Source organism: Suncus etruscus, chromosome X (assembly GCF_024139225.1).
Source record: "Suncus etruscus isolate mSunEtr1 chromosome X, mSunEtr1.pri.cur, whole genome shotgun sequence".
Classification (NCBI taxonomy): Eukaryota; Metazoa; Chordata; class Mammalia; order Eulipotyphla; family Soricidae; genus Suncus; species Suncus etruscus.
The window spans coordinates 7,216,140-7,504,497 of NC_064868.1; the positions used below are offsets into that span (position 1 = coordinate 7,216,140).

The following is a 288,358-nucleotide window of genomic DNA, read 5'->3' on the forward strand; positions in this document are numbered from 1 at the left end:
AAAATCTGGATTTTGAGTTCAAGTTCTAAGGGCCCTCTTGGCCAGGTGCTCTCATGCACTGTGCAACCTGAACAGCTGTCCAGAGTGACAGTCTAAGGGCATACAGTAGGTAGTCAAGAAATGCTAGTCAAATGAGTTCTCTTTATAGGAGCCTTTTCACAATTTATATCCTTATGAACAGTTGCATCTGGCATATAACTAACCAATGTAGGCCAGGATAGGTAATATCAGTATCAGTAGTGGGGCTCTATCAGTAATGGGGATTCCATTATAAGGATCATTCTTATTTGTTCTTAACTGTTAGTACCCATTGAAAAGCCAAGAACTAGCCTCTCCCCAACTTTCTGTACATGCCCACAATCTAACATCACCAACATATCCAACTGTGCCACTTCCTTTTACTAAGAATATGGAAAAGCTTTTTGCTGTTGTTTTCTGCCATTGTTCCTGATTCACCAAGCTCTTCTATGTCCTGTGATCCTCTCTCACAAGGTGTTAGGACCATGAGTAGGAACTAGCCATGCTATGGCCTCAGTCTGGGTCCCCCTCATTAATCATTAGGTTCTATGTGGAGTTCTGAGCCTGCTGCATATTCAGAGGGTTTTCAGTTTGCTGGGTTTGGGAAGCATGAGTTTGGTTTAGATCAATCTTTAGTCAGCAGGACATTCCCCCAGAGAGCTTGTGAAACAACTACTTAGAACTATTGTGACTTGAGTTTTGCCCCTTGTTCCCATGAGCAGTGCATAGCCCAGGCATGTGGGTTCTGGAGAGAAGTCTCCTTGAGAACCACTTTTACTCTGAAGTTCAATGCTCAAGTTATAGATATCCTTTCTTCCTTCTCACCCCAACAATATTGTTGGCTTACTCTTTTTGTTTTTCTTTTCTGGTCACGCTGGCATTACTCTGGATGTTAGCCAGATTGATAGAGGAAGTTAGATGCATGTCTAGGCTTCCTGGTGTCATGGAATGGAGCAGTTTGTAATTGTGGGAGGTTTCAGTTAATCCAAGCAGATGGTGAGTATGCTGTTCTTCTCTAAGAAGGTTCTCTGTTCCGTGCCATGTCTTACATAAGTTGATATGGTTTCTTTTGTGACTTGCCCTTTGCTTCCAATGATGTCAGAAGCCCAAACATTGGCAATGACTATGTTTTGTTACTACAGCACTGGTGCTGGTGGGATCTGGATTCCCTGTTCATTTTCTCTAGGAAATAAATGATGGTGTATGTATGCATGTACATATGTATGTGTGGTGACAGCCTCTATAGGAATTCATAAGGCTTTAGGACAAACTCGCTAATGTTAATCAAGCTTCCATCTCTGTGTCCATGAGGCATTCACACATCTTCCCACAAATTGCTCAAATGATTGTTTGCTCCCCTGCTGGGAAGCTAGCTTCTTGGCTCTCAGACCAGAAAGATTTGTACTCTGAACAGGGCCTTTCTAATTGGGTTAGAACAGGGCTGGAAGATGGGCAAGAGCAATGGCACTGTGTCCTAGGTCGCGTCCATCAGAACTTGACAATGGAGTACTGTTGGGAGGACTGCGACAGCTCAGCCTACCCTCTGCTCTGCTTTTCTTACCTAGGAGAAATACACCTACTGGGTTCCTGGGAGTCTTGCATGAACTCGTGTCTGTGCTCTGTGGAGGAGAATGTGTCTCCGTCTGTCATCACCTCCTAATCACACGCCTACCTGTTCAAGGCTTGGTGAACTTCTTTCCAGGCTCTTTTACATGCATTCACATTTGTCACTATTTAATAATCATTCGTGCATACACACACACATAGCTCTGCAGCATTGCTACTGCTATTGAGCTGCTTTTTTTCTTTAAATTTAGAAGCTTTTATTTACAGCACTATCATACTAATGTGTTGAGGTCTCTAAGTATTCTTTCTTACCCCTAGAACCCCTCTGAATGAACTCAGTGTGCAGACTGACTCTGGGTCTGTTATCGTTGGTCAGTGTTTATTCCCTCACTGGTTTCTTTATGCTTCACATATGAGAAAGATCATTGGTATTTTTGATGCACTCATTTTGTTTAGCACAATACCTTCCAGTTCCATCCAAGTTGTGTAAACCACAAGGCTTCACCTTTTCTTACAACTGCATAATGTTCCACAGCTTCTTTATCCATTTATCAATTGTTAGGCTGTTAAGTTATTTCTAGATTTGGCTAATGTGAATAGGATTGTGATGAACTTAAGAGAGTAAATATCTTTTAAATTAATGTCTTGGAGCTTTTGGGGTAGAGGCCAAGAAGTAGAATTGCTGGCCCATATGGAATATTTATTTATTGTTAAAATTTTAAGACTATTCCATGCTGTTTTTTATTTTTTTTTAGAGTTTGAGCCAGACAATAGTCCTACTAACAGTGAATGAGGTTTGATTTTTCACTACATTGCTACCAACTCTTGGCTGTTTCCAGTCTCTTTAAAGCATGTCATTCTCACTGGTATGAGATGATATCTCTTTGTTGTTTTGATTTGAATTTCCCTGATGATAAATAATAAAGAGCACTTTCTAATTTATCTACTGACCACTTCTATATCTACTTTGAGATAGTGTTTGTTCTGTTCCTATTCCTATTTTTGATGTTTGTTGTTGTTGTTAGGTTTTGTAAATGATTTATGTATCTTAATATTAGCCCTTTTGTCAGATGTATGGTGAGAAAATATTCTCCCATTCAATAGAGTTTCTTTCACACTCCAAATCCTCTTGGGGATGGAATGATAGTATAGCAGGTAGGGTGATTGCTTTGCAAGTGGCTGATCGGGGTTCAAACTCTGACACCCTGTAGGGTCCCCTGAGTACCACCAGGGCTAATCCCAGAGACGAGAGCCAGAGTTAAACCCTAAGCACTGCCTAGTGTGACCCTCAAAACAAAACAAAATCCTCTTTAGTTTGATGCATTCCCATTTGTTTATTTTTACTTCTGTTTCCTTAGTCAATGGCACCAAATCATTGAAGATGCTACTGAATGCAATATCATGGAGAGTTGTGTCAATGTTTTCCTTGATGTATTTTAAGATTTGGATACAGTAATGATATCTTTAATTTCTTTTGATTTAACTTTTGTGTATGGTCTAAGATAGGGGTCCCCATTCATAATTCTGCAATGTGATTAACTAGTGTTCCTGGCACCATTTGTTGAAGAGGATTCCCTTGTTTTATGTCTTGTACCCAGTTTCTTTGCCAAAGATTAACTGTCTGTACATTTGAGTGTTTACTCTAGAATTTTACTCTAGTGTTTATTCTATTGTTTTGAAAGTTTGCCTTTATTCTAGTACCACACAATTTTGATTACTAAAACATTCTAGTATGCTTTAAAGTTAGAGAAAAAGAAGTGATCACACTACTGGTGTGATCCTGGAGATTACTGACCCCCACCAGCATGGCCTGGATAATTCCAAGCACTATAGGGAACAGTTTTACTTGTTTCTTAACGCATTCTAGTATATACTATTAAGAAACTTGTTTTTCAACAGGCACGTACTACATATAGTACGTATGTAAAAACTTCATTTTTATTCATTTCTCCACATACTCTCTTGCTTTGGATATATTTTTAAAAATGTTTCATCTAGTGGGAAAACCTAATTTCATTATTTTTCCTGTTTTTCTACCTGGAAGTGTTTCAAAGAAGCGAAGAAAGCCTCATGTTGGGATAAACCGGATTACCAGGAATCATAAATATACTTTATTGTGAATAACGATTTTGGAAGAGCCAATATTCTTAAATTGTGAAATTTCATCAAAAAGCCCTATGTAGAAAACCTTAATTTGCATAAATGTCAAATGAAATAGATTCCATTTTCAAGTCACAATCAATTTGTTTATTTGATTATTTTAATGGTTTTCAGTTACTAATCCTACATTTGTTCCACACTGAGCATTGGGACATGTGTTTGCAATTCCTTCTCCCTAGGACAGGAAGACATGGTTGGCCTTCACTTTTGTCTTCTCTAAACATTTCTTAATGAAGTTTTTCTGACATCTTAGGTTTTCATTTAGTAACAACAATTCTTTTTCCCCTTTAAAAGAGCATATTGTCATCAGCAGAAACTCACTTTGATTCTTCATATCTTTGAATTTATATTGGAGACTCCTCTTTTGAGTATTGACCCATTTGTTCACTGAAGCCCAAAGTAGGCCACTAGATTCAAATATCACCTTGTATTGATTGCTTCCCTTTGTAAATCTTGATTTGAAAAATATTTTGTCTAAAGTCGGATTATCAATGGTGTTCTCTATTTTGTGTATCCTTTCCCCTCAGACCTTGGCCCTAATTCTTGTCATTAACAATGTCTATCCAACCCCACCCTTTCCACTCTAGATCTAACTTTATAGTCAATAGCAAGTTTTCTTCTACTTCCGGTTTTGGGGGCAAAATGGATATAATGACCCAATATTTGATACCAAGGAGTTTAGTGTATGGGAGTGAAATCATAGAAACATGATGTTAGAGCTAGCAAAGTCTGGTCTTTAGAGGGGACCATCACTTTCCAGATTAACCACTTCATTTTCCTAGATGCTAGAAATAAAGTTTGAGACTAAGTAGTAATATAGTTCAACTAAAAGATTAACATAGCTGCCAGCCTCCTCTGTCCAGCCTCCACCTCTACCTCATACACACAATGGCATTAGCTTCTCTTCCAATTTCTAATAAGTCCCTTATGAGCAATCTTTACTTCCTTCATTTTTTGTATCCTGCGGGGGGTGGGGTCAGACTGAAGTTTAATTGTGTCAAGAAGACCCACTTCCCATTCATTTCCTTCTAGTCTCTTTCTTATGATTGTTTTCAGACATGTGCAGACTTTTTTCATCTTTTCTCTGAACATCCTGGCAGGTAAGTAGGAAATTATTTCTCAAATAATGTATATGTCTGGAGGTTCCTTTTTCCTTCAGGTGACACCCTTTCCTTCTACTTCCCACTCCAGAATGGCCTTATTCTAGTATTTTTGGCCTGCTGGTTAACTCCTCTTTCCCCCTTGGAGCCTTCTTGTCTTCAGACATGCTCTTGGGCAGTGGTCCTCAAACTATGGCCCGCGGGCCACATATTGTATTTGTATCTGTTTTGTTTCTTCATTACAAAATAAGATATATGCAGTGTGCATAAGAATTCATTCATAAGTTTTGTTTTTACTATAGTCAGACCCCCCAATGGTCTGAGGGACAGTGAACTGGCCCCCTGTTTAAAAAGTTTGAGGACCCCTGCTTGAAGATTCTATTGTTGATCCACTTCTTCTTGGGAATCCAGTGGTTTTAAAAAGAATGATCCATTCACTAATTTTTTTGAAAAATTGTAGTTCAGCTATGGAATCCAAAATGGTTTAGGGTAGGATTTGAAATGCCAGGATACAGTTAAATCTGGGGATGGAGGATGAGCATTTGCACAGAACTCTTTGGGGCTTTGTTGTCCATACCCTGAAGCAGTCTGCACTTCTTCAAAAGCTCTTCTTATACTTTGTTTTATTTTGGGAGCCACATCTGGCGTGCTCTGGGTTTATTTCTGACTTTGTGTTCAGGGATCATTCCTAACTCTGTGGTGCCATGGATGGAACCCCATTCAGCCTCTGGGAAGGCAATTGCCCGATCTACTGTACTATCTCTTCAACCTCACTTTTCATATTTTGATGCAAACACTAATGTATATGTGTTTGATGTATGTTCTTTGTAACCTTCTAAAGTCTCCTCCAAACCAAATTTCTGTTCCCACCTGTGTTGTGCCTGAGTTCTGAAGAAATCCTGAAGCCTCTACTGATTTTTCAGACTTACTATTTTCTTTAAGACTCATTCATAGTCGTTACTTCTAGCATTCATTGGTATAAATAATATAACTCTCATAAATGTTACAATATCATATCTCAGTGAAATTATCTCTTTAAAATCCAGATTAAAAAATAGAGGGAGGGGCTGGGTATATAGTTCAGCAGTAGAGCACTTACTTGCCTCACATGTGTGAGGGCCCCGGATTAGATCCCCAGCCCCACAAAAGATAAAAAGAAAAAGAAATATTATGAAGAGTTCAACAGGGGCAAACAAAGAGAGAACACCTGAACAGGATTACAGCCAGTAAGTGGTTAGACTGAGACTTGAGCAGGAGTTGGCATGGTGTGATTATAAGGAAGAAGGGGCCAGGAACGGAGTAGGGTCGCTTGGCTTAGCACTGAACTTGATATCAAACAAATGTTTCTGCCCTCTTCCACATAGCCTACCAACATCCTGAGGTTGCTTTTATGGAGAATCGCCTCTTCCCCTTTTCTGCACATTGATAGAATTATTACAGAGTAAGGAATTCTGGACCAAATCAACGGCAAAGATCTCTGTTGAGAGCTTGTTGGGTGGAGTCACTTGCTGGGTTTGGGGTGAAGTGGAGACCAAATCTTCATAGAAAAGGATATTGTGTTCTGGTGCCTTGTTTTTGTTTGTCTGCCAAGTTGAATCTCAGACCATGGAGAGAAAGTGTCTTTTAAGTTGTGTGTGTTTTTGAGAAATCATTCCTTATTAAGCCACACCAATGAGTAATGAATCTAAGTAGCAACTGTAAACTTTCCAGGGCAGGATGATTGCAGTCGTGTTTATTAAGTACCGGACCCCAGTAAATATTCCTAAACTAAATGAGTGGGTAGAAGAAATCATTCTGAAATGTACTTACATTTAGTATTGAGTATGCTTCACACCTGACTTCTAATTGTGCCTGTGACGAGAAGAGAACCAAGCTTTTTGACTATACCGATCTTAATTTCTTTCATGTGAATGCTGTCAAAGGGTCCTATCACTCTTCATTTTTTTAATATCCAGAATTTGAGAAAGTGAATAAAAGGACCCATGCCCCTTTGTCAGTGGCAGAGCCTGGACTCAAGGGCAGTCAGATGGTGTTTCCATGTGCAACCTTGAATCCTTTGCTATTCTCATGTGTGTGTCTAAGCATTGACAGGGACCCTCACCTCTTGAGGGAGGGAAGACTTGAAGAAGGTTTGCAATGTGCTTTAAGTGATTTGCATATGGGCAGCCCAGACGAAGGCTTGCAGTGGAGAAATTTGGACATGAGTCATAGAGTTGAAATATACAACACTTGGGCAGGAGAGATGGTAACACATGGTATAAGACTCTTGCCTTACATCCGATTGCCCTGGGTTTTTATCACCAACACACCATGATCTTCTGAACAAAGCTGGGGGCCTGGGAGAGCTGTCAAGCACTTATTGCTGGGCTGTGGCCCCAAACCCTCTTTGCCCTCTCCCCTATCTACAAAATATAACACCCCCCACAAGGTTTGTGAGCATAACTTTACTTAACGCAGCTCCTTTTTTTTGTTAATCTTATGTGTGGGATATTGATTGCCTTGTTTCATTGAATAAAGTGACTTTATTTAGAAGACACTTAATGCTTTTTTGTTTGTTTGTTAGTTTTTGGGGCTATAGCCTGTATTGTGTGGGGTTTACTTACTCCTGGCTCTGTATCAGGACTCACTCCTTGTTAGTTTAGGGGATCATATGGGGTGCCCAGTTCTGGGTCAATTACAGGCAAGGCAAAATGTCCTACCCTTGTACTATTGCTCTGGCCCCAGAAGGCACGTAATGCTTATTAGAAAAATTCTGCACACCAAAACCAAACAAATCATTTTCCTTCTCTTTGCTTCTGAAGACATGAAAGCTGCGTAATAATACATAGTTCACTGATGACTTCATTTTGTACTGTGACAAATGATACATCAATAGGAGCACTTTTGTGTTCCTATTCAGCATTGACAAGATACTCCAGTTTCTGCCATCTTTAGGATCTGGCTTTAATTAATTAATTAATTAATTAATATTTTGCATAGGGGATACTATTTCTCTTACTACAGTCTTACTGGCTTTAGTCCTGGTGACTTTATCTTTAAAAAATATTGTTGCTGAAGTGTGGAACGATTTCTCCTGTCTTATATTGATCCAAATTTCCTCAATTTACAAGATTGGAAATTGCTGCTAGGCATTTTTTGCCAGCATTTCAGAGAATTCTGACAATAGTCTCACTTAATTTATAAACAGCCAAATGTGTGGCCTCATGTTGTCAGGTTTGGGCACCAGGGTGACATTGGCCTCTTTTCTCTATTTTTTGAGTTCTTATGGGATTGGAATTCTTTTTCTTTCAACATTAAATAGAAATACCAATGAAAACATCTAGGCCTGGCATTTTCTTTGTGGGAAAAACTTTGAGACTTTGTAATGGTTATACAGCTATTCAGGTTAATTTATTTATAAAGAGATTTTTATTGGGAAGATAGTTTTTCTCCTAGGGGTTTGCCCATTTCTATCTAAATTATTGAATAAAATTACCCATAAGGATCTTAGATTTCCTTTTTGTTAAGAGCATCTTCAAGTATGCTGCTTAATAAATTCTGTTCATTATTTGCTTTCATTCGCTTGCTTTTCTTTCTCCTGCTTCCTTTCCTCCTCTCCTCTCTCCTCAATTTTTCTAGAATCATCTTTCTAAATAATAACCTGGGCTAATAAATACACTCAATGAATAGCCTTTATTTCATTTTTATTTATTTATTTTTGTTCTTTGAGCCATACATGGCAGTGCTCAGAGCTTGATTTAAAATATATGGTCTTTAAGTTAAGATTTTCTTAAATTTTATCAATTACTAAGAGAGCTGTATGACTATTTCTAAATATGATTGTGAATTTGTTCTACGATTTCACATATGACTCCTGTACAAAAGTATTATTTTGTGTATTTTGTTTGTTTATTTTTGGGTCACACCTGGTGGTGCTCAGGGGTTACTTCTGGCTCTACGCTCAGAAATCGCTCCTGGCAGGCTCTGGGGACCATATGGGATTGCCGGGATTTGAACCACCATCCATCCTGGATCAGCTGCATGTAAGGCAAACGCCTTCCACTGTGTTATCTCTTCAGCCCCTGTTTTGTGTATTTTGAGGCTATAAGTTGCCTTTATTATAAATGTGTTCATTCTTTTTTGTTTGCTTGTTTGGGGGGACAAACCCGGCAATGCTCAGGGGTTACCCCTGGCTCTGAGTCCCAAATTCATGTCTGGCAGGCTTGAGGAGACCATATGAGATGCCAGGAATCAAATCCGGGTCAGCCGCATGGAAGGAAAACCCCCCTACCTGCTCCAGCTCCAAATGTATTCATCCTCATTATTGAATTGAACCTTTATGAACAAACCATTTTATTTATGGATAATGAGTTTTTATATTAGTTCCCTTTAATTAATTGATATTAGTTTCCTTTAGATTAATATTAACTAATATTTAGTCAATATTTAACTAAATTTACTTTGTTTCCTTTAATTAATTGGTATTAATTTCCTTTATATAAATATTGAATTGTCTAACTTTTTGTTATCAGACTTTATTCTTCATTTGAATGCAATCAGGGCTTATTTTTGGCTTTGCACTCAGGTGTTATTACTAGCAAATTTGGGGAACTATATGGTGTGCCAAAGATTAAACCTGGATTTGCTGCATCCAAGGCGAGTGTCCTACATACAGTACTATTGCTCTGGCCCTAAATATTTTTTTGGTTTTACCTGACTGTGCTCAGGGATTACTCCTGACTCTTTGCACAGAGATCATTCCTGGAAGTGCTCAGGGTACCGTTTGTGGCACTAGGAATCAAATCAGGGATGACCAAATACAATAAACACAATACAAGCACCTTAACCCTTGCACACTCTCACCCTTGTTTTCTCTCTCTCTCTCTCTCTCTCTCTCTCTCTCTCTCTCTCTCTCTCTCTCTCTCTCTCTCTCTCTCTCACTCCCCTCCACATCCCAGATTCTGGACCTGTTTTCAAGCTTTCTATGTCACTTGTATTCTAATAATATAAAATATATAAAAATATCTGCTGGGTTTTATATGTTCTCAGGCTGATCATCTTTGCCTTTTAGTCAAATCCATCCTCCATATATTTCCAAACCATTCTTTATTCTTTTCTATCTCCTTTCTTATTTTCTTTTATATGGATGGAATATTCTAAAAAGGACTCTCCCACCACTGCAATTAATTTGGAAATTATATGCACCATGTCTGCTAGACAGGCAAAACATAAACATTTGTGGAAATCATAAAATTTACTTAGCTTTTCAATTCTAAAAATAATTAGCACCATTGGACTCTTCTGGGATAATATAAAGAACTCTGAATACTTTAATTTTTGTATCTAATTTTTCTTTCTGTTTTTGTTTGTATGTTTGTTTGGGGGTCACATCTGGTGATGCTCAGGGGAGACTTCTGGCTCTGCACTTATGAATTACTCTGGCAGTATTTGGTGTATACTATATGGTATGCTATGGATCAGATCAGCCCATGCAAGGCAAGCTCCCTAAATACTATACTATCACTCTGGACCCTCTCCTAATGACATTTTTTTCTCAAGTTAATAGAAACAAATCTTTATTAAGTAAATTTTAATACCAGAAAAATAAAACTCTTATTGATCTCTTTACAGCAAATATATAATATCAGTGCTTTGGCCATCCTAAATTAAGGCCCTTTATCATAAAATATATGGTTTTAAATTTTACTCAAATTGAATTTATAATCCGTATGACGTTGCTACATATACATAACAAAAGAATAGCAAAATTAGAAAATATTATTAATAGGGGCCGGCGAGGTGGCGCTAGAGGTAAGGTGTCTGCCTTGCAAGCGCTAGCCAAGGATCAGGACCGCGGTTCGATCCCCCGGCGTCCCATATGGTCCCCCCAAGCCAGGGACAATTTCTGAGCTCTTAGCCAGGAGTAACCCCTGAGCATCAAATGGGTGTGGCCCGAAAAACCCAAAAAAAAAAAAAGAAAATATTATTAATAATTTCCATTCTTAGTTTATGATTTCTTTTTAGAAACAGTACACACACCTAATATGTCAATTCCTTGGCTTATTAGTTGAGTATATAATGGAACAAAATACACTCCAAGTGAACAAAGTGAACATTCATACATAACTACAAGACAGCAGCTAAAGATTAGGTTTCAATACTGAGATTTAACTATTCTATAAGCAAGTAGTATTACATCATAATATGCCATAAAGGCAACATTTTTATACTAAAAATCCCATTATTTGTAAACTTTTATATGAAAAGTAACTCTTTTTTTGTGTGTGTGGTTTTTGGATCACACCCGGCAGTGCTCCGGGGTTATTCCTGGCTCCACGCTCAGAAATTGCTGCTGGCAGGACGGGGGACCATATGAGACGCCGGGATTCGAACCGATGACTTCCTGCATGAAAGGCAAACACCTTACCTCTATGCTCTCTCTCCGGCCCCATAAAGTAATTCTTGAAGCAGAAATAAATTAGTCTATTAAGCATTCAAGATAAATAGGATTTTAATTTTTGTTATACTGAGAAAGTTCTTGTATTGGGAAAATAATGTTTAAAAATAGTAGAAAAACCCACCAGTATTATGTTTTGTCCTTTCAATACCAGCACAGATTTGGAAACTTGCTGAGGATGAAAATATAGAATATCCTAATATACTTTTATTGTCATGCATACTTCACTTTTGTATGCAAGATTATTGTATTACTGTTGTCTATTTTTATTGTTTTCCCTTTTATTTAAATACCATGGATACAAAGTTGCTTATGATTGAGTTTTAATCTCACACCACCCTTCAATACACCACCCTTCACCCATGAACATTTCCCACAATCAATGTCCCCAGTTTCCCTCATATCCTCCCCCTGCCTGTCTCTGGCAAAGGTATTTTACTCCTCTCTCTTATTCTATGTCTATCCCTTCCCTCTGATTCATTTCACTCAGCATAATATTCTCCACATTCATCCATGGAACTGTTTCCTATTACTGTTGTAAAAATTCATTTGGCTCTACTAGTCCACAGTGCAATCATTAGCTTTGTCAATGTGGGAGTCCAACCTGTGTTTCATGCTCTAAGGCTTCCTGTATAGTCTTTCCCTTTGTAATGTGGAAAATTTGGTGATACCAAGTAGATATATTCAGCTAGAATCAACCTCCAACTTCCCCTCTTGCTCTAAATCATGTTGTGGCAACCCAGGAACCTGGCATTCCTTATTGAAACTTTCTGTGCCCATTTCCCAGAGAATAGGTCTCTTCCTCCAGGTTAAGCAGGCTGCTGATATATAGAACTCTAGACCTAATGGATGGCCAAGAAGTAGATGCTTGAAATAAGAGGGAGTTTGGATAAATGGTTTACATACATGTACACAGCACACAATGCCTTTTATAGTGTGGATGGGAGCCTTCATGGAAAAATAGGGTAAACTGGACCTCTTTGAAAAATCTTGATCCAAGTCTTGCAAATAAAGATTGGGTGTGGCCATTGAATTTGTTCCGTAGTTTTTCCATCCGTGTCACATCTCAGATCTTAAATATTTTGCTGTAGTATATCTTTAGGATTGATTTCAGAGATTTTGCAGGTAGTGAACAATGTCAGTTTTGTTTGTTTGAAAATGTTTTTATGGGCCCGGAGAGTTAGCACAGCGGCGTTTGCCTTGCAAGCAGCCGATCCAGGACCAAAGGTGGTTGGTTCAAATCCCGGTGTCCCATATGGTCCCCCGTGCCTGCCAGGAGCTATTTCTGAGCAGACAGCCAGGAGTAAACCCTGAGCAACGCCGGGTGTGACCCAAAAACCAAAAAAAAAAAAAAAAAAAAAAAAAATGTTTTTATTTGACCCATATTCAGGAATGATATATTCTCTAGTAACATTTTGTTTTGTTTTGTTTTGTTTTGTTTTGTTTTGTTTTGTTTTGGGGGCACACCTGGTGGTGCTCAGAGGTTATTCCTTGCTCTGCACTTAGGAATCACTCCTGGTGGGTTCAGGTGACTATATGGGATGTCAGAGATTGAACATGGGTCATCTGCATGCAAGGCAAATGCCCTATCTACTGTACTACCGTCCAAGCACTGCTAGTAAAATTTTGATCAGCACTTATTTTCTCTCAGCACCACAAACACATGTCACTGTCTTCTGGCTTTTATTATTGTTTCTGGGAAGATTGCTGTTAAACTAAATGTTCCTCTGATACTTAGCTTCTTGCTTTCTCTGACTATATCTAAGATTTTCTCTTTGACATTCAAATTTTGAATTGACTTTGAATTTCACTATTTTGGTGTCTAGGTGTTGCTCTATTTTTTATTGTAAAAATTCTTTGGGCACTTCCTAAGATCTTTTTTAGGTGTCATACATGCAAAACTTACACTTAATCATTAAACTACATCCCCATCTCCTTTGGGATTCTTGAACCTGTGATTAGGAGTTTTTTTTTTTCACCAGCTTGGGATCATTCAGTAATTTTCATTTCAAACATTGATTCCCCTCTCTTTTCCTTTTTTAATTTTGCTTAAGTGTAATTTTAAGTGTTAGATCTTGTATCTGTTTCTTCTTTCTCTAAACTTTTTCTTTATCAATTCCATTTTATATTTTAGTACATTACCATGATATATTAAGTTGCTGACAGTTGAGCTTCAGACATACAATGTTCTAGCACAAATCCCACCATCAGTCAATTATTGTTTCTACAATTGTTGTTTTTTTTTGTGGTTTTTGGGTCACACCCGGCAGTGCTCAGGGGTTATTCCTGGTTCCATGCTCAGAAATTGCTCCTGGCAGGCACAGGGGACCATATGGGATGCCGGGATTCGAACCGATGACCTCCTGCATGAAAGGCAAACGCCTTACCTCCATGCTATCTCTCCGGCCCCTCTACAATTGTTTTGACTTCTCTACCAGCCTCCCCAGGTCCATTCCCCATCTTGCTGCCCACCGCCTGCTTCCTTGACTGGCACATTGTTAAGTTTGGTAGTTGTAGCTTGGATCTTCTGCTTTTAGTGTTGTTGAAAGACACCACTTGACTCCTACCCCAAATTTCTTTCCATTCTGTGCTTTTTGTTTTTTAATTGTGAAAATGTGCACCTACTGGGTATGGCCCAAAAGAGCAAAAATAAATAAAATAATCAGAAAGAAATTCAACACACAAAGAACCCTCTGCAATGCCTGGCTAAAATCAGAAGTGGTCACATCTTATAAATAATCTGCTCCTGTTTTTGTCTCATGCTGTAAAAGGATAGGTGCATGCAGTTTCTTTTTACAGTATCCTATTTTTCTCCCTCATAATTTTTTTAGTAGTCAGGAGGAAAGATTGAATGTTTTTTTATTTTTTAGAAAATAGAAAAGCTTATTGGAAAGTAGAAGAGAAAGAAATTCCCCAGTAGGGGAGAAACTTAATATAGGACTAAATTCCAATTGAACATATTTTTAAAAACAAACTTTCTATTGTAACTAAAGTTTATAATGCCGTTGATTATTTATTCATTTGTTTATTCAGCAAATCATTTTTGAGGGTCAATATATGCCAGATCTGGAAGGAGAGTAGTTCAAAGGAAATGCACATGGTACAACTTGGATAGGAGCTAGTGGACCAACAGAACCCCAGTGGACAGCAGCAGAGGCAGCCATGGGATACTGAGGATGGAATTTTCCAGACAGAAAATCACCCCCATACCTCCACTCAGGCATAGGGACAAGAAAGGGCACCAGGATTGCTCTCTGTGAGATAGATCCCTCTTCATGGCCCTAGTGAAGCCATGAAGAACCAAGATGTGTTCTGAACTCACAGAGCTCCTGGCCACAAGGTACCACTGAACACAGCCACCATTGCCAGATGGGAGCCATGTTGTGCTGTGAACTGAAGATGACAGAACCATAGAGCCTGGTACCATGGCCAACATTTATGGGTGCAACTGATAAGTTCTTTTCCAGAGCTAGGATTCTCCATTGAGCACAGTGTGGTCACAGTACCAACTGAATGGGGTTGGGGTGGTAATTAAGGCACCTGGTGGTTGGTGCTGTGAATAGATAGACACAGTAGCTGTCTCTTCACTCATAAGTCAGCAGCTATCTTTTCAGCATGGCTCATGTGCAGGGTCAAGGCATGAAGGGATTGAACATAAAAAGGTGAGGATCAATAGCAAGTTTCCCATCTCAAGGACAATCTTGCCATTTAACAGCGATTGCCAGAATCAGGGTGGTAGGGCAAGAGTCCTTCCTTGCATTCAGGGTACCAATGTCTTAGACCAGGAGATGAGTTTCAGTTATTCCCAAGATGACTTCCAGGTTATAAATCAATAAGTTTCACCATGAATGAAGAATACAATATGCTAAATTGTAAAATACCCCTGTTTTGTCCCTCCTCTTTAGGACTTTTATTCTCTTGCTATTCATAATGGCATATTATTGACCCTCCCAAATGAGTCACTCAAATGAGAATGTTAATATAATTGTGCAAAGATGTAGCAATGTCTCTCTGGAGAAAAATGCAAGTGTCTGCTACAGTGCAATAATAGGAATAAATCTCAGGAATGTAAAGTTAGACATAAGAAAATGAGGGTTGGACATGATTCCGCTCATAAGAGTAACACAGGCAAAAGAAAAAATCAATAGAGTAAGTCAGGAGAGTGGCTAGCCTGGGAAGAGAGAAAGGGCATAATAATATGTGTGCTTAAGGGACTTCTGAGGCATGGGGTCAAGATTTTGTATGCATGCTCCATCCCTGAACTTCACATTTACATGGAGGTTATAAGGTGTGTTGATTATAAGTTCAAAAAGTAATCTATTTTCATTTCCGAACTTAGTTCCCCCTCTAAGACCATTACTTTTTATGAAAGATTTTTCTTTCCATTTCCTGAGAATTCATCTCCTGGAAGTAAACTACTTATTTGGTTTGGTTTGGGATTTTTTGGGTTCTTTTTTTTGGTTTTGTTTTGTTTGGAGGTCACACCCAGTGGTGCTCTGGGATGTTCCTGGCTCATTACTCAGGGGACCGTATAGTACTGGGGAATGCTCCTGGGTCTCCAGTATGCAAGACATATATGTGCTCAGCCCTGTGTGCTGTCTCTCGAGCTTGTCAGGTAAAAAAAATAGTCCAAATACTATTATACAATTTCAACATTTCTGCAAACTCATTCTTAAACGTTGCCAACTCCTAGGGCAGGACCTAAGTGGTGTACAAGATATGGTTAAAGTTAGATTAGTCATGGCCCACAGTGGTTATTATGTGCCTTGGGCTGCTGATCAAAATAAGCCTTTTTATTCAGCTCCAGAGGGAGGGTGTGAAGTGCCAGAACGTAGGGGGGGGCTAGCATCAATCATCTTGAAAATATCTGACTCAAGAAGAATTTACTCTATCAAGATCAAGAACTTGCTACACATGCGGTGCCTCTAAAAAGGCTTCTAGTTCTCAGACCCTGATTATCCTTCTCCAAGCTGAATCAGTGTTTCCTAGCAGAAGTTTTATGGTATTTGAAAGCATGCAGTTCCAAGTGTCTTTTGCATAATTTAGAGAACATCGTGCTAGGTCATAAGTCCTCCAGGATCACTGATCAAAGAGGACAAACTGGAAGTTCAAACTCTTACTCATTCCACACAGAAGTCATTCCGCTCTTTCTCAGCGGAAACTTTCCCTCATTTTCTGGTGCCAACTGGATTAGCTCAATGCTATATAGGTCATCGCCAAAGAGAATCTGAATAGCCACTGGTGTTTAGCAAATTTTGAAGGTGTTTAGGACAGTTGGTAAGATAACATCAATTGCAGAGAAAACTGTCTGCTGGCATTTATAGAATAAACACTAGAGCTTCATATTGGACAAGCATTCCTTGTTGATTAGCCCCAACAAACCATGGCTCGCTTTCATGGTTGTGGATTCTGGTGTTAATAGTGATCCTGTAAGGGGTTCCAGGGCACAAACTATAAAGGCATGGTTCTTCTTGTGCCCCTGTAGAGACTTGTTCTAAAACACTTTAATTTCACTATCTATGATCAGTACCATAATCATTATTCATTTATGTATTAGTTTTTGGACCACATCTGGCAGAGATTAGAAGTTATTTCTGGCTCTGCACTCAGGATTTAGGGAACTATCTGGGTTGTCAGGAACTGACCCTGAGTTGCCCATTTGCAAGGCAAATGCCCTACCCACTGTAATATCTTCCTGGCCCAATACTTTAAACACTGCATGATCATCATATAACCTTTAATTGCAATAAAAAGAAATGCACCTTTCTTTCTGGGCATAGAATGTGATTAAAAGGATTTAAGTGAGGAGAAATAGCCTGGTACTACTGGAATGCAGGGCCAAGGGAAGGTTGTTCATTACTACCTTAGGTTATGAGGCATAAGATAACTGCTGTGGCTGCTGTGCTGGATATAAGATCAAAAATTCTTTTTATTTTGGGACCACACCCAGCGATGCTCAGGGCTTATGCCTAGCTTCACTTATGGATCACTTCTGGCAGGGATGCATGTGACGAGTTCGTGTGAGGTGCCTGGGCATCAAACCCTGGTCAGCAGTGTGCAAGGCAAGCAGCGTTTTACCCCACTATCTCTTCAGCCCATCCTCTCATGTTGTAGATGTATTGATGCGTTCATAAATCTATGCAGATTACCTAACATCATGTTAAATATATCAGTTCAGCATATTAGGTCCTCTTTTCCCCCATGACGTGGTCATTCCCAGGTTGTTCATGCTTTTATATACAGTGTCCACTTGGTGTTGCTTGTTCTCTGGAAGTGGAGGAAGTTCAATGAAGCAGGATTGCAGAGGGTCTTGATTGCAGACTTGACCTTCTGTGTAGTGCTGAGATATGATCATTGCAAGCTATGATCTGTCATCTCCTTGTTTGATTCCAGGATGTTTTTCTCTGGAAGCCAGACTGGCCATGCTAGCCGACCTGAAGAACTTTTACTGACTTTCAAGATATTCCTTGTCATTGTTTGTCTTCATGTCGTTCTGGTTACATCCCTGAAAGGTAAGATACTTGTTTTTCTTCATCTTATTTCTTCTCCTTTCTTTCTTACCCTCCTCCCTATTTATTTATGATATTTTTAGTATGGCAAAGAAATATAACATAAAATTTATCATTTGAACCATTTCAGTTGTGTTCATTGCCATTAAACATACACTATCCATTTCTAGAACATAGAAACTACATTCATTAAACACTAATCCCCATTCATACCTCCCCAGTGTTCCCATTCTATATATCTTATGTAAGTAGAATCATGCGATATTATCGTTGGTGTTTGGCTTAGTTCTCAAACTAATACATTATTCATCCATATTGTGCTTGCTTCAGCAGCACATATACTAAAGTTGGAACAATACAGAGAAGATTAGCATGGCCCCTGTGCAAGGGTGACATGCAAGTTTGTGAAGCGTTCCATAAAAAAACTCATCCATATTGTCATATGTGTTGGATTTAGCAGCATTAAATAACGATACCATGAACATTGTACACAACTATCTGAATCCCTGCTTCCAGGTCTTTGGATTATAAATATAAGAGTGGAATTCCTGGGTTACATGGTAATTCTATATTTGATTTTTGAGCATCTGCCAAATTATTCCCTACAGTTACTTGTTGTATATGAAAATATTTCCATAAGATTATTCTTTGCCTGTTGTTCCACCTCGACCTTCCAGGTGGGGGCACTGTTGAGAGCCAAATAAATAGTTTGGGAGCGAGGTGTTCAGGGTCTTTTGCCAGAGTTGGCTGGCTGGCTCAAGGTATGTTTTGGAGCTAGCAGCAGGCTGACAAAGGACTCTCTTCACCCAACCTTTTAACCCTTAACCTTCCTGGCCGTGTGGATTATTTGCGCGGATAAATATTACCAAGATCTCCCCCCAAAAGGGGACAAGAGGATGGGAATCAATATCTCATTCTGGGAGCTCTTTGTGGATACTCAAACAATCAACAAAGGGGAAAACGGGACCCAACAAATGGGGCAACAGTTACTGTTTATTTACATTCCTACCAGCTAAGGTAGGTTTAGGACAGTGGAAATAGCTTCAATGGTAGGGCACAATCAGGTGTGAAGTCCTTCCTTCTACCTCCTGCATCCCATGGCCCCTCTGGGTGGGGCCATGGTGGTCTTCCCTCCTCTCATCAGCATAATACATTGTTGAGGGGACCTCTGAGAAAGAAGAAGTTTCTTTTGGAAAAGACAAATTTCCATTTTCTATATCCTCACCAATACTTGTTACATTCTGTTGTCTTGATAATGGGTCCAAAGTGGCACCCATGACAGTTTGATTTGCATATCCTTAGTGATAAATGATGATAATCATCTTACTAGGAATTTGTGTGTCTGTTTTGAAGCAATGTCTATTCAAAGTTTTGCTTCATTTTGTAAATTGCATTGTTTTGTGTGCTTTGTTGTTGAATTTCAGGAGTTCTTTATATTTTCTAGATAATCCTTTCTGTGATACAAACATTTTAGCCCATTCTGGGAGATGTCTTTTACTCACTAAGTGTGAGTAATTGTGACTAATTGTGAGTAATATTGTGTCCTCTGATGCACTAAGGTTTATAATTGAGGACGGGATGGGAGGGGATTCACACTAAGCAGTGCTCAGGGCCATGTGGTGTTGGGGACTGGATAGGGGTTTTCTGAATGCACTCTGAACAATCTCCTCAGCTCAGTTTTTAACTCTGATAAAGTCCAATTGATCTAGCTTTGCTTTGTTACTTATACATTTGCTTCAGCCTGAATCTCATAAATCACAACTAGTCTCAAGGCCATGAAACCCCCTCTTTATTTTCTTTTAAGAATTGCATAGTTTTAGTTCTGTGTTTTAGCCTTTTGGTCCATTTTGAGCTCATTGTTGTAAGACATACAAATGCAAGGACTCACTTAATTTTTATATAGATGGATATTTTCTTTTCCTAGTCTAATTGTTGAAAACATTGTCCTTTTGCTATCGAATGATCTTGGCTCCTTTGTAAAAAAAAAAAAAACCAACTGACCATATGTACATGTGAGGTTCTGTTTCTGGTGTTTGTTTTTTAGAAACTACCTTCTTGAAGACACACCTACATGAAAATGTAAGGGGTCTAGAGAACAAAACAAATGAAGCAGTATGGTTTTCAGAGAAAAAGCAATTTTATATAGGTATACAAATTTTAAATAGATATGAAAGTATGAAATTTGTCTAATGGGAAGACAGTGCTGTCTTCTGAAAAAGTCAAAAGAAGGAATTAAGAAACAAAGGAGGGAAAGAAGGAAGAGAGACAAAATGGAGCAAGGAAGAAAGGGAGAAGAAGGAAGGAGAGAAGGGAAGTAGTAAAGACTGATAATCCTGGGTATGCACTTTATGTACAAAAGAAAACATCAAAACTCTTCCTCCGGCATCTTCTTTATGACAGCATTAAAAGCATAAAGAAAAATGTCTTTCTTCTTCAGTAAAAGGTGCCAGGACCTTAGAATCAGCTTTGGAAAGCCTATCTACCAGCAATAAACAGTATGAAAAAACCAAAACACATAAAAACCTTTCCCATCACCCCTCAACCACCTCACATTAAATGGAAAACTTTCTAGCAGGCTAAAACACCATTGAAAGGCCTTCGGAGAAGTAGGTCACACTGGAGAATATTGTCAAGAAGCCATATACTTTTCTTTTTGGTTTTTGGGCCACACTTGGGGGGCACTCAGGGATTACTCCTGGCTCTGCACTCAGAAATCATTCCTGGTAGGCTCGGGAGACCATATGAGATGCCGGTGATTAAACCCGGGTCAGCCAGGTACAAGGCAAATGTCCTACCCCACTGTGCTATCACTTAATCTCAAGAAGCCTTCTACTTTGCAGAAGGACTTAAGAAATAAACAAGTGTCAAAGTTTACAAGATACCTACTCTCAAGCTTCTCCACCACGTCCATAAAAGAGAGACCCTACTTTAGTTTTATTTTCCAAATCAAGCAGCTAAAGCACAGAGACCAATTTTCTGAGGTTCTTAGCCCCTTGGAAGTGACCAGACTGAGATTGGTACTCAGCTCTGACTTGTGTGCTGGTAACCTCAAAACCATAGTTCTCAAACTGGGGCGTTTATCAGAATCCTGAGGAGGATTTGTTGAACTCCAGATTGCTGGTGCTTCTCCAGCATGAAAGATTTAGATCTGGGTATTGACATTTCTTCTAAGTGCACTGGTGCAGTTGGTTCAGAGTTGACATTTTGAGAACCACTAGCTGAAGGCATAAGGAGGAGAAAAAACCTATATATGTCTATATATGTATGTATGTATGTATGTATGTATGTATGTATATATATATCATGGGATACAAATTCTGTGGTGGTGGCCTTGTAAAGTGTAAACTATTCTACATGTATCATCTCCTTGGGGTATAAAATCGTCATTGTGGGACCATTAGGGCACAAATCCAATGTGTTCCCCCCCACTTTACCAATGAGTAAATGTTCCCAGGGATGTTAGTGGTTAGGAAATGGTGGGGCCCAGACTAGATACTGAGGATTTAGTCTCACGTTTCACCACTTTTCCACCACAGTGGTAGATGAAGCAGGCAAGTGGAATGAAAGAGGTTAAAAAAGGCATCCAAAACGCAAAACAAGTTGGTTGGTAGAAATACATCTTTTCAAATGACATCTGTTTTGAAATGCTGAAAACACATAGACAGAGTCTATGTGTCACTGGTGCAACTCTTAAGGGGCACCCCAGAGACAAAGTGCTCAGCATTACCTGAGAACTGGAGCTTTCCTGTTGGCTACCTGAAAGACCTCAGGTGCAAACCCTTTCAGGGCTGCCATCTGATTTGCATGATCTTGACTGTAAGAAGATACTTGGCTATCAACCCCAAACAAAGGTGCTCCCCCAACTTTCTGCTTCCTAAAACCTCTTCATTTGATATGAAAAAACCCACCTAGATCACTCTGCTCTGCCCCACCCTGGTGGATTTGATTCTGGATAATCAAGAGAAGCATTTCTGGCTTGGAGGTAGAGGCAGAGAGAGCAGGACGCAAATACCATGACTACCATGATTATCCTTTCCTGACTGGCTTGTTATTATTTCTTCGCTGCTACCCTGGCTCTTCAGACCCATCTACCTCAGGGATTATAGTGTACCCAAAACCCACCCATTTCTGGGAGGGGTCTTGGGAACCGGATAGTAGGTGTAACCCTACCTGCAAGACCCGGCCCATTCCTGGGAGGTTCCTGGGAGGGGTCTTGGAAAGAATAGATAAACCTCTGAGCCAGGGGATTCAGCCCTTTTGGCCGTTCCTCTCTTTGCCCGGCTGGGCTCCCTGGCTTTTGGACCTTGGCCCTTTGGCTCTTTGGGCCGCATGGAGCCCAAAGGAAAGATGGCTGAAAAGAGGATAAGATGCAGGGCAAGCCTAGAATGGCTGAATGCTTGAAAGGTTATGAGTAGGCCATACACATGTGGTGGATAGGGCCTGAATAAAGTTGTTGCTTCCTGACGCCTGCCTGCTTGTGAGTGATTTCGCGTTTCACCTGGGCCTGGAACTCGCCGGCTGGGCTGGATGGCGGATGAAGCCACGTGGTTGGGGCCTATGCACAAAGGCCTCCATCCATCGCCATCCAGCCCCATCGTTATTTATTTAAGCACAAAGGCCTCCATCCATCGCCATCCAGCCCCATCGTTATTTATTTAATGCAACAAGGGATAACCTGTGGATTTTTATTTTACACTTGATTTGCCAACTAGATGAATATAAACCTCTGTCTTTTCATCTTCAAAAGCAGCTAACTGAAATAAGAGGGCTCCCATTTGGTATGATCCAGTAGGTTAGCAAGTTGGGGGTATGGGGATTCTATTACCATAAATTTGTGAAATAAGTTTTGGGTGGCTGGGGTCACACACAACAGTACTTGGGGTGGGGGATATTCCTAGAATTGTGCTGGGTGAGTAAGTCGTTCCTACCCATGCTCAGGTGACCATAAGGTACCAAGGATTGAACCTGGCATTTTCATGGCCAGAGCCTTTATCCCTGTACTATCTCTCTGGCCTGGAAATAAATTTTGACTGTGCTCAGACTCAGGAATAACCTATGAAATAATACCAAATTGAACATTCTATTTTAAGATAGTGAAAGAATCCTGTAGTAAGCAAACCTGATGGGTTTTGTAAGACTCGGTATATAATGAAAATTTTAAAAATGCTCATAAAGACATTTCTTTTTTTGTTCGTTTCTGCTTTCTTTATTGACTTACAATTGACATATAACATGGCACATGCCCAACATTTTCTTCCGGAATGAAGAATTTAACAATCTGGAAAGACCTAAATAGAGCTTCTTCATTGTCTTTTCAAATGTCCAACATGCATGTTTGTTATTTAATGTTCAGGTGGATAACACTTACCACAAGCCAACCACATTCTGAGCCCTTGTAAAAGGTGAATACATTAAAAGCTCACTCTCAGGGCTGAGCACAGTAGTTAGGGCATTTGCCTTGCACATAGCTGGCTGGGATTCAATCCCTGGCATCCCATATGGTCCCTGAGCTTGCCAAGAGTGATTTCTGAGGGCAGAGCCAGGAATAACCCCTGAGCATTGCTGGCCTAAAAAAACAAAACAAAACAAATAAAACAAAAACTCACTCACTAACCTTTTGAGATAGTCACTATTATTGGCTCCATTTTACAACTGATGAAACTGAGGCACCAAGGTGAACAACCTGCTCTTGGTTAAAATACACAGTTGCAAGCTCAGGCACATGGTTCCAAAGATTGTGTGTTTCCCCACTGTATTTTCTTGTGTCGAGACATTGTTAGGCTGCTCATCTGGAGACTAAAGAACGGTGGAATCTATAATTGTGAGACTCACTGAACATTAAACCAGATCACTTGGAGCTCGCAGACACTATCTTCCCAAACAGCTTTGGACTGAAGCAGGATGTCAGTCTCTTCTGTTCAGCTTCTGCTTGAGGCCAAGAGGATCGACCTGCTACCAGTCCACCATGTGATCAGGTGTGCTGCTGAGTGAGACTCCATCAGTTCTGGTTTCAGCAAGTTCACCCACCAGCAGGAGGGCTGTAGTTCTGACACGAGGATCATCCTCACTTCCTAGGCCCTAAAATGTGAGTCAGTGCTTAGGGATCTAAAAGATGCCATTGCCAAACCTGCAGGCCAGCCTAGTTAGCAGGGAGGGCTAGGAGCCAGGGCTGTTGGCAGCCTCCCATATTGCCTTCTCCTAGCCCAGACACTTCTCTGCAAAGCTGATGGGCCTCAGCTCCCTCTGAGAATGAGCTGCACTCTTGGGAGTTTACTTAGACTATACTTGTGCTACCACCTTCCCCAATAGTGAGGCTTGGCAGCTTTCTTATCACTTTGTGGTGCAATGTCTGTGCTCTGTGTACTTACTCGATGTCAGTGCCACTCCTCAGGTCTGCTCCTGGTGGATAGTCAGAGCTGGTTTTCTCCCTCTGCTGCCTGGGATTGTCCACACAGAGAAACAGACTTACCTTCTATAGTTGAGTCAAGTATTGCTATCTCGGTCGAGCCTGCCCTCACCTCTTCCGAGGAAATCTCTCTCCCAGCGCAACTTCCCTTCAACCACATCTTTGCAGACTTGTGATTTTTATAACAAGTTATTATGCATTTCCTTTGCCTTGGGAGTCATTCATTGTAGTGTCTGAGTTGGGAGAGAAGGGAGAAGGTTTGGTGAGATATGTGAGAAGCTAAAGGAAAGCAAAGTATGGAGTCCCCAGGGTTTGCTCTGGGACAGGCCTGCTTGGTGCTTTGTGCTGATGATCTCATTGTGATTTCTCCTCTAAAGTTCTTCCTGGTAGATAGTCTAATTGTACAGATGAAAAAAGTGAGTACCAAAGGGTTGAAGTCATTTCTCCGTCTCGGGTTAGAGGATTCCCCACTGGGGTCTATATAGTCTGTACTCTTTGTACCCCACTTTACTGTACTGTACCCTTCTAACCTATTAGGCAGAAGCTGAGTGGAAGGGGTTTGATTGGGGGGAATATAGGGGAAGTCTTTGAGAGCAACCATTCCCCTGGTTCCAGGGATGCTGGACTGAATACCCAGTAGCTTCATCTTGGAATTCTGAGAGACTTAGTAGCTCTTGATAGCAACAGGTAGACCTGATCTTAGAACACAGGCCAACAAAGAGAATCACTATTGGACATTAAAGCCTTCAATTGTGTCTTTGGTGAGTTTAGGGGAGCCATTCTTTGTCTCTTGGGAGCCTAAATGAGCTTTAGCAGGTAACTGCTCTGGCTTCTGACTCCCCACACCAAACCCATCCAAACCCTGGCCAATGCTTTTTTCTTTGTTTTGCTTTGCCTTGCCTTCTCTTTCCTTTTCTTGTTTCCTTCTTTTGTTTTCTTCTTTCTTTCTTTTTTCTTGGGTCTTTGAAGGAGGTCTTCTTTTAGGTACAACTATGCTATTTTCCAGCGGTAAGATGACATAATAGTGGAAGGCAGTCATAATTTTATTCTTGCAGTGTTGGAAACAATTACACATTTGAGCCAGTTTGGTGATCTCATGAGCTATAATCCCCAGCTTTCTCTCTAGCCTGGGCCTAGCTCTTTCTCTGCTACAGTCACTTCCTGCAATTGATTCCTCTATAATTCCCCTTATCCAAGATCTCACTGTCTTCGTTCCTCTTATGCTTATCCATCCCAATCTTTGTTTTCCCTAGTATAGTGTGTAAGACTATATGTTTCTAAAACCTGTCTTGTTTGACTTTGTCCTCCAGTACCAAACCCAGTGCTAGTCACCCCCTCTCCACTACCTGACTATAAAAACTTATCAACATGGTGCTGAGCTGATTATGCTCAGCCAATACACCAGTCTTCTCCCCATTCATAACTCCTACCAACCTAATTTACTTCTGTTAAACACTGGTTCTTTCTCTGGCCTGTAGAAATAGTGAACAAGAGTGACATAATTGAGATAGATAAGGGACAAGGAGTCTAAAAGAAGAGACCCTACTTTCCCCTTAGAATTCCTTCTGAGATATCTTCACAGGAGCCTGTAGTCAACAGGGGATGATGGTGGCAAAGTGAAGTGTAGGTACATTGGGTTTAGGCAAAGAGAAACTTGGATATGTGTCCTCCCCAAGTCTTTTTGGCTCTTGGGTGGCTGGGTAAATAGTCAAGATTGCCCTCGTGGTCCAAGTGGCTAGATGTGTTGAGAGGCAGGGGTAGAAACAGGGCCACCAGACTATGGTGTGAATAATTTTAATAGGGGCCAGCTGAGGCAATTTCAAAATTCCTTAAAGTTAAAACCATGCCAAAGAAATCTTGATTTCAAAATTGACAAAAATTCAAGAAATGACTTTTGATGACTAGTGAAAACACCCAGTTACCTGTGTTCTCCATGCCTCATTCTTCATGGAAAAGTACCAATGTGTCTTGGCAGGAACCAGTACCATCAGCTCATAGTCTTCAAAGTTAATAGCTGCAGCAACCCACTATTTCCGGAGGTCTTCATGTTTTTTAACCATGTTCTCAAATATCTCACTATTTCTCCCTAAGGTAAGTAGAGAAATTTGTATTATTCCCTTTTTGCTTATAAGAAGATGAAACTCAAAACAATGGAGTAACTTTCTAGGTTACCCAGCAAGTAATAGGACCAAGATCTCCAGAAGGCCTGCCTCACCAGCCTACAGAAAGTACTTATATGGGTCATACAAGTACAGTTTGGGCCAAGATCTAACTACAATGGTGACTTTAACCATGGGAATGTCCTGCTAAGCCAATAGTTGGCAGACTTTTTCTAGATAGAGCCAGATAATAAATAGTTTAGGATTTGTGGACCATATGGTTTTTGTGGCAACTACCCAGCTCAGTTGTTGTAGCTTGCAAGCAGCTAGGGACTATATGTAAATAAATGAACAGATATGTGCACCAATAATACACCCTGAAGACACAGTAAACCCATAAGCTGTAGGTCATATACAGTGATCTAGATGGAGCAGAAGTGATGCCACACATATGCCAACCATATGTTATGTTCATCAGATCATAGAGCTTTCCTCTTACTGGCTGAGCCTAGCTTTTTCAGGTACTCATTCCTTTCCACATGACTCAGGAGGCAGTTCTGCTTATTCTAGGCCAATCATAGAAACAATATCCCTTGCCACTCACTCTTTGATTTAGGAATGGGCCACTTTCAACCAATGAGACACCAGGAGAATCAACTGGAGACTGACTTCTAGGATAAGTTTCCCTGTGCAGTGGATGATACACTCTACATCAAAGCTTCAGTGGACTCACACTGACTTGTCTGGTAGCCATCAGTCATATGTTCTATTTAAGTTCAACTATAAAAAGATGAAAAAGCCTTGAGTTCTTCTGTCATACTTGCTGCACTTCACTGAGTGACTGCCATATTGGCCAGAGCAGATATTCCATCGCAGAACATGTTATTGAATAGTGCATTACGTGAACATTTTTGTATCTAGATTTGTTGCCTAAAACACTGTTTGTCATTATCTTAAAAATATTGAGAGGAGCAGTGAGTATAAGTAGAAAATGAAGATAACCGGAGTTTTTTTTTTATGATGTTTCTGAGTTTCAAACCTCCTGAAGATGAAGGACAGAAGGTTGGAAATAACTTGGGCCTTCCCATGACTGTTGGCTTTGGGATTTTGTTAAGTGAACTGAGTGGATATCCTTAATGATCACAGCACATTTTTTGTGAATTTTTGGTTTAGGGCCACACCTAGCTGTGTTCAGGACTTATTCCTGACTCTGCTTTCAGGGATCACTCTTGGTGGACTTGAAAGACCATAAGGGGGACAGGGATTGAATCTGCATTCAGCTTTTTGCAAGGCGAGCATCCTGACTGCTATACAAGCAAAATGGTCACTGATTACAGTATTTATAATTGGAAAAACTGTGACTTGCCCCTGAAAGCATTCTAATATATAGAAGAGTTGGCCTTACAAAAAATTTGTGTCATGTGGTTATAAACACTTCATGTATTACTTTAGTGACTCTTGACAACAGCTACAGTCAGGTATTAATTTTCTTTTGCTAAATAAGGTAACTGAGGCTGATATAGTTTGAATTACTGCCAAGTTCACACAGCTACAAAGTGGGGAATTCTAGAAATCGTATCTTTAACCACTTCCTTAGTACTAAGTCTATGGAGCAGTCGAAGATAGTTTGTATACAACTAATGGAAGCTATCATTTTTATTCATTCTTGGATGTATTTGTAGCCCTAGAGGACTGGATCAAGATGAAGAAATCTGAGGAATAAAAACAACAGCTCCCCAGATCACATGTAGTTGGGGGAAAGCTGATATTCCCAGAAAATGCACTGTTGGACCTTGATGTGGAATAAATTCTCACTTCAAGAAAATAATAGGAAGCAAGAGTTATGTTCATTAGATCATAGTGCTGTAAAAATAAAACCCAGTAAGATAAACCAAGGATGGTTTTGCATTGATACCTGGCAATTGTGTTAATTCTTAACCAGTGTCCTGTTGAACCTCTATCCTTCTCTCTGCTTTCTATTTAAGACTATACAGATATTAAAGTGAATGTTAGCATTTTGTTGCAACAATATTTAGATTAGTATAGAACTTGGATTAGTTGAAAGAAAAGAGAAATAGAAAATGACCAGTATTCTTGTTTTGCTGAATAAATTCCAGCTGCATATAATTGTCTAATTAATTGAAGGAGAGAACTGAACACATAGTTATGCAAGGTTTCCACTTCTAGACACACTTGTCTTGTTCCCGATATAAAATAGGATTTGAATGCACAGTAAATGTCTTATTTTTTAATATGTTTATGTATTCCCCTTTTCTCCCTCTTATTGAGTGATGACTCGGGGATTCACACACACACTTGGTTATGATGCTCACACCTCTGGTTATGGTGCTCTCACACTGGGCTATGCTGTCTGCCAAAGTTCACTGTAGTGCTCACACACATTATGGCTTGGGAGGGGATCGCACTCCTCGCATTTATGCTCAAGCTTAGTCATGGCACTTGTCAATATCCTCTGTTATGTCACCAGGGATCCTACATAGCAGAGCTACAGCGACCAGGCTTAGTGCATGTGTGTAGCCCCTGGAATTCAATTCAGGGCCTCACACTTAGCATATGGAAACATCTAGCACTTAACTATTCCCCATACCTCCAAGTCTCACAAATTCTGGAATTTGATGTACAGGTAGGAAGTGATTAGTTTGAATCAATGAAGGATTTTCAACTAGAAGAGATTTCATACAACTTGAAAATGTTCATGTGAGTATCATACTAACTCTAATCTAGAACATAGATTATTATTGTTTTCTGCGCTATCATCCAAGAGTCTTCCAGAACTGGAATGCAGGAATAACTTTGAGTAAATCCTTTGATATTTCAGGGCTTCTTTCTTCACTTGTAGGCCAAGGGAGTGGAATTAATGTGGTTGATAATCCTTTCACTACCTAGGACCTATTTTATAATTTCACCTTTCTAATTATTTCCTTAATAATTTTTCCATGTTTGTGTTAATTAAAGACATATAGGACAGCACCTGGTGTTTGAATTATCAGTAAAATACCAGTATGATATATGGATATAAGTCTAAACAATACAAATTACCATGCTTCGATTGTCTAGGTTATTGTGGATAAATAAACAAGACCTAAAATAGAGTATCTTTTACATCTGAAATGGATGTCTGTCAACATTAATTTCCTGATGTCCAACATAGAGAGATGGTCTTTTAATTTATGGCACTAGTGGTTGAACTCAGGCCTCCTGCCTGTGAATCATGTCCTCAGCTACTGAGCCACATCCCTAGCCCAGAGGTAGTTTTTTTCAGGAAATATCTCCCTGTGATCCCAGGCTATAGAAACTAGAATTAGTTTTTAGTTTAAAAACTAATTAGACCAACAGTGTTGTAGTAGATGTCTTCACTAGCCAAGCATTAGTGACAAGATAAGAATGTTTCATAGTTCAAATGGAAACTGCACACACATAGTGAAATGAATGCTTCTCTATAAATTATTAATTTGATGTTGTTTCATTAAGGAAAGAACTTCTGTTTATTGCATACACATAAATGTTTCCTAAGGATACAGAGTTACATAGCAGTAATTAATTACAACATACTGTTTGAGCTATGATAAGATGCTTTGTACAAACAATTATAATGTTATTCAAAGTGATCATTCCCAAGCTGGCCCAGAGAGATAGTGCAGCTAATAAGGCATTGTAACATAGCCTGTGTGGCCCAAAAATTAAAATCCCAAACAAAGCTCAACAAAGCAATCACTTCAATAAATCCAGAGAGATAGTCCAGTGGGTAGGGCACTTGCCTTACATATGGTCAACCTAGGTTCAATCCCTGGCATCCCACATAGGTTGCTGAGCACTCCTAGAAGAGATTCCTCAGTGCAGAGCCAAGAGTAACTAACTATTCACCTTTGGTAAGTGTGATGCTCCCACAAAAAGCCAAACAAAATAGTAATCACTCCCATCTTACAGGTGTACAAAGAAAGATCAGAGATCTGGATTTGAACACATGTCAGTTTTCTCAATCTGCCCATCATAGTTAATGCTCGGTGAAGGAGATATGTTAGGTTGTCCATTGGAATTTATGAACAAAGGCATTTTATTCATGTGGAAAAGATGACCAAATTATGTTACTGAATTATTAAGTGTAAAGAATCCCAGATCAAACTCCCAAAGTTCAAGATAAGTCAGAATAATATAAGGAGAAAGTCGTATAACAGGAGACACCACCTTCCAAAGACCAAAGAACCTGCTCAAGATCTTCTGCCCAAAAGTCCTATAACAAATGTTCAGGTTTGCATGGCTTCAACATCAAGGAAGCTCAGAAATATGACTTTTCCAACAAAATAGGCTGTACCAGGAATATTCACAAGCAAGCTGCCTCAATAGAAGACGAGTAATGAGGATGTTTGCTGAGAACAAAATTCTGCAGAAGTAGGAATTCAGGTTCCACCACAAAGTGGCAAGAATTCCTTCTCTTCCTTCTCTTCTCTTTTTTTTTTTTTTTTTTTTGGTTTTTGGGCCACACCCGGCGTTGCTCACGGGTTACTCCTGGCTGTCTGCTCAGAAATAGCTCCTGGCAGGCACGGGGGACCATATGGGACACCAGGATTTGAACCAACCACCTTTGGTCCTGGACCGGCTGCTTGCAAGGCAAACACGGCTGTGCTATCTCTCCGGGCCCTCCTTCTCTTCTCTTACATAATTCTTCTTACCAGGATTCTTGGTACATCTCACTTTGCAACTGGACAGTAAGGTGAAAAGACACCCTTTCTTGAGATAAATAAAACAGGTTCTTACATTGACAAACAAACAAACAAACAAACAAACAAAAAACGAGGGATGTCATTCTAATCCCTTCTGAGCAATTGGGAGAAAGTCATTGAAGTGCAAGAGCTCAGGCTCCACCAGAGCTATCAATTCCTTTACAGGGGAGGGCAGGCTGCTGAGACCTTTAACCTCTCTTGACTTCCGGGAGGTGAACCTGACTTTTGCTATTACTCTGACCTTTACAAGGTTAACTCTCATTGTGCTTCTCTTGCTTTTCTTGTACCTCTCAGAGATTGGCATGCACATGAACTGAGCTAAAATCATGTAAATGAGATGTCTACAATGTGTATGCTTCATGGTAAGAAAGAGTTCAGTACAGACTGGCATTACCAGTGGGCATAGTAAGATTCAATGGAAATGTTTGTCATGAAGGAGGTACTCTATGTCTTTGCTGTCTAGTGGAGTAGCCACCAACCAGATGTGTCTTAAAATTTGACTGAGGTACAGGAACCTCTCCTGATGGGCCAGGGTGGGCCTCAGTAGCTAGTAGCTCAGTGGCTCCTGGCCCTTTTGTTCCATGGTTAGAGATAAGAAGAGGCCCAGTTAGTGGGCTGGGGTGCTTTGGCTTATATCTGTGTTTTGCCCCTTGACTAATAATCTTGGGCAAGATACTTGACTCCCTGTGCCTCAATTTCTCCCTCAGTGAAAATGAAGCTCACTTGCCTAGTATGACTGTGATGAGGATTGAATGAGTTTATATTTTTGAAGTGCCTGGCCATAGCAACACTGTTCATGCTTCTTAATTAATTAATTTTAATTAATAGCTTTGGGGATTATATGCAACTGTGCTTAGGAATCACTCCTGGCAGGCTCAGTGGAACCATATGAAATGCTGGGGATCAAACCTGGGTCAGTTGCATGCAAGGCGAACACTCTACTTTCTATTCTATCTTTCAGGCATGAATGTTTTTTAATTTAAAAGTGAGTCACCCAAAAGGAAACAATACAATCCTTGAGACTGGGGTGCAATCCCCCAAACACCCAAAATATAAATAAATATCAGAGAGTTATCCTTGGGATTTTAGACTGCTAATGAAAAACAACTACATCTGAATATGGCCACAGATTTGTCTTCTATTTCACAAACTATATGGTTCATAAATTCCGGAGAAAGCAAAAGGGGTGAGTGAGTAGTACCATAGGAAGGAAGCAAAAGGGGGAAGGGTTGTGGGTAGGGAAGGTTCTAGAATGTATTTCAGCTTCTCTTTCTGTCTAGGGCTTACCTGGAACTGCTGAATAGTTGCACTTTAGAACAGTTCCATCAGCTAGCTGGGAGCTGGAGTTGTCTTGAATGCTACCATTACTAATAATTTAATAGAAGCATTATGTCAGCATACTTATTAAGCAGTATGATGTGAGGTGGCCACAGCACAAGTAAACACATTTCAGCTGTGCCAAGAGTAGAAATGTTTTCATTCATTTTGTTGGTAATGTAGTAAAATATGAAACTACAGTTCTTGGAAGAGTGTCCCGAGTTCAGAAGAAGCAGTGTAATAACAAAACAGTATTATTTTGTTTGGGGTTCCCATATAAGAGTACCTAGGCGTGGCGCCTCATTTCAGATCATCTCTCTATGGAATAGGAATTCAATCCAGAGGAAAGCTGCCACCAGATTCCAGTTTCAGTTGGATCTAAAATATTTATGTAAGGGAGGGGGTTTAGTCATAACCATTTTAGACCTAGAAGATTTGACTTTTATCTGTTGTGTCCCACTTGGAGATGAGTGTGTTCAGAGTAAGTACGCAATTATATTCCCACAGCCCCAGGTTTAAGGCAACCCACCATCCCACATGCCCCACTGTGTCAGCTAGTAGGAAGGAAAAATGAAAACTCACCAATACCCAGACATGACCTTGGATGACTCAGGTCCAGGTAGTTTGTTTGGGAGGTGATCCCAGGAATCTGGTATGGAGGAGCAGGCTGAGGACATTAGGAAAAGTTATTGAAGGGCAGATTATTGAGGCCACTGCTGAATTTTTACCACACTGGTAAAGGTATTTGAATGGCCATTTTAGTATATATGTGTTAAGTAATCTATTGACTATATGCCCATTTATATGATGGGCAGTCATTGCTAGTCCTCCAAACTCTAGGCCCTATATGAAAGCTACCCAAGGTGTATTCTCACCTTTCCTTCACAGTTTTTATTGATCCAGCCCATTTTTTCCACTGTTCCACTTTTGGTCACAGAGTTTTGATTTCTTGCAATATTTGTGCTAAGTTCCTTGTCTTGAACTGCTTGATGTGGGTGTGAGACAAATCCCAGACTAATAGCAACTCCATCATGATGATCTCAGTCAGTCTCAAATATCTTTGATCATCTACCTGGTACAGGCACTGGATTAGATTCCAAAAGGATAATAAATTAAACCATAAACTGCTGAACATCTGTTTAGGAAAACAAAACATATATGGGTCTGGTGTGATATTACAGTGATTACATCATAGCCCTTGCATGTGGTTGACCCAAATTTGATCTCCAGAACCCTATATGGTCTCCCAATCACAGCAAGGAATGAACCTTGAACAAAGATCCAGATTAAAACCTGGGTACCACAGGTGTGGTATCAAAACAAAATGATATACAGTAGAATAGCTGAATGCCAAGTGAATGGTATAGTCAAGAATACTTTCAGATACAAAGAGGAGGGAACCATCTCCATTGGCTTGTATCACCGGGGCTTCATTATGAGGAGGCCTGAAGAATGCAGACATGCCCTGATTTCTCAATTTAGTCATTCGGACCTTCAAATCTATCATTTTTAGGAACAATACAAGATATAATTTGACTGGAAACTGAATTGGAATTGGGAGCAAACGTGTACATCAGGAGTAGTTCACTGCAATTGGGGTAAAAATTACATGCAGCAAAGGTCAAGAGCCCTTTCAATGAGAGGTTTTTAGGTGCAAATATTTTGCTATTGTATGAGGAGATTAAATCAGGTTTAGAAAGGGTTGATGATCATGGAATAAAGAAGTGATAAGTGGGAGATCAGTCACAATTTTCGACATTTGTGTTCTAACTATGGTCTACACTCTACAGTTTGTCATTAGAAGCGATAGAAACTAAGAGATTCAGAAGGTAGGCATCAAAGTCAGTGTCTCCATGTTCAAAGTCCAGCTCTATAATGAATTGCCAGTGAGGTCTTGAGTAAGTCACTACATTTTGCCCAACATTGGTTTCTCACACACTGAAAAGGGTTGAAGCCAATGAGTTAACATATCACATAAAGCTGGTGACTGGTTAAAAAATATAGGGCTGGAGAGATGGTACAGTAGGTAGGGTACTTGTGTTGCATATGACCTACTTGATTTCTATCCTCGACACCCCATATCAGCTCTGAGCACCCCCAGGAATGATCCCTAAGCACAGAGCCAGTGTAAGCCCTGAACACAGCTGGATGTGGCTCAAAACCCATATATATGAGGCACTATGAGGCACTGTATATTCAGCCTGGCTCACATAAAACATATCAATGCTCACTATTACAAGTATAACATGTAATCTCTCTTGTCCTTGCAAAAGACCCATTCTATAGTGCAAAGATGAACTGGCTTTTGAAGTGGGAGTTATGGGTGGGCGGTTAGAGGACTTGTGAGTAATGGCCAAAGAGTGAGTTTTGAGCTTGTAGATTCAGGCCTAGTACTGGTTCCCAGCTCTTCAATTAGCTTCTGTAGGATTTTTCTTCATAAAGAATGGTTCCTTGCTATTTATATTCCCCATATATTTAAAAAAAAACCTGAATATCTGGGGCCAGAAAGATAATGTAGCGGTAGGGCATTTGCCTTGCATGCTGCCAACCGGAAAGAGACCTGGTTCGATTCTTGGCATCCCATATGGTTCCCCAGCTTGTCAGGGTCTATTTGTTTTGTTTTGTTTTGTTTTTGGGTTTTGGGTCACACCCGGCAGTGCTTAGGGGTTACTCCTGGCTCTGTGCTTAGAAATCGCTACTGGCAGGCATGGGGGACCATATGGGATGCCTGGATTTAAACCACTGTCTGTCCTGGATCTGCTGCATACAAGGCAAATGCCCTATCTCTATGCTATTTCTCTGGCCCCAGCCAGTGGCGATTTCTTAGTGCAGAGCCATGAGTGACCACTGAGCACCATTGGGTGTGGCCCAAAACCCAATCAATCAATAAATAAATAAAGTTTAAAAAATTAAAAAATCTGAATTTCAGAGATTAGTGGGAAAATGATAACCCAAAGATATCTACGTCCTGGTGCCTGCAAGCTGAGTATGCATTTCCTTCCATGTGCTAAGGATTATGCAGGAGTGATGGGGAGGTTAGATGCTTCTAATCTGATCACATGTATTCTTAAAAAGTTCTTTCCGGCTCAAGTTATGAAGCTCACCACAAAGAGTGGTGAGTTCAGTTAGAGAAATAATTATGCTGAGAACTATCATAACAACGTCAGTGAGTGAGGGATATAGAAAGCCTGTCTCAAATACAGGCAGGGAGTAGGGGAGGGAAGAAATGGGGGCACTGGTGATGGGAAGATTGCACCATGAAGGGGGCTGTTCATGTTATGACTGAACCCCAATTACAATTTTGTTTTAAATCGCGGTGTTTTGGGACCGGAGAGATAGCATGGAGGTAAGGCATTTGCCTTGCATGCAGAAGGTCGGTGGTTCGAATCCTGGCATCCCATATGGTCCCCCGAGCCTGCCAGGACCGATTTCTGAGCATAGAGCCAGGAATAGCCCATGAGCGCTACCTGGTGTGACCCAAAAACCCAAAAACTAAATTGTTGTATATGAAAATATTTCCATAAGATTATTCGTTGCCTGTTGTCCCACCTTGACCTTCCAGGTGGGGCCGCTGTTGAGAGCCGAATAAATAGTTTAGGAGCGAGGTGTTCAGGGTCTTTTGTCAGAGTTGGCTGGCTGGCTCAAGGTGTGTTTTGGAGCTAGCAGCAGGCTGACAAAGGACTCTCTTCTCCCAACCTTTTAACCCTTAACCCTCCTGGCTGTGTGGATTATTTGTGCAGATAAATATTACCAAGATCTCCCCCCAATAGGGGACAAGAGGATGGGAATCAATTCTCATTCTGGGAGCTCTTTGTGGATACTCAAACAATCAACAAAGGTGTAAACGGGACCCAACAAATGGGGCAACACTAAATCACGGTGTTTAAGTAAAGAAATTATTTTTTAAAAAGTTCTTTCTGAATCAAAGTGGAAAAGGAAGAAGAGTGAGTCAGAGGGGTGTTGTATGGGGATTCCCCACCCCATCCCACCCAACTGTTGCTGGCTTTGAAGGTGGAGGAATAAGGCATGAACCAAAATATGTGGGTGGCTTCTAGTATCTGGAAACAGCTCTCAGTTTACAGCCAACAACCATGTGAGAACCTCTGTCCTACAACTGAAGGAAACTAATTTCTGCCAATAACCTGAGTAAGCGCAACAGATTCTCCTGGAGATCTTTGAAGAAGGAATCTAGTCTGTCAACACCTTGACTTTTAACCCAGAGACACCTGTATTGAACTTTCAACCTATAGAACTTTAAGAGGACATAAGTGTGTTGACTTAAACCAGTAGGTTGATGGCAATTTGTCATAGCAGCAATAGAAAATACACTGATGTATCCACCCTAAATTTGGCTGTTGTGAGCAGCATTATTGTTGAATTCCAGAACTGGTCTAGTATGAAAATGATGGGGATGCGTGTGAAGAGTGATGAGTTCTTGAGTGTTGAAGAATAAATGACAGGGCATTCGTATGGCAGTGGTCAGACCATATATGACTTTGTGGAATTGGCATTTGAGAGGTGGTGGCAATAACTTGAAAAGTCCCAGGGAAGTGACATCGCAAATGAGTGGGTCATTGAGTGGGTCAGTTTTTTGAGTTTCTAATTCCTCTATTTGGTTTCCAAGCTAAGGCTTTGCATGCCAAAGTCCTGTTCATCATAATTGGAATCTATGGATTTTCAACAATAAAAAAACACTTGGGAGTCATACTGAGTAAATTTTATAGATAGATCACAATACTTCAATTTATTGACTTAAATCAAGACTTCAACAAATGAATAATGCTTCAAAATGTGCTCTTTGTAGGTTTCCAAAGGAAAAATTGAAAATTCTAAATGTTTTTCCTCACTTTGTTTATGAACCTTTTTAACAATGGAAATGTTTTGTCTCCTAAGAGTGGCATGGAGCTCAAACAGATGACTCACTGGAAATGACGACCACCTCTTTGATTGTAATCAATGGGAAGGCGTTAGGAGTGAACCCAAGAGAAACAGAGGTTGATACTAAAGGAAAATATAAGGCCTATGGGGACACTCTATGTAGAGCTGAGAGGAATGAAGCATTGTAATAAGAGGCAGAATGTTAGTCACTGTGCAATCAGACCTCTAGAAGGGAAAAACCTGCCCAGAGGGAAAAAAGCAAAACAATAACAAAAGAGCTTTTTTGGAGCTTTTCTTTAGAAGAGTTCTTGCTTTGTCCTTGTACATCTCTACTGGGAGGCCTGTAGGCCCCATGATGGGCAAGCCAACTCTGACTGGGCTGTTCTCACCCTGATCTACATCTTGGCCTCACTTGACCTTGATTCTGAGTTCATGCCATGCCTGTCAACACTCTATCCAGAGATGGCTGACCAATTGTGTAGGCCTCCCAGGAAACTTTCTTCTCTTTTCTCCTATTAATCTAGTTATACATTTTCTCTGATCTCTAAAAATGAGGTGAAGCTCAAACAAGCTTCCTTCTTTGTGTCTTTATCACTCTGGTCAAAGGATGTACCAGTGGAGAAGGTTGGCACCATTGTCTACTGTGTTAGTCACTGGGAAAAATTGTGAAGGAAATAGTAATGGACTCTGTCGTCCTTCAACATCGCTTTAAGCCCCTATTTTCCGGTATTTAACTCTTCCTCAATGCCTCTATCCAATTCCCTGCCTTTGCTACATTTCTACCCACACTACTTCATATGCCTTCCATGACAAGTGCTATTATCAGAACCACCCATATTGAATGTTGATTTTTTTTCTAGTGTTTTCCATATGGTCCAGTAATAAAAAAATTCTTTATAACTCGAGCAGAGGAATGCAGTTAGTTACCATTAATTCATATTAAGGTGTGCTGACCAATTGCTTCCTAGAATTTGAAGGGTACATAGAAAAACTAAAATTTAAAAATGGATTCCCCTTCTTTCCTTTGTTGTTTCTGTTTTTGTGATGACAAGGGGTTAGGCACATGGATCTGTAGTGCTCATGCACATACAGGATTCAATATTCCCAAAGGCCACTCAAGTACTTTCATATATACTGGCTAGGACCTATGCTTCTTGGCCACTGGTATGTGCACATCTTTTGGTTGCCATGCATTCCAGGAGTCACACCCATATGTTGTGCCTAGTGCAGCAGAAATCACTTGTGGCAGCATGGAGTACAGAAAACAGAGGTGCTAGGATCATGTTCAGTGTGTTTATTTAATTTTTTTGGGTTTTTTTTTCGGCCACACTCAGTGACGCTCAGGAGTTACTCCTGGCTATGCACTCAAAAATTGCTCCTGGCTTGGGGGACCATATAGGACCCCAGGGGATCCAACCAAGGTCTGTCCTAGGCTAATGCACGCAAGACAAACACTTTATGGCCTGCACCACCACTCTGGTTCCATGTTCAGTGTGTTTAAAGTTCATTGAACTCTCAATTTTACCCTTGTAAGCTTTGTAACTCTTGTATTTCCTACAAGTCCTCAAGATTACTTTAAAAATTAAATTGTTGCTGGGACCAGAGAGATAATATAGAGGGTTGGATACATGCTTTGTATGAAGCTGACTTTGACTTGATTTCAGGCACTCCACGCGACTTCCTGAACACAACTTGAAGTGCCCCTGAGCACATAAATGGCAACAACAGGAAAAATCGAATTCTTGCCAACTCAACCCACCTTTTGATTGGTAGAATATTCAAGTGGCATGAGGGATCTATCAGGGGCCAGAGACTGTGGAGATGGCAATTCTAATAAAATCAGAGCATCAGTTCACTTACCTCCCTACCTGCATTGTCCGTGGGTGACAGAGAAAGGAACATTCATTCTGCCCTGCTTTCAAGCAGAACTGTGTCTGAGTGATTCCAGGAACAAATCAGAGCTGGCTGCCATTGAGGGAAATAAGCTCCTGGATATGACCAGGTGTGAGTCACAATATCATTTTAGCTCACTTATTTTTTTCCTGGTAACTCTAGATATCACCACGGACATAATCGTTTCTTTGTAATAGAAGGCAACAAGTTGGGTAGCTGAGAATTTAATGAAAGAACCTCCAAGGTGTCAAATGGTTCCAGGGCCTGCCTAGGTGGTGTGAGTATGCATGCTTGGTCCTCAGTGCAGTGCTGAGCATAGTCCTGGTTTCTCTGTACTTTGGGGCCCCTGGTGTGCAAGCAACAGAATTGTGCCTCTCCCAATTATTGCAGCCTGGCATGTGTAAGGATAGTCACTAACTGTGAGTGGCAGGTGTGTGGTTGTACCAGTAAACAATGTGCAAGCACTGGTAACTGAAATGTGTATGAGCTTTGGTGAGCCTCACAGCTGAATGCTGAGTGTGTGAAAATGGAAACAGGAGCAAAAGCAAAAAGGAAAGAAGGGGAAATGTGGGCAAGGGGTGATTCCCAAGTAGTTCTTAGAAGGTCTACAGGGCCTATTAGTAAGTTGTGTCCCAGAGGTGCTGGGGATTTTCCCAGGCTACTCCAGTCGTGCTGGGGGTCTTTAGGGGGACATACCCAGAGATGCTCAGGTACTGTGTGCTGTCAGATATAGAACCTGGACACTTGGTAGGCGTGCACCTGAGTTGCTGTAGGGAAATATTTAGTACACAGAAATGAAAATAAATTGGTTCAAGTTTCCCATAGTTCATTGAAAAATCAAAATGTATGAAAGCTCTTAAAGAAATAGCGAGGTATTTTTGGTAAAAAAAAAATTAGATAAAGTGGGAATACGGTGAAAAAGAAATGCTCCTCCACTGCTGGTGGGAATGTTGTCTGGTTCAACCCCTGTGCAAAACAGTATTGAGAGTTCTCAGTAAACATAGAACTGAGCTGCCATATGAGCCAGCAATTTCACTTTTGGGTATCTGCACCCAGAACTTAAAAACATTCATTTAAAAGGACAATTGCACACCCTTATTCATTGCAGCACTCAATACAATAGTTAAAACATGGAATCAACCTAGATGTCCAATGACAGATGAATGGATTATGAAAATACGGTACATACATATACACAATGGAATACCATGCAGCTGCAAGGAATGATAAAACCATGTAATTTTCTACAACCTGGTTAGAACTGGAATATACATTAAGTGAAGTTAATCAGAAGAAGATGAAAGAGATGCACAGGATGACCTCACTTATTTGTGGCATATAGAATAAATAGATAAGGATATATAATGTAGTAAAAGGGGATGCCTAGATCACCCTTGACCCCAGAGCTTAGGAAGGAGAAGGGCAGAGAAGGAAAGAAATTAAGGTAGGAAGGAAGAAGGTGAGAAAGGAAGTAATTTCAGGGCTTTGGTTATACTGGTGATGAGGGAGAGTGGTATAGTGATACATCCAAAGCACAGACTCAACAACACTGAAAACATAGGATGTAAGATGCAACTACCGAAATTAAAGGTGTCAGTCTAGGTGGCAGACAGTGGGTGGGATGTGGTGGAGTGGGGAGAATGATTGAGCATGGAAGCACTAATGTTGACACTAAGTTGACACTGCTGGTGGGGTTGGGGTTGAAATATCATATGCCTAAGACTCAACTATAAGTGACTTTGTAAACCACAGTTATTTTAAACTAAAAATTAAACAAAGCTTAGCCAAAGTGGATTGGTTAGATAGTATAGTAGGTAGAGTACTTGCCTTGCATTCAGCCCACCCTAGTTCAGTCCCTAGCATCCCATATGGTCCCCTGAGTCTTATCATGAGTGATTACTCTTTTTATAAATGTTATTTGTTTGTTTGTTTGTTTTTGGGTCACTCCCGCTCAGGGGTTACTACTGGCTCTACGCTCAGAAATTGCTCCTGGCAGGCTGGGGGGACCATATGGGAAACCAGGAATCAAACCATTGTCTGCCCTGGGTTGGCCATGTGCAAGGCAAATGTCCTACCTCTGTGCTCTCTCTTTAGCCCCATGAGTGATTCCTGAGTGAAGAACAAGGACTAAGTCCTGAGCACATCTGGGTGTGACCCCCAAAAATGAAAACACAAAATTTACTTAAGGACTTTAGTGCAACGCTGTTTGTAACAATGAAAAAGTTCACCACAATTAAGCATCCATCAAAAAATTACTATATGAATGAATAATTTGTCCAATCAATGAAAAAATTGTTTTTTTGGGGGGGACACATACAGCTGCAGTGCACCAGGGCTACTCCTGACTCTGTGCTCAGAAACAGCTCCTGATAGGCTTGAGGGGCCCATATGAGATACCGGGGATCAAACCTGGGCTGGCTGCATGCAAGCAAATAGCCTCCCTGTTGTGCTATCACTCCGGCCCCAAATTAATAAAATATTTTGTATCATACATATAAAATACACATACTTTTAAACATACATGTATTTCTAGTCACATGGAGCTAGACACACACAAACAGAATGGAATCTATGCTACAAGGTTAATGGAATTTTGTTTATGGGTAATGATATTATAGATATTTCTAGTTTTCTTCTTTTTGCTGATGGGTTATTTCTGAAGCTTCTTCAGTAGTATATCTTATTTTTCATAGAGATAAAACAGAATTTCCTTCAAGGAACCTTAAAAGCTACCCCCAGATACATAGTTCAGGGCTCTTTAGTTCACACCTTAAAAGATGACTGAACTAGTTGAAAGCTTATCAGAAGTGATTTCATATGTGTAAAGTCTGCCTGTTGGTAGAAAAAGAAGTCCAGTTAAGAGAAATTTAATTCATGCTTTGTGCACAAGAACATTTACAAATCTGAATGAGCACCTGTCCACAATTAGCGCTCTTTATTATTATTCTTGAGTTTTAAAGTGTGGAACCATGATATCACCAAATATACTGAGCACTGTCCACCATCAGAAATGGACAGAATTGTTTCAAAAGACTTGCTTAGGCTGTTGAAAAAAAATTGCAGTTAACATACTGCCCTCTTTCGGTAACCATTTGCAACTGCTTTACTTTTTCTCGTTAATGATGTTCTAGGATTCATGCATAAACGAAACTAATTTTAGAACACCTTCTTCCTCCACAGAAAACCCTCAGAATTCCACTGTGTTATCATCATCTGGTAAGACTGTTATTTCTGACTTTGGAAAGTATTTGGAAACTATTCTAAAAAGTTCTGCATGTAATATCAGACATGTAGTTAGATGCAATAAAAGCATTTTTCCCTGTGAAGTCTGTTATTAGGTCTGCAGCTGAGACATCAGTAATGATACTGGGGAAGAGGACAGACATAATGGTTCATCCACATTGTGTGGGGGAAATTCAGGAAATAAAGTGTGGGTTTTTAATGTGGTAACTGCTACAGCTCTTCCATGGCCTTTTGGAATTCTGTTTTATAAGTCTGAAGAGTAGCAGGAGCACAAACATGCCAGAGGCCAGAGAGATAGATAGTACAGTGAGTAGGGTGCTTTCTTTGCATGCAAAGATCCCTCAGAACCCCATAAGGTCCCTTAACCCACCAGGAGTGATACCTGAGTGCAGAGCCAAGAGTGATCCCTGAGAACAGCCGGAATAGCCCCAGAACAAAACAAATTAAAAAATTAAACAATAACCAAAAAAAAAACCACCAATCCGAAAATGTACCAAATGATCTTATGTTTGAGGAATGAGACTTTCTCTTAAATATCCTCCCTCAGCACTCAGCACCCCACAGAAGGTTTATTTTCTAATAAACTATTATTGTCATCCATTCAAAGATTGAAAAGGTAAAGAAATGAAATAGAAATTGTGGGGCCGGATAGACAGCATGGAGATAAGGCCTTTCATGCAGAAGGTCATTGGTTCGAATCCTGGCATCCCAGATGGTCTCCCAAGCCTGCCAGAAGCAATTTCTGAGCATAGTGCCAGGAGTAACCCCTGAGGCTGCCAGGTGTAAACCCCCCCAAAAAAAATAAATAGAAATTGTAACTGACACCCAGTTTGGCCTAAAGAGAACCTGCTATATGGAACAGGACCTCAGTGAGACATGCTCTAATCCTGTCCCTTAGGAGGTGAGACAGACCTTTCTGGGGTGACAGAAAAGTCTGCCTGCAGCCCCCATACGTAGCCTGTAACCTCTCTGATCTCTGCCACTCTATACTTTCTGATATAACATAGATTCCAGAAGACTCTGATGGTAACCTGTGAATTACCTCACATTCTATCCTTTTATATGTGAAAATGTACTTCCACCATTATCATTTATGTTAATCCTAAATTCACTTCACATTAATAATAATAACTTTAAATTCTCATTTACATGCTCATCCATTCTCTGGGGCCATATGATTTGGCTTGAACAGAGCTAGTATTCTCCCACCACCTTTGCTATCCGTGTCGCTTTGTGCAAGTTCCTTCATCTTTCTATACCTCCTTGTCTTCATCTGAAAATTAGGGTAACTATGAAGATGATAGGAGATGATCCTTGATTAGTAATAATTATCATTACATACTAAGTCCGAGGGCAAAGATTTAAATCAGGTATGAAATCTCCAGAGTCCAAGCTCTTTTTATGTCACTGTGCACCTTGGTTCTAGAGCAAAGTGACCACTGTAATTTTTTTCTGGTATAATAACCATGATCATACTTACTCATGGTAACATCTTTAGAAAATTTTGTTTTTCTAAAATGGTAAATAGGGCTTCAGGGGCACTCACTCACTGCTAGTCATTTAGCATAGTCTGAGAAGACTTGGGTCTCTGGTTATACATAAACTGGAAGGAGCATTTGGGGACAAATGGGCAACTGTGCATGGTGTTCGTAGGCCATTTCTTTGGATGCCTTTGACATTCATCAGAGTCATAAACTTAAAACCCATTTTAAAATGCAGCTTGGTACCAAGACAGAAGATTCCAGATCCATGCTTTGAACCTTTGCTCAGGAGCTAGCATCTCAAAAAATAAGCTTGGTAATTTAAAAATAAAGGTAGCAAAAGACAAAATGTGGAAGCAGCAATGTAGGACAGACAGGGAGAACACTTCAGTGAATGCATGGATGGTTTAAAGCAGATAGGCCAACCAAGGGTGTGGACATATCCAAATGTACTCACAGGCTGGGTATCAGGTGCCCTTCTGCAAAACTTGTTTCATTGTAAAACATTTGGATTTATATTCCTTGTGATTTTTTGCTAGTCAAGTCATTGGGCCTTTTACATATTCAAACATGTAAAATGTGTGTAGTAGACTGACCTCTCAGCATAACTTGATTGGTTGCCTTAATAGTGGCCATATTAAAAATAATTTAGCCAGAAATTGTGTTGGGCAGTATGATATTGAATAGTAGCAATATTTTGGTGTTTTTTAATTATAAATCTACTATGGGAGAAATTGCCAAGCACCATTATAGAAGAATAGAACCAATGTGCCAAAATATTTCAAAATTGTAGTATGACAAATTTCTCAAAGTATAAAATGTTTTCTAGAATTCTGAAAAGTTCTTGAAGGTAGTATGTCTCCTATATTCGGTATGCTTCATGGGTTTATTTCTAGGAGATTCCCTGGGTAGGAGCAGGTTTTTTGATCATGAGTTTCAGATTCTTTATATATTGAGACAGTTACCATTATTTTGTCTCTCAAATTCTTCTCTAAAGTTCTCTGAGTAAATGTATATTCAGAGTTAGTATGGGACCTACAGAGTAAGCACATGTTAGTTTGGTGGCATGTTTTTATTTTCATAATTACATCTCAAAATAGTGAAAAAATAATTGTTTCAAAGAATTAATGAATTAGAAACATTTCTTGTGTTCTTTATTTGTCTCCTGCAATTGAACTAGTTTTGATTGGGTTTTGTCCCCTATTCCAGAGGTAATCTAAGCAAGATTTTGAAAACATTTTTTAAACATTGATTTAGCCCAAACTATTAAGTTTATTATTTCATTATATTTTATACATCACCCCTGGCTCAATAGTAAGGATTTTTCTGAAGTATATGAAAATTAATAACCCTTAATATGAATAAGCGCATTGAATGGTTGCTGAAATTTTATGTATTTCAGTAACAACAACAGAAAGCAAGCAAAAAGCTGCCCAGCATAGAGAGTGACCTAAACTTCCGGGTTTGGTAACCAAATTCTTACTGTCAGAGCCCACCAACACAGCTTATCTCTGTCTATGAGATAAACATCTTCTTGCTCTTGTTCTTCAACACCACACCAACTCATTCCATATGACACCTTGTCCAGTGATATCAGAATGCCTGAGCATGAGATTTGACTGTCAATGTTCAAAGACAGTGTTTTGAATGAATATTTTACTAATCAAGTTGTAAATCACAAGAAATGAAAAATAAACTGGCTTCATTATTCTAGAGAAAAGAACAAAGAATCCAGCTATGTTGGTGGAGGAAGGCGAACTGGACAGAAGAGCACATTTTGCCTCTTCCAGCAGTGGATGGAAGAGGCATCCCTGCCTTCCTGTGCCAGACACAACCCACCACTTCACAGTCCCTAGATAAAAATAAAATCACCTTGTGGTTACATGTTAGGGAGCTAAATATCATGATGCGATTCCTAGTCATCAAAATTGGTTTCAAGTCACATTTGGGCCAAACATGGGAAAGGGCAAAAACTATTGTTTTTATGTGCAGTTGCTTCTTATAGTGAAAGAGCATTTTCAAAACAGCTTTCTTTGGCTGCATAAAGCATTTTATGTGCTTGGTTTTTTTTAATGTTGTGATAATGTAATACATAAACTTTTTAAAACCCAAAGATTTGCCAACATGATATAAGTTCAAGAATGCATTTCAATGAGGCATTGGTACGCTCACATCTTTTGGTTGCCATGCATTCTGGAGGTCACACCCATTTTTGTGCACAGTGCAGCCAGAAATTACTTGTGGCAACATGGAATACAGAAAGCAGAACTGCTAGGATTGTGCTGCGTGTGTTTAAAGTTGATTGAACTCTCAATTTTACCCTGGTAAGCCTCGTAACCTTTGTATTCCCTACATGTCCTCAAGACTACCTTAAAAATTAAATTCTTTCTGGGTAGGCATTTGCCTTGGGGTGTGATCCCCAAAACAAACAAACCAAAAAACCCAGAATGGATTTCAGTACATAAATACAATAGATTCCATTTTAAATTGGATACTAAATGAACTAGACTAAAAAAACGAGTTTTTCCTAAAAGTCACTTGAACACAATATCAAATAACTCCAATTTTATAATAGGATTACTCTAAGATGCTTTACTATTAGAGTGCCCCTTTACGTAAAAATATATTATGCATCCACAGAACCATGAAAGCTAGCTAAGGCTTTCATTATAATGGGAGTAAAAAGGGACACGATTTTCAGCAACATAAACTTTTTAAAATCTAATAATGATGGAAGTGTTGCTATGTTTTAGGCACATCATTTGTGTGTTTGCTATGTGTCTAAAACTTTCCTTGAGCTTGTGTTCAGAAACTCAGTTTGAATGAATAAATGCTTGCTCAGGCATTGTCTCTGGGGCTTAGAGATAATGAATAGTGGTGAGGGGATGGGCAGTAAACACATTCAACGTTGCCAATTGGCTTTTACGAAGCTCAATAACTTCTCTGGGATTTGGGAAAAAGTGAAATGATTAAGGAACCTAAGACATGTTTGTTAACTATGTGAAGAGTTAGGCTAATTTTTGCTATTTCATTTCAGTTGCTGCTGAAAATGTCTTAGCTACTTTAAACAAAACAGGTAATATCAAGTTATATATAAATATATTAACTTGGCTTCGATTCTTAAATTTTTCACTTGTATGATCTGGAGTTTAGTAAAAGTTATCTCTGTTCCCACTTCCTGCCTGTGCCTTCAATTGTTATTACCTATTTGACTTTGATATTGGACATTGAATTTGTCACCACAGCCTTGAGCTTTCAAAGAACTATGGATATAGCACTCCATTTAACTAATAGCTAATATTTTATAAGTATAATAGCAATACATGTTAATTCAAAGAAAGGGAAAAAACCCAAATTCCCCTCTCCCACCAAAACTAGCAAAAACAAATCAGTGTCTAGAAAAAAAGCAAAACAGATAAGTGATAACTAAACTAACTTTCCTAAGACTATTACTGTTAATAATTTGGCATATTTTAAGTCAGTATAATATACACACATAATAGATATCTTTCCCCAAATAGTCATAGTTTATATTGATTTTATGAACTATATTACAATATAACTATTTCCACGGGCCCATATTTCCAATGGTACTTACAAGTTGTGATTTAATATTTCATTAAATTCCATATGTTGAACATTAAAGTTGCTTCTACTTTCTTATAGAAATTGATGTAATGAACATCCTTACACACATTTTTGTATTTCAACCCTGAATTTTATAGGATGCACTTCAAGCATTTAATGGGTTAGCATTATGAATATTTTAAGGCCCTTTATTCCTAGTGCCCAATTACCTTCTAAAAAGGTTGGATTCAGTAACCTTGCTGCCAGCACTTGATAAAAAAAATCTATGTCATTATATCTTCACTGATAGCTGAGACTATGTCATTTATTCTTTTCTTGTTTTGTTTTTGTTTTGGGGTCACACCCTATGGCTCTCAGGTGTTACTCCTGGCTCTGCACACAGAATCGTTTCTGGCTAGCTCGGGGACCATATGGGATGCTGGGATTCAAACCCCCATCCGTCCTGGGTTGGCTGCGTGCAAGACAAATGCCCTACCACTGTGCTATCTGTCCAGCCCCAATGTCATATATTCTTGAATATCTCTCAGTTCCCTAAATTTTATATACATATAATTGATTGAAGTTCTGTGATTTACATAAATACCATCATAACCATATTTATGTTATATAAGTAAAATCACTGTTAGTGATGACTTCCCATGCACAAAATTTCAACACCACACCCATGAGTAGCTGTACCCTTCACCAAAGAGATTCTATTTTCTATTCTTGATTATTTGCAAGGTTGAGCATTCTTCTCCACAAACACTTTAGTATGAGATTCAGATATTTATTCCACACTCGTGTTTTGTTTTCTCTAAAAAATAGGTATCAGGGGCTGTAGTGGTGGTTCAGCAGTAGGACATTTACCTCACTGACTGTGATTCAATCCCCTGGTGTCCCATATGGTCCCCCAAGCCAAGAGCAATTTCTGAGCATATAGCCAGGAGTAACCTCTGAGTGTCATCAGGTGTGGCCCAAAAATGAAGGAAGGAAGGAAGGAAGGAAGGAAGGAAGGAAGGAAGGAAGGAAGGAAGGAAGGAAGGAAGGAAGGAAGGAAGGAAGGAAGGAAGGAAGGAAGGAAGGAAGGAAGGAAGGAAGGAAGGAAGGAAGGAAGGAAGGAAGGAAGGAAAAGAAAGTCTCTGGCAAACAATGTATTTAAAGGTTTCATATTGATCATTCAAAATGTTATCATCCTCTGTAATTACCAACAATTGTTGTCTGTGGGTCAGTCACACATTGAAACAGAAGCGAACAATAATAAATTATGCAAGTAATTCTTAACTGATCTTAACAGATCCTCCAGGATCTGAGCTTGTTTGTTTGTGTTTATTTTTTCCAGAATTTTCCCATATACTTTATTTTCCAAAATCTGTCCTGAACACACCCTCTTCTAATTGCCCATCCTTGCAACAGTGATTTCCAAATCTGGTTTACATTATCTGAGAAAATGAGCCATGAATGTTGTCTCTAAAGTGTATTAAGGAAGATATTTCTTGGGTTTCCTTTTTCAGAATGTTCTGATACTTACCCGTGGGTCATTGATTTTGCACCACTGTGTCCTGGCTCTGCTTGTGCTATGACTAGCCAGCGAGTCTGAACCTCTAATTGATCATTGTAATGGAGATACTAGTATTTTACCCACAATAGAAATAGTACTTATTGGAGTATAGATTAGTAATATGGCAGATCCTGTGTTTACTGTTGCCTTTTTTGTATTCTGAATCACATGCTCTTTACAATTTACCACCTGCAGGAGGACTTACTTCGAAACAGTTAAAGTGAAAATCCACATTCACTTGTGTAGAAGCAGTCCGTAGAAACAGAAGTAAAATGACACAAGCAGTGGTGTGTGTGGTGCTTGTGACCTATTAGAGTATAAGCAGGAGTCTGATTCCCAGACCTACCCTATTCCAATGTTTTACTATAGACATATGGCAACTCATTCTGCTGCTGAGATCAGCAATAACGTCTTAGGGTGTCAATGGTATAATTTTCTTAGTGCTTCACTAAAACAATACTCATGGCATATTGTTTTGTTTTTTTTAAAGAAAAAAAACAAGCAATAGTTCTGCTCTAATATTTTAATTGCTTCTTTGCAGACAAAACTAAAATCACTATAGTAAAAACCTTCAATTCATCAGGTATGACTTATCAAATATATCAAAACTTTTCTTTCATGTATCTGAAGTACAATTTAACAAATGACTGTGTTTGCGTTTTATTTCTCTCTTTTCCTTATCTCTTCAAAGTAAAAATTTTTCTTAATAATAGATGCTTATAAAATTGTTACCCAAAGTTGTACTTTGTGTTGGGCCTTAATAATAATGCTCAGACACAATCCCCAACTTCAAGGAGCTTTTAGTCCTTGAGGAGGGATAAGGAAAACAAGAAAAACAAATAGATAACAATGATTCATTCATGTAAATGAAGACAATGATCACATACCGACATGTTTATGACTTGGGTAAAAGGCATAGAAATAAAGACTGGTGAAAAATAAATTTAGAAACAGGAGACAATGAAGGAAAGAGTCAGGACGATGAATGTCAAACCCTTTCAATTAAAATAGGGATAGACTTATTTGTACTAGGAAGCATTGAGTGCAAAACTAAAGACATGGTATACTGAACAAAAGCAGGGGTTGGTTGCTTCTAGTTCATTTGAAGCAGGAGTTAGAAAATGGTGACTTCTAGGCTGAATATGGCCCATCATCTGTTTTTGTAAACAACAGTGCCATGCTCATTTAGTTACATATTGTTTATAACTAATTTTCCAATACAACTCTAATTGAGTAGCTGTGCCCAAGACTGTGTGACCCAAAATATTTTTGTTGACCATTTGAAAAGTTTTTTTCACTCATTATTTCAAGGATGACCTGGGGCCACATATGTGGAAAAGTATCCATGGAGAGAACAACTCTAACAACAGGAAAGAAAATTATTAGAATTAACGAGAAGAAAAAGACATATATCATTGGAAATGAAGGTGTTAATACATTGTAAATATTATGTAAGAAAATCTTAGTTGATAAAAAAGTCCAGTGGTTGTAAAGAACATATAAAGCATTATTGTGTACATTTACATACACTATACTTTTTGTAAATATATATTCCTAATAACTTCTATCCAGAAGTAAATATATTTAAAATAAAAACTTTTCCTTTTAAAGTGGGCAACATTGCTATAGAATAGTATAGAAATATACTAATCATAACTTTTGGCATCACAGAATCAAAACTCTTTGCTAGTGGTCATACATCAGACATCAACTATGTCATTCTGGCAGAAAGTATAGCATATGCCCAACACAAATTACAATTTTAATTTGTGTCCAAACCCCTTCTCTTAGTGAAAAATTAAGCATTTCTAAGGTGCAGTGAGCATTCTATCGCAATCAAACATAGCATTCAGAGTTCTCATTGGGCCAAACTTAAAGAGAAGACTTGAAGATTCCTTAATATGACCATCTTTCCCCTTGGGCTGTTTTATTATGAGCATTTCACCCTTTCGTTTACTATAACTTTTTTATGCATCACCAAAGAGATGAAGGAAAAGACGAGACTTTTTCAAATCAAACAAAAAATATACTTTTTTCATCACAGGAACAAATAGGTCTTGTTTTAGTTTTGGAATCACTGTTCAGGGGTTACAATTGACTTTGCACTCAGGAATCAGTCCTGGTGTGCTCTGAGGACCACATGGAGACTGAGATTGAACCTACTGTAGTATCTCTCCAGCCCCAAGAGCAAATGTTTCTCAGGGTAACTTGTATGAAGTCCTTTGCTCTAAGGAGGCTTATTTCATTTTCCATTTGTCTCTGACTTCTGTGTGGTCTGTTGTCTTGGTCACCATTTCATCTTGCTCTCATTTTATCTTTTTTTATTACTGTTAGTTTTTTTTTAAACTACTCCCACTACACTGTAAGCTCTTTGACAGCAGGGTCTGTACCTGGCAACTCCCAAGGTCTGTAGAATATATCAGGTGCTTAGAAAACAATTTTTAAATTTTGTAATTTTGCCCATGTGAACTGATAGCATGCCACTAATGTAATTTCTAATATGTACTCGCTGAAAGAGGCAAGACCAGATTTATAGTGTTCATGGACTACTCCACCCTGGAAAGGAAGGAGAATTTATGAGTCAGGGCAATTTTAGTTAACTTCTCTATGCTTGGTTTGTGTTCATGCTATTTTGTTTATGTTGGACAGAAGAGGGATTGATTGGGAATGGATTGAAGAGACTGTTGGGAGGACATGGGAATCAGACACCGACAGACTAAAGAAGAAGGAATCAAGTTCTATAGTTTGAGAAATGAAGGTTCTCTCTTCCCTCTAGTCTTAGTACAATTTAACCAGCCAGTTTTGCCAGACTTAGAATACTCTGGCTACCTACTAAGTTTGATATTTAAATCTTAGAATTCTCTTGACAATGTAGTGTCAATGGATAGGCATTAGCAAGCTTAACAAGCTGGGTTGTTCTTTTTTTTCTTTTCAGGAGTCAAACCCCAGAGAAAAATCTGCAATTTGTCATCCATTTGCAATGACTCAGGTTAGTCCTTGTGTTCATTATACCTTACTGGATAAATTAGCTCAGGTAATAAAAGAAAATAGTCTCCTTTTTTTTCTCTTTTACATGATGTTTGCTGCTGATTTGTTTCTTTTCATACTACCTAGCTACCAAGCATCTCAAATGAAAACAAAAGCAAATTTTAGGTCCAGTTGAATTATCTCCTAATTTCCCATTGAGGTGATGGATTAACTTCTTTAATATGAAAACATTGAAGCTCTACACCAATTTATTTTTCTCCATAGCTTTAAGTCCATAATTAGTCCTCTTCAAGTTGATCATAATGTGATAATGAACTTAATCATTGAAAGCCACTGCTAATTTACAAACCCCTCAAACCTTTTTTTCAAATTCCTCAAACTTTTTCATAAGATTTAGACATAATATTATAGCCTAGGAACAGGATGTTATCTTATGAAAAATACAACGGATATCTCTACCTGAATGTGAAAATCTCGTTTTACTGCATACTAATTCCAGTATTTGCCAATAAAGGCTGCCCACTATTTTTAAAAATTGAGGTGGAAATCTCTTGCAAGCATACTATTTTTGAAATAGGAATATTTTCCCTTCTCCCGGGGGCCAGAAGGAATGAAACAACGACTTTTCTCACACTGCTTTGGCTCACTGGGCTCCCTTCCTTATTAAAACCAAGAAAAGTACATGTGAAAAACAGAAAAATATCATGTGGCAGGTCAGAATTGTGCAGGGCAGGAAAGGAAAAAAATGAGGAAGGAAACAAAGTATTTGATACTATTCCAATCTTGATTCTATTAATATAAAACTTACTCATTAGAGGGACATTTCCCTCCTGTTCCATTTCTTCTAATAGGTAACTGATTTGTTTGGAAGACATAGGAACAATTTCAAATAAAAAGTAAAGGTTAGATAGTTTAGAAGACTTTCTGTTAAAAGGGTCACACAAACACTTTGTATTCATGTGAATGTCATATTTGCTCATATAATCATTCTGCTGGTATTAAACCTCAGGTTGGACATAAGAGAAGTGTTAGTTGGTTTTGATGGAAAAAAGGGGGAACCTTATTGGAGACATTCCATTTTCAAGTAATATGTGTTTCTTTTCTTTCTTCCTCTCTCTCTCTCTTGCTACTCTTTACTAAGTTCTCCATAGTTTTACTATTTTTGTACTTGATCTATGTTTTAGACTGGTGACTAACGTCTAGTTTAGTGTTGTGTCTACATAATATTTGATAACTGAAAATTGAACATTTAGTCAAAAAAAAAAGCTGGTCATCTTGAATAACAGATGCCAGGAAGCTGGTTGGAGTAATGTTTTCCCCCAATTAAGTGGCTGAATTGACCATTTGTTTTAGTGTCTGGTGAAAACAACCTCATCAGGGGACCTACTCGTTTGGCACCAGAAATTCCATGATTTACTGCCAGAAACTAGAAACCTTTGCTTCTTACAGGTCCCAATCTGAGTTCATAAAAGAAAATGGAGGCCACTGGAGAAGTTGGGAAAGACCAGGCAGAAGCAGGCTCAGGGTCAGAAAGTGATGATTTCCATTGTGTGCCTAGCATGTTTATGCAACTCAGATTCCACTTGGGCTCAAGAGGACTCAAAATGGAGCTTGGAGAATGGAGGGATGAGGGTAATAAACTGGTTTTTGAGGAGGACATAAGCATACAAGCATGCACTAAATAAGTTTTATAAGCTATTTTTTATGAATTAGTAACTGCAGATAGCAAATGTCTTTACATTGAATGCTTCTGTATTTTTTTTTTTGTGAAGCCAAGTTTTAGTTAGTGATAGGAGAAAGGTGAAAGGAAGAAGAGAGAGTCACAAAGAGAAGGAAATTAATTGGGCCTGAGAGAAAACATAGGTGTTAAAGCACTTGCCTTTCATTCAGCCAATGCCTGATTAATCCCCGGGCCACCACCAAAAGTGACCCTTGAACACAGAGTTGGTAGTTATCCCTGAGCACCACCAATTATGCTCCCCTATCCCCCAAATAAAGTAAGAGAAGAAAGAAATGAAATTATGTACCCCAAGTTCAAATGTGAGCAATCCCAAAAATAGAGTGTACTAGAGAGTAAAGGGAAGACTTGTGTACCCAAAGTAGAGGGCTATGGACACATCTCAGGATGCACTTTTACATACAATACAAAAAGGTGCTCATCAATTGGCAAACTCTGACCATGATGCAACTATAGTTGTTGAAAATAAAGTTGGTGGGGCCGGGAAGGTGGCGCTAGAGGTAAGGTGTCTACCTTACAAGCGCTAGCATAGGATGGACCGCGGTTCGATCCCCCGGCGTCCCATATGGTCCCCCCAAGCCAGGGGCGATTTCTGAGCGCATAGCCAGGAGTAACCCCTGAGTGTCAAATGGGTGTGGCCCAAAAACCAAAAAATAAATAAATAAAGTTGGATTGGGACACAGTCATGCCACACATTTACTTAGTGTTTGTGACTTCTTCTGCACTACAATCTGTGTCTAATAATTTTGACAGAGATTATAGGGCCCACAGAACTTCAAAAGTTATTGTCTAACCCTGGGCCCCAAAAGTTGTCTGACCCCTGCTCTAGTTTATATGACATCCTTGCCCATTTGCTCAAGAGGTCAGGTTTTTGTCTATAAATTAAGTGCACACAATGTGCTTCTGTTCAAGGTCTCTGTTTTATTTATTTCCAGGTAGCTCAAAGTCCCTTCAAGTGTGTAACCCACAGGTTACCAGGTGACTGAAATGAGGTCAATATTTAAGGAAGTGAACGTTTTCAGAGAAGTCTTTCCCCCAGCTTTTCTAAAAGGTTGTCCATAGAGGCTTCACAGTAAAGTCTAAACTTGGTTCCTAGGACAGAGATTGCCTCTGATTTTATAGCTGTATTTTAAAAAGAAAAAGGCAACTCCCTAGCAAGAAATAGATGGCTTTCAGAAGACTGCTAACCTGCTGAGAATCACTTTCCTCTTCCTTCCCTCCTATGTAATTGGAGCTATTACCATTTGAAAAGATTTTATAAATGTTATGGGTAAGAGCCCCAGTTCCCCACGTTAGCATTTTAAAGGGATACAAAGTTCAGAGAGAAGCATGCAAGGATAAGGATTCTTGACAAAGCCACACTTTTTTCTTTTCTAAATTCCCAAGTAAAATTCAGATTTTTCTGAAAATTATATGGATAAAGTAAGAATATGCCAAAAAATGTTGAAGAAATACAGCTTATAAAGCACTTCTTAATCGTTTTTCTGTGTTGTGCTCATTTTCAAGCTCCTAAGGCTACAGATTTCAAATTTTGTTTCTGAACATTTATTTTTAGTGCTTTTTAGAGGCGAGATCGTATTTCAGTATGACGAAGAAAGCAATGTTACCCAGGTATGTTTCAAAGATTTTTCCTTATTGAAACTTAAAAACAAAATTACATTAATTTCTTAAAAAGGAAGGTTTTGATCATTTAGGAGATTTGGCATAGTTTATCATCAAGTTTAAATGGATGTGTTGTTGAATTCTGGCTTTGTCGAGAAAGGCCAACTTTATAATGACTATGGTGTTTTACTAATATTAATTATTTAATTACTATTAATTTGTTTTCACTAGGATTGCTGTGGAGTAAGAGAGTTAACAGGAAAGCTGGAGGTAGAGCTCAGTGGTAGAACCCCTGCTTCCATTGTGTGAGGATCGAGTTCCATCCCTGACATTCAGGGGAAATGGAATGTAATTCTATTATTAGCTAAAATTAAAAATCTTATTAGAAACTCCCTGCGAATATAATATATTGGCTCTAAGGATTCTCTTCTAAGTCTGATCCTGTTCACCCCATAAAAAATTTGGATGAAATTGTATGAGCTTCCCCTAAACCTAGATTGTCTCAGATGAATCCAGTGGAACATAATTTGTTTATTCTGTAATGATTTTCTGGGCCCCTCCTGTGTGTCATACATCATGTTAGTTGCTAAAAAAGCCAGGATGGCTGCTCTTAAGCTCCCCTTTGCATGTTGAGAGCTGGTACTTAAATTTGGGCCTTCCATATAGAGAATTTCTATAGTGTTCTTTTCAAAGAACCCTTGAAGTGATGAAAGGGAAAAGAATGCATTTGACTGGCTGACTCAGCATTTTTAAATCATATTTTTTTTTTAGTTTACAATGTTACCTTTGTTGTTGTTGTTGTTTTTGGGCCACATCCAGCAGCACTCAGGTGTTACTGCTGGCTTTGCCTCAGAAATAGTTCCTGGCAGGCTTATGGAACCAGAAGGGATGCAGGGGATCAAATCTTGGTATCCTGGATTGGCAGTGTGCCCTACCACTGTGCTATCATTCCAGCCCCACAATGTTACCATTTTTTGAGGTACAGTCTCACACTGTGATACACGCACATACACACACACACATACACACACACACACAACACATAGGTCTCACCACATCCACTACCATGCTGATCCTGAATACATTTTTGGTTTGTTTTCAGGCTATACTCAGAGCTTATTCATGATTCTGAGCTTAGGGATCAGAGCTGCCAGGCTTAAGGGACTCTAGACATTGCCAAGAATTGAACCAGGGTCAACTGTATGCAAAACAATTCAATCTTCTTATTTGCTATACTATCACTCTGACCAGATTCTGAATACTTTTAAAAAGAAAACATAGGCATACTTTGCAGACTGCCATCCCCAGTTCAATCCCTGGCACCATTTATGGTCCAAGCACCATATAGTTCAATCCCAAGCACCACAAAAACTGCTCCATGATCACAAACCAGCAGTAAGCCCTGGGAACTATCAGGTGTGCCCCAAACCTCCTTTCCCCTAAGAAAGAAAATACTGACTCAGTCAGTATGGATTTGGTCATGTGCTAAAAAATATTCCATGCAGTTAGGATTCTTGGTCTTTGGGGTGTAGTTCTTTGAGTGACTAACAAAATGGAAGAAGAATTTCTTGTTAGAGAACATTAAAAAAAGTAGGACAATACACATTGCATTCTTAATGATTTTGTGCTTTTAACAGAATCAAAATATGGCTAATGACACTTTAACGACTGGAGTCCTGTCTCTAAGACAATTGACGTGAGTAATCTGCTGTTTGATTGTAATTATCATGCTTAAAGTTATTATTAAAAAAAGATTTGTGGCAACAACTTGATCTAAGAGCAGGTTGTCCTATCTCATCATCTAATGGTAAGATGAAATTAGAAGACACATCGTCCTTTGATATGTGCTAAAACCAAGATTGCTAACTATATAAGACTGGCTTTGACAATCAGGACTGAGCAGAACTTATCCTGGGACCAATAAGAAAGATCCTAGTCTAGGCTTCGGCCTAGGTTTTGTACAATAACCAAGATCTCTAATTTCAGAGGTCTGATTTTGACAACTGCTACTGAGCAGAACTTCTGTAACCATAATGAAAGACTCTATCCTAGGCTTCATCCTAGGGTCTGTACAAAAACCAAGACTACTAATTACAGAAGACTGATTACAACAGTGATGGAATAGAACTTCTAGAACCATAAAGACTCTATCCTATACTTCATCCTATGACCTGTGCAAACACCAAGATCCCTAGTTACAGAGGCCTGGGTGTGAAAACAAGCGTGTATGGAGCAGTAGTTGTTCCCGTGACAGTATATTTCAAAGGTGAAGAAACCCTGTATCTCTTAGACCAAGGGAATTTCCTTTCTAATTTCCCCAATACTTACTGTGCCTATGCAAAAAAAGGAAGAAAAAGAAGAAGGAGGCGGATGAGGAGGAGGAGGAGGAAGAGTCACAAAACTTTGCCACATCAGCCCTCCTTTTATTTTTCCATTCTTGTGGTTATTATTTGGTTGTTTTTTGTTGCTGTTGCACTTTTTCTGTAGTTGCTGGTTTTGTTTTTTGTTTTTGTTATGTTTTTCTTCTCTTTTCCCTTTCTTCTTTTAAATTGATATTTATAACTCTAGATGGACTCCCAGTTTTTTCCAACAGACCACATAACTTGAATCACCTCATAAATTGAGGGTGAAAAAAATGGATGGTACCAGGACCAAATAGCCATATGAACATTCAGTGGGAAAAAATGATCAAACTTAAACACCAAACCCAAAGTCAACAACATCAGAATCAACACCCAATCTACAACAAGCTATACACAGAGGAGACCAGTTACAATAGTAGTCTGGGATGCATGCTTAAAACAGGGGTGGAGGGAGGACAACACTGGTGGTGGGAATGGCCCTGATTCATTGTTACTATATACCTTAAATATTACTGTGAAAAATTCGTAATTCACTTTGGTCACAATAAAAATTACTTTAAAAGTTTTTTTAAGTTTTGATAGTTAGGTTTATAGTGCTAGGGATTGAACCCAGAGCCTCACACAGGCAAGGCAAGAGCAAATAAATAAATATAAATAAATAAATAAATAAATAAACTAAAGATGTCCACTAAGAATAGTTACTTGCTGAGTAATCTCTGGTGTTGGAGACAAAGAAAAGGACTAGAGACCTAAAGGTTCTCAAGAACGGATTCTTGAGTTCTCTACAAACTAGCCATAGTCATCTGTCATGGACAGATAATCCCATGAGGCTGTTCTCTTTCATGCTATGAAATTAAGTAATTGCACCAGAATTGGTATTTATATTCTAACATGGTTTGGTAGTAGAGAGTTCAAGGTAGGACTCTAGGTATCCCACATATGTTCATGCATTCATAACTCATCCATGATTTAAAAGCCAGAGAAAGGTCATTATTAAATAGACCTCAGCTTACAAGGACAAGCTCAGACAATGAGACAAGTATCACAAATAATACCACCAGTTAGATAGACCATAAATCAAAATGTTGGCTATAAAATTGTCCCAGACCATGAGACAGCCATACCCTGATTGAAATTGACATGGCTTGTTCCTGATGTTAGGGAAGCCATATTAAAGATGAAATTTATCTACTCTCAATCTTGCTGCTGCTTTTTTTTTTTTGTAAATTTCTGAAGAAAATGCAAAGCCCTGGGAAGTATCTGTGATGATGCAGATGAGGAAAATCTTGCTAGGTCAAAAGGAAATAAAACTCTATTTCAGTCTTATCCCTTTTCAATTAGCCTTCTGCTTAATGGCTTCTGATGTTGGGTGGGTGACAACATTTACCCTGGCGGGAATCCCATGGATTGTATGAGGTTTCTAGCATTAAAGTGGTAGAATGGAGGCAGGCAGGTGCCACAGGGTTAAGTGTAGTTCATGTGCTTCATGCTTAGTTTTGGAAGTTCCAATCAAAGTCTAGTATATGTGGGGAGAAGAAAGCAGAAGATATACACACCCTAAGGGATTTTAACCTTTAGGTAGACAATAATAGTGATAACAAAATACTTTGTAACAAATCTATAAATAGAATATAACTTACCATACTTGTACATGATTCATTGTAATTATTAGACTTGAAATATAGATGAGTTAAAGTTATCCAGCAGTACTGGAAGTTAGTTCAAAGGACTAGGGCACAGTCTTTGCATGCAAAAGTCCTTGGATTCAACTCCCATCATTGCATGGTCATCCAAACACTATCAGGAGCAACTCTCGAATGTCAATGCTTGTGGGACCCCCCCCAAACAAAATGAAAATATGTCCACTTAGCATTTGCTGAAATACTGACTATGTGTGGGATTTTGAAGTATATAAATAAACAAATCAATCAATAAATAAAGAGAACCCTAATTCTGGCCCTTGAGCAGTGGATCTCCGCCATGGCTCCAGGTGAAATCATCTGGAGAGATTTTTTTTTAAATTCTCATACCTAGGTACACTGTTGAGGGACTGAGAGGTAAGCATGGGCATTTATGACTGTTCCCTGGAGGTCCCAATTTTGAGAACTAGGAATCTTATAGGAAAAGAATAGGACACAAATGATAGCAAAATAGTTCAATCCCTCCGGTGAAAATGATATGCAGTGTGCCAAAGAATGGTCCAAATACCTGAGTGAGAGCAAAGCAGTGGCGAGGCCCAATGGAGAGGTCAAGGAAGCCTCCAGAAAAGAAGTCACTTCTGAGCAATTATGGAGGAGTGGTCTCTATCTACAACAGCCACCATCCTTGCCTTCTGCTGATCTGCCCTTTCTGGAACCCTTTACTCAATGTGGGTTTCCTCAGCCTCAGTTCTCTGGACAGCTTCGGCCTAAAACTGTTGGCTCTGGGGTGCTGTCCTGTGCATGTAGGAAAGCAGATAGATCTGCAAGTGTGATGATCAACAATGATTTCAGATTTTGCCAGATGACCCATAAAAATAGGATCATTGATTCATACCCCATGCCTTAGTGATTTTAAAAGTGGTATTGAGGACTTGAGCTAGAATACAAGAACAGTTATCTGACTTCAAATGTATAATTGCACGTTTTCAGTACACACTTTCTCCCTAGAGTGAATTCTTCCACTTGATTCCTTTTATCCCAGTGTGGAAGCTCTGTCAAATTGAAGGAATACCAAAATGGTGGTAGTGGGCATGGATTGGAGGGACAGTCAAGGGACTACTAAAGAGAAGTTGTGCAGATAGGGCCAGCTGAGCAAGAAGTGCTAGAAGACAGACTAGGGAAGTGGAAAAGGGAACAAGTTTCCTAAGAGTCCCACATGCAGTGACTGGTCCTGCTGAGAAATTTTTCTTGGGGTCAGCTCTTCCTCTGGCCCATTATGAAAAGAGGCTGCCTGCGGGTGACATTAGCCCAATTAATAATCAGATTGTTCCACCATGATATGTATCTTACTGTTGGGTAGAACTGATACCATGTCTGCCTGGCTCCTTTCTTTTGTGTAAATAATTCCTCCATCTATCTTTTCTTATTCCCAGTGTTACTTCAAAGGGAACAGTATAAGCAATAAATGCTAATTGCTTGATTTAATCGCTGAACTATTAACTTGTTTGGAATTTGACATCACCGATGGTCTTCATCATGTCACTTTCTCTCATTTTTTATTAACAGGCGGTCAGAGCTCAACAAAACTCTGCAAACCCTGAGTGAGGTAATCATAGTACACCATGTACTTGGTTTATAAGTATTGCTATTATTGGAGTAAGGGAGGCATGAAACTCAATATTACTGAGATGTGTGTATAGATTTTCCTAAATATGTATCGTAAAAGAATGAATGGACTAGTTATATTACCCCAGAAATTAGAACTAAATACAATGGCTGGACAATACAAGGATGTACATTTTCCTTGATGTAAGACCTAGAAGTTTATTAAAATGAGAGTTATGGGAGAATGAGCTCCCATGTATGGCAGTGAGTTCTCTGGTTCTGGACATTTCCATAGAGTCCCCATGGCCTGGTTGCTTAGCTTTGATGATATGCCAGAAGATTGGCAGGAATGTGAACTGCCTGATCCCTAAAATTCTGTGTTATGATGAACATTGAGATGTCTTGTTCTGATTATTTAAACTTTCAAAGTAACCTACACTCTTTTTTGGTTTCAGACTTACTTTATAATGTGTGCTACAGCGGAGGCTCAAAGGTCAGTCATTTTAATATGTTAATAAATATCATTTCTTTCCTCATGATAAATGCAGTAGAAGAGTCTTAGGTTACAAATTCAAAAGCATTCCATTAAAATAAATGCATATGAATGACATTGTGGATACATAGATGTATATATATGTATGTATGTATGTTTTGGGGACATACCTGGAAATGCTCAGAGAGGGGGTGGTGTTCCTGGGACTGTACTCATGAATTACTCCTAGCAGTACTTGAGGAATCACATGGGATGGTGGGGATTGAACCTGAGTTTGGCTACCTGTTGTACTATCACTCCAGTCCCAAATTTGGATATATATATTGGGGGGCCACATCCAACAGTGCTCAAGGGCTACTCCTGGCTCTGAGCTCAGGACTCACACCTGGAAGGCTCAGGAGATCATATGGAATGCTGGGACTTGAACCCAGGTCAGTTGTGTGCAAGACAAATGCCTTCCCCATTATACTATTACTCCAGCCCCCTTGGATATATTTTTTTTTGGTTTTTAGGGCCACATCTGTTTGATGCTCAGGGGTTACTCCTGGCTAAGCACTCAGAAATTGCCCCTGGCTTGGGGGAACCATATGGGACGCCGGGGGATCAAACCACGGTCCTTCCTTGGCTAGCACTTGCAAGGCAGATACCTTACCTCTAGCGCCACCTCGCCAGCCCCATCCCTTGGATATATTTTAATAAACTTTTTCCAGTTTTCCCAATTACCATAAGGAGTGATCCCTGAGCATGGGTATGGCCCAAAAGCAAACATTTTTTTAAATAAATGTTTGTTTTCAGACACTTATCACTCTGTTACATCTATTTGTTTGTTTTGTAAGCAGTAAGCAGTGGAGGGTTGCAAGGCCTTTTCCTCTGGTTCTAAGAGTCTACAGATCATCTGTATCCTTAGCTCCATAAGTCACCAGTGGGGCTCACAGTGGTTGTCATCTTAGAAAATCAAATAGAGGGGCCGGGCGGTGGCGCTGGAGGTAAGGTGCCTGCCTTGCCTGCGCTAGCCTAGGAAGGACCGCGGTTCAATCCCCTGGCGTCCCATATGGTCCCCCAAGCCAGGAGCGACTTCTGAGCTCATAGCCAGGAGTAACCCCTGAGCGTCACAGGGTGTGGCCCAAAAACCAAAAAAAAGAAAATCAAATAGAGCAGCAGGTGCCAAGTATGGACCATGGAAAAAGATGAGAAAGAAAAAATTTGGAAAGAACAAAGAACATATACACATACCCACTGAAGTGTGTGCAGTGTTAATCAGAAATAGACAGCGCTTCTCTATTCTGTTCAGTGACTTTCCTGACTCAATGAGCAGGGCAGTAATTTTACTATAGAGACCCTAAAACTCCATGAAAATATGTCCCAGAAAATGGCAATTTCTTTTTTGTGGGGGAGTCTCTCCACCTGCATCACTCCAGCACTGGGGGCACATGTGGTACAAGGGCTAAAACTTGGGTTTTGGATTATGCTAGGCATAAGCCCCTGACTGCTAAACCATTGGTCTGGCCCTAAAAATGATAGTTTCTAACCTATTCATGGGTACCAGAAAGAAAACAAAACAAAACAAAAAAACAATAACAAAAAGGGAAAGTCTTTCATACAATTGTAGATAGATTCCTTATGTATCTAGTTTATGGTTCCAGTTCATTTCACTTACTTTTTTGTGACATTCATATTTTTCACCTGAACCAAGACTACAAGGGGGAGAGAAAATAGGAAGTTTTGTGTGTGTGTGTGTGTGTGAGAGAGAGAGAGAGAGAGAGAGAGAGAGAGAGAGAGAGAGAGAAGGAATGTGACTGTCTTATATTTCTACTAATCTGATAATGTGGAATGAGTTGCCAGAGAGATTTGGATGAAGGAGAGCTCATTCCCCATGTGGGCTGGTGAAAGGGCTCCCATGATGGAAAGTCAGAGCCTGGAGCTCAGACTCCTGAAGTCAAAGTGCCCTTGCTTACAATCAAGTTCCACTCCCACATCTTCATAATGTGGGCAGGCTAAACCATTTGGAAGCTGTATGTGGTCAGAGGGTCTCTGGTTGGCAATCTCCATGAATGGAAAGTCTCTATCAGCATATCCAGTCTTTCTGGTAAAGTTCAGACTATGGTACATGGGCATCACGAGCTGATTGGAGTAATGTCACAATGGCAGTGACAGTATTCCATTCATTCCACATTGTAAGATTGAAAAAGCAATTCTGGGACTGAGGATGTGGTTTAGAGACTGAGTCCATGCACTGCATGTGAAAGTTCCTAGGTTTGATTCTTTCCACATTTTTTTTTGGTTTTTGGGTCACACCCGGCGGTGCTCAGGGGTTACTTCTGGCTGTCTGCTCAGAAATAGCTCCTGGCAGGCACGCCGCTATGCTATCTCTCCGGGCCCTCTTTCCACATTTTTAAAAGGCAAATATGTAAGTATGTTTCCAATTTAGCACATCCTAGTTAAATTTATTTCTCTTTACAGCACATTAAATTGTACATTCACAATAAAACTGAACAAAACAATGAACATATGTACTGTCGTGGTTGCTCTGAAAGGTGTAATGATCCGACCAATGGGTAAGTCGCCTTTCTCTTTCCTGGGGTGTTAATCTCCACAGAACTTTGAGATGCTCCTTTTGAAATAGAGAATATTGCCAATACCATTACAGACTGTTACATTTCTGTTTTGACTCTGGTACTTGGGCAATATTCAGGATACTTTAACGGCGATTTTTCCTACTCTCCCACTCATGTTTCAGTACACTGTATTCAAAAGCATGACGAAGCAAATCCTTTCCAAGGGGAGCAGTTCAATGTGGAATGTAATGGCTGCTGCCATTTACATCTCAGTCTGTTGATAAAGCCACTGAAAGACATTTGCACGGTGTACATCTAAGTTCCCTCTACCCAAGTCCCCCCCTACTCAGTGTTCCTTGGGTGTCTATGTAATTGTCAAGATAATGCCATCCCATGATTTTCTTGCCCGTTTCAGACAAATACATTTTAAACTTCAGTTAGTGGAAGAACTCTGACACCATAGAACTTTGTGTTATTCCTATTTCTTTTCTTCTCTTGCTCTTCCCTCCAGACCAGTGCTGCTGTGCAGTCCAGATAGCCTGTCCTTCCTCTCCAGAAGACTTAGAAAAGCTGCAGTGGTATGTAACAAACCTGCTGGTCCCCCCTGTCTATTACATCTTGCAATAACAACTTGCAGGACCCCAGATATTTGAAGTTCTGACAGTGAAACTGTTTTAGTTTTGAGATAACTGCAGTGGTCTGTGGTTTAAAAACAAGACATTTCCATTTGAATTCTTACCTGAACAAACTTGCTTGTACATTGAAATCAGCCAGGGATCAGTAGTACTTTTCAGACATGACCAGGGACAGAGCTCATTCATGGCATGATATCCCCAGTGCCTCACCAGCAAACTGGTAGTTTAGAAACAGTGTCTTGATGTTTATTGGTATTTCAATTGTTTACTTGATTTCTAATTTGGGGGCTATCATGATCCAGTCAGCCAGCAAGGTTCAACTTTCATCCTCCAAGTGCATTTGGAACCCAGTAGATTCTTCCCAGAAGACGACCAGGACAGAACAAGTCCCACACTGACGTCCAGAGACACTTTATTTAATTTCAACAATGCTTAAACACACATATATATGGGACAAGAGGAACTGGGAAACACGCAGAGTGGCAGGGCCAGAGTCATAGCAAAAACATAGGCAGGGGGAAGTGAGATGCAAGGGAGAAAATAAGCATAAACATTGGGGCTTACACATATCGTGGGAACAACACAGTGGGCGATAAAGGGGGTTAATAGGTAATTTCTCCTTTAACCAGAGCTCTCTGTGATGGACGAGGGATGACCTAGAGTCAAGCCTGCGAGTAACCACTAACAAAAGGGAAATGGAGAAATGGTGCCAAACTTTGTGCTGTCCATCCCCATCTCTGGAGTGGTGTCTCCGAAGCTTTTGCCTCAAGGAGAATCCTCAGAACAGTTGCTTTACAGGGTTCCATCTGACAGGCAGTTCAGGAACAGTGCCACAGAGGGGATCCAACTGGGGCCATGTCTGAAAGTGCTGGAGACCATTCTGAACTCTGTGCTCAGAGGATCATGTGATTCTGGGGATCAACCTCAGCCTCTAGCATGTGAAGCTGCCCCCCTCATTCCAACCCTTAGAATTATCTCTATACTATTTACTGACTTATATACTTATATACTTGAGGAGCATATTACTGTTATTTAATTTAGAGTTGCTCTTCAATTTTTTCTGCACGCTTCTGAACCCAGTGTTAATACTGAGTTAATGCAACTATTTGTACATTTATTATGAACAGAGATTATATTTAAAAAGATAATGCCTTATATTTAGTATTAAACCCTTTACAGGGGATAGAAGTGTAGCAGGTTAATACACTTGCTGATAGCTAACCCTAGTTTGGTCCTCAGCACCAAATACAGTACCTAGCAATGCCACAAGTAACCTCTAAGCACAGAGATAAGAGAAAGTACTAAGAATTTCTGAATGTGACCACTCCCCTCCAAATAGTGACACAATTCTGTCAATGTGGAACTGATTCACATTTTAGTTAACTTATATTTTTGGCTTTGTGGCCACAACCTGGTGATGCTCAGGAGCTTCTCCAAACTCAGTGCTCAGGGAACCACACAGTGCCAGTGTTGAACCAAGGCTTCCCACACACAAAGTACTCACCCTTCACGCTAACTCCTTAACATTTTTGTGGGGGAGTGGTCTCCCACATGATGTTTGGGGACCCTAGGACCCTAGGAACTCACAGCAGCAATTCTCTGCCAACCCAGTTTGCAGTTCAGTGCATGATCTGAGAATCCAATATTACTTGGGCCTTGCTGTGCTGGGGACCACAAACAGCAATGCACTGTGGACTGTGTGGTGCAAGAGATCAAACTTAACAGTACCTATTGGGTTACTGTCTCTTTGGCCCTTTCTGGTCTCTTTGTAGAACACTTTAAAGTGTAGCACAGTTGGAGCACGCAGAGCTATATCTTTGCAAGTAGACCTCATCCAATTCAAAACAAAATAAAAGAGGAAGTCAGATTCTTAGTCTACAGAAACCACCAGTTGGGTAACAAGGCATTGAAATGTTCCCCTCCCCAGAAGAAGATGCAAGTAGCAACATCTAAAGTCCCAGTGCAGCCTAGAGTAGCTGAAGTCCAGCTGGGATTCATGCCAGAGGGTCTCTCCTGATCACTTCCTCTGCCAGGTGGTACAAGTTGTGCAGGATCAGGGACAGTGGTAGGTGCACAGAGTTTAATGATAGAGACTGGGAATGGCAATGGCAGGTCCCCAAATGGAATCTCACACTATGTCAGATTGTCAGTGTTGGACAGTTGTCTTTCTGTTGCTCAGTCATGTCTCACTGTGTTTCTCTGCTTTTTTCCTTTAGTGACATGCAGGATCCCGTTACCTGTCCTGCTGGGCCTCCACATGGCTCACCATATTCTTCCCGCAATTCCAGACCAGCTGCGCCTCAGCCGACCATTCTTTCCCAGATAGCCAAAGACTTCTCTTCTGTAGATCTTCCAGATATAACCCAGAGCCCTACCTCTCCAGATGAGGACACTTACCCGCTTTCTCCTCAGTCTTCCACATCCATAGCTTTCAACCCTGTCATTAAGTCGCCCCCCCAATCTGGAAGTTTCTCTTCTCCTACACCCCTGGTTGCTCTTCTCCAAACCCAACCATCTGAGAAATCCTCACTTACTTCTCCCACCGCCTCTGTCCTGGTGAAGGGCATTGAGACCAGCCAATCATCTGATAAGAAAGGTAATGAGCTGTTTGCTGGTCATTCTGTTGTAATCCTGACAGCCTGAAGTGCAGCAGCCAGCCTATAAAAAGGGGACTCTGGAACCCAGCCATGTTGGGCTTTCCTTCCTGTAATGGCTGCTTGATTTTCAGAAATCTACATTGGGTTGGGTTTCAACCAGAAAGGTGGAGAAATCTTGGAGGCTAACATAGATCTATTTTTTTCAAGTATAGACTTAGTAAGGTCTAACAGAAACAGAAACAAGGTGACCTGAAGGCTAAAATGTGGGTGGACCAGAGGGTTTCTGGGAGAAGAGAGGTGAAATATGCTCCTGAACATAATGACTCAGCCCCATGAAGCCACTGGAAGAGCCAGAGAGTGCCTTGGTACCATCTGAAAGCCTAGAATGTGAAAATAACCCAGCTACGGTCTGCACATGATGTTTATAGTGGTTTGTTGCAAAAGCAGGATAAAGATTTCAAGGGAATGTGCTGAATAAGAAATGGGATATAGGTGTGGGATTTAGATACTTTCTCATAAGGCAGTTTTATAACATTGCTCCCCAAATTATAAACCCTAAACACCAATTCACAGCTGGCAATCCAGAATCACTTCATAATGATATTCTCTATTCCCCCAAAAGAAAAGCTAGTTATCCACATAAAATCCTGTATTTGAAATGTGATGTAAAATGAAAGACAAGCTTAGTTGAGTTTATATGAATCTAGACTAAATATTTTGATATGCTTGTACATGCTTTTTGGAGTTAGGTTGCCCACACGTGCATGTGTGTGTGTATGTGTGTGTGTGTGTGTGTGTGTGTGTTTCGCTTTGGGGCACACACAGAAATGCTCAGGGGTTATTCCTGGCTCTGCACTCACGAATTACTTCTGGTAGTGCTTAAGTGACCATACGGGATGCTGTGGATTGAACCTATATTGGACACATGCAAGGCAAGTGCCCTTCCTGCTGTACTATCTCTCTAGCCCCAGAGTTAGGTTCCTTGAAGTATAATTACACACAGTATACTTTCTCCTATGCCTATGGATAATGAAATTTTTAGTCACATGAGGCTGGGTAAATTCCCAGTTCTGTAACCACAATCACAATATATAACAGTTCCACCAAACCCACTGCATTCTATATGTAGGCAGCACCTACCCTTTGCATCTGGATCCTGGCCACCACTGATCTGTTTAAATTTATTACAGTTACAATTTTTCCAAAATGTTATATGAAAGTAACCATACAGTATATAGCCCTTTCAGTCTGGTTTCTTTCATGTAATGTACTCTGTTGGTAAATTGGTGATCCATACTGGTAGTTTATTTCTGCATTACTGAATAATAATAGTTTAACATATAGATTGATCGTAGTTTATCCATTCTCCAGTTCATGGGCATTTGCACTGTTTCCAATTTGAGATTTGTGAAAAAGGTTACTCTAAGGTTTGGACATTTTAATAGTGGTTTTACTTTTTCCTCAAACTTTTTAAACAGGGAGCCAGTTCACTGAACCTCAGACCATTGGAGGGCCAGACTCTAGCTTAAAAAATCATGAACAAAAAAAAATCATGAATAAATTCCTATGCACACTGCACATATCTTATTTTGAATTAAAAAAACATGGTGGCAAAAACACCCAGTGGGCTGGATAAATGTCCTCAGTGTGGTGCATGTGGCCCAAGGGCCTTAGTTTGAGGATGCCTGCTCTAAACATTTATGAATAGTCTGCTTAAGACTTTTAATTTCTCTGGGGAAAATATTTAGGGGTGGGCCTATCGGGTTCCAGAGTATATTTATTGTGTTACTTTCATGTGTTTCTAAAATGACTTGGCTCTCTGTTACAGACATTATTCACGCCAGCACCATCAAGGTTTGGTGGAACCTTGAGGACCAAGTATCCAGGATGGAACAGGCTCTGTCCTTGGGCAGTTTGGAACCTAATATTGCAGAAGATATGATAAATCAAGTCAGCAGACTCCTTCGTTCCCCACCTGCCTTGTTGGCCCCTCTGGCCCAAAGGTATGAGTAAACAATAGGATATGGTCATGGAGAGGGTTATTTCTTACATGATTTGTTATAGCTAAGAATTTCTCTTCCACGTGTGAGGTTCATGATGTCTTTTCAAATTCTCCTTGGAATGGAGAAAACAGTATGTGAACCGACACCTGTCTTTACAGATTGCTAAAAATAGTGGATGGCATCGGCTTTCAGATGAATTTTTCAAACAAGAGCATATGTCTAACTTCTTCTTCTTTGGCTGTGGCTGTGATCAAAGTGAATGCTAGTAATTTCTACACAACTACCTTTGCTGCCCAAGATGCTGACAATCTTCAGGTACTTGTCATTTATTAGGGGGCAAAAACATTTTTATGTATATGATTATACTCCATAGATTTTATGAGTGTGGCAATTACTGCTTACAGAAAAGGGCAATATGCTTACTTAACATCTAGAACAATGAGGTTCCGCAAAGTCAAAGGAAGAACTTTGGTCTTGGCAACCTTGTGATCTCAGAAGAATGGTTGTGTTCCGTATTAAACCTTTAGAAACTAGACTGTGGAAGTTTGGGGTCAGGGATGACATTTAGAGGAGAGTGTTTAGTAGAGTTTCCTAGGTAGATGTGAGAGAACAGGAAGGAATATTAATTACTTAGCAATCCATTTTAATACAGTTTTCCCCCACTATAGGAAACATGATGTTCCTATTTGACAGGATTATAGTAGGTTAATTTTAGATCTGGATATGCCATTACCATGCATTCATATGGAGACATCTTTTGAGCCATCTCAAATACAGAAACAGTCTACTTGTGGACAGTGGGAGAAACCTGTTATTTAACATGTTATTACTATAATGGTGTGAACAGTGGCACTGAATTTCTCTCTCATTTCTCATAATTTCTCTCACTCTATTAGAGGGATTGGAAGGCTAGAAACACCTAAATCTTGCCTTTTGATTGTTTTGGTTTTTGTTTGGTTTTACCTTTCCTTTAGTTTAGTGCATGTGTTTCTTTGAAGATTTTGCCCTAACAGGTCACCAGGTTGGGGTATCTGCCATGTATCAGTTCTCCTGAACCTTTTCCCCAACTTTATTGAGATGTTATATACTATAGTATCTGCCTATTATGTATACTTATGTTTTCTTTCCTGCATGGAGGATTCATGTCCCAATTGTTCTCCCTGTTTCTCAATCCCAGAGAAGCAGAAGATCTGATTTTACATAGAAACACAGTCAATCGATCAATCCCTTTCTGGTCCTCTGTGGTTTTGTTTTGTTTAATTCAATTTTTTGTTTTATATTGTTGTTTTATGGGGTGGAGCATATGGGTGTTGTTTTATGGTGCTGACCATGTATGATCAGTGACCAAACCTCAGGATCCTTTATGCCAAATACATGCTCCAACACTTTACGCCCAGGGGTCCTCAAACTTTTTAAACAGGGGGCCAGTTCACTGTCCCTCAGACCATTGGAGGGTCTGACTATAGTAAAAACAAAATGTATGAACAAATTCTTATGCACACTGCATATATCTTATTTTGCAATGAACAAAACAGATACAAATACAATATGTGGCCCGCGGGCCATAGTTTGAGGACCACTGCTACACCATCTACCCAGCCCAGGATCCTCTGGATTAATTAGTAGTTGTCTCCATCTAGTGATAATACCAGCTCCAGATATGTTTTTTTTATCTTTCACTTGATTTTCAGGTATCTCTGGAAACTGAGGCCCCTGATAACAGCATTGGTAGCATTACTCTTCCTTCTTCATTGATGAGTAACTTACCAGTTGATGATATAGAGCTAGCATCAAGGATTCAGTTCAACTTTTTTGAAACACCTGCCCTGTTTCAGGTAAAGTTGCTTCTGCCACCAGCTTTTGGTTTTATTTGGGGTATTGTTTCTTTTTGATCATCTCATATTCTAAAACCTGCTAGAAATGAAATGAATTGCTCAAAAGCTACTGCTGATTTTTAAATAGGCCCTAATGATGTTGGGTCATTAGCACCAACAAAAACTTACACAGTCTTTACCAATCGCAGAGCACTTCCCTAAATACTTTAAAATGTTCACTCAAATACTCTCAATAGCACTGTAAGCGAGGAACTTGGATCTATATGACCATCTTATAGATGAGGACATGGAGGCACAGAGAGATTGTGTAACTTGATCATAGGTTCACAGCTTAAATGCTTTATGTTTATTGCCTTTCAGATGTTCCCATTGTGCCAGTTTGAAAAATTAAACCTGAAAAGTGAAATAAGTTCTGCTTCTGACTATCCTTGGGGAAGTCACTTTACTCTGAACTCTAAATTTCTGACCTAGGTTGTAGAAGAAACGATGGAGATTGAATTATTTTAGGGCTCCTTCGTGCTCTAAAACTTTGATAACTTTTCCTAATCTCTTTGGTACATCAGGATCCTTCTCTGGAAAACCTCTCTCTCATCAGCTATGTCATCTCATCAAGTGTTGCAAACCTGACCATCGACAATTTGACAAGAAATGTGACGGTGACTTTAAAGCACCTTAGCCCGAAACAGGTGGGAGAGCCTGTGTGTCAACACCCTTTGTAAACTACGATTCTAAGATGTGGACTGAGTAATGCTGATCCAGCTGCATCTTAAACTCAGGGCTGTGTGAGGCTAGAATCAGTCTGTGGGGTTTAGCAGAGCTAATTGTGGACCATCTAATTCCTAAAAAGGAGCAGTGCAACGGCAAGCTTTGCTCAGTTGCCTGATTTCAGTGCGGCTCAGTGATTCCCAAAGTGAGTTTTAGCACCCCCTGGAGGAAAGGGGCCCTAGAACAATTTAGGGCTATGATATAACTTTGAGGGCCATTAGGGGCACTTTTTGTTTATTCACTTAGGTCGATTACTAGAGTAAGTGCTGAGTGATTTTCTTCTTTTCTTTTTTTCAAAATAAAAAGGGGAGGGGAGGTCATAGGCCAAATAAGTTTTGGAGCCTCTGATTTGGATCTGTGACTCTGATTCTAATCTTCACCTCCAAAGAAAAATCTCACTTCACACGGAGCATTGTCTATGCCTTATGACCCAAAGTTTGGTGTCTAGATTCCTATTATCAGCATTATATTACCTGGATGTTTGCTGTAAATGTATTCTCTCAGGTCCTTTCCCAGGCTGCTGAATCAGAAATAGTAGTTTTGGGGTGGGAAAGGGAGCAATCCTAGTGGTGTTTGAGAGAACCTGGGGGCTCTGCAGATAACTATGCATTCTAGCTCTGAACTGCCTTTCAGGCCCAGAAATTACATTCTTAGAAACACCCAAGATAGGGTAGCAGAGAGATAGTACAGCTGGCCTAAATATTTTGCATGCTGGCGCACTGGGTTAGAGCCCAGGTACAATCTCCAGCAAAGCATGGTCTCTTTGCATCTCCAGGAGCAACATTCAAGCATAGTGACCTCCCCTAAGCACTTCCAGATGTGGTTCCCCCAAAAAGTACCCCTAAACAGGTGGCTACAGGGATCAGGATGTGGCTCAATGGTAGAGCTCATATCTCTTATGTGAGGCCCTGGTTCTACCACAGGCCATGAAATTAAAAGAAAAAAGATAATTTATGACTCATTCCCCACCCCATAATCCTCAGGAACAGGATCAAATTAGAAGTATCCAAAAACCAAGAATGAGATTTTGAAATAAAATATTTTCCCATAGAGGGGCCGGAGAGATAGCACAGCAGTAGGGCATTTGCCTTAGATGCAGAGGTTGGTGGTTCAAATCCCAGCATCCCATATGGTACCTGAGCCTGCCAGGGGTGATTTCTGAGCATAGAGCCAAGAGTAACCCCTGAGCGCTGCTGGGTGTGACCCAAAACCAAAAAAAAAAAATTTCCCATAGGGCCCAGTGCAGTGATTAAGGCATTTACCTTGAATGTAGCCACCCTGGATTTGATCCACAGCATCCCATATATTCTTCTGAACCCACCATGAGTGAGCCCTGAGCACAAAACCGGAAGTAAACTCTGAACATTGCCGAATATGGCCAAGGCTCCACTTCCACCAAATTCATCATTTTTGTTCCCCAAATTTCTCCTCTGTTTGTTATATTATTGTTTTAGTTCATTCCATTCATTATCATTTCTTTCTCTACTGCAGAATGACTTGACAGTGAGATGTGTATTTTGGAATTTGAGCAGAAATGGTAGGTTTACTGGCCTACTTTTCTTTGTCCTGGAGTGGGAGGGGAGGAGGGACCATCACTCAGGTGGTGGCTTTGCTGAAGCCACTGATTCTTTTCCCAACAGAGGGCAGAGGTGGCTGGTCCCCGGAGGGCTGTTCAGTCAAAGACCAGCAGTTGAATGAGACCACATGTACCTGCAATCACTTGACAAGCTTTGGCATCCTACTGGTAATGACCTCACCCCTGCACCCTAAGACTTGGAGTCAGGAGGGGGTGCTAATCCCCTGGAGAATTTCCATAGAACAGCTTGGTTCTAGAGCAGCCAAAGAGCTTGTAGGAAACTGCTTGTATACAGAAGTATTTCCCCATTTTCTTCAGACATGTGCAGCTTTATTTTTAATTAGGAGGTTGAGGAAATTTAGATTTAAGTGGGCCATAAAAATGTTTTGTTTGTAAAATACTTGAATGTTTTTTAGAAAATCCTTTGACACTATTATCTTATTTATTTTTCTCCAATAATCCTGCAAGATGGGCAAAATGGAGCATGGTTACCATCATCTTAATGATGTCAGAGTTAAAATGTATTTGTTGGCCACAGTCATAGACCTAAGAAATTGAACATTGAAGAGCCAGGAGTCACATTCAAGAGGCAGACTCTTAGCATTGTGCTTTTTCAGTGAAAAAATATTTGAGTGCAATGAAAAAGCATGTGGATATGGGAGTCAACTGGGCCTGAATTTGCATCCTGGGCTCCTCTGACTCTGAGCTGTGTGACCTTTTGCAAATTACTCACCTCTTTGGGCCTCAGATTTATTATATTTGTCTGATGGAAATAGCTGTGATCCCTGTACATTTGTCAAGCAGACAATGGAGTGCCAAGTGGAACATTCAATACCTGTATATCTGACTCCTTTATGTATTTTCAAACATGCAGTCTTAAAAGCAATATGTTTTTTTTCAGGATCTATCGCGAACCTCCTTACCACCTGCTCAGATGATTGCTTTGACCTTTATCACTTATATTGGTTGTGGGTTTTCATCAATTTTTCTGTCAGTTACTCTTGTAACCTACATAGCCTTTGAGTGAGTATCCATAACCAGCCACTTGAATTATAGGTTGCAGTGTACACATCTAGCACCAAGATGTGTGAATGAACCAAAGTTCTCACCTTCCTCACCCTGTATGGTCTGTAATGGGCCCTCCTCTAAATAAAGCTTCATGAGCATGCCAGTTCATCTGCTTGCTTCCTCCCTGTAGTCTGCCATCACTGAAAGAAGACCTCTGAACCTCTCAAAAGATGTCTAGTACCAAGCTAACAATAAGTATGAAATGAAAGATGGACACAGATCTAGAACTCAAGAGCTGGAAATAGAACAGTTGGTCCACAGAGAGCAAATGAGCACTGTTTGATATACTAGGTTTCTAATTTATGCTGAACAAACACGAAAGTAGATAAGGAGTTGAACAAAAAGGGGTGATGAATAAGAAAGGGAATAAAGATAAAGCCTCACTGAAAAAAAGGGACACTTGGTGAGCACATCTTTATAGGTTGTAGCTAGGAAGACACCCATGCAGCAACATCATCTTCTTGGCTCACCAAATGAATGGGCTTCCTGGTCAATTTTTGGGAAGATTTCCAACAAACTCTGTCGGAATAGAAGGAAATAGGCAATTTCATTGCAGTAACACTATGGAGCAAGATTTAGGTTCTGGGATTTCAATTTTGGACACTGATCAAGAAATGCACAAATTTCATTTCGGTGCCAACCTGAGGGTCCAGCTGTGACTACAACTCTTCTCATGGATCTTTGAAAATAGTATTAATGAGACTAAATTACCATAAGGCCAGCCATTACTCAGTATGATTTCACCAGGTCTAATTTCACACACATAACTTGAGCATGTCATCAGTTAGCTGTACTTTCCGATGGCTCCTACATTGAGCTATAGTTTAAATTTCTTTCCATGATCTCATTTTAACTAATCATAAGATAATACAGGGACTCTGGCTATGTATTGAAGATTGAGTATAGCAGCCTATTGTATGAAAACTAGCTGTGGTGCTTCTGGAATTAGGTTGGGAGATATGGTGTAACAGCTCAGTAGGTGTCACTATAGACTATTTATAAGAATAATTCAACCATCAGCATGCAGAAGAGTCCCTAGAAATATAAACATGCATTGTCCATATGTTTGCAGAGCTGCTTTTGTACAGATTGTTCTTTTGCTGTTACTGCTGCTGATTTTAATACTGTCATACACATATACACTCATGTATATGTGTACATATATACATATACATGTACAGAAAGTACATATATACATTTACCAAAGAATAAAAATTTGTGGGGCCGGGCGGTGGCGCTGGAGGTAAGGTGCCTGCCTTACCTGCGCTAGCCTAGGAGACGGACCGCGGTTCGATCCCCCGGCGTCCCATATGGTCCCCCAAGCCAGGAGCGACTTCTGAGCGCATAGCCAGGAGTAACCCCTGAGCGTTACCGGGTGTGGCCCAAAAAACCAAAAAAAAAAAAAAAAAAAAAAAGAATAAAAATTTGTGGCTTAAATTCAGCTCCAGCCTGATAGCTCTGCTCATATAAGGGTTGGAAAGAGACAATACTAATACTTTGCTTTCCCTGTGCTTTTAGAAAGATCCGGCGAGATTATCCTTCCAAAATCCTCATCCAGCTATGTGCAGCTCTGCTCCTACTCAACCTGGCCTTTCTACTGGACTCGTGGGTGGCTTTGTATGACATGCGAGGCCTCTGCATCTCTGTTGCTGTACTTGTGCATTATTTTCTCTTGGTCTCGTTCACTTGGATGGGCTTGGAAGCCTTCCATATGTACCTGGCTCTTGTCAAAGTGTTTAATACTTACATCCGAAAATACATCCTTAAGTTCTGCATTATCGGTTGGGGTATGTATAACTTTGCCGGCACATTGCCTGCCTTTCTCTGAAATTCCCATCATGGTTTGATTTTGAATCAACAGACAGTGAGGAAGTAAGCCACCCTTGACAGCTTCTTTTCTTATCTTTACTATTACACAAACAGTAGCCTTGCAAAAGTTCTTCTCAGAATACGTCTCTCCTCCAGAACACAGAACTCTTTAAGTTTAGGACCATAGATCTTCATTGTAATGAAGCCACTCACACTGGGACCAATACACGTACTGTGTTTCATAGACGGAAAAGGCTCATGTTATGATCCTGAGGCCCAAATCTGAGTGTTAGAGCTCCTAGAATCCTCACTCTGTTCTGTGCCTCCTATATCTTACATACACTTGTAACAATATATTCAAAAGGGCACAGGGAATCTACAGATAAAATGTGATAGAACTGCATCCTTCTATTGCCACAACATTGCATCTCATGTCAGCAATTAGTGATGGGTCACAAACTCTTAGATGGTCCCAAATCTACAAGGTTTCTTTCCATCCAAGCCCCTCTCCTCTTCCAAATATAGGTACTTCTCAACTCGCTTTGTCTTAACTCTGGGTGAAAAGATCATCAAACTTATGTTTAAACACTTCAGTTCTTGGGGAGCTCATTACCTTAAAAACAACCAGTTGTTATCTAGAACACTGTGGTTGGTGCTGGTTTTTCTTTTCATTAAGTCCAATTGGCTCCCTGCTGAGACACAGTAGTGTGGGATTTGCTGTCTCAGGAAAATAAAAAAAACTGTAATAGGTCCATACTTCTGCCACTAACCTGTAAGTAGTCTAAATATGCAGTGCCCTTGTTTTAATGTACTTTCCAGGGGAGGTTGTCAAAACAGTTATTGCTATTGTCAGGTGAAGAAACACCTGAAAAATGGCAGGATGACATTCCCTCCACCCCACCCTACATCACACAGCTTCAGAGCAGTCAGGCCTCCTTTTGGCTGCCTAATGGATATTCAGTTCCCTTCTACCATATTATGGCTGCATCTCTGTCCTTCCCTGAGTCTCTCCTTTTCTCCCAGCTCAACATTCCTTTAGATATTCGCTATCCACCTAACCACGTGGTTCTCACTTTGTGAAGATGAACAGAACAACATATTCCACCTGCCCTCTTTCCAAAAAAAGACAAAGGACTAACTTTGCCATTGAGTGTGGATTCTGAAGACAAAGGCCCAATTCTCTAGCTGGGGAGAAGTGACACCACCCATTGTTTTTTTTTAGGTAGAGTGTTGGACTTAGGACAGCATCAGAACCAGTCAGTGTCTCTGGAAGGCACAGCTGTCAAAGAATTAAATCAAATGCTACATGAAATGGTGTTAGAACACCAACCTGTCGTGAAAAGTTGTTGTTGTGTGGGAGGGTGGAACTTGGGGTCATAGTCAGTGGTATTCTGGACTTATCCTGGCTCTGTGCGCAGAGGCCACTTGTGACAGGGCTCTGAGGACCATATGCAGTGCCAGGAATTCAACTCAAGTAGTCTATTGCTAGTTAGGTGTTTTAACCCCTCTACAGATAAGTTATGTGTCTTAACCCCTCTGGCCTAACAAAATTTATTTTTCTTAACTTACCAGAATCTTTTTTTTTGGTTTTTGGATCACACCTAGCAGCACTCAGGGATTACTCCTGGCTCTATGCTCAGAAATCACTCCTGGCAGGCTCGGGGGACCATATTGGATTCTGGGATTCGAACCACTGTCCTTCTGCATGGAAGGCAAATGCCTTACCTCCATGCTATCTCTCCGGCCCCAGCTTACCAGAATCTTGAGAATGGCGGTCAGTCTGATTTCTGCCCAGAGTGTGATGTCTCTGTGCCCCCTCTTAACAGAAATCCCCAAAGCCAATGATAGGGCCTGCATGGTGAGAATCACCAGTCTTAAACCAACCAACTCTGTTGCTCCAACCCAGCAACAAGTTCTAGATAATCAATTAGGGACCATGGGGTTCTTCATGAAAAACTTGAAGGAGGGGATGGTAACTATGTTGACTATGAATCATTTACGATTTACATTTTAGAGTACTTTAATTGGCTTTACTTAACTCTTAAAATAACACTCTTTGTGACTTTAGGGTAAAACTCATTACTGTAGCCAACAAGTGCCAAAATGTCAGAAGAGCATTTCTCAGTCTTGCATAGTCTAGTTTTCAAGGATAGAAGGGTCTGTGTTTTGCAATGATTCAAAATGAAAACTGCTGGGAACACTTCCTCGGGACAGGCTTTTTTAGAATGCCCTAAACTTGAGATAAAAGCCAATGGAGGTGTACAGACCTAGAGGAGGAGCAGATCCATTCTACCTATGTCTCATTGGCTAAGACCCACTTAGCCACACATCTAGCTGCAAGGGAAGCTGGAACAGGTCCAACCACATGCCAAGGAGAAAAAGAACATTGGTTCTGTGACAAGTTCAGCTGCCTCTGCTTCCCAAAGGCAACAGGAAAGGACATATGTTTTATTCTCACCACCTTTGGTTAGTGGAACTGTAGGTGATCAATGTTTTCCATGTCCCAGGAATACCAGCTGTAGTTGTGATCATCATTCTGGCTATATCCCCAGATAGCTATGGACTTGGATCCTATGGGAAATTCCCCAATGACTCATCTGATGACTTGTGAGTATGAACTCCAGGTGGGGAAATGTTAAATGAATGAGAAAGTGGAAGACCTAACCAGCAGCAAATTAACTTCAGTGCTTAAACTAATAAAATCCTATAACACTAGAGCAGCCCACCACAGATATATGAAATGTCATTTACATTATGTTGTAAAAGGCTTGTGGAATTGTAACTCAGATATAAAGGAGGGGTGTAAAACCCTGACTATCTTAAAGTACCTTAGTCAACACATATCCTAAAATAAACCCTTATATTTCATCTTCCCTTCTTTAGTTGTGGGGACCTAGGTTTCCTTTTTTAAAAACGTTTTAAAAAATTAAATAAATCCTTTAACTGAATTACAAAGTTGCTCATGTTGAGTTTTAGTCAATACAATGGGACCTAGATGTCATCTGCTTTTCTCTCTAAACTTGTAGAAAATGTTTCTGTAAATATAAATTCATTGTAGCACTTGAACCCTATTTCAACATTATACTGTTTTTCCCCCAATTCCAGTTGCTGGATCAACAGCAATGCTGTATTCTATGTTACCGTGGTGGGATATTTCTGTGTGATCTTTTTGGTGAACGTCAGCATGTTCATTGTGGTCCTGGTTCAGCTCTGTCGAATAAAAAGGAAGAAGCAATTGGGAGCCCAGCGAAAAACCAGTATTCAAGATCTTAGGAGTGTTGCCGGCCTTACATTTTTACTGGGAATTACTTGGGGCTTTGCCTTCTTTGCCTGGGGACCAGTTAGCACTACCTTCATGTACCTCTTTGCCATCTTTAATACCTTACAAGGTAAGACGTCCACACCAAATTCCAACCTAAAACTGTTGCCACTCAAGTTATTCTGTTTATATGGGGCCAAAGAGCTAGTACAGGAGATGCACTTGCCTTTCATGTGGTTGTTTTGGCCTATCCTGGTTCAATCCCATGTTCTACCATGGGTTACTTCTGACATGAGCTAGAACTAGCTCCTGAGCACCACTGCTTTGGTCCCCAAACCCATGCCCCCTAGAAAAATAATGTCTACAAGGTATTGTTTAGTGCTTCAAGAGATACTCATCTGGGGGCTGGGGAAATTTTACAGGTGGCACTTTGCTTTGTATCCTGCAAACCTAATTCCAATCACCAATGTGTTACCCCCAAGCACCACCAGGGGTCACTCTTGAACGAAGAGCCAGGAATTGCCCTAAGTACCGATGGGTGTAGCCCAAACATCCCCACAAATAAATAAATAAATAAATACATACATACATAAATAAATACATAAATAAAACAGAGATGCTCACCAAAAATCCCTTTAAGAAAGGTGGCTTTGAGATACTTGGAGGATAGAATTTCACGCAATTCAAAAAATTGTGTTCTTATTTAGAGAGTCACGAACTCTTCCATTTGTTCCCCTCTTCCCCCCCCCCCTTAGCTTTTTATTGGAATTTCATGCTTACAGAGAGTATACCTCCCATAAATGTCCCTGGGAGACTAACTGCTCTCACCTAAATCTGGAAATGAGCTTTCAATTCTCTTGAAGATGGTGATAAATGAGAGTAGACAGGCAGACCTGTGGTTGTGGCCTGCCTGAATGGCTACTCATGCTGAGAAATTGCTGTGTTGTGGCTGGCAGCAGGATAAGACACTGTGTGTCTGCTTAGGAAATTCCTGCTCCTTAGTGGACCCCAGCTGCAAGCATTTCCAAGCCTTAAAGAATTACGAATTCTTTAAGATCAGCATGGTCAAAGTCTTGTCAGCTAGAATTCATTTGCAGTGAAATTGCTTTAGCATTAAAAGCCTGAAAGGTAAAAAAAAAAGCCGATATTATAATAAGACAACAAAGGTTCCTTGATTTTCTTTGATTTTACAGTAACTGTTGAGATGTGGTTTTTGCTATTGTCTGGACCATACCAAGGCAGTGTAGGAGATGAGAAATCAAACCTTCAGATTCTGTATGGCCCAGTCCAGTGAGATATTTACCTGGCCCAGGGATGCTTTTTAAGTTACTTATCATTTGCTTGTTTGCAACTTTCTTCTGTTGCCCAGAGTGTCTCCCTGAAGTTCTTTTGAGCAATAAATCATGTTATTGGGGATTTGGTTGGAGAGTAGGGAAAGGAGGTCCATATCCAGTAGTTCTCATGGCTTACTCCTGGCTCTGCATTCAAGAATCACTCATGACTGTGCTTGGGAGACTATATGTGGTGCTTGGAATCAAAGGTTGGCCACGTGCAAGGCAAGCACGGTCCCCATTTTACTGGTCTTTAAAGAAATGCAATTCCATTTCAACCCGAAATTGGATTTCAATGTCCAGTTTTTTCCCCTATGAAATACCAGTTCCTAACTTGGATATCCAAGTTTCTCACTACACAGTATTAAATAGATAACTAATATTTGCCAACAATGGCATATGAAAGTAAGAGACACTTTGGGAAAAATATGTATGCTTAGATCAGACTAATAACAAACACAAAAGCCCCTTCCACATTTTCCTGCCTTGCTTCACTTTCCCAGGGTCTCCTTTCACTAGAATGTGAATGTATTGCTTCATTTATAAGGAACTATTTAGATGGAATGTCTTGTTTCATTTCCAAATGCCCAATTCATAAAGCTCTGGGGATGATTTGAGGAGAAATATAAAAGTTCAGGCTTAGACCTGGCCACCTCCCATTTGATCTCTTTCATAAACACTGTTTCTCCCTTTATAGTAGTCTCACTGGATAGCAAAGGTACAAAGACATGAAGTCGTTGGGGTGGGCACCAGTGCCCTACTCAAACAATGTTAACCTGGAATGTGAGGCTGAGAAGGAAGCTGGTAGACATGGGAGAAGGCAGGGCAGTGGGCTGGAGAAAAGGGTGGGGGTAGGCTATGACTAAGAGTATCTGACAGAACCTGGAAATGGATATTAATTACAGAGGACTGAGGAGGGTGGGATCAGAGCCGAAATCTGAGCTGGATTAGGGTGGAGGACTTGGGCTCAGAATATAGGGAAGGCCTGATATGGGATGAGAGATAAGAGTTTCATTTGGGGAGTAGGGATTCTTCTTCCACAGCACTTTCTGATGATTTTGAACTTCAATATTTGGTTTTAGTTTGCAAAATTTCACTTTGCCTGTAGTTGCCAATGGTTTTTATCTTTTGTGCAAAGTAAACTCATGGCATCCAGCTCTTAGTTTGCAATTCATTGTGTTTATGGGTTTCTTTCTCCCATAGGATTTTTCATATTCATCTTTTACTGTGTAGCAAAAGAGAATGTCAGAAAACAATGGAGGCGGTATCTTTGTTGTGGAAAGTTACGGCTGGCTGAAAATTCTGGTAAAGATTTACTTTACTTTTCTTCTTCTCTGAAATATTGAGGAAAGTTTGAATAAGTTAAGATTCAACCATCTATGCTGAAGGGTTATGGGATTTGGAAATGACAAATATTCTGGAACCTGCTCAATAAAAAATACTGATTGTGAACAATATGGGGAAATAATCTAGCAAACTAAAAATAATAATTACTCAATCTGGGAACTCAGTAAGTGGTGGCAATAGTGTTTGACTGAAGTAACTGAAATTTTTAGAATTTATGTCTTTTGGAGTTCATGTTTTTCATTTACTCAAAACAGTTTTTAATATGTCTCTTCCTAACTTTTGAAATATCAGCTCAACCTCTTTTCCACAGGTCCTGGTTTTTAGTTATTGAACTTGTTTGTAAGCCAAACTGTCCAGACAATACAGTTAACCTGCACTGGGTTATGGGGTTCCAACATAGATTGGGCTATTCTGAAGGTTCTTTCAAGTGTGCTCTGCTGAACTATAGAGCAAAGAACTCATCCTTTTGAAAATTGGAGAAATGCAATATTGTTAGAGAAATGAAATTCCTTTGGCATAAATTGCACCCAACCATAAACACTAGGTCTCTAGTACTACCAAGATCTGCTTGCACAAGGCCAGAGAGTGGTAGTAAATACAGTTCAATCAATTGTGTGGATTTAAGAATCATTACTCATTACTAGCTAGTCAATTTGTGTTCTTAAGACAGCCCCAGATCTAACATACTTCAGACTTCAGTGAATGTTTATAGACATAATCAAATCAGCTTGACTTGTAGTTCCAAGGGAATTTAAGTTACTTTTAAGCAGACACCCATTTAACAGAGATAGATGATAGATATAGATAGATAGATAGATGGATAGATAGATAGATAGATGATAGATAGATAGATAGATAGATAGATAGATAGATAGATAGATAGATAGATAGATAGATAGATAATGGGAGATAATTCCATTCTGAGAATATCAACTGTGAGACTGTTAGAGCAGGGTACTCTGTAATCTGTCTCTTGCATCGAGCTTCAATATACTGCCCTGTTTTTCTGTAATGCTTATTCTGCTATAGACTGGAATAAAAATGCTACTAATGGCTTAAAGAAGCAGGCTGTAAACCAAGGAGTGTCCAGCTCTTCAAATTCCTTACAGTCAAACAGTAACTCCACCCACTCCACCACGCTTCTAGTGAATAATGATTGCTCAGGACTCACAAGCGGGAATGGTATGTACGTCTTGACATAGTATTTCTCAAGCTGGTGTTTGTTGAAAATAGTTCCGTCACCCTTGAACAGTTCCTCTAGGCAAAGTGAAGAATGACCTATATCACAGGTGAATCAAAATATAGCTCCTTAGAAAAGAAGATTTATCAATATCAATTCAAATGTATTAATTTTAGAGCAAATACTAGAATAATTCTTTTTTTCCCAAGGTAGTTTTTTTTGGGGGGGTCTAGGGGATAGTACAGTGGCTAGACACGTGCCTAGTAAGCACCTGACCCAGGTTTGATTCCCGGCACTACATAGTGCCCTGAGCATTTCTGGATATAGATCTCCAGAACCTCTGGGGGTACTCCTAGTATCTCTGGCAGTGCAGGTTTGAGCAGCATCAAATCCACAGGTCTTTGTACTAAACTGGCAGCCCCATTGGCTAAGAATTGCTCATGGGGTCCCCAGATTTCCTGAGCACAACTTGAGGTCCCTTGCCCCACCTCAAAAAGGTTTAAAGATCTACAAGTTTTAAACAATGCAAATCCTGATTTAAATATTACCCAGATCTCCAGGGCTTGGCTATCCCTTGGCAATCAATTTTTTGGGTTCCACTCTACTGGACACAACTTCTACACTTAAATATATCCCTTGTTTTGGGGTTGAAGAGACAGACAGTACAGTGGGTAGCATGCTTGCCTTGCATGTAGCCACCCCTAATTCAAATCTTGACATCCCATATGGACCCTGGAGCACTGTCAGTAGTAATTCTTGAGTGCAGAGCCAGAAGTAACCCCTGACTATTGCTGGGTGTGAACAAAAACAAACACAAAGTTCCTAGTTTTTACTTGGCATGTTTATTCACACCTTCCACATGATGTGCAGTGTCCAAGGTCCCATGAATTATTAGTTCTGGTGTCCATGTATGTCCATGTATGCACCCTATATGAATAGATGACAATGGCTGCAGCTCTCTGCTCATGACATTCTGATATTTCTAGCGAAAATTTCTATAACATTTTCTTTCAAAAGACTGGGCTGTTCATGCCTCATAAATGCTCAACTATTTCTATCTTTCTTGGCGTCTTAATTTATCCTTTGCATTTTTATTTTAAAAATGCCTTACGATTCTTCTGGTATGCTTTCATCCTCTCTGGAGAATTGTCTTTTAGTCTTTGTTTTAGCGTATTAGTTATTTTTCTGAGAAATGCAAATCCATTTATAAGAAGATTTCCATATCTACCTGAGAGTTTCCCTGATGATCACAGATGGGTGTTTCTGCTGGTTCACCCCGACTTTTACAATATAATGGGATGTCTCTAATGCAAAATTTCTCAGCCACAGAACAAAATGACCTACATTTGGGGTAGATGATCCTTTGTGTGTGGGGACTGACTGTGCATTTAGGGATTTGATCTTCACCCACCACATACCAAGGGCATTCATCCATTTGTCCCTCCCCCAGAGCTATAACAACCCAAAATATCTTCAGACACTGTGAAAGGGCCTTCGGGAGATGATATCCCCTCTCCTTGTCCCTGAGAGTATTTGCTATATATGATGAGAGACAGCTGCAATGTGCCCTTTGCTCTTTTCTATAGCTGCCCCAGAGAGAGCTCTGGGTTCTGTGCCAAATAGCTCTGTCAAGAATGGCTCAGTGTGAGTAAACAGAGACGAGGTAAAGGCAATCAGAACGGTTAATGAGTTAGTATGTGATGCAATTGTGAAACAGGGGCATCAGAGGTGTGAGGTGAATTATGGAGTCACTCGAACTACAATTTAGTGAGCACACTGGAGGAACATGGTTGGGTGCTTGAGGGCAGAGTTCTCCATGTCCTGGGAAGAGCTTAACAATGAAGTCTCTCTTGCCTAGTCTATGCCGCAATGACCATCCTTCTAGAATCAGAGGGGATGGGAACAGCCTATTTTGCAAATAGGCTATTTGACCTGGCTGATTTCCCACTGGGATTATTTTGAGGTCTCACAGTGAAGGTGGAGTGCCTGTTAGGCCTCCAAACTGACCAAGTGTTTCATGCCCCTAACATGCATTTTGCCTGACACATTCCTTACCAAAATCTACACTGAGACTAGGTAGTTTCAGAAAAGGAACTGGAAATTGGTTGGTTTATTATACCAGGTCACATGCTCCTGCACCAAGACCTGCTATTAATGACAGTTGTACACTATTTTGGACAATGTCCAAAGGGATGTGTGTTCACCAGGCCCATCTCCTCATTGGAGAGAAAAGATGCATCTCTGGTCAGAGATGCCTCAGAGGCTTGTGTGCCAGCAGTCACCTTACTGTTGGAATAAAATAAATCACATTGATACCATCATTTCTTTTTTTTTTTTGGGGGGGGGCCACACCCGTTTGACGCTCAGGGGTTACTCCTGGCTATGTGCTCAGAAATCGCCCCTGGCTTGGGGGGACCATATGGGACGCCGGGGGATCGAACCGCGGTCCTTCCTTGGCTAGCGCTTGCAAGGCAGACACCTTACCTCCAGCGCCACCTACCCGGCCCGATACCATCATTTCTAAGACATATAACTCACTATCTGAAACCTTCATTTCTTCTTTGTTTTTCTGATGCCAGGGATCCAACACAGTACTTTGCCCAAGCAAAGCATACAGTATATTCTTGAGATACATCGGGACCTATAAAAAAACTTCATTTCTGAAATGGGGATAAAAGAGTATTTATCACGTAAGGTTGTAGATGAGATCCTGCTTCCAGAGCCCTCAGCTCTATTATCATTGATTATAATTATGACATTAATGAACAAATGCGTTTGATATTCCACTTGCTATGCCATCTCTGTACAATGGTCAGAAGGATGATGCTGATAATGGGTTTCAGTAGCAATGGCTGGCCTCCCTCAATGCACACAGAACCTCAGGACATCAAGAGGGTTGGAGAGGGGCAGGGGCAGGCCACAGCAGTTCTAGAACAGAGTCCACGCACTGGTGCTGGTCTGCAAGTGTAAAATTGCTGAAGAATGCTGCTCTTATGTGCCCAGCTGCTCCCTGGCATGGACTTTGTAGTTTTCTCTTGATGAATTAGGCCTATCCCAGTTTAGTAGGTGAGTCTGCACAAGTCTCTAAGATGTAATTTCTTACTACCACTGTGGGAGCTGAGTTTTCTGGCCTTCTCTGAGAACAAGATTTATCTTACAGGAATTATAGGCAACCAAGAACTTTAAAGGGGGCTCTATAGGTATCTGTTACCTAGAACTTCTTGAGGAGACCAGCATACTCGATTTAGTGAGATTTTTATTATTCGTATACTAGTTACTTGAAGTCATTATATGTTCAATCAAAGTTAGGAAATGAGCAAGTAAAAGATTCAGCAAATTGTTTTACCTTCTTTTTTTTTTTAACTTTTTTTTTTGGTGGTTTTTTTTTTTGGGTCACACCCGGCAGTGCTCAGGGATTATTCCTGGCTCCAGGCTCAGAAATTGTTCCTGGCAGGCACGGGGGACCATATGGGACGCCGGGATTCGAACCGATGATCTCCTGCATGAAAGACAAACACCTTACCTCCATGCTATCTCTCCAGCCCCTGTTTTGCCTTCTAATCTGACCATTTCATTAAAAAAAACTTGGGGCCAGAGCAGTGGCACAAGCGGTAGGGTGTTTTTGCCTTGCATGCGCTGACCTAGGATGGTCCACAGTTCAATCCCCCGGTGTTCCATATGGTCCCCCAGGCCAGGAGTGATTTCTGAGTGCAGAGACAGGAGTAACCCGTGAGTGTCACCAGATGTGGCCCCAAAACCACACACACACACACACACACATACACACACACACACTTGCCATAGACACCTGGTATCTGAGTCAGTCTCTGTTTTGCTTCCTCGTAGTAGTCCTAGGGAAGAAAAAAAATGGAAGTCAAATATGACAGTGTATCGTAAACATTTTTGTGGAAAAGGTCTGTGTGTACCTACTTTAGACCAGGTGGGGTTGAAGTCTTATTTTAAAGGTTTGTGTGGATTCCTCATGGCACCCTGATGTTGTCATTCTATAGGGAATGCATCCACGGAGAAGAATGGCGTTTCTTTCAGTGTTCAGAATGGAGATGTATGCCTGCATGACTTCACTGGCAAACAGTTCGTGTTCCATGAGAAAGAAGAAACATGCAATGGCAAGAGCCGGATCGCCCTCAGAAGGACTTCGAAGCGGGGAAGCTTACACATTATCGAGCAAATGTGATTTATTTTTGCTCCTAATATCAAAGTATCAGAGGCTTGACTGTGTGAACAGGTCTAGTTTTACCTTTGCCACAATGTGAGATGTATGAAAATCAACTAGTTTTCTACACAGCCACCTTAGAAGGGGGCATAAGCTAATTGAGGGTTGTGGGTCCTCGTGGAGGAGGAAATGAAGACTTTTAGATTAGGTTCTAGATATATGTGATTTGGTTTCTGATTCTTCATCTTAAAAGAAGATTTCTCTTTAAGGGCTGGGGATAGAGAGTACAATGGGTAAAGCACTTGCTTAGCATGTGGCTGAGCCTAGCCATCAATCCTGGCACAATATCATGTTTCCTGAACACCACCAGGTGCCACTTCTGATCTCAGAGCTATGAATAGCCCTTGAGATAGGGGTATAGTGCCTCCCAAAATATTGTTTTTAAACAACACACTAAGGGAAAAACATGTTTTAAAAAGAAAAGTACTTCCTCCCCTAGCACATTTAAAAAAGGTTCGGTTATCTTGGGTAACATCCTGTAAAGTAATTGTTGACTTCAGCCTGTTGGTGAGTTTAGCTGTGCATGCCTTCGTGGTAAATAAGCTAAATTCTAGTGACCCACATGTTGAAAATTGTCTGCCTACATTTTTTGTATTTATTTTCTACTGTGTAAATTTATTTCTTTGTAGAATTATGGTTGTGTTGTTGTGTCTAATGTGACAATCCAGAAAATCTAACCCTCTTTGGGAGATCATATGGCATGTGAAATACAGAAACATCACGGAAATCAAGTTATGACAAGACCAGAGTAATAGCATAGTGGCTACGGCACTTGCCTTATATATGGCAGATGCTGGTTTGATCTCTGACACCACATGATCCCCTGAGCCTTGAGTGGCAGCCCTGGAAGCCCCTGAGTACTGCCTGGGTCACCCCTGGCTCCATCAAGCTGCTTCTTTAGGCTTTGCATTGAAGCTCTAGCCAAGTTGGCCAAGAATTTCTGGGATGGAGCCACAAGATGGGATCCCCAATCCTCCTGAGCACCATCAGAGGCCCCTCAAAAAGGAGAAAGGAAAAAAAGACAAAGAAAAAAATGATGCCAGCCAGATTGGAGAAATGTGAACAGACAGATCCACAATGATCTCAGATGGAGTCTTTGAGTGACTTTTAGAGATGCCCACACTGGGTGAATACAGCCCCCTTGGCTCAAGGTTTGGGAAACAGTGTGTATATCATGTTTTAATCCCACTCACCCTTTATGGAAAAACCAGTATGACTAAATAACATCCAATGCCCATCTCCTCTCTTGACATAATCATCCTTAATCATCCCATAATGAACCTGATCACCAGGCAGTTCCACCGACTACCTTGGTTACAGGGAGGAACGGAATTATAATCTGGACCACACAGGTCAGGAAAATTGAAAACACAGAAGAGATAGACACTGCTGCTTCTCCTATCCCCAGAGCCTGTCTAAAAAGGGGAGCGAGCCTCTATGGGAAAAACATGCTATTGCTTGTCTTTACAAAGGTAACTGCTACATGGTACTTGGTTGACTATCAGATTGTAGACTCTGACCTAGCCAGAGCTCTACTAATTTTTGCTAAAGTGACAAGTGTTGAAAGAGTCTATAGTGACAGGACAAAAGGGATCAACTCTTGGGAGCAGTGAACCAGACTGCAAGGCTTTTGTTTGCATTTGTATCAAACCCTGATTTCTCCTCCTTAGAGGCAGTCTCTGGCTTCCCACTTATAGCCGCTGGGGCTGAGCATTCACTATGTCCTTACAAGGAAACACTTCCCTGCCCTGCTGTTAGGCATTCCATGAAGGCTCCCTTGCATAGTTCTTCAGTGACTGTTATGTCCCTGTCATCTACTGCTCAGAGTGCTGATTTAGCTTGGCACTAGTTTTCCTCTGCTTTGTCTTGTATTTATATGTTAGATATAGAATATGCAATCACTACAAATTTTAAATCCTCCAAATAAATTTGAAGTGAGCTCCTCTTCCTATGAGAAATCGTGTGCAGACATATTTGTGTCTCTCCCTCGAGGAACACATGGAAATTGCCCTTCTTGGGAGCCCAAGTACATGGGGGCCAGTGAGAGGAGAGTTCTATCTCCCAAGTTCCATTTCTGGGGCCTCTTCCTCACTTTTTCTCTTATTCTTTCAAGATGGGGTTTGGTATGCAGGTATGCATGAGGTCCTCACATTCAGAGGTCCACCTGGAAGCTACTTCCCTAGCTTTGAATTTGGGGTTTCTAGGGGTTGCCAAATCAGGGAAGCTGGTCTCCTCTGTAAGTATCTCATCCAAGACACAGATGCTAAAGACACAGGTACTAAAGATTCAAGACACAGGTACTAAATTGAGATGCCCTAGAATTGACAGCGAGACCCCAGAGATCAGAGCTCCCACATCTTTATTCTGTACCCAATGTGCATCAAACAATGTTCCATGTCTAGCCAATGTCCTTTAGATGGTCAAGTCCCCTCCCCACTTCTTGTATCTAGACTGTGGTCTTTAAACCCAATTCTTTTGCTTTTTATTTTTTTTTAACTTCAGACAGTTAAGGGGTAGGACAAAGTGTCCTCTTTTGGTATAAAACTAGTCTCAGACTTTGAGACTTTATCGAGGGGCCAATGAAGCCAATATGAGGAGGCAAAGAGTGGTACAACAGCGGACAATACTTGAAGTAGTTCCTCAGAACCTTACAAAGTGTTTCTCCCAAAACACTGTAATCATGAAGATCATAAAGTCATTCCGTTCAAGCATGAAGCAGTGTCATGGCTATTCTCCACAGAAATGGTAAGATGGCTTCATGTGAATACTGAATTGTGTCTAACAAGGCAGATTTGTGACGGCATCTTGATCAAGAGCTAATGTACTAAAATGACAACTTCCCAAATGGACTTATGTGTTTGTCATTTTCTCTCCAAGAGAGCATTTAAAAGGATCTTTTAAATCTGCCACACAATTCACTGCCACAATTGGACTTAGAAAAGGAAAAATGACAGACTGGACGGACATGAGAACGGAACTAGGAAATGGGGAGAATTCTTATCGGTATAATACTTTTGCCCTTCTCTAGGGCCCACCTTCTTAAATTGTGGGTAATGTAAATGTATGTTGGGGAGGGAGGGTCACAAAATTGTTGTTTTAAAATAAATTTCTTTATGATTCATCACTAAATGTTTGTTTGGGCTCTTTGCCTGGGCTTCTGTGAACATTTCACTGGCAAAAAGGGGTCACAAGGAGAAAACGTTTAAGAAGCACTACTCTAGGATACAATGACCTAAAGTTGGGGCACAGAAAAAGTGAGCACATTTGAAAAGTGTCCTCCTAAAATATTTATACAAATAGCCTGTTCTGTGCTAAAATCTTCTGCTCCATGATTTCTCCCTTTAGCCTCTCAGCATCTCATTAGCTTCAACTAGAGAAAAATTCACACTCTTTACAACAGTGTGATGAGAACCAATATGGTGCCCAGTCAACTACCATTGCATTATCACAGAAATAACTGAATTTTTAACAACTTGAGTCAAACTAACCTTCTCCTCAGTGTCAAAACTGGAGTGTTTTTCTTTAAAGACTTGAATAAAGTAAAAAATTGCTGAGGTTTCTACTTTCCACCCTCCGTATCAGAAGCCCCTTGAGGCGGGACAACAGGCAGACTGCTGGGTGACACTATCCAGGGTCTGGTTTGGGTGTGATTTTGAAGATTGCGAACCAGTTTCCAAAGCAATAAGCATAACTATTTACACTCCATATTTGATTCTTTTTGTTGTTGTTTTTCAAATAATTTTAAAAGATTTTTTCCTTTATTTTGTATTTAGTTTTAAAAGGCTTCTTGGGACCAGAGCAGAGGCACAGTGGTAGGGTGTTTGCCTTGCACATGGCTGACCAGGATGAACTGTGGTTCGATCCTCCAGCATCCCATATGGTACCCAAAGCCAGGAGCAATTTCAGAATGCATAGCCAGAAGTAATCCCTGAGTGTCACCAGATGTGCACCCTCCCAAAAAAGTAGAAAATAAAATGGCTGATTCTTGACAAAAATTGAGAAATTATTTGGAGACGAGTTTCAATTGTCTTGTGTTTGGTTTGGGATCATTCCTGGGGGTGTTCGGGGATATTCCTGCCTCTGCTTAGGGATCACTCCTGGTAGTAATCAGGGGGTACCATATGTGGTCCCAAGGATCAAAAATTGTTCTGAAGTTTAGCTGTGTGCAAGGCAAACACGCTACTTGCTATGACGGGAAGGGGGTCTTCATGTTTATAGGAATCAAAATATGAAAACTTTGAATGTCAGAGGCAGGAAATGCTAAAATATGGCTTTGATATTCAGATAGTTCCACTTCTCACTCAAGATGTTAACACTAAGAGGCTGGAGAGCTTGTACAAGGGTTAAGGCACTTAACTTGTTAAGGCCAACCTCAGTTGATCTTTGGCATCCCACATGGTCTCCTGAACACTTGGAATGACACCAAGCACAAAGCCAGGAGTAAGTCCTTAATACTCTTGAAAATAACTAAAGCTCATTTGGAAACTAAAATGTGTGAGCCTTCTTGTTTTCCACTATGAATTTCAAGCATCTTGAACAATTTGGCTCCTATGGCAATATGAAAGAAAGCATAGACTAAAACCTAAGGCGGTATGTAGGCAGGCCACACCAAGTGTATGTGGGGGAAACATGTGTAGGAAGAGTTTACTAAAAATCAACTCAAGAAACAGAAAATGTTTCCAAACTCAATAGAAATGCCAGGTTATGATCAAAAGGCATCAGTTATTTCCCTCAAGGGTGCAAAAGCATCACTCAGTGTGAACACAAGCAGCAAAGGAAGAAAGCAATGATGGCAGCTTTTAGTTGTGGAGGAATACATGAGCAGTCTAGTAGTAAAATGCAGACTCATGTTCACAAAATGATTTCATGATAATAACTTAATGTCTGGTTTTGTTCACGGCTGTAGAAAATTCAACAGACATGTTATGTGAAGTGCTGCATATTTTTAAGAACCAGCTGAAAGGGGCTTAGGAAGATAGTACAGGGGTTAAGGTATTTGCCTTGCCATGAAGCTGACCCTAATATCATCCCTGCAACTACATCTGTTTCCAGGAATTCACCAGGTAGGCCTTGCTCCTGAGCACAGTCCCAGGAGTAGCCCCAGGAGCCTAGAAGAGTTTGTCCCAACTCTCACCTATCCTGGGAAAGATAAATAAATCAATAGAAGAAAAAAATTTTAAATAAGGTAGCTTTATGAGAACTCCTTATGAATTTCTAAAATGTACTTGTTTAGGTCATTACATGGGGCACCCAGTCAAGAAGGGTTGATCTTTATTCATCTATTCCCCATAAATTAAACTCCAAGGATATGCTCAAAACTATACGGGACCTGGTAGGGGATGCCAAAGCAGTAATTTACCATCCAGTGGGCAAATGATTCCTCCTGTGAAAATCCAGGACCTTGTCAAAGCAATCTGTTCTTGTCGAATATTAAAATCGGCTATTATTTACCCAGTCTCTTCCCCTGTGGTCCTGCTAAGTGCTTGACATCCATTCTCCTGAGCTTCCCAGCCCTTTAAGAAGGTAGATAACTTAGCATCACCCCCATTTTACACATAAAAAGTATTGCATTTCAAGCAGCTCAAACAGCGTGCCAAAGGTCACACACGACACTCTGGCAATGGCACAAGGTTGAATTTGACCTCTGAGAACTGAGCCCAAAATCTAGGCTCTTAACTGGTGAAGGAGAAGGCTGCTCAGAGCTAAAAGCTCAAGAGACAAGGAGCAGACAGAAGGACCTTTTATTGATGCAAGTCATCAGCAACCTCGTGGACACCAACTAACGGAGCATTGGCAGGAACACCAAATTAGCCGAGTAGACCGGCCGAATTCACTTAGGACTAGATTTCGGTGAAAAATACATATTTTATTTTATGATTTTATCTATTATTATTTTTATTTTATTATTCGATTTCGGGGGTGGCCCCGAAAAACCTGGGAAGTCAAGTTGTAGGCTGGCAGGAGATGAACTGCAGATGTGCGGCTCCACCTCTGGAACCGCACTCGCTGGGTTGCGGGAAGTCCAAGGGGAACCCTCGGGGCCCCGGGGGGCGGGCCTATTTCTCCCGCCTCTAAGGGGTGGCGGCAAGGGGCAGCGAGGCCCATGGGTAAGGGCCTCCTCTGCGCCTCACAGCATCCGGGATCGAGTTTCCCGGCCCGCCGGCGGGCCTCCTTCTTACTCCCCAGGCTCGGAACGAAGCTGCAGAAGGTCCGAATCTAAGCGTCTACACGAGCCCCTCACCTGGACACTCAAGGCCGGAATATACGGGGTCCGCCCGCCCAGGGAGGGGTGTGGCCAGGGGCGTGGCCAGGGGCGTGTTGGGGGTGTGCCCGGGGCGCGCAGGTGGCCAAGATGACAGCGAGGCCTGTCTGTCCAGCGCCCGCTGAGGTAGGGAGGAGGCGGCCGAGAGGGAAGTCTGAGGCTCCGGGGGGGCCGAGCTGGTTCCTATCCGAGCCCAGTTCTCCGCGACTTCCGCGGGCCCCTTTCTTTGAGCTCCCCCCTCTGGCGGCGCGGCGGAGGCTCGATGACGCCTTGGGGGCGGTTCCGGGGCGGAGCCAGGAATGGGCCTCGGCGGGCCGAGAAGGTCAAGGCGGGTTGGCGGTTTTCCCGGGGTCCTCCTGTTCCTCGATCGTGGAAGATCAAAACTAAGAATCAGTGCCAGCGGCGTCGCCCCGCTCCTTTCCCCGGCCCTCCATTTTTCTAGAGGCCTCTCCCTGCACCCTGCTGTCCGACCCGCACCCCTGAGCGTCAGGGCCCAGGCGGGATCTGGTCCTGGCGGGGCTGCCCTAAGTGCTTGCCCCATCCCGCTGGCCCCGGCCCGCGTCAGCCTCACCGAACTCCGGTTTGGTTCGGACCTCACACTTCCATTCTCTCTCCTTTGCCAAAGTTCCAACCCCTACAGCCGGGTTCCGTCCGGAAGCCCGCTGGGACGCTGCCGCTAGTGGACCTACTTGCCAACAGCGCCCACCAGACCCCAGGAACATCACCCAGGATGAGGAGCAGGAGCAATTCTGGGGTCCGCTTGGACGGGTATGCCCGACTGGTGCAGCAAACCATCCTGTGTTACCAGGTAAGAGACCACCGGATGTGCCCTCTTGTGCTCTGACTTCCCACCCTGGAATAAGCTTTTTTCTCTTTCAGTCCACCCCAGGCTGGCCCTTCAGTCTCCCCACTAACATCCCCACCCCATCATCTTGAAGCGGTGCAGCCTGAAGTGCTGTGCACCCACTCTTCGGACCATTAGTGGGAATGCAAAACGGAAAGAGGCAACCCTGGGTGCCAGATAACATGTGCTTGGACTTCCTCTTGGGTGAGGGAGGACGTGTCCACATTGGACAGAGCCCACTGTCGGGGGGACCAGCAGCTCCTGGGGTTCGCAGACCACTCCTGAGCATGAGGTGCTGTTTCCCTCAATTGCTTGCTTGGAGAGCCCACCTAGGAGGGCCTTGGGATTCACTCAGGCTGCACTTTTATGACCGAGATGTGTAAACCGCGGCACAAATGGTGACAGATGTAAGAAGTTTGACCAAAGGCACGCCTCAAGCAGTGGTCAAGTACAAGGAGATGAGCGGAATAGCCAAGTGCTCAGGCGTGAGCGTGTGGGGGGTTCAGGCTGTGTGGCACCCTTCATGGAAAAGCCACGGGACTAATTTTAAATTTAAATTTAATTTTAAATTTTAATTACTTTCTTTAAACACCGTGGTTACAAGGTTGTTCATAATACAGTTGTTGTTTTCATAATTGCAAAGTTATTCATGATTGAGTTTCAGCCATACAGTGTACAACACCCTTCAGCAGTGCACATTTCCTGCACGGGACTATTTTTACTCTCCATGAACACTGGGCTATTTGGCTCGTCTTTGGTTAGCAGCTACTATATATAGAGCAGTCAAGATGGTGCCATTCCATGCTTTAAAAGCCCTCAGGGTTATTGGGAACTGTCTCTGCTCCCAGGCCACTCACCAGTTTCCTTTCTCCACCAATTTCAGCTGTGATGTGCAGTTTTCAGCTCTGATAGGCAGCCTCACTTTGGTCTTTTACATGCCAGGTACTCAGGCCTGTTATGTTCCAGACCCATTCTCCCAGGAGCGGATTAAGGCCTGTGAGCCACACAGATCCCATGCCTTCATGAAGTCATGAAGGTGTGGTGATGAAGAGTGGGTGCCTATCTATTGTGGGGCACCACTAGGCAAGAGTCCAGAGCAAGTTCCTTTGCTCTTGGTAGGGAGGACTTTGCTGTATCTACACTGTCTCCCTTCACACTTGGTCCATGTGCTCCCTCTCCCAATGACCCCAGTACTGAACCTCACTGATTTCTGGGAGACATTTCTTATGTCACCCACAGATGTGGTGAAAGCAGTAGGCCCAGGGAGCTTGGCACATTTGTTCCTTTGGCATCTGGCAGTGCCACTGGAAAAGGTCCCCTCGAGGCCTGGTGGAGAAAGCATTTTCCCTGCAAGCCCTGAGCTGCCTCAGGCCCAGCTATTGATCCAGTTTCCTCCCTCCAGAGCAGAGGAACAGCAAAGCCCGCTGTGTTGGACTTTCCCCTTCAGCATTTTAATGATTAAAAATAAGTAGGAAGGGGAGGGGAAAATAGTCGTCTGAGTCTTCAGCTATATTTATTTTGGGGGTAGTTAGATAAGAAACCCACAGGTTGGCCCTCTATTTCCCTTCCTGGCTTCATTGTGAAGTGTTTGGTTAGCCACAATCTTCCAAGAAAACTTTGGATGGTGACGTCCCATCCACCAGTGTAGGCAGGAGCCCTCTGTAGCCTGCCTAACTCACCCCATCCTGCCCCAAGTCTCATTCTCAACAGTGTCACCCTCACACCTTCAAGGCCACCCTGTCTTTTCTGAGTGACTTCACACAGCTTATATGATCTCTCTGGGAAAATGAAGGAGCTGGGCTGGGGGAATGACTTCAGCAGTAGAGCCTGTGCCTTGTATGTGTGAGCCCTTTATTTTGTCCCTGGCAACCCCACAAGAAAAAAGAGAGAGAATGAGCAATATTGCATTTATTTTCCCACAATAAAATAAACAGTGAACTTAATTCAGTTCTAAAGTTCATGCCATGTCTTCCTGTCTCCTTGAGCTACATGAAAATATTGTTATGAATCATTTTTCACTGTCATAGAGTACAAGCACTGAACTTTTTCTGGATTGCTATATAAACTGAGATAAATTTCCATTAAGTTCACTCATTAGGAATCACTCAATGTTCGATATAACAAATTCAGAGTAATTCTTCTGTTAGAGGCAGTAGTTTGCTTATATCGGGTCAAATGTTGACTAATTCCTTTGCCTTGTCTGTGAAAGGGAACTTAAATGAGTTATTTGCTAGCTAGCGTTGCTACTTAAATAGCAGTTGACTATATAGATCAAAGAAGGAAAGAGCTACACTTGTAAAGAGACATTTTATAGATTTGATGTTGTATATATAGAATAACATAATAAAATAAAAAAGGCACTAGGGACTGTCTTCACATATTTATTAACTTAAAAAATGTCCCCATTAATCCTAACCTGGGAAAGAGCTATTAACTTTGTGCTTTTCTTCCATATTGCCTATGTTTGAAGTCTTATGAATTGGTCATTTCACAGTGGTGATACAGGACTATGGATAATAATAATCAAGACAGTTCATTGAAACCACAGTTATTTTTAGTATAAAGAGCAGATAAAAGAGGAGTTAGGGATATAGCTCAATGGGGTGCAGTGCCTGCCTTGCATGTGTGAGGTCTCAGGATCCATCCTGGGTGCTATATGTTCTCCCTAGTATCTCTGGGCATAAACTCTGTGGCTTGAGGCGCCTGAGCACATCTGGGTAGAGTCTTTTCCCTCCCCTGTGAAAAATCGTAGTAGTGTGGTAGTAGTGCAGGACGGTAGTACAGTATTCCTGTTTTACTAAATAGGGCTTTAAAAGTAGAACAGAATAAGTATAGTGTGGAATATGGAGCAGATAGGAATAAAACAAACTCATTTGAGAGGACATCTACGGAGATATGATTAAAGCTAGACAACAACAGTCTGGCCGGCAAATGGGAGAAGGATGCAGCTGAAACCTTCTGAGGCCTTTATCACATTAAAAAGGGTCGAATTGGAAGTATTTTAAGTGAGGAGTTCATATGAAAGTGCTGTAATAAAATGACATGTATAACTTTCTCAAAACATGGAGGATCACTCTAGGACAAACAGAAAGGGAGAAGGGAGAAAGGGAAGTAAGAAACAATAGAAAAGTAAATTATCAGTATCAAGAAGACACAGATAGCACCAGCTAGATTAGTAATTACAATAAATGTAACTGCTTACATTAGCTGGACAGGAGCAGTTATTTTGGGGAGAGGCATGCTCAGCACTGCTCAGGGTTTATTCCAGTCTCTGTGCTCAGGGATCAATCTGGTGGTGTTTGGGGGGATCATATGTAGTGCTCAGGATCAAATTGAGGTTGGCCAGCATGCTGACTATGTGCAAATATGCACTAATCCTTGTACTATCACTCTAGCCCCGTAAATGGTTAAAAGTATTCATATTCAAGACAGACGAAATCTTGAACAGAGGATACTAAAAGATTGAAAGTTGGGGCAGGAGCGAGAGCCCAACAGGCAGGGCATTTGCCTTGCACACAGCCGACCTGATTTCAATCCCTGGTATTCTGTATGGTCCCTGAGCCTGCCAAGAGCAATTTCTGAGCACAGAGTCAGGAGTAACCCCTAAGCACCACTGGGTGTGGTCCCCCCCCAAATAAAACAAGAAATTTGAAAAATAATTCAGTGGAGGAAACTCTATTAAAAAACGCTAACCAAAAAGAAGTTGGAGCAAAGGGAGTGGTACATCTGTGCAGAGGGTGGCCTGATTGAGGAGAGCATGTTTTTCCTCCCCAGAAACGAGACTGAAGATAGGGTCCATAGGTGCCATGTTCTTTTCTTCTGATCATTTCAGTGAAACACGAGGTATCAGGCCAGAGTGCAGATGGGTAAGTTAATGGAGGCTTGGAGAGAGTGAAGGCATGAAGCAGTACTTAAGGAGAAGGAATGTAGGCCAGAGGTTAGTTCTAGCATATTATCAAATGCCACCCAACAGCATACATTCGTTTCATGTGAATTCAGTCCATTTCGCTGATGTTATCCTCCTGCCACATTCAACATCAGAAGCATACCATCAGAATTGTCAGAAGAGTCAACGAAGTTGGTTTTTTTCCAGGACTTATAATAAACTGGGCAGAAGATCTAGGATTAAGAAGTAATCCTAGCTGAGGCTGGAGGTCACCCTTGACTCCAGTGTCCAGGGAAGAGAAAGAGAGAAGGAAAGAAATCAAGGAGGGAAGGGAGATGATGAGAAAAGGAAGTAACGAAGGAACAGGGGTCATGGCTTCGGTTATACTGGTGATATGGAGAGTGGTATAGTTATATATCCAAAGCACAGACTCAACAACACTGAAAACATGAGCTTATGCTGCAACTGCTGAACTTGGAAATATGCCTGTCAAGGTGGTGGTTAGGGGGCACAGGAGAGAGGCTGGATGTTGGGGAATGATGGACTGTGGGAGCACTGGTGATGGGAGTTGACACTGGTAATGGGATTGGTGTTGAAATATTCTATACCTAAAACTCAGCTATCAATAACTTTGTAAACAATGGATCTTTAATTAAATAAAAATCTTAAAAGGAAAAGTATTAGGGGCCGGAGAGATAGCACAGCGGTAAGGCATTTGCCTTGCAAATGGAAGGACGGTGGTTCGAATCCCGGCATCCCATATGGTCCCTCAAGCCTGCCAGGGGGCGATTTCTGAGCATAGAGCCAGGAGTAGCCCCTGAGCGCTGCCGGCTGTGACCCAAAAACCAAAAAAGAAAAGAAAAGAGTTAGTAGAGTAAGGCTCTTGACTCTGGTTTGAATCCTGGCACCACATATGGGTCACTCTAAGCACTGAACAAAGAGCCAGGAACAGCCCCTGAGCATTGCTAGATATTGTCTCAACACCCTCATCAATAAAAGGTATAATTCTATCTTAAATAACTTGTTTCAGATGAAAGATAAAGACTGAAAACACCCAGTTCCTTTTATATAGCCAATGCTCTGAGCTATTCTAGCTAAACAAGATGTAATAAAACAATATATATGAAAGAAGTTTACTTATGAATATTGAAGCAAAAATTCAAAGTTAAATATAAAAGGAACTCAGTAATATTGAATAAACAAATCACAGCCATACAGTGTGTATCTCAAGAATACAAAGAAATTTACTGATAGGAAAATTGTTACTATCATTTACCACATTAATATGTTAAGGGAGAAAATGATGGGGTTATTTGAATAGAAAAGCATAACCAATGTTGATAAACTCTAGCATCTATAAACTGTTTTTATTTATTTATTTATTTATTGGTTTTTGGGCCACACCCAGTGGTGCTCAGGGGTTAAAAGAAAGAAACCTCTCCTCTCAAAAGATGTACAATAAATTCCAAAGGGAATGTACATTTAAAGATGAGAAGCAAAGCTGTGAAACTTAAGTAAAAATGTGTATAGTCTAGAGATAAAAATGATTTTTTAATTTCTAGATAATATACATGGCATTTTATTTTATTAAAATACATATCCAGCAGGTAGGGTGCTTGTCTTGCTCAATGCTTACCGGGTTCGATTCCTGACATCATATATGGTCCCCTGAGCTTGCCAGGAGTGATTCCTGAGTGTAGAATCAGAAGTAACCCTGAGTAGCACTGGGTGTGACCCAAAACCCAAACAATATTTTTTTTAAATTTTTATTGAGACCAATGTGAATTACAAGACTTTCACAGTTATATTTCAGGTACATAGTGCCAGTGATTTAGGGCCATTCTCACCACCAGTGTTGACCTCCCTCCACCATAGTTCCCAGAAATGCCTCTCCTACCTCCACCCGTAGTCCCCTGAACTTCTAATGTAACAGCTTCATTTTGTTTATAGCTTGTTGTAGTTTGGTTCTCTTGATTCTATTGTCGACTTTGGTTTGCATATTTAGATCTGACCATTTTTTATTTCCACTCAATGCTTCTGAGACTGCTTGGCCTCTGGGTCCCATCTACTTTTTTTCTTTTCTCAATTTGTAGGGAGATACAGAAATATGAGGCAGAACAAGATTATTCTTTTTTTTTTTGAGAGTGAAACACGTGTAGTCTGGCAGTCTTCTACCTACTATGGAACTCGCTGCCTGCCAAAACTGCTGGTTTTTTTTTTTTTTTGAGTACAGAGATTACCCCTGGGTGGGGCAGTAAATCCACTCAGGTTTACAAGTAAGACAATCTCTGTTTTGGGGGTAAATCCAAGTTGTAAACAACATACCAAAAAAAACCAGATGATCTTTGTTTTGGGTAAAATAAAGAATAAACCAACAACTGCCCCTTTTTGTTTAAAAAAATTGTGAGGTACTAAAGCCATGTTCTATAGTCCTCTGCAACAGGCAGGAACCCCAGCTCAGAATTTACAAAAGTGGTTATTTTGTGTAGGCACAGTAAAAGTTGGCTGTAATAGCATCAAAGTTTAAACTGTATACATCATTCTCAAAACAATCAGCTTTTTCCATATCTTTGTCTTATACATCTCACAACACTTTCTCTTTTAAAATTATCTTTATTTAAACACTGATTACAAATATGATTATAGTTGTATGATTACAGTCATGAAAAGAACACCCCCCCTCACCAGTGCAAGATTCCCACCACCAATTTCCCAGATCTCCCTCCTCCCCACCCCACCCACACCTGTACTCAAGACAGGCTTTCTACTTCCCTCATTCATTCACATTGTTATGATAGTTTTCAGTGTAGTTATTTCTCTAACTGCACTCATCACTCTGTGTGGTGAGCTTCATGTCATGAGCTGCACCTACCAGCCCTCACCTCTCTTGTCTCTGAGATACTGTTAAAAATTACTTTCATTTTTCTTAAAACCCATAGATGAGTGAAGCCATTCTGCGTTTTTCTCTCTCCCTCTGACTTACTTCACTCAGCATAATAGATTCCATGTACATCCGTGTATGGTAGAATGATCCTGTGTGCAGCTATTAATCAGGCCTGAATGAATCTACCCATGTGATTCCTTTTATCAACAGTCTCCCTGTTTGTTCTGAGCATGTGAAAATAACATCAGCTCTGGAGGCCTCTTTTCCCCCACTCCCAATACAGTAGGTCATGGGTAGGAAATTTAGCAGGACTTGGAGCGTATAAAGTGAAGGTTCTCGAATGGTGGGGCGTGAGAACACAGACGAGGCAACAAAACCCTTTCTAAGGGGAATAAGTTGAAGACAACACCTCTGGATCATCTGTATAAAAGAAGGGACAGCATACTGGTGGACAGAGTGTCTCCCAGTTTGTGATCATTTCAGGATTATTTGGGGGGGTTGAATTTAGGAAAGCCACGTGCAATGCAAATATTCTATTGCTGTGGCATGGTCATTGCAGTTTTTATGAATTACATCAAAATGGAACCTCCCACATATTCCAGTAAGAAGAAGAAGTATTTTTGTTTGATTTGGGGACACACCTTGCTGTGCTCAGGGGCTGTGTGCTCAGAGATTACTCCTGGTGATCTTGGGGGACTATATGGGATGCCAGGGATTGATCCTTGGTCGGCTGAATGCAAAGCAATTACCCAACTCTATTTACTATTGTTCCTGCCCCAAAGTGCTAGTTCTGTGGATTTGGAAGTGATTCTTGGGCATTCATAGCAGCATTTTTCAGTCTCCCAGAGACAGGGACATCGGAGGTGAGGCAGCCACCATGGCAAGGTTCTGGAGAGAGTCATCTGTCAGGTTGTAGGCCACTGACTTGGATCCAAAAGGCAGAAAGATAACAAGCAAAAGCAGCCTCTTGCCAGATCTGCCCTCATGGCCTAATTACCATCCAGCGACCCTATTTCTAAATACCTTGGGGAAACCCATACTCACAACCTGTAAATTATTCCTCTCACTGAGAGCACTAGCAGTTTAACATGACTGGTATATGCAGCTTTTTTCTAGGATTAAAAAACACTTGTGCCAGAGTGGTGTCACAAGCGGTAGGGTGTATGCCTTGCACATGCTAACCTAGGATGGACCAAGGTTCGATCACCCATATGGTCGCCCCAGCCAGGATGTGCTCCTGAGCACATAGGCAGGTGTAACACCTGAGTATTATCAGGTATGGCCGAAAAAAGCAAAATAAATAAATAAACAAAACAAAAAACAAAAACCCAAACAAATAAAAACAAAAAACAAACCTTTAAACACTATGGTTTATAAGGTTGTTCATAATATAGTTGTTTTTTTTTTTCTACGCAGTAGAAAGTTGTTCATGGTTGATTTTCAGTCATACTATGTCCAACACCCTTCACCTATGTACACTTCTCATCACCAGTGCCCCAGTTTGTATGAAGAGATTTTTAGGAACACTTTTGTCTGCAGTGGAACAAAGGTTCAGAGTTTAGTTCTGGCTTGGAAGGATCACATCCACTTCAGCAGTTTGGTGCCCACTATAGAAGCAGCCAAGAGGTGACACTGTGTTAACAGGATCAGGTGTTTTCTAATCCAAACCAGCAGAATGTGGTTACTGCTGTGTCACTGAAAGTCTATTTGTCTCTGTGGACTCATGGTGGGGACACCAAGAAGGGGCTAAGTTTGTTCTCGGGATCCCCTGGTTATTTCTTATCCTGAGTTGAGGTATCTGGCTTCAGAATATATGCTATAGATGCTTGATGCGTTTCTTTTCTGGTTTTTGGGTCATACCTGGCAGCACTCAGGGATTACTCCTTGCTCTACGCTCAGAAATTGCTTCTGGCAGGCCCAGGGACCATATGGAATGCTGGGATTTGAACCACCATCCTTCTGCATGCAAGGCAAATGCCTTATCTCCATGCTCTCTCTCTGGCCCTGCTTGATGTATTTTTAAGAAAATGCTAAAACTCCACTATTGGATGGAGGCTTGTTCCTTCACTCAGATTGTTTCCAGTCTTCAGTTCTTATTGACTTTCATAGCATTGATTCTAGCTGCACTGTCATTGCTTCAGAGCCTGGGCTATTTTTAAAGAGCTAAATAGCACCATTGAAATAATTTATTAACCATGCAATTCATCTCTTTAAAGTATGCACTATTTTTTATTTTTTATTTGGGAAATGGGTCTTCCCAAGTGGTATAAGGGCTTCTGGTGCCATTCCTAGCAATATCTGGCCAATGAGACCATAGTTCAATGTGAAAGCCTGTGGTACTGCTCAGGCTCAGACCATCCCAGTATGATTTGAAAGCCTCCATCAATGCCCAGGGAAACCATGGTGTTTCTGGCAACATTGCAAGACATGCCCTGTACTTTCTCCCCACCCCGTAAAGTGTATAATGCCATGGTTTCTAGTGTATTCACAGAGACATTCACCAGTACACAATATATTTTAGAGGGGCTGGAGCCAAAGTATATCAGGTAGGACGCTTGCATTGAATGCGGCTGACCTGGGTTTGATCTTTTGTATCCCATTTGATTCCCCGGGACCCTACCAAGAGTGATTCCTGAGATCAGAACCAGGAGTAATCCCTGAGCATCATTCAATATGACCCCCAAACCAATATATACATATTTATAATGTGTATATATTATTATATATTTTTATTATTCCCTAAAGGAAAAAGCTGCTAGTCATCTTTAGTTCCTAATTTCTCTGTCTGCCCAACCCCCACTTTCTGAACAATCATTGTCTACTTGATTTCACTATTCTGAACACTCAAAGAGAATCATCTGTATTTGGCCTCTTGTGAGTGGCTTTGTTATTAGCAGGAGGCTTCCCAAGCTCGCCCATGGCTATTTGCTTCACTATCACCCCTTCCTACTGCTGAATATTGTTTCCCACTGATGAAAACTGGGGTTATTTCCATGTTGTGGGTGGAAATAATGCTACTATGAATGTACATTTACTTACTCCTTTGGGGGTAAAGGTCTGTCTTTTAGTGACTCAAAGCCATTATTATTGACAGTGATCAGGGGCCAGGGCAGTAGTAGAGCAGGTAAGGAACTTGCCTTGCACATAGCTAACCCAAATTCAATCTCTGATACCCCTAAACTCCATCAGGAGTAATCTCTGAGCCCCATAATCCCTGAGCACAGAACCAGGAGTAATCCTCAAGGATTACTCAGAGCCAGAAATAAGCCATGAGCACTGCCAGGTATGGCCCCAAAACAAATAAAGTCCAGTGATCAGACAACTGATGGGGTCCTAAATGACCTCTAGCTCAACATCTCCTCTTTTGGGGCAGGAAGTATCTGGAACACAAGTGAGGCAGTTGAGGAGCATTTAGGACCTAGGTGCAGGGCTCCCCCCCACACATAGCAGGAGTGGTGCCATTGGGCCCCCCAATAATGCCCCCTTTCAAGTCAGAGCTTCTCCAGATGGTTTCTTCTAGCACAACCACTGTATCTGAGAATTAAGGGACAGCTGCATGGAAGTTTCCTTGAAGGTTTAGTCACCAACAATCTTGTTAGGCTGTGAGGAAACTGAAACCCAGGCAAGCGATGCCATTTCTCAGGGATCACACTGCCAACAGGGCAGGGACAAGAAGCTAGGGCACTGCCTGCCTTTTTCACTCCAGTGCTCCATGTTTGTGCCCCTTTGGGCAAGTACTGGTACTAGAGCTCCCTGGAAAGGTGGTGCTGAGTTTTTTTGTCTCTTCTCTAACAGAATCCTGTCACAGGACTGCTGGCCGCCAGCCATGAGCAGAAGGATGCCTGGGTACGGGATAACATCTACAGCATCCTGGCCGTGTGGGGCCTGGGCATGGCCTACCGCAAGAATGCTGACCGAGATGAGGACAAAGCCAAAGCCTATGAGCTTGAACAGGTGATGCAGCCTAACCTGGGCCTGAATATCAGGCGAGGAAATAGTTGTGGGGGCTGAAAAGTTGGGTGGGTGCTGGTGGCATTTCCATTTCTTCTAGAAAATATTTGGGGGAGCCACTTCTTTGTCTTGGTAGGTCATTTGTTCTTTAGAAATCTGGGAAATCTTGGAAATATTTTTTTCTCTCAGTGAGAAACTTCATACTTGACAGGAAAGGGAAGCATTTAGTTTCTTTCTTTTTTATTTTTGTTTGTTTTGGGGGCCACACCTGGCAGTGTGCAGGGGTTACCCCTGACTCTGATTACTCAGGAATTACTCCTAGTAGTGCACAGGGTTGCCGGAGATTGAACCCAGGTCAGCCACATGCAAGGCAAACACCCTCCATGCTGTACAAGTTTCTAAGGACCCTGTTTTTCTCACACATGCCCCATGGATTTAGTCTATGACATGTCATTCAGAGCTAATCCCACTATGGTTTTTACCGAACAGCACATTTTGCTACATCTAGTCCTCAGAGAAGTCGGGCTGAAAGGCTGTTTATCCACACCGCATTGTCTCTGCTTAAACTGTGCTTGGAATTTCCTTTCAACGTTCCCTTGAAGTCTGAACCAATCATATAAGTTTGTACTCGCTCTTTTATTTTTTGTTTGTTTGTTTGTTTGTTTTCAGGCCACACCATTGACACTCAGGGGTTACTCCTATCTATGTGCTCAGAAATCATTCCTGGCTTGGGGGACCATATGGGATGCCGGGGGATTGAACCACGGTCTGTCCTAGGCTAGCCACGCAAGGCAGACACCTTACCTCTAGCACCACCACTCGGGCTCCGCTCTTTCATTTTTGGACGAGTCCTCGTGGTGCATGGGGAATTATCTATAATGCCAGGATTCGAACTGGTGTCAGCTATAGGTAAGGCAAGTCCTGGAACTCTAGCACCCCATATTCCACATGGAATCACACTAACAGTGTTAGGTTTTGTGCCTAAGCTGCCACAGAGCCTGTGATTGTTTTCCAACTTCAGAAACCAAAATGTTGCCTCAGCAAAGTTTTACCACCTGTGAATTTGTAAGAAAATTATCTACCTCCTGGTGTCTGAGATTTAGCACAGCAGGGAAGACATTTGCCTTGCACTCATCCAACTTGGGTTTAATCCCCCGGCATGTCATAGGGTCCCCTGAGCACTGCAAGGATTAATTTCTGAGTGAAGAGCCAGGATTAACTCCTGAGCATTGCCATCTATGTGCCCCTCCCCATAAAATAAAAGGGTAAAAATCATCCACCCCAAGCAGGAAGACATTTCCCGTGTTCTGAATGTCAGCATCTAGGCCAGCAGCAACAAAGCAGCAAAGCAAAGCACAGCTCCAACGTTCCTTTTTGGTTTACCCTGTTTGTGGATCTTCGGATCCAGAACAAGTCATGAGAGTGCACTGTCGATAGCAACCTAAGTGGGTATGAGTGTGAGCAGCCAGCAAATGCTGGGCAGTCAGAAGAGAATATCTTTGGGAGCAAAGGCAGTTTGATTTTGACCAAACATGCTGCAGGTGAGCAAGGCGCTGTAGTCACTAGTCTGGCAGGTTAGAGAAGAGTGGGCAGTTTCTAGAAACAGGCAGAGACCATGGAGCCATAGCAAGTGCGGAGGGCTCTTGCCTTGCATGTGGCTGACCTGGATTTGAACCCCAGTACCCCATATGGACCCCTGAGCCTGCCAGAAGTGACTGCTGAGCACAGAGCCAGGAATAAGCTCTGAGTACCATTGATTGTGGCCTAGAAAGGAAAGAAGAGAGGGAGGGAGAGAGGAAAAAAGAAACCATACAGAGGGGCCAGGAAGATCACTTCATCATTAGGGTACAGGCATGGTAAATGTGGGAACCTGAGGTCAAATCATAGCATCCCATGATCCCCCTTCAAGCACTGCATCCTTGGGCTTCTGGATTTGAGCCTTTTTGTTTGTTTTGCTTTGTTTTGGGGAGAACCACATCCAACATGCTCAGGGGTTACTCCTGACTTGCGGCTCAGAAATTACTAATGGCAGTGCTTAGTGGACCTTATGAGTTGTCAGGACTTCAACTGGAGTTGATTGTGTGCAAGACAAATGGCCTCCCCACTGTGCTGTCATTTCAGCCTTAAGGCTTTGAGCCTTCTGACCCAGTTGCTGCGCATAGCTGGACGAGGCTTTCATCACCTGATGCTACTGTGTACCCCCTTCCCAATGAAAGGAAATGAAGCAAATATGTATTGAAGCATTGGTTGATCCTCTAAGATTGAGGGAATCAACGTAAAGCCATGCGTGTACACACATGCACACATATACACTTGTGTGCACATGCATGAGCATCCTCCTTTAGAGGTTATTTCTGGCTCAGGTCTCTCTTTACTTTGACTTACAAAATGTTCCATTTTTCATTGTCATAGGAAGTTAGTTTTCAGTGTTTTTAAGAGGACAGATTAAGACCAGGTTTTCAGTGGGCCTGAATTATGGAGGTAGTAGAAAGTAACTATGTGTGTTTGTATGTGTGTGTATGTTAGGTAAAAGTGTACACGACTGTCTATGTATAGGAGCACAACTTCTCCCATTTTTTCAAACATATCTGACCACACCATGCCATGTTGCATGTACCTTTGTCTCCACCAGACCCAATGCAAACTTGGAGTTTGAGCTCTAGCACTGGGCAGCCTGGGCTCTATCCCAGCAATCAGGAGACTTGGAGACTCGGCTTCACATCTCAACTCCATGTTCCTCCTTTGGTACAACCACCTCTTCATCCTGATAAAGGGACTCATGCTGTGCCAAGATATGGTGCCTGGAAACTAGTGCAGTGTTTGGTAATGGTGGTCCTAGTTGCAGTCATTGGCTGCAATTCCTATTAAGAAAGGAATCAGAAGGGGCCATAAATGTCACTCAGCAGTAGGGGAATGGCCTCACATGTTTGCCGCCCTTACTTTGACTCCCTGGACTTCAAATGCAAACAACAACAAAATACTTTGGTAGCTTCTTTCTTTGAATAAAACTTTATTCAGTTATCTGGCTATGGAGTCACGAATGCCCATTTTCACGAACCATCCTGTCATTTATTGTGTTTTATTGGTAGCAACAGGGATCAAACCCAGGGGGCCTCCCACATGTCAAGACAAGTACTTAGCCCCCAAAGTCACAACCCAGCCCAGCATCCTGACATTTGAGTGCTCATGGTGGATTCAATGGGAGAGCACAAGTAACTTCTCAAGAGCACTGACAGGTATCGAACAATTGGCTTGCAGAATCATCAGGGAGGCACTGCTGGGTTTGGGATCCAGGAGCTTCCATCTGCTCCTGCCACTTGATTTGATGTGCCTCACTGGGTTAAGAGTTCTTTCTAGGGGCTGGTATGGAGGAGCACCAAAGACAGAACCTGAGTCAGTTCTGGTCTCCACCTTCTCCAAGGGGTATGGACCATGCAGGCCACAGCATGGAGAGGTGGTAGCAGGTGTGGCATAGGACAGCAGGTTCAGCTACTGACTACTGACCCTACTTTGTTTCTGCAGAATGTGGTGAAACTCATGCGTGGTCTCCTGCAGTGCATGATGAGGCAGGTAGGTGCAAATGGCTCTCAGACATGTTTGCAAGTCTTCTCAGCAAGCCATGACACTTTCAAAGGGGCATTTGGAAGGTTTTGTCTCAAAAGGAAGAGAAACAGTGAGCAGGAATGATAGTACAACAGGTAGGGCACTTGCCTTACATGCAGATGACCCATTTTCCACTTCCAGCATCCCACATGGTACCCCAAGAACCCACCAGGAGTGAACCCTGAGCACAGAGCCAGGAGTAAGTCCTGAGTATAACTGGGTTTGGCCCTCAAACTAGAAACAAAACCAAAAATGGGAAGAAAAAGGGGGCTCCCTTGCCTACTTTCTCTTTTTAAAAGACTCTTCAGTTATTTCCTTCTTTCCTAGAAGTACAGTGTCAAAGGACACTGGTTTTAACAATCCCTAAGGTTCGTGCCCTGCACGCAGTTGACTTCAGTTCACTCCTGGTGTGACTTGGTCCCCCAACCATCTCTGGGTGTGACCTTGGATGGACGAGGGCAGCAAAGTGGTGGCCCAGGTGATTCCCAGCCCTGGAGGGTATGAGTATTATTGAATCCTCTGACCCTTACACTGAATTCCAAGCCCAGTTGGCCTAGAATCACCAGGAGATGCCCTTGGTGCAGTCTGAACACTGCTAGGGAGGTCATCGTAAAGGAAGCAGAAGCAGACGTGCTTCTTTCTTTTTAAGCATAAGGAAACCAAAAGTTGATAAACAGGTCTTCCTCTCATGCTCCTTCTTTCTGCTTTCCTTCTCTGTGGTGCCATAGCTTGGCACCCTTTGGGTGGACCTCTAGCTCCTAAACACCCCACTGGGCTGGGATCCCACTGGGATGTCTGTGGTGGGGGGACGATCCCTTGGCACCCCAGCCACCCTAGCAGGGGTCTCAAACTCAATTTACCTGGGGGCCACAGGAGGCAAAGTCGAGGTGATCTTTGAGTGCAAAGTCAGTAGTAAGCCTTGAACATTGGGGGGTGTGACTCAATCAACTAAAACAAAACAAAACCAAAAAAGATTCCTCTAGGGCAGGGCCACAGAATGTTGTATGGAGGGCCATTTGAGGCTCACGGGCCGAGAGTTTGAGACCCCTGCATGGTGCTTGTTAGCAAACACACACTGCAGCCCTTCCTCTGCCAACCCCTGAGGCCTGTTCAACTCTCGGCCCCCAGGTGGAGAAAGTGGAGAAGTTCAAGCACACGCAGAGCACCAAGGACAGTCTCCACGCCAAGTATAACACTGCCACCTGCAGCACTGTGGTGGGCGACGACCAGTGGGGCCACCTCCAGGTGGATGCCACCTCACTCTTCCTCTTGTTCCTGGCTCAGATGACAGCTTCCGGTAAGCTCCTGGGAGGACAAGCATAGGGCAGGCATTAGCCAGCACAGGGCATCAAGCCAACTGCTTCCTCATGTGTCATCTTTGGCTGCCCACAGGAGCCTCCTAAGCAGGGCCCAGGCTCTGCTTGACCCTAAAGCTTTCTTGTTGTCACTGTCACCATGTCCTTGGAGCAGCTGCATCAGCATTATTCAACCTTTGTACATGTGTGCCGACATGTGTCCTATGCACAGGAGCCCAAAGCAGCAGCAGGGTCCCAGCAGAAAGCAGCCATGATCTGTTGACCAGTGGTTGAAGGCCACTGATTTGCATCACGTTAGCATTTCCAGTAGCTGTGTCATGTCAGCAAATCCAATAGCTACATCATTTCAGCAGATCCAATAGCTGCACCACCTCAGCAGACCAACAGGGTGCATCCTACGGTCTCTTCCTTTCTCCATCCTTTCTTATCTGCTTCCCACTCTCTCACTTGCTAGGTCACCTGTGCAGTGGGCTCCAGCAGTCCAGCACACCGTTGTCAGGCCCCAGACTTCACTGATCACTCTCTTCCTGTGCAGCACCGCTTCTGTGGCAGCCTGGAAACCAGGCCTCCAGTGTTCCAGGTGGCATGTACCTGTCAAATGGTCTTACCCTCCACTGAGCAGGCTAAGAGGCTCCCCTAGGGATTGGGTAACTGCACAGCTGTGCCTCGGTCTGCAGTACAGCCCCCCCCCCCCCGCCATGTTCCTCTAACTAGGGCTTCCCATTGTTTCGGACTGCAAAGGTGAAGCCCTGGAAAGAGCCCAAGTCACTAAGACCATCTTGCTTTGTGATTGAACCGGGACCTTATTTGAAAAATTCTTTGGTTATGAAAGTGAAAGGAGATCATTATAAATAATTTAGAGAAAAAGAACCAATAAAGATCCTATTGGCAATTTTTCATTTGGATATGTCTTCTAAATTTTTGGGGGGTTTCCTGTATGTTTATTAAAAACAAAAACAAACCACCACCACCAACAACAAAAAGAATTGAAGGGCATGGCAGGAGCAATAGTTTAGTGGATAAGTGCATGCCTTGTATGCAGCCAACCTAGGTTTGATCCTAGGCATCCATATCATTCTCTGAGCCTGCCAGTAGTGTTCTTTGAGCACAGAATCAGAAATATGTCCTTAACATAGCCAGGTGTGGCCCCTAAAACAAAACAAATTAAAAAAATTCAAGGTCCTATTATATGCATAACTATAGCCTCTTATTGCATAGTCATATAACTTAAATCTGTTCCCCACAATTGTTCAAGTGTTCCATAAATATGCCTTTCATTACTTTATCGGTGTTTATACCATAATTTGACAATTCCTTTAGTCATCCTTCTTCCTTTTCTTCTCCCCCTCCTTCCCTCCCTCCCTCCCTCCACTCCTCCCTCCCTTCCTTCCTTCCTTCCTTTCTTCATTCCTGCCCAAAGTCAGACTTGAGATTTTTGATGCCCAAGAAAGCAAAATTGGTGGTGAAAAAATCACTTGCCTGATATGGTACTTGTAATTAGAGATTGGTTTCTCTGTGTAACTTCATAAACTTCATGGTTTTCTTTTCCTTGTTAGGTTTACGGATTATTTTTACCCTTGATGAGGTGGCTTTTATACAGAATCTGGTATTTTACATAGAAGCTGCATATAAAGTTGCAGTAAGTATTAACTCTGTTCGTCATTATACAGTTCTTTGCAGAAGATCCAGCTGTAAGATTTTCTGTCATTTCTGCATCACGTGTGCTCTGATCCTGGAACACGCTGGAGTTTGGGCTTTGGTGAATGGACCCCATGCTTTGTTTGAATCCTTAAAGTGTATTTTGGTTTTTGAAGTAAACAGTTTTATTTAGGACTTGGGGAGAGGATCCACACATACACGATGGGGTGGAGAGAGAGAGAGAGAGAGAGAGAGAGAGAGAGAAAGAGAGAGAGAGTGAGAGAGAGAGAAGAGAGAAGAGAGAAGAGAAAAAAGAAAGAATATCTCCATACCCCACACTCTGGAATGCAGATGACTAGAAGGCACCTTTTTTGGTTTTGGGGCCACACCAGTAGCATTCAAGGGTTACTTCTGGTTCTGTGCTCAGAAATCACTACTGACAGGTACGGGGGACCATATGGGATGCCTGGAGTCGAACTCACATCAGTCTTGGGTCAGCCGCTTGCAAAGCAAATGCCCTACCTCTGTGCTATCTCTCTGGTCCCTAGAGGGCACTTTTATGCTCTTTCTTTGGGTTGCTTCTTTATTTGGGTGGTGAGTAAAATTGAAGCCAGGACTGAGAGGTGGAGAAGTTTCATACCAGAACAATAGTGTGTCCCTCTTATGTTTATTTTCTTATTTCATTTTAATTTCTTACTTTATGGCTGCTTGAGACATACATACACATACACACACACACACACACACACACACGTGCACACTCAGTGACTTGCTGCTTGGGGAATAAGGCAATGCTGGGGCCTCCAGGCGCAGGCTCCTCCCTCCACAGCCTTGCTCAGCCCTCAAGCTAGCATCATCCTGGCATCATGCTTCTTTAAAAAAGACCCAGGAGCTGGGAAAGCACAACAAGTAGGGTGTTTGCCTTGCACATGGCTAGCCCAAGTTCAATCCTTGGCATCCCATGCAGTCACAGTCCCCTGAGCCTGCCAGGAGTGATTCTTGAGTACAAAGCCAGGAGTACAAAACCCTTCCTTGAGCACCTCTGGGTGTGACCCAGAAACAAAAACAAAAAATAAATAACCCATCTGGCCCATGGATGAAAGAGCCTGAGCCAGGCATCCAGACAGTTCTGAGCTCTGCATGGCCTGGAGTGTGAACGGTTAAAGGCTGGTAGATCCTGCTGGGAGAGTCTGGAGCCTCTTTTGGGGTGGGAGCTCCACCACCCTAACAGAACAGGAAGCTGCAAGTCTGACTGTTAGGGTAGTAAGACAAAGGTAATATTTCGCTTGGGGAAAAAACCCAACAAGCCACTGTGGTCCAAAGCAAGGATCAGAGAGCTGTGTCCTGGGCCAGGGAATGAATGTCTGCAACTTTGTAGACCAGGAGTGGCAAACAGGATTCTTACCCTCACTCAAAATGGCAAAATGCAATATGTGTTTAATATATTATTATTAAAATGATATGCTTTTTTGTGAGTGCTTGTCTGTTTTGGCAGGTCACTGCGTGGTGTGGCTCTCCTGACTCTCACAGTTTAAAATTTTGGCTCTTTGTGTCAAACTTGTTCACTACCCCTGTTGTAGACCATGCAGTTCTGCAGCTTCTCTGCCATAGGAGTCAGAAAGCATGAGTACAGCAGGGCTAGGTCCAAAAATACTTGCTGATGAAAGACTGGCAAGGCTCAGCAAGCACTGTAGCTTGTGAACTGCCACTCTAAATCAGCAATTGAGTCTCAATGGGGGCAGAGGGACCATCTTGCCCTTCCATGGACACCAGGCAGTATCCGGAGATACATTTTGTTGTTCCATTGCAAGGGGTGGGTGCAACTGGGCATCTAGGAGGCCCAGCATGCTGCTGACCATCCAACATTGCTCAGGACTACCTCATGACCCAGAGGTTGGAGAAGGAAAGGCCTGGATATGAAGTGTTCTAGAGACAGGCAGTGGAAGTTGGTCAAATAGATCTACATTTTCACATCTTAGAAATGGTCATTTTTAAACTGGGTGTTGAAAGGGGATAAAGTGATATGTAAGGCACCCCCTCATTGGCAATAGTGCCAACCACAATGTCAGAAAGGAAAGAAAGAGTGAGAGAGTGAAAAGCAAAATGCCTGTCCCAGAAACAGGTGGGAGGGAAATGGCGGACAGTGGTGGCAGGAAAGTTGCATTGGTGAAAGGCGGTTTACAGTCTATGACTGAAACCCAACTATGAACATTTCTGTAACCCCATGATGCTTAAATACATAAATTGTTATTCAGATAAAGAAATGATCATTTTTAGAGATTAAAAATATTCAACAGTGAAATTTGGTCTTCAATCCAAATCTTGGGCTTGCTATCATCCAAGCATCTACAGAGCAGTCTTGCCAAATGATGCTTGGGTTTCTAAAATGGAAATTGGAATAATAGAGACTCAATATGTGCCTATCATGTTATCTAAATGGAATGAATGTTCTGAACTGAGGGGGAAAGCCTGGCCCTCAGTGTTTACTGCTTCAGGTTAGATTTTGGCTCTCATTATGTGCTGAGCATTTTCCCTGAGTGGTAAACTAGAGGTACCCCTAGTGATCGTGAGTGGTTTGGTTGGCTGCAAATAGTCAGAGCCCATTTGTTACTTTCTTTATTCCAGGCTACAATTTCATATCAGTGGAAAGGGCTCAACTAAGCAGCATTCTATTTGATTTGAAGATGAATACACCATTTTCTTCTCCACAAGAGTTTCTTACACACCAGTGACTTTGAGGAGTAAGACATTTGAGAGTGTTTTTTTGCATGTAGTTTTGTTTCTCTTGAGCATTTACTTTCCAAAGCCTGCACAGAGTCAGATGAATTGGTGTCAAGGACAAAGGCACCCTGGTTATGTCAAGCAGAGAAGCTGGCAGCCTTTGAGAGACTTATTTGTGTTTCATGCTGCCTGTGTTAACAAAAAAGAAATCGTGATTTCATGGTTTTCCTCAGACACCTTTCCTTCTACCCTGACACTTTCCCTTTTTTCTCCTCCAGGACTATGGAATGTGGGAGCGTGGTGATAAGACAAATCAAGGCATCCCTGAATTGAATGCGAGCTCTGTTGGAATGGCCAAGGTGATGATCCCTCTCTCTGGGCTTTGATTTCTTTCTTCCTGTGTATTTTTACTGCTGTGATTTGGGTCTGACCATTTGGGCTATGTGTTTACTATATTAGTACAATATTGTTTTTTTGTTTGGGTTTTTTTGGGGGGAACACCTGTTTGACACTTAGGGTTATTCTTGGCTATGTGCTCAGAAATCACCCCTGGCTTGGGGGGGATCTTATGGAACATGGGGGATCAAACCGTGCTTGCAAGACAGATGCCTTACCTCTAGCACCACCTCTCTAGCCCTCTAGTACAGGATTCTAAAGTCAACAGCAAGCAATCAACTCTAGTGGCCTTGATCAACTCCACTGATAGGTGAAGAATGATAGGTTTCCTGCACCAACATCTTCCAGGAAGGGAGTGCTGGCCTTTATGAGCCATGGCTGTCCTGGCTGAATCTTGTGCATTTGGTTGAGAAACTAGACATGGAAACCCCATCCCCAGTTTTTTCCAGGTCACTAATAAGTAGAATTGGAGTGAGACCACTTGGAATGGTAGGACTTATAAATTCAAAGATCAGACAAGTCATATAGCGCAAACAAGAGAAATTGGCTAGGTTGAAATATATGGGCAGGATGGGGGACACCAGGAGCTTCTTCCAACGGTATCCAAATGCAGAGCATGAACAAACTTCTTCAGATTTGCTTCTGCATGGATGGATGTAGAGAGTATTATGCTGAGTGAAATTAGGGAAGAGGGATAGACATAGAATGATCTGATTCAGTAGCAGGGTGTAAGAAAAAAAAGATAGCATGAAGATAGAAAAGAAAGATAATTTTTCAGTATACAAAAATGAAAGATGAGTGCCAGGAGGACTGGTACATGGCAGAAAGTTTGCCACAAATAGCAGGAAAATGAACTTAGAACAAAGAAGGGATGTCTATGACAATGAGTGTTGTAAATGATCACTCTGGACAAGAACTTAGTGCTGACAGGAGAGAAAGTGATATACATGGTACCACTTCAGTAACTATTGAAAACCACAGGTCCCAAAAGAAAAAAAAGAAGCAGGGAGAGAGAAAGAAAGAAGAAAAAAATCTGCCATCGAGGCAGGCAGTGGGGATGTCAGAGGAGAGGACAGGAGGGAAACTTGGGATATTGGTGATGGGAAATGTGCACTGGTGAAGAGATGAGTGTTGTTCATTGTCTGGCTGAAACTCAATCATGAACAACTTTGTATCTCAGTGATTCAATTTAATAAATATTAAATCATAAAAAAATTTCTTCAGGTTAAACACAACATGACCCTTGGGGTAAATGCTGACTGCCACCAGTTCTTACATCTCTTGCCACGACTTTAGCTTCCCTCCCTCCTCAGATGGAAGCATGTTTTCAGATATTGTCCAGACTCCGGTGCTAAGGATTTTTATGCAATAATAAATATTTTCTTGTCAGTTTCAGTGAAATTAAATATTTATCTTAATATTAAGAGTTAATTTGAGTCTTGCTTGGAAGCCACACCCAATGGTGCTCACAAGCTCTGCCTGGCAATGTGCCTGGAGGCCGCTCCCAGTTGTACTCAGGGGACCAGGTGGTGCTGGATTGACTTTGGGGCTCCCCTGTGTACAGAATGTGCTCTAGCCCACTGAGCAATCCTCTTGGCCCAAGCATTTATCGCCTCAGTGCTAGAAATGCTAGGATTAGAAGTTCATTGCTAAAATAGGTGAAAGAATACAGGTGTGGGGGGGAGAGAGGTAGATGGGAGCATTGGTGGTGGAAATGTTGCACTGGTGAAGAGGGGTGTTCTTTTTTATGAATGAAACCCAATTGCAAACATGTTTGTAATCATTATGCTTGATAAAATATATTATTAAAGACAAGAATAAATAAAAATGGATTATACAGGAAGATAAAATAGGTGAAAGAAATTGAACCATGAACATAATGTCCCTCTCCCCACCACATACACATACAATATGGACTTGTTAAGATTTCATTTTTTTGGTAGACCAGTAATTTGATTGGGGCAAATATTTTCTATTTTCTCTTTCTCACTTATTCTTGTCGTGAGCAGCAACATAGAGGCAAGTTGCAATCCACTGGCAATCAGGCTAAAACATGATTGTGTCCCCAGCTGAATTTTAAAGATGCACTTTGCTTTCAGCCAAACCTGTGTGCTTGATTATCAATGTCAAAGGAGGAGACAGGGGAGTGGATGTTCACTGGATGGAAGTAACTTTCATGTATGTTTGTAGGCAGCACTTGAGGCAATCGATGAGCTGGACCTCTTTGGAGCCCATGGAGGGCGCAAGTCAGTGATCCATGTCCTGCCTGATGAGGTCGAACACTGCCAGGTAACACTCGCTTTATAGCTCCAGAGTCTTTTAGCTTGGTGGCCCTTTGCATTGTGGTCAGTTCTCTCACCCACAACATGGGCATCTGGGGAACTTACCCTTCACCCCACATCAGGTGAGGATCAGAGTACATTAAATGAGTTCATGAGAACATATTGGAAGGCCAGAATTGTTTCTAGAACCCAAGGCACTATGGTGTTGTCAACCATGAAGGTAACCTTATTTTGGAGGGTAGGGTGGGGGAATCTTGTTTCTTTGAGCACATTGGGGGGGTTCTGCTGAGATTGCTTTCCATGATGCCCCCAAATTGGGCATGGGGCAGATACAGAATGGAGAGTGGGGAAAAGATAAGATGGGAAACTGGCAAACTGGTAGAGCTTGGGGGAGTCCAGGTTAGAGAAAGGAATAATTTGGTGCCAGCCAGGAGGATCCCTTAAGCAGACAGTATGTCAGTCACTGATCAAACAGCCAAATCTTGCTTAGCAAGGCCTGTGGTATGCGCAGTGCTGTGCCAGTGAGCAGTGAGCTTCCAGCTTGGGACACTGGGACAGTGGAGACTAGTTAAAAGAGCTGGCATGGGGTGGTTAGTGACTGCAGTAAACTAAGGTTTTGCTGAAACTGAAGAATCCCCTCCATCTTCATTCTCTATACCCCTAATTCCTTTCTGGAGAATTGGTGGAGTATAGTTGCATAGACTCAAGCTGGTTGCGTTCTAATGGATGTATTGTCTAGTGCAGGGTCTTCAACCTTATTACACATGTGGACCGGTGCCTGTCCTATCAACCAGTCTGTGGACCTGCAGATAGAAAACCCAGGGAAATCAGTGGTTTTCCATCTGTCTGTGCCTGTGGATTAACCCAGTTCTACAGGTCAGCCAGTCTGTAAAGTCCACAGAAGACCATTTGTCTAGTGAGAGTTGTGTGCGCTTTATGAACCTGAAGACCTGGCTTAGAAGCCTCGCTTTGCCATATACTGGCTGCATGATTTTGTGTTTGTTTTTGGGGCCACACTTGGTGGTGCTCAAGGGTTACTTCTGGCTCTGCATTCAGGAATCACTCCTGGCAGACTCAAGGGACCATTGAGAATGCTGGGAATCTCACCTAGGTCAGTCACTTGCAAGGCAAGCACCCGTCCTGTTATGCTATCACTCCAGTCCTGGTTGCATATTTTTTGGAGTTGAGTATGTTCTTGGAGGGTGAGTTCACATATGTGAATTGCACATAGAACCCGAATTCCTGCTTCCTTTGGAATATTTGAGAAGTGGATGATGCAATGGTGTGATCTCATGTCTGTACATATTAGGTCCCTTCCCTCCCCCTCCCCAACTTTTCCTGATAATATCAGCCCCCTTTATTCTACAGTGGTCAAATTATAGTGCCATTAAGGTACCTGTTCTCTCTATAATTAAACTACTTCTACTAATTTTTTTCACTCAGTGTGAATTTAAGCATACAATGTGCGCAGCACCATTCCATTCATCAGAGTCCCCTACTGTGCACTAATGTCCCTGCTCCACTTTATGTGTTTTGCCCTTTCATATTTTGGCTTTTTTGGAGGTGGGCAACAATTAGAAGTTCTCAGGGGTTACTTCCACCTCAGCACTCAGTAATCACTCCTGGTGGTGCTCAGAGGACCATATAGAATGCTGTGGATAGAACCCAAGTTGACTGTGTGCAAAGCAAGCACCCTACCCATTATACTATCTCTTTAGTCCCTTGCCCTTTATTGAAAATTAACTGCCCATATACTTGAGGATCTGCCTCTTGGTTTTCAATTATATTTCAGTGATCTGAGTGTCTGTCTTATCACAGTTCAATACTCTCCTAATTACTATAGCTTTGTAGTACAAAAGTACTTCTATTTGGGGATTGGTGAGGTAGCACAGCAGCTAAGGCTCTTGCCTTATGTGCAGCTGATCCAGGTTTAGTCTCCATATGGTCCCCTGAGCCAGATGTGATCCCTGAGCACAGAGCCAAGGAGTAGGTTTTGAGCACTACTGGGTGTGTCCCAACCTCTTGCCCCCAAATAAATCAACTACTTCTATTTACTGAATAGGTGAGCGTCCATAGGTCTTCTGGATTTGATTCATTTTTACTGTGGAATCTGATTTACCGTGCAGTTGGTGACATTTCACGGACTTTTTTAGTGATGGCCCTGTATGTGTGCCCTTTTTCACTGTCTCCACACACAGAAGTCCTCGCATACTGATACAGGTTCCCCTGCTGTTCTGCCAGCTTGTTTCCAAGTCCCAGAGTCAACTAGAGGCTATTGTCCATGCTCTGCATCCCTCTGCTTTTCCACAGCACAAGAAGTTTTGGCTTTGGCTGGGTAGGTGACATAGCCCAGGAGCCATATCGGTAGGCCAAATCTCCACTCCAAATGGGCAGAAGAATTGGAATGTTTCCTTAGTGCTAGGGTCATTTTTAGTTTCTAGATACGATTACTCATAGTTTTCTCTGCTTAGAGCTGCCTCTTTGCTTTTTAGTCGATTCTGTTCTCCATGTTGCCCAGAGCATCCACGTCGAAAGAGATTGACTCGGGGTTGCTTTCCATTATTTCTTTCCCGGCCTTTGCAGTAGAAGATGTGAACCTCGTGAATGTGACCAAAAATGAGATTATTTCCAAGCTTCAGGTAAGCAGTGGTCACCGTGGTGCCATTCTTCCCCTGGGACCACATGACATAGAGAAGCTCTTCCACGCCTGGGTTTTCCGTGATATTGGTGGTTGGGCCAATCTTGATGGCTTCCTAAAGGGAGGAGTCCAAAGCAGAGTTAACATCAGCAAGATAGTCTCAAATATTCTCTTCGGAGAGTAAAGCTTGACTCCAGTTTATCGCCTTTGAACCTCAGTTCATACTACTACTGTCACATGGAGCTTTTGAACTCTTTATTTGTGGTTTTTGGGCCACACCTGGCGGTGCTCAGGGGTTACTCCTGGCTGTCTGCTCAGAAATAGCTCCTGGCAGGCACGGGGGACCATATGGGACACCGGGATTCGAACCAACCACCTTTGGTCCTGGATCGGCTGCTTGCAAGGCAAACGCCGCTGTGCTATCTCTCCGGGCCCACTTTTGAACTCTTGATACATCACGGACAAAATCCTCTGAGAATCTCTTAAAAGCTTCAAGTCCTGAAAAAAAGTTGTCAGACTTTACATACCATTCCAGGGGACTTGAAAATGTCGATATTCGGTGAAGTTAAGAACATCCCTTCTCTGAGGTAAAAATGCAGTAACTCTGACACATTTCACCACATGGAAAATGTTATGTAATCCTCCAGTCAGCTGACATTAACAGTTAAATGGTCAAAGCTTCCTCCGCCAAAATCTGCATGTTGGTGATCCTACTGAGAGTGGGTGAAAAATATTGCCACCTTGGAAAGAAGGAGTGAAAAGTTTTTCACTCACATCCCCCAAAGAAAGGGACTGTCTTGTGTCAACTTCAATGTGAAGAAGGAATCTGTCCTGAAAAGGGGCTGCAAATGAAAGGTTGACAGAGGAGCAGCTTCCAGAATAATCCAGGCGTGGCCACCAGGGGGCGAGATTTCCTCTACAGGCGGTCAGCACTAAACCCTTCCCCTGCCCCCAGACTAGGCAAGGAACACCCAGTGTTGCCATGCAGAGCTCATGGAGGCAGATGGAGAAAGTGTTGGCTCAGGGCTCCTTTTTCTGGGCACTCAGAAAGCACTCACCTCCGCACCCAGTTCTTTGTGGAACTTCCTCAAGCTTCCAGGTTTCCAGGGAGAAGCAGTCCCCCAAGTTTCTGCCTTGGCAACTTTCCCAGTAGTGAGGGGGACCCTTTGCATCTTTCCTTGAAATGGCCAGAGTGACAGTGCAGCCCTTCCATTGTTGTACAACGCCCTGACTTGACAGTTGACATCACTGAAAGGGAACTTTGGGTTCGGGTTTGTTTGGGGCCGCAACCAGCATTGCTTAAGACTCTACCCTTGTCTTGGGGTTCATTCCTTGTCTTGCTGAGAGAACCACCTGGTGTCAAGATGGAACAGCCTCCTGCATCGAAAAAGTGTGACCTGTCTGTTTAACTATCGCTTTGACTTTAACAGTGACTTTGGGAGCTGGAGAACGAGTACAGAGGGTGAAGTGTTTGATTTGCATAGATTAGACCCTCATTTGATCTCCAGCACCCACATGGTCCTCTGAGTGCTACCCAGAGTGACTCCTGGACACAGAGTCAGGAGTAGCTCCCAAATAGCTCCAGGGATTGCTTGTAAAAATAAAAAAAAATTAAGAACATGGTCTGGACTAATAGTAGAGAATACAGGGTACACATTTCATTATTTCATTATCAAGACTCACAGGGAATGGAGACATGGCTCATAGATAGATAGACAGACAGACAGATAGATAGATAGATAGATAGAGATAGATAGATAGTAGATAGATAGATAGATAGATAGATAGATAGATAGATAGATAGATAGATAGATAGATAGATATGAAGGATTGAGTTTGAGTCCAATCACCACCCTCTTCCCCCCAAAAAAACCAGGAAAGAAATTGATAGGTTGACTTGAATTATGATGAAAAGGCAAAGATCTGCTGCTGAGTTCCTTCAATGAAAGTGATTTTTCTGTATCTTCTCAGGGTCGATATGGATGCTGCCGTTTCCTGCGTGATGGTTATAAAACCCCAAGAGAGGTTGGATTTAAATATTGTTTCTTCTCATTCCTGGGCTGTTTGGTGCCAAGTTGCCACGGTGGTGTGCTTCCTCTATTGATTATAATTACATGTTGGAACATTGGAAAGGGACGCGTTCATTTTGGAGGCAGCAAGCATGGAGTGAGGCTGAGTAGAATAGCAAGATCATCAAGAGGGCAGCAAGCTGGCGGTTTGCAACCACGTATAGACACACAGTTCTGGATCTCACATGCTCTGAAAGGACCAACCGCGGGCTTCTCGTTGTGTTGCTGTGTCACAGAGGCTGAGATAATGATATCAATAAAGCAGGCTGCCAAGCCCTGTGCTTAGCAAATTGCTGTTTATTTGCTAAAGATATAGCAGGCTGTAATGTAATAAACTATAGAGAGTCTTGTGTAAATTTCTGATTTATTCTGCTGACTATTGGCCCCAATCAAGCAGAACATCTCCTGTTAGCAGATTCTAGGTCCTGTAGTCAGATGAGAAACGGAGCAAGCTGGCCCTATGAGTTCTACTTCTAAGGGATGTGCAAACTGACCTTTCTAGAAGCTCCACCTGTTGTTTGTTTTCAGGACCCAAATCGACTGCATTATGACCCTGCTGAGCTCAAGCTCTTTGAGAACATTGAGTGTGAATGGCCTTTGTTCTGGACTTATTTCATTATAGACGGACTCTTCACCGGTGATGCTGTGCAGGTGAGTGAGGCTGGGACCACTGAGGTGCTGGTAACTAGGAGGACCTGATTAGATAGGCAATTAGGGCACTGTGCCAATTTCCTCTGAACATATCCCCCCCCCCAAACTTGAGGGATTTAAGCAACAGTGGTTTTTTTTGGTTTTGGGGTTTTTTTGTTTTTGTTTTTGTTTTGGGGCCATACCCTGCAGTACTCAGGGGTTATGCCTGACTCAGGGCTCAGGGAACTATATAGGATGCCGGGGGTCAAATTTAGGTCAGCCGCACACAAGGCAAATGCCCTCTCCACTATGCTATGACTCCAGCCCCAAGCAGTAGAGATTTTTTTCATATGCTTTTGAGGCAGTGCTCGGGTGGGCCAAAATCTGCTCCTATAGACAGCCAAGATTATCTTGCCAGCCAGGCCAACCAGTCCATGGAGGAAACAGAGCTTTAGTACACAGGTGGTGTTCATCTTCCCCCTAGAACACAGCAGCTGTTGGTCTTCCTTGAGGCTTCTGCCCAGAACTGGCCAAGTAACACTAGATGGTTCAGAGAATCCCTGCCTTCCAGGGAAGGGGCACTGTGCATAGGCAGCAGTCTCAGAAGACAAGGTTCAGGGGCCTGTCCAGGAGCTGGGTGGCAGCCAGATTCCCTGGTTGCTATTGTGCTTTGCTCAACAGCCTGGTGGCTGCTGTTTTGAGCTGGAGCTGAAGGGCCCTCGTAGCTAATGTCTTATTTAATGGAAACCTCCCAACTGGCTCTCACTGCTCCAGCCTTGCTCCCTGCTATTTCTAATCAGGACACCTTGGCCAGAGTGATTATCTTAAAAGACCATTCAATGCTGCCACTGCCTTGGAACAATGCTTTGAATGGCTTCTTGATTGCAGGACAAGGTGCAGGGGTGTGTTGTGTGTGTGTGTGTGTGTGTGTGTGTGTGTGTGTGTGTGTGTGTGTGTGTGTGTGGTGTGTGTGGTACAGGCTCTTCGCAGATGTAGGTGTGTGTGTGTGTGTGGGTGGTGTGTGGTGCAGGCTCTTCACAGATGTGAAGAGCCAATCCTGATTTTCCCCAGCATTGCCTCATTGCTCACTACTTGCTTCCTTTTTGAGTGTCCCTGTTGAGTGCCAGAATGAAGCACTCTGCAGTTTTCTGGTGCCCTGAATGGGCAAGCCCAGTATCTCTCCCTCTGCTCATGTGTCCTGACACTCCTCCTTGCTCATCAGATCTTAGGAGAGCATTCTCTGACCCTAAAAGCTGGACCTGGAGCCAAGAACTAGCTGGGCTTAGATTGTAGGAGGCCTGGCTTCTATTCCTGGCACCACATGGTCCCTCGAGCACCATGGGGGGATTTTGGAGCACAAAACTGGGAGTCCTACTGGATGTGGGCCCTAAACAAACACAAAGGGTCATGAACCCACATAACAGCATGGGACACGCTGTGTCTAACCCTTTACTTCACTGTGGCAGGAACCAGTTAGAGATGATTTCTGTTCACTTCCCACCATGTTGCCTGTATTGCATTCATAGTGAGAGACCCGGAAGTAGGTCCTGCGTGCATATATGTGCAGGTTTTTTTATCATTGACTGCACAGGTATGCTGAGCTCTGAACACACTTGGGAGAGCAGCTTACATGGGTGTAGGACAAGCTTGTGTGAGTGACCCATCCTGGCTGGGCTTCTCCAGCCTGCCTTGTTCCCCTGCCCTATGGTGGAATGAGCACACAGACATTTATTTTGGCTTCTGAGTGGGCAGTGTGCTTGGAATGTTCATGTCTCCCTCCTGCTGAATCTTCTGCTCAGGCTTCACTGATGCTCTTAAAGCCTGTCTTATTACCACCAAACTGAATGGTCACAAAAACGGAGTCAGTTTAAATTTCACTTTTAAACAGGCTTGGTGAAGATCCAAAATGACCCCCCCCAACCAAAAAGCTAAGGAGATTTAATAATAATTTAAAAGACTGCTGCTTTGATTCCTTTGTTTCTCAGCCTCATAGACTCTATGACTTTCTTCCTTGCTTTTCTTCCCACTGACTCTTATCGAGTCCTAGCTTCTGCACAAGATTCATAAGCAAAGAAAAGGAGCTACAAAAGGGCCCTAAAAGGGGGAAATGTGTTCAATATCCATATAGGTCTAAAGGACTTTAAATAGAAAGGATTCTATCGCCTGTCTTTTCATGGCAGACTTAATAGAGAGATTATCTCTGTGTTCTGTGTCTGTGTGTGTGTGTGCTGCTGGAGATTGAAAGCAGGCCTTCCACATGTAAGATATGTGCTCTAGGAGGACAGAGAGATAGTGAAGGGGTAGAATACTTGCCTTACACACAGATGACTTGGATTCTGTCCCTGGCATTACCTATGGTCCTCTGACCACAGGGGAGATCCCTGAACACCACTTCGTGTGACCCTCAAACCAAATGAAGCCCAAATGACATGCTCTAGCAAGGCACCACATTGGCTCCTTCTGAGGCTGGTCACAGTGCCCAGCTTCTGCGGCCTCATATCAATTTTCTTCTGAAGCTGTTTCTTGAGCAAGAAATGTTTGAATGAGGGTCTTATGTGTGGAAAAGTACCAGTGGGTGGCAATGAGAACTGCTATTTTAAGATCTGATCTCCATTGCAAGTAGTATATAATCTCACTGGCAAGGCCAGATATACAGCTGCGAGAAGCACAAACTTTGTGAGGGGATGGGCAGCTGTGACCTTGACTCTGGACATGGAAATTTGCGAGAGTTCCTCCCCGCCCCTTGCCCACTTGGATTGGGACTCAGGGCACGTGTCTGGCTCAGCATCCTTGCTCCGAAATCTTTGTGGCCAGAATAATGTGCTTTTGTGTCATGTGGCAGTAGCAGCATTCTCGGCCCTCTTTCACATCATTTGGGGGGGATGTGGGGGTTCTTTTCCAGATCCAAGAATACCAGGAAGCCCTGGAAGGAATCTTAATCCGAGGCAAGAACGGTATTCACCTGGTGCCCGAGCTCTATGCCATCCCACCTCACAAGGTAACCTGAGGGAAGCAAGACTTTGTTTGGCCTTTCGGGGGGGTTGCATTGCCCCTTTCATGAGTCATGGTCTCCCCAGGAGCAGTGGTTGCCAAGGTGTTGAGAGAATACCTGTTTAGGCCTGAGGTTCTGACTTTGGAGCTGTCTATGCTGGATGGAGCTTGCCAAGGTCCCTGAGGATGCACATATGAAGCAAGGTCACCCTTCTCCACCCACATCACCTCTTCTTCCCAGGAACCTGCCAGAATCTCCCCAGGGCATGGGGAGCACTCTTCGGGGGAGGGGGGCTTGAAGCCTTTGTTTATTTGGGTCTAACAGTGAGGGATGCCTTGGCTGCCATTCTGTGCTGAGAGAGGGACTCCTCCAGTTCTAGGAAGAGGCCCACAAAAACTAGTATCAGGGTATCCTGCTGCCTTCAGTGCAGTCTTGTTAAATTTAAAAGTCTTTATGATTAGCCTAAATACAGGTCCTGCTTTGGGGGTCTTGTAGTCATTTTCCTTTCATTGCACTTGGTGTTTCTCAGCTGCCTTGTTGCATTAGAGGAAGGTGGAGACTTCAGAGAGCACCCCAACCCTGACAGACAGGGCCTGTGGGGGGATCAGGGCCTACCAGAGTTTGTATAGCAGCTTGAGGGTGAGTTCTGTGCAGAAATGTGGCCCACTCCTATGGCCAGGGGCTCTGAGACCTCACCCCAGTTTCAGGGACTCTTAAGGGCTGGGAAACCCTTCTTCTCCCCCTCTCTATGAGGTCCTGAGTACCTGTAAGCACTGGGTCAAAAAGGCCTTTCCCAGCCCATAGGCATTTGATTTGGCACAAGAGAATGAACAGTGGGAACTTTGGACCAGAAATAGAGCAAGGTAAAAGGGCCCCTTCTAGCTCATGCTCTCTAGGTACTAGAAACTGTTTTATACTTCCTCATTTTTTTTTGTTTTTGTTTTTGTTTTTGGGCCACACCCGGTGACACTCAGGGGTTACTCCTGGCTATGCGCTCAGAAGTCGCTCCTGGCTTGGGGGACCATATGGGACGCCGGGGGATCGAACCATAGTCCGTCCAAGGCTAGCACAGGCAAGGCAGGCACCTTACCTCTAGCGCCACTGCCCGGCCCCAACTTCCTCATTTTTTGAGTGGGTTGGGTATAAGCAAAGCCCCAGGCTCCAAAACTCGGACCTGGAGAGACACAGGTCTGGAAGCAAACATCGATGCAGGAAATAATCCACACAGTGAAAGGGTGCAAGAATGGGTTCAGGAATTCCAACACTCAATCCAGGAGTCCCACCACACAAGCCTTCTGCTCTTAAGAAGGAAGGTAGCTTAGTGGAGGACTGAAGAATGAGCCCTTTCTTCACAAAACCCAGGCTTTTATTAGCAAGAACCAGGCCACATCCTAGGGTGGAGAAGGAGTACCAAGTAGGGAGGGATCCAGTAATCCCATCACCAGATCATACCCTAGGGTAGAATTTGAATACTAATTAGGGCAGCACCAGTAACCCAACAGTTGGGGTTCACAGCCAGTGGTGCTGGGGAATTTTTCCCAAAGAGGTAGAGTGGGAATGGGGGAACCCTGCAATGTGAGTGATTAGTCCTGAGACTCCCCAATGCAATGCCCATGTTCCAGCCCTTTGAGAGCTCCTTGGCCCAAGCTGTGCTTTTCCTTCTGATGAACAGCCCTGGCAACATGTAGTCATGCACTTAGGAATCACTTTTGGTGACCATTTTTGGCAGTCCTTGGGTGACCGTAGGGGGTGCCAGGTATTGAACCTGGGTCAGCTTCATGTAAGGCAAGCACCCTACTCATTGTCTTACTGCTCTGGCCCCCTCAGCAACTGTATTGTTTCTAAATTTCACATGCTGCCTTTTGCGTTTTTGTTTGTCTCGACCATGCCCTCTTTTCCCATCTGTGCCCAGAGGAAGCTAGCAGGCCATTGACTATTGAGCACAGCTGGCATGGGCTGCTTCCAGGTGACCTCTGGAAAGATCCCCCCTATCACACTGGGGTCATGTAGAAACCATGGTGATGTACCCCAATGCATGCAGGTGGGGTTCCCCACAGAGTTTGTATACTTTGGTGCAAATGGAGCAGCTACAGCCCTTGACCCAAGGAGCATTCAGCTTGGATATCAGCCTTATCCCTTCTCTCAGATGGACAGACATCATACACAAGGCTGCTAGGAGACCATTGATGGTCTAAGTGCAGCCCCAGACTGGACACCTGGCTAGGGAGTGAAGCAGACCATGGGATCTTCCAGCCAATATGTTCAGGCTTGCAGACTAGCAGGGCCCTGGCCCCGTGTCCCCTAACACAGACCCAACGCCATGTCCCCTAGCAGGTCGCAGCCCCCATCTTCTATCGGGGCCCTGGCTCAGTGTCTTCAGCTGTGCAGGCCACCGTGAGAAGCTGGTCTCTGGGATGGAGGGAGCGCAGCTACAGTATTGGCTCAGGACATCTGCGAACTGGCTCCACGTAGGGAAGGCCCACATGGGGAGCAGGGGGTGCAGAGCAAAACTGATTGCCCCTCCTATGCTCTTTCTTTATGCCGCTTTCTTACACTCCCTTTCTCACAGGACCTTCGGTGTAGGGTCTGCTTGTAAAGTCTAATGTGTTGCCAAGTGTCTTACAGCAAGAAGAAAGCATTTCTCTGTAACCCATTACTTTAAGATAACTGCTGTGACCTTTGGGGAAAGTTCCTTATGCACGCAGTGTTGTGCTACGGGGTGACAAGTGGCATTTCATTCCGTGCATTTAAGTGGCAAAGGTTTGCTTCTGTTTACTAGTGTGACATGGTCTGTAAATGTTAACAGTATGATTGCTGAATGCGCAGGCAGACAAGGACTCTCCTCATGACACTATTTGTCCTTTGGAGAAAGAGAAACTATTCCTATTGCCCTGAACAGACTTTTGTGTTCTGTAGGGAACTGTTACTGGCTGTAATGACTTAAACCCAAAGGTCAGTCTCGCATTCTAGCAGGGTATGTTGGTTGCTGACTACTTTTTTTTTATCATTTTATTTTATTTATTTTTTTGGCTTTGGGGCTACACCTGACTGTGCTCAGGACTTACTCCTGTCTCTGGTCTCTGGGATCACATGCATGGTTGGGGCTGTAGTGCAGTGGTAGGGCGTTTGCCTTGCATGTGACTGATCCGGGATGGACCTGGATTCAATTCCCAGCATCCCATATGGTCCCCTAAGCCTGCCAGGAGCGATTTCTGAGCGCAGAGCTAGGGGTTACCCCTGAGCGCTACTGGGTGTGGCCCAAAAACTAAAAAGAAAAAGAAAAAAACAAGCCATGAATGTCAAACACCCTACCCCTCTGTACTCTCGCTGCGGCTCCTAATTTTGATAATGTTTGCTCAGTGCCTTCCAGCAGAGAGAAGGCTAGAGCTTATTCAAGTGAGTCAGAACTTCCAGCGGATGCAGCTTCTAGAGGCCCCATGGAAAATTAGTGCTGTAGATGGCGGTGTTTGGTTGGTCCTCGATAAATAGCGCCACCTTCTGGTAATCTTGCATTGCACATCGAGTTTGCCCCCGGGGATGGGAGGCTCCAGAAACCTGAGCATCAGCTGTGGGACTAGGTCATTGGCCCCCTAAAGCAACCAAATGCAAGGCCAGAAGGAAAGAGTTCTTGTTGTTCTGATTTGTGAAGCAGGAAGGCTGGCCTTCCAGTGATTACTTTGCTGCTTCTTGCCCTCAGCAGCGCTATGGGGAGTGTCGGGAACACGAAGGGGAAGCGGGAGTGGTTGAGAGTGACAGTCTCTGGAGCCCTGGCTTGCAAGAAATGTGCTGGAAGAGTAAAGGATGGCACTTGGCAAAGCTTCCATGTGCTTTTTCTTTGGTATTGGGCTTTATGCTTGTCTTTCTTTGGCCACAACTGGTGAAGCTCAGGGCTCTCTCTTGGCTCTGTGCTCAGAGATCACTCCTGATGAGGCGCAAGGGAACGAGTGGGGTGCTGGGGATCCAACCTGGTCAACCAAGATCAAGGCAAGCACCCACCCTGCTATTTTACCCCTCCATTCCCTGTGCTTTTCTCCTGCAGGTAGATGAAGAGTATAAGAACCCACACACAGTGGACAGAGTACCCCTGGGAAAGCTGCCTCATCTGTGGGGCCAGTCCTTGTACATACTCAGCTCGCTGCTGGCAGAGGTAGGCGCGTGTGGGCTGCACACATTGGAATGGTTTCCTGGGTGCCACGAGGGACCCTGGGAAAACCCAGTGCGACCATCCACTGGGGGGACAGTTACTGTCTCTGACATCTTCTTGGCTCTCTAGTGAGTTGCACTTGGCTAGGCTGGTGTATTCATCACTCCTGAGAACCACTGCAGGACCAGATGTTCCCACCCATGGTAGAATCAGTAGGGTTTAGACTAGCCCTGGAGACCTGTCAGGGTGTCTGGAAGATTCGTACTGGAAATGCATGTGCCCATGGCTCTCTGGTACACTGTTTTCAAGCAAAAATGCATTGATTGATGGGGAAGTCTAAAAGCATGGAATTGCAGGAAATTTGTGGGTGTGTTTTCTTTTCTTTTTTTTTTTTTTTTTTTGGTTTTTGGGCCACACCCGGCATTGCTCAGGGGTTACTCCTGGCTGTCTGCTCAGAAATAGCTCCTGGCAGGCCTGGGGGATCATATGGGACACCGGGACTCAAACCAACCACCTTTGGTCCTGGATCGGCTGCTTGCAAGGCAAACACCACTGTGCTATCTCTCCGGGCCCTGAAATTGCAGGAAATTTGAGAGTTGGTTCCAGAACCTCATGAAGCAGGGAAGGTCCCCTCAGTATATCATCGTAATCCTGTTGCTCTCTCCTAGGGATTCCTGGCTGTTGGAGAGATTGATCCCTTAAATCGAAGATTTTCTACTTCTGTCAAACCTGATGTCGTAGTGCAAGGTTTGAAAGCATGTTTACTACTTGTATGAAAGCTTGATAGACCAATATTAGAGGCTAGAGTGATAATGCAGTGGATAAAGTGTTTGTCTTGTGCATGGCCAACCTGGGTTCTGTCCCCAGCACCCCATCTGGTCCCATGAGCCCTGCCAAGAGTGATCCCAGAGCACAGAGCCAGGAATAAGCCCTGAACACTGCTGGGTGTGGCTTAAAAATCAGCAATGAAAGGTTATGGGGCCACACCCATCAGTGCTAGGGATCACTTCTAGAAGTGCCAGGGATGCTGAGGGTTGAACCAGTGCATCCTGCATGAAAGCACATGTAAATGCCTTGAGCCCTCTCCCTGCTCTCAAGCTAACATTATCTGCATTGAAAATGGCTCCCGTGATTTCTATTTAATGTGTGTTCTACGTCAGTCACTTTGTGAACCACTTTCTATAACTCATAGCTCCCAAAGGCAACCAGTTTTCTCCAGCACCACATTCCTTTGCACAATGCAATTATTTTCTTGTGCCTACACCCTGACTGCAAGCTGAGATATGAGTGATTCACTGGGTGTCCTTCTCCAGCTGCATTCTTCTTCAAAAACTACACCAAGAGCCTGGTTGCAAGTGCAAAAGCAAGTAGGCATTTTGCACTTCTTCCCCGTGAGGCCTGACTTCTCCCCAAGGCTCTTGGCCCTACTTTGCACCGCCTCCACCTGCCTCCTCTCCCACCTGGCAGGCACCCACCTTCGCAGTTCCTCTCTCTACCTCCTCTCCAGCAAGGAATCCCCAGGGCTCTGGCACCTTTCCCATACCTTTTGGGCATCTTCAATACTGACAAATGCATTACGGGGCGCATTAGGTAGGCGATGCCTTATTTTCTCTGCAGGATGCTCACAGTATGTTACATAAGGGCAAGGCTCGCCTCCTTCTTACAGCTCCCCTCTGGCTTCACGCTGTGTATTCTGTGCATTGAACATGATTGTTGAGGGGCTGGAGATATAGTACATGTAGGTAAGGGGCTTTTTTGAACCAACTGAGGTTCAAGCCCTGGAACCCTTATGGTCTCCAGATCACTGAACCCAGAGCCAAGAGTCAGCACCACCAGGTATGCGCTCCCCCCAAAAGAAAGCCAAAAAAGAAAATGATGATGAATGGTGAGGGGCTGGCTCAAGTATCAGAGTGCATATGCCAGGTCCTGTTTTGGAGCCCATAACTACGTGCCCCCCCCAACCATTGACATAAGTGTACCAGCGAGCTGAGCATTACCAGGAGTACCCCAGGTCCCTCCTCAACTCTGTGGGGGGGCTCTTTTCTTAAAAATAAAAGCAAACACACTGTTTTGAAGAAGAGTAACACAGTCCCTTGTGACCTCAGATTCATTTTCGTATACCCACCATGATATGGCCAGAAGCCTACAAGTTCTCACCTCTGACCACGTCACACCAGCTAGACCTTCCAAGAGATGCTCACAACAGTCCAGACTCTGGCAGTGGAATTTGGGTCTCTGATTCTGCTTCTCATCTTACCAGTTGCTTTCCATCTTAGAAGTTGGCCTTCTCACAGCCCACAGTGGCCCTGAAATCCTGAAGGCTTTGTGATAACTGTTGGGCAAGGGATTGGATCCTGTGTGCAAATTGTAAAAGGGAATAGAGGAAAAGATACAATCTAAAGGCTTTGAGCTGGAATCAGGGAATGAATGTTCAGAAACTTCTCCACATCAGCTCTGGGATCTCAGACCTCACCAGTCTCAGAGTTAATTTTTTGGAGAGTGAGCCAAAGTGAGCCCTTGTGTCTCAGGGCCCTGTGGGTCTCTGCTACTTTTGGAAGCTTTGGAGGGGACAGGTGTGTAGCAGAAGCTACTGTTTTTTTGGTGGGGGGGGGGGAGATTGGACACTGAGCATCCATTAGTTCTACCTCACTATGAGATATAGCGGAGATCAGGGAGGAAATCTGAAGAGGTGTCATTCAGGTATCTGTAGCATTTATATGGATTGCATATTTGGGGGACCCCAGCTGGTAGGTCCAGTGGCTGGGCTCTGGGGCTTTCTTAGCCCCCTCTAGTTCCCAGCATGCCCTGCTCTTCTGGATTCAGCACTCCCTGTGCTGGGTCTCAGAACACTGTCACTTCTCAGGAAGGCTAGTAGGATGGCTAGGAAGGTTCTGGACCCTGAACCCCACAGTCCCAAGTTCTCAGCTGAGCTCGATGCCTGCTGGCTTGATGCCTAATTGTGGCTGCCAGGGATAGGGCCCAGACCAGCCTATTGTGTTGGAGCAATTCTGGGATGGCTTTTCATTGCCAGCCATGCCCTAAGCTGCATGGTAAAGCTGCCTCCTACTCCAATATCCTACCACCAGGCCCATTTTCCCATCTGTTCCTGGAAAGGAGCCCTCCACATTCACACCCACCCTGTTACAGGGTCCACAGCCAGGATGCGCTGCCTGATCACTCTTCTTTGCTGTCCTTGCTCCTGTCCTTTGCTCCTGATCAGGAGCACAGACTCTGGTATGGCATTATTTGAGATGTGCTCAGACACTTGACAATCTGCATCAGGTATGGGGCCACCAAGGCCCCAGGGAGTAGAATGAGGCAGCGGGAGAAGTGACCCTGTGACCTGTCTAAGTCCAGGCCAAAGGAAAGCCATGTCAGGACCAGGCCAACACGACTTTCACCTTCCTCTCAGTGACGCTCCTGGCCGAGACTGACCACATTAAGGAGCTGTTGGAGAGACATGGGGTCCACGTGCAGAGTATTGCGGACATTCACCCTATCCGTGTTCAACCAGGCCGGATTCTGAGTCATCTCTATGCTAAGCTCGGTAGGTTTGGACAATTTTAGGTCATTTGTGGTGGTTGGCATCTTGATTCTGAAGGATTGAGGTGTCCTGGGGGACCAAAAGATGCTAGTTCCAAACAGCTGAACCAAAGTCGCAAGCAGGTGGGCCAGTGCTTCCAGGTGGAGAGGCTGGAAAAGGGGGCACTTGCTTCATGTGCCCATGGGGGAGATGCCACCACAGCCCAGCCTGTCATTCTTTACATCTTTTGGGAGAAAAAGAACCTCCCTTAGAAGGGTTCCCTTAGAGTTATGCACTTGAGTGTGTGTGTGGGTGTGTGGGGGGTGTGGGTGTGATGCTTCTCATTCCCCTCTGTAACCACAGAAAGTGCTCCTCTGCCATCGGAGAGAGACCTCCTGACTTTTTCTGACATAGTTTAAGCACTATAGTTCAGTACTCCATATGTTCCTAGTGGCAATTTGACTCCTTTCAGTAATGGTCTCATTTCGAATGGATGCTAAATGGATGCTGTTCAGATTCTTGTGTGAAACAAAGGCAGTAGTGCTGGCTTGGCACCTGTTTCATCCCAGTTTCAAGAAGGGGAACAGTATTAGAAAACCCAGCCCCTTCAGTGGGCTGCTTAGTAGCCAAAGAAACTTTCCCTGTAAAGTGTGAGCAGAAGTCACTTGGCTTTAGTGCCACTACATTGGCCCCAACTGCCATTTCTCTTCTCCTTTCCCAATAGGAAGGAATAAGACTATGAAATTGAGTGGGCGGCCTTATCGGCACATTGGTGTCCTTGGAACCTCGAAACTCTACGTCATCAGGAACCAGATCTTTACCTTCACCCCTCAGGTGAGACCATCTTTCATCGTTTGAGGGCCCCGGTCTGAGTGGATGCCAGATGTGACAAATGTTTCACCTAGAGATTAGGGACCAAGTGTGTCAGTCACTTCTGGGCACAGGCACACGTCAAGCCGCAACTACCCAGTTAGTTGCCAGTGCCCTGCCACTGGACTCACCCCACTGGTGCCCTGAAGCATAATCCTTGATAATTTAATCAATAATTAATCAATAGTCCTTGATTATTCTATCATCAGATTGTCTGCAAAACACATGCCCAAGTTAATTTCCAGGTGCCAGCCCCTGTGATTGGCTCCACAAAACCCTTATTGTGAAACTTCCCTTAGGAGCTTTGGATCCGATCAGACCAAACGGTTCTATTGTGGAGTCACTGTCTCCCTTCTGTTCAGGGAGACGCATCAACCCGTGGGCCTTTCCCCATAATACTCACTTCCATCTGGGAAGTGATTTCCCTCCATGAGCAATATCAGAGCCAAGCTGAGCAGGGACTAGACTGGAGCCAGAGAACAATTGGGTTTTCATCAACCTCAGCAGCAGTGCCTTTAGTTCACATTTATTTTGTTGTTGTTATTTTTATATAATATCTTTATTTAAGCACCACGATTACAAACATGATTGTAATTGGGTTTCAGTCATAAACAGAACACCCCCCCCTTCACCAGGGCAACATTCCCACCACCAATGCCCCACCCTCCTTCCCCACCCCTGCCTGTATTTGAGACAGGCATTCTACCTCTCTCACTCATTAAGATTGTCATGATAGGGCCGGAGAGATAGCATGGAGGTAAGGCGTTTGCCTATCATGCAGAAGGACAGTGGTTCGAATCCCGGCATCCCAGCTGGTCCCCTGTGCCTGCCAGGGGCAATTTCTGAGCATAGAGCCAGGAGTAACCCCTGAGCATAGTTATTTCCCTAACTGCACTCACCACTGTTTGTGGTGAGCTTCATGTTATGAGCCGATCCTTCCGGCTCTCATCTCTATTGTCTCTGGGCATTATTACAATAATGTCTTTAATTTTTCTTAAAACCCATAGATGAGTGAGACTATTCTGTGTCTATCTCTCTCCCTCTGACTTATTTCACTCAGCATAATAAATTCCATGTACATCCATGTGTAGGAAAATTTATGACTTCCTCTCTCCTGAAGGCTGCATCATATTCCATTGTGTATATGTACCACAGTTTCTTTAGCCATTCATCTGTTGAAGGGTATCTTGGTTTTTTCCCAGAGTATGGCTATTGTAAATAGCACTGCAATGAATATAGGTGCAAGGAAGGGATTTTTGCATTGTATTTTTGTATTCCTAGGGTATATCCCTAGGAGTGGTATAGCTGGATCATATGGGAGCACAATTTCCAGTTTTTTGAGAATCTCCATATTATTTCCCATAAAGGCTGGACTAGATGACATTCCTACCAGCAGTGAATGAGAATTCCTTTCTCTCTACATCCCCACCATCACTCATTGTTCTTGTTCTTTGTGATGTGTGCAGTCTCTGGCATGAGATGGTACCTCATCATTGATTTGATTTGCATCTTCCTGATTGTTGGGTCTCATTTACTCTTTTATTTGTTGTTTGTGAATCCGCAAAGAGCTCCCAGAATGAGAAATTGATTTCCATCCCCTTGTCCCCTTTTGCGGGGAGATCTTGGTAATATTTATCTGCAGCAAATAATCCACACAGATAGGAGGGTTAAGGGGTAAAATGTTGGGTGAAGAGAGTCCTTTGTCAGCCTGCTTCTAGCTCCAAAACACACCTCGAGCCAGCCAGCCAACTCTGGCAAAAGACCTCAAACGCCTGGCACCCATGCTATTTATTTGGCTCTCAACAGCGCCCCCACCTGGAAGGTCAAGGTGGGACAACAGGCAAAGAATAATCTTATGGAAATATTTTCATATACAACACCTGATGATTTGTGATGTGGAGCGTTTTCTCATGTATCTTTTGGCCAATTTTCTTTGAGGAAGAGTCTGTTCATTTCATTTCACCATTTTTTCATGGGGTTAGATGGTTTTTTTCTTGTTAATCTCTGTCAGTACCTTGCATATCTTAGATATTAGTCCCTTATCTTAAATATACAAGGTACTGACAGGACCATTCAACAGGGAGACACAATCCAGGGCCTGCCTGCTCTCAATACCTTTGCTTGCAAAGCAGCTTGAGCCAGCAGCCCTGGATAGAGTAAGAATCCAGGAGTTATTGATTTCTGTGCCGAGATAGCAAGCTGGGGCCAGTGTTGAAAGTGCTTGCTGAGCAGCTGTAAATCACTCCAGCTGCAGCCCGCAGCTTTCCTGCTGCTGTAGGCCCTGTACCTGAGCAGGGAGCTCATCAATTGGTTCGGTGGCATGGCGATCCTCATGTTAGAGGCAAGGAGAGCCAGCATCGACCCTCTTCTCTGTCCTGACTGGTGATAAAAGGGACAGGTGGGGTTGTGCGGTGGGTATGGAGGTGGATGCGTTGACCCAGCCTGCCCTGGCTTGCCTTGCAGTTCACCGACCAGCACCACTTCTACCTGGCCCTGGACAACGACATGATGGTGGAGATGCTGCGGATCGAGCTGGCACATCTGTGCACGTGCTGGCGCATGACGGGCCGACCCACGCTCACCTTCCCCATCACACACACCATGCTCAGTAACTTAATGCCTCTGGGTCCCATTCTATACCCCAATACCCCCACCCAGTTCAGTACTGCAGGTCTTCTCAGTCATTTGGCATCTTAGCTCAGGAACCTTTTCTGCCCTATGTGTATTGGTCAGATTGTGCATGTGGAAGGAAGTAGGTGTGCTCAGATTATGCCAACTAATCCATCTTTCTTTCTTTTTTTTTTCTCCCCTTCACCTCCTTAGCAAATGATGGCTCGGACATTCATTCTGCAGTTCTTTCTACAATTAGAAAGTTAGAGGATGGCTATTTTGGAGGAGCTAGGTAATGTATGACTTTCCCAAAACAGGGAAGTGTTCTTGCCCTTTCTTAGCATCTCTGGCTACTCTGCTCCTGTGTCTCCTTTTAACTGCTGATAGAGACGCCTGCTGCTGTCAAGCCAAAAAATAATGTCAGGGCTGTCTAATGTGCCCATTGTTGGGAAACAGGAATGTGTTCCAAAGCAGCATGAGGGCAAGGGATGGCTGTGAATTTGTAGGGGCTCCAGGAAACCTGATAACACAGATGACACAGCTGTTTGTCTCTGAAGTGAGGAATGTGTGTGGAATGCTTTGTGCACTCTTGTGTGTCATGTAAGTGTTTCTCGGGCTCAAAATAGAGTCCTCAAATATTAGGGTCAGGGCACTAGGAGAGCTGTGGCATCATGCTGCTTCCCAGAAATCCCTTTCCATGTTTGTTTCCACTATCATGAAACCTAGTTTCCTCTGCCATGTCTCTGTGGTGATCTCCCACTACTGGCCATGGTGGTCCATTGGACATTCCCGTTCAGTAGAGCTGAGCTGCTCACCTGCTGGGCAATAGCTCTGAGCCCGTCCAGGCACTCCCTGTTTCTCACTCCACAGCCCTGGCCCTGGCGGACAGTAAGGCCTCCCTGGCATTTGGACATCTGCATGTCCCAGGGTACAGTGGGCACCTGCCTTGCCTCCAATCAGGTTACATCATTCTGTGGCATATGACAGCGCACTGGAGAGATGGCACCAGAGGCCATAATTAGGTGCGTCTCACATTCTGTCTCCCTGGCCTGGCCCTGCCCTGTTATGTGGGTGTGACCCTCGAGGTGGCACCCACGATTGCTTGTGGTGCTCTCAATTGTGTGTTGGTCATGATGCTCACTTGCGTGAAGTGGCACATCAGCTTGTGGTGCTGCCACACTCAGCCACGGTATTTTGTGGGGTGGAGCTACAGTTGTGGCATTGACATGTGTGTTGCAGCAGTTAACACACATGGCACATGTGCTCCTTTCATTGTGGTGCTCACTGGGTCTCATTGTGGTGCTCAGGTATTTTGGTAGCTGGGGTTCTTGCTGGCTGTCACGCCCTTTAGTTGTGCGGCTCATTCATGTGGCTGCTGTGTGGCTGGAAATCACTTACAGAGCTGGAGACATCAGCTTCTGGGGTAGTGCTCAGCATGGGTGGGGTCAGGGTGTTATAACTCTAAGGGCCCCCTGAAAATCAGGTCTTTCATTGTACTCACCCCATTTGGAATGGGTCACCTCCTTGCTCTTCACTCTGTCCCCTGAGCTGTTTCCACTTCTGTGGGTAAGGAACTAGATTACTAGAAGAATAGAGGCAGAGCTCCATAGAAGTTTCCAGAGGATGTCCAGCTTCTGCAGTGCAGCCAGTCCAGAAAACTGGGGCACTGAGCAAGACGGACTCCCCAGTTGCCTCTCTGTCAACCTTCCCTATGTCCTGGGACTTGAAGACTTGTTACATGCACCACTCCCACTCTTGCGGGTTCACAGACGGATCTGTTCTGGCAGAGAATTTCAGAGGACAGTGAATCAATGGGAGCATATTTGTGGGAGAGAAGAGACCAGAAGAAACAAGAAATGCACTCAAAAAAGAAGGAATCATTTGGGGGGGAAGAAGAGTCCCTCTGTATGGGCTGTTCCCAACTGCCTTAGCTTAAGGCTCTCTCTAGAGTTCTTTTTTATTTGTTTGTTTACTCTTTGTTTTGTTTCTGGCCATACCCAGCTATTCTCAGGGCTTATTGCTGGCTCTTCACTCAGGAATTACTCCTGGTAATTCCTCAAGGGCTTAAGGACCGTATGTGGTGCCAGGGATGGAACCCAGGTGGGCAGTGTACAGGGCAAGCATCTCACCACTGCACTATTGCTTCAGTCCTCTCTGCAGATGTCTTGCCAGAGGCTGTGGAAGGAAAGGATTTTGAAATTTTTCTGGTCTTTTGTCTTTTTTTGAGTTCCTGCTGAATTTTCTCCTAAGGGGGTTCAGAAATCCCACTTGGGCTGGCTCTGAGTTTCCTGGAACCTTTTTTTTCTGGGGAAATATCTCCAAAGGGTACCTACCCAACCTTCTCTGAATTTGAACTGACCAGAGTCGCTACTTTTTAGATTACCCTTGGGAAGTTGGGGGACAAGGAAATGGTAACCTCAGTAGAGAAAATGCTACTCTCTCTACCTCAGGTCTCCCCAGAAAAGTAGGGAAATGCAAGGACTGGTGAACTCTGACCCCACCAGGCACACAAGATAGCTAGTGAACTGTACCTCAAAGCCACACTGCTTCACGGTATGGGAACTGATCCCCACCACTGTAGTTTGGGGGCACCCATGACCTCTGGCAAGAGAGCAATATTGTCTTTTTCAGGAAAAAGCGGGCATTCCTGACTTCTGAGCACCCTCCCAGACTCATCGTCAAACCTTGCAGTAAAGAATTGTGGAGGCCAAAGCAATAGCATAGTTGATAGGGCACTTGGTTTATACATGGCCAGCCTGAGTTTGATCCGTAGCACCACCTATGGTCCCCTGACCCCCCCAGCTGCAGTGCTTCCTGAGTATAGAGCCAGGAGAAAGCCCTGAGCACTGCTGGGTGTGGTCCTCAGAGCTGAAAAAGAAATGAAAAAAACTTTTGGGGGAAGTCGAATAGTGAAGTCAAAAAAATTATTATAAAGGAGAAGAGGGTAGCACATTCTAGACAGAATATGTAGGGTGGAGAGGGGAGGGGAGAGGAGAGAGGAAGGGAGGGGTGGGGAAGGGAGGTAAGAGGAGAGAGGAAAAGAGAGGGGAGGGGAGTAGAGGGGAGGGAAAGGGAGAGAACCCCGTGAAAGAAAAGGAAAAAAATTCAAAGCATTACCAGGTATGCTTTGAATGCCACTGCGTATCTATCAGTCCTGAGCACAGAACCAGGTGTAGCCCTGAACACCAGGGTATGTCCAAATTCTTTTCCACCCCCCAAGAAAGTCATCATACACCCCTGTTTGGGCTGCAGGGGACCCAGAAATAACAAGCATAGTTGGCAAAAAAAAAAAAAAAAAAAAAGAGACCTTCAGACACCGCCTGTCATTCAGGTTCTTTTTTCAGCCTTTTGTTCCTGCTGAAGTTTTTCCTCTTCTGAGGACTTGCTCTTTAGTTTCTGCATCTCCACAAGGGGTTCAGCTTTCCGCTTGGGGTTTTTGCTTTTTGTCTGGCAATAATGGGACTTCATTTCTTTAGATGATTATCCTGTTTGTATTACTTCCCCTTGGGGCCTGTTGCCTCAAGATCTCATCTTGGTTTGATTCCTTGAAATGTATTGCTGAAACTAACTGCCCCCACCTGTCTACCCACGCCCCCAGATCTTGATCATTCAGGTAGACTTGCATATTCACATTGCCTCTGGGTCTGAGGGCCCAGAAGAGAAAGGATCTGGGGTGAGGAGATAGCTCAAAGGGTGGGGTGCTTGAAGGGATCCCAAGGGCTCCTCAGCAGCACTTTACCAGACCCATACTGTCCGCCTCATCCCCAGGAGTTACACTAGAGGCAGAACCGTTCTAGTTAAATTAATGAAAACATTTCTCTCCTTGGGGCATCCCAAGCATGACTGTGAGTAGACCCCAAAATATGCTTTTTAAAAAAGGCACCAAACTTGCCAGATTGTTCCTTTGGCTTCCTACCTGGAACCTTTGCACTAACTCCTTTTAGCTTCATTCCAGAAAAATTTGCTGCCTTTCCTGCCCTCACTGGCTTAACCTCAGGCCAACACAAATATACAGAACTGGCTCGGGCTTCTCCCTGGAGACTGTGTTTTGTTTTTCGACCCCATAATAGCTATGGGGTCACAACCAGCAATGTTACTCTGTTCCTTGGGGGCCTGGGGGAACCATGCATTGCACTGATCTAACCCAGGACTCCCACATGCCAAGTGTGAGCATAGCCTAGTGACTCATTTACTTATAACAGGGATTTATCTAGCCCTTCTGCTCTGCCCATTCACCTTCAAAGTGCATTTATGAATGCATCTGCACCGTGTCCATTTATTCTTTATTTTCTTTGTCACTGTTTTTATTTAATTTTTCTAAAATAAGTTCTTTAATTAAATAATCAGGAGATACGCACAGTTCCAAAGTTGTTCATGATTAATTTCACTCATATATCCTACACCCATCACCAGTGCACATTTCTCGCCACCAATGTCCACAGTTTCCTTCCTGCTACCCACCTGCTGCGGTGTCAGACATTCTAATCGCCCTTCATTCTACTTTTTTAGACACTATGGTTTGCAATATCATTATTGAAGGGGTACCGCTTGCAACATAATCTGATGCCAGAGCTCTCACACGGCTGGGGTGCTGGTTGATGTTCCTTCTTCACCACTCTAAGAAGCACACAGTGCCCACTTGCTCTCCGGAGGTGCCATCTAGGGGACCTGTAGCACCCAGAGGCTCTTGTCTTTGTATCAGGATCTTACGTGGCAAATCTAGCTGAGGGTTTTGTGTGTGTGTGTGTGTGTGTGTGTGTGTGTGTGTGTGTGTGTGTGGCACTTTGTCTAGGCTGCTCATGCACGAGTGCCAGTGGGAACTCTAGCTGTGGTTTGGGAATAACCCTTGCATGGCATTCCTTCTAGAAAGAAACCCTACTCAGAGACACCTCTCCTTCCCCAGGCCCGTGGTCATTGTTCCCTAGTGGAGACTCAAACATTCAAGGTCCTGGGACCATTCATTTAGGCCGTTGCTTGTGGTTTGGTTCTCCTCCCACTATTTTTTAGGGCAAGGACCCAACTTGGTTCTGTATAAAAGAGGTTCAAAATGTTCTGTGAAGTGGCTGGTTCAGTCAAATAGATTTGGTATTTGTATCGGGTTGGGGAGTAAGAAATCCACATGATTCATTTTGGCTTTACATTTGTTGAGTGCTTTCTTTTTATTCTTTGCTCTTGAGTTGTTGTTGTAATTGCTTGGCTGACTTAGACGGAGCAATGTGGGTGGTGGGGTGTTTATTGATCCTGGCCAAAGCACCACCTGGCTGTTGAAAGTCTCCGCATGATTCCAGGTGGAAACATGGTCCCATACCACTCCCCTGTCTAACACTGTCTCCTTGGCAGAGTGAAACTGGGGAGCCTTTCGGAATTTCTCACCACGTCGTTCTACACCTACCTGACCTTTTTGGATCCAGACTGTGATGAGAAGTTGTTTGATGATGGCAGTGAAGGCAACTTCAGTCCTGACAGTGATTCGGACTTCGGGGGCTATTTGGAAGATATATATAATAAGGGCAATCAAGGTGAGGGTTGTGATGTGCCTACAGGTGGGTCCTCAGCATTGTCATCAAATGGTCCTACAATTTATGCACAAAAAATGATGGCTAATTAACATAAAGACTTACATGGATTAAAGCAAGCTAAGTGCTGTTTAAACACTTGGGCTGCAATATAGAGGCATGTTTTTCATTTTAATGTAGAGGTTTTTTAATTTTATTTGGAGGGAGTGAGCCATACCCAGTGGCATTTGGGGCTACTCCCAGCTTTGTGCTGGGAGGACCATGTGGTGCTAAGATTGAACCAATATAGACCTCATGCAAGGCAAGCACCGGAAGCCCTGGTACTCCCCAGCCTGTCCAGCCCGGGAGAGGCTTTTTGAGAAACCTAGATAGACATGCACCAAAACTTACAAGGAAGAAGACTCTCCACCAAAATATATTTTAAACACAAAGGGTGTTTTCAAAGGAAGGGTAGAATGATCTCAGTTTGGTTAGATAGAAATTGTGAAACTGAATAAAATTAGAGCTTAGGGTGACCTATTTCTTGTTTTTTAGATAGTATAGGAAATTGCCAAACTAAACCAAAAAGATTAGGTATTGGCTGGTGATTGCATGTCCTCTACCATGTTTTTGCTTCATCTTGGGGTAATGTGATATGAACACACTTGAGTGTGTTTTCCTTCCCTAGAGTTTTTCTAAATAAGAAATTTATAAACACAGGCATTATCTTGATTCTCTGAGGTTGTGGCTAAGATATATCAGAACAGTTTCATCTACTAATTTTACTCAGGGCTGCCTTCTCCATACATGCACTAGAATGTTCTATTTAGAATAATGTTTATTTTGAACATTTCTACAGTTCTCTCTCTCTCTCTCTCTCTCTCTCTCTCTCTCTCTCTCTCTCTCTCTCTCTCTCTCTCTCTCTCTCTCTCTCTCTCTCATTACAGAAAGCCAGGACGAACTTGACCAGTATATCAACCACCTTCTGCAAAGCACATCATTGAAATGTTATCTGCCCCCTCTTAGTAAGAAGACAGAAGACAGCCACGTTTTCAGTGCCGTTCACTCCACTCGAGACATTCTTTCAATGATGGCCAAAGCGAAGGGTTTGGAAATGCCATGTATGTTCTTAACTCTTTTCTGCGTGCTCAAATGACTTCCTTTATAAAAAGCAATACATAAGTAGTATGTAAAAGTCAAAGTATCCTAAAAGACACCAAATACAAATTTTTCCTTTTGTGCCTTTCACTGCCCCCAAGTCCTTCCTGCCCCTCTCTAAGATGGTTGTGTATAAGTTAATTTGGTGCTCATATTTTATATTATGTATATGCAAATATTATTACCAACTGAGTGTTTAATATATAATGATTATATCATATTTTACTTTTCATATTTTCTAAAGTAAGGTAGTGACCCCGTGTTTTAATTTGTTTTGTTTTCTTCCTATACCTTTCATGGCCTCACAATGTAAGTTTCTACACTGTTGATTATACTCTTGAGTCTCTGTTCCACTCCTCTTCTTAGAGTCCATGAATTTTCTGGCTGGGTCTATTGGGTTCTACTTCCCTTTTCTTTATTTTGGGAGGGTCACACTCACTGCTGTTCAGAGCTTACTCCTGCCTTTCTGCACACAGGGATTTACTTATTGCAGGCTTGGTGCCTGGTATCATTTGAGATGTGAGGGATCGTATGAGGTACCAGGGATCAAAGCTACTATGTGCAGGCAAGTGCCCTACCCAACTCCAACTCCCTAGTTATTTTTTCTTGACTCATTTTTGTGGTGGCACTTTTTCTAGAATTTCAATAGATTAAAAATAAAAATGGTTACTATGGAAGAAGACATAATGATGGCGGCCTCAACTTGCTTGTTTTTAAAATTCACCGCCTCTTTTTGCATTAGTTGCCCTCCCAAAGATGTAAATTATATTCTGTACTCTTCCTTCACCATCTTCCTGTAGAGAGTCATGAGACTTCCCCATCTCCAGTATTGGCGCTCCCGTTTTCAGTATCATGCCTTTTCCTTAGTCTTTTGATGGAGGACACCCAGCAGTTTTCTGAGAAAACAATACATGATGGATAAAATAGTTGAAATTTCCTAAGTCTGAAAATATCTGCAAATAGTCTCTAACTTTGAGAGTTTGACTGGGAATAGAATTTTTCATTGAAAATAATGTTTTTAGAATTTTAAAAGCGGTCCTTTATACCTTATTATTATCATTGTTATAAGAAATGCAATTGTATTCTGATTTTCAATCTTTCCAATACATAATTTTTCCAATTTTTTGTTGAAGGAAGAGGTATTCAGGGCTTACTTGCAGATTCTGTAGTCAGAATTACTCCTGGCAGTGCTTGGGGGATGGCCAACTGTGCAAGGGTCTCAACTCTTACACTCTCTCTAGCTCCTCTAGCTCTTCTCAGTTCCCAAGTTCTAACATTTCAGTTCTGTGTCTTGATCTGTATACATTTTCATCTACTGTTTTGGTTACCCAAGGTCCTTTTCAATCTGATATTAACTTTAAGAATAATTACCACTGGATGGAGGAAAGAACTTATTTTTCAGAGAGATGGTTGAGTGATGGCTGACTAGAGAAAAGCAAGCTGATACAGAGAACATTCTGATTTGCTGCTTGTGCTGCCCACCCCAATTCTCAATAGAAGAAAATTTGACATTAAAGTAACAAAGCATTTCTCTTTGATAGGCATATGATAATTCCTAACATCCTGGCTCAGCAAGAAAATGCATAATTTGAGCTCAGGAGACCTATACTCAGAGACAGAAACTTTTGTAGGTGTGAGGAAATGCAAATTAAGATTTTTTTGTGGGTGGACATTTGGTGCTGATCCTCAGGGCTGTTCTGATTGTCCCTTCAAGCTGTAACAGCAAGGGGTTTTAAGGCATTTCTCAGCCAATAGAAAATACTTTTTCTTTTCCTGGTGGACTGCAAATCTCTGCAAAATCATCTTCTCAATAGCCAATTTGGGGAATTTTCTTCCACACTGGAAATGCGTGTTCCAGTCTTGTAAAAACCTCTCTCCCCCTCCCATATTCCACCATGATTCGATTTTTCTTCTATCTCTTTATCCTTTGCTCTGTTCTAGCAGCAAGGACTTAAGCTCTTTGAACTACCCCCGTTAATTGAATCTTTTGTTCATTTGGATTTTTTTCTTGAATTTTCTGCCCTTTTGTCTTTGTTCTCTGCATTGTATTTGCTCTGGTTTCTTGTGTACAGCACAAGTTTTTTATACTCTAAGAATATTAATGGCAGAGGTTTGGGTTTATTTATTTTTGTTTTCTTCTCCTTGAATGATTTCCATCTACAGCATATTACTTTATCTTATTTTTTTATTTGAGTCTCCTGGTTTCATTTTGTTTGTTTGTTTTCTGGACCACACCTTAGAGTGCTCATGGCTTCCTCCTGGCTCTTCCCTCAAGTAACATTCCTGGCAGTGCTTGGGGGACCATATGGAGTGCAAGGGAAACATCCTAGCCACCATGCTATCACTCCAGCCCCTGTTTCTCTTTTCTTATTGGAATCTTTCCCCAGTGCTGGACATCTCTTAGTGATTTGTTCCTCATGAGAATTTGAGTGTGTTATTGGGGGTCTATCATGACAATTTGCTTGCCAGATTTTCCTCAGTCTCCTCAGTCTCCTTTTTGACAGCCAGGAATCTGAGCTGCTGAGAGCTATTCCATCTAAGGAATGTGTCGGGATATTCAGATATGACAGTCAGCTTTCCTGCTTCCCCTCATTTGTTATTAGAGCCCCTCCTCCCTTTGGCCTTCTTCAGGCACACTCTCTAATTCTATCAGTATGAGAAAGACAGTCACCAAGGATGCTTTTCTCAACAAGTCACCAAGCTGTGTCATGTTGAGAATGGCATTTAAAGAACTCACTGCTTCTAGAACAGCTTCTTCCCAATTAGCCTTCCTCGTTTTTTGGATGCTATCTCTGATACCTCCCCCGCTGAAAATCTCATTCTAAAGGTACAGTACAGCAAGCTTAGACTTCCAAGGATTATTAGATATAAATCAGGCTGGTTCTGGGATTCCCATGGGAAACAGGGTGTTTGGTTGCCTTGTGTCTGATGAACCACTTAGCCTGTCCATCAACTTTCCTGTTTCCAAAAATTGTCTAACTATTGTCTTCTTTCCTGGTTTCCCTATTTTTGACACTTTAGCCTCTAAAAAAATTATACTTGGTTTCATTAGTGGAGGTTTGAAAAGAATTAAAACTAGAGATGTTCAACTCCTTAGCTTACCTAAAGTTCTATAATATTTTTAAATATGCATCACCTTTTCCTGGAAAACTTCCAATCCTCCCAAAATGCAAAAAGAAAGCCTGAAAGGCAGAGTTAGCTTAATGAATAAATATGGGTAATGACAACATCCAAAAATGATTTTAAAAACTGACATTTTAACACCCTGCAGTGCCAAGTGAAACATGCAGATCAGGAAGCCCAGACACACTGATTATTAGAGGTCTCTGACCTAGGACATCTGGTCTACCATATCTAGGGTTATTTTCCTCATCTGAAATAAAATGAGGTTAGACTGAATCATATCTAAGGCTCTTTCCAGTTCTAAAATATATTCATTTCTATGCATTTTTGTAAGAAAAGGTTAAATTCAGCCCCTCATAGGAAGATATATATCCCATGTCAGTTATTTCTTGTTCCCATACTTAAGCACACAATGTTGGCTGTATGATAAATTTTTGTTAAAATCCATTAAATTAAATAAATGATTATTCCTCTAGTTGGTTTATGTTAAATACGAGGTAGTCTCAAGATAAATATTTTATTCTTGTTCTTAAAATAATTCTTTTGTTTTCCAGTTGTTCCCATGACTTTGCCAACTAAAGTTCTTAGTGCCCACCGTAAATCACTGAATCTCGTTGATTCTCCTCAGCCTCTGCTTAAAAAGGTAAACTATTTTAAATTCCTTGCTTTAAAAAGTTATACAATGGTATACAGTGCAAGTGTGCTCTAAGAATTTTTATATGAATGAATCCCCCAACATCCTATTTCTTGATATTCAGGATTTGGGGGGGGGTCAAGAGTTCTAATTTATGATATAAAGCCTCTCTGGAATTTGCAGTGCCAAAATGGGCATCAGTTTGATGTAGGAAAAGCTATACTGAGTTTCTAACAGAATCTCCTACAGGGGTAAAATGAATTTGCTCAAGATCTAAGCCTTTCTGTGCCAGACAGCTGGGGTAGAGTGCTCCTTGCAAGCAGGATACAAATCCAGAGAAAGATTCCTTAAGAGAAGTAAATTACAGGTGGTTGCCCATTGGTCCCAGAACTTATTCTCTTTTTTTTTGCAGCCTCTCTTTCTACAACTTGCTTTTTTATCCAAAAGTCTCCCAAAAATGGGGCTGGCACAAGAATACAGTGGGTAGGAAGCTTTATTACACACTGCCAACGTACATTTGATCCCCAGCACCATGTAAGGTCCCTCAAGCCCACCAGGAGTGATCCCTGAGCATAAGGCCAGGATTAACCCCTCAGAAAAGTGGGGTGTACTCCCAAAACAAAGACAAAAGGCCTCCCCTGATTTCATTCTATATTAATAGGAAGGTTTCTTTCTGTTGAAAATATTTATAGAGGGACCCAAATTTATTTGGTCTACTATCCCCTTTTAAGAAAAAAAAATCATTCAGTGTCCTCCCTGAAATAAAGTACTGTCTAATTTTACATTGTTCCACTTTCTCTTAGGGGACAGTATTAGATATTTGCAGAAACACTTATAACTGAGCTTCAATTTTAGGTTGTTTGGAACTTACGTACTTGGGGACCAGAATGACAGTACTCTTGCTTTGCATGCAGCTCTTCCTTGGTTTGATCCTCTCTTAGTTACATTAGGTTAGTTTCTATTATTTGCTTCAAACTTTTTGCCAGAGACTTTTCACTTCATAAGAAGCACATGCCACCACCTCTTTGGAGTAAATTAGTGAAATGTCACTGCATTATTGATGTCTAAGTTTGCTTATAGCTGTTATTTCTCTCAGTTAATTTCAAATATTGAACTCAAATATTGAGCTGGGGCAATGTTTCAATTACACACACTACACAACAATTTTTGTACTAGTAAGGGTCAGAAAGATTATAGAAGAGTTTAGGTACTTGCCTTGCATGTGATCAACCCTGGTTTTATCCTCAGCATGAAATATGATCTCCTGAACCTTTTCAGGAATGACCCCTGATCACAGAGCCGGAAGTAAGCCCTGAGCACTGCCAGGTGTGGCAGAAGAAAAAAACACTTCACATACTTTATTTCTCAGTAAGGCGCCTGCCTTGCCTGTGCGAGCCTAGAATGAACTGGGTTTCGATCCTCTGGCATCCCATATGGTCCCCCAAGCCAGGAGCGATTCTGAGTGCATAGCCAGGAGTAACCCCTGAGCATCACCGGATGTGGCCCCAAAACCAAAAAAAATGTTTTATTGAAGCACAGAATTAAAGAAGTTTATAATGTAGAAGCAGAAAAGTCATGAGTTGTCCCCATGCCCAAAGTATTCACCAGCCACCCTTTGTGTCCCTCCCACTCACTTCTGCTTCAGTTCAAAGATAACTGCTTGTCTGGTTTATGATATCAGAGGTTAGGGTATCTACTTTGAAAGTTTGCAGAAGTGAGGGGCCAGAGAGATATCATGGAGGTAAAGCATTTGCCTTGCATGCAAAAGGTCAGTGGTTTGAATCCTGGCATCCCATATGGTCCCCTGAGCCTGCCAGGAGCGATTTCTGGGCATAGAGCCAGGAGGAACCCCTGAGTGCTGACAGGTGTGACCCCCCCCAAAAAAAAGAAAGTTTGCAGAAGTGGGGCCAGAGCGATAGCATGGAGGAAGGGCATTTGCCTTGCATGCAGAAGGACGGTGGTTCAAATCCCGGCATCCCATATGATCCCCTGAGCCTGCCAGGAGCGATTTCTGAGTGCATAGCCAGGAGTAACCCCTGAGCGCTGCTGGGTGTGACCCAAAAACCAAAATAATAATAACAATAATAATAATAATAATAAAAAGAAAGTTTGCAGAAGTAAAAATCACTTATATTTTAACTTATTCAGTTGAGTCTCTTGCAAACATTGACCCAGACACTGATCAAAGGTTAGTAAGGCTTCTAAGTAAAAAGCTATAGATGATTCACAGAAAACTTGAAGCCCAGCACAGAGTGAAAAGACCAGACTGATGTATCACTTTTTTCTTTTTCTTTTCTTTTTTTTTGGGGGGGGGTCACACCTGGCAGCGCTCAGGGGTTCCTCCTGGCTCTATGCTCAGAAATCGCTCCTGGCAGGCTCGAGGGACCATATGGGATGCCAGAATTAGAACCACCATCCTTCTGCATGCAAGGCTATCTCCCCCCCCTCTGATGTATCACTTCTTGATCTGAAAGTTCACACACATACTCAGCCCCTGCCCCTTGTCTCTTGATATTTGCCTGACCAGGCTCCAGAAGATGGTTTCCAGTGGCCTCAAGATGATCATGGTGACTTGGACTGTGAAAAGCTGGTTGAACAACTGAAAGATTGTTCAAACTTACAGGACCAAGCAGACATTCTGTACATTCTGTATGTTATCAAGTAAGTCACCAGCCTTGGCTTGGCTGAGCTCTCTCTGTTCTTCTTCACTCTCTACCCTCATCCTCCGGGCCTTCAGCAAGCCCAATTAAGGATAATTCTTACCCCGATGCTCCCAGATCCCCTTGAACGAGACTTCACCTCCTCTCTGCCTGTTAATGCTCATTGTCTCTGACAAGAAGTCTTGGTGAGGCTAGCATCTCCCCGGGGCCTGGCACCCAGCTTCTGTGTTAGTGACCAGTGAGACTGTTCTGGGGAAATGTAGTCCTTGTGCTGAGACCTGGGCTTGGGGAGAGCTGGGGCACTTGGCAGGAGTACTAGGGATTCATTTCTCTCTCAATAAAGTGAGCTTGGCTGCAAGAAAAAAAAAAACGTCTTTTAATTTGCTAGACCATGCTTCTGGAATTTTCTGTCTCTCAATAGGGGCCCCAGCTGGGACACAAATCTCTCTGGACAGCATGGGGTCACCGTTTATAACCTTCTCAGCGAACTGTATGGGAAAGCAGGTTTGAACCAGGAGTGGGCTTTGATTCGCTATATCTCAGGCCTTCTCAAGAAGAAGGTGGAAGTGTTGGCTGAGGTGAGTGTGCCTAAGTGGGCCGGTCCCATGGTTCTTTCTTCATACCCTCATCCTGTCAGGAAAGCTGAAAGCTAGTACCCCAGAGTCCTCCTACCCTCCAGCTGTCCTTGCAGGAGAGCAGAGGAAACGAAAGAGGATGGCTGGGTTTGATCCCTCCTTGGGTCTTAGCAAAGGCTTTACTATGAATCGGAGTCCCAGTGTTTCATGACCTGGACCCCTCTTGTGTTTGCATACATGATACATTCATCATGAATATTTTCTGCACCAAGGCCCTGCAAACAGTAGAACTCATTCTATATGTGAAAGTTTCATCCCATGGTAAAATCCCAGCATTGATGATGACACTTGAATAAGGGAGACACTGCAGCTTTAGGGCTGTGACAGTCACGGGCTCTTTCTCTTCCTGCCTTCAGACTCCCATCCCTCCTTGGGACCTGGGGAAACTCATGTGTTTGCAAGAGTGATGGTCTTCGGTACCCACCAGTGGGCCTTGGGGAGCCAGCCTGGGGGCACATCTTGGGGGGACACAGAGACTCCTAATTCTTCTAATCAGTGTATTCTGGGTCCCCAAGCTTAGAAGGTAAATTTAGGTGCTGTGGCCTGTGGTGATTCCCCCACTGGCTTTGCTTATCTCTCTCCTTCTTCAAACTGGTCAGGCCTGCACAGACCTACTGTCACACCAGAAGCAACTCACAGTGGGCCTGCCCCCTGAACCTCGTGAGAAAATCATAACTGCGTAAGTCTAAAATGCTTGGTCAGGGTGTTGGCCTTAAGTGTGATTCAGGAAGAATCCCTGCTGGAAATTATTAGGGCTACACCTACTGGGGATTCAGAATAGGGTATGCAGCAGCAGGGTTCAAACTTGGGGCATAGTACATGTTAGTAATGTGCTCAACCACTTGAGTCACATCTCCAATACAACAGGGCCCTTTGATTTTCTTTTTAATTGGTGGGGGGGGGGCAGGCATACCTAGTGGTAACTGCAGGTTATACCCAGTGAAGAGGATTGCTTTGGTGGTGTTAGGGGACCTTGTGGTGTGGGGACTGGAACCTGGGGCCCCCACAGGCAAAGCCTGTGCTATAGTTCTCTGAGCCCAGGAGGGCACATAGCGCCCGACTTGGCAGCGTTCATGTGTCCTCATGCTGCTTCCTAGCCCCTTACCCCCTGAGGAGCTCACGAAACTCATCTATGAAGCCAGCGGGCAAGATATCAGCATTGCTGTCCTCACTCAGGTCAGCTGGGGGATAGGGGGGCAGGCAGCACCTGTTCAGGGGCACCCCCTCAACCGCTGTCTCTGTGTGTGTCCACGGCAGGAGATCATGGTTTACCTGGCCATGTATGTCCGGGCTCAGCCTAGCCTGTTCCTGGAGATGCTCAGACTTCGGATCGGACTCATTATTCAGGTGATGGCCACCGAGCTGGCACGGAGCCTCAATTGTTCAGGTGTGAAGAATGCGCAAGATAATTGTGTCTGCCCATAACCCCCTGCCCTCCTGGAGGCCTACCCAGTGTTCCAGGTCCAAGGCTCCCCATCCTGGCTATCAATGTTAGCACATTTCTCATTTAGCTGCATCTTCTACCAGCCATTCAGCCCAGGGGCTAGGATTTCCTGTCAGGGAGAAAAAAGCTCTGGAAACTTCCACTGCACTTCTGCCTCTTTTTGGCTGTTCGTTGTCACCTCCCTGGGTACAAATGCTACTGATTTCAATATGTAAAGCCACTGCTAGGTGAAGTCCAACATTGGGGATGGTTAAGGTATGAAAAGTCATACATCTGAATGAACTCTCTCAGACATGAAGTTTAAATACCCACACCTAGGTGACAGCAAAGGGCCAAAGGCAACTCAGCAGGAGAACAAATCCACAAAATTGAGTTGGGGGGGGTTGAGATAGAGTTCCTTAGAGTATGGAGGGGGTACACCGATGATATTGGAATATCAATAGTAGTATTGGAATTATGTTCATGGGAAAGCATTAGTTATTAATAATATTGTAAACCATAGACCCTCAATCAATAAAAAAATTAAAGACAAGTAGAGTCTAGAGTGGTGGTACAAGTGGTAGGGCATTTGCCTTACACAAACTAACCTAGGACAAACCACAGTTCGATCCTCTGGTGTCCCATATGGTCCCCCAAGCCAGAAGTGATTTCTGAGCACATAGCCAGGGGTAACCCCTGAGCGTTGCTGGGTGTGGCCCAAAAAAGCAAAAAAAAAATTAAAGACAAATAAAAATTAGATTAAAAAAACACATTTGGGAGGTAGAAAAATGTTCAGGACCAGCAACCTTGAAAGGCAGTTAGGATCAGTGCCTTAGCACTGTCGAGGCAGGGGTAAGGCTGTCTGGAGCAGGGAGACCCACCACAGTATCTTCCATGTCTCCTTTCCCTTCCCCTAAGACCCTCCCAGAGCTGCCTTCACCAGCCCCATGGCTAAGACACTTTTCAACATTGGTTTCAGGAGAAGAAGCTTCGGAAAGCTTGATGAATCTCAGCCCTTTTGATATGAAAAGCCTCCTGCACCATATCCTCAGTGGGAAGGAATTTGGTGTTGAAAGAAGCAGTAAGTAAAATCTTGGTCTTGCTGTGCAGGGAGGGAGCTAGCTGAGAGCCTGCTGCTGCCTTATTCTCTGGAACCATAGTGCTCAGGGCACACTCCCAAAGGTTCTGAGAAGCAGGTAGTGCTGGGGATCAAACCTGGGGTTCCTGCATAGAGAGCAAGTGAGCACCCCTTGGAGCCATCTCCCTGACCTCGGAACTGCTTTATTTTGTGGTTTTCAACAGCAGTAATGTCCTGCCAGTCAATACAAAAGGTATTTCCAGTTAACTGGCACTGCTTGGCCACTGGGATGGGGGGAAAATGTTGAGAACCACTGGTTTGGATGGAAGACAACTACAGTAACCACATAGTGACCGAGATTGGACTGTAACAGAAGCATAAGGAAGGGAACTATTTGACTGAGATGGATAGCACCTGCAATCCGGGTTCTGACCTGTAGGCTTCAGAGAACACTGCCAAGGATGCTGGAAGAATTCAGGGTATGCATGTCTCTGCCTAGGTCTAGGGGTGTCTCCTTACGCCCTGGTTTTAGGAGGGAAGAGATGGCCCTAGTTGAAAGACCATTCTTTCTGTACCTCCATGTGCCTGCTGTGGGTTAGGTACAAACTCTTTTTCCTCACTGTTCCCTGCAACCTTGTGGTACCTTTGCGCTAATGGAGCTGATTTTGTTCCCGCATTGCTCACTCAAATTGGTAGCTCTACCAGAACCTTGTTTGCAGAACTAGGAAAGATAATCACTCAAGTCCTGGCAGAATTCTGTTCTCAAATGCTCCCTAATTATAATTGAAGCAATTATCATTTCTCTTCCTCATAATAAAGTGAAATTATTTGCAGATAGAGTTGTGAATTTATTTCATCAAGGCCAAGAAATGTGATGTGGGCTGTCATTCATTTGTTTAATCAGAAGGACATTGGGTACTTTATGGTTTTTTGCCTCCAGTTGAGCACCAGCCAGTACCCCAAGCCCACTGTGGGCAATCAGATGTGCTCTGCTAGCTTTGCTCGTTTCCCAGAATTTCTGTTCTAATCCTTCCAAGTACCCAATACCTGAAATGTAAACATGCGGGATAAATATTTTGAAGTGTCTGCTCATCAGAACGGAGCACGAGGCTTGACACGTGATTACTGAAAAGGTATTGTTGGATGTAAAGTCCAGATGCTGGGGTACTGAGGAAGAGAATGATGTTGCCCAAAAACCCTAGATCTGGAGGCCAAAGCACAGCACAGTGGGTAGGGTACTTGCATTTTGTACAGCTGACCTGGGTTTGGTCCCCAGCACCTCATATGGTTCCTTGAGTCTCTCCAGGAGTGAACTCTGAATACAGCCAGGAGTGAGACTTCCATCCCACTGGATGTGGTCCAAAAACAAAAAAGAGAAGAAAAGAAAGAACCTCGAAATCTGTTTTCTTGCAAGCAAGGCCAAGAGAGGCTACTCTTCTCAGATAGGACATTTTTTTTAACTCAATCACCCTTTGTTCTATTTTGCTCAGTTGTGAAACTCAGATCATCTTGAAATTTCACACACATTCGGATATTCCTAAGATGTCAGAAATAATTTTTATTTGTATTTGGGGATCCATACCTGGAGGTGCTCAGGGTTTACTCCTGACTCTGTGCCCAGGGTTTACTCCTGGCTCTGCGCTCAGGGATTACAACTGGTGGTGCTCAGAGAACCATAAGGGGTATGGGGATTGAACCCAGATGAAACTGTGCAAAGCAAGTGTCCTACCATTGTGCTATTGCTTGGGACCCTATGGCTTTTTTTTTTTATTTTGGCTTTTGGATCCTACTTGAGCGAGTTCGGGAACTACTCCAGATTCAGTGCTTAGGGAGTAATCCTGGTGGTACTAGTGTGCTCGTGTGGTTCTGGAGATCAAACTTGGGTCCCTCACATGCCAATCATATTTTCAACCATTTGACCTGTCTCTCCAGCCCATTCTGGCCTTTTTGTTTCGGTTTCAGTTTTGGGGGCCACACCCGGTGTTGCTTAGGAGTTATTCCAAATCATCCCTGGCAGTCCTTAGGGGACCATATGGTATGTGTCAGTGATTGAACCAGGGTTAGCTAGCTTCATGCAATGCAAATGCCCCCCGTTGTACTATCCAACCTCCCACTCTGGCTTTCTGAATGGAGTGGGCTCAGTTTTCTGCAAGGAAGGCATTGGTTTTGGAGAAGTAAACATGATTTTTCACCAAACATCCAGTTCCACAGGCGGGATGTTGGTCTACAGTTCAGCACCTACCAAAGCCTTGGGTTCATCACCGGTACTGCAGAACCCGACAGCAAACCCCATGTCTGGTTGGCTAAAGGAGTGTCTGTGCCACTTTAGCCCGTGCCCTCCTGCCTCCGTTCACTGGAGCAAGGCCTACCCGGGGGAAGTAACTCAGTGTTGAAGCCCTCTACTTGCCCATAATGCTCACTTCTCACCCTCTAGGGTGTGCCATTTGTTTTTAAGAACCCTGTGTGCATTTTCTCTACAGTGCGGCCTATCCACTCGTCCACATCTAGCCCTGCCATCTCCATCCATGAGGTGGGGCACACTGGTGTCACCAAAACCGAGAGGAGCGGCATTAGCAGGCTGAGGAGTGAGATGAAACAGGTACAAGGCAGGAACACAGACATATGTGATGCAACTCAGTCCATGGCAGTGGCATCAGATCCCTTCTATACCGGAAAAGGACCTGCCCTCTGTCCCCCGCTATCTCAGAGCCACACCTTCCTTCCCCCACACTCTTCCTTAGCCTTGTTTCTGTGAACATTCTGGCAAATGTCCTCCTGCATGTTTGCTGAGAAGCACGCTCTGGAGTGGATCTCAACCTTTTAGAAAGGAGAGTTAGGCCAAAGTTACCCTGTGACCTTTCTATTTGGGGGACCCTAGACCTAAAGCTGGGTGTTCAGGGCACTTCCGCTCTCGCTGCATTCCCTGTATTAGAATCTGTGGTTGGGACCTTCAAACTGACCACTTGGGACTGCAGAGCTCTCTGTCCCAGCGCCCGGTGCCAGGCTGCACTGCTGACTTGCTGCTGTGTTTCTCTTTCAGATGAATAGACGATTTAGTGCTGACGATCAGGTGAGCGACTGTGTCTGTCTGGGTCTGTGCTCTCGGGGGTTTGGAGGATTGCATGTGCCTGAGGCTGGGATTGCAGGTGGGAAGGTGTGAAGAACAGCTGGCCCAAGACCGACAGGCTTGGATGGGATGGGGTGAAACTCCCCTGCAGGTGGCAGACTTGTGAAGTGCTCTTAGAGCTGGCTGGATGCCTCCTGCCAGGGGACACAGCGTCCATTCAAAGCAAAGGCTAGAAATAGAGAAATACGAAGCAAGGTCACAGATTACTAGCACTGCATGGTTGTTGCAGGGTAGCTTTAGACCACCTCCGTAGCATGAATGTTGCAATCAAGCCAGTCTCCCTGCCTTTGGCTTCTCAGTGCTTCAAAAATACTGTTTATACTCCACTGCAGCCTGTTTTATGTGCAGTGGCATTATGACTATAATAGATATGTAGACATGGACTTTCATTTTAAAATGCTTTATTGCTAAAAGATGCTCACCACCAACCGAGCCTGGAGCAGTCATAGTCTTCCGGGTGGTTAGGATGGTTAGAGACCCAGGTTTGCAAATGAAACAGATGGAATGTGGGTCTGTTACAAGGAAGAAACTGCCTGTTCATTCTCCTGAGTCCAAAGGAAAGTGGTTTTAAGGACCCCTTCTTTCAACTGCATTCTTTCTTTGCTTGCTCCCTCCAGAAAACTAGGGCCTCGCTACTAATATTCTCATGTCTCCCTGACAGAGATAGGAGGAACTTGAAAATGTCATAGCCATGGCGTGTCAGTGAGAATACTCCATAGGCCAACATGGCTGGAGTGGTAGCACAGCGGTTAGGGCACTTGCCTTGCAAGTAGCTGACCTGGGTTCAATTCCCTGAATCCTAGATGGTTACCTGAGCCTGCCAGGAGTGGTTCCTGAATGCAGAGCCAAGAATAACCCCTGAATACCTCCAAGTATATAAAAACCATAAAATAAAAATATAATAAAAAGCTGGCATTAAAAAAAGCCCAGTGAAGATCCTCTGGGCTGTCCCAGAGAATCATAGACACTTGAAACATCACACCCCCCTCTGCTTCTTCCAAGGGAAAAAAAAGAGTTATTAAAGCTCTTCCATTGCCAGCCACTCGGTGGCACTATCCCTTTGGTTTATCCACATTTGGCTGGTGGCTGACCATGAAGGAATATGGGTGGCTTTTCCCACACCATTTAATTGCCACCCTTGTATATTCAAGCTACAAACTGCATCCACCTTTCTTCTTCAGGGAGATAGAGTCACTTAGCCTGCCCCCACTTTGCATTTGGCCACACATCCCAGACATACATTTAGTCTGTTCCTCATATCAGAGCTGCCATGGGCCAGTCTGTCTCATCCCCTGGTACCTTGGAGACTGTCAAATGAAGAAATACTGCTTGGGCCAAACTTGGGTCAGCCTCTCAGCTAATTAGTTCATTTACCAAAGCTTTATGATCCCTGGGAGTTGCTCTGTAGATTTTCACCTAACTTCCATGGTTGCCTTCCCTGGCTGGGGAATTGGAGGAGGCCCTTGCACCTCCCTTGGGGTCCAGAAACACTTAAACTACAGTGAAGGGTCAGTCCACAACTTCTCCATTCTTTTGTTGTTGTTGTTGTTGTTTTTTCGGGCCACACCTGTTTGATGCTCAGGGGTTACTCCTGGCTAAGCACTCAGAAATTGCCCCTGGCTTGGGGGGACCATATGGGACTCCGGGAGATTGAACCATGGCCCTTCCTTGGTTAGCGCTTGCAAGGCAGACACCTTACCTCTAGCGCCACCTCACTGGCCCCAACTTCTCCATTCTTGACCCCACCCCACCTCCAGCCCTTCTTGGACTCAGGGCTGATTGCTGATTTTGAGGTACAAACTCTTTGTTCACATCCTCTGCACCTATTTGCCAGGAGGTCTTTTCAAGGCGGCTTTGAGCTCCTCTGTGTGTCCTGTGTGTTTTCTGGTGTTGCTGCTGTGACAAGACAGACTCTTTGTTTTGTAGTTCTTTTCCATGACCCAGACCCCGCCCACCAGCACGTACACATCCAAGTTTACGGTAAGCCACATGGCGCCTGCACTGTTCATCTGTGATATCCGCGCTTTCTCACCGCCCTGCTCCCCATCCCATCCCCAACTTTCGGAGCTGTGAACAGGCCTAGAGTTTTGCATTTTCCTTGAACCAAATTTTTTGTTTACCCTCTTCAATTCTGGTCCTCCATGTGGTGTGGATGAGAAACATTCTCCTCCTCACTAGTTCCCCCAAGTATATGGAACTTTTGGGACATTGGTTCTGGGCCTTTCTATTGAGCCCTGGTGAACCATTGTTCAGTCATGGTGATTAGCACTTGTACCCATCCTCAGCTTGGCCTCCCAAATTGAGTGGCAGACTAGGCAATATTCTAATTGCAGAGCCAAGTCTGAATCTTCCTCCTGAATCTAGGAGAAACCAGCTGAGTCATTGATGAGTGCAGCAGTAATTACTTTTATTTGTATCTAATTACTGCTGTATTTAAATGGCAGTAATGAGCCCAATGGAATAACCCAGTCAAACAGCCTTTTCAAAATAAGACCCGATGAAGTCCAAAGGAGTAGAGATGGAAGTCTCCTGCCTAAGGAGCGTGACTGCTATTGGGATTTTGTTTCATCATCATCATCACCATCAACATCATTCATTCCACTCTGGGCAATGCTCTCCCACTTGAGCCCCATCCCCAGCCTTTGGCTTTTTTTCAGTCTTTACATTTGAGATGGAGAAATGAAAAGTGTGTGTTGACTAGAAGAAGATAATGTGGAAGGAGGAAGATCAGGCCTGCTCCAGCCTGGAGCCCCCAAGCAGCTGGTCTAGAGTTTTGCTGCTGCTGAGCAGACACATAATACTGCCTCACCCTCACACTCAGTGAGTCCCACTTTGGGCGCTAGTCTCCTCCCATGCCCCGTACCACAACCTCCGCAGCCTCCTAGAACTTTTCCCTCCTGAGGCTAGAAGCTCCTGCCTCAGAGGCAGCTTCCGGTCCTAATGAGGACAAAACCCACTTGGTGTCGAAAACAGGCCAAATAGAAGGCAGATAGCTGGGGCTGCATGGGCAGAAGTAGGGTCCTCGCTGTTTGTGTGTGTGTGTGTGTGTGTGTGTGTATTTGGGTTTTTTTTTTGCACCACCCAGCGGTGCTCAGGAGTTACGCCTGGCTCTGCACTCAGGAGTCACTCCTAGTGGTGCTCAGGGAAAGTATGAGAAATGCCGGAGATTGAACCTGGATCTCCAGTCCTGTAGTACCCTCACTGAGCCCCGGTTCCTGAATGTGGGTGGCTTTGTATGCAGAACTGTAGAACAGCATGGAAGATCTCTGTGGGGCACTTCCAAGAGCTTAGAATCTCTCCAGGTCCTTCTCCAGTCAGGCCAGGTGGGCAGGCTTGGGGTGCCATCCTCTGAACCCCAAGCACTTGGCAGCAGGCACTTGTGTCCAATGGGTTTTCTATAGTGACCCCCAGCAACTTCTCCAGGACAAGTTCAGAGGTGCAGATTGTGTCCCCATTGTCCACCCGAGGCTGAACCTACAGAGGGTGGTAGCTGTGATGGGGTGGCCATGTACTGTGCTGTACTGTGCTCCGGACTGATCAGGGCCACCCCTCGTGCTGTCTGTCTGTCTCGCAGAGGTCCAGCACTCCATCTTCTCCCACGGGTACCTCATCCACGGACTCAGGTGGCCACCACCTGGGCTGGGGGGAACGACAGGGCCAGTGGCTGCGGCGGAGAAGGCTGGACGGGGCCATCAACAGGGTCCCTGTGGGCTTCTACCAGAAAGTGTGGGAGATCCTGCAGAAGGTGAGTGCACCTAGGGGAGTGGGTCTCTCCCTTTCTTTGTGAAGCATGAGCCTCACTGACCCTACTCCTCACAGGCCTTTGGGACAGTTTCTAGTGTGAGATGAAGTATCATTTGTGGCTTCTAGGGGATAGTCATTTAGAGAACATTCTGGAAGGCATTAGATCAGGTGACAGGGATCATGCATCTCCCCTGGCAGGTACCCCACTCTGACCCCAGGTCCTGAAGCCACTATCCAGACATGACCCCCACCTCCACCTAGTCCAATATGGGGGACTATTCTGTAACTGCAGATGCCTTTGCTGTAAAGCCACCAGCTGCCTTTTTTTTCTTGCACCCCATCCCCCCCACACCCGCCCCAAGAGTGCCAGAGTCCCCGTTACCAAGGATGAGTCAGTGGGCCCTTGTGCATTCTCACCCCGTTTCTGTCTGCCTCCCCCGCTGGCCCTAGTTTTTCTGTATGCTCCCTGGGGCTTCCCTCTCCCCCAGTACTCTGCTGGGGGAACACTAAGTCTCAGTTTAAAGCTGCACAGAGGAGCAACGAGTGAGCCCAGAGACATGAATTGCTGGGCCCAGTTGCAAGCAGAGCTGCCCCGAGCCAGCCACCTTGTTCCTGGTCAGACTCTATACAGCTGTCCCTGCCCTCATGGGAACCCACTCTCCCCTCTCCCCCATCTCCCCAGCATCCCCTTCTGCACAGCCCACAGGGCACACGGGTGGTATAACTGGTGCCAGCCCAGGCGCCAGGATTTAGTGCTGCTGCCAACTCCATGAGCACACACTGTTCCTCGAAAATCTCCCCACTCTCGCCGGGGTGTCACACGATACCATCCGGACGGCCACTGGCTCCCTCCGAGACACTTTTATTCTGAAAAAGCAGCGCTTGCTCGGAGCCGGCACTTGATATTTATACACACGGGTGTGCATGATCATGTCTGTGCATGTGCTCCAGGCTTTTGTGCTTGGAGCTTATTATAGAAATCTCGAAAATAGATGCCTGCGAAAGCCCCCAAAGTATCGCTTCTGCGGCAGGAGCAATAAGCAGCACCAGAGGGGACCTACAGCCGCCCGGCCAGGCTGCCAAGTGAAATGTGCTTCCTGGGGCATTGTTCCTTCTCGGGAAGATGCCTGCTGGTTCCCAAGAATTGTTCCATGGAAAACAGCCTGTGGGCAGTGAGCATACACTCCCCCTAAAAATAACTGCCAGGCTGGCGTGTTTCTGCTCGGGTGCAGGTGGGCAGGGGCAGACGGCATGCGCACGCGCCCTCCTCACCCGCAGGAATCGGGCTGAAACGTGACTCTTCCGCCCCCAGTGCCACGGTCTGTCCATCGATGGTTATGTGCTGCCATCCTCAACGACACGAGAGGTATATGGGAACACCTCCAAAAGCCTTCTGTGGCTTTCCCCTCTGGTCTCTTTGGGTGCTTCCCAGCTGGTCTTTGGTTGACAGGGCAATTTGGGGAGGGCGTTGGGGCCACATTTGGTGGTTTTAAGGGGTGGAAGGGGACCATATACAGTGCTGGGATTGACCCCACGCAAAGGTCAGTTCCTTACCCCTATGCAAACTCTCCAACTCTGTCTGAAAGACTTTTGTAGCACCATTTTTCTCACTATCCCCCATTGCATTAGCACCCAAATTTCTCTCTCTTTACTGTCTAAAACTTCTCAGTAAAAGACCAAAACCTGCTGCCTCTGGTCCCTCTTAGATCTCTGCCTCAAAATTTTTCTTCTTGTCTCCTACCTCCCTGCCCAACACTTCTCAAAATGGCTATTTACTACTTTGCACAATGCCAGGGCAGAACGGAGAAGAAAGAGCCAAGAAGGGCTTTCCCCTAGCTCGGTCCTGTCCAGCATGCTGGGACAGAGGTGTCCACCTCTCCTGTCACACTGGGGGCACTCAGGACTGTGGTCAGCAACTGGGGACTGGCTCCTGTCCAGCTTCCACTCCCCTCACTGTCCCGTTGTCTCTGCAGATGACCCCACAAGAGATCAAGTTTGCTGTGCATGTAGAGTCAGTGCTGAACCGGGTGCCACAGCCCGAGTACCGGCAGCTGCTGGTGGAGGCCATTATGGTACTGACGCTGCTGTCAGACACAGAAATGGACAGCATTGGTGGCATCATCCACGTGGACCAGATTGTGCACATGGCCAACCAGCTCTTCCTGCAGGACCAGGTGGGGGCTCCCCAACCCATCTTGGCACCATTCAGGCTGATGGGTTTACAGTCCACCAGAGAGGCTCACTTAAAAGTAGAAAACGCCATCCCAGATGGCATGAAATGTCAGCCATGTGGTTAGAAAATGGCACAAAGGCTCCTGAGGAAATGTCAAGGCCTTCGGGGATGAGTGAGTCTGTTTATTTTAGCAAGGGTCTCCTAGCTGTGGATGAGGCTCCAAGTTCACCAAACCACCCAGCCTACATCCTCCAGGACAGTCAGTGGGAATCCAGATGGAGAGCGTGCAAAGCTCAGTCAGGCATGCAAGCAGAAGCTCTGAGGACCCTAGCAACCAGGAGTCACCACATATAGGATAAACCACACCTACTCACTTCTCATCTCTGTCTTTTCCTGATGCAGATGTCCATGGGGGCCACAGAGAGCCTGGAGAAAGATCAAGCCACGGGCATCTGCCACTTTTTTTATGACAGTGCGCCAAGCGGTGCCTATGGGACAATGACCTACCTGACCAAGGCAGTGGCCTCCCATTTGCAGGAACTGCTGCCCAACTCTGGTTGCCACATGCAGTAGAACCTAGTGCTCAGTCTATCATCGGCCCCAGCCACATCAGGAACTAGGCTGTGTCCCCTGAGCACTCCTGAACACATCTCATCAGCAAGAGGTGACAGCTTCATCTGCCATGGGGGCCAGGGACTGGGCCACTTCTGGAGCCCCATGACCACATTTGGTGTCCATGGGTGTGTACTGCAATGCAGAGTGAACCAAGACACCAGCTTAAGTCAGTTCTTCCTGCATGCTACTGAAATGGGCTCAGTGAGCTCATGACACATCTGAAGGAGGGAATAATGCTTCCAGAAACAGTGGCTGGAAGAGCAAGTTTTGACTAGGGACATCTTAGTCAGATGCAATCTGTCTGTGGACCCATCAGTTGGCCAAATAAAGCGAGTCTCACTGTGGACTCTGGCCTTGGGCCTCACTTCCTTCCTTGGCAGCCTGCAGTTGTTCTGATATAGTGGCAGAATCCTGTCACCAGGGTGGAAAGAGTCAGTCCTCAGTTCTCTTTGACTTCAGGATATCATCCTGGCTACCCATGCATTATGGGATTTTCTTTATTAAAAAAAACAACAACCCCCATGTCTTTGGGTCTGGGTCAAAGTTGTGAGCCTGTGCAGGCTTCTAGCATCTAGAAGATCTCCCTGACCATCCTGGCTGGCTTGGAGGAAGGTAGGTGCTGAGTCTGCAGCACAAGGCACCTCAGGAAGAATGCGTACTCATCACAGTGCTCCCTGTCATGACCAAGATGGGTGGGCCACAAGCCCTCTGTGTTAGCCTTGAGAGTAGAGGAGCAAAGGCCTAGGAAAGGACAGAGCCTCCCCTATCTTTCTCATGTCCAGGAAATATAATTTTTCTCTGGGCATTGTTTTGCCAGGGTCAGCCACGTAGCCACACACGACCATTTCTGGGCATGATGGACCTTGAAAGGTGATGATGCCCTGGCACACTAATGGGTGAAAATGTTAGAATGGTGACAACTCTGTCACTGAAATGTGCTTATTGGCTTAGATGAAGTTTCAGGAAGGAGCAAATCCCAAGCTTCAGCAGCTTTGAGAAGGCATTTGGGTACTCAGTGCCCCTCAGTGTCCAGTAACTGTCAGAGTTGGCTTCTTCTAGAAGCCTATTCTGGGGACAGGTTGGCTTTGCCTTCCTGCTGAGAGCCCCTAGGACAGGGAGGAAGACTCACCTTGATGCAATCCACCCCATTTCCAAACTGATTATGGGGGATATCCCCCAAGCACCACTGCCAGGCATGATCCAGAAAATGCATTAATTCTTTTGCTTGCTCTTGGGAGATAGTAGAGAACCCAGCTCTATGGTTGTCTGACTCCCAGCCCACAGGCACCTCAATACCTCTGCATATTTGGAAACCAAAGGCCTTTCCTGGCTCAGGTGTAAAGAATTTGGGTACAGAAAATGCCCCCAGAATTTCAGCATACCTGCTTCAATGCACTTTACCAACCCCATGCACCTCTCCCTCACCAACTTTCTCAGGAATGCCAATACTAAAGTCTTTCCCTCAGATTTCTAGATCTGTCCTTTAGCATCTGCAGAACACTAGGGACTCAGAAGCAACAGGAAAGATAGCACAACTTTGGTGATGAGGGGACACCAGCAAGGGAAGCCAACGATGTGCATCTCCCCCATCATGCTGGCACGTGTGGGTGCCTCACGCAGCTCCTGCAGAGCAATCCCAGAGCCTCCCCACTTTTCCCTCTTCCCCACGATGCCAATTTGCTCCCCTGCCAGGGAGTCTGGGGGAGTCTCAGTCACCCAGATTGAACATGAGCCTGTCACACGCCCTGGTTTTTGAAGTGTCGTGCTTGATAGAAAGACTACAGCAAGTCACGAATGGGCTCTCTGGTAGGCTTGGTGAAGCTTCCAGAAGCTTCCAGAAGCTTCTTGCTCCCCTCCCCCCATGAACCCTCAGGTGCTGATGGAGAGCCCTCACCTTCCTGGAGATGTTGTGTGGGGCCGCAGATGTGGTGTCTAGGCTGAACCAGCCAGGAGAGTCATAATAAGCAATTCTGAGCAGCTTTGATTCGGTCCTTTGAAACCTTTTTCGAATGAAGGCCTGAAATAGCCCTGTGCTTGCACAGGCGCCGGGCTGACAGCTTCAAAGAAGGGGAGCAGGCTTCTGAGGGCTGAGCCCACGCAGAGCAGAGGAACAGATTGGGGTGAGGGTGGAGGGACGGGGCCCGGCTTGCCTTCATCTGGGCCTTGAGAACGGGTTTCCATACGGCTCGTTCTTCACACCAGAGATCGAAACCAACTTGGATGTGGCTGTGCTGGTGGCATAAGGGAGGACAGTGGGTCCAGCCTGGGTCAGAGCCAGGAACAGACATTGCTTGTCAAGTAGTCTCCCAGGGGAAGGGTCCAGGGCAATCCCACCAACAGCAGCCTTCCACATCCCTCACCAGTACACCCCAGCACATTAGCAGGGCTCTGTGTGCCTCATTTCTTCATCTCTAGAATGGGACCCCATCCTGCCACTGGCTGTTGAGGGATGAGGGATCCTAGATCACAGGAAGCCATATGTGCCCGAGAATGGTGCCCCGGATCAAGCAGGGGGGCCAAGCAAGGCTGAACAGGTGTCAAGTGGTCACTTGGAGATTCTGTAGCATGAGGGAGATCTAGGGACGTTTGCTGCCTGGAGAAGTTGCTAAGGCTCAGGTGGGGAAATAATAGGATCATTCAGAGCCTGCCCTTTCCTGGGGACAGGGCGTGGTCTTGGTCTTGGTCAATAAGCACGATGTCCTCTCCAAGTGTTCAACCTTGCCAACTGCTGCTTGGCTTTTTCAGCCTCTGTCCAGCTTCCTGACATGGCTCCACTCCCAGAGGCTGGTGCTCCTAGTTTTGGTCACTGACAGTCTTTCAGGATGGAAAGTGGCTCCCAGGGCTACTGTTGCACCCTCTGTGGCCTTCTACCAGGTCCCCAAGATACCTGCCTGAGTGCCCTGGGCTTTGAACAGGGAGCTCAGAAAGATGAAGAGCTGGTTCCTTGGTTCTGGGCTCAATGACTGGACTATGGGATGGTTAGGCTCCCAGAAAGTTCTGTTCCTGGAGTGACTATGTGTTGGGAGGAACATAGGTGCCATCTGGCACTAACGCCTTCTTTTAAAAGGGAGCTTTGGGGCCAGTCAACTTTGAGGTCCTGTTCATGGTCCATCCCTCTGCCCCACTGCACTGGCTGATGACTCCCAAAGTTCTGGGGGTTCTTCCCTGGGCCTGGTATGGCCCAGTGCTAGTAGGAGGGGCTGCCCTGGAGACTGGGCAGGCACATGCTTTCCATGGGTCCAATTCTCTCCCCCAGATAATCCTCTGCTCCCCAACCCAGTCCCCCAAATGTCACTAGCAAGGTTCCATGTCTTAGACCACTGATCTTCTGAAAAGAGGGGAAGAGGCTGCACCGCCCAGCCCTGCCATTCCCTCAGGAGGAATGCAGGGGGAAACTTGGTAGGCAAATGAGAGTTTCTCCTAGTTCAGGTGGGCACAGTTCTGTCACATGGGGGCTCCCCAGTTCCAATGCCAAGCAGGCCAAAGCACGCATTCTTATGACTGGAAAGAGAAAAGACATGAGCTGAGCGTGCCCCCTCCCCCATTGTGCCCTGAAGACTATTTGCCCTTTGTGGAAGGATGTGCTTTCAGGGTGCCCAGGGAACTGCCAGAAAGTGTGGGGCTGCAAGGGATCCCCTCTGGAGGGCACTTTGGTTGAAGCATGACTGGGTGGCTAGGGCTGCACCTCTGAGTGCCCCCACCCTACCTGGGGCCACCACACACACACACACACACACACACACACACACACACACACACACACACACACATCTTCCTGTTCCCAGCAGCCCAGCCACAATGACCTTTTCCTGAACTCTGTCGGCCATCTGGGACAAGACACAGATGAATGTCACCTCTTCCCTCCTAAGCCAGCTAGCAAAACTTGGAACTGAGCCGAGGATTAAGCCTATACTGCCAGTGCAAGTAATTACCCCCAGCCTGTCTCTGGGATCTGTCCCTATGGCCTTGTGGCACCCCAGGCCTCTCAGGCAGCAGGACAACAGGTGACAGAGACCTCCCACCAGGGCACCCCACAGTGTCTCTGGTGGCGGGGGAGACAGCCCTCCTTGGGAGCCCTCATGACTAGCATCAGAGCTACAGGCACCCAGTGGCTTGGGCTGCCTCAGGCTCAGTGCACTGAGCTCATGCCTCCTGTGGCCAGACCTGCACACAAATGAGCACACAGGCCTGCCAGAGACAGGAAGCTGCCAATACTCCTCTGTCATTCAGCCCTGGGCTGGGGGGTACACAGCTGCAAGATGTTAGGACAGGGTTCAATACAGAGTCCAGAGTGGGGGAGCAGAGTTCATGCTGAGCACTGGGGACAATGGAACCTTCCCAGATAAAAAAGAATATTGGAACTGGGTGGGAAGTGAATAAGCCATGAGTCAGAGATTGTCTGACAGGCCAGGGCAACGACTAAGACCCCTCAGTTCTCCCTGCAACTCATCCAAGGCCTGAACCTTTCTCAGGCTGGAAGGGGATGCATACTCTGAAGCATTAGATGCCAGGCTATTCAGGAACTGCAGCAGATAGGGAAGAAAAAGGCCAGGGAGGTCGGCTAGGGGGGGGTGTCTGGAAGAGACTGGAGGAGATCCTGGTAAGGTTGGATTCCATTGGGGCCGCAGACACAGTACAAGAGGCATTTGCCTTGTATAGAGCCCCCCTACCCCAGCCCACCACTACTACCCAGTTCTATCCAGACACTATATGGTTGCCCAGTACCACCAGGGGTCACTCCTGAGCATAGAACCTAGCAAAGTCCCTGTGCACCACTGGGTGTGACCCAAAAACCTAATTAAAAATTCTTTTTTTAAGGCAAGGTTATGTCAGGGTCTGAGCCAAGCTGTGTCCAGCAAAAAGCAGCATGTAAAAGGGGGTAAGAGCAATGGCCCAAAAGACAGGGGTGTCCCGGAAAATGTTTGCTCAACAGCAGAGAGAAGGGTGGAGTTGGAAAGAGATTAGACTTTGCCTTTATGTCCCAAGTGACTGGGGGTGGGGGTGAGCAGATGACACAATTACTATCAACCCTTCTGGAGAGATTTGCTGAATTTTGTTTTGTCTTCTTTTAAATTTTTTTTATTGAGACCAATATGAATTACAAGTCTTTCAAAGTTATATTTAAGGTACATAGTGACAGTGAATTAGGGCCATTCCCACCACCAGTGTTGACCTCCCTTTGCCATAGTTCCTAGCATGTCTCCCATACCTCCACACCTAGCACTCTGGACTGCTAGTGTAACAGATCCCTTTTGTGATAGCTTGTTATAGTTTGGGTCTCTTGATTTTAGTGTCTTTGTGTTTTGTCTTATTTTTTATAAGGAGACACTTCCGGTGTTAGGATACCTTGGTGTGCCACGGAGGAAAGTTATGGCCTTAGTACAATAGGCTCGTGATCTATCGCTTGAGATCTCTCCCTAACTCCAGGGACCCTTGCTCTAGAAAGAAGCTAGGGAAGGCCCTATAGAGAGAAGAGGAGAGGAGAGGAGAAGAGAGGAGAGAAGGATTTCATTAAACAGAGCTTTGGGGGAACAGCATGTGAGGGAAGAGTCCGGGGAGATCAGGTGACCAAGACTATTGACTTTTCTTCCACCTCTTCTGAGACACTCACCAACTTCTGCTTTGGCACTGTTTAGAGAAAAACTTCAGGAGAGGAGAGAAGAACCAATTTCATCTCTTCCTGTCCTCACTCTCCACCTTCCAACACCCCAGCATATGAGAAACTCAGACCATTTTCAAGTCAATATCCTGTCCTCCATCTCCTGTGGGCCTGCTATTCCTGTATGAGATGAGGGGTCCCCACAATGTAAGCCCAGAAACCAAGGTTGGGCCTATGTCCCCAGCATGGGTGCTCTGAGACCTTTCATGGCTACCTTTCAAGTCTGAGCCCCAAGCCATTGCTCTTGCTGAAGGCCTTGGGGTCCCCACATCAGTCCAAAGGCTGCTTGCTCTGAACTTGAAATAGATGCACTGTGTCGCGTTTTCAATTTGACATATTTCTTTTTTTTTTTTTACTTCAAAAGAGCACAATACAAAGCAAGCAATCAATGCAGTGAGTCATTCTCGGGGTGGGAGGTGGAATGCTGGTCAGGGAACTTTCTAGAAGTCTGGACTAGGGGCAGAAAAAGTGAGGGTGAAAAGCATGCAAATATGGGTGAGGAGAGGGGAGGCAAAGAAGAGGGTCTCTGATGACTATCTTGTCTGACTCACTGGACCCACAGCAGGATGATGGCAGATGGAGATTCCCACAGGGCCCAGTGCTCAAGAACTACCACCATCCCAGACACACACAACACACACACACACACACACACACATAATGCATTGGTCTCATTTTCATGTCCTTGGTCATTCCAAGAACAAGTTTTCCTCAAAGACAACCCTGGATCGAAGACAGGGAAATTTCCTCAATGCTCTTGGATTTGGGAACTATTCACCCAAATGCATTATGCTAAGGTTGGGGCATTTCCCTTACAAATATGTCTTAGTGGACTGTTTTCTGACCTAGCGCAAGCTCTGAGTATATTTCAGAAGAGAAAAAGTGCAGAGCAGGAACCAGCGAGAGCAAAGAAGGTAAGATGTTTGCCGTGCAAGAGGCCAACTCCAGGTTTGATTTCCAGCATGGTTCCCCTGAACATCACCAGATGTGATTCCTGAGTACAGAGCCATGAGTAACTGCAGAACTGAGCATTACCAGGTGTGGCCCAAAAGACAAAAAAGAAGAAGAAAAAGTGCAGGGCAGGGGATGGTCATCAGCCAATGAGGGCAGGGCATAGCAAGCCAACTCTCTGACAGCATTAGCTCTGCGCCTGCTGGAACCCCCAGGCTTCTAGGTGGCCCTTAGCACCCCATCAGAACCCCCACAGTGCTCTCTGAAAAGTTCTCTCCAGATGGGCAAAACTTTGCATCATACTTTGGAAACTGCCAAGCTCTTAACTTATCAGAACAGGGGTTTTAGGGCAGAGACCTTGAGCAGAGTGTCTGCCTCAATGGAGAGGGAAGAGTGGAAGTGAGGTTGAAGGTCACACCCATCTCCATCAGTGCCACCCCCTACAGCCAAATCTCAGCTTCACAGTCTGCTGCTGCTGCTGCTTCTGGAATACACATAATAAATGTATGTTATACTATTTCTGGGAAATCTTTCCCAGAAACCCACTGAGACTCATTCCTCGAACTCCAAAACCAGGACACTGTAAAGACACAATCTGGAAGCAAATGCCGGTGCAGAAAACAATCCACACACACTAAAGGAGGTGAACTGGGTTCAGGAATTCCAACCAGCAAGCCTTCTGCTCCTAAGAAGAAGGCAGCTTAGTGGAGAAAGCCGGAAACGCAAAAGAGCATTTTCATGAGACCTGGGATATTTATTAGGAAGAACCAGACCACACCCTTGGGTAGAGGACAAGTGGTCTAAACACTAATCCAAAGTGCTATATTCAAAGACATTTCCAACCAATGAGTGTGGTGGCATCCTGTTGATCCAACAATCCATTAGCAGACTGTCTCCCCATTCTGATTGTGCGGCTGTAGACCTGCTTCCTATCAAATGCCCACTACTGGAAGGGACAATAGGGATAACAGAAGTGCTTTAAAACTATTAAAGGGAAGAGTCGAGGACTATTGTGTACCTAGCACCCAAATACCTGGCAAAAGTGGAGAAAGGAGGAGCTATTGAATGAGCCACCGCAAGTCTGTCCTAAGCCTGGGGTCCTTGCTTTTAGCCTCTTTCCTGTTCCTGAAGTTTCTTGCACTTGTCCCAGGTCCTCAGCTATGACCAACATGGATTCAATCCCTGGCATCCCATATGGTCCCCTGAGCCTCTCCAGGCATAATTCCTCAGTACAGAACTAGGAATAATCTCTGAGCATTGCCAGATTTGGCCCAAAACTAAACACAAATTACTGGGCTTCTTCCATTAATAAGATGTTTCTGAGATTCATCTCTGTCTTTAATGTGTCAGTAGTTCCTTTTTAGGTATTCAATAAAAAGGAAAGGTTGTGAGAAATGCCCCACCTTTCTAAAGAGGCCCAACTTAGACTTGAGAGGTGCAAAAGCGAGGCTTCAGGGATGGAGAGATAGAGCAGTGACTATCCGTCTCCTGGCCCTCCCCAGCTGACCACTACCTGGTGTTCCAGCATCCAGATGTCGCCTAGATTTTCTCAGGTCATCTGAACGTAGGCATCTCATGGAGGGGTGTTTTAGAAGCCAATTTCTCACCGATGGTTTGTGCTTTCTGGCCTGGAGGCAGCTTCTACATTGAACCCCTAATATCTTGTTTGCTCAAACACTCCATTAGTGGGTGAGTCATTATGCAGTTGCTCTGCCACTCATTTTCCACTTAGAGTTCAATGTTTTGTCTCGAAAATGGACCACCACTGATTTTATTTCTAAGACAGTTAACTTCCCCAAGAAGAGGTTTCTGCCTGGAACACTCAATCCACTAACTCCGAATGTGAACTCAAACACCCAGAAGCCAGGAATCCATCTCCTGTTGGGAAAGCTCAGCACCTCCCTGGTCTACTGACAGATCAGCATAGTTGGAGACAAGGAGGCAGAGGTCTGAGTGTGAGAGGAGAGCCACTTTCACCCCCTGGTCACAGATGGTCTGGGCATATTTTAACTCCTAAGCACCCTCAGAGCCTCCCAATTCTGATTAGAGATGTTTAGCCAGAGAGAAAAGTCCTGACAAAAAGTCCTACAGAATCTGATTTCACCCTGACAAAGGTAAATAATATCAATGCATTTGGAAAGTTTTAAAAATTACTAAACAGTTAACAAGCTAATAAATGAAATGGAAAATATCTATAATGAAATGAAAGTTCTCAAAGCTTTTGAGATACAGAAAAAACCCATCAGTGCTTTGAAGGAAACGTACAGCTTGATAGACATGTTAGTAAAAATGTAAGCTTTGGGGATCAGAGCAATAGGTCAGAGGGTAAGGCACTTGCCTTAAATGCGGTCAACCCAGGTTTGATCCCAGCACCTAGTATGATTCACCAAGCTTGCCAGGAATGAACCCTGAGCACAGAGCCAGGTATGGGGCAAAAACAAAACCAAAAAATATGATCCTTAAAATTAAGAAATCAAGTCTCTATTTGAAGAAATTAGAGCCAGAACAGTGATAATTGACCATAGGATACACATCGATTATTGATTATCAAAGAAAGATACAAGTGAGATCCACAGGGACAACAGTTAAATTATTTTTCTTAAGAGGAGTAACAAAATACAGATTGGAGTGATATCACAATGGTATCACAATGATATCACAATTATCTTGCACGTGGCCAACTTGGGTTTCATTCCCGGCATCCAATTCCCTGAGTCTGCCAGGAGTAATTTTTGAGCGCCAATAGGTGTGGCCTAAAACAAACAAAAAACCCAAAACCAAACCCAAAACAAAAATAACTGATTAAACAAAATATATAAAGCTCTTTCAAACAGCCATTTGTCATGGTTTATCCCTTAGATTTCCAACCCGTTCAAGGGACAAGGGTGGCAAAAAACTGTCATGGCAGCTCAGGGTATGAGGCAAGACCCCAGCTCCAGACAGGATACCCTTCTATCACAGAAACTGCCTCTCCTGATCTCCATTGTATTCTCTAAGACAGGTCTATGAAGACGTCATGCACGTCTAGGTTCTGGAGAATTCGTGTGTCCCCTGAAAACACCCTGGCCTCACAGGGGGGCAAAGGTGCAAATGCAGATAGCAGGGTAGTGGCAAAGAAATAGTAAGCCAAGCCAGTCAGGAAAGATCCATGAAGCGAGTCTACTTTTCGCCTTGACCTCTCTCTATCTCAGCCAAAAGCCAGACTGACATTTTTTTTGATAAATGTTTTTTTTTATTTTGATCATAGTGGTTTACATATCTTTCACATTAGTATTTTAGGTACATATTAACATTGAATCAGGGGAATACCCACCACCAAATTTGTCCTCCCTCCTTCCCTGTTCCCTTTTTGCAACCCATATCCCCCACCATCACCCCCCAGGCTGCTAGAGTAGGTGGTCCCCTCTTTGTCTAGCTTACTATCAGTGATCCTACATCTGTTTGGTCCTGGTGCCCTCCCTTGTTTCTCCCTCTATTTGAGAAGCTAACCTAGATAAATCGAGTTATGTGGTTTTGTTTGAGGGAAAGAAAGGCAATAGAATGGGGTAAAGATTAAGCAAAAAAAAATTTTTTTTAAATAAATGAATTTAAAAAATATGCTGAAAATGGGCGGAGTCCTTCTAGTGGCTATCAGCCTCAGTTTGAGAGAGGACATGAAAAGGTAATTGAAACACCATAACAATACAAAAATAAATGTCTTTTATCCCAGAACTAAATCCACATGGACAGGGCAGGCAGAATTATCCAGGTGGGCTTTTACACATCAAAGGAGAGATTTATAAGGAATAGCAAGATGGAGGAATGCCTTTGTTTTGGGTTAATAGCTGGATGTCTTCTTAAAGGGAAGCTTGTCCCAAGGAGGGAGTCTGGGGGCACAAGATTATTGTAGTTAGGGAAGAAATGAGACCACAGGACAATATGATAGTTGGAAATGATCGCTCTGGGCAAGAACTGGGTGCTGAAAGGAAGGTAAGTACTATTATGATCCCCCTTCAGTAAAAATAATGCAAGCCACGGTGTCTAAAAGGAAAAGAAAGAAGCTCTGAGTACCACCAGTCGTGGCCCAAAAACCAAAAAAAGAAAAAAAGAGAGAGAAGAAACATGTCTCACATAGAGGTGGGTTTGGGGGAGTGGGAGAGAAACTGGGGACATTGGTGACAGGAAATATGCCCTGGGGAAGGGTGTTGGATATTGTATGACTGAAACTCAACCATAAACAACTTTGTAAATGTATCTCACAGTGATTCAATTAAGAAATTTCATAAAAGGATATGGTGGAATCGCAATACCTGCTGAATCCAGCAGTCTCAGAGCTGGGGGGCACCAGTGCTGAAAGACGTGGGTGACCCTAACTGTGTCATTGCAGCTGGAGTGGCTCCCTGAGCCACAACAGCCTCTCCTCCATCTGCCTGACTGTCCAAGTCTTGGCGTAGTCTCAGGTGCGGTCATCAGCTGTTACCAGTCCCTTGGGGTCCAGAAGCAAAGCCCAAGCCTGGACACCATAGTCACCAAAGAATAGGGCAGTTTATGCTAAAGCAGGGAGACAGTCCCAATGCTAATGTATTTATTCCCAGGGTTCCCATGGGACAGGGGGCCCGGTGCCACCTGGTGGACTGGTGGTGTGACTCTAAAATGCCCCCCTCAGGCTCAGCAGGGAAGGGGCTCTGAGTCCCTCAAAAGCAGTCTACTCAGGTGGGGAAGGACAGCCCCCAGTATCCCTCCAGTCCCCATAAATGAGGCTCCGAATTAAGCCCAATCTCTGCCACCCTTCTCTGCCCTCTCTTTCCCCCTCTCCTTTCTCCCCTCCTTCTTCTCCCTCTCTCCCCATCTGGTTCCCCCTCTCTGCCCCTCCTTCCTCTCCCCTCCTTTCCTTGGCATCCTTCTCTCCTCTCCCCCCTCTTCTCCCTCATTTTTCCCTCTCACTCTTCTTCCCTACCCTCTTTCTCATCTCTCTCCCCCACCTCTTCCTCTCTTCCCTCCTCTCCCTTCCCACCTATGTCTCCTTATCCACCTCTCTCCTTTCCCTCTCCTCTACCCTTCTTCCTCTCATCTCTGCCTTTCTCCCCCCTCTCCCCTCCCTCCTCTCTAACAATCTCTTTAAGCTGCCTCCCCTTTCCCCTCTTTTCTCTCCACTTTCTTCTGTCTTTCTCACTCTCCCATTAGTCCTCTCTCTCTTTGCCGCTTCCTCATCACTCTCTCCTCTCTCCTGCTCCTCCCCTCTTCACTTCCGCCACTCTGTCCCTCTTTCTCCTCCTCCCTCTTCCGTCTCTCCTCAACATTTCTTTCCCTCTTCCCTCTATGCTCCTTCCTCTCCCTCTCTCCTCCTCCCTATCTCTGTGTCCTCTCTCTCTCTTCTTTCCCCTCCCTTGGTGTCCTCTATTTCTGCCCTCTCCCTCTTACTCCTCCTCTCTCCCTCTCCCTAGCTGTCTCCCTCTCCCTCTCCTCCCTCCAAACATCTCCCCACTTGGTCTTCAGGAATATCTGACCTTTGCAGGAGGGGTGCCCCAGTCAAACCCCAATAGTCTTGCCACCAAGCAGCCAGCTTTGCAGGGGTCTTAGGTCCCTCTGTGGTAACCGGGGTTCATTGGAGTTAGTGCAGCGCCCTCTCTTGCCGGGATGTGGTTCAGCTCTGGGCCGGGGGAGTGTAGACTGGGGGCGCTCCAGAGGGGAGATGCGAGTGGAGGCTATAATTAAATCAGACTGTGAACATATTGTTCACGGAAACCTTAGCAGAACATGAGTCATGTTGGGTGAATGAATCATAGGCTCAGAGTTTCCATTTATATTTGCTCGACTGGGGGGGGGGTCTTAACACTTATCTGTGGGTCCTTGGACCCTCTGATGCCATTTCTTCTCCTTCTCTGGAAGAAAATGGGATGGGGTGCAGCTGAGGGGTTACCAGTGCCTTGGAAAAAGGCAGTGATGGGGCTGGTCCCCCACCCTGGGAAGCCCTGGGCTAAGACATTTGGCCATTTCCACTAAGGCTAGAATCTTACTGTTTGGCTTGTTAGGAATAAAATCTGGTGAGATGGTGAAGCTGTAGCCTTAGAGGCTTCGTGGTCCTTGTAGAGCTCATAGACTCTCTAGGATCCCCCCCAGGCTGGGCTAGAACCAAGCACAGCACCTCAGCATGCACCTGGCCAGCTGTGCTTGGGCTAGGGCCAGGTGTGTGACTCCAGGGATGAGGTTGGGACGACCTGCCAGGTGTGTGTGGCGGTAAGGGAAGAGTAGGCGGAGTGCAGGGGGAGAAGGCAGGCCTGAGAACTCTGCTGGGCTCCAACAATGCCAAATGCTATTGAGCTCCTTGCAACCCTAACTCTCTTTTCTCTTTCTTCTTTCTTCTTTCTCTCCTTTCTTTCTTTCTCTCCCTTTCTTTTTTCTTTCTTCTTTCTTTCTCTCCTTCCTTCCTTCCTTCCTTTCTTTCTTTCCTTTCTTCTTTCTCCTCTCTTTCTTTCTATCTTTCTCTTTCTTTCTTTTTTCTTCTTTCTCTTTCTTTCTTTCTTTCTTTCTTTCTTTCTTTCTTTCTTTCTTTCTTTCTTTCTTTCTTTCTTTCTTTCTTTCTTTCTTTCTTTCTTTCTTTCTTTCTTTCTTTCTTTCTTTCTTTCTTTCTTTCTTTCTTTCTTTCTTTCTTTCTTTCTTTCTTTCTTTCTTTCTTTCTTTCTTTCTTCTTTCACACATCAGGTGGCCAGCTCACAGCTCCTAAGGCTAAACAATACCCAGCCTACAAATTCAGGATATGCCAATGGGAGTTTTTAGCCACAGTCTCTACCCTACCCATCCTGATCTCCACTGGGGTGGCAGCTGGAACCCCCACTGACAGCTAGAGCAGGTTTCCAATCTCCCACCCACTGACTGCGAGTGAAAACCCACAGACCGGATAGATTCCTGGGGTAAGGCAAGGCATGAATCTGGCTCGGGTTCATTCCCTGGCATTGTCCAGGATCTCCTGAGCACAGAGCCAGGAGTCAACCCTGAGCATCATGGGTATGCCCCCTCCCCAAATTTTTGGAGAGGAAAAGAGTTCTGAATTCACAGATTTCTATTTGTATGACCAGAAGCAGAGACAAAGCCAGCATGGCCGTGCCAGTCACTCTGGGCTCTTATTTCCCTTGGAGCCCCTGCAGGCGGGACACCTGCCCCACCTGCCCAGCCAGCATCCCAGGCCGAGGTGCTCACAGCTTTCCCAGACGTCTGTCCTTGCTGCAAGTCAAGTCCTGGCCCGACTCCCCCAGTCCGCTGCGGGACCTAGCCTCCAGGGGGCGCAAGTTCCCCACTGCAGATCCTTGCAGTAGCGGTTGCTGCTTGCTATGAGACTCCAGTGCCTGCCTAAACCGCTCCCATCACTCAGGTCCTAGCCATGCCAGTTCTAGGGGGCCCCTCACTGTTCTCACACTCACGGGGAGGAGTCCCTCACAAAGAGGGGCGGGGTAGGGGTGCCCTGGCCCTATTGTGGGAGCGATTTATCCAAGAGCTATTGAGTCTGATGAGATCCAACAGGCAGAACCTCAGGGATCCCCCAACCTTTTCCCATTCTCACCTCACGTTACCTATACCTTGAGAGATTTCTTCTACTGAGCTCCAAGTGATAAGTGAAGTTAATTTGTTCTCCTGTAATTTATTAATTGGGAATCCAAATAATGGCCAAATGAAGTGTCTGTTCAGCAAGGGATAAATGGTGTTTCTAAGCAGAGGAGCTGGGATTCCTGCCAATAGCAAAGAAATGTGACATTTTTGTTGGCCTAAGATCTTTTATTGCAGTCCCATGCGCCGTCTCCAGAGAGCTCTAGAAAAATGACATTGCTCAGATGGCCTGCCTGGAGGGGGCCAGACACTAGTCCCTGGTCCCCCATATTAATGGTTGGGCAAAGAGCCTGGGAGACAGCTGTGTCAGAGCGGAAGGGCCCTGCACCAGTGTTGGGAGCAAGGCCTTGAAGTCTGCCCAACTGGTTTGGGTTATGCCACAGGGCTCTTCAAAGGGCATGTTCCTAGATACTGGATACAAGATCAAGAGTCTCATAGAGTCTCATGTGCAAGAAGAGACTGAGAATACACATGTGTACACCTCTGCTCTTCCTGGGGAGACTAAGAACTCACCCTCTCACAGGCCTTTTCCCACCTTCAGGCCCCTCTGTGACCCACCCAGGTTTCCCTCCCAGGTCACAGGCTGCTCTGAGCTGGAGCTATTCTTCTTCGCTTTGTAAGCTGGGCTCTGAATCCTTGGCATTATGGAAAGAACACTTGGATTACAATCAAAAGGTCATCAGACTTACTTCCAATTCCATGAACTTATCTTTGCTACTTTGTTACTTAGAAGTCCCCCCCTGGGACTGGAGTGCTGGCTTAGAGGGCTGGAGCAAAGTTTCTGCATGCAGATGGCCCAGGGTTGATTCCCCAGCACCATGTGGTCCCTGCGTGGTCCCTGTGCACTGAGCTCAAACCAAAGATAATGGGGTAAACATTCTCTGATGTGAAAGACTTTAACAAAATATATATACCTGAAACTCAAAGTCATCAAAGTTGGACAATTGCTCAGTGGACTGAGGGCAACCGCTGCATTTCTGGTGCCTCCCAACCACTGCTGGGACCCAGACCTCAAAGTTTATAATGAGAGGAAAGGAAAGGAATGGCAACTTAACTAAACTAGAAAAGTACAGGAAAATACCTACAAAAGTCTAATGTAAACATAGAGTAATATGAGTAAAATCAAGTTCTTAATTCCTATAGGTGATTATATGGAATTTATCCATAGAAGACTGACAGACCGAAAAGGTTATCAGAGTTAGAAGCAACAGTCTAGGCAGGCATATGCTGATTGGAAAAACAAAGAATATCTGAAAATGGAGCTATGAATGGAAGTAGGAGAACCTCTTTGACAAATGTTTCTGAGGAAAACAGAAAGAAAGGAAAGAAAGGAATAAAGAAAGAAAGGAAAGGAAAGGAAGGAAGGAAGAGAGAGAAATAAAGAAAAAATAAAAAATAAAGAAAAAGAAATAAAGGAAAGAAAGAAGGAAGGAAGGAAGGAAAGAAGAAAAAAGGAAGGGAGGGAGGGAGAAAAAAGAAAGGAAAAAAAGGAGGAAAGAAAGAAGGAACATCAGAATGGAAAAAATAAGACTCAAACACTAAATAGGATCACAAGAGGCACTCTGATAAAAATATACGTTTAAGAATATATAATATGCACAAACTTAAGTGCGTTAAATAGCAGATATCAAACACAGAAAGCAATGAAATCTAGAGAAAAAAATTGAATATAGTAATAACACTGTGTTCAAGGCTTCATTCACCTTGGAACTCTCAGGTCTATTTAATAAGCAAAAAGCCAGTAGGTGCATAAATGAAATGATTGGTACAACTAATAATTTGGGGCAGCATACATAGAGAACCTGACATTCTTCAAATGGAAATTACATATTTTGTATGCATATAAAACATTTACATAAATAGATTAGGGACACGAACACAAAGTAAAACTTAGGAAATATTTAAGAAATAATGAGTGAAAATTTTAAATACAGATTACTCTAAATGTGAAAGGAATAAAAACATTCCCCTAAATCACTTAGATCAAAGAGGAAATCAAAAGGGTAATTAGTGCCAAGCAATTAATGAAAAGGAGAACATTTCCTACCCAAACCTAGGGGACACAAATGAAAGCAAGACTTTCTGGAAAAATGTGTGGCCTTAAATCACTTCTTTCTTTTCTCAATGTCTGAATTAAAGGACCTCTCCCAATCTTGAGAAATTAGAGATACAACAACAAAATAATAAGCCCACAGACATCAGAAGAATGACTACAGATAAAATTCAAGTTGGATAAAAGAGAAAACAAACATTCCGTTCCTGCAAACAGTTCAAGGAGGAAAGTAGATGTGTTAGCTAGCACTTAGGAAAGACAATCAGGCAGAACAGCAACCAGGGAGGCAGCAGGAGTTCAGGAGAGAGGAAGGTGCCCAGAGGCTGGTCACAGGTTTAGCAGAAATGAAAAGAATTCCAAGAATTACTAACACGCACAGGTATCCACTTGAATCCCAAGAAGCACTAATTTGTACACTTGAACAACTTACAAGAAGAGGGCAGCTTCTTGGCAGAACTGAAGTACTGATAAAGAGCAACAACTTCAAGAGTCCAAAGACCACAGAGGGCAAAAGTGGTTCCTTCACCTGGCCAGGAAGCCCCAGGCTTCAGTCAAAATGCAGATTCGGATGGACAGTCTGAGTTGAACATCAAAACCAGATCCAACTCATCCAATTAATGCCTTCTTGACATCAATTTAATTTCTAAGCACAGGTCCATGTTTGGAATAACACAGTAGCAAATCAGACCAACGAAAAGAATTTGCAAGGGTTTTGATCAGAAGACTCTTCTAAGAGGAAACTTGATGTCAATAAACAGAAAAAACCACATACTCAGATTTATTGGTGATACACACTACTTCCTAATAAAAATTTAGAGTAAATAGGAAGTAGGGAAATGAAAATGAATTATGGAAACCATGTAAACAAAATATGAAGGGCATTTGTTTGAAAGCAACAACAGATAGTATATGAAACTTCAACATTAACAAGGAAGGTTTATTTTAATCAACAGGGAGAAAGGGACACACATTAACACATTATTCTTTCATTTGTTCATTTTGTCATTAATTTATATCTAGTTGGAACAGTAGTTCTCACCCCAAGATATACCCATTAGAGCCACCTGGGAACATTTTCACACACACATTCATTCTCCAAAGCTAGGGGGCCTAGCACTGAAAATTAATGTTAATGCACAGTTTGGGATAAGAACCCATGTCTGAAAGCCTTTCAGCAAATGCAGCCAAAGGAACAGCAGGTATGATCATGGGGAAGGTGAAAGCTGCCAGATAAAACCCAGAACAGCAAGTGGAATTTGAACCAGATAAACAATGAATAATTTTTTAATAATTATCTTTATTTAAAAACAGTGATTACAAATATGATTATAGTTGTATGAGTACAGTCATGTAAAGAACACCCCTTCTTCAACAGTGCAACATTCCCACCACCAATTTCCCAGATCTCCCTCCTCCCCACCCCCCCACACCTGTACTCAAGACAGGCTTTCTACTTCCCTCAACAATGAATAATTTTTAGGATAACTATACCCCACACAATATTTGGACCATGTTAATCCTATACTTATCCTAAATTACTTGCTTACCTGCAATTCATATTTAATGGACCATTCTGGTGTTGTGGTTATCATTTATTTGTTAGTTTGGCCATATCTGGCAATTCTAAAAGATAACAACTTTGAGGAAACCCAAGAGTTCCTGCTCAAACACTTCTAGAATTAACAATATTTTAGGGGCTGGAGTGATAGAACAGTGGTAGGACATTTACCTTGCATGTGGCTGATCCAGTTCAGAACCTGGGTTTGATCCCCAGCATCCCATATAGCCCCCAAGCCCTGAGCTTCACTGGTGTGGTCCAAAAACAAAAACAATAAACCCCAATATTTTGTGAGGAGTCTAGATAACAGGTACATTCCAACAATGAATAACTCCTTTATTTAATATTAAGCACCTAGAAATACAAATGGATATGTTTTCCATTTATAACAGCTGTAAAAAACTAATAATATTTAGGAGGATGTTTGACAGAAGAGACATAAAACCCATACATGGAAACCTAAAGTACCATATTAAAGCATAGCAAAAATAGGGGTGGAGAGATAATAGTACAGCAGATGCAGTGCTTGTTTGCACACAACCAGCCCATCTGGATTTGGTCAATGGGACCTCATATAGTTCCTTGAGACCTGCCATGTGTGATTCCTGAGCAAAACCCAGGAGTTAGCCCTGAGCACTGCTGGGTGTGGCCCCAAAACAAAACAAATAAAAATGAATAAACAAGAAGCAACAAACTAACCTGGGAGAGCCAGGTTATTAGCATATTCAGCATGTTTAATTCTCAGCACCACAAGATCACCTAAGCATAGTCTGTAACATCCCCTGCCCACCCAGCATGACCAAGTGTGGCTCAAACCTCACAAAAATAAATAAAATAAAATAAAAATACCAGGTAGGGGGCAAGAGTGATAGCACAGCGATGGGCAGGTGGGGCATTTGCCTTGCATATGGCAGAGCCTGGGTTAGATTCCTGACATCCCATATGGACCCTAGAGCCTGCCAGTAGCTACTTCTGAGTGCAGGTCCAGGAGTAACCCCTGAGCACTGGTTTTTGGGTGTGTCCCAAAAATGAAAAAAAAAAATAGCAGGTAGAACACAATTTGTACATAATATTAATATTGTAAACATTTTTACCAATGTAATAAAGTTATTTTATTTGTTTTCAATTAAAATTTTAATGGGGTCTTTCTTGGAATTATATAAAATTATAATTTTATAGATAAATGTTTGAGACTAGCTTAATAAACTGTGCAAAGGAAATGGGAGTGCAATTGGTCCTTTTGGTTTTCAAGAAATTCTCTAAATCCACTAAAATGTAATTAGTATAAAATAAATACATTAATCAAGGCATCCGGAAAATGTAGATCAATTAATTACTGGTATATTTGATAAATTAGCATATTACAAGTGAAGTCATACAATTTGTGTACGATTCAATAAATATGGCTAGAACAAGATGTTTAGATAAAATATATCACATATTATAGAATAGGAAAGTTAACTTCCTAGACACAAAACCTTAAATGCAAAAATCAAAACTCTTGAACAAAATAGAATACAGTGAGAGAGATTGAGAAGACCTTCTACAACAACAGAAGTTATAAAAGAAAAGATGTATATATTTAGTACTTAAAATATAAAAACTTTAGAATGGCAAAGTTAACATGAACAAAGCCAATCAATAGATAATATAGATAAAAGTTCATAACACAAATGATTGAGGGATATAAAATTATCTTATAATTTATAAGAAAAGAGCAAAAATATGAATATTAATTCATAGAAGAACAAGTAAAATAATGCTCTAAATCTTTAGTAGTTGGGGAAAATAAATTAAGATAGTTAGGGCTGCAGAGATAGTACAAGGGTTAAGATGCTTGCCTTGCAATGCTGCCAACCCTGGATTGCACTAAGCTCCTCCTGTCACAGAGGCCACCCTGAGCACAAAACCAGGTATAAGACCTTACCTCCACAATATGTGGCACAAACACCCTTTCACATAAAGATAGTTATGAGATATAATTGTAATTTTTTTTTACCAGGCCAAGGAATTAACAGATAGAAGGGAGGCATATACTCTAGCCCTGGTTCTATGAGATATTGTTTTATACACATGACTCACAAATCATATAAATATAACATATAAAGCTGGTAGAAATGAGGGGGGAAAGGAATTTTCTTTCATCTTTCACTGTTGATGGAAAAGGCATTGCCATGGATTTGAGAGAGAAGCACCTCTTTCGAAAGGCAATGTTTAGACCAACCATCAATTTAACACCGACTGTCTATCCCATTAGCTGAGGGTGTTTGGTATCCTAAGTAGAAATATATATTCAATATTTATTTCAGCTTTGCTTTAGTGCTCAAGAGATGGAATCAAGATGAACACCTATAAAATTTATTCAGGATGCCTAAATCAAGGATGGTCCTCCACAGCACTAAATATTAGTGAGTCATTAAAAAGAACAAATGGATGAACACAAACCTATAGAACATAGGTTAAGACTCTTGTCTCACACACAGCTGACTTAGATTTAATTCCTGACACCACATATGGTCCCCTACCCCTGCTATGAGTGGTTCTTAAGCACAGAGTTAGGAAGTAAGCAAGCCCCGAGCACCACTGGGTGTGGACACCAAACCAAACAAATGCTGTGGTGCACTTGATCATAACAGCCCCAAATGCCATAAATTTGGATAAATCCTGTACATTTACAAAACATAGTAACATACAGAAAGCAGAAATATATCACAATTCCATGATCAACATTATGAATATCATAAAGCCATATCATAGCAATATCATAAAGTTGTATGAGAGCATGTACTGGATGGTTCCGTTGACATCAAGCACAAATGGACTAAAACTATGCGGATACAGGTCAGAATGATGGTTACCATTGTGCAGTGTGTAGAGGGTAAAGAAGATAAATGGAAGAAAGTATGAGGAGATTGTGGGATTCTGTTGGTGCTCTGTTTCTTCATCTGGATTCTGGGAACATGGGTGTATTCACTATGGAAATTCATCACGCAATAATTTGCACACTCAAACAAGATAAAGAACTAGCTTGCAGGAATTTCCACTAAGACTGGTTGGCTTAACCAAATAGAATGCAGTGTATGTGTAATTTAATCGCCTTTTTTGGTTTTTGGTTTTAGGCCATATCTGGCTGTGCTCATGGCTTACTCTTGGCTCAGGGAGACCATATGCTGTGCTGGGTCTCAAACTCATGTTGACTGCATACAAGGAAAGTGCTCTACCCACTCTACTATCTTTCTCTCCAGACTCTATAATCTCATTCTTAGACAGCATGACAAAACCTACTTTGGTTACATACCATGTGTATGTAAATAACATACAGAAAAGCCTGTCGAGGTTTCTATGTGACAGGTAAATATGGAAGGATCCCTGTTCAGGTGCTATCTGAGAATGAATCCTCAGGCTCCAAAACGAATACCTGGAGAGATTCAGGTCTGGAAGCAGATGCTGACATAAGAAATAATCCACAAAGTAAAAAGTGAAAGTGGTAAAACAGATTCAGGAATTCCAACAAACAAACTAGGAATTCCAACATACAAGTCTTTTGCTCCTAAGAGGCAGGTAGCTTAGTGAGGAAGACTGTAGAATGAATGCAAAGCCTTTCTTAGACCCGTGCCTTTTATTAGAAAGAACCAGAGCACATCCTAGGGTGGAGAACAAATACTGAGTAGGGTAGGACACAGTCATTTCAACACTCTGGGTCAGAGAGAAGAAGAATAAGGGGCAGGCTTACATTCGGAGATAAAAGGTAGAAGATAAAATAGTCTGTTTAGGAAAAAATGATGTAATAGGATCCTATTTATGTAAAAATAAAACAGGAACTGGAGCAAGAGTACAGCAGGCAGGGGATTTGCCTTGCATACAGCTAACCTGAATTTGATCCCCAGAAGTTTCATATGGCCCTCAAGCACCTCAAGGAATGACTCCTAAGTGCAGAGCCAGGAGTAACCCCTGAGCATTGCATGGTGTGGCCTCCAAAAACAAACAAAATTTCTGGCCTTCAAGCCTAAGCCTTCTCCTGGTCCTTCTCCTTCAGACTCCTGGGGTTCCCAAACAGATTTGTTCTGATTACCTCAGTCCCTATAGTACTGGGGTTTGAATTAACAGGTGCTGTCAATCATTAAGCTATCTTCAGAGCCTCCCCCCAAACCAACTTTAAGAAGTAAATTTATTCCAAAAGAAATGTCCCCAAAGTTGAAATAATTGACACAGGGTGCATAATTCAAGCACCAAGACATATTATGAACAGTCATTGTTCAGGTAAAATACCAATCCTAATAGCTATTAACAAATAGCAGTGCAAAAAAATCTGTTTATTAGCTGCTGACAACTTGATGGACGAAGGCAACCTGAAAATCCTTTTATTATAATCACTTGGAAGGGACTGGGTAAAATGTATTGTAATTATTTTAAATATACAGCTAGGCTCCCAAATAATAAAAGCAAATCCGCAGGTGCCAGAAACAAAGAGGGAAATAACAAAGTAAAATGGTGACTGCTGGAGCTAATGGGGGGTTTTTGTCATCCAAGCCTGGGGGTCTGGTGTGAATTCCCGCCAGGAGTGGAAATGAGGCCTTGGATTCTGCTAGGTGAGGAACTGCCATGGGCCTTGGAAAGCCAAGCCCTTCCAAAGACTCTTTTATTTATGAAAGGCTGGAAAAAAACAAGAGACCACGGGACCCAGAGCTTTAGGAGGCAAGTAAAGAAAAGCACACTGAAAATGCAAAACCACAGGACCACAATTCACATGGCTTTAACTCCACAAAGTTAGAAGCTCCTGCCTAAGCAGTCACAGAATTATTCCTCACACGGTGATACCCCCGAGGCCAGGCAGAAGCAAACAAAACAATCCTTTAAAAAGAGGCTCCTGCTTCCCAAATATTGTGGGATTTTGCATAGAACAAAATGCAAGCCCTATTCATGGTGAGTTCACTCACAATTATTAAAAGTGACAAAGTCCTGAAGTGAATAATCCAAACAGATCTGGAGTCTGCACACATGACAAATATACAACCTCATCCCCCTATCATCCAAAGACAGCAAGATAAGCCAGAAGGAAATTAGATCTAAGAACAGCATATAAAATGACTGAAGACTAGATGGAAAGCTGCTACTTCCTAAGATGAGGACAAAACCCAATGAAAAATGAACAAGCAGAACTGAAACAAATAAAACAGGAGATAGTAAAATGACCTATAACTTGTCTTGGAATAATAAAGTCCGGAGGAGGGGCCAGAGTGGTGGGGCAAGTGGTAGGGCGTTTGCCTTGCACATGCTAACCTTGGACGGACCGCGGTTAGATCTCCTGGTGTCCCATATGGTCCCCCAAGGTAGGAGCGATTTCTGAGCACATATCCAGGGATAACTCCTGAGCATCACTTGGTGTGGCCCAAAAATAAAAAATAAAAATGTCCGGAGGAGCCACAGTGATAAAGCATTTACTTGCTTTGTGTGTATGAGGCCCTGGGTTTGATTCCTGACACTGCCCTATTTAAGAAAAAAACAATATCATAAATAGGAAGAGACTTTTTTTTGCAGCAGAGAAGACTAAAATATACTACTATTTTCATGAGCAGGATATCAATATAGCCAAATGTCGATTGGCTGCACATCATGCCATAAGTAGTATTATGTTGTGTGTGTGTATTTGTATATATATATATATGTGTGTGTGTATATATATGTATATATATATACTTGGTTCATTAATACTGAACTTGTTATGAGCAGCACTCAAAGGCATACTTTGGGTGGAAATGGGGGGGTTACATATTAAATTATATTATTTTATTTTATTAAAATTATTTATTAAATTTTTATTAAATTAAAGTAAATATTAAATTTTACATATTAAGATGACCTTCAAAAATATCCCTTAAAATTGCAAAGCCATGTCATTGAACATATTGTGGTAAAACCTTTTATTTCAGAGGAAGACCTGAAACTAGGAAGCCAGGAAGCTCATCTAGGATACATGCACCTCAGTTGTATGTAGAATACATACAACTCAAAATGTCACTAAGCTGAATTGCCACTGCATATGTTGATTTGGGGTGATCAATTCATCTCAAGATCAGTGAATTGGCAATCACAAAAACTGTACAAAATAAAGGTTGTATATTTATGCTACTTGCAGGAGTTAAAAGGACATTCTTGTCTCTAGACCAAACAACATATATATATATATATACATATATATATATATATATATACACACACACATATATGGGACCTTATATCCAGTTAAGAAATTGAAACCAAAAGTCAGATATTTCTCAAGTTACAAGATTTATTGTGGTTAATACAACTCAAGTGGTCAGGCATTTTTATAACATTAAATGGCAATTATTAGTAAAGTCAAAGTACATACTCAAGTAAAATTCCAACAAAGGATAGAGTTGATTCTAGATATTTATTATATTCTCTGAAAGAAAAAATCAGAGTTCCAGAAAGAACCCTGAGAATAAATAACCACATTATATTCAGAGAGCAACAAATATGTGCTTGCTCATTTGGACAAGAGTAGACATCTCTCCATAGCTCTATAATGTCACTTTCAGGGAGTGTGTGGAGCAAGGACACATGGGCAGGAATTCTGCACTAAGTAAGCAGTAAACAATCAGAGCAGAGGAGCAGTTTTAACATTCTGCTTGGGGTTGGGCATGTGTGAGAACCTAGGAGAATCTCTGGCATGACATGTGCGCACTGGATTCTGATACCGAACTGTCAGTACCAAACTCTCTCTCTCTCTAATATATATGTGTGTGTGGTGTTTGCGTGTGTGCATGAGGGTATAGCAGAGGCCTAAATAGAAAATTAGATAGATGGACAGACAGATAGATAAATGAATGGATGGATGAATGGATAGAGAAATGGATGGATAGATAGGTAGGCAGACAGACAGACAGACAGACAGACAGACACTGGCAGAATTAACTTAGAGAAGAGGTTTGTGCAAATGTAAGAGTTGGGTAAGCAGAATCTGTAAGACTGTAGGCTCCAGATCTTGTACTGGAGCTTGAAATTTATGTAATAAGCAGATAAGAGAGGATGAGGGTGAGCAGGTCTATAGCAGAGGCACAAGCTTGTAACCCCACAATAAAAGCATTTATTCTGACAGAGCTAACCTGAGAGCCAGGACCTTCACCACCAAGCTTCTCTCTCTCTTTCTCCCTTCCTCTCTCTGTCTCTCATCTTTTTCTCTGTCTCTGTCTCTCTCTATGTCTCTGTCTCTCTCTGTCTCTCTGTCTCTGTCTGTCTCTGTCTCTGTCTCTCTCTCTCTCTCTCTCACACACACACACACACAAATAAGGCAGTGTGTAGGAGCTGCAGCATGGCTGCTTTGCCTTACAAATTACACAAGAATCTCCCCTGTGGCTACCCTTTCCCAGAAACACCCAAGAAAGAGAATCCTGAGAAATGTAGGTCAGCCTAGCTGAAGTGATGCATTCTAAAGCCATCTTGTTCCTGAACGGTTTATGTCTAGTCAGATCTGCCTTTTATTCTTGAATTAGCTTTCAGCAGATTATATTTGTCTCAAGAAAAGTTAATTCACCTAATTATTTTAATTCTTACATCATGTCATTTGCTATTTCCTGGTGAATATTTTCAGCATTTTTTGGTAAAATTATAGTTGTATCCCCTTTTTTACATTTTTGAAGCACCATGATTTAAATACTGTTCATAATACATTTTCATGGATACAAAATTTCAATGCCATATCCTCTACCAGAGCTCTTTAACTTATTAATATGATAGTTTAATATTGTTTTAAGTTTAATTGTATTGCCAGAAAAAATAGTACCTTTGGTATTAGAGCTATTTTTCATGCTTAAAAAGAAGTCCTTAATGCACAGTCACACATAGACAATCAGGTATGTTTTCCGAACTTCTACAAATTGCTTCTGGTAGGTTATTTTTATTTTTCAATTTCAGGAATCAAATCTATGGCATGACATGTGTGAGGCATGTGCTCAAACACAGCTCACATCACTGGCTCTATACCAATTTTTGATTTACATAATTTGTTACTGACAGAAACATATTAAAAAATCTCCCTCTATCTAATTTCTCTGGTAGTTATTTCAATTTTTACATTAGAAACTTTAAAGCTCTACTAAAAGATACAAATATTTATCATGATTTTTTGATAAATCATTACCTTTAGGATTCAGTTATGACCTTTTTATTCTTAGCATGATTCTTTACCTTAACTGTCCTACATGAGTACTACGTATTTTTTTGCTTTTACCACTTCCTACGGCTTTAAGACACATTTATTATTAAAACCACACATGTTAACATGCAATCTAAGCTGTATTTATATATTAAGAGCACATTTGTTCTACTTGATTCAGTACTTTGGGTGTTAACAGCATCGCAGAATATCAAATGTGGCATTTTTCTAGATCTTAAAGTTCTGAACGTAGAAAAAATTAAACATAGAGAAATATCTGTGTTTGGATATACAGCCCAAGTAGCGGGCTAGATTGTACTAGGCAGTTATAGCCAAGCTCTCATCTAAAACAATAAAGGTATCAAACCATATTAATTGTAGGGCTCAATCAGAAGACATTCACTTTATCCAAACGCCAGAAAAACACATGATTTTTCAGAGGACATACTCCCATGGATTCTCCCCAGAATTGGATAAGGACCCCATTCCAGAAATTGGTTCCCCCACAATTAAAAACTGTCTCCAAAACAGATTCCAGTTTAAAGATGGAAATGCTTTATTTCATTGTTTTCATTTTTCGACTTTCTATCTCTTAGGCCCTCCAAGATGTTGCAATTTTCTCTGTTGTTCTATAACTTCTCTCAATGTTTCCAAAGGACTCTGGTCTTCTGATCACGTGACATGCACTAGGCCAATAATTCTCTGCTTTCTCTTTCTACCTGAAATTGTGTTTCCTAACACTGGGAGCGAATCCTATTAGCTGACGTTTTACCTAATCTTACTAGTAACAATTTATTAGGGTTTTTCAAACCCCATGCTGTGGTATAAACTGGAGGTCTATTTTTCTCTACTATGGATTATGAATTTCAAAGATCCTGGAAAAAATGTTATCCATGACTTGGTTATAAGGAGGCACGTGGTAATGAGACAAATTCATGGCTCCTCCTGTCAAGTGCGGTGCTTGGTTTGCTTGGCATGTTATCTAGTTTATGCACTACATAGAAAGCCTTTAGAAACTCGTTAAAGTCAATGCTTCCATCTTTGTTTATGTCCATTTTTTCAACAATCACATCAACTTGGGACTCTTCAATGTGAGTAATATAGTGACTGTTGAATAGTTTCCAGGTGGCACGGAATTCGTCTATGGATATCAGGCCTAAAAGAATATAGGAGAAAGTTGTGATTATTCATTTTAAAAGCTATGTTAATGTGGGGTGGGGAAGCCACACAGTTGCAGAGTCCCAATTCCAAACTCACTAACATAGTCGATCACCAAGGCATTGAAGAAAATGAAAATGGGAGAGTAAACAGATAAATGTAAAAACATATTACTTTCAAGTGCCAAATGATCTTGAGATATGCTCAATAGTCACAAACAAACAGAAGAAACAGAAGACTGTGGACTGTGGGACTAAACTTTCTTTAAGAAAGACTGATATGCATGAAATCTTCCTATGCATGGATGGACATGGAAACTTATGCTGAGTGAAATAAGTCAAAGTGAGAGAGATAGACATAGAATACTCTCACTCATCTATATGTTTCAAGAAAAATAGAGACAATAGAGATGAGGGCTGAAGGACCGGCTCACAGTATAAAGCTCGCCACAGAGTGGTGAGTGCAGTTAGAGAAATAACTACACTAACAACTACCACGACAATGTTAATGAGTGAAAGAAGTAAAATGCCTATGTCGAATACAGGCAGGGGGTGGGGGAGGAGAGAGATGGGGGGTATTGGTGGTGGGAATGTTGCACTGGTGAAGGGGGGTGTTCTTTTTATGACTGAAACCCAACTACAATTATGTTTGTAGTCATGGTGCTTAACTAGAGATATTGTAAAATAATAAAGAAAAGATACAGAGAAAAGGCTGAATGGGGAGCAAAATTAAAGCAGAGGGAAGGGGCCGGGAAGGTGGCGCTAGAGGTAAGGTGTCTGCCTTACAAGCGCTAGCCAAGGAACGGACCGCGGTTCGATCCCCCGGCGTCCTATATGGTCCCCCCAAGCCAGGGGTGATTCCTGAGCACATAGTCAGGAGTAACCCCTGAGCGTCAAACGGGTGTGGCCCAAAAACAAAAAAACAAACAAAAAAAAAAGAAAAAAAAAAGCAGAGGGAAAAGTTAAAGGTAGGCTCAATCTGAGGTTTGTGGACAATGGCTTTGACTTTTTTTATAGCCAATAATTGATTTTTGCATTTTGATGATTGATTTTTGGATACTCAATGGTTGGGAATTAGCTGAGACTTGGGGGGATACAAGTTTGAAAATAATTATGCATCAAAGCTAAGTAAAATAGTGATTTTTACAGCCTCTAGTCCCCCAAACTGAATCATAATTCCAGGATTGCTTATTATTGTGGGGAGTGACTATAAAGGAAGATGCTTAACTCAATAGTGAATTCTCTTTGTATCTGTGAAAGTGGATTATAAAAGGGTATATTACTCTTTTTGTTTGTTTGTGTTTGTTTTTGGTTTGGGGGCCACACCTGATGGCGCCCAAGTGTTACTCCTGACTCTGCACTCAGAAATCGCTCCTGGAAGGCTCAGGCGATCATACGGGATGCTGGGAATAGAACCTGAGTCAGTCTTGGGTCAAACGCATGCAAGGCAAATGCTCTACCACTGCGCTATCTCTCTGGCCCCATAAAAGGGGATGTTACTTTTGAATAATGGATACTTAGGCCTGTGTGAGACTCTATGGTCTTAGACACATAGTTAATGATCAAAATAACAATATTATTAAACATGTGCCTAGAGGTGGTATAGTGGGCAGATGCTTGACTTGCATACAGCCGACCTAGGTTCCATCCCTGGCACCCAATATGATCCTCTAAGCATCACCAAGAGTGATCCCTGAACACAGAACCAGGAGTAAACACTGAGCACCACAAAGTATAGCTCCCAAACAAAACAAAGTATCCGTTTCTTTTTCCGAGTTTAATCAAGTTTGGATAAAGAATGAAATAGATAAAAACACAGTTCTGATAGCAAAGAAACAGACGAGCTTCCTTGTTGCTACTGCTCTAATCAATCCAGTGTCCACTTACCTGAATTGTCAGAGTCCATGACATTAAAGATGATTTGCAAGTCAGGTCTGTACCTGTACAGAGTCTCAATTAAGCAAGACTGAACCTAAAACAAAGATTTCCTAAGTATTAGAACATATGAAATTACTAGCACAGGTTGATTTTAGTAGACATAACAATCACCAAACATCAAGTGCGTCATTTCAATAGACATTTTTAATCTTGACTTAGATAAATGAAACCACTCCCCGCCCTTTTGTGACTTGAAGCATCTATAGGTTCAGGGCCAAAGCAAATAAGAAAGCAGTAAGTAACCATAAACAAGTTTACTGAAAACTCCTCTGTGCTGTATTGTACACAGATGAGTAGTTTCTTGCAGATTCTTTCATTCAGCCCTCAGCCTACTCCCCAGCAACTGAGCTACTGTCATGGCCACTTCACAGATGAGAAAAGAGTCGTCAAGTAACGTAACCAAGGTTCTCATAGATTGTAAGTGAAATGTGAACCTCAGTTGCCTGAAGCTGATGCCTAATAATTGGGACATCAACATCAACTGTCATGAGCCGCCTTTCTGAGGACACTTCAGTCTCCTATCTGCTCTCTGCTCTTAAGGTTTCATCTCCCCTACTAATAATCACTGCCCCCCCATCTTAGCTTCCCTGGGATCACTTTCAGCTCAGTGTTATAAAATCAACAGCTGATACTATTTGCTGATAAGATGGGGAGGGGGAGAAGGACTGGAGGAGGTCTGACACGGATCCCTGAGGGAGGTCCCAGTTAAGTAAGGAATTTCACATGTTCAAAGCCTTGAAGGTATAAAATATCATGATAGGGACGTCTCTACACAGAGTTAGCACATAGCGTGCTATCATTAAGAGTGTGCTAAAAATTCACATCAAATCTCCCATCTGCTGGCCAGCCCTGGGAAGAATCATAGATTTAACAGGATTTGCTTGAAGAAGCTTTGTCTTTGTTTTGCTTTTTGTCTACCCTTAGTATCTCCACATTTCCTGAATAGATCACAATGGGCTTAGGAGAGCCTTTTTAGGCCTTTCCTAAAATAAAAACCACTTGTTATAATAAGGCTATCTATCTATCTATCTATCTATCTATCTATCTATCTATCTATCTATCTATCTATCTATCTATCTGTCTGTCTGTCTGTCTGTCTGTCTGTCTGTCTGTCTGTCTGTCTGTCTATCATCTATCTACTTTCCTACCTACTATCTATCCATTCATCCATCCATCTATCATCATCTATCTCAACATACAGAATAACATTGTTCCAGTATACCAAGTATTAAGTGACAATGACTTTGCTGTGGACTGGCAGACTGGTGGTTGAAACCACTGCATTAGCTGATCTCATGCTCATCTTTTTGAAAGACCGATGACTTCCATAGGTTGCTCACAACATCTGCTGCTGCATCCAGGGGCCCATGTCACTTGCCTCTTTCATGGGATTCTGAATGTGGACATCGTCAAAGGTGGACATGTACTCAATATCTCCATTTTCATCTGTTTTCACCAGATGTGTACACAGGGATCTCCAAGGCAGGTCCAATCCCAAAACATTCTCCAAAGAAAAAGCCCACTGGCTCAAGGTAACTTTACCTAATAACAACAACAAAGGTGTACATAATTGGTTGGTCAAGAACCATAGCTGCTGGCAGCCTGGGCTTCTAAGTCTGGGCTGCCTACTGCTCACTCAGTTTATGATTTAATCTGCCAGGCCCAATGGTTCTAAGGAAGAAATAAAGTTTTTGATACCCCCAAAATTCAATCTCATATGTGAACAATCAGACTTGAGTTGTTCGATTTTATTTCTCCTTTTTCTGATAAAAATGGGAAGATAGATTTTCTAATGGGAGATTAGAAAATAAGGAATAATATAAAGTATAAATGATTACATTTCCTTTAAACTCCTTGACATATTACTCATCTCCCAATTTTTTTTAACTAAGATCCTCTTATCACTTAATATTACACATAGTGTTTGGGGTGTGGTTAGCACATCCAGCTGGGCTCAGGGGTTATTCCTGGCTCCTCATTCAGAAATCACTCCTGGCAGGCTCAAGGTACCATATGAGATGCTCATATGGAATTAAATTCAAGTCGGCCATATGCAACACAAGTGACCTACCCACTATATTATATCTCTGATCACATTTTTAAAATTATAGAATATTTGGATTTTTTTTTTGGTTTTTGGTTTTTGGGCCACACCCGGCAATGCTCAGGGATTACTCCTGACTGTCTGCTCAGAAATAGCTCCTGGAAGGCACGGGGGACCATATGGGATACCGGGATTCGAACCAACCACCTTTGGTCCTGGATCGGCTGCTTGCAAGGCAAACACCGCTGTACTATCTCTCTGGGCCCGAATATTTGGATTTTTAAAGATTAGCTTGTTAGAAATGATTCTGGTTTGTTTTTTAGGAATATAAATATGTATGTATATTTACCTTTCTTAAAACCAAATATACATTCTAGCATGTACCATACACATGAATTACATACACACATCAAACAGATTTATCAACTTGATCCATAAATAAATAATGGCTCTCTATCTATATTAAGAAACATGTCTGGGGCCTGAGCGATTGCACAGCGGTAGGGTGTTTGCCTTGCACGAGGCTAACCCAAGACAGACCTGGATTAGATCCCTGGCATCCCATATGGTTCCTGAGCCAGGAGCAATTTCTGAGCGCATAGTCAGGAGTAACCCCTGAGCATCACTGGGTGTGGCCCAAAAAAACAAAATAAAAATGCCTATACTGTAATTTCAATAACTCTGAAATTATTCCATTATTTCTAGTGTCTTTCCTAGGAGTGGAACTGCTGTATCAACGGTACATGGTTTTCTCCCTTTCTCTATTCAGGGGTCAAACCCAGGATTACACACATGCAAGGCATGTGCTCTACCACTTGGACGCCTCCTTGTTTCCCAGATTATACATATTGACAAAGCACACTCTGACATTCTCATCTCCAAAGCCTGATTTGATGTATGCTAAACCTCCTTATTCTACTGTTTATAACTCTTAATCTTTATAAGTTTTTCTTATGCAGTATTCAACTTTCCATTTAAATCACAATTACATTTTAAAATTTTTGTGTGTACTTTTGGTTTTTGGATCACACCCAGAGGTTCTCAGAGCTTATTCCTGACTCTGCATTCAGAAATTACTACAATGAGCTTGGAGAACCAATGGGGTGCTGAGGATCTAACCCAAGACATTACGTACAAGGCAAGTGCCCTTCATGCTGTAATCCTGCCTCCAAATCTTTTTCTAAAACAATCACTTATATATATATATATGTGTGTGTGTGTGTGTGTGTGTGTGTGTGAGTCTGTGAGTCTCTGTGTGTGTATGTGTGTGTTTTGTTCTCCTTCAAATAATTTGCAAATGCATATTTGTGATGACATTCCTGCTTTCTTCAACATTTATCACCATGGAGATTTGTAGGGGACTTTTGATATTTCTGACACATACAGACTGATGGAAGTGGAGCTGTCATTGCCTAGAATTCTAGGAAAGTCAAAACCAATATGTGATTTAAAGAAGTTACTCTATCACTAGACATGCAACTTTCCAGGCTGTCCAGCAGGCTAGTGGGAAACTACTCTATGCTGAGATGATGTTGGATCCCCAGGTGGGTTTAGCATGAAAGTGGAGGCACTATCTTGGATATTATCTCTTCTCTTTCTTCATTTTTTTATCAGTACCCTTTCGAAAAGCACTATAGTACTACATCACCAACATCCATTCCAATATCCGATGCCCTATTTGCTGTTTCTATTCATTCTCATTGATAGTAGCTTTAGTTCTTTGTTTAGGAATATTTTGTCATGAGTTTTGTTGGTTTGTCTTCACTGTTGAATATACTAGCTACCAAAATTCAGGCTATTTCTCACGAAGGTAGACTTGCATTTGCTTGTGAGGAGTTAAGGGGCAGAGTACTGACCCAAGACTACTTTAGTCACGTTGGAGTTCCAGACATAATGTGGCCCTCTCAAATTCAGCTACTCCATCTTTCTACTAGCCTATTGTTTCATCTCAGGGTTTGCTGCTACCAGACTTTTCACATTTGCCTCAAGGACAATCCAGCCTCTTGTGCTTGTCTAATGTATCATGCTCACTCCTGAGGTTTCAAATCACTTTTCATGAGGAGAGGAAACATGACCCAACATTCACCTTACTTACTGTAGGCTGGTGAATGTGTTATGATTCGAATGTGGCTGTTTCTTTTTTTCTTTTTCGGGCCACACCCGTTTGATGCTCAGGGGTTACTCCTGGCTAAGCACTCAGAAATTGCCCCTGGCTTGTGGGGGACCATATGGGATGCCGGGGAATCGAACCGCAGTCCTTCCTTGGCTAGCGATTGCAAGGCAGACACCTTACCTCTAGCGCCACCTCGCTGGCTCCAAGAATGTAGCTGTTTCTTAAAAGGAGAGTCTGCCAGAGTTTCTAGCATGACATACTGTGAGAAATGGCAGTCTCATTTCAGATATTAGTAGCTGTTATTTTCAATAGAAGCAACTGACTGAAAAGAGAAATAAGCCTATTTCCAGGCTCAGGATAATTTGTAGTGATGCATGGAACATATACTTTGCATATAGGAGGCCTAGGTTCAAACCCCAGCACCAAAAAAAGGGGAAAGAACATAATATGCCTTTTCTCAGGCATACAATGGATTATACTTTATTATTGTCTCCATCATTCTTTGCTAATAGAAATAGAGAACTGAAATGCTAAGAAAGCAAAGAAAATAAAATCAATCTGTATGTCACCTGATACATTGAGAAATGGCAGATTTCACATTTTTATTACCTGATTTATAGCGGTCCTGAAGTTCAAATGCATGAATGAGGTCAGTTTTTCGTGAAATCATTCTCTCCTTTAGTATCCTCACAGCACTACTTTCAATAATATTCACCCTATGTTAAGAAAACAATTCAGCAAAGGTTATATAAATCACCCTATTCTGTTTTAGAGCAATCGGTTCTCTTACCTCGTACCAGTTTTCATTTTAAAGAATCTGCCTGTCTTCTACATATAGCATGTTACTAGATGATATATATGTACAGGTGTTAAGAAAATTCAGTTTAAGGATTACTGCTATGTTTTTTCTTTTTTCTTTTATTATGGCTCCTAAGAAATGTTCAGGGGATTCTAGGAGCCACTCCTGGTAACACTTAATCAGCCAGGTTAGATGCTGCTTATGATCAGTGGTTTTTGGGAGGGTCACACAGTACTAGGGATCAAAGTGAAGACCTCACACATGAAAAGACAGGAGCTCCAGATTTTTGTGTCTTCCCCAGCCTCTAGTTGTTTTTTCATTATTTAAAAGATTTACATGAAAAATGAATGTCTGGGGCCGGAGAGATAGCATGGAGGTAAGGTGTTTGCCTTTTATGCAGGAGGTCATGGGTTCGAATACCGGCATCCCATATGGTCCCCCGTGCCTGCCAGGAGCAATTTCTGAGCCTGGAGCCAGGAATAACCCCTGAGCACTGCCGGGTGTGACCCAAAAACCACAAAAAAAAAGAGAAAAATGAATGTCTGAGAATTATCAAGAACATTTTGTAAAAGAAAGAATATAAAGGACTTGCTACAGCAAATATAAAAATTTACAATAAAATTGCTGAAACAAAACAGCAGGTATGACCAAAAGAAGACAGATAGCTGAGTACAATATAAAAAAAGAATTTCATAGCTCAAGATCTGGGTTAACCACAGACACCAAATAATGGACTGTAAGACAAAAACTATTTCTAGTTTCTAGAGATAAAGAGACACATATTTGTAACCATAAAAGAATCCATCAAGAACATAATACAATTACAAATGTGTGGGAATCTGACAACAGAGTTCAAAATAATGTTGAAATAAAAATGAACAGAACTGAAGGGAGAAATTGGCCATCAATAATAATAGTTGGGGATGTCAATATTCTACTTTCAATAGTGGATAGAAACACTCGGAAGAAAGTCATAAAAGACTAAAAGACTTAAACAGCACTATAAACTAACTAGCTCTTATAGAGATGGATAACACTCCACCCAAGAACAGAAAAATAAAAATTCTTCTAAAGCTCTTATGGAACATTCTTCACAACAGAGCCCCATGCTAGGCCACAATGAAAACCTCAATCAACTTAAAATGATTAAAACTATACAAACTATCTTTTCTTACTGAGAAACAAATTATAGATGAGTAGCAGAAGGAAAATTTGGATAATTGCAACACTAAGTTACAAATAAATCAAAAAAGAAATCAGGAGATAAATTGGAAACTGTTTCAAATGAATGAAAATTAAAATGCAGCATGCCAAAACAAGTGAAAATGTAACTGGGAATATGGCATAATGGTACAGAACCAGGAGTCAGCCCTGAGCACAGCGGTTGCTCGTGACCTAAAACTAAAGACACACACACACACACACACACACACACACACACACACACACACACACCAGAACAGACGTTAAGGCACATGTCTTACATATGACTATGACCACAACAATGGTTCAAATTTTAGCATCATTTATGGTTTCCTAAGTTCTCTAAGCCCCCAAGTCATCGATCAGTCACAAGTAGAGGACAATAAGGAACTCTTCCAATGAAATATTTGTTTTAAATAACCCTTAATTTTTTTGTTTTGTTTTTGTTTTATTTTAAGCCACACTCAGTGACGTTCAGGGATTACTCCTGGCTATGCCATGGAACTCGGGGGATCGAACAGTTCCATCCTAGGCTAGTGCAGGCAAGGCAGACGTCTTACCTCTGGCGTAGTGGTTCTCAAATAGTGGGGCGCGCCACCCGGGGGGGGGGCGAGGCTCTGTAAAGATGGGGCGCGTTTGATCTCGGCAAACACTGTCATAACAAGCTAAGCCCCATGTTTATGTCTCTGTATGTCTCTGGAGCTAAGAGTTGCTGTGTCCTGCTTCAAACCCCTCTTCGAAAAGTTATGCATTGCAAAATGTGCTCATTGTAGCTATTAATCCAGACATCACCTCTGATTAAAAAATCAGCTCAAATTATTTTATATATTTTTGTATTGCAGGTTAAAGTTTTGTTGTTTTTTTTAAATAAAGATACTATTTACAGTCGCTTGGGGAGCGCGAAAAATGTTTTCTTCTTCCTAGGGGGGGCATGACGGAAAACAATTGAGAAGCACTGCTCTAGCGCCACCTCTTCAGTCCCAGTAACCCTTAATTTTAAAATGTCTGAGGTCTGAACTTTAAAAGTAATACAGTGGGTAAGGTGTTTGCCTTGCATGTGACTGACCTGAGTTTGATGTCCTGTACCCCAGCACATATGGCCTCTCAAGTCTCACGGTAGTGATCCTTGAGCACAGAACCAAGAGTAAGATTTGAGCACCACCAGTGGTGCAGTGCCCAAACCAGGAAAAAAAAGTCTAAGGTAGATATTTTTCTGAAGAAGGTATACAAATTCCAATAAGCAAATGAAAAACTCCTGAATACTCTTGGTCACTAGATGCAAAATAAAACACAAGATTCTACTTTACACTCACTAAGACAAATATAAATTTTAAAATAAAGAAACCATAGCAAGAGATTTGTAAAGATGTGGAGAAATTGGAATCTTTATACATTGCTTTGTTAATATAAAATGGTGCAGTTCCTTGGAGGAAAGATCTTGAGATTTCCTCAAAATGCTAAACAAAAGCTTATCAGGTAATGAGGCAATTGCATTTGGGGATATATATGTATATATATATATGTGTGTGTATATATATATATATATATGTCCAGGAGAAAGGAAAATGTATACATGCACAAAACCTGTCCACCAATACTCAAAAGAGCAGCTCAAAATATTTACAAAGTGAAAATAACACCAAAAATAATTAACTAAAGATTGATAAAAAAAATATGGTATAATCATGTACTATAATTTACTCACTCATTAAAAATGTAGTATTGTTATATTCTGCAATATAAATGAATCTCAAAAATATTGTTCTGAGGGTTGGGTATGTGACTTAATTGTGACTTAATAGTAAAGCACATGTCTTGCATGCCTGGGGTGTATATGTTTGATCCCCGGAACCCAATCACACACACACACACACACACACACACACACCACACACACACACATACATACACACACAATTGAACAATTGAGTAAAAGAAGTCAGTCACAAAAGATGACATAATGTATTATTTCATTTTCACAAAATTTACAGAACAGGCAAACCTATAAAAACAATGTAAATTAGTGATTGCCTAGAGTTGTATTTTTTTGGGGGGGTCACACCTAGCAGCACTGAGGGATTACTCCTGGCTCTATACTCAGAAATTGCCCCTGGCAGGCTCAGGAGACAATATGGGATGCCAGGATTCGACCCACCGTCCTTGTGCATGCAAGGCAAACACGCTACCTCCATGCTATCTCTTCAGCCCCATGATTGCCTAGAGTTGTGATGGGGAGAGGTAACAACTTTGTCTTTAGGATAGAAGAAGAATTCAAAATTAGATTATGGAGATTGTGGCACAATTCCATAAATTACTAAATGGCATTGAATTGTATGCTTTAAATTGGTAACCAAACCGCCATGGCATGTAAATTATATCTCAACAATGATTACATGTGTTCATAGTTATTAATATAAATACATATATAAAATTCATATAAATTTGGCATGGAGTCATTTTTTTCTAACAAAAGCAAAAAATCCAAGAGCTATAAGAAAATCACATGCAATGTGATTTCATACAACTAGAGCAAAATCAAGGTTCTAACAAAGCATATGCAATAGACCTATAAAAATCCTCTAGCCATCATATGTAAAAATTTCCTAAAAATCTACCAGAAGATGTTAAACCCAATGAAAAAATGGCACTATCTTAGATATAAGAAATTTGAAGAGAACATGTAACATTTCAAACCATAAGATGAATAAACCCAGCTGTCAAATACTAACCAAAAAAGAGACATTTACAATATTTATCAATTAGTTTGGGAATAGTTGAAAAAAAAAGCAATAAGATCTGAGAGCAATGGAAATATGGCTTAAGTATAAGTTAAGCTGTTTTCCGTTTGTTAACCTACAAGCCTTCTGAAGTAGCTAGCAATATTTTCAGTACTTAAATGTGTAAATCCCACATTTTGAAATATTATGTACAAAAAAGTACATTGACATTTACTACCTTCTCTTTCCACTGGGGCATTGTTTTATAAAGAAAAAGATTTCTGCCTATTTCATTGCTATAGCACCTGTGTCTAGAACAATGTGTGCAGAGATGGCTGTGTTCAGAACATTTTTATCTGATGATGAATACATGCTTACCTTTTTTTGGTTTATTTTATCATAACCATTGATGCTCAGAGGTTACTCCTGGATCTTCCCTTAGAAATTACTTCTGCTAGTGGCTAGGGAACCACATGGGAACAGAACCCAGATCAGCCCTGTGCCTGGCCAGGACCCTATCTACTGTGCTATTTCTCTGACCCCCAGGGTTACTTATTTTTGCAGGTGCAATAATGCAGTGGGAGGGTTTACCCCAGGTTGTTGATTTTGGTTGTCATTGGTTGGTAAAAAATGAATTATTGCTACATGTGAAAACAGATTATTAAAATTACTTTCAACATCATTGTCTTTTTTTTTGCAGGGGTTGGTGATGGCAAGGCCCTGGCTCTGAACTCAAGAATCGCTCCTGGTCAGGCCCAGGAAATCATATGGGGTGCTAGGGACTGAATCCAGGTCAGGAGCATGCAAGGTAAGTGTCCTACCTGTTGGACTATGGATTCAGCTCTTACACTTCTTTGTCTTGTCTCACTTGTTAACAAAAAGCAAAGGAGCCTTATCATGCTTCATCACAAAAAAGATTATGTGAAAGAACAGAAGATAGAAGATAAGCTATGACTATCATCATGTAAAAAACTCCTTCAGTCATAAGTACTTTTTTGTGTGGTTTTTGGGTCACACCCGGCGGTGCTCAGAGGTTATTCCTGGCTCCAGGCTCAGAATTTGCTCCTGGCAGGCACGGGGGGCCATATGGGACACCGGGATTTGAACCGAAGGCCTCCTGCATGAAAGGCAAACGCCTTACCTCCATGCTATCTCTCCGGCCCCAGTCATAAATACTTTTGAGTAGAGAAACAAAGGGAATAGAACTGCCTGGCTTGTTTGAAGGTGCAGAGATAGATGGCTGTGTTTTATGGGGAGTGGGTGGCTATGAAGACCTTTGTTCATATTCAATTTGTGATTATTCATGGATACTGATGCTCATTCGTATAGAGACATAGGAATTTAAAGTTTCCCTTGTTTTTGATTTACACCAATATGGAAACGATTTGAAGTTACTTCCTTGCTGCTTCAATCATTCTGGTCTGGTTCTCTCACCAGTAGCATCACTCAGAATTCCCCTTAGAGCATACACACCTTTGGTAAAGCGGTCTTGCAATCGTTGACTTAGTTACTTGGTATTGGATAAATCGAGGGGCCAAACCAGCACTCAATCTGATGTAGGCTCCCCGATTGCTGCCTTCTTCATAGTAATTAGAGGCCGAAAATACAGTAATAACCTGATGAAAGAAAAAGGTCAGCTTCCTGCAAAATGAGTTCTCAAAAGGTCATTCAACGAAGTAAAAAATAGCTCGGTTCTTAAAATGCAAAAAGCAAACATAATCACTGTGATTTGGCTGAAGCTGATGGAATTTCTTGTGTGAGTCCATTAGAGAAAAACAGGGCTTTTCAACCAATGGCCCCAAGATTACTCATTTCCAGCCACATACCGAGCGTGCACAGGCATGGCCTCTTTAGTGGTCAGTTTTGCAAATTCTATTTTGCTTAATATTCTTTCCTTGTGCTCTTTGAACATTCAGAACTAAAGTTGTCTGGTATCACAGTATTTTTTTTTTCTTTTCCTTGGATATGGCTTCTTTGGAAGGCTCAGGCCCACAGACCCAGTGCTTTCAGGCTGGGTTGGAAAGTTTGGGGGGGGGTCTTGGTGGAGGGAGAGAGGGAAATATCTATTGGAACAGGCAATCTGGCTTTATACACATGAGATCACAGTCAAACCACTACCATTTCTATCCGGTTTTTACATACAGAGCAATTCTCAATAATAGTTGCCTTAAATATCTTCTTGCACTGTAATTGAGAGGACAATGGACAAATGAGATTCAGAAAAGTTAAGTGTTGACATGGAAGAAAATGCAAAGCGCTTTGACATTCCTCTTTGTTTACTGCTTACTGGGAACAAGGAAACTTCAACCTTCACTGTCATATCAGATATCACTGAAAATGCACAATATACTCTATTCTAGTTTAGGGGCCACCTCAGAGAGTGGATAGAAAGTATGTTTCATGGCTCCATCCTGCACAGAGAAAGTGCTACGGGTGGGAGAGAAGAAACGGTATTGAAAACCTAGTGAAATAAATCAGAGAGAGAGAGAGAGAGAGAGAGAGAGAGAGAGAGAGAAACGCAGAATGGTCTCACTCATCTATGGGTTTTAAGAAAAATGAAAGACATTCTTGCAATAATAATTTTCAGACACAAAAGAGAAAAGAACTGGAAGTTACAGCTCACCTCAGGAAGCTCACCACAAAGAATGATGAGTTTAGTTAGAGAAATAACTACAATTTGAACTGTCCTAATAATGAGAATGTATGAGGGAAATGGAAAGCCTGTTTAGAGTACAGGCGGGGGTCAGGTGGGGAGGAGGGAGATTTGGGACATTGGTGATGGGAATGTTGCACTGGTGATGGGTGGTGTTCTTTACATGACTGAAACCCAAACACAATCATGTATGTAAGCAAGGTGTTTAAATAAAATATAAAAAAAGAAAAAGAAAAAGAGGAAAAAAAAGAAACCGCATTTCATTTTTTGGTGCTCATGTGGGGAAAAATAAACTCTCAAGTCCAGTGTTCCTGGAAATTGAAATAGTAAGGAATTGTGTGTGACCTTCAGTGAAATGTGTCAGCATGTCTGCCTCTAGGATTAGGGAAGATCAGATAAATAAGTCAAATAAATATCTTAAAAACATAATGGAGGATATCTAAGGGACAGTTAGACCCCCTAAAACAGTATTGACTACTTCTCCTGGGTCTCCAGATTAGAAATAGCCGGGGAGAGGATGCTTTGGGGGAAGGAAAGATGTCCCGGGTGAGGGCCCCCAAAACTTACCTTCCCTTCATGGCAGATTTCATACCCTTCAGGCTTACATTCATGTGATCGAATGAGCATCTTCAACTGGAATTTACTGAGAATCTTGGAGGAAATATCCGGTCCAAAATAGCAGCCTCCTCCTCTGCTTGTGTTGGGGTAACAGCCTCTTTTGTCTCTGGGATCACTCCATAGAATCTCGACGATCTGAGAACAATCAATCAGGTGAGGCTGCAATTTACGAGTGCAAGTTTCTCTTCCTAGGCTCCAATTTACTTGCTAGAAATATGAGCCCAGTTACCTCCAATTCTATTTCCCATTTCCCCATTCACAAATGGATCCTAGTCCTTACCTCCAGGAATTCTTTTCAAAGAATTTTGATGCCCACAGCCCCCGCCATGCCTTTCTGTCTAGATCCCAATAATGAGCAGAGCAATACCGAGTATGTATTTGTTTTGTTTTGTCTCTCAAGAATCTCTCAGAATTGTCTTATAATTGCTGAATTCATAAGGATACCCCTCTTTTATTCATGTTAGAAATACTCTCTTCTTTTTGCAAATATATTTATTTTGTCATCTGAGCCCCCCATTTTTTTTGCATCCTTTGGTATGGGGCAACACCTGGTCTAGCTCAGGACTTACTCCTGGCTCTGTTCAAGGGAAATATTTAAGGGGAACATATGGAGTGTTGGGGATCAACTAAGAGTGAGCCACATGCAATCAAATTCCTTCACTCCTGCACGATCTTACTGACCCCCACCCCATCTCATCATTCTTCTTCTTCTTCTTCTTCTTCTTCTTCTTCTTCTTCTTCTTCTTCTTCTTCTTCTTCTTCTTCTTCTTCTTCTTCTTCTTCTTCTTCTTCTTCTTCTTCTTCCTTCTTCTTCCTTCTTCTTCTTCTTCTTCTTCTTCCTCTTCTTCTTCCTTCTTCTTCTTCCTCTTCTTCTTCCTTCTTCTTCTTCTTCCTTCTTTTTTTTTATTTTTTTTTAATTTTTTTTTTATTTAAACACCTTGATTACATACATGATTGTGTTTGGGTTTCAGTCATAAAAGGAACACCACCCATCACCAGTGCAACATTCCCATCACCCAAGTCCCAAATCACCCTCCTCCCCACCCAACCCCCGCCTGTACCCTAAACAGGCTCTACATTTCCCTCATACATTCTCAATATTAGGACAGTTCAAAATGTAGTTATTTCTCTAACTAAACTCATCACTCTTTGTGGTGAGCTTCCTGAGGTGAGCTGGAACTTCCAGCTCTTTTCTCTTTTGTGTCTGAAAATTATTATTACAAGGGTGTCTTTCATTTTTCTTAAAACCCATAGATGAGTGAGACCATTCTGCGTTTTTCTCTCTCTCTCTGACTTATTTCACTCAGCATAATAGATTCCATGTACATCCATGTATAGGAAAATTTCATGACTTCATCTCTCCTGACAGCTGCATAATATTCCATTGTGTATATGTACCACAGTTTCTTTAGCCATTCATCTGTTGAAGGGCATCTTGGTTGTTTCCAGAGTCTTGCTATGGTAAATAGAGCTGCAATGAATATAGGTGTAAGGAAGGGGTTTTTGTATTGTATTTTTGTGTTCCTAGGGTATATTCCTAGGAGTGGTATAGCTGGATCGTATGGGAGCTCGATTTCCAGTTTTTGGAGGAATCTCCATATCGCTTTCCATAAAGGTTGAACTAGACAGCATTCCCACCAGCAGTGGATAAGAGTTCCTTTCTCTCCACATCCCCGCCAACACTGTTTATTCTCATTCTTTGTGATGTGTGCCATTCTCTGGGGTGTGAGGTGGTATCTCATCGTTGTTTTGATTTGCATCTCCCTGATGATTAGTGATGTGGAACATTTTTTCATGTGTCTTTTGGCCATGCGTATTTCTTCTTTGTCAAAGTGTCTGTTCATTTCTTCTCCCCATTTTTTGATGGGGTTAGATGTTTTTTTCTTGTAAAGTTCTGTCAGTGCCTTGTATATTTTGGAGATTAGCCCCTTATCTGATGGGTATTGGGTGAATAGTTTCTCCCACTCAGTGGGTGGCTCTTGTATCCTGGGCACTATTTCCTTTGAGGTGCAGAAGCTTCTCAGCTTAATATATTCCCATCTGTTAATCTCTGCTTTCACTTGCTTGGAGAGTGCAGTTTCCTCCTTGAAGATGCCTGTAATGTCCTGGAGTGTTTTGCCTATGTGCTGTTCTATATATCTTATGGTTTTGGGGCTGATATCGAGGTCTTTAATCCATTTGGATTTTACCTTTGTACATGATGTTAGCTGGGGGTCTAAGTTTAATTTTTTGCAAGTGGCTATCCAATTGTGCCAACACCACTTGTTGAAGAGGCTTTCCCTGCTCCATTTAGGATTTCCTGCTCCTTTATCAAAAATTAGATGGTTGTATCTCTGGGGAACATTTTCTGAGTATTCAAGCCTATTCCACTGATCTGAGGACCTATCCTTATTCCAATACCATGCTGTTTTGATAACTGTTGCTTTGTAGTACAGTTTAAAGTTGGGAAAAGTAATTCCTCCCATATTCTTTTTCCCAATGATTGCTTTAGCTATTCGAGGGTGTTTATTGTTCCAAATGAATTTCAAAAGTGTCTGATCCACTTCTTTGAAGAATGTCATGGGTATCTTTAGAGGGATGGCATTAAATCTGTATAATGCCTTGGGGAGTATTGACATTTTGATGATGTTAATCCTGCCAATCCATGAGCAGGGTATGTGTTTCCATTTCCGTGTGTCCTCTCTTATTTCTTGGAGCAGAGTTTTATAGTTTTCTTTGTCTAGGTCCTTCACATATTTAGTCAAGTTGATTCCAAGATATTTGAGTTTGTGTGGTACTATTGTGAATGGGGTTGTTTTCTTAATGTCCATTTCTTCTTTATTACTGTTGGTGTATAGAAAGGCCATTGATTTTTGTGTGTTAATTTTGTAGCCTGCCACCTTGCTATATGAGTCTATTGTTTCTAGAAGCTTTTTGATAGAGTCTTTAGGGTTTTCTAAGTAGAGTATCATGTCATCTGCAAACAGTGAGAGCTTGACTTCTTCCTTTCCTATCTGGATTCCCTTGATATCCTTTTCTTGCCTAATCGCTATAGCAAGTACTTCCAGTGCTATGTTGAATAGGAGTGGTGAGAGAGGACAGCCTTGTCTTGTGCCAGAATTTAGAGGGAAGGCTTTCAGTTTTTCTCCATTGAGGATAATATTTGCCACTGGCTTGTGGTAGATGGCCTTCACTATATTGAGAAAGGTTCCCTCCATTCCCATCTTGCTGAGAGTTTTGATCAAGAATGGGTGTTGGACCTTATCAAATGCTTTCTCTGCATCTATTGATATGATCATGTGGTTTTTATTTTTCTTGTTATTGATGTTGTGTATTATGTTGATAGATTTACGGATGTTAAACCAGCCTTGCATTCCTGGGATGAAACCTACTTGATCGTAGTGGATGATCTTCTTAATGAGGCATTGAATCCTATTTGCCAGGATTTTGTTGAGGATCTTTGCATCTGCATTCATCAGTGATATTGGTCTGTAATTTTCTTTTTTGGTAGCGTCTCTGTCTGGTTTAGGTATCAAGGTGATGTTGGCTTCATAAAAGCTATTTGGAAGTGTTTCTGTTTGTTCAATTTCATGAAAGAGTCTTGCCAAGATTGGCAGTAGTTCCTCTTGGAAAGTTTGATAGAATTCATTAGTGAATCCATCTGGACCTGGGCTTTTGTTTTTCGGCAGACATTTGATTACTGTTTTAATTTCATCAATGGTGATGGGGGTGTTTAGATATGCTACATCCTCTTCCTTCAACCGTGGAAGATTATAAGAGTCCAAGAATTTATCCATTTCTTCCAGGTTCTCATTTTTAGTGGCGTAGAGTTTTTCAAAGTAGTTTCTGATTACCCTTTGAATCTCTGTCATATCAGTAGTGATCTCTCCTTTTTCATTCCTGATACGAGTTATCAAGTTTCTCTCTCTCTCTTTCTTTGTTAGGTTTGCCAGTGGTCTATCAATCTTGTTTATTTTTTCAAAGAACCAACTTCTGCTTTCGTTGATCTTTCGGATTGTTTTTTGAGTTTCCACTTCGTTGATTTCTGCTCTCAGCTTTGTTATTTCCTTCTGTCTTCCTGTTCTTGGGTCCTTTTGTTGAGCATTTTCTAGTTCTATTAGCTGTGTCATTAAGCTACTCAGGTAAGCTCCTTCTTCCTTCCTGATGTGTGCTTGCAAAGCTATAAATTTTCCTCTCAGTACTGCTTTTGCTGTGTCCCATAAGTTCTGAGAGTTTGTGTCTTTATTGTCATTTGTTTCCAGGAACCTTTTTATTTCCTCCTTGATTTCATCTTGGACCCACTGGTTATTGAGCATGAGGCTGTTTAACTTCCAGGTGTTAAAGTGTTTCTTCTGAGTCCCTTTGGAGTTCACAAATAATTTCAGAGCCTTGTGGTCAGCGAAGGTAATCTGCAAAATTTCTATCCTCTTGATCTTATGGAGGTATGTTTTATGTGCCAGCATGTAGTCTATCCTGGAGAATGTCCCATGTACATTGGAGAAGAATGTGTATCCAGGTTTCTGGGGATGGAGTGTCCTATATATATCCACTAGGCCTCTTTCTTCCATTTCTCTCCTCAGGTCTAGTATATTCTTGTTGGGTTTCAGTCTGGTTGACCTGTCCAGTGTTGACAAAGCCGTGTTTAGGTCCCCCACAATTATTGTGTTGTTGTTGATATTATTTTTCAGATTTGTCAGCAGTTGTATTAAATATTTTGCTGGCCCCTCATTCGGTGCATATATGTTTAGGAGAGTGAATTCTTCCTGCTCTACGTACCCCTTAATTAATATAAAATGTCCGTCTTTGTCCCTTACAACCTTCCTGAGTATAAAGTTTGCATTATCTGATATTAGTATGGCCACTCCAGCTTTTTTATGGGTGTTGTTTGCTTGGATAACTTTTCTCCAGCCTTTTATTTTGAGTCTATGTTTGTTCTGACTATTCAGGTGCGTTTCTTGTAGGCAGCAAAAGGTTGGATTGAGTTTTTTGATCCATTTAGCCACTCTGTGTCTCTTAACTGGTGCATTTAGTCCATTGACGTTGAGAGAAAGAATTGTCCTGGGATTTAACGCCATCTTTATTTCAAAATTTGGTGTGTCTTTTGGGTAGTCTTGTCTTAGATTAGGTCTTTCAGTTTTTCTCTTAAGACTGGTTTTGTGTCTGTGAAGTTTCTGAGCTGTTTTTTGTCTGTGAAACCATGTATTCTTCCATCAAACCGGAAAGTGAGTTTTGCTGGGTATAGTATTCTGGGTGAAGCATTCATTTCATTCAGTCTTGTCACAATATCCCACCACTGCTTTCTGGCATTGAGCGTTTCTGGTGACAGGTCTGCTGTAAATCTCAGGGAAGCTTGCTTGAACATGATTTCCCCTTTTGATCTTGCTGTTTTCAGAATTCTGTCTCTATCTGTGGGATTTGTCATTGTGACTAGGATGTGTCTTGGGGTGGTTTTTCTGGGGTCTCTTTTGGTTGGTACTCTTCGGGCATGCAGGATTTGATCACATATATTCTTTAGCTCTGGAAGTTTCTCTTTAATGATGTTCTTGACCATTGATTCTTCCTGGAAATTTTCTTCCTGGGTCTCTGGGACTCCAATGATTCTTAAGTTGTTTCTGTTGATCTTATCATAGACTTCTATTTTCGTCTGTTCCCATTCTTTGACTAATTTTTCCATTGTCTGCTCATTTGCTTTAAGTTTTTTGTCCAATCTCTCCTGCTGTATGGAATTGTTATGTATCTCATCTTCCACAGCACCAAGTCTATTCTCAGCTTCTGATACCCTGTCCCAGAGCTTATCCATTTTGTCATTCACTTCGTTTACTGAGTTTTTCAGGCCTGTTAGTTGACATGTTATTTCAGTTTGGAGTTTTGTCATTTCTGCCTTCATATTTTCTTGGTTCTTATTAGTGTTCTGTTCAACTCGATCCATGGTTTCTTGGAGTCTGTTGAGCACCTTCCATATTGCTAGTCTAAAGTCCTTATCTGAGAGGTTGATTAGTTGTTCAGTCATTATCTGGTCCTCAGAATTGTCATCTTCATTCTCTATGTCTGATGCTGGCCTGCGCTGTTTCCCCATTGTCACATTTGTATTGTGGGTTTTTCTACGTGTTGTAGTGGTATTCATTGTCTATATGATGTAGGCAGCACACTCCTCTGGCTCCTCCCTTTCTGGATGGGCTGACTTGCCTCTAAGGGAGGGGAGTCCTCCGTGGATGAAGCCTCACACTGGGTCAAATCTTAGGCCCGAGCATGTAACAGAGAAGACAGTCCAGAGAGAAATGTTTGCTTCTGTGATATAGCGCCGTTCTTAGTGTGATTTTTCCTTCTTGTTGCAATGGAGTTCTTTCCTTAGAAAGAGTGCACGGCCGCGTAGCGAAGCGGAGCGGCCGTGCTCCTCTGAGCCTCTTTTTGCCCCACTCGCAAGAGTTTCACGCAAGAGGACAGTAGACAGACATAGACAGGTCACACTCACAGTCTTTCACAGCTGAGCCCCACTGGGCCGGTGTACTTTCGCGGATTTTCCCCGCCTGGTGTCACACACAGGGAGCCAGCTTTTGCAAAGGATAGCCGGTTTTTATGCTCTGAAGTCCCTCCCTGAAAATGGCGTCTGGGCGAGCGAGGTTTCTGGAGGCTCTTTTTGCCCCACTCGCAAGAGTTTCACGCAAGAGGACAGTAGACAGACATAGACAGGTCACACTCACAGTCTTTCACAGCTGAGCCCCACTGGGCCGGTGTACTTTCGCGGATTTTCCCCGCCTGGTGTCACACACAGGGAGCCAGCTTTTGCAAAGGATAGCCGGTTTTTATGCTCTGAAGTCCCTCCCTGAAAATGGCGTCTGGGCGAGCGAGGTTTCTGGAGGCTCTTTTTGCCCCACTCGCAAGAGTTTCACGCAAGAGGACAGTAGACAGACATAGACAGGTCACACTCACAGTCTTTCACAGCTGAGCCCCACTGGGCCGGTGTACTTTCGCGGATTTTCCCCGCCTGGTGTCACACACAGGGAGCCAGCTTTTGCAAAGGTTAGCCGGTTTTTATGCTCTGAAGTCCCTCCCTGAAAATGGCCTTCTTCTTTCTTCTTCTTCTTCTTCTTCTTCTTCTTCTTCTTCTTCTTCTTCTTCTTCTTCTTCTTCTTCTTCTTCTTCTTCTTCTTCTTCTTCTTCTTCTTCTTTCTTCTTCTTCTTTTTTTGTGTTTGGGTCACACCGGACAGCACTCAGGGGTTACTACTGGCTCTATGCTCAGAAATCACTCCTGGCAGGCTTGGGGGACCATATGGGATGCCAGGACTCAAACCAACATACTGCATGCAAGGCAAATGTCCTACCTCCATGCTATCTCTCCAGCCCCTATCACATTCTTTATCTTAAGACATAGGTCCTGATTTTTATTCATTATCTTTAGAATTTACATCAATGCAGATTCCCCATAGTATGTCATTAAGTTTGTTCTTTACTACCTAACACTAGTCTGAAGTAATTACTCATCATTGTAAGACTGTAGGGAAAATTTCTTCACTTTCCAGACACTTGTCCTATATCTCAAAGTTCTAATAAACACACCTTGATTCTGTGAACTTATCTCTTCTACAAGTTTTTTTTATTTAGACATCATGATTTACACAACAATTTGCAATGAGTTTCCAGGTACCATATTTTCCGGCATATAAGATGACTTTTGAAATGAAAAGAAGTCAAGCGAAAATCAGGGGTCGTCTTATACGCCAAGTATATCCCGAAAATTGTTTTGATATGCTGCTAAACGAAAATCGTCTGGATGTTGCCACGAAACGAATTTTCCAACTCGATCCTGCACCAATCACTGCAAGGCTGCTCGGGCCGCCTTTCTAACTCAGCCAATCCAAGCAGGCTTTTATGCATGCAAATTATACAATGTTCTGTACCCAAATCTACACTGTCAAAAGCCTGCTCAGATTGGCCAGAGTCAGAGAGGAAGTCTATTACAGTATAACCTTTGAACCTTTGCTTGTTGTGATTGGCTCACTGTGGTACATAAAGTTGCAGCACCTTCTGTGTATCCAAAGCTGCTGTATGCATAGTAACTGAATGGACTGTATTAGAGCACCTCCGGCGAGCTAAAAGGTACCGTAGAAGAACTGGTATTGCCTTGGAAGTGGGGGGGGCGTTAGTCTTATACAGCAAATATAGGCCTAGACCTGTTTTAACTGGTCGTCTTATACACCCAGTCGTCTTATATGCCAGAAAAAATATGATATACAATGTCCTCCTCTACACCCTGTTTATTCATCTTTCTATCACTTCCCCCAGATTCCTTCCCACTCCCCAACCCGACTGTCTCACAGTTATTTGTTTAAGCTTCATTGTTGTGGTTTGGATCTCCGGCTCATGGTGGTGTTGAATCTAGTGGCTTAGACACGTCACCTCTCCACTGGAAAGGAGTCCAAGGAGCCTACCCCCTGTCCCCATGTGACTTTCAGCTTCCCTCTGCTACATGTTCTTTTCAGGCCCGGAAAAATCATATAATTTTAAGTTTTGCACTAATTCTAGCACGTTCAAAGAAGGTCTTAAAAAAGAGGCCCAGAAATGATTGGACTCCTTTCCAGTGGAGAGGTGAAGCGTCTAAGCCACTAGACCTGACTGCATACTCAATTACAGATTTCACATTGAAGGTCTCTAGAAATGAGGGGAGAGACAGCACAGAATATAATGGAATTAGTAGGAGAAGCTGGCATGACAGCCACTCATTAACACTCCTTGCAGCAAGTACATTATTTTATAGTGGTTCATACCCAACAGTACCTGTGGAGATGGGTATGAGGCGAGGAACACACTCAGCCCCTTCGTACTGGCCTTGGCGGTGCAAAGCGACCACTCTGGCAATACCCAGAGGTGCTCTGAGATGCGAGCATATGTGGTACCAGAGATCAAAATCAGAGCCTCATAAATGCTAGGCATGTGCTCCCTTACTTGGGCTATCTCCTTGGTCCTACAACATTTTTTGAACTGAAGTGAGATTTAAAACCACTTAGGGATTGGAGAGATAGTAGAACAGGTAGAGTACTTGCAGTACTTCATGAAGGTACAGATCAAGGTTTCTTATCTCCCCACACTGAATTCATGCATTGGCATCATCCTATCCTCCAGATGAATACAATGGAACCCATTCACCTGGGATGGTTTCTTTATAACAAAAAAATAACACTTGAACTGAGTTCTTAATTTAGTTTGATCTTCGGGTGGTGGCTTAAGTGACACTCCAGGTAGTGCTCTGGGGGACCATGTAAAGCCAGGAGTGAAACCTGGAACTCCTGAAGCAAATCTTGTACTCCAGTCCTTTAGGCCCCTCCTCAGACCAACACATCATACACTAATATTAACAGGGATTGATTTGACCTTTAATGCAATGAAGGGGGAAACATGGAATATGTTTAGAAAGAAGTTAGTTTTCCTACTTGAGATGTATAAGTAGCAAAAATCTGCCTCCACAAAATATGTTTGTTGTAAAAGGTTAATTTCATCAGAGGGGGCCCTGAAACCAGGACGGAGATTTTCTTGTAAAGAGATTTAAGTACATATTTCCATAAGAGCACTTCTCTTACTGGACTGGAAGACCCTTTCCTCTCAACATTTTTTAAAATTTTCAGGCTTAATTATGTTAAGACAATCATTAAATATAATAAATACAAAAACTCTAAGCAATTGCAAATGTTCTACATGATTATGAAAGTTAAAACAGTACTATGAAAGTTAAAACATTCATTTGTATCATCTCACGCCACAGAGACTGGCACACATCACAAAGGACAAGAACCACCACTGCTGGTGTGGCTGTGAGGAGAAAGGAACTCTCATTCACAGCTGGTGGAAATTCCATTTAGTCCAGCCTTTCTAAAAACAATATGGATATTCCTTTAAAAACTGGACATTGAGCTCCATTATGATCCAGCAATACCCCCTCCTAGGGATATACCCTAGGACTACAAAAACACAATACAATAATGCTCTCTGCACTCCTATGTTCATAAGCATTGCTATTTACAATATCCAGAATCTGGAAAAAAACCCAGATGCCAGGTAACAGATGAGTGACTAAAAAACTGTGGTATATCTAACAATATATATCTAATAGCTGTTAGAAAAAAAATGAAGTTACAAAATTCGCCTATACATGGATGGATATAGATTATTGTGTTGAGTGAAATAAGTCAGAAAGAGATAGACACAGAATAGTCTCACTATTATTATTATTATTATTATTATTAAATCTGTAGGATTTAAGAAAAATAAAAGACAGTACAGTAATAATATCCAGAGACAATAGAGATGAGGGCCGGAAGGACCCACCCATAAGATGAAACTTACCACAAATATTGGTTAGTGCAGTTAGAAACAACTACACTAACAACTACCATGACGATGATAGAAAGAAAAATACAATGCATGTCTTGAAGACAGGCAGGGCATAGGGGAAGAGGGTTGGGGAAGGAGGGAAACTAGGGGGACAATGGTAGTGGGAAAGTTGCTTTGGTGTGGGAGGTTGTGCATTTTATAGCTGAAACCCAATTATGAAGATGTTTACAACCATGGTGCTTAACCAAAGAATTTATATGAAAAATAATCTCAAGCTTCATCATGAGTTATTTGATAGCCCCATCATCTGTACTTATGCCTTGATATCTTGCTCCCCCCCAAAAAGGGTAATCATGCACTCAAACCTTTCATCTTGCAGTGAAGTTATCCTGTTATTGCTGTTATCCCTATTATTGTGTTTTGGGCCCATGCCTACCAATGTTCGGGGCTTACTCCTGGCTCCTGGTGGGTTCTGGAACCATGAAGAATGCCAGGAATTTAATCCAGATGGGTCATGTGCACAGAAAGCACCCTATCTGTTGTACTGTTCCTCTATCCCCTTTTACTGCTATATTCTATATATTGAGTTCTCATTATATTTATTAAATAAATGTCAATATTACATAAATAAAAATTATCTAGCAAGTGTACTCTTTGGCTCACAAAACTAGGTCAAGGATCAACAGATAGGATCAAATCTTCCAACAGAGATAGTGCCACTTACGCCAGTATACCTTTGCTTTCTTAGGTAACCTGTGCTAACTGGACTTCCCCTTTCTCTCACAAACTTTGTAAGCTATCTGGAAATCTGTATTGATGAGTTACTCAGCTTTCCTTGGTCTCTCCTGTGTATACAGTGAACATATAGCTATTAATAAATTTATCCTTACTTCTTTTATCAAGCCATTTGATTCCTAGTTTATCATTTTGTCCACTCTATGAAGAACCAGAGGAGTACAGCATCATTTTTAATATGTTCTAGAAGATATATCATTTATAATTTAAAAGATCTCATAACTTACCCTTAAGCATAGGATACATACCGACAACCCTAGACAATAATATAGTGGGTGAATATTTTATAATGAATGATACTATGTAAAACATAAAAGTTAATATTATGTCTTTTGCCATATGCATGTAGATGAAAATGACATAAATGAAATGCATATGTTATTGGACTCTGTTCAATTAGAATAAACATTGGCCAAGCATTTAACTCTGTCATCCATGTCAACTTGGCCAACCAATTTTACCACTAGGGCCTGAGTTGGTATATGAATGAAATGAGGAAGATGTATCTAACACTCGTTCATATTTTATTAAAGGGGCTCCAATTTTACAGAAATGTATTTCTTCAAAATCTAGCATTTCCATGAGTTCTGTATTTTTTCTGATTAGCATTCATTTACTTGATTAGATTCACCCAAATAATGACCACACATAGATCTAATTCCCAAGTTCATAAACAAAAAATTCTAAAAAGGGCCTTTTGTTGGCAAAAATAAGTTCCTCAGCAGAAACAATTATTTTTCTCTCAGCAACATCTTCCTGTCTCATATGCAGCAGCCTTTGTGGTAAGTGCATGAAAGAGTAATTATTTACAACATTCTTTCTTGAAAATGTTCAGACCAAAAATTAAACAAATGTTATTGAATGGCAGCTTTTCTATCGCCTGGTCAACAAAATAACTTTTTTATATATCAGTTGTTAAATCTCGTAATTGAAAATTAAACATGTAACACATGTCCTGTGCATTTCTACAGCTTTAAGTAATCCAGTTTTCAGAAGTATGCTTTTTGGGAAGGTTGATGCTTCTGAAAGATATATTGAATGGCTCTCTTCTAAGATACTCATACTATAGCGTGACTTTTCTTTTGTATTTTTCCCTAATTACATGTCCTTCTTCCAGCTTTTGAATACATAATTTTAAAAGATTTGTCCAGCGACTGAAAGATAATACTGGAGTTAGGGATCATGCTAGCCATGTTCTAAGCATTGACTCTGGCATTGTCAAGGTACTACATGGTTCCATGAGCATCGCAGGTTGCAGCCCTTGAAGTCACCCTTGCAGTATCCCAGCACTGAAGAGCCCCCAGCAACATCTTATCCTTGGGCCTTTTCATTGAGCTACTTGTTCAATTGGCCAAGAATTGCCAGTGGAATCTCCTAGTAGTACTAGGAAGTACTACTCCAGAGGTAAAATAAAATAAACCAAAAATAAACCAAATTAAATGGCAACTCTTACCTATCTTTAGTTCACTTGTTTCCCCTTGTTCTAATTTTTAATATTTTCAGAAAGTATCATTTAAAATATTACATACTTAATTTGTTTATAATAAAATTACATGCTTCCCCTAGAATATAATAGACCTTTGGTTGCTGACATTATCAAATCCAAGAATAGTGGCTAATAATACATAGTACTACCTGGGCAGATAGTAGGTGCTCAAAAACTCTAGTTAAAAGAGTATCATTCCAAATATAATCTAATTATTTTTAAACTTCTCTTTTCTCTTTATTTCAAGTCTATCCTAAAAGAAAATTATCACACTTATGCCTCTCTTATGTCTTTATAAAGTACCTATGGCTATCTATATTCCCCATGTCCCAGGGAACAAAAGATAAAACTTCCCATCAGATAAGGGGCTAATATCTAAGATATACAGGTGCAGACAGAACTTAACAAGAAAAAAATCTAACCCCATCAAAAAATGGGGAGAAGAAATGAACAGACACTTCCTCAAAGAAGAAATACAAATGGCCAAAAGACACATGAAAAAATTGCTCCACATCATTAATCATCAGGGAGATGCAAGTCGAAACAACAATGAGGTACCATCTCATGCCACAGAGACTGTCACACATCACAAAGAATAAGAACAATCAGTGCTGGCGTGAAAGGAGAAAGGAACTCACATTCACTGCTGGTGAATTTGCTCATGGGAATGCTGCTTTGTTCAGCCTTTATGGAAACCAATATGGAGATTCCACAAAAAACTAGAAATTGAGCTCCCATATGATCCTGCAATACCATTCATAGGGATGTACAATAGGAACACAAAAACACAACACAATACCCAATCTTCAACAAGCTATTCACAGGGGACCAGTTATACTAGCAGTCCGAGGGACAAAGAAGGGGGATGCTGGCAACAGGGTTGGAAGGAGGACAACACTGGTGGTGGAAATACCCCTGATTCAATGCCACTATGTACTTTAAATATTACTGTGAAAGACTTTAATTCACGTTGATAACAATAAAAAATATTTAAAAGAACACAACATAAAAAGGCCTTCTGCATACCTATACTCATTGCAGTGCTATTACAATAGCCAGAATGTGGAAACAACCAACAGATGAGTGGCTAAATAAACAGTGGTACAAATACACAATGGAATACTATGCAGCCATCAGAAAAATGAAATCATGAAATTTTCCTATACATGGATGAACATGGAAACTATTATGCTGAGTGAAATATGTCAGAGGGAGAAAGAGACACAAAATAGTCTCACTCATCTATGGGTTTTAAGAAAAAGAAAAGACATTATTGTAATAATACACAGAGACAATAGGGATGAGGGCTGAAAGGTCTGGCTCAAGGTCTGATATTACCACAAAATTATCTGATATTACCACAAAGAGTGATGAGTTCAGTTAGAGAAATAACTACACTGAAAACTACCATGACAATGGTAGTGACTGAGATAAATAGAATACCTTTCTTGAACACAGGCAAGGGGTGGGGGAAGAAGGAGATGGAGGTCATTGGTGGTGGGAATGTTGCACTGGTGAAGGTGGGGGTGTTTTTTTAATATAACTAAAACCCAACTACATGTAATCATGGTGCTTAAAGATATTTATAAAAACACAAAAAATAAAAATTAATGTGTAGAAAAACAATTATGTACTTCTATAAGTTTTGGACAGGTAAAGGAACCATATTCTTATTATAATGTATGTGTTTTATGTTTATAAATATATATCAGTCAGTTAGGGATCCTGTGGTTATGAGTTTGCAGGAAGTAACAAATCCAAGATATGATTCAAACAAGTTACTTTGTCACTAGCTCTAAAGTAGTCCCAACAAAAAGCATAAATACTAGACCCAACTTGTGGACATAGGAACTGAGGATAGTTAACTCTGACAATAGTGGTATCTAACAAAAAGTTCAGTAAAAAACAATTTTAAGGCTATCCATACATAATTCCATCTCAGAAGTCTTTCAGGGCTCTTTTCATTTGAGAAATCCTCATAGTCTCTTGAATGTCTGTCTCACACACACATACACATGTTCTCTTTCCCCTCACCTCTCTTAGGGAACAATCTCTAAATAAAACTTTTTTACTTCACTATTTGAATTTTCCTGAATTTTTTTCTACAGGGAAAACAACAGACTTACATAGAGTCTGAGAAATATTAGGGCTGGTTTTTCTTTTCCTTTTTTTTTTATTAATTACTTTATTTAAACGCCATGGCTATAAGATTGTTCACAATACATTTGTTAAGTTTTTTTGTGTGTGTGTGTGTGGTTTTTTTTGGGTCACACCCAGCAGTGCTCAGGGGTTACTCCTGGCTCCATGCTCAGAAATTGCTCCTGGCAGGCACCGGGGACCATATGGGACGCCGGGATTCGAACCACCAACCTTCTGCATGAAAGGCAAACTCCTTACTTCCATGCTATCTCTCCGGCCCCGGTTTTTCTTTTCCTGTAAAGAGCAACTTCATGCTCCAGTCTGAGTTTCACAGTACCCAAAGAAATTGGGTGGCAGAGATTATTTCCCACACAATGTGGATCAAGTGGGATTCAAATAAAATCTGCTGATTTCCAAGTGGAACTGATAGGGATAGCAGGGAAAGACACAGTTAGAGTGCCTATCCCTAGCACTTTAACCAGCCATGGTATTAAGGAAAACTGCATGCATACATACCTAAGACAGCACCCTGTATAGAATGACTTCAGAGGTTACACAAGATATAATAGATTTTACTGAACAAGTCCAGACAAGCCACTAATCAAATAAGAGTCATTATGAGAGGCTACCTAAAATGTTGAATTTTTAACAAAAATAATAAGATATCCTAAGGAAAATATAGCTCTATAAAGACAAACAAGAAATAGAAATTACATTTGAGGAAATTAAGTGTTGATTTAGCAGCTGACACAGGTTTCAAAGCCACTATTGTGAGCATGTTCAATTATATTTACATATGAAATTGCCGATATATATCAATATATACTTGCCTATATACATACACACGACAAGTGCAGAATATATTTTTTCAAGAGCGCATGAAACATTCTTCAAGACAGGATTTAAATTGTGCATGTATGTTCCCCAGCCATTATTAAGTATAAAAAGAAATTAATGGAAATTAAAATAATAGGAAATTCACAAAGAAGTAGAAATTAAGCATCTAACTCCTAAATAACATATTAATAATCACCATTAAATAATCACAGGAAATCATAAAATACCTTTATATAAATGAAATAAAAGCACAGCATAGCACAACTTATGGGATGCAGCTAAACCTGCATAAGGATATTTAGGGATAAAAGAAAAAGAATCTCAAAACAATGCAATTACCTTTTACCTTAGGAAACTAGACAAAAAGAGCTAACTAAGCCTGAAATAATCAGGAGGAAAATTCTACATTTTGGAGCAAAAGTAAATAAGATAATGAAAAAATAATAGAAAAATCAATAAAACCAAAGTTGGTTCTTGCAAAGGAGTAATAAAATTCATATACCTTAATGAGACTGAACAAGAACAAAAGCAAAAACAATCCTCCTTTCCAGTACAGTGTGGGCATATCCCCCAAATACTGTGTGTGTTTCCTCCCATATAAAGAAAGAAAAAATAGAAAGCTGGGTATGTGGCCCTAGCACTGCAAAAGAAAACCAAAAAACTAACAAACAAACAAACAAACAAACAAACAAAAAAAACCCCAAGAATATTTGCAAATAAAATATCTGAAAACGGACTATATATAAAGAATATATAAAGCACTTTTGTATAATACTATAATAAAAAAGTTGAAAAACTCAGGTGAGGAAGAAAGCTCAAAGGGCTATAAAATATTCTTTCTATGTGAGAGTCCCAAGTTTCATCCTCACACTTCATCATGGCAGTTCTCCGAGCATCATCAGGAACAACTTTTGAGCATCAATTTCTATCCTCTTGACTTTATGGAGATATGTTTTATGGGCCAGCATATGGTTTTTATGGTCTATCCTGGAGAATGACCCATATGCACTGCAGAAGAATGTGTATCCAGTTTTCTAGGGATGGAATGTCATATATATGTATATATGTATGTCATACATACTATATATCATATATATGATATATGTCATATCATATATCATATATATACTAGGCCACTTTCTTCCATTTTTCTTTTCAGAGCTAGTATATTTTTGTTGAGTTTCAATCTCCTTGACCTATCAAAGGGTGACAGGGTAGTGTTGAGGTCTCCCACTATTATTGTGCTGCTATTGATATCTTCTTTCATGTTTGTCAACAATTGTATTAAATAATTTGCAGGTCCCTCATTGAGTGTGATTTCTTCCTGTTGTACATATCTTTATTAGTAAAAAAAATGTCCATCTTTGTCTTTTATAACTTTTCTGAGTCTAAAGTTTGTGCCATCTGATATTAATATGGCCATTCCAGCTTTTTTAAGAGAGTTGTTTGCTTGGATGATTTTCCTCCAATCAAAGGATTTTGAGTCTATGTTTGTTATGACTATTGAGATGTGTTTCTTTGTATGCAGCAGAATGTTAAAAACTCAATTTTAAAGTGAATAAATTATCTGAATGAATATTTGTTTAAGATACATAAGTAGCCGGCAAAAGTACATGAAAAGATGTTCAACAGGGGCTGAAGATTTAGTACAAGGTTTTAGTCAATTGCCTTGTGTGTGGCTAACCATAGTTCAACCCTATGCATTACATATGGTTCTCCAAGTACTACCAGGAGTTATCCCTGAGCATGGATCCAGGTGTAACTCCTAAACAACAACAGGTGTGGCCTAGTTCCCACTCTCTTTTTGGGGGGGCACACCCGTTTGATGCTCAGGGGTTACTCCTGGCTAAGTGCCCAGAAATTGCCCCTGTCTTGGGGGGACCATAGGATCAAACCATGGTACTTCCTTGGCTAGCACTTGCAAGGCAGACACCTTACCTCTAGCGCCACCTCACCCGCCCCTAGTTCCCACTCTCTTAAATAGATGTTTAACACCATTAATCATGAGAGAAATGCTAAATCATATAGAATCAAAACCATAATGAAATTTGTCTCTCACACTAATATGACTATAATAAATAGAAAAAATAATAACAACCAATAGTAAGGATATTGAGATTGGAACACTTAAACATTGGTGATTAAATTATAAAATGGTATATAGTCACTTAGAAAAGAACTTGGAAGCTTATCTAAATGTTAACTTAGAATATTTTATGACCTAGAAATTTCAATCTTTGGTATAGACACAATAGAAATAAAAATACACATTCATACAAAAAGCTTGAATGTGCATATTCATAGCAATACTAATTTTAATATATGGCCAAAGTGGAGATAACCAGTCTACCCACTGATGACTAAAAGAACAAAATGTGGTATATTCATACAATACAACATGAAATAAAGTAGTAGTGCAATCTATAGTGTGAATAAACCTCAAAATCTTGGGCTGAGTAAAAGAAGCTAGTCATGCTATATGAGTCCATCTCTACAATATGCCTAGAACAGATAAGTGCATAAATATAGAAATCAGATTGCAGGTTGCCCAAGGAAGAGTGGGAAGGAGACATAGAAGGGAGCTGTGAATAAGTATGGGGTATCTTTCTCAGGTAATTTCAAATTTCTAAAATTTGTAGTAATACTTGTACAGTACTGTGACTATTACATTTTAAATAAGCAAATTATAAGGTCTATTGAGTTATAACTCAATACAACTTGAAAATACAGTGATTGGGTTTATGGGGATAGTACAAAGAGTAGAGCATGCACCCAGTATATAGAGGCCCCAGGTTTGATCACTGGCACCAGATATGATCCCCTGAGCACTACCAGAAGTAAACCCTGAGCACTGATCAGGGAGCAACCACCAAACTTCTCGGGAATGATAAGAAAAGAGAAGGAACAAAAATAAAAATGTAAGAATAAATAAAAATAAACAGATGGTAACAATTCATATATATATTTATATATATTAGTGTTAATTCCTAGGACAATGCTATGATTTGTATCTATAGGTGAAGACCCTTTTAAATCTATATACTGTAAGGGGCATCATCTGCACTGCACCTTCATTGTCACTATGGTGAAAGCTTTGATCACCTACCTGTTCCCATCCACGCCTTGTTAGCTGTTCAGCTAAGACCTCGCCTTCACTTACATCTTGATTTGGAAAGGAGGAACCTCCTTCAATTCCCCTTAAATCTGTACAGTCTTTAGTTAGTGAAACTGGTGGTATCAACACAGATTTCATCTATAAAAATAAAGTCATACATTAGCCAAATCTATGCTTAGCAACCTTAATACAATGAAAAACCCACTGAACCCTATTGAATCTCATCTATATCCTTTGGTTTTTGTTTGTTTGTTTGTTTGTTTCTTGGCCAGATATAGTAGTGTTCAGAGCTTACTCTTGGCTTTGTGCTCAGAAGATCATATGGGATGTTGGAGATCAAACCCAGGTTGGATATATATGCAGGGCAAGCACCTTATCCTCTGTACTATTTTTCTGGATGTCATCTCCCTCATTTATATTGCTATAAAAGGGTTAAATGCAAATTTAAAACAAGTAAATTAAAATCTATTTAAAGTTTTCTCAACCAATGACATTGCTCTACAAGGAAAATGTCTGTAGAAATTTCGAGGGACTCCAAAAGCACAGATGTCAGGACAAGATGCATTCATTCAACTAAGTAGATACGAAGTCTTAACATTACTTTAAACATTTATACCGAATCTTCTTTTATGGTTCTGTCTCATAGCAGTGCCTGAAAAATCCATCCCAGATATTACTAGAGCAGTCATGGTCTATCATTTTCCTCTCCCAGCATAGAAGCTACACAGTCTTTTAAGAATTTGTGGCTCTGATAGGAAAGCAGACTGATGTAGCATTTTTGGAAAACAACATGACTCAAATTCAAGCCTCAGCTCTAAGTATCAGGAAAAAGAGAAGTTAGGGTAAACAGTTTAATGACTGCAACTTATTTATTGACCTTTCCTTCTAGAAAAAAATCCCTTCTAGCTATTCATCATGGTACAGTTTTTCAGCTTTGATATGTAGCTGTGGAAACTGAGCCTTGTCCAGTCACCTAGCTAGTAAATGGCTTCATGAATCTGATGGCAGAACCTCAGGGTGTTTACAGTAAAAATAACTCCGAGGTGGCTTTTAATGGTCTATAACCCCAAAACTTGAAGTGAGTGTTCCTTGATCCTCAGGTCTTGGCATGTCTTAGGTACGGCCAGATGCTTAGGCTAATCGCTGGAATTGAAGTTTTCGATCTGATCAATTGGTAGTGACTTCCACAGCTGATTAGCACTGCTGTCAGAAGGAGGGTGGTGACAGAGTAGAGCAAAGCATTCACGGCATGTGCTTGCCAATATTTGACAGTCAAAAACATCATGTTCCCTTGTTCTTGGCTAGAATCGTATCCACTCATTATGTGAACAATAATGATCTCATTCGCATGGAGTGCCATATCAGCTTGACTATTTGGTGTTATCAGAAAGATGATTTCAGTTTAAAGTGGCCTTAAATGTATTACTACGAGGATACTTTTGAGAGGAAAAGTGTATGGGGGGGCAGTGGAGGTAATGCTATTAACAGTTGCACTAGAACAACGGACCTAAACCATGAGGTCATCACTGTATAAGTTTGGGCGTTGAGGGAGTATGTAAAAGTGAAAATTTCAGTGGTTCTGTCTTTGACTTGTCCTGCTTTGGCTTTAAATCTCTTAGAAATATTCAATCAACTTTGAATAATTACCACATTGAATGTCTATGTGGTTATACCAAGGGGACAGAGATGCAGAGAAATGTAGTAAACAACCAGTATCAAAATTTCTTTTTTAATTTTGTTAACAGTTACAAAGGGAATGTAGGAGGAACTTGAAAGCATATGGAAGGCAACCTGAGCTAGCTGGAGGTGGTGGAAGGCTTTGTAGAAGTGGGATATACTGAAATTGAAATGAAAAAGCTGAAAAGATAGCAACTACATTACTGTTCATATAGGTATAAAGACACATAAGACATCAAGGCACAAAAAAAAAATCACATGCTTATCTCTACAAAATTAAATTTCAACTCGGTGCCAGAGAGATAATACGGTGGGTAAGGCTGAACTTATATGGTCCCTTGAGCACAACTGGGTGTGGTCAAAATAACAAAAAATCAATAAAATTTCAACTCTAGACCACACCTACCTAGATTGTTTAGAAGTGGATGGGTGGTGTTCAGGGCAAAAAGGTTCAGATTTCTTACAAGGGTTTGTAAGTCATCCTGCTCCAACACTGCTATTGTTCTTTGTGCCCTGTGGCATCTCTATCATCCTGCTTTGGGGTCTTCTGTTGGGCTCTGGTATAGGAGGAAAATACTCAAGTGCCATTGCAAGGCCCAGCCCTAAACCTCTTCTTTAGGAAGCATGGTAACCTCACAGCCATGCAGGCACTTTTGTCCAAAATTCTTTCTAACCAGACTCTAGTTCTGCTTCTGTCATAAACACCATGGTTACTTCTACTCAAAATGCATATAGAAAATTATCCTGGGCTATTTAGAGTATATTAAAAAAGAAATCAGATCAATCCAGAGAGAAGTTGCTACTTTATGCATCTAAAGTAGTCTAATTCATAGAGACAGAAAAGCAGAATGGGTTGGTTAGGACTGGAGGGAAGAGAGCTCAGGTGATGGTATTAATGAGGAGAATTGCAGTGTCCAAAGATGGAAAATCCTTGGCGGGGGTGATGGTTGCACAGCAATATGAACATGCTTAGTGCCACTAATTGCACATTTTAAATGGTCAATATGGCAACTTTTAAATTATTATATATTACCAAAATTCACTCATGGGAGACATACATGTTTAAAAATTAGGACCTTTTATTATTAGAAGCAATATGAAATGTCAGTGCTTTTTCATTTTCCCTCCTTTATCATGAATTTAAAATTTTATATATATGTTTTCCATTTATTTATTATGAAATCATATATTTTCTTAAAATATGTACTCATTGGGGCCGGAGCGATAGCACAGCAGGTAGGGCATTAGTCTTGCACGCAACTGACCCCAGTTCAATCCTATATGGTTCCCCAAGCCTGCCAGGAGAGATTTCTGAGTACAGAGTCAAGAGTAGCCCCTAAACACTACTGGGTGTGGCCCCCTCTAATAAAAATGTACTAATCATTTTGAGTTACAACAACTAAAACACAGATATAGTGCAGTAAACTTAAATATTTTATGATCCCTTACATTTTTTGTGTAATAAGAATTGTAAAACTTGTTCCTTACTTTGCTTCTTTGTAACTGGTGAAGTAAATTCAAGTCTGTAGACTCTGATATTCCACCATGTATGACCAGAATTTCATTGTCAATGATGGAGCCAATTGGGAGCCAGGAATAGACATCTTCCAGTGTTTCTAGAATTTTTTTCCCATGCATCTGTAAGTAAAATCTTGGGTTAAGTTTGGTTTCTCTGGTAACTATTTTTCTGATAGTTACCAGTTTAATGAAAGGCACTACTGTATGGACAAGAAAAAAAACACACGTTTTTGTAACTTTCCAAGAAAGTCAGTACAGAATTACTGAGCAACTGGTAGGCACCCTCAGAACTTTTTATTTGGTATTTGTGATAAATTTGATATATTGGTACCTAGTGAATCCTATAGGCTCTTCCTTCCTGGCTAAATAATTCTTAAAGATGGCAAAGGAATGGCCTTTTATAAACAATTGAAAGTACTTTTTATAAAGCAGACCGGCCCATCCAGAGCTCACACTTCAACCAGCTCCTTTATCAGGAATCACAAAGCAGTTTATTATACTGCCCAGTCACCCCTGCCAGAGACCCTCCCAATGCTGGACAGTTCCTTTGCCCCTGCCTTACTGAAATTATTCAACTAAGTAATCCTAAACCTGCTTAGACTGTCTTGCCAATTTGGTCCCCACAGAAATCATGCCAAGGCTCTGCCCACATCTCTCCTCCCTCCCCCTTTGCCTCTTAGCCAGCTGCCTCAGTACTTCCTCGTATGTTTCACACACATACAGACACTCTCTCACACAGACACACACACACAGAGACACACACACTCACGCAGATACATACACCATAGTGTGCCCTGCCTCCTGGTACTAAGAAGTTGTGAGTTAAAAACCTCTCTTCAGGACAGTGAGTCCCCCTACCTGAGAAAAACACATCTTGGGTACCTTCAAAACAATGGGAGACTTTTATTTCTATGCTGAAAGCACACAAGAATGACAACAAAAAGGCTTGATTTCTGCTAGGAAGAAAACCAGGCCTATACCAGAACCAGGGCTTGTTGCTATGCTTTTATTTCTATTGGCATGGGATCTTATTACTTGATTCTTTCCCCCTACTATTCTATCATTCTCCCTAAAGTTCTTTTGATCCTCTTACCTTTATGTATAAATAACAAATATATATAATATATGAATCTTACCTGGTACTTATACAGAACCTCTTTTGTGAAGCCATACCTGAAAAAATAAACATAAACAATCCCAAAGGGATGTTAAACTACTGAATGAAATATTGAAAACCCCTATTTACACAAGCAATGTGGCAAGAAGAACCCTTGACCTCTCACTATCACAAGAATCATAAATTCAAAGAAGTAGACTTTGGTTGGATCTATAACTTAACCAAGTCTGTGCTTGCCATGGTGAAAATTAACACAGGTAGCCAATGACATCAATTCCTATCCCAAAGAGTTTACAGGATAAATGGGTAGAGAAGCTAGGTTTTCATAAATAATTACAAGATAACAATATACAGGGGAGTTGGAGAGATAGTTTAGTGGATGGAACTCTTTCTTTGACAATGGCAGACCCAGGTTCAATTCAAGGCATCCCATATGGTTCCCTAAATACCACCAGAAATGATTCCTGAGAGCAGAGCCATGGGTAACTCCTGAATATTACTGGATATGGCTTCTACCCCCATTAAAACCAAAGAAAGAAAAATGTCATGGGCATCAACTGTAAATACAAATATTGAGAAAAGTTTGCAGTGGCTGCAGGGAAGCTGTGTGGGCTTTCACTTATAGCAAATTTCTCAGATAGTTTCTACCTTAGAGCAAATGAATCATGTGGGATAGGGTAAGGCATTGTGGGTGAATAGAGCAAAGACAACACAAAGTCTCAAAGACCACATTGTGGCTTTTTAAACTCTCTAATAGACTTCTTGGGATAGCTTTAAAAGAAAGTCTCAGGAATCTTCATGCCCGAATAGCAGTCTCTGGGAGAGATTAAATGATCGGTATTTTTTGTTGAAAGATTTCTCCTAGCCTTTGGATATTAACATGTTCATAGTATTCGAACATGAAGAAGTCAAAACACAACATAATCATTCCATACTCATTCCAACACTGAAAAGTCGGTGTTAGCTTTTAGAGCATCATATGTTTCTCAGGATGAATTCAGTCCTGCCTTCACCAATGGTGTTCTGGTCACTTGTTCAGCTCTTCTGCATCTCATTTGCAAGTTCCTTGCATCTCTTATTAAATGTGGGAGTTTCCTTCAGATTCTCTCCAAGACCCTCTGCTCCCTTGATGAAATCACCCTTCCCCAGGCCTTCAGTTCCTAAGTGAAGATGGCAGGAAAATACTGTAGGCTATAGTTTATTTCTGAGCTCTGGACATGTGTTCGACTGCCCATTCAGCATCATTTCACTGGTCTGCCCCCATCTGAAGTCATCCTTCTTCCTTTCATCACAATTTCTCCTCTCCTCTCATCATCTTCCCTGTACTCATAAGTGATGTCACTGGAACCCCAAACTCAAGCCAGGAACCTAGAATCATTCCTTGATTTTCTCTTAAGTTGCCCATCTATCTCAGCAAGCCATCATTGTCTGAACCTATCCACTTTGTGGCCCTATTGCCAGAATCTAAGTGAGAAACTTTGGCCTTTCTCTTTAATTCCTAACTGGCCTTCCTGTACTTGCTTCTACTGCTCTTCAAATTACTCTTTTGGTTGTATTTGAAAACACAAATTCCATAATAGTCTTCAATAATCTCCTGTGGTTCATAAAAGAAAATACAAATTCCTTTGCACGATCAAAAGCTTTTCACGTGTCTCCAGACCTATTGGTACCAGCCTGTACCTTTACCTATGCTCCCATCCTCAAAAATATTGCCTTTTTTAGTTTTTTTGGGGCCATACCTGGTGATGCTCAGGGGTTACTCCTGGCTATGCACTCAGAAATCTTTCCTGGCTTGGGGGACCATATGGGATGCCAGGGGATCTAACCATGGTCCGTCCTAGGCTAGTGTCGGCAAGGCAGATGCTTTACCGCTCTGTGCTACCACTTCAGACCCAAAATGTTACCTTTTTAAATCTAAATTATCCTGCCTAGAGATTTCTCAGTGGCAAAGTACCTGCCTTATGGGAATATGACCCCTTGCTCGACTCCCATCACTGCCCCACATGCCAAGTAAGATGATCTGACTATTGCTGCTTGGGATACCTGGGGTCACAACTGAAATGTACAACCCCTCATGAGCACTGGGGCCAGAGAGATAGCACAGCGGTAAGGCGTTTGCCTTAGATGCAGAAGGACGGTGGTTCAAATCCTGGAATCCCATATGGTCCCCCGAGCCTGCCAGGAGCGATTTCTGAGCATAGAGCCAGGAGTAACTCCTGAGCACTGCCGGGTGTGACCCCCTCAAAAAAAATTAAAAAATTAAATTAAATTAAAAAGAAAGGAAAAAGATGTTGAAATAAAGAACAAAATGTCAAGTTTTGTCACAGACTGGGACACTGTTTTCCATGCTCTGGCTACAAACCTCTCTTGGTTGCTTAATTGGGTCCCTGGATAACCCCATACTTCTGTGGAAGAATCTAAGGCCACTGCACAGACAAGTTGTTTCGCAAACACCTTCCACTTGAAAACTTGCTCAATGTTTGTCCTCACAGTGTATACTATGTGAGTTTTTTTCACTAGCTACTGCGGACACAAATATGAGCGAACTGAATATCTGAAAGGAGAAATGGCATGTCCAGCCCAAAAACTGAATGGTATTATAGATAATGGACCTTGGATAATAGTCCTGCAAGGTTTTTCTCAGAGAGTCTTAGCATTACATACTTGAGAATGAAAATGGAAACTGTATTCAGTGTCGGCTACCAACATTGGCCAATTCATTTTCTAATTATTTGCGGAGCTTTGGTGGAAGACACTTGAAAACCTAGAATCCCTTCCTCCGAAAGCAAGAAATATGCCATTCTGTCTTTGTCCTGAAAAATTGGTTTCTGATTTTCATGAAACAGGAAAGCCAAAATGGAAGGGGCCGGGTGAAGTGCTTAGTGACTGGAACCTGCCCACCTTGCATTCAAACCCTGCTGTTTGAGCCTGACAGCTCTGCATTTTGTGATCCCTGGGGCCACAAAGCTACAATCGACTACACTGTGAGTGCTACATGTGTGAACACCACAGTGAAAGGAGTGAGACTCCAGCGATCACCACTAAACCATGAGTAAGCACCTTTGCTAGGAGGTTCAACACCTGGAGAGTGGTTGTGCATCAGCCCCCTTTAAAGATCCCCAGCTTAACTACCATACCTATACAGCCTGAGAGGCTGAGACAGTGCCTGCTTGCTACCACCACCCCCAGCTGTGTCTTCACTGCTCACATCACTACCTATGTTCCAAAGACTTTAGTGGCCCCACGAGTGCTCAACTCCACTGCTCTAGTCCTGGAACTGATCCAGGCACGCTCTTCCTGGGATAGGTTCAAGTTATTTTCCACACATCTCAGTCCCTTCTCTGATTGGCTCAGAACATTTGGCATCGAACTCACTGCCAGAATTGACAATGTGACTCCTGCACCCCTATCTTCCAGAATGAATTTACTTATAGAAGGCAGAAACTTTCATTCTAAGCAGCTCAGAGACTCACAATAAAATAATTCCCAGGACTAGGCTAAGTTGGTCTTTCCCTGGAGGCCTCCACTCCATTACACTCTCTCTTTAGTTGGATTTGGCAGCATTCAAAGCTTACCCCTGGCTCTGTGATTGGGGCTCAGTCTTGACAGTACTTAGGGTATCGCCATTGAACATGGGTTGGCCACGAACAAGGCAAGCACCTTCTCCACTGTACTATCTTTTGAGCCCAGTGTTTCTCTTGCAATGAACTTATTTTTAACAAACTTCCTTGGGTTCAAGCTACTCTTCTCCTTCATACATATCCACCACAGCAACCCCTGAAGAACAGTCTCCCAGAAGAACCAGAGATATCCCAATACCACAATAAAAGAAGTGAAACCTGTGGTGAGCACTGTGGCCAAGTGTACAGGCATGGGAATTGAATGTGCCATCCCCAGAGAACCCCTTATCCAATATGTCATCACCACCACCACCAGTCATGCATGTAACACCCAGTTACTGTAATAACAACAGTAACCAAAAGGAAGGAAAGGCGAGGGGGAGAAAAATGAAGGGAAAGAACGAAACAAGAAAAGGAGGAAGTGTTGAATTAGTAGGGTGAAGGATACGCAGGGAGGAGGAAGAAAGAAGGACTGGGGGAATATTGGTAACTGCTGTGCTTTTCAGCAAAAATTGAGAAAGCATTTCACCAGTCTTTGTCCTCCAGTCTCCAGTGAGTCAGAGAGTAGAAAAGCTATGTTACAGCTGTTTGCAAATGTGTTTCTGAACAACCAGGCCAACAGCAACCACCTTGTCATAAGAAATAAAAACACCACTGAAAAGCACAGTACTAGTTTCTAAGACAACATCTGAGAGCAGCCAAAAGAGTAGTCACAGAAGGATTTCATCTTAGCCTAAACATAGAGCCTACCACACCTCACACCCACCTACCAGGTCTACCTACTGGGTAGACATACCCAGTATGCACTGAGAGATAGAGGTATAGAAAGAAATAAAAGAAAATTCTAGCAGGAAGAAGGAAGTAATTGTCTGGAAAAAAGAGAGGAAGTGCAAGTCAGAGAGTTTTATACTCACTCATAGACTAGGGGATGGAAAGTAGAGTTAGAGTGAGTGAGAGAGAGATTTGCCTGTCCTAGAACAAGGCAGGGGTGGAGAGTTGTGGGATGGGAAGTAAAAGGGAGACATCAGTGATGCTGATGGGAAGGATGCACTGGTGAAGGATGGTGTAAATTGGATGTAAATCCAGCAATAAACAAATTTGCAATCATAGTATTTAAATAAAGCAATTAAAATAAAAATATATAAATTCTTCCTTGAGATTTCCCTTGTGTTCTCTGCATTCATCCCTAACCCTCTGCTAGGAATGAACCACAATGACATTTTCCAGAATTGAGAAACAGGAGAGAACAAGTAAAGGCTTAGCTTACCTCATATTCATCATAAAATCTTCATGGTTCCCTCTGTTCAGGTGCACGGCATTGGGGTATACAAGAAAACTCACAAACAGGATCATAAGGACCTCCATGGAATTCCTTCCTCGATCTACAAAGTCACCATTAAAAACATACTGGTTGTTTCCAGAAGGGAGACCATTCTGTGGAAAAAGAAAGGATGGATGAGAGTTTTTGAAACAAAAAAAGTACATTTAGAGAGCAGAGTACTAGCAAAGTGGGTAGGACATTTGTCTTGTACGTGGCTGATTCCTGAGCACAGAACCAGGAGTAATCCCTTTATTTTTTATTCTTTAAATAATATCTTTATTTAAGCACCAGGATTACAAACATGTTTGTAGTTAGGTTTCAGTCACAAAAAGAACACACAACACCAGGGCAACATTCTCACCACCAAATAGAGTAATATCGTAACAAGTAGGAAGTTTGCCTGGTATGCAGCTGACCAGGGTTTGATCACTGGCATCCCATATGGTCCCCAAGACTCCCAGGAGTGATTTTTTTTTTTTTGGTTTTTGGGCCACACCCGGCGGTGCACAGGGGTGACTCCTGGCTGTCTGCTCAGAAATAGCTCCTGGTAGGCACGGGGGACCATATGGGACACAGGGATTCGAACCAACCATCTTTGGTCCTGGATCGGCTGCTTGCAAGGCAAACGCCGCTATGCTATCTCTCCGGGCCCCCCAGGAGTGATTTTTGGGCACAAAACCAAGAGTAAGCTTTGAGTACTGCTGGTTGTTGGCTTCCTCACCTCCTAAAAAGATACATTTAAATTAAGACTTTACTTACTATTTCTGAGAAAATGAACCAACAGTTGGAGTCAGTCCTTCCACTGGGGGTGGGGGGAATCGCTTGCAGATTCTCACAGTGGAGTTATCCCCTGCTTTGGGGCTTTAGGCAGATCCCTTTGTTTGGGGCAGAAAATTGAAAGTTTTCTCTGAAAGAAGTTGATGATGTCTTACCCAAAATGACTCTCAGGAGCTGAGCAATAGTACAATGAATAGAGCATCTGCCTTTTAGGCAGCTCGGGTTTAATCCCCAGAACCCTATATGGTCCCCTAATTCCTGCCAGGAGTGATCCTTGAGTACTTCCGGGTGTGATCTCAAAACAACAAACAATAAAAGTGACTTCTCCCTTGAAAAGAGGGCAAAGGAGTTTGTCCTTAGCAAATCAAGATGTCTCAGGTGGGAGGCAGATGAGAAGGGACCTAGAGTAATAGAGGGATGATGGCAATGGTGGCAGTGCTATGACACTGTGTTCTAAAGCATTAACTATTGTAACTTGTGGTATCAGAATAAAATGGGGGGCTGGGTCACAAACAGTGGTCTGGTTTATATACTGGTTCATTTCCCTACTAAGAACAACACTGAAAAAAACGTTTACTTTGTTTAGCTATAAAGGTCATATCTTAATCCTGCTCTGTGCTCAGGAATCACTCCTGGCAGTGGTCAGGTGTCATATGGGGTGCTAGGGATCAAACCCAGGTCATCTGAATGGGTTAGCAAGGAAAGTGCTTACCCACTATATGATCTCTCTTGCCCCTGATTTTTCTTTTTACAAGAGTGAAAGTCGTTAGAAAGTAGGTCCAGGGATGGGGCTCAGCATTGAACTTCTTTGGGCCTATTCCAACACTTTACAAGGAGGATCTGTCTCTCTACTCTCCCCAGGTAGAGTGAGAGAGAATGGACATGGCAGGAGCACAAGAGTGAAAGATGCCAGAGTGAGGCTGCCAGACCACCAAAAATAACCACTCCAGGTGCTGAGCTACTCCAGCTGTTCACTGGCCAGGCCATATGAGTTATTTCATATCCTATTACACTACTGAGTCTGAGATGATACTTTTTACAAATTCCCTTTTGGGGAGTGACAGTTGGGTCCACATTTGCTAGTACTCAGGCTAGTCCTGGCTCTGTGCTCAGGAGTAACCCCTGGAAATATTTAGGGGGCATATGCAATACCACAGATCTGTGGATCTGTGATCAGTCAATATAAGTAAAGTGACTTACATCCTGTACTATCTCTGTGAACCTGAAATAACATTTTTTAAATGCAGTAACAGTGGAGGGCACTTCAGGTAAGGATTTGCCTTGCATGCAGCTGATTCAGGTTTGATCCTCAGCATCCCCTATTAACTATTAACTTGGGCCCGCCAGGAGTGATTCCCAAGCAAAGAGCCAGGAGTAAGATATGACCTTTATAGCTGAACAAAGAAAACGTTTTTCAGTGTTGTGCTTGGTAGGGAAATGAACCAGGATATTTCTTTTGCAATAAAAGATCAGTGCAATTATTTTTTTTGGAAAAAGACATTAGAAAGAGAAACATTTAAGTACTTATTGATCCAAAGGAATGCTATCATTCCAAAAAGTTACCTTCAGGGAATAATATACATATTCTAGCTAGAGTCGTCTTTTTAAACGATTTTAAAACTCCTCTTTTACGAGATTTGAAATTACACAAGAAAATCTTATTTATACTCACTGTCCAAGTATTTATATAGACTTTAAAATATTCCTATTAAAACAATAGAAACAGTTTAAAATATCGCTTGCAATACATAATTAAGGGAATCCAAAAATTCTTACCAGTGCAATGTGCTCTGAAAACAACTGGAAACTAATAAGCAAGCAGAACCTAGAACTCTTAGTCCAGCTACACTATTAATCAAATGTTCTTGTACAAGTTAGTGAGCCCTCATAAACTGTAGTTTGGCCATTCATAAAGTGGAGATGATAACTCCAATATTCACAACCAGGGTTACTTTAGAATTCAAGGAGGACCATGCTGCATGAAATTATGGGACAACTTAATGAAACACAAACTTTAAGAGAATTATTTTAGGAGCCAGAAGGATAGCACAGCAGATAAGGCATTTGCCTTTCACATGGCTGACCCAGGTTCAATTCCCAGCATCCCATACAAACTGAGTCTGCCAGGAGTAATTTCTGAGTGCAGAACCAGAAATGACCCTTGAGGGCTGCCAGGCATGACTCCACCAAGAGAGATTTATTTTATTATAATGTCCACGCTAGGTCTAATTTTAAGATTCTATACTTTTCCATTTTCTTATAGATTTATTCATATAAGCTTATTCACATTGCACTTGGGTAGAGAAAGCCAGTTGTGTAAATACAGGGTCAAGCCAAGAGGAATGGCAATCTCGCTCTCTGGCACTGTGCAGCTGACAGAATGAGAAGAGCAAGCTTAGAAGTTCAGTCTGTCACCACCACCACCACCACCACCAAACCACACCACACCAAAGAAAGAAAGAAAATTAAAAAACAAAAACAAACAAACAAAAAAAGAGAAGTTCAGTCTATGGCTTTTCTGCACAAGACCTCCAAGAAGACGCCATTGAACACAATCTCCAGGGCCCAAACCCAGTAAACTGGCCCCACCCAATAAGGTGGATGCTGATGGCTGCTGTGTGTTTGGGCACAAGAGAACCATTATAAAGGACTAGGACTGCTGCCTTGCTCCCTGTCTGCTTTTCTGCACAAGACAGCTAAGAAGAAGCCATTGAACATCATCTCCAGGGCCCAAACCCGGTAAGCTGGCCCCACCCAATAAAGTGGAGCCAGACGAGTTTGGCCATTCTGCTTCACTCTGCAGCTGCACGCATTTTCTAACCTGCGAACCCCACCACAGCACATAGTAAAAACCACTATACAGGCATGGCAATGGGGAAACAATGCAGTACAATACCATGCATAGAGAATGATGACCTGAAAAGTATCAACCACCTCGTTAGCCTCTCAGAAAAGGAGGTTAGAATAAAAATATGGGGGATGCTCGAAGAACTCATAGCAAGCATAGAATTGAGCTGAACAGACCACAATGATAGAACCCAGAAAACTCAAAACTGAAATAACAGGTCTGAAAAACTCAGTAGATGAAATGAAAACCTCAATGAAAAGCCTCTCCAACACAGTAACAACAGTTGAGAATGGAATCAGTGAGCTGGAGAACGAGATGCAGAGCAACTCCATACAGCAGAAGAGATTGGAAAAGAACTTTAAAGAAAATGATCAATGAATAAACTACTTAAAATGTGAACAGATGAAAATAGAAGTCTTTGATAAACTCAACAGGAACACATAGGAATCACTGGAGTCCCAGAGGCTTAGAAAGAAAATAATAATAATAATAATAATAATAATAATGAGTTGGAGAAAGTGTGAGAAGAGGAAGAGGAGGAAGAAGAGGAAGAAGGGAAAGAATGAAAAGAAAAAAGGAAGAAGAGGAAGAAGGAAAGGAAAAGGAGGAGGAAGAAGAGGAAGAAGTAGAATAGGGGGAGGAAGAAAAAGAAAAAGAAGAGGAAGAGGGAGAAGAAAAAATTAAAATGGACTGAAGATTTATTTTTAATTTATTTTCTTATAAAGTGTCTGTATTTAAGCACCATGATTAGAAACATGTTTGTAGTTGGGTTTCAGTTAAAAATTTTAAAAAATGAAGTTCAGTTTGTGTAGGTTTCAAAGGGCTAAAGAAGCAAGTGTAGGGCACTTTGGGGGGAAGCACTTTTGAGAGTGGACCCCTCCATGAAAGGGAAGCTCTGCTCTATGATTCCATGTGGGCTCTGGGGAATAGTCTAGTGAGTTACAGGGGAAAATGGAGTCAATGAGACCAGGGAAGCAATTGGTAGAACAGGAAGTTGCAGGATGAAAACAAGTTTGCAAGGGAGCCAGAGCCAGAAAAAGGTTGAGAAACCTTGCTTGAAAGCTCGTGTGTGGTCTGACTGTGAGAGCCAGAACTGAATCTTCCTAGATAAAATGGGGGGGGGGGGCAGAAATAATTTCTAGAGAGCATGAACACTGGCACTTAGGGGGCACTTAGGGGCATGTAGGCACATAAAGATTTCATCTCTCACACACTTGATGCAGGAGAAACTATGGCGTCTCCAAATATGCAGAGGATTCAGCAGAAAACAGAAAATAGAAATGACCCTAGAACTCGAGACCAAGTTTCCAGGGAGAGAGAGAGAGAGACAGACCAGTCAAATTTTCTTAGGTCCTGTCCCTGGATGAGACAGGCTGCTGACTTGAGGAGATTGGGGAGAACTTTTTTAAAAATGATTTTTAGGGGGACCGGAGTGATAGCACAGTGGTACAGACCTAGGTTCTATTCCTGGCATCCCATATGGTTCCTTGAGCCTGCCTGGAGCGATTTCTGAGCAAACAGCCAGGAGTAGCCCCTGAGCGCCATTGGGTGTGGCCCAAAACCCAAACATATTAAATAAATAAAAATAAAATTATTTTAAATGGTCATATTTAATATAAAAGTAATCAATGAGAATAAAAAGAACAAAAAACTTGATGTTAAAATATATGAAATAATTTCTCATGCTTTCTTTTTTCAACTTACCAAAAAGGGCAAGGGGATGAAAAATCACTGGCAGCAAGCGAATATGATGCCAATCAAGAAAGAATGAGTAAAAAAATGAGAGTGGCGAGCCAAGAAAACTATGTGCCAACAATAAGCATTCCAGAATCAGGAAAAAGGAACAGATGGAGAAAAGGCAATTATTACAGAAATAAGAGACTCGGGAATTTTCTGTGGTTAAAAAAAGACCAGCCTGCAGTTTGAAGAGTTCAGGCCTTCTTTGTATGACTGGAGAAGCAGGAATTTATCTTTCCCACTAGTGAAAGTCTTATAAATGGCCAGATAGAAGGCACAAGTTACCAGGTCAGGGAGGTAATACAGTATTTGCCTTGAACATGGCCAACCTGGCATCCCATATGATCTCTTGAGTCCTACTAGGAGCAAGTCCTAAGCACAGAACCACGAGTGCTACCAGGTATGACCCACAAACAAATGAAACAAAACATCAAAGAAATAACAAGTTAACAAAGATTATATAATCAGTCTGGCACCAGACCTCATGTGCCATAGTGAAAGATCCAAAACACAAAAGACTAAGGACCCAGCAGTCTATATGGTGATAGAAAAGATTGGCAAATGTGTAAGAGATCAAATATGACCATTGCCATAAATATTTTACAGATTGAAAGAAAGATTATATGCAATGCCACACAAACAATAAGTATATATTGGTTATGTTGGGCTAGAAATAGTTTTAGGAGTAAAAAAAACACAGAAGTAGAGACCAAAGCAATAGTATGGTGGGTAGAACATTTGCATTGCATGTGGTCAAACTGTTTTCAATCTCCAGCATCCAATATATTCCTCTGAGCCCCACTAGAAATGATCCCTGAATGTAGAGCGAGGAGCAAGCCCTGAACACTGCTGTGTATTACTCCTACAAGTGCCAAAAAACAATCCCCTCTACAGAAATAAACAATGCCAATGTCTTATATTCAAGTATCTTGCATTCAAATAATATAATATATACATTACTCATAGGGAAAATACTTAAGGAAATGTCTTACCAACAAAGAGCAGTAACAAGAAAAATATCTGAAGTTAAGGAAAGTCCAATAGAAATCAATACAGCTGGGAACCATGAACCTTGCTTATACTGAAGTACCTAGCAAAAATGCTAGAAATAAAAGAGACATACAATGGAGGAAAAACTAGTAATGCTTAAGAACTAAACATATGCATGAGCAATAGCCGATTTGCAGGGGAGTTGAGGGGGAAAAACAGAATTCTTTACAAATCTCCCCTGAATAGGGAACATACATGAAAAGTGTGAAAATAAATCCACATACTGTACTATAAAAGAAAGAAAATAGTAGCAGAACAACAAAGTTATAGATGGTTGAGAAATATACAAATGCACATTATATATTATAAATGTCAGGAATGGGAAAATAACCACTAATAACTGGGCAAGAACAGTGAAATGTGCCAGAGAAAAATCATAAAAATGATCACTATACCAAAGCAGCAAAAAAGGATGAAACAAAGTGAAATAAATAATAAAATTGAAGAGAAGAAACATTTTCAAAAATATCTGTTCTGGTTCTAAATGTGAATATGAAATGGGAAAGATCAAAGTTCTTCCACTAAATACCCAAACCCCAAAATTACATACATAAAAGCACACAACTCGGGCATCTATTGTTTGTGGGATTCCTATCAGGGCCTGAGGATCCCCTCAGCAGGGGAGGGTCTCCAGGGCCAAACCTGGAAGTGCTTATGAGCCCATAGAATTGGAATTATTCAAACTCAGTGGGAATCAAACCCAGTGGGAATGCACCCTAGCTGCAGTATTATCTCCAGGTCCCCAAGACACCATTATAGAACTTATATTCAATATACAAAGTTTTAGCTTCACAGATTTGCTTAACAGCATAGCTGTGAAATATTCAGACTGATTATTGGTTTAAAATAATGTCCACACAGGCCCAGAGAGATAGCACAGCAGCATTTGCCTTGCAAGCAGCTGATCCAGGACCAAAGGTCGTTGGTTCAAATCCTGGTGTCCCATATGGTCCCCCGTGCCTGTCAGGAGCTATTTCTGAGCAGACAGCCAGGAGTAACCCCTGAGCACTGCCGGGTGTGGCCCAAAAACCAAAAATAAAAAAATAAAAAATAATAATGTCCACACATTCTTTGCTATTAATGTCCTCTAAAAGCCTCATTTGCTACTTAAGGTTGGCTTAGTCATTTGTTTTTAATGAACAGAACAAAAAAATATAAGAGACATTGAGCAACTCTGTGTTTTCATTTAGGGGCCACTTTTTTTTTTAAATCTAACTCTTAAGATAAATATAGCCTTTCAAGCATATCTTCTTTAATACTCAAGGCATTTTGAACTTTTCACTTTTTCACATTTTAGTTTTCTGGAGCTTTCCACTGAACTTGTCCTTTGACTTGGAATTTCCCCTTTGATCCAATGCTTATTAAAAGCATGATATTTAATTTCCAAGGATCTCAAGTTATATTAATCATGTGCTTATTATTTATTGATTTCTGATTTGAGAATGAGTTCTAGGAAGTGTTTCTTTTGTTTGGTTTGGGGGTCATCCCTGCAGTACTCAGAGGGTACTCCCGGTGTGTGGGGCTGTGGGTTCACTGTTCCCCAAGTGTTCATGGGACCAGGCTATGACCAGGGATGGATCTTAGGCCTCCCATATGCAGAGCATATACTTCAGCTCTTGGAGCCATCTCCCAGATCTGAAATGTTTCTTATTCTGAATTTGTTAAGGAGTTCTTTGCAATCAAGTATCTGGTTGATTTTTTATAAATGCTTATTTATGTGGTAAAATTACATCTCTTTCCCAGAATTCAAAGTTCAGTATATAGCTTGCAAATTTAATTCATTGGGTATAGATTAAGATTTGCCATATGTTTTCAATATCTGTCTAAATATACGTGTTGCCTGTTGCTATGTAATGAATGACGCCATATTCAGTGACTTAAACCTGTAAGTGTTTGATATCTTACCATTTACCTGGTTCAGCAATTTGAGTGCAGTTGAACTGGATTATTCTGGCCTAAAGGCCAGGAGTGGCAAAGCCTTGGCCAGAACTGCAGTTATCTGAAGGTTTGGCTGGAGCTAAAGGCACTGTTTCTTGGACTGCTGCCTCCTAGAGTTGGCAGAAGCAGCATTTCAGCTCCTTGTCCTCAGGGCATCTGAGTGTTCTTTTGGCTTCCCTGGGCTTCCCTAGTCAAGATAGCACAGCAGAAGGCTGCTATGTCACTCACAATGCAGTCCTCAAAGTTGTTCAATAGGGGCCAGAACAGTGAGTAGGGCACTTGCCTTAAACATAGCTGATTGGGGTTCAATCTTCAGTACCCCCATATGGCCCCCAGAGCCCATCAGGAGAGATCCTTGAGCTCAGAGTCAGGAATAAGCCCTGAGCACTGCAGAGTGTAACCCAGAAACAAATAAAACTAAAGAAATTAGATAAAAGGGGCCAAGGACATGAATGTGTACATTGACTTGGCCGAGTGCCAGGAATGTACCAAGTTCTGCCTAGGCACCCAATGCCCTAATCCTCAACACTGCCAAGCGGTAGACTAGTGGCCCCAGGGCTCCTGAGCCCTCTAGGTGTGGCCCAGAGCACTTTAAATAGTTAGGAAAAGAACAATAAAAATCACCAGATAAAACAGAAACTGAAATTAATGACATAGAAAATACTTCTTTAAAGAACCTGAGCTGGGGGCCGGAGAGATAGCATGGAGGTAAAGCGTTTGCCTTGCATGCGGAAGGTCGGTGGTTCAAATCCCAGCAACCCATATGGTCTCCTGAGCCTGCCAGGAGCTACTTCTGTAACTCCCGAGCGCGGCCGGGTGTGACTCAAAAACAAAAACAAAATAAAAAGAAAGGAACCTGAGCTGGAGAAATAGTACATTAAGTCAGGAGCTGGCCTAGCACACAGCTGGCCCAGCTTGATCCTCAGCACCAAATCTAGTCCCCGAATTCCAGACAGGAGTGATCCCTGAACACAGAGCCAGGAGGAAGCCAGCCCTGAGCACCACTGAGTGTGGTCCCAGTCCTCCCCTGCCAAAATAATGATGACAACAACAACAACAAAAACCCCACAGGCAATAAATAAAAGAACCAAGTAAACGGATAAGCTCATGATTTTGATTGAGGATAAATTTAAAAAAAAGAGTGAAAGTACATAAGATTGAAGATTAGGGAGAAGATCAAGATACACAGAAATAAAAAATAAAAAGATTACATATAAAAAAATGAACTATTGAGGTCTATAGCAAAGTGCTTTTACAATCTAGAAAAGTAGATGATTTCCTTGAAAATTAGAAATGACCAAGTGGATTTAAGAGAAGTTAGAGAACCCAAACAGGGCATTGATTCCAAGATACTTTGCAGAAGAGTTCTATCTCAATTTTCAAGAGCAGGTAGTTTTAATGTTATTTAAACCAATGGCTTCTATCCTTGACTGCACATTATTGTCACTTGGAGAGCTGTGAAAAGTCCCTAGGTATCCATCAAAATCAGTGTGAGTGGGACTCAGGTCTATCTGCATTATTTTTTAATTCCTTGGGTGATTCAATGTATAGAAGTACTTTAATGATTCCGGACTATAGGAAGAGATATAAATTTTCCCAAATTAATTTCATGAAACCAGTATAACCTTATAATCCATATTTGAGACATTGAATAGATAATAAGACAAGGAGCTGTCTCCTGGGAATGTATTTCGTGGATATTTATTTAGTTTATGGCTAGAGAGATTTCTCTGGGTTTCCTTCAAAGAAAAAAAAATAAACTTGCTATCATTCATTTCTTACCCAGTTTCACTGAATCCGACTTGCCAGTCTATTCCACACAACAAACATCTATGCTAGAAAAATGAAGGTGACAACTATAGAAATCCCAAGGGAAATATGGCTCTAAACTGCATTCACATGTAGGGGGAAAAATACACTTAATTACCTTGAATAGAAAAAAAAATGTTTCCCTGTCTCTTCACCTAGTTCCGACTGAAGCTTTTAAGCATTTGTAAATAGGCATCTGAAAGTGATCCCAATTTGGGGGAGCATGTTTTCTAAAGGGATGTGCAACAATAATCTCCAAACACCTCAACTCTATATTAATTTAATTTTTATTTCTTCGACAAATCCTGTTTTAGAGGTCTGTTTTTCTAATGGCTATAGAATGTCTTTATCTGAGAAGAAGAGTTGACTATTGTAGCAATGTGATAGGAATATCAGTATAGGGAACAAAGAACATATTGCAAGACCTTCTAACTGGGATTGTATGGTGCTCTGGAAAAGTGAGGAAGAGAGAAGAAAAAAAGGTGAAGTGGCTTCAAGAGCAGTTCAATCCAAGTTTATTCATTTCTCTCCCCTTGTGCATCTTGGTTTCAGCTTCAGGGGACCTCCACTCGCAGTATCAATTTAACCAACTGATTACCCAGTACATGATCTTTCATTTCAAGCTTTCTATTCTGCAAGACAAAATATCTTATAATTTGAATAAGGTGAAGGAGCTGAATCAAGCAATTCAAGTTGGTGACTCTAATTAAGCAAAGGTGACTGCGTAAAATGAATTTTTTTCAGAAAGTAGAGTACAAAAATTTGACCTAACTCAAGCTAGGAAATTGCTTCACTAAATGACATTTAAAGGCATAAGAAGTTTGGGTGCCCTTTTAGCAAAGGCATGTCATGGTTAACAATGTGGCCCTCGCAAGAAATATTCTTTTTAAACGCAGAGGTGAAAATGTCTAGCTAAGTATTAAGGTGCTAAATGAGAGATTTTTGTCTTTGATTTATTTTTTTCAAGGATAACTGAATAGCAAAAAAAAAAAAAAACCCACAAAGATTTCCAAGTAAATTAGCAAAAATATTCATTGGTATGAATTCCATTATACCAAATTATACCAAATGTGTGAGAATACATTTTTTTCTTATCTCCCCCAAAATGATTTAGACATTTACTAAAGGACTTAAATTATTCAAGGGTTTTTTTTTTTAAAGCAGTACCTTCCAGGAAGACTTCTTGATTAGTCCAGTGCCTGTCCAATATGCTCCTTTGTAGGCTCAAGCTTACTCCAATTATATCATACCATATCAGAAACTTTCTTTTTGTTTGGGTTTGGTTTTAGGTCACACCCAGCTGTGCTCAAGATTTAATCTTGGCTCTAATCCTGTGTTCAAAATGCTCTCCTGAAGGCCCTGTGAAACCATTACTCCCTTCTCAATGGTTCTTTCTTTTGTTCTCACATGTTCTTTCACCCTCCAATTCCTAAAACTTAGTGTTGCTACTTGAACTGCAAGCATGGCTGAACTGAATTTTCTAGGTCACTGATGCTTGCTACTTAAAAGCTAAACTACTATGAACATGACTTGAACCGTTTGGGCTGGAAGCCTGGAAAATGAGCCAGTGGTGCTCTTGGCTTCTTAACAGAGTGCTACCTGGCCACAGAACTTGAAATCTTCTTGACTTTTGGCTTTTGTCAACCCAAGCATCCTCTGTGGCCCTTCTGAGAACTCTATAATGCTTTTTCTGATACTACACAGGCCAAATTACGGAATATATGGCTTTACTGTCTACCTTGTTGTAATACTTGTAAATCTCTCTTTTTCTGAGGAAGAACTTGAGTTTTAGTACTCACCACTCTGACAATCCCACTCCCTGTTGTCATAGCTTAGATAACCAGGGATAAAAACCGACAGAAGCTATGTGTAAGATAGATGTATCAATAACCTGTTCACTGTCTTACTAAGAACCTAAGGCCTAACAAGTGAGTAAAGTTCACTGGACGTGTGGCAGTGATTTCAAGAGTTCAGAGACCCCTTTCCTTTAATTCTGGCTTAAGAGTAACAGGAATGATAAGTGAAGAGAAATGATCTACAGGTTGGATGGGGTAACACTGTCATTTGAATTCATGTAGAAATGCTATTTTCTTTTTGTTGTTTGTTTGTTTTTAGGTCATGCCCAGCAGCACACAGGGGTTACTCCTGGCTATACACTCAGAAATTGCTCCTGACAGGCTCAGGGGACCATATGGGATGCCAGGATTCAAATCGTCGTCCTTCTGCATACAAGGCAAATGCTCTACTTCCGTGCTATCTCTCTGGCCCCTCTTTTTAAAATATTTTTCTTTATTAATGTCTTTATACAATTTGATTACAAACATGATTGTGGCTGGGTTTCAGTCATATAAAGAAAACACCCTCTGTGTTTCTGAATCCCTGAAGGTCTCCTCAGAGGCCTAGGGAGCGCACCCCCAAAAAACTGCATTTTGAAGCTGCCCAGTGAGTACATTCTGGCTGGGGGTTGCCGTCCAATAAGCTGAACTCTCTGGCCTGCAGAGGCTCTGCCCTGCTGTGCCTTTGTTCACCCTGAGGACTTCAAGGGAAACTTCTCCTGCCTGTGCCTGTCTGCCTGTGTTTCTGAATCCCTGAAGGTCACCTCAGAGACCTAGGGAGCGCACCCCCCCCCAAAAAAACCCTGCATTTTGAAGCTGCCTAGTGAGTACATTCTGGCTGTAGGGGTCGCCGTCCAATAAGCTGAACTCTCTGGCCTGCTGAGGCTCCGCCCTGCTGTGCTTTTGTTCACTCAGAGGACTTCAAGGAAACCTCTCCTGCCTGTGCCTGTCTGCCTGTGTTTCTGAATCCCTGAAGGTCTCCTCAGAGCCCTAGGGAGCGCACCCCCAAAAAACTGTCAACTAGAGGCAACAGAAGAGCGTTCACGGCTGCACACTCTTTCTAACCAATGAACCCCACCACAAAATGCAGGAAAAACCACACTACAAGCGTGACAATGGGGAAACCTCGCAGGCAAACACCATGCACAGAAAATGAAGACGAAAGCTAGGATGACCTAATAAAGTCCAACCACCTGATTAACCTCCCAGATAAGGAACTTAAAATAGAAATATGGAAGATGTTTGAAGAACTCAAAGAAAGCATAGATCGATCTGAACAGAACACAAAGACAGAAATAAAAAAAACTCCAAACTGAAATAACAGATCTGAAAAACATGGTAGCTCAACTGAAAACCTCAATGAATGGCCTCGCCAGCAGGGTATCATCAGCTGAGGAGAGAATCTGGAGTACTGGAAGATGTGATGCAGAAAAACTCACACAACAGAAGAAATTGGAAAAGAACCTTAAGAAAAACGAACAGGCAATGGAAAAAGTACTCAAGATATGTGAACAGATGAAAATAGAAGTCTTTGATAAACTCAACAGAAACAATATAAGAATTATTGGAGTCCCAGAGACCAAGGTAGGAGATTTCCAGGAAGAATCAACTGTCAAAGACATCATCAAAGAGATACTCCCAGAGTTAAAGACTGCATGCAATCAAATCCTGCATGCCCGAAGAGTACCAACTAAAAGAGACCCAAAGGAAAACACCCCAAGACAGATCCTTGGTACAATGACAAATCCCACAGATAGAGATAGAATACTGAAAGCAGCAAGATCAAAAAGGGAAATTACATTCAAAGGAGCTTCCCTAAGACTTACCGCAGATATGTCACAAGAAAATGTCAAGGCCAGAAGACAGTGGTGGGATATTGTGACAAGACTGAATGAAATGAATGCCCCACCAATAATACTGCACCCAGCCCGACTCACGTTCAGGTTTGAAGAAATAATACATAGCTTCATGGCTAAACAACAGCTCAGAAACTTCACAGATAATAAACCAGGCTTAAAGGAAAAACTGAAAGGTCTACTCTAAGACAAGAGAGACCAATAAACACAGCAAACTTATCTACAAAGATGACATTAAATCCGATGACAATCATCTCCCTCAATGTCAATGGACTAAATTCACCAATTAAAACACACAGAGTGGCAAAATGGGTAAAAAAAAGATGCATCTAACCTTCTGCTGCCTACATGAAACACATCTGAATAGTCAGAACAAACATAGACTCAAAATCAAAGGCTGGAGGAAAATCATCCAAGCAAACAAAGCTGGGTTGGCCATATTAATATCTGATGACACCAACTTTATACTCAGAAAAGTGGTAAGGGACAAAGATGGACACTATGTACTAATCAAGGGATATGTGAAACAGGAAGAAATCAGACTATTAAACATATATGCACCCAATGAGAGACCAGCAAATTATCTAATACAATTACTGACAAATCTGAAAGAAGAAATCAATAATAATACAATCATTGTGGAAGACCTCAACACGGCCCTACAACACTTGATAGGTCAACCAGACTGAAACCCAACAAAAACATACTTCCCCTGAAAAGAAAGAGTAATGGAAGAAAGAGGACTAGTAGATATATATAGAATACTCCATCCCAAAAAACCTGGATACACATTCTTCTCCAATGTACATGGGTCATTCTCCAGGATAGACTACATGCTGACACATAAAATATATCTCCATAAAATAAAGAGGATAGAAATCTTGCAGGCTACCTTTGCTGACCAAAAGGCTCTGAAATTAGATGTGAACTACAAAGCCACACAGAAGAAAAACTTTAACAATTGGAAATTAGACACCCTGCTACTGAACAACCAGTGGGTCCAAGATGAAATCAAAAAAGAAATCAAAACTTTCCTGGAAACAAATGATAATGAAGACACAAACTGCCAGAATCTATGGGACACAGCAAAAGTGGTCCTGAGAGGAAAATTTATAGCTCTACAAGCACACATCAGGAAGGAAGAAGGGGCATATCTGAATAACTTATTGACACAGCTCAAAAAATTAGAAAATGACCAGCAAAAGGAACCAAAAATAGGGAGACAGAAGGAAATAACAAAGCTGAAAGCAGAACTCAATGAAGTGGAAAACCAAAAATCAATCCGAAAGATCAACGAAAGCAGAAGTTGGTTCTTTGAAAAAATAAACAAGATCGATAGACCATTGGCAAAACTCACAAAGAGAGAGAAATCTGATAGTATTAGAAATGAAAAGGGGGAGATCACGACAGATATTGCAGAGATCCAAAGGGTAATCAGAGACTACTTTGAGAAACTTTCTGCTACTAAATGAGAACCTAGAAGAAATGGAAAAATTCTTGGACACTTATAACCTTCCACATTTAAGTAAGGAGGATGTAGCATATCTAAACACCCCCATCAGTACTGAGAAAATTGAAACTGTAATCAAACATCTGCCCAAAAAGAAAAGCCCAGGCCCAGATGGATTTCCTAATGAATTTTTCCAAATCTTTCAAGAGGAGCTACTACCAATCCTAGCCAGGCTCTTCCATGAAATTGAAAAAACAGGAGCACTCCCAAACAGCTTTTATGAAGCCAACATCACCTTGGTACCAAAATCAGACAGAGATGCTGCCAAAAAAGAAAATTACAAACCAATATCCCTGATGAATGCTGATGCAAAGATCTTCAACAAAATCTTGGCAAATAGGATCCAATGCATCATCAAGAATATCATACATTTTGACCAAGTAGGCTTCATCCCAGGAATGCAAGAATGGTTTAACATCCATAAATCTATCAGCATCATACACAACATCAACAAGATGAAAAATAAAAATCACATGATAATATAAATAGACGCAGAGAAAACATTTGATAAGGTCCAACACCCATTCTTGATCAAAACTCTCAGCAAGATGGGAATGGAAGGAACCTTTCTCAATCTAGATGAAGCCATCTACCACAAGCCAATGGCAAATATTATCCTCAATGGAGAAAAACTAAAAGCCTTTCCTCTAAATTCTGGTACAAGACAAGGCTGTCCACTCTCACCACTCTTCTTCAACATAGTACTGGAAGTTCTTGCTATAGTGATCAGGCAAGAAAAAGATATCAAGGGAATCCAGATAGGAAAGGAAGAAGTCAAGCTCTCATTGTTTGCAGACGACATGATACTCTACTTAGAAAATCCTAAAGACTCTGCCAAAAAGCTTCTAGAAACAATAGACTCATATAGCAAGGTGGCAGGCTACAAAATTAACACACAAAATCAATGGCCTTTCTATACACCAATAGTAATAAGGAAGAAATGGACATTAAGAAAACAACCCCATTCACAATAGTACCACACAAACTCAAATATCTTGGAGTCAACTTGACCAAAGACGTGAAGAACCTATACAAAGAAAACTATAAAGCCCTGCTCGAAGAAGTAAGAGAGTACACACGAAAATGGAAACACATACCCTGCTCAAGGACTGGCAGGATTAACATAATTAAAATGGCAATACTTCCCAAAGCATTATACGGATTTAATGTGATCCCCTTAAAAATACCCATGACATTCTTCAAAGAAGTAAATCAAACACTTAGGAAGTTCATCTGGAACAATAAACACCCTCGAATAGCTAAAGCACTCCTAGGGAAAAGAAAAACGGGAGGCATTACTTTCCCCAACTTTAAACTGTACTGCAAAGCAATAGTTATCAAAACAGCATGGTATTGGAATAAAGATAGACCCTCAGATTTGTGGAATAGGCTTGAGTTCTCAGACATTGTCCCCCAGACATACAATTACCTATTTTTTGACAAAGGAGCAAGAAATCCTAAATGGAGCAAAGAAAGCCTCTTCAACAGGTGGTGCTGGCAGAACTGGTTAACCACTTGCAAAAAAGCGAACATAGACCCCCAGTTAACATCAAGTACGAAGGTAAAATCCAAATGGATTAAAGACCTTGATATCAGACCTGATACCATAAAGTATATAGAACAACACGTAGGTAAAACACTCCATGACATTGAAACTAAAGGCATCTTCAAGGAGGAAACTGCACTTTCTAAACAAGTGAAAGCAGAGATCAACAGATGGGAATACATTAAACTAAGAAGCTTTTGCATCTCAAAAGAAATAGTGCCCAGGATACAAGAGTCACCCACCGAGTGGGAGAAACTATTCACCCAACACCCATCAGATAAGGGGCTAATATCCAAAATATACAGGGCACTGACAGAACTTTACAAGAAAAAAACATCTAATCCCATTAAAAAATGGGGAGAAGTAATGAACAGACACTTTGATAAAAAAAGAAATACAAATGGCCAAAAGGCACATGAAAAAATGCTCCACATCACTAGTCATCAGGGAGATGCAAATCAAAACAACGATGAGATATCACCTCACACCACAGAGATTGGTGCACATCACAAAGTATGAGAACAATCAGTTCTGGTGGGGATGTGGAGAGAAAGGAACTCTTATCCGCTGCTGGTGGGAATGCCATCTAGTCCAACCTCTATGGAAAGCGATATGGAGATTCCTCCAAAATCTGGAAATTGAGCTCCCATTCGACCCAGCTAGTCCACTCCTAGGAATATACCCTAGGAACACAAGAATACAATACAAAAACCCCTTCCTCACACCTATATTTATTGCAGCACTATTCACAATAGCCAGGCTCTGGAAACAACCAAGATGCCCTTCAACAGACGAATGGCTAAAGAAAATGTGGTACATATACACAATGGAATATTATGCAGCCATCAGGAGGGATGAAGTTATGAAATTTTCCTATACATGGATGTACATGGAATCTATCATGCTGAGTGAAATAAGTCAGAGGGAGAGAGAGATGCAGAATAGTCTCACTCATCTATGGGTTTTAAGAAAAATAAAAGTCATTTTTGCAACAATCCTCAGAGACAATGAAAGGAGGGCTGGAACTTCCAGCTCCCTTCATGAAGCTCACCACAAAGTGGTGAGTGCAGTTATAGAAATAACTACACAGAGAACTACCATAATCATGTGAATGAATGAGGGAACTGGAAAGCCTGTCTGGAGTACAGGTGGGGGTGGGGTGGGATGGAGGGAGATTTGGGACATTGGTGGTGGGAATGTTGCACTGGTGATGAGGGTGTTCTTTACATGACCGAAACCTAATCACAATCATATATGTAATCAAGATGTTTAAATAAAGAAAAAAATGGAAAAAAGAAAAAATAGTAATACTAATGGATATTAAAGTAGAATAGTTTAAAAAAAAGAATACCCCCTTCACCAATGTGACATTCCCATCATCAATGCACCAAATCTCCCACCTCCCTACCCGCTCCCTGTATTTGAGACAGGCTTTCTACTTCCCTTGTTCATTCACATTGTTAAGGAATGCTATTCTCATAATTGTTTCAAGTCATGGTTTTTTATCTCGCTAATATCAGCATGCCTCTTTTAAATATTGGATAACAAATGAGCTGGCAAAGGGCAAATGCTGGTTTTGTGAGAGAGCCAACCACTGTGGTCTACTCTTTCACTTCCTGTGTTGAATTTAGGACATTGCCTGAATGTTCACAGGAGCTCACAGGTCTTGCTCAAGATACCATTAGAGATGCCATCTTTTCCATTTCCCCTTTTAAATCAGTTAGTGTCAAGACTCTGCTTCATTCCAAGATGCACTTTTTCTTCTTAAAACCTGTTTCTCTTTCAAGTCTGCTAACATTCTACTACAGGGTTCCTTCAGAGTCATTCTACCCCCCTCCCTGAATAATGTCAACCTCACTTCCCTCTACCCAAATACACCCTGAATGACAATGTCTGTTCTTTCATTGCTGGACACTCAAGCTGACTTCCTCAACACTGTCATTGGTTAGCTTCCAGAATGTTTCTTGCTTTCATGTGAGCAATATATATTCACCTTTAGTTCTTTTTCTAGTGCTGCTTACCACCCACCTCCTCCTGTTCAATCTTTACATTAGCACTTTCCAGTTTTATATGTTCCTTATAGTTTCGGTGACAGAGTGAAAGAATATGTTGGCATTTTTCTTTTCTCTTCTGTCCCTAACCACTCCTCAATATCTTCAAGTCTCTCAAGGAATTTATTTCTTTACTTCAGAAGTGACTTTTCTCATTTCCTTCACTTACCTACTTTACCTTTCATATATTTTCCCAAACCTCCAGGCAAATAACCAGACTGTGCTTGTCAACAACAGCAGGCTGACTGACTTCTGAAATTCCATACGGTGCTTTGTACCATGCAGCACACTTGAGCCCCTTAATTATGCCACTTCTTGGCCCTTTCTTACCAATCCATACTTCCACATCTCCACAGCTTTACAGTTTGACCAGTTGAACCCTCATTTTATTGCCAATAAAATTTCCTTTGCCATTCAAAAAGACTTTCCTCTCAAAATCTCCCTGTGGAATGGAAGGGTCTCAGTCCTCCAGAGGACAGACATGACAGGGTGGGTTGAGGTAGAGCCCTTTGACCTGCCAGTCACAGGATGAAGCTGCTCCTTCTACCACCCATGACTATACTTCTTGCTTTCCCTGCCCCTCTGTTCTTGGTTCTGGGGTTGATCCTTTGAACCCTGAGTTTTCAGCAATCTCTTTCACACCTCAGCAAATTGTAGTGTGACCTGTACTTGGGCACAGCATCTTGCAGAACTATTTCCTCTTCAATTCCTTGCTTCTGCAGCCCTAGCCTCATTGGCCTGCACCCAGATCTCAGAGAACAGGCCAATACTTTAGTGACAGCCCTTCCATTTCTCCCATTTCAGCCCATCCTGGCTTTTCTGCCTTTCGGCCTAGCTCAAATCTGTGATGGGTCTCCAGCGTTGTCAGCTACTTTCCAGCAAACATTGGCCTGGACTTGCTGATATCTGCCTCCTAGGCAGCGCTCTATTTTTTTCTCACTCCACTCTATCAGGTTGTGGCTTACTTATCAGATTGTGGTATAAAGGCCCATATGATCTCAATTTTACAATCTCAACGGCAAGTACCTGATCCAGCCATCTACTTTTGCTTTGGTCTTCTCTGTTCCCTTCCCAGTTTTGATTCAGAATAAATGAAATGAAAACCTTGAGACCTGATGATAAGTTATTTTTTAAATGCTTTTGGATGGGTCAGGGAGATAGTACAGAAAGGAAGGCACTTGCCTTGATTGCAGCTGCACTGGCTGAGACACTACTTCAATTCCCAAAGCCACTTAGGGTGATTACATAGATCAAATGGAGTGACCTATGAACACCATCAGGGGTCACTAATGAACATAGAGCCAGGTGTGGCCCCAACCCCCCTCCCCAAAATTGCTTTGGGATGTTATTTTATCCACAGATATGAGTTAGAAGCCCAAAAATATTGTGGCGAAAATTTATTTTTTGTAATTAAGATCATGAGACTCTATGACTTTCTCAGACTCACCATCACCAAAGGACAAAAATGATGGGTCATTGAAATCACCTGAACTGATTTTTCTCAGCACTCATCTGAAATGCTTGTGCTGAGCTTAATTCAACATGCTAATTGTGGGGATGGTGGAAATGGCACAATTGTCCAATAATGGAGACAGGGTACTGCTTTGAAGGCTGGGGTCCCTCAGAATCAGTTTTCTACATAGTCTTCTAAAAACAAACTTTCATGTCGCAAATACTGACTCAAAAGAGAAATTATTCCAATATAAGAGAGACAGAGGAGGGAATATAAATCACTAGGTATCCATAATATTTATGTACATAGATACACATACATACATAATATATACATATGTTTAAATTGGGGAATATTATGGAGATCCCTCAAGAAGCTGAAGAGAAAGGTACCATATGACCCAGCAACTTCATTTTTGGGCAGTAATCCAAAGAAAATGGAAATAGTAAGACATAAAGTTACATATGTATGTATGTATGTACATATATACCACAGGGTTTATTGCAAAATCATTTATAAAAGCTACAGCATGGAAGCAGAGGAAGTGTTCAAAGGTGGATGACTGGATCAACAAGATGTAGTTCCAATTCAACAAAGGAATGTCCTATCAGAACATTTTAAAAGATGACACTGGCAAATTTGGATGATTGCACCTGCATGAACAATATACAGATATAACATTGATGAATGATCAAAACTAAATCAAAAGATAACCCAGTCTATATTGGTAGCAGAACTTGGTTTACTTAAGAATGAGAGAATAGTGTGAGGTAGTCAAGGTTGGAGAAAGGCCAAAAGAAGCCAAGAGATCAGGGCCAGAGAAATAGCATAGTGGTAGGACCAGAGAAATAGCATAGCGGTAGGGCATTTGCCTTGCAAGCAGCCGATCCAGGACTGGCATTGGTTTGAATTCCCAGCATCCATATGGTCCCCCATGCCTGCCAGGAGCGATTTCTGAGCACAGAGCCAGAAGTAACCCCTGAGCGCCACTGAGAGTGGGCCAAAAACAGAGGAGAAAGAGGAGGAAGAGGAAGAGGAGGAGGAGGAAGCAGAAGAAGGAGGAGGAGGAGGAGGAGGAGGAAGAAGAAGAAGAACAAGAACAAGAACAAGAACAACAAGAAGAACAAGAACAAGAACAAGAAGAACAAGAAGAACAAGAAGAACAAGAAGAAGAGGAGGAGGAGAAGCCAAGATCACTTTTGGGTTGTTTGTTTGTTTGTTTGTTTTCTTTATTGTATATTGCCGGAGACCAAATCCAGAGTCTCATACATGTGAGGTACACACTCTACCACAGTTCCATTCCTGGTATCATGATAACTTTTGAACAAAATTAAAATGAAACAGGCTCTTTTTTGTCCCCAGCTTGTGGCATTCTAGACATTTAGGATCTAATTTTCCATAAAAATAACGAGGCACAAACAATAATGGAAAAAGAGATGACAATGATATTGGGCAAATGATCAAATTTAATAGAAATTTTTTGAGATGTGTAAAATAAAAGCACATATACATCTCTACAAATCTTTGAGATTCTTGTATAAAACATATTACATCTGTATTTGTGTATATCTTTACTAAAATTAATCTTGCTATCTGCCCTAGAACTGTTTTCTCCTAACAAAATGCAAATATTTAGTAAGACAATAATTTACCTTATAGAAGATCAAAAAAAGATCATCAAGTTTTCCATGCAAATCACCTGAAATGGAAATGAAAAAAAAATCACTATTTACTAGGAAACAAAGAATGCTTATTTTGTTAGAAATTTTAAAACCAAAAAACTGCTTATAGACTCTAAGCATTTTCAGGGCCTTGATCTTTTACTCTATGGGAACATAAATTAAATAATGACTTGCCATAAATGCTCGCTCCCCTTTTCTTCTAGGGAACAGAATTCAATATTACAGTGCCATCCCTGGTGACATTTCTGCAATGTTCATCTTATTCTGTCCAAAACACTGCAGTAAGTTTGTGTGAATTATCTTGGTCAATACTTATGACCACTCAATGAGGTGGGCATTATTTCTATCATTCTCATTTTACAAATGAAGTCATAGTAGTTAAAAAAAACTGACTTGGAATTCAAAGCCAACTTTTGCCTCACTTTAAATCTCAAACATGGAGTATCTGATACTTCCTATACTGTCATCTCTATGGAAGCATTAATAACATTAATTTTAGTCAAGTGGCTCTCATCACAACCAAGTACACAGTATCCACACAATACACATGTTTCATTGCTAAATAAATTACTTTTTAAAGTCATGCCTTATTTTTATTATTCATTTTAAATACATTATCCTTTATTTATATTAAAATTTTTATTTTGAGAGGCTAGAGAGATAGAACAGTGAGTAGGGTGCTTTGCTTGCACACAACAAACCTGAGTTTGATCCCCTGCACCTCATGGTCCAGGGGTGATCTCTGAGCACAGAGCCAGGTGTAATCCCTGAAAACCACTAGATTTTGTTCAATCCCCCTCCCCAAAGAATTTTATTTTTTGAAGAGGAGGTTTGGGTTTAAGGGTCATATTTGCTCAAAGGCTCTACTCCTGATCCAGTACTCAGCAGTGAAGAACTGACCCCTGGTGGTGCTTGAAGGACTATATGCTTTGCTAGGGTTTTGAACTGAGATTGGAGGAATTCAAGGTTAATACTTTATCCCTTATAATGTCTCTCTGGCCCCTACAGTTATGATTTAAAGAATATATTATAACAAAATGTTTTGATTATGAGTGGGCAATAGTAGACATTCTTTAAGTGAAATAGTTGGAGGAAATTGAGATAATGTATAGGATGCATTATACAACTCAGCTTAGAGAAACAGTATGACTGTATATAGCCATTCATTAAAAAATAGGAGTGAAAGATGGTGATGGGAATGTTGCACTGGTGAAGGGTTTTAAAAATAATAAAAATTAAAAAAATAGGAGTGAAAATTTTGTTTAAATAAGAGTGATTCTGTAAATATGTAAACACAATTATTTGAATAACTATTTTAGGTCAAGCACTTGTTTTTAATAATTTATTATTGTGAACTTTTAAAAGGGTGTCCATTCATATCTGACCATATTATTTTTTCTTGGTTTTTGAACCTCACCTGGAGATGCTCAAGGGTTACTCCTGGTTCTGCACTCAGGAATTACTCTTGGAGGGCTCCAGGAACCATATGGAATACAGCGAATCAAATCTGAGTCAATTGCACACAAGGCAAATGCCTTACTTGCAGTTATTCTGGTATTGGGATAAAACCAAAGGCCTCATGTGTGCGAGGCATTTGCTCTACCACTGAGCCTCATACCTGGCCCTGTAGCACAAAATTTTACTCTTTATGTGCAACATAATTAGCAAATAAACTTTAGCTTATCATGCCTTTTCTCAGTTTGCTTAAAATACCCCAACCAAACTTAGTTGAATAAGTTCCACAGAAGATTTCATTTTTATGGGAATGATAAAATGAAAATCCTGTTTTTTAAATTATTATGTTATTGAGCACATGTTAATGTTATTTTATACTTAAATTCCATTGCTTTCATAAAGCCTTGTGCCAAATTTAAGGAAGTGAAAATGGAACTTTTATTTATCAGTTAAATATATTTTTATAACAATTTATTTTCCTAATTTATTTCAGGGTGACAGAATTGTTGCAATTGGCATGCTAAAACATGAATTTGTTTCAATCTATTAAGAGTTGAGACTATAAAAATATTTTTAACTTCTAGTTGGACAGCAAAGAAAAAACTTGATGCATCATGAAAAGACAGCTACAGAAAGATATTTTTATCACTTAAAAATTGGGTGCAGAACTCATTATTATTTATGACAACTCTAGACTAAAGCACCTCCCTCTATTTCAATTATGCAGAGAATGATTTCACATGTGTTTCTAAAACAACACATCTGAATACTAAAATAATGGGACATTTTCACCACCATTCCCTTCAATTTCCTAAAATTTATACAGAAAATGTTTTTAAAACTATGATCCCAATATTACATTTTACTTTAAATCATGAGCAAAAGTTTCTAAGTTTAGTGGAACCATTAAAGATAGAAAAGAATCATTCCTTTGCTTGGGGAATTTCCTAGAATTTCATTCCATTATTAAATTTACTATAAAAAAAGATCTTGAACCAAACAGGTGCAAGACTACTAAGTAGTAGGCTAGATACAGAGGGGACCACATATTCTAGCAGCCCTGGGGGTGAGGGAAGAGGATATGGGAGGTAGAACAAAAACAGAGGTGTAGGGAGGACAATTTGGTGATAGGAATCCCCCCTGATTTTATGTAAATATGTACCTAAAATATTATTGTCAACAATATGTAAGCCACTATGATCAAAATAAAAATTATATTAAAAAAGTCTTGAAATAACTACCCAAGATAAGGGAATCTAGAAGTGAATAAATTGTCCAACCAGTGCATTCCCTAGTTTTTGTTTCATGATGAAAAGTGAAACAGTTAAGAAGTAAAGGATAGGAGTTCAGGGTAACTCTAATCTGAGATTCAGTAGCCCTGATTTGTATTTCAGACACTGCCACAGCTAGCTGCTGAGTGAGTTGAGAAGAGAGAAGGGGACCCACTTCATAGACATGTGAGGCACGTATCACACACTTTCTTTGGGCCTCAATTTCATTCAAAGGAGCACGCAATTGACTGGGTGGTTACTGCAAGAACCCTTGAGCTCTAATTCGAAGTGATTCTGGGATTTTGTGCCCTCTGATGAATTCCTGTTCGCTTCCACCTATTCTTTTATTAGACCTAAGTCTAGAAAGGAAGTTGGAGGAATACTAGAAATATGCAAACAGCTTCCACACAGGCTTATGATATCCATTCTGATAGCAAATCTAGAGTTTTCCCCCAAGGAATTTTCAGGGTTTGGCATGATTTTTTTGAGACTCAAAACCCCAATTTTCAAGTTTTTTTTAATTTTAGTTATCATAATTTATTACTCATTTTTGTATGTACATACAATAAACATTTTTCTTTCAATAAGTAAAATAAGTGTCCTCTCTTTTTATTATAATATACTTATTTAAGCACAATGATTACAAACATGTTTGTAGTTGGGTTTCAGTTATAAAAAAAAGTACACCCCCCCTTTCACCAATGCAACTTTCTCACCACCAATGCCCCTCCATCTCCCTCCTCCCCCACCCCCTTCCTGTCTTCGGGACAGGCATTCTATTTCTCTCACTCATTAGCATTGTCATGATAGTTGTTCGTGTAGTTATTTCTCTAACTGCACTCACCACTCTTTGTGGTGAGCTTCACATCAATTTCTTTATCTTTATTTTTTTTTTTTTTTTGGTTTTTGGGCCACACTCGGCAGTACTTAGGGGTTACTCCTGGCTGTCTGCTCAGAAATAGCTCCTGGCAGGCACGGGGGACCATATGGGACACTGGGATTTGAACCAACCACCTTTGGTCCTGGATTGGCTGCTTGCAAGGCAAACACCACTGTGCTATCTCTCCAGGCTCTATCTTTATTTTTTATCTTTATCTTTGTCTCCATGTGAAGAGCAGGTAAGACATGAATCAAAGGCCCTGGCTTTTAAAATAGACCGTCTGCCAGGTAGAGAAGCAGTGACCTGATCCAATTGGGATTTAACCACTAAAGACTCTTTAAGAGCATGTGTCAGGGCGTCATGAAGCTGGGGCTGATCTACCAAGTCTCTGTCACCACTCTAGGATGCTAGTTGTGGAAATGGTTTAATTAGATTGTCAAATCAACTTCTACCTGCCACAGCAAAAAAAAAAATCTTAACACTGGTTAAAATTTTATTTAGAAAATAACAATCAGTGTTTTGTAACCTAAGGGCTTAATTAGAAGTTGAGGGAATTGCGGTTCCCTTCCTCGCGCTCCATTCGCAGACACTTGCAAGCATGCTGAGCACCAACTGTGCTGAATTTCAATGTGTACTTTTTCTTGAAGCAATATCCTGCCTGGCTGGCCTATATGATATCAAAATCTCAAATCTTGTTATTTAGAAGAACAAGGAACAGATTCCTGGGACATTCTCACTCTTCTAAAAACTGCAGAGACCAGTTGGAAAAAAAATCTAAAGCAGCAGCCAAGGGCAGAGAAAAGTTTAATCTCCACCCTGCCTTGGGCTTTTCTCTTCCCTGCATTAGTGGTACTCAGAGACCCACCTAGAAAAAAGCAACGTGGAACAAAGATAATGAGAACTAGACAGAGGGCAAAGAAGCCTTATTCCACCCATGGGTGGTTTTCCATATTAAAATGCTGCCTGCCTTTATAAAAAGCGATGAGTTCTTTAATTTCTCACATAATTAATTCCTGCCAGCTGGTATGCAAAACAATGACAAGATGGGGAACAGTATTATCATGATAGATAACTCGATATTAACACATTTCCCTTAACACAGTCCAATTTACACAGTTTTCAAGTTAGGCAAATGATGTAGAACCAAGAGGCTCCTAAATATTAATTTGGCAACTCTGCTCCGAAACTTACCACAGATGGTTATGTCTTTGGAGGGTAAAGTTTTTATATGAGAGAAATTTGGCATTTGCTTCAGCACTTTCTTGGTTTCAAACAGCACGGATAAGACATAATAAGCATGAAGTATCTGTGAGAGGGAAGCAATGGAGAAACACACAATGAAACTGAGAAAGGTCCGGCATGGCTGATGCTTCTAACACAGTGCCTAGCATGGAACAAATCCTCACTGGAGATGTGGAAATGTAAATAAATGGTTTCTAAGATGTTTCTACTTTCATGCTGAGTAGGCACTCGGGGATGGGGTTGCATCACATCTAATGGTGCTTCGGAGCACCTGCCTCTGTACAAAGGACTCATCCCTGATGGTACCAGGGGGATTTTATGCAGTGCTGGAGATCAAACCACTTGCACCCTTCCCTACCGTGCTATTTCTTGGACCTTTCTCTCTTGTTCTATAATGGACATCACTCTTTCTCCCATTCTCGGCCTAGAAGTCCCAGGGAAGCTCAAGGCAAATGAGGTCTATTCTACCCACTGTGGTAGCAAATATAGTCTTTTCTCCTCCAAGGGCTTCCTGGGTCAGCAGGGCTTTTGGAACCTCTACCCTCAGGAAATGTATGCCTAAAATAGCTCAAGAATAAGGCAATTGGGAGAAAATTTAAGTGGAGCAGCTTTGCATATGCTTGTACTAGCCTGGCACCTGGCATGGAAAGCAGGATGCTGGTTCAGAGGCCTCATACAGCCACAGGTAAGCACCACAGCACTCTGGAGCTGGGTTTTGGGTGTGACTGAGTGTTTGATGCACAGAGGAGCCAGCACATTTACACAAGTCTACGTGTGCAACAGACTGCGAAGCAAGTTGGATTACTTCCAACTCTCACTAATCATCCCATTGCTCTCCTTTTGCTAAGGGCTTTTGGGGGTCATACTCAGCAATGCTTAGAGGTTACTCCTAGCTCTGCACTCAGGAATCCCTCCTGGTAGTGCTGGGGGGGTGGAGTTGTATAGGATGCAGGTAATCTAACCCAGATTGGCTGAGTGCAAGGCAAACACTTTACAACTATACTTTCTCATTGGCTTGATTACATCATTTGTTATAGATTTATTCCATTTTCTCTTCTAAGTTTTTTTTTGGGGGGGGCATATCCAGTTGCGCTCAGAGATTATTCTTGGTTCTGCGCTCAGAAATCACTTTAGGCACGGTGGGGGAACCACATGGGTTGCCAGGAATCAAACCTGGGTCCATCCCGGGTCTGCTGTGTGCAAGACAAATGCCCTACTGCTGTGCTATCTCTTCAGCCCCATCCCCTAAGCTTTTTGATGGCCATGTTTCATTTTGCTTCAAGTATTTATTTATGCATTGATTTTAGTTTGTGGGGCCACACCCAGCAATGATTGGGGGCTACTCCCAGCTCTAAGTTTAGGATTGTATCTAGTGGTGTTCAGGGGACTATGTAGTGCCAAGAATCAAACCCAGACATCATCAATGTCAAGCGGGTGTTCAGCCCATTGAACTACCTAACATCCATGTTTTGTTCATTTTAAATCCAAAGTGTCATTCTCCATTTTTTTCATTGTAAAAGAGTCCAGATATATAATCCAAATTGTAATATAATGCCAGAGGCTCCTCCTGGGGGTATTTGGGCAACTAGTCAGGCCCTGAGGATGAGATGCTGGCCTGGCCCTGTGGAACTTGGGGTTCTGATTCAGGACTGTACTGGTGCTGTCCAATAATGTTACCCACTAGCCACATGGAGCTATTTATTTGAAATGGAGTGAGTCAAAATTGAATCATTGCTCTAAGTCTACACAGTGGATTTCAATGACTTAAAAATAAGCTATCTTATTAATAACTTTTAAGATGGTTACATATTAAAATGGCAATTTATGTGTTGGATTTAAAATCCAAGTTATTAAAATTAATTTCTTTTCATTAATTTAATTGTATTTTTCTGTTTTCTGTGTGGTCGTGGGATAACTTGAAAGGTTTCATGTGGTTTACATATGTTTCCATAGAACAACATGAATTTATATGACCGAAAGTTAAACAAGAGGTCAGTTACATATTATTTAAATAATGCTGGACATGGAATTCAGGACAGATGCAATGCTTTGGATCAATCCTGTATCAGGGTGTTCTGAATTTTTAGTTTTCATAGCCATTTGAACAATAAATGTATTTTTAATCCCACACTCTAAAGGCAATATTTAACTTTAAAACTTTTCATGTCTAAAATTTTAAGATAATAGGTAAGATTTGGAGCAAGATTTAGGAAAAAAGGGGTGCCTGAATGTGGAATAATGAAGGACATATATTTTCCTGTTTACCTCCAAGTGAAAGAATGTTCAAATTTTTCCCCACAAAAATATTTTATTCCGTTTATTTGATGACATCATGCAGTGCTCAGTGGTTATTCCTGGGAAACATCAGGGATAGAAGGGACTGAAGTGGGGTCAACCACAAGCAAGGTAGATGCCTCATCCCTTGTACTAAGTGTTTAGTCCCAATCACAAAAGCATTTAAATTCATTCAACCCACAGTTAAAATCATGAGTATAAACTTTCCTTTGGCCACATTTTTAATTTGTTTCTGTTTTGGTTTTGGGCCACACCCGAAAATGCTGAAGGCTTACTCCTGGCTCTGCACTCAGAAATCAGTTCTGGTAAGCTCAGGGACCATATTAGATGCCAGAATCAAATCTGAGTCAAACGTGTGCAAAAAAAGTGCCCTACCTATCTATCTAGATACCATTGGCCACATTTGAAAGGAAAAGGCCAAAAGCACTCTCTATTCAATTTCCAATTAATGTATTGATTTTTGAAGCTTGCTTCAATATTACCTTAATTAACTTGGCCTTGTAATTTTCCTGGTCCATTTATAGTGCCAATGATAATCATTATGGTCTGGAAGGCAGGGTTGTTGGTTTTTAAAAATTAAATTAAATGTGCTCATTGAAAATATATTGCAACAATAGAAAATTCCTATTATTAAAAGAGGTTTTCTGGGTCCTTTTTCAATTGACTAAAACCACTTTGGTAATATGAATATCTTCTTATAATGCTATCTCTCAATAGCTTATAATTATGTTTACAATTATAATATTAAATACTCAAAAGAATTAACTCAGATGTTGATCTTTCCATTTATAAATATAGTCATATTAAATAACCATTTGGCTAGAATTCTTTTAAAGACATTGAGGAAGGAAATACTAATTTTAAAGGATAGTTTTTTTTAAAGTAACCAGTTTTTTTTTTTTTTTTTTTTTTTTTTTGGTTTTTGGGTCACACCCGGCAGTGCTCAGGGGTTATTCCTGGCTCCAGGCTCAGAAATTGCTCCTGGCAGGCACAGGGGACCATATGGGATGCCGGGATTCAAACCGATGACCTCCTGCATGAAAGGCAAACGCCTTACCTCCATGCTATCTCTCCGGCCCCAAAGTAACCAGTTTTTAAAATGGGAATACATCTCATTTTCTTATTTGAAATAAAAGCTAAGCAGTAAAAAGGGAATATAGCAGTGAAAAGTAATTTTCCTTCTTTCCCAGACATATTCTTCCAATGTCATCCCCAGAAACATATTAAGAGTGTTTTGAGTGGTCAAAGGTGCCCTACTACAGGATGGGCATTTGCCTTGCATGCGATCTACCAGGGTTCTATCTCAAGGAACCCATATAGTTCCTTGAGTCCTCTAGGGGTGATTCTTGAGACTGCTGATCCAGGAGTAACCCCTGATAACTGCCAGGTGTGACCCAATTGTAAAAAAGCAGTATTTTGAGAGCTGGAGAAATAATATAGGGAGTTAAGGCACTTGTCTAGTATGTGATTTTAATTGCTACAATGGTTTTATCCCTGGTACAAAATGGTTCTCCAATCCATCTCTAAGGCCCCCTGAACACTACCATGAATGATCTCTGATTATAGAGCCAGGAGTAAGCCCTGAGCACTGCTAGATGTGGGTCACCTCCTAAATGGTTTTGAGTATCTTTCAAAAATATTCCATATTTGTAAGCATATAAAAGTTAATAGAGGGGTTGGAGAGATAGTACTGGAGTTAAGGCATATATGCTTTGAATGCTTTTGACTGCTATAAGAATTCTGGCACTACATGGTCCTCTAAACACCATGTTACAGCTCCTGAGCACTACTAGACATGCATTCCCCTCCCCAACCACACAGCACTGCAGGGTCTGAGCAGCAAGCCAAGGGTCTCAGCCCAGGACGGCTGAGCATCAGTAGGTGGGTCTTCCAGGTCTCCTGAGCTTCGGAGCACCCCCGTAATTTAACACAATCCAAGAGAATCACAACTGAATGTGCAAACATGTCTATAATCCCTTTCACAAGACATGGGTGATTTATGCAACAAAATATTATTCAACCAAATCCAGGAGTGAGGCACTGATGAAGGTAAGTCAGAATAAACCCTGTTACCATATGCCAAGATGAGAAAGCCCACACAAAAGGACATTTATTATGTGATTTCACCGACATGAAAGCTACAGATTATGGAGCTCTTTAGATTATAAAGTAAATTAGCGGTTTCCAATGATTTGAGGGAAGGTAGAACAGGGAGTGACTGTTTAATGGGTATAGGGTTTTGTTTTAGAGATGATGAAAATGTTCTAGAATAAGTGGTGAGAATTGCACCACCTTGTATACTAAAAATGCACAATGAATCATACATTTTAAATGGCTAAAATGTTCAATTTCATTTAAGATAATTTCCCCTCAATTTTCAAAAATCCTAGCTAATGGAATGCTTAATTTTGATTTTTTTTTTTTTTTTTTTTGGTTTTTGGGCCACACCCGTTTGATGCTCAGGGGTTACTCCTGGCTTTGCGCTCAGAAGTCACTCCTGGCTTGGGGGGACCATATGGGACGCCGGGGGATCGAACCGAGGTCCGTCCTACGCTAGCGCTTGCAAGGCAGACACCTTACCTCTAGCGCCACCTTCCCGGCCCTTAATTTTGATTTTTTAAACAAATGTACAATATGTTGAATCAGTTCATCTCTACCTTAACAGTCAACTTTTTTCTTTTTTTACAAGTCAAAATTCTGCCTTTTTAAAATTTTATTTCTAGGTTTCATGCATATCTCTATCTCCTTGAACAGATTAAGCATTCTTATTTTAATCTTTGAATGTAAAATGCCATTATCTAATCAGGAGCAGGGAACCCTTTCTGACAAGAGCCACTTTGAGATTTATAACATCATTGGAGGGCCAGACGATACAGGTAGATGGACCATGGTTATGCTTCTGTGACTATCCCTCTTGGATCAGAGTCAAAACACTGCTGTATATACTCAGAAGCTGAACACTCCCACCCTGATCTAAATTTTCTATTTGTCTACTGTCATTGTTGCTTGCCTCTGTTTTCTTTTCTTGTTTTTGTGGAACCTCACAGGGGGACCACTGGGGCTACCACTGGACATTGCAAGGTGTTGGCAGTGATCAAACCTAGGATCTGTACTGCTAAGTGTGCATTACAACCCTTTGAGCTATCTCCCTTGTTCCTCTTTTTTCTTTTCTTTATTTGTTTTGCTTGTTTGTTTTTGAACCATACCAGGCTGTGCTCAGAATTTATTCCTGGCTCAGAGGACCCTATGTGCTGACGGAGATGAACACAAATGAGATACACACAAGGCACGAGCCATACATGTTCTGCCATCTCTCCGGCCCATCTTCGATCTTTTTACTTTCAGTTATTTTACTTTATTTCTCCCCTTTCTTCAGTTTCCCTTTGTTGTTGATGTGATCACAAAGACTGGGGGTGAAATACTTGGTTGAAGAGCACCAGAATTCAACTCAGCATGTGAGGTAGTGATGGGAATTGAATTTGTGGTTTCGTGCCTGCAAAATAGGCACTCTGCCAATGAGTCACATCCCAGGCCCTTTAGTATTTCTTTCATGAGTCATGTATCTTCTTTTGCTTCATTAGTATTTATGCTAAATTCTGGGCTTTAAATATGAACACTTGGTAAATCATCTGAGGCCCATTTTCTTTCAGAAAGGACCTTAATTCTTGTTGACATGAATCTATGAGCCCCCCCTATCAAGGATGATCAAATTTTAATTTTATGATTTGTATGATTAAAAGTCATGCTTCAAGTTTATATTGACCACTTCTAGGTTATTCTTATCCTTAGGATCTTAACCTAAGAATAAAAGTTTGGGATTATATCAGAAAAAATATTGGACAATGTATCTCCAAGGTCTTCTGACTCCAAAAAAAACATTCAAAAGTCAAGCTCCAAGGTCTTCTGACTCCAAAATAATTGAAACATCAAGCTGGTTGCTAGCAGTGGGGTAGAGTGAACAGAATTGAGTCTGAAACTTCTCTTTGGTATGATAAAAATGTACTAAAAATAGATACTGAAAGGGTTACACAACTTGTAAAAAAATGTACTATAGAACACTGACTTGAACACTTTTAAAGGGTTAATTTTATGTTAGATTAATTATATCTCAAAAAAACATTCTTCTAAGCTTGCAGAAAGGAACTTTGTGTTTTGTTTTAGTTTTGGTGCTGGGTGCACCTGAGGTTAAGCAAAGCAGAAGGTTTGTCCTACTGTCTGAGAAGCTTTATCCAGAGGGAAAATATTTCTGTTGTGCTATTTTCACCAACTAGATAGTCACCGAGCATGTGTTGTATCCAAAATTTAGAGCAAAAATTGCTGTGACTTGCCTTTTGTTCCTTGAAGCCTTCAAGAAGTAAGTCAAGATCATTAAAAGTAAGAGGAAATTGTAGTCGAGGACCATTATAGGATGGTGGTATTTCAATAAACTCCACAAACTCATCTCGACCCCTGTTCTGCTTGAAGGTTCCAAAAAGTCGACTAATTATCCCTGAAAAAGGAAAGAAGAAAAGGGGCTAAAATCAACTTTTTCATATTTAAATCTTGAATACCTAACTATAGTCAATATTATGAAGAACAGGATATCCGCATAGAACCATGCGGTATAATTTGCTGGAGACTCAGCTGTTTAAGAGCTCAAATCTACACAAGACATACACTTTCTGGTACATCACAGTCAGTGATGTGTGAGCACCATGACTAAAGTGTGCAGCCCCTGGCACACACTACAACCGGAGTGTGTGACCACCCAAAGAAAGAATGTGATCCCTCAGCCAGCACATGGGCAAATACCACAACTGAAAAAGTCATCCCACAGTCAAATATGTCAGGACCACAACCAAGTATGTGTGTGAGCCTATCCAGCCATCATGGGAACAACAATAAAGTAAGGAGAGAATCTTATTACGATAGATAGAAAGCTGTTTGCATATTAGCTCAGGAGCTACTCCTGGCTCTGCACTCAGAGATCACTTTTGAAAGGTTCAGGGGACCATAAAAAGTGCTAGGGATCAAGTCTGGGTGAGTCATGTGTAAGGCAAGAGCCCCGCCTACTGTATTATCACTCTGGTCTCAAAGCACTTGTTGAGTTTTAGACATATGGTGTTCCAACACTGATCCCACCACCACCATTAACTGTTCACTTCACCAGTGTTCCAACCCCCTCACAAATACCCCTATTGCCCATCTCTTCACCACCCCCCAGCATGCATCTTGACAGGCTTCTCTTGAAGTTTGGTTGCTAAAGTTTGGGTTATGATTTTCGTGTTGTGGACTCTAGTTTGGATATTTTGCTCTGTCCTTTCTTGTTTGATGACAGTCATTCTCTGTAAGTTCAATGATCAATATGTGAAAGCAACCTTTCCCAAAACCAATACTTAGTCAGAATTGTAAATAGGAAATATTAGTAAACACAATCATAACCCTTCTGTTAGTTTTAGTCACATAAAATTATTTAACATATTTTCCTTAAGTAGATAATGGGGTCAGGTCATGTTAGGAAATAATCAAAAGCTTTAACATTTCAAGTGTAAGTACTCTCCTGTGGACTACAGTTTTTATAACTACTAAATAATCATTTAATGACTGTCTACAATATATGAAGATTCATACAACACATAATTAGAATTAATCCTTACCTATTTGGTTTACAATTGTGTCAAAATGAATCCAACTTAATTAGGTATAATAAAATTTTGAATTAGAAGTAAATGACACCTTTACAAGGGATTCAAAACAAAATACCTCAAAATACCCCTTACACTTTTTTTTTTTTTGCCTAAAATCTGGACAGGGAAAAATCTGAAGCCCATAATTTTAAAAAGTACTATTTCTGCCTCGTCCACCCACATATTATTTTGAAAACAAGCTCCAGATACTGCAATAAAAAGAAAAGTGTCAACTGAAACACATGTATGATTATTTAATTTATTGATTCAAAGCTATATTTTTTGTTTGGGGGCCAGCCACACCCTGCAGTACTCAGGGCTTTCTCCTGATTCTGCAATCAGGGATAACTCCTGTTGGGGTTTGGAAGACCATATGTGGTGGTGGGAATTGAACCCAAGTTGGCTGTAGGCAAAGCCAGTGCCCTACCTGACCTATCTCCTCAGCCCTCAATTATATATTTAGACTGAAACCATGGGTGTCCATATAACATACTTGATAGATGCCAAAATGACATTTCTTAAAATTCAACTGTTTATCAGCTCCATTATTTTTTTAAAATACCAGAAAACTAGGAATGGAAGGATGTTTCCAATGATCATTAATTTGTTTAATATTAGCAGAACAATGATGCCTACTTTTACTCTACTTTTTGTTTTTGTTTGATTTCTTTTTCTCTATTTTTGTTTGGTAGATACTGGGTGTTGAACCTAGGGCCTCAGTTAAGTCAAACATGTACTCTACTAGACCTCTTAGCCTTGTCATTTTCTCATCAACATTACCCTGCTATCATCAGCCAATGCTATGAACATAAAGTTGAAAAAAGGATAAGCTGTTGGAAAGATAGCAAACTAAGTAATTTATGACTGTGTGATTAAATAGACAAGCACAATAAAAATCAATTGAAAAACTTCCAGAATTGGTAAGGAAACTAAAATAGTACAGAGGCTGAGGTTAATCACACTCATTGAGATGAATAAAATTTAGAGATTTATCATCTAGGCCTCATTATGCTTATTCACAATAAGGGGTAGATATTATTACTAATCTCACTGGTTTATCATGAAGACTAAATGAAATGGTTCATATTTAAAGCACTTAAAGACATGGCACAAGACAGTCAATAAATATATCCAGTAACATTTTCATTCATGGTTTTATTCAGTAGTATAAATACAAATACAAAATATGTAGATGTAAATAAAAATGTTACTAAATATTACTGATAATTATCAGGGAAAAGATTCAATTCAGTGCAGAAATAAAAAGTATCTGGTCTAATGTGACACTTTTGCTGATCTGGAATACCGAAAGGAAAGTAAAAACACTTCTCCACTCCATCATATTCCTGTCTCTGTTTAAATCTACTGATGGGGATTGCAGCTTTGGCTTTCTGCCTGTGGAAGGAAATGATATGAACAAGCACACTGCTAAACACTTGGGAGGAGTCTCCCCATCAATTTCTCTAAACTGGCTTGAACAACTCAAGGGTTAAAACCATTCATCTGACTCTGATCTCTAGACATGTTAAATTGTCTTCTGCACCCTAAATATACCCTACTTTGGGTTCAGAGCTCTTCTAGTAAACAGGACTAAGGTGAGGCTGTCTAGAAACTTCCATCAAAAAGGGCCATTAGAGGAGCCGGAATGGTGGCACAGCAGTAGGGCGTTTGCCTTGCAAGCGACTAACCTAGGATGGACCGCGGTTCAGTGACCTGGTGTTCCATATGGTCCCCCAAGCCAGGAGCAATTTCTGAGCACATAGCCAGGAATAACCCTGAGTGTCACCGGATGTGCCCCGCAACAGGCCATTGGAAAGCAATGCCCAGGTCACAGAGATGCAGGCAGGGTACTCACCTTGCATGCTGGTGACCTAGAATCAATCTCCATTCAATCTTCGACTTATGATTACTTATGGTCCCTTATGGACCACTTATGGTCCTTTAGCGTAGAGCTTATAGTGAGCTCTGAGCACCTCTGAGTGTGATGCTTCCAAGAAAGAAAGAAAACTCCCGTAATGAAACAACTTGGAGACTATAACAGTACTTATGGTAGGGATGGAGAAATAGTACAGTCCTTAGGGCACTTGCCTCACATATGGCCAACCCTGAGTTACTGTCAGTAGTGATGCCTGAGCACAGAGCTAGATATATCCCCACCCCCAAAAGCAAACCAAACTAGGGCCAGAGAGATAATACAGCAGGTAAGAAAGACACTTGCATTGAATAAAAATGACCTAGGTTCTATCCTTGGCATCCCATCCTTTGGCATTTCCAAAAATGATTCCTGACTGCAGAGCCAAGAGTAACCCCTGAGCATGGTTGGGTGTGGCCCTTTCAAAATGCAGGTTTTTGGGCCCCATTTTAGACTCAATAAATTAAAAAAATGTTAGGCTGGGAGATAGTACAGGGGTCAAGTCTTGCACACAGCTCACCCTGATTTGATCCTCAGCATCCCATATGGGCCCCTAAACCTGCCAGGAGTAACTCCTGACTGCAAAGCCAGGAGTATCCTCTGAGTACTGCAAGGTGTGGCCAAAAACAAACAAACAAAACTCCCCAAATAAACAAAATCAGATGTGTATTTAGAGGTTTCGGAAAAAGCAGATTTCAAGTTTCCTCAGCAGATTTCAAAAGTTCCCTCACCACACAAAAATAATTATAACAATGTGAGGTAATAGATGTATTAACAAACATTATGCTGATAAGCTCACAATATACATATATATAAATATGTCATATATCTGAACCTTAATCAATTTGTCAAATATGTATGTATTTGAAGGGTGTCACATCAGGAGATGTTCAGGGGCTACTCCTGGCTCTGTGCACCACGGTTATTTCTGGTAGTACTCAGGGAAACATATGTGGTGTCCAGTGATTGAAACAGGTCAACCACAAGCAAGGCAAGTGCCTTAACCCTTATACTATCTCTCTGGTTTCATGTCAATTATATTTCAATAAATTTGGGGAAAATAACTAAAAAGGAATTATACCTACAGCAATATATATTGATATTCTTTGGGATACATATGATAATTAAATCAGCATGAGTCTAGGACTCTATAATAGATGTGTAAGAAGACAGCCCATAAATATGCCCAAATAAACATTTTTAATTAATACATTAAAGAGCTGAGAAGATAGCTCATGTGGTAGACCACAGCTTGTATGTTTAAGCCTTAGATTCATCCCAACACCACATGACCCTCCCTAGCACATCAGTTCTCAACTATAGACGTAACACATTTTAGCTTAATATTTTAAAAATTCACATATTAAAATTTGTTAATAAAGCCATTGAAAATTGGGCATTAAAAACCTGATAATCCACATTTAAAATACCTCTAAGTTTGGCTAGAATGATAATACAGTGGTAAAGATCTTACCTTGTAGCACTTGGCTAACCCAGATTTGATCTCAGACTGGACATATGATTCCCAGACCACTGCCACAAGTAACCCCTGAGCACAGAGCCAGGAGTAAGCCCTCAGCACTATCGAGTGGGTTCTTCCCCCAAAATATTTAAAACAGAATATCTAACTCTAGAAGTAGAATTCATAAAGAAAAATATTTAGACTTGAAAAGAATAGTATTTAAAACAATATATAAAAATTGCCTTGCCTAATGAAAAACATAAGGAATATAGAAGCTTAGAAAACGCTGTGTAGAATAAAAAAAATGGAATTTCATCAAGGCATGCTGTGGGCAAAATGTCATTATGTTTATGATTGGTTTGGGGCCATACCTGTGATCAGGGGCTACTCGAAGCTCTGTACTCAGGTCACTTCTAACAGTACTCAGGAGCCAGACCCAGGTTTTCTGCATGCCAAGTCATGCACTCTAGCCTACAGAGCAATCGCTGAGGTCACTAAAATGCTATTTGTTATGTAAGTAGCTCCTCAATTTAATTGATTCCTTCCCTATCTCCTTCATGTGGTTACAGCATTAAACATTCAATTCTAATACAATTAAGTTCACTTGTCCTACCATATACTCTATTTTGGAAATGCATTCACATGCCACAGGCATGTGACAAGTAGGGTTCTTGCCTTGCTTGCAGCCAACCTGGCATTGATCCCTAGCACCCCAAATGGTTTCCTGAGCACCACCAGGAGTGACTCTTGAATGCAGAGCCAGGAATAAGCCCCAGCACCATCAGGTGTGTGGCCTAAAGACAAACAAAACAAAACAAAAAACCAACAACACAAAATAATTCCCATATATCTAAGTAAGTGTCAAGACTATTATAAAGGTCTACTTGGAGAAGCTTCACCTTCTCTGCTATAACAACTGGCCTCTTCTTTGATAATAAAAAAATTAATCTCCTGCAGGAGTCATTTGAATGCATATATATTTTTTCCAAATATATTTTGAAATATATGTATATTTGGAAAATATACATTTTTATCCTGAGTTATCCTGAGTTTTCAGAATCCAGGATTTCAGGATCCAGACATCTAGGACTAAGGACCTGATAAGTGAGTTTGAGGAGGAGGTAGGGAGTTATACTCACACCTGGCTATACGCTGGGGCTAATCCAGATTTGGTGTTCAATGCTGGGGTTGCTCCTAGCAATGCTTGGGGGATTACACAGTGCTGGAAATGAAATCCAGAACCTTCCGTGTGCAAAGCAAGTACTCTTCCACCGAGCTACATCCCTGGCCCCCAATAAGTGATTCATTCCTACGCACATCTGCATTGAATGAGGTTGATTTCATTGTATCATTTTTATAGTTGCCCAAGAACATAAAGCACAAGCCACAGTCTTCAAATTGTAATTAAAAGCAATAAGGTGGAAAAGGGCTCACAGCCACCCACTCAGCTCCACTGTGTTTGCCCATCCCACATTCATGATGCTTGTCCAGACCATTACGTGCTTTAATTAGTTTTATACTTTGCATAAGATTGCCCTTAAAAACTTCTTTCTCAGAGTAGAAGGGTGCTCACCAGATCACTGAAAAGATTTCTTACATACCTATCTCTTATAATTAGAGTCCAAATGTCGGCTCAAGTTTGCAAAATGTGAGCTTTGAAGTCTAGCTTCTACCTTGAAAAAATAGGCAGTTCTTAATGTGCAGGAGAAATAACTATGCCTTCAAATGATATTTCCAGGGGTTGGAGAGAGAGCATGGAGGTAAGGCATTTGCCTTTCATGCAGAAAGACGATGGTTCGAATCCCGGCATCCCCTGTGCCTGTCAGGGGCCATTTCTGAGCATAAAGCCAGGAGTAACACCTGAGGCGCTTCCGGGTGTGACCCAAAAACCAAAAAAAAAAAGACATATTTCCAGCAGAGGGGTGTGTGTGTGTGTGTGTGTGTGTGTGTGTGTGTGTGTGTGTGTGTGTGTGTAAGGTTGTGGGTTACACCCAGAAATGCTTCAGAAGTTACTGCTGATTCAGCACTCAGGGAACCATTGGGATGCCAGAGATTGAACCTTGGTTTATCACATGGAAGACAAAGGTCTGTTTCACTGTACTATTGTTCCAGCCCTAAAACACTTTAATTTTTATTTTTAAAAGTTACTTTTTAAAAAAATACCATGGTTTATAAGGTTGTTCACAATAGTTTTTTTATTCACAGTTACAAAGGTGTTAGTGGTTAAGTTTTAGTCATACAATGCACACCATTCACCAGTGCACATTTCCATCCACCAGTGTCCTCAATTTCCCTCCCACCCTCCCCCGCTTGTCTCTAGGGCATTTCTCTTCTCTCTCTCATTTTGTCTCTTTGGTTTGAAGTACTGTTACTGAAGGGGTACCATGCAAATCACTTATCTCCTCTCAGCACTTAGTTCTTGTCCGGAGTGAGTGATCATTTCCAACTATCATTGTTCTAGTGGTCCCTTCTCAGCTCTAACTTCATGCACGGCTTTTTGTGACAAGTTTTCTACCATGGACTAGACCTACTGGCCTTTGTATATTTGGGCTCTGGATATTATTACCATACTATTTTCCTAAAAGTCAGTTTAAATTCTCTGAAATAATTTACTTAGTAATTTCAGAATGACTAAATAAATGACTGAGAATTATACTACTGGGTAGACCAAAGTCGAAGATATATTTCACACAGAACAGAGATGGATGGAGTGAACTATTATTTTCAGAGTCAGGGGTTGAACTCAAAGTATCACCCATGCAAAGCTCTACCGCAGGATTCAACTGTATTTAATCTGTATTTTTCTTATATCTGTTATTTCTATTATTTCTCATATCTGAAATACAATTTCTGATTGCTCAGCACAAAACTTTTGTGGATAAAAAGTAATGCCCTCTTGTATATTGTAGCAATACAATAAATAGATAGGGTACAATAAAACAATACAATAAATAGGAAAGTAGGGTATTTGCCTTGCATGTGGCTGACCTGGATCTGATTATGCGCACCCCATATGGCCTGAGTCTGTAAAGTGATGCCTAAACTCATAGTAAGAAATGGGTCCTGAGCATGGTTGGATGTGGCTCACAAACAAACCAAAAATACCCGTTTTACTAAGCTACTACTAACCTTCACGAGATTGTGGGTCAGAGAAGTTATTTACTAAAATAATGCCAAATCAATTCTATTTTCAATTTTTGAGAGTAAAAATATTAAATAATCAAGGTCAAAGGAGATAGCGAGGAGTGGATGGTCAGGAGCACGTGCCTTGCTTGAATGAGGACCCATGTTTGATCCCTGATATTGTATGACCCCAGTCCCGAAGTACCACTTAGTGCAACCCTGGTGGCCCCCTGCACTGCTTCACTGGGCCCCAGCATTGAATTATCAGACCCAATTGACTATTGTTAGGAGTATTCTTGGAAAGGGAGCCTCAAAATAAAATAAAACAAAACAAAATAAAAAATATTGTGTTGACACCAACCAGAGAGGGAAAAGCCAGCTAAACCAATTTCTCTGATTGTTTGGGGTCACATGGACAAGGCAAGTGGCATTTGTTGTTGTTTTTTTGGGCCACATCTGGCTATGCTCAAGCCGCAGTGGTCCTCGAACTATGGCCCGCGGGCCACATATTGTATTTGTATCTGTTTTGTTTCTTCATTGCAAAATAAGGTATATGCAGTGTGCAAAGAATTAGTTCATAAGTTTTGTTTTTACTATATTCAGACCCTCCAATAGTCTGAGGGACAGTGAACTGGCCCCCTGTTTAAAAAGTTTGAGGACCCCTGGAGCCTCAAGGCTTACTCCTGACTCTGTTCACAGATCATTCCTAGTAGTGCTCAGGGGACAATATCCGGTGCCAGAAATCAAATCGGAGTTACTTGCATGCAAGACAAGTCCTATGCTCTCTCTGGACCAGTAGAGCATTTTTAAACAGGAACCACACCCAGCAATGTTACGGTGTGAGCAGATGAAACTCAGGGCAACATCCAGGCAAGGTATATGCTCTACCTTTTGAGGAATCTCCCTGGCCCGGCAGTGGTGTCTTATCGATTTCTGGTTGTGCCCATCTTTAGATTTTTCATCCCTTGATGACTGCTTCCCAAAACGACAAACTATTTTTACTCACCTAGATTACTCTCTCGTAAACGTGAATAGTTTTCCAACATGAAGGAAAAGAAGTTGCATAGCTGGACAAAATAGAAATACATTGTTCAATTAGTGGTTCCCTGTAGTGCAGACTGTTCGAGTTTCACACAATTTCTCTCCCTTCTTCAGGGATCACTCAGATCCCAGCTTCCCTAGGTACTGAATGTGCCCCCACCACCAACATTATCTACTACCCACCCCCAAAGAAAGCCCTTGGAAATTGGGTGGTGGCCCCCTTAGACTTGCACAGGCCATCATAGTTCCCCTCCTGGGAAGCCACTCAGAAAAAAATGACCAATTGAAAGCCAGTATTGCAGCCTAGACCTCCCCAACTACTTCTCTTGCTACTGGGTAGACCAAAGTCTAAGATATATTTCACTCTTAAGAGCTCTCACTGGGATCAGATTGAAGTCGCTTCTCTAGAAGCCATCTTTTCACTTAGCTTTTTTTCTTCTTCTATCTTGCTTTCCTCACTTCTTAGAGATTTCCCCCAAGAACACTCTCAGGCAATGGCTTGCATGAATGAGAATCTGGGTCTTACAAACTCTGCCTGAAAACAACTTAAGACAGGTACTAGATGTGTTCATTAGGATCTTGCTTTTTACTTTGGAGGTGGGAGTAGGAGTTAAGGGTTATTGTTTAATATCAAATACATTTAGAAATGTAAGAGGACAGGAGGAATGAAGATGGAGGAGGAGGAAGAGATGAAGGAGGGTTGGAGACTTTTTCAGACTATGCAATATGTTCAATTTCCTTTCACATATTTGGGATAAATTGCAACATCTTGTTCTACATGTTGATTTTTTAATCAACAATCATATTGAATGCCTTTTCAAGAACTCTTTACTGCTAAGAAGTGTTTTCCTTCTATGAATAAGCATTCAAATTGGACTATGATTGGACCCAAACCTTCATTCCTTAACAGAAAGGGGAAAGAGGTGCATTTTACCAAAAGAAGACACAAGCATGCAAAGCAGACCTGTAATTGGCATTGTTCATCAGCATATTCGATGGACTGGAAGATGGTGAGTGCGTAGCGTTGTCTGATCTTCAGCCGAGCACTGTACCCTCGGTACCAGTTCTGGATGATTAGTGCGGCTTTCAGGGCTGCAGACACATGGGACAAAGAAGTCAGAGGTCAACAGTGACAGGCAGCTAAGGGGAGTAGGGGCTTCAGAAAAGATACCAGACCACCTGAATTCCTAAGTCATAGAATTCAAGTGAGACTTGCCTTTGTTCATACCAAAGATCCTCAAGTCCCAAATGCTCAGAGAATAATGGTGGCATAGCCAACAGGAGGGCAATTTGGGGAGCAAGACCGACTGACTTTGAATTGGAGCTTTGTTAAATACTATCTACACAGTTATTGAAACTCTCAGTATCCATTTCCCCAATCCCACAAATGGGGATAGTAATAGGCCTTGCCTCCGGGACTTCTGATATTTAGAAAATTTCTGTGTGTCTGTCCTCTGAAGAGCAGTTTCATTTGTCATCATATTCTCAAAGTGATCCTCAATCAATGCATAAGGGAGACCATTGGAGATACAGTACTTCTCTTATTTTGACAGTGGGAGGTTAATATCAATGTGATGTTGCTGTCCCTTCCTGGAAGGAGCACTGTGGTGGGGGGTACACTCTGGAGGATTCTACTGCAAAGGGGAACAACCAATGAAATAGCCTCATAACTATGTGGGTGGCTTTCAAAAACACAGCACTTTACTAGCATTATTTAAAAGTTAGGTACATAACACAAAGCCTCAACTATCTTTTATACCATAAAGTAACCTGCAACAAGGGAAACAGTAGTTCAGAGTGAACAGCTGTTCATTCAACCTCTGACTCCTAAGGCCTATAATGATGTTTTAATGTATTGACCACAGAACCAGGTGCAGAATATGATAGGAAGCCAGGGACTCCCACTGCAGTGATTACTAACAATATGTTTTAATGCCTTAATTTTATTAGGTATAAAGTGACCCTTAAGCTTCTTTGTTCACAGTGATTTCTGGAAAAATAGGGTGGACACCCTCATTTTGCAACTCAGTGTTCAATAATACCAGATACAATGAGCATTATGACAATGTATTGATAAAATACTTCCATAATCCCATTTCCTTTTGTTTATGTCTTCTATTTGGACCCAAAGCATATGACAATTGAGACCATGGAAACAGACAACTGGGCAGTGCAGACTTACATTACAGATTGCACTCATTGAATACATTTTTTGCAAATTACTATTATCCCATTTCCTTTTTTCTTTTCTCTCTTTTTTCATACTTCTTCCTTCCTTCACTTCTTTAATTCAACCTATGTTACATAAAGCCCAAGCTGTCAGTTTCTTTTTAGGAAAGGACCCTTAATTCATAAGATGCAATGGATGATACTACATAGGGAAGACACTTCTATCAGTTCTCACCACCACATTGAATAACACTACAGACATGAAAACTATGCTTATCCTAAAATGCTTCAGCCACTATCTAACCCTGAAAGTTTTATTTAGCAAAGATCACCCTTGTTGGGGCTGGAGCGGTGGCACAAGCGGTTCAATCCCTGCCATCCCATATGGTCTCCCAAGCCATTAGTGATTTCTGAGCACATAGCCAGAGTAACCCCTGAGCGATACCGAGTGTGGCCGAAAAACCAAAAAGAAAAAAAGAAAAGAAAAGAAAGAAAAAAGAGAAGAAAAACGTCTTGCTTGAAATAAAAGCTCAGGTCAAAAACAGGTTACAGAGACTGTATAGCCTATCATTCATACCCCCAAAGACACCAACAATGTAATATGGTACCGTTCCCTTTTGCATAGGCATACTAAAAAAGGGAGAAATCTTACGTATAGAAACAAACTCTTATCTACTAAGGATAGAAGCCATTACATTTTATAATACAGTGGCACCTCCTATCCTGAATATGTGTCATGAGGACCCGGCTCCATATAATTGGACAGCGACTGTCCAACCCCAAACCCCAGATCCCAAATGAATGTCCAACACAGCTCCCTGCAACAGCACCAGGCACTAAACTCCCCCTTTGGAATCCTTAATACCACTCTGCCACGAACTTGCAACAGGTTGATACAACAACCTGAGAATGAGGAAACAGCAAAAACTTGATCCAAGAGCAAGTTGCCCTATCTTATCACCTAACGGTAAGATAAAATAAGAAGACTCACCGACCTTTGATCTGTGCAAAAACTAAGATTACTAATTACAGAAGACGGACTTTGACAACCAAGATTGGACAGAACTTTTCCTGGGACCAAAAAGAAATATCCTAGCCTAGACTTTGGCCTAGGATTTGTACAAAAACCAAGATCTCTAATCCCAAAGTTCTGACTTTGACAACTGTGACTGAGCAGAATTTCTGGAACCATAAGGAAAAACTATCCCAAGCTTCGACCTAGGAACTGTACAGAAACCAAGATCACTGACTACAACAAATGTGACAGAACAGATCTTCTAGAACCATAACGAAAGATTCTATCCTAGACTTTGTCCTATGACCCATTGAGATACCAAGATCTCTAGCTACAGAGGACTGAGTTTGTCATCCACAACTGAGCAGAAAGTTTCCTGGCACCATAAAAATACCTTGGAGTTCAAAAATGAGCATGTATGGAGCCTGTAGTTGCTCCCTTGACAGTATGCCTCAAGGGTGGAGAAACTCTGTATCTCCTAGGCCAAGGGAATTCCCTCCCCAATATTTATTGTGCCTATGCAAAAAAAACAGAACAAAAACAAACAAACAAACAAATCCACAAAGCCTTACCACACTGGCCTTTCATTTTTTTCTTTTTTTCCTTTCTTTTTCATTTTTTCTTTTTTTTCTTGTGGTTGCTTTGGTGATGATGTTTTTTGTTGCTGCTGTGTTTTTTGTCATTGCTTGTTCTTTTTTTGGGTTTTGTTTTGCTTTGTTTTGGGGGCACACCCAGTGACGCTCAGGAGTTATTCCTGGCTATGTGCTCAGAAATCGCTCCTGGCTTGGGGGACCATATAGGATGCTGGGTGATCGAACCACGGTCTGTCCTAGGCTAGTGCATGCAAGGCAGATGTCTTATTGCTCCGTGCCACCTCTCCAGCCCTTGTTTTTTGTTTTTGCTTTTCTTCTTTTGAATTGATGTTTATAACCTCTAAATGGATTCCTCCCAGCATTTTTTCTTCTTTTTCTTTTTCCAACAGAACCATAGAACTTGAATCATCTTGTTCTCCCTCATAATTTGAGGGGGGAAATGGATGGTGCCAGGAGCAACCAGTCATATGAGCATTTCGTGGGAAAAAAATGATCAGATGATAGTATGGAGGTAAGGCATGCAGAAGGTCATCGGTTCGAATCCCGGCATCCCATATGGTCCCCCGTGCCTGCCAGGAGCAATTTCTGAGCACAGAGTCAGGAAAAACCTCTGAGCACTGCTGGGTGTGACCCAAAAACCACACACACACACACACACACACACACACACACACAAAGCACAGAGCCATTTCCAAATTTTGGGGCCGGCGAGGTGGCGCTAGAGGTAAGGTGTCTGCCTTGCAAGCGCTAGCCAAGGAAAGGACCACAGTTCGATCCCCTGGCGTCCCATATGGTCCCCCCAAGCCAGGGACGATTTCTGAGCACGTAGCCAGGAGTAACCCCTGAGCATCTAACGGGTGTGGCCCGAAAAACCAGAAAAAAAAGAAAAAAAATGATCAGACTTAAACACAAAACCCAAAGTCAACGACACCAGAATCAATACCCAATCTACAACAAACTATACACAAAGAAGACAACTTACACTAGCAGTCCATGGGGCAAAGGAGTGAAGTATAGGATACATGCCGGGAACAGGAGTGGAGAAAGGACAATACTGGTGGTGGGAATAGTCCTAATTCATTGTCACTATGTACCTTAAATATTACTGTGAAATATTTGTAATTCACTTTGATCACAATAAAGCTTATTTTAAAAAACCATAAAAATAAAACAAAATAAAAACTGAGGCACAGAAATAAGATTCCACATACCCATTTAAAATACATATAACCACAGAATAGGAAAAGATGCACACTAAGCATTGTAGGTTGTTTATATATATTTAGGTTGTTTATATATAACTTGGCCCCTTTATGTATGTATATGTGCATATACACATATACATACATAAAGGGTGGATTTATTTGGAGAATATGGATACAAGAGAATCCTCAAAGTAGTTAAATAGAAGAAGAAAAGGTAATGGAAAGACCCATAATGAAAATGTAAACTAAATTAGGAAGTGAGATTAATTCCACCTTTTGTAACTGAGATTCAACTGATGAATGACTGATGGATAGAGAAACACATACCTCGCTTCACACCCCACCCCCAGTCTGTCCTGAATAGAATTACAGTGAGGGTAAGCAAGCCACTCCCTGTGGAGCATGTACAGGCTGTATAAATGAACTATGGTGATACTCATATTGCTTTGTTTGCGGGTTTCTGGAGAGCGAATGACATTTAATACAGTCTCTGCTGCCTCCCTTGAGTTTAAGGTAGCAAACACCAGCACCAGCTGGCCCCTTTGATCTGCACTCTCCCTCTTCCCTGTCAGTCAGAGAAGTGTTGGAGCTCACTCTGACAAGAACTATCTGAGTTCTGCAAGCAGATGTCCAGCCAGCCCAACTGCCTCCTTGCTTTATCACTACTGGGCTTCCCTGAGTTTCTTCCAGGTTCTTGGCTTCCACAGCCTCTATTTTTGTTACTCCATTTCCAGAAAACCCCAGAAAATAAACATAAAAGCAAGTATCAGGATTGTTAGAAGCAAAATCCACAGGGAAAAGAACTAGAGTGACTTGCTCAGTCTTGCAAGGCAATCATTGGTAATACCAAGGCTGAAATCTCCAGGGCCCTCCTGCTAGCACCATGGAGGGCCCAGTCCTGGCTGAAATGCCTATTCTGTAGGACAGTCATTGTCAAGACCCGCCATCTCTTAGTTCAGGGGCCTCTCCAGTCACTAAGCCCAAGGAGACTGTTTCAGCATCACTAAAGGCCCCAGGAGCAGCTTCATGCCTGCGGTCCTGGTTGTACTGTGAAACTGAGAGAAGCTAATTTTGCCAGTAAATGAGAACAGACAGCAAAAATTTCCATCCAAGTCTCACTGACTTGAGTGTCAAGGTCTCTTGACCTTTCTAGAAATTTTCCTGTGCTTTCATTTCCTCATCTACAATAATCTAATACAATTTAAAAATAATCTACTACAATAATTAAGACCACAAATGCTTTTCTATTTAATATTAGCAACATCACTACTAATCAACCAAGTCGAGTCTGATGCCTTGAACAAAACAGCTACCATGTTTGAGGCCCACAACAAGGTATTTAGTGTTTCTGTGTGTGCCGCCTCTTCTCCAAGTTGGAAAACCTGAGAAGCTGCCACATCTATCTACACTCCAAACTCTCTCAGGGGTCAGTCCACAATTCATGCTTATATTTATGCTTCTAAATAGACAGAAGGCCAAATCCCATTTCTGGCACTGTGTGGGTCCTTGACCAGCACCAATTTTGGCACCCAAACAAAAACCAATCAAACAAATAAATCTTCTGTCCTAAGGCTAAGGCACTGCAGACCGAGCTTCTGCTTCTGTCAATTGCTCTGATAATAGGTATAAAGAAAACAAATGATAGATTGAGAGCATTTTTTTGGTGCCAGGCCCTCTGCTTGGAGTTCTGTATGCAGGGTTTGGTTTGATTTGATATAATCCTGTCAAGAGCCCTGTGAAGGGTCGTTATGCTTATTTGATAGATAAGAAACCCCTCTCCAAAATATCATATTTGGGGCTATTTTGCTTGCCAGTGGGAAAACATAGAGTCAGTTACAGATCTCTGTAATTCCAGAGCCTGATTTTGTATACATTACACTGTACAACTCAGCCTGGTATTTGGAGTTAGCCAGAAGAAATGAGACCAGACCCTAGGGAGTGACTTCGCTATAAGCATCACAGCTAGACTTCAACACCCAGTTCTATCCATGCAGGCCAAGTGCAGAGTATCACAGCAAGGTGTGTACAAACACAACACCTGGGAGGACATGTGTTAGTATCAACAGGCATTCCTGGTGAGCACAACAACAAGAATGTACTAAAGTAGGGGGACCCTTGGCCATATCCTTTAACTAAAGAATAGGAGCCCCAGTGAAGACCACAACCAAACATGGGCACACCACAACCAAGCATGTGTGTGACCATGGGTCATCACAATTTCAACAAAGAAAGGGAGGACAATGAAGAGAAAGGGGGAGAGAGGAAGGATTAAGAAGGAAAGGAAAGGAAAGGAAAGGAAAGGAAAGGAAAGGAAAGGAAAGGAAAGGAAAGGAAAGGAAAGGAAAGGAAAGGAAAGGAAAGGAAAGGAAAGGAAAAAGGAAAGAAAAGGAAAGGAAAAAGGAAAGGGAAGGAAAGGAAAGGGAAGGAAAGGGAAGGGAAGGAAAGCGAAGGAAAGGGAAGGGAAGGAAAGCGAAGGAAAGGGAAGGGAAGGGAAGGAAAGGGAAGGGAAGGGAAGGGAAGGGAAGGGAAGGGAAGGGAAGGGAAGGGAAGGGAAGGGAAGGGAAGGGAAGGGAAGGGAAGGAGAAGGGAAGGAAAGGGAAGGGAAGGAGAAGGGAATGAATGGAAGGGCAGAGAAGGGAAAGAAAGGGGGAATGGAGGAAAGGAGATAGAAGAGAATGAAAGAGTGGGAATTTCCTTAAACAAGATGCTTCTTATTCAGAAATGACAAGCATAGAAAGACACTGCTTTTGAATTTTTGCTAGCAGAGTCCTGAACAGTGAATATTTAATAAACTTTGAGGGACCTCCTAACTAGTCAGCAGGAAAGATAAGCACGAATAAACAGTGGTGATAGAAATGGTTCAAATGCACTGAAAAAAAGAATAAACCATCAAGTGGCAGAAGAAAAACATTGATCTCCGCTGTTCAAAGTACAAGACTGGGGTTCCAGGACTTCCCTCTGGGACCACAGTTTTATCAGAGCTGTGATTTTTTTTTTTTTGGTTTTTGGGCCACACCCGGTGGTGCTCAGGGGTTACTCCTAGCTGTCTGCTCAGAAATAGCTCCTGGCAGGCACGGGGGACCATATGGGACACCGGGATTCGAACCAACCACCTTTGGTCCTGGATCCGCTGCTTGCAAGACAAACACCTCTGTGCTATCTCTCCGGGCCCCAGAGCTGTGATTTTCATTTACAGTTATTTTTTCTTTTGCTTGTTGGGGTTTTTGGTTTGGGGGCCACATCTGGGGATGCTCAGGGTTTACTCCTGGCTCTGCACTCAGTAATTACACCTGGCTGTGGGTTGGCCATATGCAAAGTAACTGCCCTCCCCACTGTGCTATCTCTCCTGCCTTTATGTACAGATACTTCTGCATCTACCATCTGCTAGAATGTGTGGCTGTTCCCAGGGAACTCTCAGATTCACTGGGAAAATATCCTACTGCCCAGTGAGCCCTAAGTGGATGCTCCCAAGCTTGCTTCTTAGATGGCAAGGCCAAGACTCAATGAGCAGCCCAAGTCCACACATCCTGGCACCCCTCCGCTGCAAGGATGCACAGTATCTTTGCCTCTTGTGAGCATTTTCTCTTAACTAAGAAGGAAAGGAGAGGAAACAAAGAGGCCTAGTCTCCAAATAATAACTGTATTAAATAAAATCAAAAGGGGTTGGAGCAATTGTACAGCAGATAAGGCACTTGCCTTGCATGCAACCGACCTGGGCTCAACCCCCAGCATCTGATATTGTCCCCTTCGCCCCATCAGTAGTCAGGAGTAACCCTTAAGCATTGTCAGTTGTGGCCCCAAAACAAACAAAATAATGAAAATCAAGAAAACTATTACTTTCCCAAAGTGACAAGTGATTGTAGTTTTAGCATTTTCTCCTAACCTTTCAGTAAGAAAAGTATAAAAATAAAAGGACATTTCTCTGGCTTTTATTGACTCGCATATTCACTCATCCACTACCCCGTCTATGTGGGAAAATAAAAATGAGAATTGCATTTTCTTCCTGACTTGGCTAAGCACCAATTCTATGACCTCTGTTGAGTTCTCTGACTGACCCCTTTGGTTCTTCATTTCATGTCCAAACAATGAGAATTTAGGATTATGTCCCCTCTCTGATCCTTTCAGTTACAAAATACTATAATTTATCCCTTAATGTCATAGGTGCTGCTTACCTCTATGACCACACATAGCCCAGCTGAAAATAATCTTTCAAGGATAAAATATGGCATATGTATTTCAGCACTCCGATCACAAGCTTCTGGATGGAGATGAATTTTAAAGGCTGTTAAAGAAATCTGAATCATTCCTGTAGAAAATTCCAAACGGAATCACTAATATCCTTGGCGTTCCCTTCCAGGAACTGTCACTAAAGTTTGTCAACAGTAGGAACATTAAACATTTCAACTATTATTGCTCTTATCTTTGGTTTTCAGGCCACATTCAGTGCTCAAGGTTTACTCCTGGCTCTTCACTCAGGAATTACTCCTGGTGGATTTGGGAAACCATATAGGATGATGGGAATTGAATCAGGGTTATTTGCATGCAAGGTACGTACCCTACCTGCTGTACTATCGCTCCTTTCCCATTTTATTGATCCTTTAAATAACCTTAAAAATATCAACTAGAGTTACAGCAGGTTGGGCATTTGGCTTGTAAGCAGAAGACCCAGCTTCTATCCCCAGCACCTCATCTGGTCCTTTGAGCTCTGCCAGCACTGAACTCTGAATACAGAGTCAGAAGTAAACCCTTAGTATCATCATATGTGCCTCCTCCAAAAAAAGATTACTGTGTATTTTTTGTTAAATGGTTCATACGATAACCAGCACACAGAAGATGAGGACAAGAGAGAGGGTGCTAGGAGAGAGACACACACAAAGGAAGAGCCTAAGATCAAGAGGTTTCTAAGAGAACAAATCAAAATGTGGAAGCTGGAGAAAGAAACCTGTCATCAAAAATAGACACAGCAGAAAATGACTTGTTAGTACCACCTGCCGCTCCAGGCAAACTCAGAAAAAGACAGATAAGAACAGAGAGTGAAGTATCAGCTGGAATTGCCAAACTATGTCTAGATCCTGACCATCCTGGGCAGGAGATCCAGCACCACAAGCTTCTACCTGGGGCTTCTACCACCAAGGAACCCATCCAAAGGCACTTCCTTTTTGGAGAGGAGCCCTCAAAACTGGATCGGGATGTCCTAGCAGCGTTAGAGTGTATAGAAGTGGACCCTCAGCAATATCCTGCTGTGCACAGATGGAAGAGCGCTGTTCGGTGCTACTCGCCTTCAGACAGACAGAGCTGGCCCAGCCCTGCACTGAAAGGGAGGTCGAAGTCTCAGCAGGCGGATTTTGGTCACACTTGCAGCTACAGCTCCGGGAAAAGTCCTGTAGTTGCCAGCCCTGGAAAACCCAGCACTGCTGTGCACTCCCCTAGTGTGGGCAGCCCTGGACGCTATAGCCCTGCAAATGGGTGCCATCTTCGCAAGATAGGACTCCTGGCCCAGCCTGCTTGCTCGTAGAACTCTTGTTTTATATTATTTTTTTTTCTTCTTCAAAAAATAAGGGTAATATTTTGTTACCAAAACATCATTTTAAAAAAGCATTCTGGTTAATCTAAAAAAAAGAGGTTTCTATGAGAGTAAAGGTCTCATAGCATGGGATAATAGTTAATAAGTTTCACAAATATAACTTCTAATGAAGTCTCTCCCCTTCCATTTTTTAATTCTCTGGTCTTTTTCTATTTCTTAATAACTTTGCTTTCTGTCATCCTGAAACAAATGTATTATGATCAGCTATGTCAACAATGTGATACATTTTTAAAATGATTAAAGAATGTGTTCCAGGTAACCAGAGGAACTGGGACTGATCAGCTGGTTTTGAGTGGACGAGGATATGCTGGAGGTGAGGAGGCCATGGATTGAGATCCCAGTAGACTTGGGGGGGTGGTTGTGCAGCGAGGATGTTCAGGATGAAACCAGAACATGGGGCCAGACTTTGCACTGAATGAGGAAATTGTGGGAGTCAAAAATAGGAAAGAGCTAACAAGGAATAGCACCACAAGGCATAACTCTGCACTGCAAGCGGAATAAACACACCTCAAGTTGCAAGGGATTAGAATATTTTCAAAACATGTTTCAAAATGCTTTCAAACATGAGAAATGGTCCAACTATACATACTATGTCACATAAGCATTCTCTTCCTATCTAGTCACATTCATTATCAACTTCACCACTTTTTCTGTCTCCGATATTCTAGAAAAATTCCTTAATCTTTTTTATTTATCTAATGACATTAACATTTTCAGAGAATGCAGACTGGCTGCTTAAAATATCTCTCAAGAAAAAAAATATCCCCCAAGATTATTAAAAATAAAGCCAATTAAAATATTCCCCCAATTTAAATCTGCTAGCTAGCCCCTCATGACCAGGTTATATATTTAGCAAAAAAAATAGGTGGTAGTCTGGGCCTTGAGTATAGCAGGTACTATAAAACTGAGATTACCAAGGAGTGAAGGGTGGGGGGGGGAGTTTGTGGGGTGGAGAAGGAAGAAATAGACCAGGAATGACATAAGGACAGAGGTGGGTCTTGGTATTTTGGTGGTGGTGAAAGTGTACTTTAAAACTGTTAACATCACTTTAACCATGTTACCTGAACTACATTTCCAAAAGCTTGTTTAAAAATAATCACCATCAACATGTCAACTTAAGGGGCCATAGAAATAGTACAATGTGTAGGGTTCTTGCCTTCCTCAGAGCACACCTGGATTTTGGGTTTTGTTTTGTTTTGTTTTTGATTTTGGGTCATATCCGGCAGCTCTCAGGGTTTACCCCTGGCTCTACACTCAGAAATCGCTCCTGGTAGGCTCAGGGGACCACATGGGATGCCTGGATTTGAACCACCGTCCTTCTGCATGCAAGGCAAACGCCTTACCTCCATGCTATCTCTCCGGCCCCCCACCTGGGTTTTGTCCTCAACACTCCATATAGCCTCCTGAGCACTACCAGGAATAAGCCCTGAGTATGACTGGGTGTGCCCCAAATACCACTTCCAAAACAAAAATCAACGTAAAAATTGTATTCTTAACAACACAAGAATTATGGCCATGTAAAAGTATTGCTTTATTGTAAATTATTAAAATATTATCTTGTGAGAAATATTTTTGTTCAATAATGACCTTTAATCCTCGCTTGGGAAAATTAAATGCCTTGACTGCAAATCTATGTTGGGTCTTCCTGATTAATTACCCATCTAAGTTATATTGCCAAAGTCAATTTACCTAAGATCAAATACAATCAGTAATTTTTGTCTTTGGCTGCTTCTAAAAAGCTAATACAATACAATGCAATAATTGCACAGGAAAAGTGTTCTGATTACAGTAAATAACCGGCAATTGGGTGGAGATTGCCTCTTTTTTAGTTGAAATGTGTCTCTCTGTAAAGGAATTTCTAACAATGGACAGACTCAACTATTAGGCTGACTTCTTGTGAATTGTCTAGTAAGGTTAGAAGGCAGCCAATAAAAAGCATTTAAACAGGACCTGGAACTTACCAGTTTTTAAGGGGTATTTCCACTTTCTAAAGTTGCATAATGTTAGGGTACTTATCTAAATAATGTTTGACAGAGCCAAACAGTACTTGAAATTTTGAAAGCTTAGGTAGACTAATCAATCATACAGGGTACGAAGAAAAAGGTGATTTCACTGATAAAGAACTGAACAGTTGTTTAAGTTTTTGTTTCATGCAGGCAATAAAGGTGTTTGTATATCTAACCCTATGTATTAAGGCCAATGTATTCACAGTTAAAAAGATGAATAATTGGGGCCGGGAAGGTGGCGCTAGAGGTAAGGTGTCTGCCTTACAAGCGCTAGCCAAGGAACGGACCGCGGTTCGATCCCCCGGCGTCCCATATGGTCCCCCCAAGCCAGGGGCGATTTCTGAGCACATAGCCAGGAGTAACCCCTGAGCGTCAAACAGGTGTGGCCCAAAAAAACAAAACAACAACAAAAAAAAGATGAATAATTAAAATTTTAAAAATAGTTAGTGAAGACCAGAGACAGAGAAGCAGGTAAGATGCTTCCTTGCATTAAACCAGTTCAACCCCAGGCACCACATATGGTCCCTAAACACAATTGAGAGTGATGCCTGAGCACAGAGCCAGGAGTAGCCCCAGTTCAATCCCAGGCACCACATATGGTTTCTGAGTACAATTGAGAGTGACCCCTGAGCACAGAGCCAGGAGTAACCCCTGAGTTCTGCTGGGTGTGGTTCAAAAATTTTTTAAATGGTTATTGAGTGGCATGATAATTCGAGATAAAAATAAAAGATTTCCTTTTTATAAAGCAAAAGACTTAGTTTGAAATTCATCTCAATTAATGTCAACCAATCAAGGAAGCAAATGTATGATATAGGAACAATAAGATCATATCTGGCACTTCTACCATCCTGGTGCTAATTAAAGTTGAGGTCTTCCAGTGAGCACATAAGAGGGACAAAAGAACCCAGAAGATCCTCAATATCTAAGAGAAACATCTAAAAGAGCATCAGGAGAAGGTGGGGCACCAAGGTGAATACCACAAGTCCCGTCATAGGGGCACACGCAGGAGGGCCTAGCACTGCAGCAAGTACAGCAAGCTAAGGCCTCAGGCTGCCACATTAGACAGCAAGAACACCCAAGAACTTCTCAAAGTCACATTCTGTGGGTAGGATGGATGGATATAGGTGGACAGTTCCCTTCAGAGGCAAGGTCTGAAGGGGAGGAGAGAAGAGAGAAAATGGAAAGAACCAGAGAAAGAAAAAGGGCCAGAGATAGGACAGCAGGTTGGGCACTTATTTGCCTTGCACATAAGTTCAATCCCCAGCACCCTATATGGTCCCCAAAGCCCTACCAAGAGTGATCCCTAAGTACAGAGCCAGGAATAAGCCTTGAGCACTACCTGGTGTGACCCCCAACCAAAACAAAAAATAATTGTTTAAAAAAGCAAAGGAAGACTTTTATTCCAGCCAAGGAAAAATACAGTTAAAAGAAAGGCAGTTGGGGACAACTAGTAAGTGTGGATTACAAACTATA

General features: G+C 41.9%; 3 protein-coding genes and 1 non-coding gene across 4 annotated transcripts; 3 read left to right on the forward strand and 1 right to left on the reverse strand.

The window, feature by feature from the left end:
- The first annotated feature begins 17,674 nt into the window (after nt 1-17,674).
- ADGRG2 (adhesion G protein-coupled receptor G2) lies at nt 17,675-87,560 on the forward strand. Its single transcript, XM_049767450.1, has 25 exons — nt 17,675-17,792; nt 42,305-42,340; nt 46,886-46,924; nt 49,518-49,559; nt 51,912-51,965; nt 55,258-55,313; nt 56,942-57,000; nt 60,874-60,913; nt 61,368-61,405; nt 63,866-63,960; nt 64,472-64,538; nt 66,812-67,191; nt 69,021-69,195; nt 69,354-69,510; nt 70,887-71,030; nt 71,594-71,716; nt 73,287-73,332; nt 73,436-73,539; nt 74,273-74,394; nt 75,958-76,226; nt 78,756-78,855; nt 79,354-79,637; nt 82,042-82,143; nt 83,215-83,367; nt 87,376-87,560. Exons 1-25 carry the CDS (start codon nt 17,675-17,677, stop codon nt 87,558-87,560), a joined length of 2,988 nt encoding a protein of 995 aa, XP_049623407.1.
- On the forward strand, nt 18,107-18,213 carry LOC126000306 (U6 spliceosomal RNA). The gene has a single exon (XR_007492657.1). It is a non-coding gene; the product is annotated as a U6 spliceosomal RNA (small nuclear RNA).
- Nucleotides 87,561-94,501: 6,941 nt separating the features above from the next.
- Nucleotides 94,502-163,069, forward strand: PHKA2 (phosphorylase kinase regulatory subunit alpha 2). Its single transcript, XM_049766780.1, has 33 exons — nt 94,502-94,669; nt 105,271-105,429; nt 108,949-108,996; nt 110,158-110,326; nt 111,902-111,984; nt 114,983-115,063; nt 117,291-117,389; nt 119,875-120,021; nt 121,992-122,045; nt 122,618-122,740; nt 125,622-125,717; nt 129,751-129,858; nt 130,524-130,602; nt 133,268-133,402; nt 134,103-134,212; nt 136,712-136,856; nt 137,072-137,150; nt 142,199-142,377; nt 143,301-143,474; nt 147,189-147,277; nt 149,796-149,929; nt 150,350-150,506; nt 151,163-151,242; nt 151,661-151,739; nt 151,821-151,950; nt 152,966-153,067; nt 155,545-155,663; nt 156,105-156,134; nt 158,118-158,171; nt 159,766-159,936; nt 161,248-161,301; nt 161,909-162,109; nt 162,511-163,069. The coding sequence occupies exons 1-33, from the start codon at nt 94,592-94,594 to the stop codon at nt 162,679-162,681; spliced, it is 3,717 nt and encodes a 1,238-aa protein (XP_049622737.1). The 5' UTR covers nt 94,502-94,591; the 3' UTR covers nt 162,682-163,069.
- Nucleotides 163,070-189,603: 26,534 nt separating this feature from the next.
- On the reverse strand, nt 189,604-280,242 carry PPEF1 (protein phosphatase with EF-hand domain 1). The gene is made up of 17 exons (XM_049767451.1): nt 280,236-280,242; nt 279,666-279,860; nt 275,278-275,405; nt 274,279-274,339; nt 265,438-265,598; nt 258,764-258,878; nt 253,937-253,983; nt 231,821-231,987; nt 226,953-226,989; nt 225,787-225,936; nt 222,613-222,759; nt 203,893-204,078; nt 202,146-202,288; nt 196,563-196,669; nt 193,175-193,338; nt 191,746-191,830; nt 189,604-189,857 (listed from the first exon to the last, which is right to left on the reverse strand). Exons 1-17 carry the CDS (start codon nt 280,240-280,242, stop codon nt 189,604-189,606), a joined length of 2,154 nt encoding a protein of 717 aa, XP_049623408.1.
- Nucleotides 280,243-288,358: the final 8,116 nt, after the last annotated feature.

What these genes read in the sequence shown, in the direction of transcription:
- PPEF1 (XM_049767451.1), bottom strand. An exon ending in TTTACGAGAGAGTAATCTAG is followed by an intron (nt 265,599 to 274,278) that starts GTGAGTAAAAAT and finishes TTCCTTTTTCAG; the next exon opens with GGATAATTAGTCGACTTTTT. An exon ending in AAATCTGCCATGAAGGGAAG is followed by an intron (nt 202,289 to 203,892) that starts GTAAGTTTTGGG and finishes TTCTTTCATCAG; the next exon opens with GTTATTACTGTATTTTCGGC.
- PHKA2 (XM_049766780.1), top strand. Translation starts at nt 94,592, where the DNA reads ATGAGGAGCAGGAGCAATTCTGGGGTCCGCTTGGACGGGTATGCCCGA. An exon ending in GCTCTGTTGGAATGGCCAAG is followed by an intron (nt 115,064 to 117,290) that starts GTGATGATCCCT and finishes GTATGTTTGTAG; the next exon opens with GCAGCACTTGAGGCAATCGA. An exon ending in GGCTATTTTGGAGGAGCTAG is followed by an intron (nt 137,151 to 142,198) that starts GTAATGTATGAC and finishes TCTCCTTGGCAG; the next exon opens with AGTGAAACTGGGGAGCCTTT.
- ADGRG2 (XM_049767450.1), top strand. Translation starts at nt 17,675, where the DNA reads ATGTTTTTCTCTGGAAGCCAGACTGGCCATGCTAGCCGACCTGAAGAA. An exon ending in ATCCATTTGCAATGACTCAG is followed by an intron (nt 51,966 to 55,257) that starts GTTAGTCCTTGT and finishes ATTTATTTTTAG; the next exon opens with TGCTTTTTAGAGGCGAGATC. An exon ending in AAGATGCTGACAATCTTCAG is followed by an intron (nt 69,511 to 70,886) that starts GTACTTGTCATT and finishes CTTGATTTTCAG; the next exon opens with GTATCTCTGGAAACTGAGGC.